The sequence below is a fragment of the Prionailurus bengalensis genome, chromosome B1, assembly GCF_016509475.1.
Source record: "Prionailurus bengalensis isolate Pbe53 chromosome B1, Fcat_Pben_1.1_paternal_pri, whole genome shotgun sequence".
Classification (NCBI taxonomy): Eukaryota; Metazoa; Chordata; class Mammalia; order Carnivora; family Felidae; genus Prionailurus; species Prionailurus bengalensis.
Genome location: NC_057344.1, coordinates 75,185,464 through 75,473,821, shown reverse-complemented (window position 1 = coordinate 75,473,821; position 288,358 = coordinate 75,185,464). Strand labels below are relative to the sequence as shown.

The window sequence follows — 288,358 nt, the reverse complement described above, 5'->3', positions numbered from 1 at the left end:
TCTGTCTCTCTCTGTCCCAAAAATAAATAAACGTTGAAAAAAAAAAAATTTAAAAAAAAAAAAAAAAGAAACTGATATATCAAGCAGGCACAAAAATTAATAAAGGTATAGAAGATTTGACAACACAACTAACCTGATTTCATGGACATATATTGATCCCTGGATTGAAAATCAGATAACACATGTATGAGATTTATTCTAGAACATATGCGAAATGGTACATGTATAAAATAGAGGTCAATAAACAAGTCTTGACCTATTTCAAAGAATCTGTATAGTTAAAGATCATATTTTATAATGAAATGCAATTAGCTTAAAAATAAATAATAAAAAGATAAACGTTTTAGAACATTCACTTTAAAATTAAAAATTTATTTCCAGATTATTCATGTGTCAAAAATGAAATAATAATGAAACCATAATATAATCATTATGAACTATAATGATAGTACTACATGTTAAAACTTATAGAATGTGGATAGTGGTACTTAGAGGGAATTTTGTAGCCCTCAGGGCTCACTGGAGCTTTTCTTCCTTTCTCCAATTACGCAGTTCATTGATTTATATATTCATTCAATAAATGCTTAATCTGGCATTGTGAAATCATACAGATGGCGGCTGCAGAGCCCTGGGCTCCTGTGAACAGCTGTAATTGCTAACAGCTCCAAAATGGAAATCCTGGGCTGGGCTGGGCTGGCCCATTCTCCAGTTGCTGACCTGTCAGAGCTGTCTGGAACTTAGATTCTTTTGCAATCAGAACACCATAGGCTATAAACTTCCCATGGCTATTCTGCTAATGGTCAAAGGCATCGACTCATGGTCATGCTCAGAGGGACAACAGATACTGGAATTCTTCTAACCAAAAGGTGATACAGAGCATCCCCAGATATTTTCTTGTCTTCTCGACTTTTCTACCCCATGTATCATATTTCCCCTTCTCTCTTTTGCAGAAAAGCTTTCCTCTGTATTCTCTCCACTCTGAAGTGGGAAGTATCATAGGACTAAAGGGTAGATATTTCTTCTTATCTAGAAGCTAGTTCAAAGATTGTGTAGGAGACATAGAGGAAAGCAAAAACATCTACAGTTTTCCCTGGAACAAATCTCAAGTGGAAATAAAAGGACACCAGTCACCCAGTTTTTCTCACATTTGCGGTGATAACAATAACATGATAAAATTAGCAATGGTAATGAAGTTAATTTTAAGGAGCTAAGCAGAGTCTATGTGTTTTTATCACTGATGTATCATTATTTTTGAAAACCATTATCACATGCTACACTAGAATCTGGGCACGTTCAATCGCTAGTCCCTTTCTTTTGTCTTTCTGGGTGGTCCCAGGTTACCAGTTCTTGTCAAGCAAATTGTGCTCTGTATTTCTCACCATCAGTATCTCAGTCCCATGTTGGGAAGGTTGCCCCTAATCTTGTTTTCTCTGATAGTGAAGGCTGTTACTCATTTCTCAATTGCAGTGACAAGTTTTGAGGCTATGTGGTAGTAGCTGGATTTTAAGGTAACCTAAATTCTAGCGTTTGTTTGTTCTGAAACATAATACTTGCTATACTTTATTTATTAGATTTCCTCATTATGCAGGACACTATAATTACAGTGTTATCATAGATTACATTAGCTATGGCTCCTCTCCCTATAGTTAAAAATAGTGCCCATGACGCAGCTGACTTGATAGATGCTGGATCTGGGTGGGTAACACCGAGTGTGTCACTGTAAATGCGAACTAGGAAAGATAAATACTGCTGCTAATCATTGGAGCCCGCTGCGTAGCTATTATAGTGTGACTGTTCAAGTTAAAACAGTGGCTATGAGTCAGACTGTTCCTCCCTCAGGCTTTAGGAAACTCATGTCTTTAACCAACATGGGCTTACACATGAGGTTGTGCATGACCAGGCCACCCCAAAGGCCTGAGCGGAGCCAAGGTCCAAGACAGGGTCTTGGGAGGCAAGAGGGTAAAAGCGAAAGCAGGGTCCACAAACTCTGCTCCTTGAGAACCTCCTCTTCCCAAAGCTCTGCTGCTTTTTTTTAAAGCTGAGATTCCACAAGTTGGTCTTCATTGCTGGGAAAACTTGATAGACGACTGGCCTCGAGCAGTGCACAATTTATGGATATGGAAAACGCATGTGTTGCCTATACATGTTAGCTCTTTATAGATGGGCTTCAGGGCATGTGTGAGATGCTTGGGTGATGTACAAACCAGCATTAATAAATCTCTGCAGAGAAGACACCACCTACCTCTTTCTTTTGAGATGAAATTAAAAGCAACTTTTTAAATGCCTACTTTAAAGACTATGACTCTACGCTTTATATTTTCCCTTTGGTTGTCTTTAATAGCAGATGTCCTGAACTAAGCTTTTATATAAATTCCAGATACAAAGCCCTGACTGGAAGAAACCAAAGGGACAATTTTTCAAAATAGCATTTATTGCATTTTTTTCTAGATTACAAAAGGAATAAATGTTCATTGTAGAAATATTGTTAAAAACAGAAAAGCAAGAAGAGAAAATAAAAGTCACCCCTGATCTTCTCACTGTGCAATTACTCACTGTATCTTTTCAGGGTTTTTTTTTGTAGGAATGCATAGTTTTATAAGATTAGACCATGATATATGTTTATGCATATATATATAATATGATCATTTTCTCATATTGTTATGAGTATTATCCTGAAATATGCTTTTTTGATAGCTACATGGTATTACATCATGTGAATGTACCATAATTTTTTAGACCAACCTCCTATCGTTGAACATATGGACAGTTTTCAATTATTCACCATTATAAATCCTAAAATCATGAACATCCTAATATATAAGAACCATATTTACATTCTTAACTGTGTGTATTAATTATTTAATATACTATTAAGTTAAATTTTCCAGCACTGAATTTTATTTAGACGTTTGTATCTATTAATGGTCTGTTACTAAAACCTGTGAGAAATTCATGCAAATAAAATTATTGTGACCCATATTTCATAGAGAATTGTCTTGGGCATGAGGGTCAAAACTGGTGACAGCTGATACTATATGGGAACAGTCTTGGTACCACACCTATTTAACACTGTGTTTGCTACAAGCCCTTTGAAGAATGCAAAGCCAAAATAATTCAACTTGCATTGGTATTAGAGCAACTGTTTGGTTATTGTATGCAAACTCCTGCTATAAGTAACCCGAGAGTATCCATCTGCATGGGATGCAGAAAAACAAGAAACATGCAAAGTAAAGACCAAAATAGATCTGGGGTCCATCTGGTGCATCCTCTCCATGGGGCCCCAAACAGATGGTGCAAATCCCCAAGATATACCTGTCCAATGGCATTTTCCTATCTTGGGGAGGTGGGGGATTCCTTCCAGCAAATGGCCAAGCCAAAAAGGAGAGGGAAATGAGCCACCGAGATCCATCCTTTCATCCAACAAATAATTCTGTGAACACAGAATGTGTTTCAGGCATTGTTATAGACCTTAGGAACACAACAATGAACAAAAAAGACAGGTTCCCTGAGTGCATGGTCTGGCTATAGTTACTGTTTTCCAACCATTCTGCCATATTTTTTTTCTCTCTCTCTCTCTCTCTCTCTCTCTCTCCCTTTCTCTCCAGCTGGCTTTCTTCTGTTCTCCCAGTTAGATTACCCAGGCTGAGTGTCTGCTTTCCACTAAGTTTTTTCTCTAGACCACTTTGCAACAGCAAGTAAAATCCAGTAATTTGCAATGTCTTCAGATCAATTTTTCATCCACTAGACTTGCAGTCCTGGAGGTCAGAGGTTATGACCTATTTATCTTTGAACCTCTGGCCCAGCACAGTGCCCATCACCTAAAAAGTGCTCAATAAATAATAAACTTAAGCAATGGTTAGCCTTTCAAAAACAATAAAAAGAAAGAAAGAAAGAAATGTTTAGCCTTTCAAAAGCAGAGACCCACCATCTCTGGAAAAGCCCTCCAGAAATGACATTGTCTTCTATCCCTGATCTTTTCTCAGAGGACTAGGAAAGATAATAATACTCTCTTGAGGAGGTGTGGCAGAGGATCTTACATGGGTCATTTCAGGCATATACTGATGCATATTTACTGTGCATTAAACTTGAAGGGGCTCTTTCTTTATGGGTCTCGCTAGCATTTGTCAACTCTGAGCATAGAGATGGAGATATATATACATAGACAGACAGGTAGATATATATAGATAGGCTGGTAGATAGAGATAGATGGATGATAGAGGAAGTGGAAACTGGCAGGGAACACCATGTGTCGCAGGCAGGAAATAGATGAAAGATGAAAAGTAAGACTGATTATAGCCCAAAGCACCAAAGCTCTGAGTGATCCACAAAGAGGTGAGAATCATCGGGAGACTCAGGAATTAGCACTTTCCAGTAGACAGTGGCAGAGCTTTAAAGGCTTTTTAAAAGCAAGGGCTCCTCACTTTTACTGCTTGGGGCCAGAGGGAAAAAAGAAAGGAGGACAGTCTGTGAATGCTTTCAGCAAAGGGAAATGAAGACACACACCCATATGCACAGGGCTTAGAGTCTCTGTACTGAAAAGTAACGGGATGATTTCAGGTCATCCATTTCCAACCAAACCCAAGCCCTGGATATATCTCAGGGTATGTTCCTTACAACAACGTTTCCTCAATTCCTGGAGAGATAGAGAGCAGGTCTCCTTCTAGAGTCTGGGTCCTGGGGTTCTACAAGGCAGGTTTGGAAAATGATGACTTTGAAAGCAAGGAGGACTGCCCTTACTTATCCACTGCCTGAGTGGTATTTTACTCTGAGGGCCCTGAAGTGAGAGGTGCTACTGGTGGGGCTGAAGCTACTACATGGCTTCCAAAAAGGTAAACTGATGAAAAAATGAGGGCACACGCAATAGTCCGTGTGCTTGGCCCAGCATCTCTGAGCTTCTTGGCAAACCATGACTCATGAGAAATTAAGCCAAGTAACTGAGAATAAACTCAAGTCTGAAGGTGGTCCTTAATCTGACCCAACCATCAATGCCGAGAGGCACAAAATCAAGTAGAAAAACTTAACACTTGACCAGAAACGAACAAACAAACAAAACAAACAAACAAACAAAAAAAACACCGATTGCAAGAATATCCAGTTAAATTTGCTTTCTCATAAAAAGTCCTAGTGTGGGCTCTCAGGCTGCTTCTGCTTCCTTATCCTCCTTTTATGAAATTCGCCTCTAAATATTCTGTGCTACACGTAGTGGGATTAACAGTCAGGTGGATGTGGAATTGAATTCATTCTCAAAACTCACTTAGTCATTTTTATTTCTGGGAAACTCGCTGGCCAATCACTGGATCCAAGGAAAAGCTCAAGTCAAGGGGTGAAAACCTCCTCTTCAGAGGCTGAGTTCTCCTTAATTCCCCCCTTTCTCTCCCTAAGATTAATAGGAGCCATGCCCTGATATCAAGAGAAGAATAAGCCACTAAACAAGCCCAGAGAGACAGGCACAAAATGGTTATTAAATGTGATCCGTCGTCACCTTGTACAGAAGATGTCAGAACCCATTTCCATTCACCCCCTTCTGAACACTATTTCAATGGCCTTATTGTGAGGAATCACCGCAAGTGTCAATCCTGCTAGTCCATCTCCAAAATTAACAAGGCTTTGTGGAGTCTGCCTCCCCTCACCTGCCAAAACGATAGCTCTATGGAGCACAAGCCCGAAGGCACTGTGGAGGACAAGCCCTTCAGAGGTGGGGAAGTTATGACATCAGACCCAGGCCCCTTCTCTCAGCAAATACTGGGATTCACTGTCAGGTCTAAATATATCCTTTTAAGAAAAGAGCTTAGTCTTTTCCTTGGCAAGTAGATATTGGCCTATATTTTTAATCCATGTGGGGGTGTGTATAGATCATATTTACATAGCCGTTTTCTCGCTTAAGGATGCACCTGCTGGCAGTGTGATTCTGCACTGTGTAAATGCAGAATCTGCTATGTCCCTTTGGCTTGTTCCACATGGGTATTTGAGTGTGCTCTCACATCTGCAACAGTGGTGGGGCTCTCATGAAATATGTAGCCCCAAACTAGGCACTTTGAGATCGACTTTGGGAGTTTCAATCAATTCCTGCCTGCTAGTAGCTTGCTTACTCACAGGGTATGAGGAAAAGAGAACACAGGTTCTACCCACAGGGTTAGATGAAGATAAATTTTCGGGGGGGGGGGGATGAGAAATTGTACTCTGTCCTACAAGATTCATGAATGGGCTTAAAGATTTACTGACCAAATGCCAGGTGTATTCACACATAGTGTCTCATTTATTCTCCACATGGCAACCCCAGGAAGTAGGTATCAGTAGTCCCATCTTTGTAGATGGGAGAACTCAAGCTCAGCAAGGCTACATGCCTTGCTCAAAGTCATCCACAGTACTCTGTGGCTCTGATGGCATAGCTGAGATTTAAACCCAGATTCTAAATCTCCTAATCCCATTCTCACCACTCCTGGTCATTGATTTATGCACAGTCCTAGCCACGCAGTGGCCCCAGAGCTTTAGCTGGTGAGAAAGAAGCAAGCTGAGGTCAAGCATGGGGATAGCATGGGGCATTGGCTGAAGGAAACCTACTAGGGCAATTAGTAAATCCCCTTTCCTTAGGAAGAACCCAGCGGTCCCTTACGCTGAGAATAGTTCAGGCCCCCATAATGTGCAAGGTAGCTGGCACAGAGCCCAGTGTGAGGACTTCTAGACAGTGGTGGTTATCCATGAACAACAGGATTCTGGGTCATCTGCCAGGCGGGCTAGTCAAGCTGAACACAAAGGATAGCAGAAGTCAGTGAAAGCTCTGGGGAAAGGGTGTGCAAGAACAATTTTAGAGGATGGACTTCCTATTCAGCTGGCTGAGGCACACACTGGTGCAACACCCCCCCTCCCCCGCCTCAGGGAAGGTGAAGGAAGCACAAGTCTCCATGGAATTTAGCACAGGGTCTGAATTTGAGTATGCTCTCACTTAGGCAGCAGTGACTGGGGTCTCATGGAATATATGGTCCCAAACTAGCGACTTTGAGATTGACTTTGTAAGTTTCAATCAATTCCTGCCTGCAAGTAGCTCACCTCTTCATAGGGAATAAGGACAAGAGAATATATCCCTTCCCAGGCACATCCAAACTCCCCTGTGACCAGCATCTGCAGGAGCAGCCAACAATAGAACCAGCTCCTGATGACATCCCTGGAGCATCTCACCCACTGCCCCCTGCATCTTCCCCTGAATTCTCCACTTTAGTGGCTCCCCTTTACCTCAGAACCCACTGGACTGTCCTCTTCTATTTCTTGGACCTTAGATTTCCCAACCTGGTTTCTTGTTATGCAATAACTCTCGACCTCAGTCACCTGTTGTAATCATCCACCTTTGAGCTGGGATCATTTGGAAACAAAAATGGGAAAGAGAGAAATTACTCCCCTGGCCTGGTCTAAAAATATCACTAAAACTACATCCAATGGGAATATTTGTGGTCCTGTGTCCAATGGGAAATTCATTGGAATTGTCTGCTGGGACTTGATAATAATTGTGAGAGTTCTTCTAACGGGTTTAAATGTTTGGGGGAATGGAGTTAGGTGTTATAACTTACAATGTATGTTCCAACTTCAGGGACAAAGTAAAGTGATATGGTGGATATATTTTTATAGGGAGTTCGATCAAATTTGATTTAATGACGTATGAGGTGAGGGAGCAAGGTGTTAAACACTGACCGATTGTTTGGTTCAAGAATGAGATACTTAAATGCTCAACCACCTAGTGCTTCCCGTTGTTCTTGCTGACTCCTTGTATTGAGACCTGCACTAATGGAACCAGATGTGTCAAAGGGAGCTGGGGACATCTTCATCAAGGCTAAGATACTCTTGATTTACAGACACTACTGAGCAAGAAGACTGGAAGAGCTGCAGAAGTCAACAAGACCCTCCTGAGGACATCCCAGAGAACCAAGGCACACAATCACCCTTCCCCAGGAAATGCTGCTCTAGCATGTTCTATAAGGAGGCGATGATCAGGCAAACAATTAGCAGAGGCAGGACAATGGAGGGACTGATACTGCCAGACTAGCCATTGGGGAGGGACCTTTTGAGGGGAGGGATGTCGAAAGATACCCAAATGCTTGCACAGAACCTTGGGAGCTCCAGCTGCATCCTGTCCAGGTCCCAGACTGTGACTGTCCCACCACAATAGCCACATCAGTGCCAACTCTGAAAAAGCATTCACAAGCTTACCTTGTCTCTGCCCACACTGAGCTCTCACTGCTTTCTGGAATAAAAAAAAAAACAACCCAGAGATTTATTAGCCCAGGGACTTCCTGCTTGCCTTTCTGCTATCTTCAAGAGCCTGCCCTATGACAGAACCCAGCAGTCAGGGAAGGGGGGTGGGATGCTTAACCATGCTGTGTGTGAGAGACTACTTGGAGAGATAGAGGAAGATACAGGATGCTGTCTGCAGGAAAGTCATAGTTTATTTTTCCAGAATTTTCCTTTATGGACCTTTCCTTCCAGAATCATTTTATAATATTTCCCCCAATCATGCTGTAAGGATTTTAGTTGACATTACAATTAAGTCTATATATTATTTGGGGCAGAAGGGCAACTCTTCAATACCCAGCTGTTTCATCTAAGAACAAGGCACTTGTCCACATCTTCTCAAGTTTTCTTTGATCTTTTGTAAAGTACATCATGTTTCTTCATACAGGGCACACACATTTCTCTAAAGAGAGATTTTCCGGGGCGCCTGGGTGGCGCAGTCGGTTAAGCGTCCGACTTCAGCCAGGTCACGATCTCGCGGTCCGTGAGTTCGAGCCCCGCGTCAGGCTCTGGGCTGATGGCTCAGAGCCTGGAGCCTGTTTCCGATTCTGTGTCTCCCTCTCTCTCTGCCCCTCCCCCATTCATGCTCTGTCTCTCTCTGTCCCAAAAATAAATAAACGTTGGAAAAAAAAAAAATTAAAGAGAGATTTTCCTAAGTAATATTCTGTTTTGTTTATTCTTTAATTCATTCAACAATATTATGCAAAGCACTAAGTCTAGCAGTGAGGAAGACATTCTCTATCCCGCCTTCAGGATACAGTTAGTAGGAAAGATAGACACTTGAGCAAAAATTGGTAATTCCAATGACCAAAGTAAGTACGGAGTGCTCTGAAAACACACTACAGGGGGTATCTAATCAGTCTAAGGGATCTGGGAAGCCCTTTCTGAGGGCATAATGTCTACAGTTACATCTAGTCAATAGGTAGGAGGCAGCCTGACTAAATTCCATGGAGAAGGAAGGTTGCTCTAGACCAACACTTTTTTGTTTGTCCCTTATATTTTTCTGACCGAATATTCCAAGTACACAGGAATGTTACTGATTTTTGTATCCTCTTCTTCTAATGGACCTTTAGATGATATTATTTTATTAATCTTAATTGCTTTTTAGTTCATTTCTTTGGGTTTTCCTGGTAAACAATCATACTATATGCAAATCTATTCTTTAAAGGGCTATTTATAACTTTATTTTTTTTCATCTCTTGGAACAAGAAATTTTAAAAACTTGTTTTTTGCTGGATAATGTGGCATTTCCTTCTATTTGTCCTAAGTGTAGAAACTTCACTTTCTACCCCTTCATTCTGGTGTTCTATGTTGTGGTGAACAAGCTCATGTTCTCCCCACTTTTACCTTTCATGAAATGAGCAATTCATTCACAGACCAAAAGCAAAACTACATGCATGAAATCCTCCCCACTCTTTCATCAGGGGAATCCAAAATAATATAATCCAAGCGGGTGCCATCCCTCCTGGGTACCACAGAGAGAGCCATTTCATTGTCAGTGTGTGGCCCTTGTAATGTAATACAATAGCAGATTCAAGAAAAAGCCAAATGCTTTTGAGTACAATAATGGCAGGGGGTAATGTTATGGAAAGGCCAGGAACAAAGCTTTCCTAATAGGGGTAATGCTATGTCCTTTACACAAGTTAAGATTGTGTAGTCTCCAACCAAGTAAAACTTTGCCTAGGGGAGATGTGTTTACCTCTCAGGTGCATTAGAGAGGAAGTAGTGAATTAGCATCAGCACACCTCCTCTGTCACCCACACCTGTCCTAATGAAAACTAGTCTCTCCCCTGGTGTGTCCAGGAACCTCTTGCTCCACAAGAAGTCATGGGGTCTCCTAGGGAAGAGGGTGATGATGGTGGACCGAGGGACTTGAAAGAGGGGACTTCACAGGCAAGGGGTTATCAGAGAGAGAGGGGCTGGTTGGGAAGAAACATTCACAGTAGGCACCCTTTTCCCAAGAGTCAGGTCTGGAAGGGCCCATCCTTATGTTGGGCAAGGGTTTTGATCAAGTTGGTGAGGGTTCCAACTTCTGGCCTCCACACTGTTTACTAATTTGAGAACTTTCTGCTTATTCAGGAGAGAATTTCTTTTACCTCCTCGGTGTTCCTGTTTGGTCTTGGAGGAATGATGAGGCAGAGCGGCTCCAGGATGGCATAGGCTTCACCTGTATCCCTCTTCCTATGGAATGTAAGGCAGACTCAACACTGGAATTAGAAATAAGCCCATATGGCACCATTTGTTAGCTGGAGACACACTTTGCAATAGAAAACAAGGTCACCCCTGTCCATATTCCAGTTATGTGAGTCATGAGCATATTAGAAAACGTAAAAGGCAGACCACAGGAGGACCACTAGGAGGATCACCTGGAGGACTGACCTAGGCTAACCACATGTTTGGTAGGAAAATTCCAGCACAAAGCTCTATCATTAGCGGGGGCCTGACTCTCTGGCCTCTTGGGACTGAACTGGAAACATACCTGTGCCCACCAACCAGCCTCTTCCGGAGAACTTGTCAGCTTCTTTTCCTGCTAACACTTTGTCCACAACAGAAAGGCTTGGAACTAACATCTATTATTCACCTCTTTGAATCCTTACAACAGGATTATAAAGGTAGGTATTTATGATCCAGTTTTACAGATGAATAAATAGGCTCAAAGATATTGTAGCAGACATTATTGGTTGCCAACCCAACAACCACTCACCCATCATCCTCTTGTCTAACAGAAGCCTGGTTTTGCTTGGGCATCCAGACTTCTCTACACGGCCATCTACTTCAGGGGTCCCATCACGGGCCTGGGAAGGAGGAGGAGGTAACTATGTTTTTTCTAAGCAAATCATAATTATTCCATTCCTTTGGCCAGTGATTGGTTTAGAGGTGGGCATGTGACACACTTCTGGCCAATAGGATGTGATGCTGTGTCTCCTAGAGAGCTTCCAGGAACTGCTTTCTTTCTGATAAAAGAGACAGACACTTTTCTGCGGCTGTACATTGTTGGATCTATGTGGGATTCTTGGAACTGAAGCAGCCATCTTACAATCGCAAGGCCAGGTTAGGAGCCCAGGCCAATCCACTGCGGATGTCAGAGGAAAACACTGAAAAGAATCTGGCCACTTCATTTACACTGATGCTGAATTCAACATCCCTGGAGTTACATTACACCAGAACTTCTTCTTATAGGATATTAAACATTTTCTGTAATTATTCAGTCATTCTGGGTTGGGATTTTTCTTGTTTGCAGCCAAAAGCACCCTGGCAAATATGGCGAGTGAGTGATTTGCCTGAGGCCCCACAACTAGTAAGCCACAGAGCTTAGATAAAATTCCAGGTGTGTGGGATGACAAATAGCATACACTTTTTAGTCTGCTGGGGTGACAAGGAATCTCACAGGATTCATTAGAATCCTTCCCCACACAAGGATCTCTCTGTCAGTCGGGATCTGTCAACTATCTAGCACTAAAAAAAGACTCTGTGAAAATGATTAAAAAAAAAAAATACAAAACAGATCTCTTTCTCCTCACAGTGTTTTTCCTTTCGGAAGCATCACACTGCTTCTTATTCTGCCCATAGTGTCAAGATAACAGGATTTAATTACCAAATTTATAAACCACCAGCATGGCATAAATGCACTGGCCCGAACTAAAATGAATGCAGTTATTAAAAAAAAAAAAAAAAGAAAGAAAGAAAAGAAAAGAAATCCTGCATCAATACAGTGACAGCAGACACAGAGACGACAGTTTTATTTACTTTATCTCCTTGCAGGAAGCAGTTAAGCCATTTCAAAGAGATTATTGGGTTTTAATGATCCAGGACATTAAAAGAAATTTCTCTCAGCGACATTGACACTGTACCTCAGGTAAAGGAGGCAATAAATTCAAGAAATAATGATCTGTTTTGGCAACCCCTCCTGACTCATTCATGATGGACCCCAAGGCAGCCATTCTCCATTTAGTGTGGGCCACTGTCTGGGGATGTCATTGAAGAATGCTGTTTAGTCCTCTCAATAGGCCCAGGAGAACTTTCCAGATTAAGGCTTTGCAGCAGCTTTAGGCTCCACAATGAAAACCACAACTGGTGCTGAGCCCTGCCTCCAGATGCCAGAGAGAGAAGGAAAGAAAGAGCACGAGTCAGAGAAAAGGTGAGAAGGAAGCAAGGAGAGAGACCACCAAGTATGGTGCCGGAAAATTCTATCAACACTTCAGCTCTCTCGCCTATCCAGGGGGAAGTCCAATTTCCATGGACTAAGTCCAAGCTCCAAGAACCAGAGTCTCCTTTGGTTCCCCTGGACCTGACAGGCATCTAGAGATCAAGTAGGGAAAGATTCCCAAACTGACCTGTTCTAGGGCTCTAAGGACGCATCCCCAGAGAACTCAGCCAAAGCTGAATTCTGTCTTTCTTCTGTCTTGCATTTTGGATCACAAGAGTTTTTTTTTTGAAGAGAAGGGACCACAATTCTAAAAGTTTGGAAACTGAGGATCTAGGCAAACCTAGGCCAGCCTAGGGCAGTCTATTTTACTGAGACCGAGAACCAACAAGAGGAAGTTAAGGTCTGAGGGCAGTTGAAGAGAGAAAAGGAGCTAGAACAAGGTCTCCTTAATTCGCAGGCTTCTGCTGGATCCCTCCTGATGGGATATGGATGGCACTTAAAGGGGTGACTTTTGAACTTCTAACCTCCCCACCAACAAACTCACTAGCCAGTATCTATCCTGTGTCCAGGGAAATAAGAATGTGAATAAGTGTCCTCCTCTTCCCGAGTGCTCTCTCTTGGATTCACAAAATAAAGATTCAGTCATTCATGGGGTACTCTCAATAAAGTCAGAACCCACCCAGGCTCCTAGTTACTTCACAGGCTCCTGAAGTTTTAAACAGAAACCCTAATTCCAGAGCTGTTTTCTTGAAAATGTAAAGAAAGTAACAACTTTATTAACCATTTTCCTAACAGTATTCACCCTCCCTAATCACATTGGTGCATGGATGAGTTTTGCAGAGATTTCTGGACTTTTCTGCTGAAAAAAAAAATGCAGTTCCAATAAGGTTATGGTCATCAGAAGTGATTTCCCAGCATAAGAGGGACCTTGGTTCTTCGTGCTGGGGGACTCATGATCCCTAGCCTAGAAAGCCCTCCAGAAATTGCACTTTTCTGGGAAGTCAGGGCCCCAGCACCTGGGCTGCTGAAAGTGCTCAGCCCATGGTGGGCCTGAGTTGAAGCATGTGTGGGCAGGTTTCATGATGTAATGTGGAGGGAGGAGAAGAAATTTGGGTTGGAGCTTGCGAGTAGGAAGGAGTTGGTGCCCTTGTCACAGAGGCACCGAGTCAACTGGGGGCAAGGAGGATGTCAAGAGAATCTGTAGAAAAGAGAGGCCAAAGTAGGAATCCTTTGGATAAGGGAGGCCCAGGGGGAATTCAAGGCCTCAGATCTATAAGGGAAGCCAAAAGAAACAAAGACCATTGCTTGCTACATACCCATCCACTTATAATGCAGATTATGGAGACAGGCAGATCCTAGGAGGATTCATATGTTGTTCATTTATCTCTTACAGAAGAAAAGAAAACCCAGTTGTGAGAAAAAACACCTTTGGGGAACTAGTCCAGGAGCAGATGGTAGCTGGAGGCTGGAGCCAGCCTGTCTGGGTCACAACCAGTTTGCCCAGCATAAAAGGTGAGCAAGCCATTTGGAGCAAACTCCTCAGCATCCCTAAGCCTCATTTCTCAAAGCTGCGAAATGGGGTTAACAATAGCATTTACCTCGTACGGCAGTTGTGAGGATTAAGAGAGAGCATGTATTTACAACTCTTAGCACAATTCTGGTCAGTTCAGCTGTTCTTCACACTTCTGACTTTCTAGACCCAGTCAGGTGCTGGCAAACTCCAAATGGGACTCTTTCAGCTTAATCAGTGGCCCACAGGAGCCACTCTGGCGGGGGGGGGGGGGGGGGGGCACCATGTTCTGGGGCAAGAGTGAGGTGTTTGGTCTAAGAAGCATGGGGAGAGGAGGCACAGGAAGGAGTACGTCCTGAAATCTTTCACAGGCTCTCAGGCAGATGTCCCAGAAAACAGACTTGAGTCCATGTGTAGGGCAGAGCCGGGAGAAAGCCCAAGGAAGTCTTTTCTTAATGACAGCTGATCAAGAACAGAAGGGGCCGCCTGGAAAGGCTCTGAGCTCCCTTCCCCAAGCTCCTTTAATGTGGTTATAATGCACGTGGTGTAAACAACCCTCAGGAGAACAGAACTGGTAAGATTTTGCCTCAGGAAATGTTTGAGCAGAAGCTGGATGGTCCAATGCTGGTGCGGCGCAAGGCTGGGACCAGGTGACTCACACCGGGGGCACAAATATCCACGACTAACTCGCAGGGAGCAAGGTCTGTTCATCAGCCAGGCGCTACGGGTGACTCCATCTCACAGGAGACAGGAGGCACACAGGCACTCGGCCACTTCCTCAAAGTGGCACAGTTGGTAGAGCACAGAGCCAGGATCCAAATCCAGGCACACAGTCTCGGAGCTGGTGGGCTAACCACTGCTCTGCAGTGCTCTGGCCCAGGCAGGCGGGGTTCACCTTCCCAACCCCCCCCACGCCCTCACCCCCCATACACCTCCACCCCCCGTCAGCCGGCTGCCCGTGGCCAGACCTCTGGTGAGGAAGAGGATGGGAGCATGGAGACCTGGGCAGTGCGAGGGGCCGGGGCAGGCAGGCTGGCCTGGGTTGGGGCACGGACCACTGAAAGAGAAGTCTTTCTCTGAAAGAGAAGACCCTGCCAGGGCGGGAGGACTGTAGGAAGGTTCGCCAGCAGCAGTGTCTGGTTTGTTGATTTACATGCCTATTACTTTCTGTGTGCAACTGATATCTGATCCCCCACACCTGCCAACCCCCCTCTCTGCTCTCTTCCTGGGTGCCCAGCCCCAGAGGCCACCCCTCACCTGGCAGAGGTGTGGCCGCCCCCCATGCCTGGGGCTGCCCTTTCCCCACCTGGTCAGTCCCCCTCCTCCCCAGCCACCTAGAGATCATGGTCACTGACAGCAAGGGGGCAAGAAGAAACAGAGAAACCAGAATCAAGATATTAGAAACCCTAAGGGCAACAATTAATATTTAACTTGAAAATTGCCTGGGAACAGAAAGTGCAGGCTATTCATGTGCAAATCACATGCAAATCATATGCAAACAGTCTCCACACTGGGGGCCCTGTAATTATTCTGTAAACCTGCCTGGCCAGCTCCAAGAGGCAGTTTCAGCCCCCCCCCCCCCAATCCTGCTTCCCATGCCTAGACTGGGTGGTACCTCTGGGTGACATTGCTCCTGAGACACCAGCTTGCCACGGAACTCCTCAGTTCAAAGTCCCTTCCAATTCTGAGGTCAGGCTGATCTTGCTAGAGAAAATTCCTAGCCAGGCATCCTCGCTCCTCCCAACACTCCCCAGAAGTGCCTTTCTGAAGGTGGTCCAGGCCTCCCCGTGCCTCTGCTCCATCATCCATGTCCAAGCAAGACCTTGCACTGTTGATGCCTGAGCTGGCTTCTCTGTGACACTGGCCATCCCCTGTCTTCTACCCTTCTCTCTGGCTGCCCTTCTCTGGCTCCCTTGGTATTAACTCCATGGTCAGGGGGAACCTGCGTAGACCCCTGTCTACCCTTCTGAGCCCCTCTCAGATACCGGCAGGCAGGAATGGGTCACTCCTGAGGGCATGGGCGGTGCTCTGCCTGGGCTTCTGTTGTTCTCCCTATGGAAGGAAAACAGTTCAGTCTCCCCTCCCTCCCCATTCACCCAGGGCCAGCCCCAGATGAAGGTTAATCAGGAGCGGCATTCACCTGCAGCGTCACGTAACCTGGGTCATCCAGGCCTGGGACCGCAGGTTAAAGACAGACCTTTGGGGAGGTGTCTTTCCCTTTTGTCTCACAGCTGGGAACTCCAGAGCAGGAAGCAGCCCCTCAGGCCTGAGCTCACCACGGCACCTGGCTCTGAATGGGCATCTCTTCCAACTGCAGCAAAGATGGGGAAGGAGAAGAGTCTCAGACAAAGGACGAGAGAGGTGGGTGGTTCCCAGCACAGCCCAGCCCTGCAGAACCCTCCACTTGCTTCCATCTCTGCTGGCAACCCTCACCTGGACACTTCAGGTTCTAGAAGGGCGGGACCAGATCTGATTCGTTGTATATCCTCAGTATCCAGCACGGTGGAACCTGCTTCACACGGTTGGAGAGAAGGGCCCACCAGCTGGCCCAAGTTCAGCACTAATCGGTGGTGACTGCCCTCGATAAGAAATGCTGAGGTGTCTTGTCTTCTACTGAATTCCCAGAGCCTAGAGCACTGTATTGGGTGACATTGGCCACCGTGGGCCAGCATCACTGCCATCACTATGTTCAGAGCAGGACACAAGAAGTTGATAGTTGGGGGAAGGAGCCCGCAGCCCGCGTGCCCTACTAGGCCACCAAGAAAAGCGGTGATGTGGCCCAAAATGGGAACTGATAGTCCAATTGGTGAGCTCCCCAAAGACAGGCCATTCCTGGGAGGGGAAGGAGATTGAGGCAGGAGTGATGTTAAGGCATTAAAGGGTGGGTTTTTCTAAGAAAGCCCTCAGAGGAGGATGAACTAGAGTGAAGATTTAAAAGTTGGAGTGGGGGGTTAAAATGAAGGAGCGAGAAGAGAGAATATGCACTCAGGGTTTGGAAACAGCTTGGGCCAGAATCTGGACGAGACCGTGGAAAGCATGAGTTAGAGGAGGAAAAGCTGGCACTTGTGAGCTGTGTCCTTGAGGCTGCTCCTCCATGAAAATCCCCTGCCTCAGTGACACCCATGACTGACTGGGTCACTCATCTCACTGAATATTTACTGAACATCTGTGTGCCCAGCACTGAACGGGCACTAACACCATGCCCTTCTCTTAGGGAGCTTCCCTGCCAATGGAGGAGGGTGGTCATAAGACAGAGCCTTGACTGACCAACAGCTCTGAGACAAAAAATAAATAAATAAAACACTTACCACAGTACATGAAGCTCGAGCAAAGAGAATCCAGGGTTGGGGTGCCTGGGTGGCTCAGCTGGTTGAGCATCTGACTCTTGGTTTTGACTCAGGTCATGATCTTGCGGTCCTGAGATCAAGCCCCACATCAGGCTCCACACTGAGCTTGGAGCCTGCTTGGGATTCTCTCTCTCTCTCTCTCTCTCTCTCTCTCAAAATAAACATTTTTTTAAAAATAACAAATGATTTCAATAATTTAAAAAAAAAGAAAACAGGGCAATGTTGTATTATAACATTCAAAAGCAAGATACACATTTGGGCCCTTTAGAAACTATGCTGGGCCCTGGAATGTCACTGGGAATGGCAGTACCACCTTCTCCAGGATGCCACTCTCCAACCTCTTCACTGCACGTTTGCTTCATGCTTCTTTCTCTAACCAGGTCTCCGTTTGGGCTGGCCAGGGTTCTGACTGTGGCCGTGGCCTTTGGGCCCCTCACAGCTAACAAACACTCAGGGTATTCGTTCCAAATTCCTGGGAGAAAACTTTGGTCAGCTCAGTGCAATTCTGGAGGGGGGGGGGGGGGATTAGTTTGATTGTTGTATCAGGGGACCCCAAAATAGCAGTCAGCTGAAACAAAAGTACGCGCTTCTCTTGTGAAAGGCTGTGTAGTCCTGGCTGCTCTCCCCCGTACAGTCCTAAAAGATCTCGGCTCTTTTCCATCTTGTTGCTCTGCCATTCCTAGGATGACCGCTTGGCCCACGTGATCCAAGATGGCTCACCCGCATACCCACAGCGCCGGAACAGGACGGAGGGAAGGCATTGCGTCGTACACATCACCTCCACTCCCAAGGCCAGGACGTACCCATGTAACGAAGCCTAGCTTTAAGGCTGCCCGGCTAAATGTCTCTGCGGTAGTCAAGTGGCTGTCTCTGGCACACACGGTTAGTTGTAGTGGTGGGAGCGGGGACAGGTGAGAGGGGCCACGTGGTGGAAGCATGGAAGCCTGGCCACGCCCTGCAGCAGAGTCCAGGGGAGATAGCTAGGAACCGGCCCCCGCCCAATACACGTCTGCCTTATGCTGAATCCACACTCGGCCCTACTCAGCACACTATGCAACAGTCATGCAGCTGGAAATGCTCTTGGAAGAGCATTGAGGGTGAACGTGCAGTGAAGGTGTCTGGGAAAGAAGACATCCATGGGGTGAGCAGTGTGGGAGAATCTCGGTGTATTAGGTGTGGGTTTGGGAAAGAGAGAAGAGAAAACCAGAGAAGGGAGGGGACAGGAACCATTTGCAGTGGTCAAGTTCACCTATGAAGACTCTTAATGTGAGTTCCAGTAAACTCTTACTCTTGTTTTCCTCATCTGGATAAAAACCTCCCTGGGAGCGCAGTAGAGAAGATTATTTGAGATCAAGGATATAAAGCACCAGGGGTATGTCCGGCCTACAGCAAGTACACAATAAATGGCTGAGTATTTTTAGATCTGAGGTCAGGTGTGGTGTCCCTCTGTACACTACTTAGTCCAGATGCTTGGGCATTCTTACTTCCCCTTTTCAGGGTCTTGGGGAAGTGAGCCCCCAATTCTAGGGTGCATAGAATAACCTCATTCTATGATTATGATGATGATGATGATTTTGCTGGGCTTTGAGCGGACCCAGGAATCTGCAGCTTCACGCCAGGAAATTCGGGGCAGGTGGTTGAAGGGCTGGACTTTGAGAAATTCCCTTTGTAGTCTTACACAGTGATCAACACTGTGCACCCGGAGGGACAGCTTCTCCCGCTACTTTTTCGCATGACACTCCTGGACCTAGGGGATGGATGGGAGTTTGGGGAGAGAGAGCCAGGCGACGGTGAGGATTTATTTGGTCATAAAAACTTATGTGGGGCATCCACAGCTCAATAATGACCCCCGCCCTCAAATTTCCATGAGAAAATTAGCATTAGGGCAGGATCTGTGGCTGTCTCAGAACCAGAATGTGCGGCCCAATTAGAGACACTCAAACACTGTTGATGACGGAGCTGAGTGAGGCCAAGCTCTGGAAGTGCAAAGTGTTTCTTCAGGGAGCTGACAAATCCTCTGAGAGCCCAGGTCATCTCAGACTTGAACTCAGTTATCTTGGCTGACACCTCAGATGTGACCTCTGGCGCCTTAGGGTGAGGCGCGGCCCGGCCACAGATGAGCCAATTGCAGCTCTCCCTGAGGTCATGTCTTCTTGTGCACCAGGCACACAGTAGGCCATCAGTTCTCTGCATATACAATTTATTGGATTTTTTTTTCTGATTACAAAAGAAATAGGCAATTATCGTAAAAAGTGTTTTTTGGAGATATAGAAAGGCACGAAAGAAAACTAACAGCTACCTGTAATCCTATCATCCAGAAATAACCATTAACATTTTAGAGTAACACACTACTAGTTTTTCCTATGCATATATTTGCATAAAATTGCATACATCAAGGTTGGGTTTTACCAAATCCTCTGTTCTGTAACCTGCTTGCTTCACTTAACAATATATAATAATTTCCCACCTCATCAAATGTGCTTTGACCATCTCATTTTTAATAGCTCATCATATTCTAGCACACGGATGCACAGCAATTTAATTTGGACATTTAGGTTATTTTTTGTGTGTGTGTGTTTTGGTTGTTTTGAGTTTGGGTTTTTTGGTTTATTTTGTTTTGTTTTTTTGCTATTATAAATCTTTTTGCATGTCAGTTACGGTGTTTCTTAAGATTCATTATGAGAAACTAAATTCTTAGATCAATTTTTTTTTTTTTTTTTAGTTGGAGAAACACATCACCAAACTGCAGATACCCAAGTAACACTAAAACAAGGTGTGATGAAGTCCAGGATCCATATCAGGCTTTTGGGTGGGGAGAAGGCAGAGTAAACTGAGGGCTGTCTAACCCTAGCTCGATTTCTGACACCACAAAGGGGCGTTTGGTCAAGCTTAGAATGTGAGGAGGACCTCCCTCCTTCAGCCCTCATCCAAAAAACCCTTAACCAATGTACAGAAGATGTCTCTTCTGTGATTATACTCAACCCATTTTAGGGGTTCTATGCAAATATTGATGTGGCCTACAGCAATCATTTCTGAAAAACAGACTTTTGATAGAAGTACATTTAGCTTTTTTAAAAATAGCATTTTTAGTGCATGCTATTATCATTGTTACTTATTCGAATGTGTTGATGGGGGAGTAGGTGGAAGGGTGATGCTTGCATTGGCATGGCAACCGGTGACTAACTGAGTTCCCTTCGCAGCCCATGATGGCTTCTTCTTTGACTTACGTGGGGCCAGAAATGGATTTTTTCCCCTCATGTGTCATTGGCTTATGGTAGAGAAAAGGTTACCCACTCACGATCTAGCCCTTTCCTATTCTATTTCTATTTTCGGTTTGTGCCACCTTTGGGGCTAAAAGAAGTGGAGCAAGTTTACTTCCCACCCTGTGAAGTAAGCTTCGCTTTGATCTGGTTACCTCTTTTAGGCTGTGCAGCATGCTCCCTAATTATTATAATAGCTAATATTTATCGAACCTTTACTATGGTCCCAAGTGCTCTACAAAGTGCTTTATATGTGCTTCTTTTAATCCTTAAAGAACCCCTATAATGTGGGAACTATTATTATCATCCTTTCTTATACAGATGAGGAAACTGAGATAGAGGTCAAATGGCGTGTTGAAGGATACAGAGCTCACAGGGATTTGAACCTGAGAAGTTGGACTCTAGAGGCTGAGGGTCTAAACATCACCCCACCCTGGCCATCTGGGGCTTATGGGGTCTCCTTCTGTTGTGAGGATCTGGGATTGGACGACCCATCCGTGGTCAAGCACAAGTTTTTCTTTCATGTCAGAGTCCTTGAATGTATCCTTCCTCAGACTTCCTAGGCTGTAAAGTATGAGCACGCCAGTCTATCCTTACGTGGAAGTTCATGCCTTTATTTGCATGAGCTAACAGACTCTGGAAGTAAACCAAGATTTTTCTCTCCTCGCTTTTAGTCACACAAATAGTACCTGAACCTCGTAAACTCTCATTTCCTTCCTATGTAAAACCTAAAAGCTGGCTCAGAGGAGGATTGTGAATGTGACATGGGAAAGCCTCTGTAAAGACCCTTCACACGGCATGCACTGGGTACTCAGGAGAGCCTATTTCCCTCCATCCCTTGTTGGATTTCCAGCGGTAGTCTGTCTCATTGTTGAGCTTCTGGATTATGGTCATTTCTGGCATCTCCACACTCCTCCTGAGTGCAGAGGGCAGGTCTGGCATTCCCCTTTAGAGGGCTCCCACAGAGACCCCATTAGGACCTGTAGTGGTTTGTATCCTGGCCTGGTTCTCTGGCAAGTCACAGCGCCAGAAGCTGCCAGGTAGATGGCAGGGAGCCCAAGCCCTGAAAAGCAGTGGATGTGGGGCCTACACCAGCATGAGAAGGTCTTCAGGTACTACTGAAGAGCAACTCTATAACTCACGGGCAAGGGTGCATCAGTCACTTGCTGATCTTTTAGGCATCAAAGCAAAGAACACTAGTGACAAGGGCCTGGTGAAAAAGTCTTGGGGAAAGACTGTACAAACAGATGGGAAGTGATTAGATGAGAACAGTTATAAGTAAAGGGAAGCCAAGAAGCCTGGGAGAACCATGAACTGGACATGGGTTAGTACCGTAGGCAACTCTATCAGAACCATGGGTGACACAAAACAGGAAGGAAACGTATCAGGATTTTCAAGTAGCTTCCTCTGGGTGATTAGATTACGGGTTGGTTCTTATTTTGGGGTCTGAAAAAATTTTCTACAACAGACATTTTCTTATTTTGTAATCCAGAAAAAAATGAGCCTGATTTTTATTTTTTTTTCAATATTTGAAGTTTATTGTCAAATTGGTTTCCATACAACACCCAGTGCTCATCCCAAAAGGTGCCCTCCTCAATACCCATCACCCACCCCCCCTCCCTCCCACCCCCCATCAACCCTCAGTTTGTTCTCAGTTTTTCAGAGTTTTTTATGCTTTGGCTCTCTCCCACTCTAACCTCCTTTCTTTTTTCTTCCCCTCCCCCATGGGTTTCTGTTAAGTTTCTCAGGATCTGCCTAAGAGTGAAAACATATGGTATCTGTCTTTCTCTGTATGGCTTATTTCACTTAGCATCACACTCTCCAGTTCCATCCACGTTGCTACAAAGGGCCATATTTCATTCTTTCTCATTGCCACGTAGTACTCCATTGTGTATATAAACCACAATTTCTTTATCCATTCATCAGTTGATGGACATTTCGGCTCTTTCCATAATTTGGCTATTGTTGAGAGTGCTGCTATGAACATTGGGGTACAAGTGCCCCTATGCATCAGTACTCCTGTATCCCTTGGGTAAATTCCTAGCAGTGCTATTGGTGGGTCATAGGGTAGGTCTATTTTTAATTTTCTGAGGAACCTCCACACTGTTTTCCAGAGTGGCTGCACCAGTTTGCATTCCCACCAACAGTGCAAGAGGGTTCCCGTTTCTCCACATCCTCTCCAGCATCTATAGTCTCCTGATTTGTTCATTTTGGCCACTCTGACTGGTGTGAGGTGATATCTGAGTGTGGTTTTGATTTGTATTTCCCTGATGAGGAGCGACGTTGAGCATCTTTTTTAAAGATCACAGTCATTGTACTGGGATTATAAGGCTAGAAAGATTTTTTTTTTTCACTTGAGTCGGTAGACTAAGTTCTGTCAAGAATACTGGGCTATATATTTAGTGAACTGATTCACTCAGCACCTGTATCTGTCAGGCAGTGTTCCAGCCCCAGTTCCAGACCCTGTGATAGGAGGGACATGGACAAGTTGTGGAAGTTCAAGGGTAGGGTCCCTGGAAAAGCCAAGAAGATTTATCGGTCAAGATGGACCAGGTCAGTGATACTCACAATATGACCCTCTGATGTGCTACATCAGCATAACCTGTTAGAAATGCAAATTCTGGGACACCTATGTGGCTCAATCAATTAAGCTTCTGACTCTTAATTTTGGCTCAGGTAGTGAGATGGAGCCCCGTATCAGGCTCTGCGCTAACACTGTAGCTCCTGCTTGAGATTCTGTCTCCCCCTCTCTCTGCCCCACACCTTTCTCTCAAATTAAATAAATAAATAAATAAATAACTTAAAAAAAAAAAAAAAGAAATGCAAATTCGTAGGTCCCAGCCCAAAAGTACTGAAGCAGAATCTCTGGAGCGAGGCCCAGAAATCTGCATTTTACCAAGCTCTTCAGATGATTCTGAAACAAGGTAGAGAGTCTGAGAAGCACTAGACCAGGTTATGCTATAGTAACAGTCCTCAAGTATCAATGGCTCACGGTGACAAAGATTGCTTTCTTGCTCACACTACATGTCCATTGTGGGCTGGCTGTGCTCTTCTCCAAGACCCAGGCTAAAGTACTCAGCCACCTCTGTCTGGAATGTTGCCAGTCATCATGGCAGAGGGAAATGAGAACATGGCAAACTGTGACCTTGCTCTTAAAGCTTCTGCTCAGCACTGTCATTACTCCATTTCATTACTTCATCTGCCATTGATGGAGTTGGGAAATACACATTTTTCCCAGGAAAGGGCAACCGATTTCTTGAAATCTTTTGATTTTGAGATAATTGTTGATTCACATGCATTATAAAAAACAATACAAAGAGATTCAGTATACCCTTCATCCAGTTTCCCCCAATGGTATCATCTTGCACAACTATAGAACAATACCACAACCAGGAAACTGACATTGGTACAATCTTATCCACATGCATCAGTTTTACATGCACTCATTTGTCTGTATGTCTGTGTTTAGTTCTATGCAATTTTATCACACAGCAAACGTTTTTGAATAGTAATCCAGTTAACCACATCAGGTAAAGGGCTAGGACAGATTAACTAGGGAGGTGACACTATCTCACCTCTTAATAGGATTCCTATCTTTGAAAAACTAGTTTATGGAGAATAATGGGACTTAATTAGAGAAAACAAGAGTCTTGAAATCGATCCTGAGGGGTCTGTAAATGTAGCGAACATTTGTATATTTGGCCTACCGGTATCTATGTCCCCTTCTGGGGGCAGAATTTGTATTTAGCTTTAGGAAACCATCTCTCCCCCATTCTCAGGCTATATGTGCAGGTGAGTCGACCCTGTTCTGAGCTTTGACAATGGGTGCCTGGTTCAGGCCTGATCACACAATCTATCTCATGATCTGTCCTCTTGACTACAGTCATTGGTTCAGAGATGGACACATAAACCAACTGGTCCCAGGACTTTTTACTAAATCTACTGATAAGGACACTCTCTTCACTGGAGTGGATAAGCTGGTAGGTTATAAGCTCAGATCTTCTGGGGAGCGAGATAAAGTCTGGCTGAGAAGGAAATCAGCACCAAGAGATGGAGAAAGGAGACCAAGTTTTGATGACACTGTATGATGCCCTGGATCTAGCCATTCCTGAAGCTTCACTACTTTTGGACTCTCCAGCTACATGAGCTAAAGAACTTTTTTTTCTTTTATTGTTGCTTTAACTGATTTGAGTGGGGTTTCCTGACACTTGTTCCTAAGAGTCTTTGAGTCCTGACTGACCTCAATTCTCAAAGCTAGATGGGGTAGCCAAAAGAGGGTGATCATAGTTCTTCTCTTCCTGAGGTTTAAATTAAAAAAAAAATACATAGAGAAGGACACATACACATACATATACATACGTATGGTGTGTATGTGTCACATATATATTTTTCCCCATCTACTTGTTCAGAAACTGTCTACTAAAAACATCAGGCAATAAGCCCAAGAAAAGAATAAATTCTCTTCTTGCTCTCACCTTTGTCTGGGGGTTTTCCTATACTTATGAGAGAACTTTCAGATCTAAAAAAAAAAAAAAATTGTGTAAAGACTTTATTGCTGAATGCTTACGATTGTAAGACTGATTTTACTGGATAAATTTTGAGCCTAATATCTAGGAAGGCTATAGAGAAAGCTGTAAAATGAACACTGTTCTCAAAGTTTTCCAATGCATTTTGCCTCCTGGGGGTTTCCAAACCATTCTAAGTGTCTACATGGTTATGCAGGTAAGTGCCAACAGAGAGATGCATTTTCCTTCTTGAAAGAAAACCGTGTGTATGTGTGTGTGTGTGTGTGTGTCTGCGTGAGTGTTCAATAAAATATGCAAATGAGGCCCCAAACATCAGAGCATATAAATGTGGGTATTTTAATTTCCCTTGAGATGGGCAAATACAGCCCTGAGAAGTTTCTTTGGGAGTTTTGTCATCTGCCATTTACAGAGAGTGGGAAGTTGTGCAGCAATTAGCCAAGAAGGGGGAAGCATTCTCCACCAGCCCATGAAGACCTCTCCACACAGTTCAGGGAGGCCATAAAGTACCAGAACTTGTGGTACTTTGGGGGCGCCAGCCACCCCCAAAACACACAGATCTTCCCAGAAAGCTGCTTGAAAACTGTGAAAAGTGAGGTCTAAATTGTGAAATTACACTTTGTTCTGCGCACTCTGAAGAGCAGTCATTTGGCTGTATTGTGTTTTTGAAACTCCATGTCAGGAACATGCCCCTGGAAACTTAATTGTGAACTGTTTTGAAGATTCTCCTTTTGTGGGAAATTACAGTCGAGCTTTCCGAGCCCTGTTTTCGATGGTCTGTCACTTCAGCTGGGTCTTCTTCCCCAGAGGAGCTGTTGGGAGCCAAGGCAGCCAGGCTATCTCAGTAGCAGTGAGGGGCCCAGGGTCCGAGGACCCCTGCACCTGGCTCAGCTCTGCCATTTACAATATACATATTCATGTATATAATCATGACCCGTTGTTATCCTTTTGGAGCTTTGGCTTTCTTATGTGTAAAATTTCATAGCTTTGTGATTAAAAATAGATAATAGATTCATGATCCCTTCGTAAACAAAAAAAATCACCATAGACATATGAGATGTTATTTTGCAGACTCCTACGGTCACACTTTAGAAGCCGCACAGAAGCACACACGCACACATGCATACTATAAAACTAGCCATATGTGGGGAGAATGTGATTTTCTGTCATGGAATACGTTTAGTAAAAACATACGGGGTAGGCTTGTACACTTTGAGGCTTAGCCATTGAAAATAATCAGAAGGGACCCGATTTTGAAATAGGAGAAGGATGCAAAAGATTTTAAGTCCCTCAAAATGCCGAAAACGACAAGAGGATGTTCCTGGAACTTACTCTTATGTTCCTTAGTATTGGGGAAGTGTAGAGTAGGAGGAAGCACAGAGTTTTTGGAGCAAGAACAGCCAAAATTTGAATGGTTGCCGATGTGGCCTTACGCACATTTCCTTCCTTGTTGCCTCTGAGCTGTCTTCTCATCTGTAACGCTGGGATGGGAGCACATACCAGAGAACGTCAGCGTGAGGATTAAATGAGATAATGTAGGGAAAGCTTGTAACCCTGTGCCTGGTGAGAAGTGAAGCCAGAATAGCCAAGAATGGCTATTATTTGAGAAAACTTGGGATTCCAGGAAAGTTAAGGAAAAGTTTTTGGGTTTTTTTTTCCAAGGCAGTGGAGAAAATAGAGACATAAAAACTATTCAAGGTCTGTCAGCAGATTAGGCTGTATCTTTTCTGCTTTCAAGATACTATTTTCTCTCTTTCATTGTCACCTCAACTGCATGTTGCTCTGATTTTCTATAAGCCCTGTATCCCAACAGGGAAACTCTGGAAATGAAACACTTAATGGTATTTCCAACTTTCAGAAAGATTTCAGTAAGGGCAGCGGTGCTCTGGGTGCTTCGCATTAATCCAGTGGATGAAGGGTCTATTCCCAGCATTGAAGCTGTTAGAGGAAAGGTTTCAACAGAGGGGCAGGCGAGGGAAACTGGATGGATTCCCAGATCCAACCGAGTCAAGTCTTTCCAGTTCTGCTTCATCGTGTTGTTTGAAATAAATTCCCAGAACATAAGATTCTGCCACATTAAAAAAAAAAAAAAAAAAGAAAGAAAGAAAAGAAAAGAAAAGAAAAGCTCCAAAGCCCCATGTAAACGTTATTTGAGCTGATCTGCTTCTTTCAGACGGTCAAAGCTGTTTTCCTCACCATCAGCGCAAATCATCAAGAGTTGACGCTGGTTAAATCAGGAATAGTTTAGAATTACCATACGTAGTATTTTTGGCATTCGCTCACACCTCATATAGGATGGCCAAATACCATCTCGCTTGCTTGCTTTCTCACTCCCAACCATGGGTTACAAATCACAGTTACATAGTAAAATGAGGGCTCTCCTCCTTGGTTTGAAGGAGAAATGAGGATGCTACCTTATTCAGCTTTACATGCACAGCGCCCAACCCATTTGCTGAAATGGACAAAGATCAGTATAAGCAGATGAAAGTACAATTTATCAAAAGGAGAGTTTTGCCTTCAACAAAAATACTAACCAGTTAGGAAGAGTTGTCCACGGGTAAGCAAATATAGACGACTACCGCATGAATCCACAATCTCCATCAACAGCTACCGAGAGCCTACTACGCGTCGTGCCCTGTGCCAAGCGCTGGAGCCTCCAAGACGAGCATGGAACGGTCCTGACTTCGAGAGCTTCGGTCTGATAGGAAAAAGGCAGGTATCAGTCACGGTTCTTGGTTGCCGACAATACGATCCACTCCAGCTAGTTTAAGCTGAAAGGCGTTAATTAAGTTTATAAATATCTCACAAAATCACTGGGGAGAAACAGGCTCTAGGCTGAGCTTCCAGGACTCCACCAGAATAGTCTGCCAAAAGACAAGCTGTCATTGCCACACGCAGGGATCTTTGAACGAGGCAGCCATCGTCACCTCTGCGGGTTTCGTAACCACACCACAGCTGCCACGGTCGAGGTCAGTGGAACGAATGGCCCGTGTCCTGCTTCTGTTCCCGCGAAACTTAGATCTGAATTCCAGTCCTGCGTGAGTGTATCTGACGGGCAGAATATAAATCAGTATCCGTACTCTGGCACATGAGGCCGGGAACTGGAGGCATTCTTGAATGGGAATTTGAGATTTCTATCGTGGGGAACTATCAGGAGGTGGAGGAGCTATTCAAAAGCTTTGGGGCTGCCGTAAATGGCGATTGTTTACTAAGACGATTAAATGAACAACTACGGGATAAAGTGAGAACCACGGGCTGATGTACACCCAGGGTGCTTGTGGGCATTAGTCTCCTGATTTGGGCCTTGACTGAGTAGGATTTAGCCAGGCAAAGCAGTGCAGGGAGAAAGTATTTCAGTGACACTCCTATTCCAAGAAATACTCAAATTGATGTGAACCGACTGGCTTCGTCCTGTGTACTGAGGAGACAGTTGTGAGCAAAGAACCCCTGCGTCTTGCCTGGGTGGAGCTCACAGTTCAGGGCAGCAGGAGGAGAGCTGCCCCTGACTAGTCCCTGACATCATGGCACTGTGCTTACGGAGATGCCTTCTTTACTTCTGTCCTCAGCCAGTGGCCTCTGAGTTGGCACAGAGCGACACCATTCCCAAACAGACAAGCTGCTGAAATCCAATTTTCCTTCTTTTTCTATTCTTTAAATTTTTAAATGTTTATTTATTTTTGAGAGAGAGAGACAGAGCACAAACAGGGGAGGGGCAGAGAGAGAGGGAGACACAGAATCTGAAGCAGGCTCCAGGCTCTGAGCTGTCAGCACAGAGCCTGATGCGGGGCTCGAACCCAGGAACTGTGAGATCATGGCCTGAGTGGAAGTCGGGTGCTTAACCGATGGAGCCAATCGGGGCGCCCCTGATTCTCTAAGAATTGAACTGGGGTGTGGGGTGCGGTGACACATTTTGTCAGCTGATTAACGGAACCAGAAGTGGGAAAGATTCACCTGCACATCACATGGCAGGAGCTCAGTGGGCCAAGGGAGAACCCAAGTTATATGGAAACGGAAGACATAAAATCTTCAAGGTACAGGGTTGTGCCCTGGCCACAGGATGCAGGGGTTCATTTGAAAGGCAGGAAGTGGAAGTCAAGGCAGAGGGGGGCTGAGCCTGAGTAATGGCAGAGGATCAATAAGGTCCTAATAGGGAGGGAATGAGAGAACTCCTCCCCAGAGTTGTGCTAGATCCTTCCATTTCCTGGACTCTGTTTCAATCTCTGCAAGGCCGGCTATGCCTGGGCCTACGCTCCTGGGAGGTCCTATCTTCTTAGTACGCCCCCCCCCCCCCCCCCCCCCCCCCCCCCCCCCCCCGCCAACTGCCACCCCGCCCCGCAACCTTCCCTGGCCCTCCTGTGACCTAGCTTCCTAGCGTGTCTGTTGCATGCATCAACTACCACAGAGGAAGTTGAAAGGTCTGGAGTCTGGCCCAACCAACATGGAAGCACCAAAATATTTTTCTTAAAATGAACAAGAAAACCAGAGTCTAACATTAATTGATTACCATCTAAGTGTAGATGTAATTATATTAATACCTCTGTGCTTATTTCTCACTGAATGCTATATCATGTATTGACTTGAGTTGCTCTGAAATGTATGAAAATGTTACCAACACTGAGTGAAATAATGTGCGCTATGATCACCTCCTCCCACGCCAGTACCCTCTGACCCCTGGCTCCCTTCCTGGAGACAAAGTTTGAGTGCATGAGGGAGCTGGGGTCACGAGTAAAGCAAAGAGCAGGAATGCAGGTTTTATTTTATAATTGTAAAGGAAACCTACTTGATATTCAAAGCAACACAGTCCTTCTTTCTTAGCCCCAGCATGTAGTAAAATGCTAAACACATATCAGATGCTCTTAAGTGCACATTGATGGATAATGTTTAAAATCAAAGTACGTTCAAATAAAAGTTTTTGCTTCTGTGTGAAGTTGGATTGGAGAAAGAAAGGCTCTTGGTTACTGTCCTAAACGGTGCAGGCTTATCTCGTTGCTGGAACTTTTCCTTTAGCAGAGGGCGCCGTATTGATCCTCTGCCATCAGTGAACCTTGGCTTCCACTGTTCCTGCCAAGGGAGAGGCAGGTGGCTCCAGGTGGGAGGCTGGGGGGTGTGGATGGGCAACCGGGAGAGAGGAGGGCCTCTCACCCAGAAGGATCCAGAGCCCCAGGGACAGGAGAGAGCCAGATCAAGTAGTGACACAGCAGGTGTCAGAGAGGATGCAGAAACACCCCTGGAACTGGAGCAGGGTTGTTTTTGCGTGGGTTCATTCAGCAGAGATTCACTGAGAGTGAAGATACAGAACCAGAAGACATAGTGCCTGTTCTCAAGTTGTCATAGGGCAGGGAGTCCGGCCCTCCCGGTGATCTAGATGAGGTGATACTCAAGCGCTACGGGGGAGAAGTCCGGCCTCTGGAAACCATCTGGGATGACGCCCCAGGGGGAACTGTGTTCATGTAGGGGCTCCAGGGCCATCCCAAAGGAGCCTGTGAGAGAGGTGACAGTGAACAGTAAAACACTGGCACCGGTGATCCAGCAGAACATCAAGTAGGAAGACTGCTATTAGCATTAGAATCAGTAGCCAAGAGCTATCTTTTATTGGGCGCTTACTACGTGCCAGACATCGTGCCAAGCACCCTCCCGGCTTCTCTCCTTCAGTCCTTACAAACCCCTTTTGAGGTGGGTATTTTCCAGGGAAGGCTACACTGGGCTGTGGGAGGTTAGCTCCAAGCCACTGTCACACAGCTAGCCAGTGCCAAGGCAGGGATCCAATCCATCCGGCTCCGACTGTTGTTCTCACAGGCCCCCAGGGCTCTGTTCACATCTAGGTGCATGGGCACCTAGAAACACAGTTGGTGCTGACCCCACTTGCTCTGGTGGAAACTATTAGAATTTGAATGGCTGTTCTCACACAGCCTGAGATCAACGGGCAGCTGCGATGGGGTTGGGACAGGAAGAATAGGCCAGTTGTCACATCTGTAGAAAGAGGGGTAAATTGACCTCTCACCAATAGTCTGTGCAAGACATTATGGATATTCTGGTGCTGAATTAAGTTCAGTGGATCTACGCAAAACGGTGGGGTGAGGCGGAAGCTAAAACAACATTTGCTCTAGATTCACCGGAGCCAGGGTGTGCCTTTCAACACTTGCATTCCTGAAATGAGAGATGCAAATGTCAGAGAGGGCTGGGGAAACAAGGATGAACCTTGCTGAACCTCCGTGCAGCATGGCCAAGTGGTAGAAAATTAAAGAACTCATTGTTAATCACACAAAGGAGCAACCCGTGCTGGTAGCAAAAAGAAACATAGGGTTGAATGGCTTGGAAACTAGGGAAATAACTCTTAAAGAGATATTTTTATGGATGCAGTTCGTTTTACCTTCAGTGATTCCCATCTTCATTGAGCCTTTATTCTTTTCTCCTAATATTCTGTTCCATAGGGACATTTTATTGAATGCCCACTGTGAAGAAATAGGCTCATTTAAATAAAATTTAACATTAATGTGATAATCAATCTTTAAACTGGAAACTAGGGGGCCAATTTGTCTTGGTCGATCATGTCACCATTTAGATGCCGATTTATTCCTGGGGCTTCTCAGTCTTCTTCCCTCAGAGTCCTCCCCAGCCGTCTTCGCTATGATTTCTTACTCGCCGCTCATGGCATGCTCATGGGGTTCTCCTTCCTTCAGGGGCAGGCATGATTGTGGAGGTGACAGAGGTGACTGTAACCCAGAGCTCACTGTCCTGGAGCTCCAAGGGCTTCAATATCATTTTGGGCAGAATGCCACGGGAGTTCAGCGAAAGGAGCAAGACTTCCCACCGGGGAGAATCAGGGTAGGCTTCAGGGAAGGGGTGGCTGGTCCCTGAAAGGAGGTATTCTTCAGTATGGTGAGGACATCCAGGGGCAAGAAAAGAAAATTCAAGGGTGGGAAGACAGGGACTGGAGTGAGGGGGGGGGGGGGGGGCGAGAGAGAGGGAAGTGAAGCAAGAGCCAGGGGAAGGATGAGTTTGTTTTAGAACGATGAGCGATTCAAGTTGCCGCCTGCTCTCTCTCCACTGTATTCTGACTGTGCACTTGGGTCCCTGAGGGAGGCATGGGCAAGGTCTTCCTCCCAAGTCTTTCCCCAAATGAAGCTCCATCAGAATGCGCTTTGCTTTCAGCGGCTCCTAGTCACATCTATGCGGGTGTGGTCTAAGCAATGGTCCCCTAGGCTGGGGAAAGCCATAACTTGCATTTCTGCCGAGTCGATGCCGTCGTCTGGGGCCATGCTTTGAGAACCGCTGTCTACAGTATTCTTAAAGAGCGCTAAAGGACCCGCGAAGCATCTCAGTGAAAATTACCTTTGCTTTTGTCAGGATAACACCTTTATTATTCTTTTTCAAGAAATCTTCCCCAATTAGATGAGCCAAGTGCAGTTCTAGGACTGTCTCCACGTATTTTCTGGGCCTTCGAAGGACCGGGTTAGACCCAGAGCTCATCCGGGTGGTGGGCCTCTTTGGGCCACATGGGGTCAGGAAGCGGGGTGCCCTGGTCTACAGCAGTCCTTCAGCAGCCGCTACATCTGGGGCTCCCCTATGTATCCCGAGGGCATCATTGGCAACCTTGCACTTAAATACCCTGGCGGCGAAGCGGTGAAACCAAAGAAGCTACCAGAGTAAGTGCTGCATCTGGGATCCAAGGCTGTGCTAGGTCTTCCAGAGAGGCCTGCTCTGGCAACCAGGTGGAGCCCTCCTGAGCCTGTCCGGAAACCTCCCTGCCTGCTTCCCGCAGAGAGGGGACGCCTCACCTCGGCCACCACGCTGTCTGCTCCTGTTTGCCTCCCATTCTCCCAGCAATTGCTCAGCCTGGATACTACCCAGCTTGGATCTTATTTTCCATTTATGATTGTTAAAGAAAAGAAAGAAAGAATCTCTTTCACAATAACCCCCTGGAAGCTTAGGAAGCTGGGGCCATCTGACAGGTCATATCTGTACAAAAGAAAATCTTTGAAATGTGTGGTTAGGTAGTAATTTCCTTTATGCTCATCACAGAGAATTTCTAAAGCAGTCACCTTGTTCTCTCTCTTTCTCCAATAAACTCATGAGTCTGTAGCACACGATTTATTTGGAGCAAATGGGGGAAGGAGACGTTGGGGGAGGTCTTGGAAAGAGTATTCCTTTAGAAATCACACTTGGGAAAGATCACATATTTCTCTATGCCAAGGAAAACTACTAGATTGTAGAATATCATGTTAATAGTCATTATCTCCGCTGGCAAAGCGTGTGTAATTGGTATTCATTCTTTGTTCTTGTGTGGATTTTTTTGCAGTTGGGAGAAACAAAATGCATGGGTCTTTAAAATCAATCTTAGGTCCCATTGTCTTTGGGGTGCGGTATGCGTGCAGGACCGAAAAGCCACGGGCAAACGTCGACAAGAAAGAGAGGTTCAAGCAGAAAAAGGGGGTCTGCAGGCCAGCCAGAGAAGTCCAGGAAAGATGGGTGTTTGGCACGTCCCTGCAGGATCTGTTCGCAGACTAAAGACAAAAAAGACCGATATAATTTTATTCCCGAAATGAGAACTAGCATTTAATCTAAAGAGGCATCTTCGGTCCTGGGCAGGCAGGGTGGTCCCCATCCCAGGGCCACGAGGCCCTCGCCTTCCTCCAAGAATCCCTCTGAAATGGGGTGAAGAGCCATGACAACTGGGTTTAATGGCTTTGCCGAAGCAAGCCCTGGCTGGCATCTTCTCCCCCGGAAAGGATCTGAGTTTCTTTTCCTTGTCCTCTTTCCTCTCCAGTGTCTCTCCAGAAAGAGGAATTTACCTGATGCTGATCGGTCTTTATAAAGCCCCCCTCCCATTGTGCTCTGCTCTTCTCTCTTCAGTTCTTTCCTTTCACATCCCAGGCCCGGCTCCAGAACTCTGGGAGACGAGGCGCCCACCTGACTCAGGCTCTCAGCTCACAGGGTGCCCCACACTGCGCTGCGGCCTTCGGGACTCATCTTCCCCCGTATATTTGGTGATGCGTTCCTTGTGGACCTTCCCACTTCTCGGACTAGAAATAACCTATACAGGTCAATGATGGCCAATTCACAATAAAATGAAAGCACTTTGGAACAAGGAGATATTTCCTACCTATCAATTGGCATAGATTTTTAAATGTCCACATGTGGAGTTGCAGGCACACATTCCCTCCTGTGCAGGTATTGGGAGTATAAATTGATGCAACGTTCCTGGAGAGCAATTTGGCAATCATATATAAAACTGTAAGACCACTTGACCTAGCGACTCCACCTCTAGTAACTAGTCATAAGGAAATAATCAGAGACGAACATGAACAATGATGTACAAGATGTTCATCAAAACATTATTTACATTATTTTTAAAAAGAACAACTTAGGGGGGTGGTTAAGTAAATGGATAATAAATGCATACAATGGAATACTACACAGAGATTATAAATCATGTTGCAGAAGGATATCTAATGACATAGAACATGGTTTGTGCTAAATTGTCAAATAAAATACGAAAGAGTACACCCAGCCTGCCATTACCACAGCCCTCTTCCCGAGCAGGTGTTCATCGACGGCTGCTCACATTTGTGACATGTGACACCTCCTCCTGCCACCCCCACTCCCCTGGTCCAGAGGGTCTGTGGTCTAGAAAATTTAGACAAAAATCAGCTTTCTCCAAACTAGTTGGGGTTTTTTTGTTTTATTTTTGTGTTTTTAGTTGTAGGTGAAAGAGAACCCAAACCAAACAGGCTTAGGAACAAAAGGTATGTGATTAACTAGTAACCCAAAGTCAGGGCTGGATTCAGTTGAGAAACCATCCAAGGAGTAGTTCAACAATGGCACCAAGGACCCAGTTTCTTTCTGGGGAAGCGATTTATCTGTCTCCGCAGTTTTTCTTATGAGTGGCCTCTGAGTTGGTCACTGACAGGAATAATTGCCATTTTTTTAATCCTCTGCTAGAAGTAGTCTCTCATTTGGGGAACCGCCGAGGTGAAGTGGCATGCAGAACTTTCTTCTCTGCCCTCCAGGGAGCTGATGGCATACTTGGGCTTGTTTTCACTTTATAGCAGCAGCAATTCCATGTTTACCTCACGTCTTCCAGAGAAGAAGAGAGAAAAATGTTTGGTAGTTTTTGTGCAAGTTCTGGGATCAGTGCTCTCCTTTGCCCAAGCTCTTTCAGGTGACCATCCCTGACCTGGTCACTGAGTTCGAGGGGCTGGGCTGGGCTGCCCCGGTTGGCTAGAGGTAGGTCATGAGAAGTGAAAGAAGGAATCCACACTGAAAAGGAACCCAGTCAATAACTATGGGATATCTTTTTTTAAAAAAATTTTAAAGATGTTTATTTATTTTAGACAGAGAGTGTAGGCAGGGGAGGGGCAGAGAGAGAGGGGGAGAGGGAGACACAGAATCCGAAGCAGGCTCCAGGCTCTGAGCTGTCAGCACAGAGCCTGATGCAGGGCTCGAACCCAGGAACCCGAGATCATGACCTAAGCTGAAGTCGGATGCGTACCGACTGAGCCACCCAGGCACTCCAAACATGGGAAATCTTAAATAAAGTTTATCAACTCCTTCTTGGCTTCTAATATGCTAATGTGCACCATAAACCACCAAAACAGGTGTGAAGAGGAAGGATATGATATATAGTGTTTCACACAGAGCACACTTTGGGAAATGCTACACTAAAACTAAAGAATATTGGTGGCCTGTAAGTAGGGTGATAACATCTTAGTCTACTTGGAACAGTCTTGGTTCTTACCTGTTTCTCCAGCTTAACTATAATTAGCTTTCATGTTCACTCTCAGAAAGGTCCCAATTTGAATGACAAATTATACAGTCACCTCCCGTGACCAAGAATGAGGATTCCATGTTAGATGTGAGTCATTCCAATCAGATCCTCTTTTGGAAGGTTGTACATTTAAGACTTAGAGAAAGAGAGACATTAGGAAGAAATCAAAAGAGCCCAGCAGAAATAGTAATAGCATAGACAGAGAAAGGCTAAACCTTGAGTCTGGTAGGTCACCAAAGCAGAAGCAGGATGGGCATGCTTCTCCAAAAATGGCAACAATGGGAAGGGAGGGGACACCTGTGAGGCTGTGTCCGGCACTCCACACACCCTGACACCCTGACTGTTCAGGTCCAAGTTCAGCTGCTGCAATGCTGCCTATGGCAGCTCACTCCCAGGATGCTTGCACAACCCTCATGCCCACAGTTGAGCACATCTGCACAACCCAAGATGGCCTTTCTTCACGTGGTTCTCAGCTAGGGCTACACATAAGAATTACCCCAGAGCTTTTAGGATATTGAGACTATCAAAACACCTATACCCTCTGCCCCAGGTTTTTGCATTACAAAAAAAAAATTTTTTTAATATTTATTTATTTATTTATTTGTGTGTGTGTGTGTGTGTGTGTGTGTGAGAGAGAGAGAGAGAGAGAGTGTGTGAGAGAGAGAGAGAGAAAACACATGATGGGGGGGGGGGTGGGCAGAGCAGAGAGAGAGAGAGGGAGAGAGAGAGAATCCCAAGCAGGCTCTGCACCATCAGCACAGAGCCTGACAAGGGTCTGGATCTCACAAACCATGAGATCATGACCTGAGCAGAAATCAAGAGTTGGACACTTAAACCAGCCACCCAGGTGCCCCTCAAAACTATTTGGAAGCTAGTTTTCAAAAACTTGGTTTGCTCTAGATGACGAGATCACAGCATGTTTTAATATAGTCTATTATGTTCTTTGTCATATTTTTAAAAACTTCTCTCACGAATATTTCTTTGTACCAAGAAAATAATAACTATTTAAAAAATTTTTTTAACGTTTATTCATTATTGAGAGACAGAGACAGAGCACGAGCATGGAAGGGACAGAGAGAGAGAGAGGAGGAGACAAAGAATCCGAAGCAGGCTCCAGGCTCTGAGCTGTTATCACAGGGCCCGTTGCGGGGCTTGAACTCACAAACCGTGAGATCATCACCTGAGCCGAAGTCTGACGCTTAACCGACTGAGCCACACAGGCGCCCCAAGAAAATAATAACTATTAAAAAAACAAGGAAATAGAAATAAATCCTTACATTTATGGTCAGTTGGTCATCAAAAAACCTGGCAAGGTAATTCAATAGTGGAAAGAATAGTCCTTTCAACAAATGATGCTGTGACAACTAGATATTTACATTCACAAGGATGAATTTTGACCCCTAATCCACACCATACATAAAAATTGCCTTAAAATAGATCATAGACCTAAATGCCAGATCCAAAACTATAAAAGTCTTAATAGAGCACATCAGAGTAAATCTTTATGACCTTGGGTTAAGCAATGGTGTCTTAAATACAACACCAATAGCACAAGAGATTTTAAAAAATCAATTGAATCTCATCAAAACGAAAAACTTTTGGGGCTCCTGGGTGGCTCAGTCCGTTGAGTGTCGGACTTTGGTTCAGGTCATGATCTTGCAGTGGAGGAGTTCAGGCCCTGCGTCGGGCTCTGTGCTGACAGCTCAGAGCCTGGAGCCTGCTTTGGAGTCTGTGTCTCCCTCTCTCTGCCCCTCCCCCGCTTATGCTCTGTCTCTCTGTGTCTCAAAAATAAATATAAACATTAAAAAAAAAGAAAACAACTTTGTGTTTCCAAGTATACTACTTAAAGAGTTAAAAAAAAACATGGAAAAACTATGGAATTGGAAAAAATACTTGCTAATTGTATATCTAGTAAGTAGTACCTGTATTTATAAAGAACTTATAGGTTCCAGAATTTATAAAGAACTCTCATCACTCAATAAAAAGGCAAATAATCCAATTTTAAAACTGGGAAAGGATTTCAACAGACATTTCTATAAAGAAGATACACAAATTACCAATAAGTTGGTGCAAAGGTACTTAACATCTGGCATGATAGATATGTTAATTAGCTTAATTGTGGTGATTATTTTATAATGTATACATATATCAAAACATCAAGTTGTACACCTTAAACATACACAATTTTTATTTGTCAATTATACCACACACACACAAAAAAAAAAAAAACTGGAAAAATAAGAAAAGAGAAAAGGTGCTCAATGTTACTCTTCATTATGGAAAAGAAAATCAATGTCACAATTGAGATACCTGACTTGACACCCACTGGAATGTCTACAATAAAAAAGGCAGACAATAACAAGTGTTGGTGAAGAGAAATTGGAACCCTAATACATTCTCGGTGGGATTACAAAATGGTGTATCACTTTGGAAAACAGTTTGACAGTTCCTCAAAAAGTTAAACACAGAGTTACCATATGACCCAGTAATTCCATTCCTAGGTGCACACTCCAAAGAAACAAAAACCTATGACCACACACAAGTTGTACATGAATGCCCATAGTAACATTATTCATAATAACCCCAAAATGGGAACAACCCAAATGTCCATCAACTGATGAATGGATATACAAAATGTGGCATATTCATTCATACAATGGGAAATTACTCAGCCATAAGAAAGGAATCGAGTACCAAATATATTCTACAACAGGAACGGATATTTAACATTTTGCTAAGTGAAAGAAGCCAGTCACAAAAGATCACATAGTGTATGAGTTTATGTACATGAAGTGTTCAGAATAGGCAAACCCATAGAACCAGAAAGCAGATTAGTAGCTGCCAGGCAGTGGGGGTTGAGAGGAGTAACAGATAATGGATATGGGATTTCTTTTTGGAATGATGAAAACTTTTAAAATTAGAGAGTGGTGATGGTTGTGCAACTCTATGAATACATGAAGTACAACTGACTTGTACTTTTTTTAATGTTTATTTTTGAAAGAAAGAGAAAGAGCATGAGTGAGGGAGGGACAGAGAGAGAGGGGTCAGAGGATCTGAAGCGAAGCAGGCTCTGCACTGACAACAAGAGAGCCCAATGTGGGGCTCAAACTCACCAACCCTGAGATCATGACCTGAGCCAAGATCAAGGGTCAGACACTTAACTGACTGAGTCACCAGAGCGCCCTGAGTTGTACATTTTAAAAGGGTGAAATTTTTGGTACGTGAATCATATCCCAATAAAATTATTATTAAAAAAAACAAACCAACAATCAAGTAAGTCAGTGGTAAACAAAAATAATATAAAAACAGGGAGGGGGACAAAACAGAAGAGACTCATAAATATAGAGAACAAACTGAGGGTTACTGGAGGGGTTGTGGGAGGGGGGATGGGCTAAATGGGTAAGGGGCACTAAGGAATCTACTCCTGAAATCATTGTTGCGCTATATGCTAACTAATTTGGATGTAAATTTAAAAAAAATTAAAAATAAAATAAAATTAAAAAAAAGTAAGTCAGTGGTAAGAATATGGGAGCGAACCAAGGGTATTTCCAGAGGTGTTGAGGTTGGCAATATGGGAAGATCTAAGAATGGATAAACATGAGTGGAGGTGAGAGGGTGGGAGGTCCCTATCCTGTCACATCTGGTCCACTGGTCCACTGGTCTGAACACCTTTACCTATCATAGCTTTAAACAACCCCTCTCTTTCCTTTAATGATTGGTTAAACTTCTGGGCTGGAGGATTTTTGTCAGCTACCAAAGGACTTCCATTTGGGCTAAACTTTCTAGTTGTTCTAATTATGGTTTGCCATTTCTCTCCCATGTCTCTCTACCTGGTGCCAAGACTCCATCACTGCAATAACTTCAAGCCAACAGATGATCCTTTCTTCTCGAGAAGAACTGTAAGTCTATTTCCTTTATCTCAACTGCCCCAAGATATATGCTGGCAATCGTACACCAAGCTATTTTTTAAAATCAAAATATAATTGAGGGGGCAATTATATCTTGCTAATTTATTTGCTCCTATTTTCAAAAAATACACTTTACTTTTAAGAGCAGTTTTAGATTTGCAGAAAAATCATAAAGATAGTACAGAGAGTTCCCATATACCCCACATCCAGTTTCCTCCGTTAGTAACATCTTACGTTAGCATAGTACAGTATAGTACAGTATAGTACATTTGTCAAACTCTATTCAGGTTTCCTTACCTGATGTCATTTTTCTGTTCCAGGATCCCATCCAGGACACCACATTTTGATTAGTCATCAAGTCACCCAAGGCTCCTCTGGGCTGTGATCATTTCACAGACTCTCCTTGGCTTTGATGACCTTTCTGGTCATCAAATCCTAATAGATGGGACATTCTACAAAATACTTGACCAGTCTTGAAGAGTATGGGTCAAGTATTTTGTAGAATGTCCCTCTATTGGGATCTGTCTGATGTTTTTCTCATAATTAGACTGCGGTTATAGGAATTTTGAGGGAGATCACAGAGGTCAAGTGACATTTCTATTATATATCAAAGATACATGTTAACAACACGACTTACCACTGGTGATGCTGACCTTGATCACCATCAGGCTGAGGTAGTATTTGCCAGGCTTCTCCACTTGTAAAGATACTCCTTTTCCCTCCTTTCCCATATTCTTTGGAAGGAAGTCACTATGCACGGCCCACACTGTTGTGATCCACCTCCTTGGGGGTAGAGTATATATAAACATGACTTATTTGGAATTCTTCTGCACAGAAGATTTGTCTTTTTTCCACAGTTTATTGATTTATACAATCATTCTTTAATATCAGTGTGGACTTACAAATATTTATTTTATACTTTGGTTATCTTTAATGCTACTTTTTTTGTTGTTCTTGTTCACATTGGTCCAACCTTGGCCATTGGGAGCTCTTTCAGTTGGCCTGCTCCCATAACTGTGGGGGTTTTGTTCCATTTTCTTTTTTTTTCTTTTTTTTTTTTTTTTTGAGCCCTCCTTTACTTTCTGGCAGTACAAGATCCCATATTTTTTTATTACAAAAATATCTCATTCAAACAGAAAACAGAATAGTATAAAGAAACCTCACATACACATCTCTTAGATTTAACAACTGTTAACATTTTCTGACATATCTACCTCATGGTTTTGTTTTTATGTCTAACCAATATTTTACAAACATAACCACAATATCAGTATCACACCCAACGAAATGAATACTAATGCTTGAATATCACCTGTTACAAGTCATTTCTCAATTTTCCCTGTTTGAAAAAAGCATGTTCAGATCAGGTTTACATTGGATTTGGCTAACTGTTATCTTCATGGTGGCATTTAAAATATTCACCGATCTCCAATATTTCTAATGTTTTAATGTTTATTCATTTTTGAGAGAGAATATAAGTGGGGGAGGGGCAGAGAGAGAGAGAGAGGGAGACAGAGGATCTGAAGCAGGCTCCAGGCTCTGAGCTGTTGGTAGCAAGCCCGACATGGGGCTCGAACTCACGAATCAGGAGATCATGACTTGAGCCGAAGTCAGACCCTCAACTGAGGCACCCAGAAGCCTCTTCTTCAATATTTCTTATAAACAAGAGTTATTCCTAGGAGCTTGATTATATTTCCCCCAAAGCTAAAAACACCTAGTAAGGCAACCTATACCATGAATCGAACTTTCACTGTTGATGGCACTTATCTCCAGTGGCAGCAAGTGCCCTCCATGACCCACGTTTAGAACAAGATGGGGGGAAGTTAAGGCTGGGAAGAATTCACAGCCGGTGATGCTGAGTGCAAATGCCAGGAGACATATAAACAGACTCATATTTTATTAGGATTGTGATTGTTTTTGCTAGTGGTCTGGTTACCAAGTTCCACAGATTTTTATGAACTGTCCCAGATCTATTTTTCCCATAAGCCCTATTATTTTTTAGCATGCCATTTTGTAGAACTCGGGGATTTTAGCAATGTATATGCGGCGTTAGAGCAGAAATGAATTGAAAAGAATAATAGGGAATCGGGGCGGTCCTGGAAATCTCAGAACATTTGGTGTCTGTGTGTCCAAAGCCCCTCCTAACCCGTTTCCATCCCTGCAGCTCCCAGCAGTCCTCTTGAGGGGGACTCCTGGGTCAGGGGCTTCCCTGGTGTCCCCCAGGAGGGGTCCAGACTGGAGACTAAACTTGAGTCCTCTTTGGTGCCTGGCAGGGCCTTCCCTCCATTCCTGGACTCTCTCGGTGCTCCTGGTTCTGCTCTGTTTCCTCCAACAGCCCCCAGACCCTCGACGAGGGCGGCAGGACCTGTTTCTTTCACAAAATATCAGGGATCAGCTGCCTGATGCCCAGGACAGCAAGCTGAGTGCCCTCACACGTCACACTAGAAGGACCTTTCAGAAATGTTAATTGATGAGGAGGAGGCCAGGCACTGACAGACCAAGCCCAGGAAACACTCAGGAGTGCCAGGTGCTGCTGTTTCCAAGCAAAACAGCAGATATATTGCTGCTCTGGGAGTTTTTTTAATGATTCATGCATAGTTCTGGCAGAAAGGACTTCGTGTTTTTAGTTTTCTCTATTTTCCTATTGTATTCCCTCTCCCACCACCCCCCCCCCCATTCAATGTTTCATCAAGTGATTCCAAAGTCTTGGTGCAAGTATCTTAAAAGCCACTGAGAAAATTAAATTTGAAATGTACACTTTATAAAACAAACAAACAAAACACACTATGGTGCTTTTAGGAAGAAGGCACCGGGTAAAAGACAGGTGTGAAATCAAACCGCCACTAACTGACAGAGCTCCAGAAAGAAGTGCCTTATGTGATCTGGCCTTGGCATGACACCTGTCCATTTGGGGGTCCCCTCTCCTCCCTCTTCCAAAACCCAGTGAGGCACCACCAGCAGCCTCCTCTGGAACATGGATTTAGGTAAACAGAGACTGGGTGTTAGTCTGCTTCCTACTGCTTTGAAAGAATGTCCCTGAGGAGCGTCCCTGGCTATCCTCTGGGCAGGGGAAATTGGTGGGGAGGGGTCTCGGGCTCTAACTGGGGTTTTGTCACCAAGCCTTGGCCCTATGTTCCACGATGGGGAGGACTTTCTGGAGTGGTTTGGGTCATGTCTCCAGGTTCCATCCTGGCTGTTGTTGCCACACTCGAGCTTCCAGGAAGCTTTGGAGTTTCTTGACTCAAACAAAATGGGAATGAAGTGGAGAGCCTCACTTCTCACTGCCCAGAACTTGGGGCCATGAACTCTCTTCCATTCTTAACAATTCTCTCTCCTTCTTTGGATCCTTCTTTCTTTTCATTTCTTCCCTGCCTTCCCAAATCTCCACTTCTGCCACTTTCCTAGACATTCTGCTCCTTCCCTCAGAAATAATATCCCAAATTTCTTCTTGTGTCTTACACATTTCCCAGTTTCCAGAATGTTCTGGAACTAAGCAGAGAGGGAGGCCAGCTTCAGTTTCCTGGGTGGATGCTAATCTCCAATCTCCACCGCAATCCATCTAGGTGACTTTAGGCAAATGGCAGCATGTTTCAGTTTGCTTCCATTTGCTCATTGGTAAAACAGACATAAAAGTCACCCATTTCTCAGACTCACTGTAAAAATGGGCTCTCAAGAGGTAGCTGTTAGTACTGTCATTATTTAGCTTCCAAAGCAGTGTTCCCAGCCCACTGAGCTGCAGCAGCACCTTTCCTACAAAGCCAGACCTCCAGGCTGCAGGTGGAGGACAGGCTGGGTGTGATGCCCCTGTTGAGCTGCCAAACTCCCATCCAGCTTTCAGGTTCCTCCCCAGCCCCTCCAGGAAGCCGCCATATTTCTGCTCCTCCTCAAGGATCTATTTGGCTGCTTGTTGCATCCACTGCCTTTCCCTTCAGTCCAGACCCAAGGAGGCCTTTGTTTGCTCTGCAGACCCAGAGAATTAGGGTGGCAGTCCATAGCCTTCCCCCCAACCTTGCTGATCTACCACTGCCCTCCAGATTCAAGGGAGTGCCCTTTCCAAGCTTTTTACCAGTTGGTCCCAACTTTCAAATCACAGTGTCTGTGGAGGGATCGTTGGAGGGGGGTGTCGGGTAGGGCATGTGGCAGTTCTGCAAACTCAAACATGGCTCCCTCAGTATTTCTAGTTTGACTGCCTGAAAATAAAGTGTTCCAGGGTGGGGTGAGGGAGACCTGGTATTTCATTTCTTACAGAGCTCCTTTTGGAGCTGCAGGATTGGTACTACCATACATCTAACGGATTTCTCTTGCTCTGGAAGTTCAATTCCTTTGTCTGTCTCCCTAAAGTTGTGCCTGGAACCCAGGCCCAGGAAGGCAGCCCTCATGATGCGTCAGAATTGACACCACCACTGGGCAGTCAGCTTTGGAGGACACGGAGCAGTGTTTTTTTTCTCCAAACCGGTTTTGCTGAAGGATGGCGTGCCCTCCCATCCCCTGAACTCCCAAGAAGCTTCTGTCACGTGTAGCGGCAATATAGAGTCCACTTGGTAAAAATAACCTTTTTTATTTATTGCCTGGCAAAATACTCTATTTGCCAAACCATTCTGGGTTCCTCTAAAGATGAAATGGAGGTAAAGCCCAAAAGGAAAATTAATGCTTTAATGCAGTCTTGCAGACTTCTGCTTCATTTCATTGTAAATTGAGTGCAATAAAACACAGCATCGGCAGCCTGCGTAAAGCAGCTGCATAATTTTCTTTTGTGCAAGGAACTAATTCTCAAGTAGAAGACTTCTCACCTACGAGAAGCCTAACGATGGTGGATGGCTCCTGTACACTAATTACGTCTTCCTTTATATCTTTGGCTTGAACTCTAATTTGCTTACAGTTTAATGAACATCAGTTCTCGCTGCGAAATATCTAAGCACCTGAGAGATTGAATCCTTAGGCAGTCAAATGCTCTCACTCTCAACACTAATCTTCAAACCCTCTGCATTCTAAACTGACTTCCAAAGGAGAGTGGCTCTTTAAAGACCTGTGAATCACTTTTGAGCAGTAACTGTGCACTTAAATTAAGAGCCATGATCTGGCAGGAGGCTTGGGTTGTGCTGAAAATAATAATAATAGTAATTTTTTTTAAAAAAGCCTTTTCTAGTTTCGGTACTAGGCATGACCTGCCAGCTTCCATCACTGCCTGATGCAAAAGCTGTATGTTTTGTGACTGTTTGTTTCCCTGACTTTGGTTCTCCCAACGGTTTCCCCAGATAGTCTCTGCTACTTTCTTCAGGTGCTTTCTCTCCATCTCTGAGAATTTAGAAAAATGACAAATAGTGGAGACAGGGGAGGGGGGTTCCAACCGGGAACTCGCAGCTCTTTTCCAAGGCCTCTCCCCCTTTGCATACTTTACTCCCAGAACAGCGATGCTGAATTCGCTTTGACGGTAAATGATCTCAGTTTATAAAATGACAACTAACAGTGATCATGTGTTCGCTTTACTATGGCTCTGCCAGTTCAGTATTTGTGATGAAGGACCATGCAGGTGAACTACCTGGAGGGCCAAACACAGATTCTGACCCAGTAAGTCCGGGATGGGACCTGAGAGTCCACATTTCTGAGAAGGCGGCCCGTGAGCTGCTGCTGGTCCGAGGACCACACTCTGAGTCTCTTTACCTGGATTATCTGATTTTGTCTTCATTACAGCCTATGAGATAGATACCCTTTCACAGATGAGGCTGTTGAGGGGCACACCTGAGGTCACCTGGCTGTAAACCTAAACACACAACCTACGCACACAACTGTTGGACGTATCGCCTCCCTTTTCCAGCAGGTGCTCTAGTGAAAAGGTAGATACAAAATGAATTCGATACGTGTATCTTACTCTAGAGAATTCTGTGGTTAGTCTTCGTTAAAAGCCAATAAGCCATCTCTTCATTTATCCACATTGTCAGAGTTTGCCTCCTTTAAGGCGTGGCTGTGTTGCCATGAGGTCAACCCATCTTCAGCAAGCCCCACCCAGGCCGGCCCGGAGCTCCTGGCAAGCCAAGGGAAGGATCAGCCTGACAGAGACGTCTGGTCACATCTCTGTCACACTTTCAGCAGCCCCCAAAGAAACAGATACTCTGATTACTTTGGGTCAGATTACTTCCGAAGTGATTGCAGGCAGAAGAGGTAGCTTTTCACCTCACTCGAAGGTTACTAATGACACAGCATCCCTTCTAGGTGTCGCTTCTCCATTTTGTGACATAACCCACTATCCTCTAACCCTGTGTACCGAAGCTGGGCCCCGAAGGAAGAGACAACAGCACCTGGTGGTTCCGTGTGTAGGCTCTGGAGTCAGACTGCCCACGTTCAAACTCTAACTTAACTAGTTCTTACAGCAGTTTGCATGATCTCTCTGTGCCTCAGTTTCCTCACCTGTAAAGGAGAGATGATGATAATGATAGTATCTGTCTCATACGCTCAGAGAAAGTTATATGAATGGATTCACGTAAAGTGCTTGCCATGGGATAATCCCTCAAAAGATATAAGCTACACTAATTAACAGAAGCCAGAACAGCCTTTGCTGAGAGTGTCCCCTAAAAATGTCGGTGATGTTTCTTTCTTCTGTACATATATTTAAGGCCCAGGAGCTAATTTTATGGATTCTTCCCAACAGAGAATAATGGGAAAAGATGCTTCACTCGACACTCTCTGGTCCACAACATCTGGAAAGAATTGACACTATAAATAATCCAAAGCAGAGAGAGAAAGAGAGAGACATGTGTAGGTGGAGGTTAGCAGTTTTATGAATTATGTTTCTGTTTACACATTGAGTCTTGAGACTACTTAAATCTCTCCTTCGATTATAGCTGTGTGCAGAGGAGGTATTTGCGGAACCCAGTTCCTGTGGTGTCAGGGCAGGACTGAAATGCAAACATACTTGTAAAGTGGAAACACACTTTTATTTCCTAAGGGTCTCATAATCAAGGCAAAAGCTATTACTTGAGCACATAATTAACCTTAGGAATATACGGGTAAGCAGCACAATTCATGAATTTGTTAATTGCTCTTCCTGCTACTGATATTAGCTCAAGTTGATCTGTTGTTCTCCTCTGTTGATTGTCTTAAATAGGCAGTTTTCTAATTTGGACTTCTCCAGGGTAGGCAAGGGAAAAGAGTGAAGTAAGAGCTTTTTAACGATTTGCGAATATGCCGTAGGTACGTGATTTTTTTCTTAGGGGTGGACACAACTTGAAGACAGATACTCTCGCAGTGAGTGGGACCCCTCTCCAGACTTCCGTGTGCCGATTAGCCAGATTGCCAGTCACTGATGTGGGAGCCCCCCCCCCGCCCCCCCCAGACAGCGGAGACATAAAACAACTAGTAATGCTCATCGGCAGTCATGCTTCCGGGACTCTGAATCGCAGTCTCATTTAGTTCTAATTTATTTTCCCCGTTGCAATGACTCCTTAGCTGAGCGGCAATGAACAGAAACACTAGGTGTGCGTAGGCTCGGGGCCTGCAGATGGAGAGGGCCGTGTGGTCAGGGGTGGGAAGGCTCTGGAGAGCGGGTACCGGAATCCCTCTCCCAGGGGCCTTAAAGAGCTGTACTCACCAAAGCTGGAGTAGATGAGATGAACTGAGAGAAGACGAAATATCACAGCCTTTCTCTCCTTGCTGTTCCTCCTCCAACGTGCCACACCTGCACGGGAAACTCAGGCCCATTTCCAGAGGCAGTGAATCAATCCTGAAGAGATGCTTCCATCGAAGCCCTGGTTATGAAGCAGAGTAGTTTAATTAAATTAGACCCTGAGCCTCTGACGGCTCCTTTAAATAAAAAAAATAAAAAAAAATAAAATTCACCGAGAGTGCTGATACTAAGACCAATCTGTTCACAAAAGTAAAACTTGAGGAAACATCTTATGAATAGTCACTGAGGACCAGAAAAGTGAGAAGCCGCCCACTTCAACAAACAGCTGATTTTGTCTGATAGGCGATGGTTAAGTAGCTCTCAACAAAAAAAAACTTGCTAATGGTCTCTCCCGTCGCTCTGAAACCTTCAGGAATCTCACTGGGTTAAGAGTCTAGACCGCCAACCAGAAAGCCACAGTGAGACACACACAAATGAAGAGCCTGTGGCTCCGCACCCGAACACCACAAACCGCCACGTGCAGACACGGGACGGCTGATGTTTGGGGGCTTCCTGGCAACCTAGGATGTGTTTGAAAGGATCAGGTGGCTGCAGTCTCTCTGTCACTTAGACCTCAGGAGTCAGCCTGGACTGCTGAGCTGGCAGCTGCAAGCCCCCTCCCCCCCCCCCCCCGGGGCCCCCCTGAGCCTCGCTCTGGTTCTAGAGCCTTCGAGAGAGCAGCCAGGGCCGATGGAGAACTCACGGACAATGCTGATGCTGGTTCGAGGTGGGTTTGGAAGGGCAGGAGTAACTCACAGCGACAGCACACCCTGTCACAGCCACACTGGGTACCAGTATGCACTGCACAGTTCCCATGCATGGCAAAGCCTTTGGGCCTCAGGGGAATTGTGTATGTACCCTCGGCATTCCATTTAGCAGGACGTAATACACGCACGAAGGAAATTCTTCAATTCCTCTCTCCTGTTCTTCCACTGGGCCCCCACTCTGGCCCTTTTGAGATTTGGATCTAGAATTTCAAAGGAAAAAATCATTTCCAAAAGACATACCCTGAACTTCACGTATGAAAACTTCAGGCATGTTCGTTTGCTGAGAAGGATTTCTAAGTAGAGAAAACACTTCAGATACTGGTGAGAGAATTTGGAAGTAAAACCCAGTGCCAGATAGAAAGAGATGATGGAAAGGGAGGTCGGGGAGGGGGGAAGGGTCTCCAGAAGTGGCTCCTGCTCTCTCTCTTTTTTTTAAATACAATTTATTGTTAAATTGGCTTCCATACAACACCCAGTGCTCATCCCAACAAGTGCCCTCCTCAATGCCCATCACAATCCCAGACTTCAGCCTCTGCTACAAAGCTGTCATCATCAAGACAGCATGGTATTGGCACAAAAACAGACACATAGACCAATGGAATAGAATAGAGACTCCAGAATCGGACCCACAAACGTATGGCCAACTAATCTTTGACAAAGCAGGAAAGAATATCCAATGGAAAAAAAGACAGTCTAACAAATGGTGCTGGGAGAACTGGACAGCGACGTGCAGAAGAATGAAGCTCCCGCTCTTGATACAGCATGCACAGGGCTACGACTCAGTCTACCTGTCCGTACATGCTCAAATCAGAAGTCAAAAGCTCTGGATCCTACTAGTTCCAGATCTTGATGTCAGTTAGTTTTCACTCTGGGGCTGAGGGATCGTGGTAAAAATAAAGTATCCTTTAGTGAGAACTCATTAGCCAGAGACTATGCTGAGCACATCACGTGGCTCCTTTATTCAGTCCTCCAGGGGCTTAATGAGGGGGGATTGTCATGGGGCCCCTTTCACAGATGAAAAAACAAAGACAAAGAGAACCTGGGTAAGTTGCCCACACACAGCTCTCATCTGTGTCTCCATTTTGCTGTGGAACGCTTCCAGAAGGAGCGCCCCTCAGCCCCTCCTTGTGCCAGAAGACTCGGTGGCTTCTGGTGACTGGCTAGATCAGAGCCTTGACAAGAAAAACGCCGACTGGCCTGGGCAAAGAAATGCCATTATTTCTGAAATCTCCCACACCGTTTTTTTTTTTTTATCTTGCTTTAAAAATACAGTTTTAGCAGAGGAATGCACAAAAGGAAAACGTATCAAGACGCCGTACCTTCTCCTTCCCCTAGCCACAGAGGCAGACATTTGTAACTCTTTATTTAATTCTTCTATCTCCTATCTTTTTGTAAAATATGCTTCTCCTCTATTTTAGTTTTTTTTTTTCATTTTAGATATTGATAACTTCTAATTAGGGTAGATGAGGATTTAACTCTCTTCCCGCACCCCACTTCCCTCCCCAACCCCCCATACATTTTAGCAAAATCCTTCATCAGTATTTACATTTTTATGGCTTGATAAATATGGTTTACTGGAGAAGCAAATAGTGCACTATGCTTATGTTTTTTCACATGGTATTTTGAATTAATAATTGCCCCGGTTTTTATCTGTTGCATTGCTTTTAATATATTGAAACTTAAAAAATAATTTCTAACTTTATCATCAGATGTCCTGAATACCGAGAAGTTTGTTTTTTTTTCTTTTGATCTACATGATAGCGAGATGACATTCATCATTCTCTTTTGTATTCGTGGGAGACTTCCTCTAAGGCCCTCTCTGCTCTCACCTCACCTGGTAGTTCCAGAGTCCAGATGCTTACTATCATCTTATGATGCCTCTCCTGTACTGACATCCTTATTTTCTGTATACCATACATTTTCTTCTTTCATGGCTTATTTCATTGTTTTGTGGGACTGCATCTTCCACAAGCTTCTTAAGACAGTTTGTGAGAGGTAGTGTTTGCTCTCCTTATAGGTCTGGAAATATCTTTATTCTCCCTCTCACCTGGTCAATAATTTGGCTGGGTGTGCAATCCTAAATTGAACACAATTTGCCTGTAGAGTTTTGCAATTTGTCTCCTTTGTCTCCTTTGCAACAGATGCTGCTGTTTATAAATATTTATTAAATATTTATAATTGAGAAGCCTAAAATTCCAATTCTCCTTTTTTGGCCCTGATTTTTCTCTCCTCAAGTTTTTGTTTTTAATGTTTATTTACTTTTGAGTGAAAGAGGGAGACAGAGTGCAAACTTGAGAGGGGCGGAGAGGGAGACAGAATCCGAAGCAGGCTCCAGGCTCTGAGGTGCCAGCACAGAGCCCGACATGGGGCTGAAATCCACGAACTGAGGAACTGAGAGATCATGACCTAAGCCAAAGTCAGAGGCTTAACTGACTGAGCCACCCAGGTGCCCTTTCTCTCCTCAAATTTTGAGCGTCTTCTTTTTAGCCCAAGGGTTCCAAAATTTTGTTAACGATGAAATCATTGTGGATTTTTTTTCACGCATTTATTAAAAACACTCAGTGGGCCTTTTCATTCTAGGGGTTTTCTGTCTTTCAATTCTGTTATTTCTCTTGTATTAATTTTTGAATAATTTATTCTCTATTTGCTTTTTTGAAACTGCTGTTATGTAGATGTTAGATGTCTCAGACTGATCCACTCAGTTTTTTTCTCTGTATTTTCTCTACTAATTTCCATCTAACTTTTGCTTGATTTCCTCAATTTTTATTTTCCGTTGAAGCTTTTTCTTTTCCTTTTAACATTTCTACCACATTTTAGTTCCTATAAGGCCTTTTAAAAATTGCACCCCATTCTTGTATTATAAGAAGCAGTATTTTACCTCCCTGAGGTTGTTGTTATAGTTTTCAAAGTTTACTTCATGGATTTTTTTTTTTTTTTGGCTTAGTCACTCAGATTCTTGACTATCTGTTCATATTTAAGAGATAGACACTGAAAAGTAGATAGAAAGCTGTTTGTGGTTGAAGCTCACTGAATGAGGCATCTCTCCTTTGGGTGAGTAGCCAAGTTTCCTTGGAGGAACCCTCACCTCTCTGCCCAATGTCAGTATATGGAGACTTTTTTCTCAGGTTGTTCACTTCTCTGAGAAAGAATCCCCTGGTATATGCCAGACTGTTGGCATTCTGGAAGAGGGTAAGACAGAATTGCAGTAATGTAATCTCCACCATCATTTCTGAGTCTCCCCCCTGCTACTTTCTCCTATGGCTATGTACTCAATCTGGATCACATCCCCTTCATAGTTCTTCTAAATGTGGGCAGGGAGATTAGGGGCTCACAAGATAGTCCCCTGTATGCAAAAAGATGAGGAAGGGAGGGGTGCCTGGGTGGCTCAGTCAGTTCAGCTTCCAACTTCAGCTCAGGTCATGATCTCATGGTTCGTGGGTTCAAGCCCCACATCGGGCTCTGTGCTGACAGCCCAGAGCCTGGAGCCTGCTTTGGATTATGGATCTCCCTCTCTCTCTGCCCCTCCCCTGCTTGTGCCCTGTCTCTCTCTCTCTCTCAAAAATAAATAAACATTAAAAATTAAAAAAAAAAAAAAGATGAGGAAGGGGCAGGTATCCCCTAACCTTACATGTGCTCTTACTTCAACTGATTTCCCAGTTCTCAGGCCCACGTTGTGGCCCTTGCCTTCTGCAAAAAAGGAATTAGCTCACTTCTCATTAGTATCCTCCTCTTTGTGGGCACTTTAGATTCTAGTTTCTCTAATCTACTTGTCTAGTGACGACTCCTTCATCTGCTTTCCTTCATCCAAAATTGTTGAAATCTTTTGTCTCTTGATTTCCCTGTCCTGTTCCTCTTTTGGGCTTGTGCCTTTCTAAGTGCTCTACTATTAAGTAGGGCTTTGGAGAGAAAGAGGTAGTTCATCATTTTACACTGGATTGTATATTACTTTCTGATAGAGGAGCCTATTCTCAGGTTCCTGGCACATTTTGGAAGGTGATTTGAGCATTGTGTTCTGAAAGTCTTACCGATCTCTTCTTCCAGATTAAGCTTGAAATGATGGCCTGAGACATAGTCACGAATACTATTGTTGGCGGTAAGGACAGTACTAACGATGGCTCCCATTCATTGAGTCCATAATCAGCCACACCTATACCAGGTGCTCCATGTTATTCCATGTAACACTCAGAACAGGTACTTTCTCATTTATAGATGATGAAAGAGGTTGAGAAAGATTTAAGTTTATTTATTTATTTTGAGAGATAGAGACGGTGCAAGCAGGGGAGGGGCAGAGAGAGGGAGAGAGAACGAATCCCAAGCAGGGTCTGTGCTGCCAGCTCTGGAGCCCAACGCAGGGCTCAAACTGTGAGATCATGACCTGAAATGAAACCACCAGTCAGTTGCTTAACCGACTGAGCCACCCAGGTGCCCCAAGAAAGATTAAAAAATTTTTTTAATGTTTATTTTTGAGAGAGAGAGAGAGAGAGAGAGAAAGAGGGAGAGAGAGAGAATGGGGGGGGGGGGAAGGAGCAGAGAGAGGGGGAGACACAGGATCCAAAGCAGGCTCCAGGCTCGGAGCTGTCAGCACAGAGCCCGATGAGGGACTGGAACTCACGGACCTCGAGATCATGACCTGAGTAAAGTCGGACGCTTAACCTGCTGAGCCATGCAGGTGCCCCTCAAGAAAGATTTTTAAACTCTCCCAGGCACACAAGTGGCTAAGATAGAATCTGAACACAACTATCTTCCTTGTTGTTGTTGCTGCTGTTACTACTACTACTACTACTGGCTGCCAGCACTTTCTGAGGATCCACTATGTGTCAGTCTAAGTTCAACAAGGCCTTGCTTCTCCTCATGACTGTAACAGAGTGCAAAAGCTTACTTCTCATTTGCCTCGTTGTCTGAGGCACAGGTGTATCAATAGTGATTTAAAAAGGAAAAAAAACAAATGTTCTTACATAATTAAAGTACCCTTTTTTTGTAGAAATAGCATATTTCCCCCCAAATTATCTGGAAACAACCTTTCTTTTAATACTACATTATTTTACCCACCTTGCTTGTATTCTCATTGCTGTGTGAACCTTTTACAATAAATCCTTTCTTTATAGGCAACTCACTCACTTTTGACTTTGCAGTTGGGAAAAGCGAGAGGATTCACTGCAGGTAAGCCATACCAGGAATTATCGCACACCTGTTCTTCAGGCATCCCTAGCTGAAACCCAGGACCTTACCTGCGTCTATAGGTTCATGTCAGCTCCCAGGTTGACAGGTTGGGACTGAGGGCTACATCACTCTCTGATACGACCCAAGACATTCTACAGTTTCCCGTATTTGAAAGGCAGTTGTGAATCGATATATGTAATATAGTAGTTAAGAGTTTGGGCTCCAGAGCCACAATGCATAGGTCTGAATCCCAGTTTCTCCAAGTTTTTTTTTTTTTCCCTTGTGTGTCCTTGACCAAGTTACTTGACATCTCTGTATCTGTTCCCTCATCTGTACAATGGGATTAATAATAATACATCATGAGACAGTTGGGATTAAATGAATAATAAATGATTTAAAAATACTTATAACTGTGCTAAGCTTTAATAACCACATATAAGTGTACAATGGCAGCTGGCTACCACACTTTACTACTGGTAATAACTACAAGCCTTTAATGAAGACCTACTACATATCAGGCACTCTGACAAGTGCTTGACATACAATGTCTCATGTAATCCCCATAACATGTTACCCCATTTACGGATGATGGAATTGAAGTTGAGAGAGGCAGAGGTGGATTCTCCCTGAAACCGATGAAGCGAAGCGTCAGCGTCCCTCATTTAACAGATCCCTGCTAAGCTGTTAAGCTAGGGGTTGCAGGAGTTGTAGAATGTTCCAGGTGGGAAGGGGAAGCCAGGCTGCAATCAGAAGCACTTCTGTTAAGCAATTCTGGTAATTGCCTAAAGAGATCTCAGAAAAGAGGAATCTGCAATATCAAGGCTTCAGTAACTTGTTATAATCTTTATCATTCTAAATGCTCACTTTTGGATCTAATTATGTGGGGTCTTTTCTTTACGAGGGTCCTTAAGTTTATAAGCGTCAGGCCTCCCAAACCCAGATCTCTTACCAGAAGTGCATGCGCTTTTACTTTTAACCTCTATACTTTACCGTGTCCCTGCTGGATTTATTTAAGCTACTCAAACTCACTTTAGAGGAACAGAAAGCATCCTCAGACTGAAAGGCTTGTGGTAGCAGGGGACTATATGGTCTTTCTGATTGCATTTAGCAAGGCATAAGGGTTTGGTAAAGTCTTAATGGGCGTCATCAATATAAGTTTAAAAAGTCTTGCAAATAACCTTCCTCTTATGGTGAGTAGTGGTTTGATGTCTATTTTATAATCTATGAACCTCCTAGAAAAAGAGCAAATTGGCAATATATTTTTGTGGTCTATTATATTTGAACCTTTGATTTGCAAGTGCGATTTCAACATAATTTTTCTTTTGCAGAGCATGACTGCTAACGCAAACCCAAACCCAAGGATAAACAGCCTTCTTAGGTTTTGCCACGATAGATTTTTCAAAGCAAAGAATGAAATGTCAAAATGTCCACTCTGAGGTTACTTGTCCTTAAAAATCCTGGGGAGCATCAGATTATCTGAAATAGAAACTCTGCTATTTTTACACTCAATTGCAAATTGGGACGTTGCCAGGCTTTCGTCTCAGCAATGAGTCTTCCTAGGAACTGGATCTAGAATTTGTTTATACTTTACACTTTGGGGAAAGGTGCATTCTGAGTCCTTTCAGTTTTTGGTGCTTTCCTTTTCCCTGAAGAACCTTTGAAATTACCTTTTGATATTTTTGGTCTCTTCCACCTAGAAAGAGAAGGTGGCAGAAGGATGAAGCTGGAGAGAACCTCACTCATTTGGGCATCACTAGTATTAACCAAATGGATAATGAAACCCATTGGCTAGTGAATGATGCCATGTAATTTTTGTTTGTAATTCAAATCAATGACTAGGCACTCCCAGTAAAAGGGAGCTGGGGGCAGCCACCTTGAATCTAACTTAAAATCCATCTCCTGGGCAGTAGAAAATGCCAACATCAAAAATTAGGCATCAACTTTTCAAATTACCATACGGTTGCTTCCGGCAGGGTTCCAGGAACATTATGTGAACACACACATCCTCTTCACCCACAGAGGCCACTGATCTATCCTGGAAAAGACTTAGGAACTCTCCTCTTGACTAGCAACACCTTCCCTTCACATGGGCCATTCCTATTTTTTTCACGGATGAAGAGGGAAAAGGCTTATGGGAAATGATGTTATTATGACTGAGAACAAGAGGCTTCTTCCGAGGTTCCAATCAATATATTCTTGTATGGGTGTGTGTGTGTGTGTGTGTGTGTGTGTGTGTGTGTGATCCTCAAAATGCAGTAAGGCAGGGATTATAAAACAACCTGTGTCAGAAGCATTTATTCAAATTAATCTGTCAGCAACACTAAACCCTTGACTCTCAGTAGAATGGCCAGACAACAGGAGTTTCTCACAGAGCTGCTGTCCGACACAAGATTGAATCTTTTAGTGGCTGATGAGTCTGATGGAGTATAGGTTAGAATCCTAACCGATTCTTATTGGGGGGTGGAGGATGGTTCACAGAGGGAAAATTAATCAAGTTGTGTCTGAAAGAAGGATTCAGGAAAGAATGTAATGTGAACCCACTCCTGCCAGGCACACTTGCTGAAACCTGGTTGCCTAGAATGGGAGGAGTTACAGCAGCCAGGAAGGAGTCGGCAGTCTCTTTCCAGGAGTCTGAGCAGACACCTCTGTGTATTTGTTTCACAAAGTGCAGTGAGTGTCAGGGAGGAGTAGATAAAAAGCAAGGCACAGACTGGGTCTGGGGAAGCTGCCCTTGATTTCCTGTTTCACTCAGGGAAAAGAAAAAGTCCTCTTTTTTTGTTTGATTGTGGCCTCTAATCAATTCAGATAAATAGAAAGGAGACTTTATAATAGACTAGCTCAAAAGTCATAGAGAAAGCGACTTAAAAACAGTTAATACAAAAAAAAAACCAAAAAAACAAAAAAACAGTTAATACCAACAATTACATGTAAATTACTTTTTGAAATAAAACGAATAGGTAGGCTGGAACATTTACTGAACCATTCGGTATACATTGGCTGTCTCAAATTAATGAAATAGCTGTGGTTACTGAATCTCAATAAGGGAGTTTCAAAATACCAAAATTATAAATAATAATAAATTATAATTAGTAAAATTCCAATAATAAAAAAAGACAGTAAACTCCCTTTGCCCAGTTCAACAGTTATTTACTGAGTACCTGCTATGGGCCTTTTAAGGGTTACTTCTGTGTCTTAATTTTAGCACTAGTTCCAGGCAATGTTTGATCTTTGAGAACTTGTAACACCTAATGTGGGGACTGACTGTATTCTGGTGTGAAGATGTAAAAATTCCGTTATATAAGGTGGTGAACTTCTTCACTGAGGAGGCCACAAAGCAGAGTTCCTTTCATGACCTTTCCTACTACACCAACAATAATTTAATTCCTTTAGCGTCAGGTTAACATATCCCCTTTCAGGAACAGATCCATTGCAAGAAAGATTATTCAGTTAGTCATAAAATAATACTTAGTGAACACCTAAGTGTGTACAAAATCACTGTTAGGTGCCCCATACCATCTACCTCACAAAGGTTTCTGTAAGACTCAAATGAGAAATCTATGGGGCTCCACTTAAAAAAACATAAATTGCTATATATAGAGAAATACTATTTTTATTACATACCTGAATGAGTCACAAAACATTCAATTGTCCCCAAATATAGAAAGTTACAATTATCTGGGTCTATTTTCCTCAAGTTTTAATAATAGCTACCATTTATTGAGCGTTAAGTGCCATCAGTGTGTTATGTGCTTTAAAACATTTCACTTAATCCCCACAATAACCTTAGCAGGTGGGTATTCTCTACATACTAAATGATGAGGAAACAGGAGTTCAAGAAATCTAATGAAATTCCTGAAACTACATAGTATTGTAAAATTGGGACTTGAATTCTGACCTAGTTGTCTGCAAATCCTGTGAACTCAATTCTATTCTATAATGTACCTTTATTTATTTTTTGAGAGAGCGAGTGGGGGAGGGGCAGAGAGAGAATGAGACACAGAATCTGAAACAGACTCCAGGCTCTGAGCTGCCAGCAGAGTTTGACGTGCGGCTCGAACTCACAAACCACGAGATCGTGACCTGAGCCAAAGTGGGACGCTTAACCGACTGAGCCACCCAGGCGCCCCTATAATGTACATGATGTTTTTCTTTAATTATGTTACAGTTGAACCACATTTGCATTATGATAAATCAAACAGTTTCAAGATCACCGAACAGAATTACGACTTCTTGATCATTCAGGGTTGTCAATGTCAACAGCAGTGATGGCTCTGGGTTACGCGCTGATTTATCCTAGTGCAGGCAAGGCTGCTGGCCCCTGCACTCAAGACCTAATACGATTTTTGCCTGTGTTTAGCCATGTGGGTTTTCTGTCTTTCCATTTAACCCATCACGTCTCCCTGATGGTCCTGTGCCTATAATGTGCTAGGTACCAATTAACCAAGTGAGCAACAGTAGGGATCTAAAACAGTGGTTCTAAATTGTGAACATGACTCACCTGGAGAGCTAGTTTAAATGCAGATTCTTGGACCCCACTCTGGATGTTCAGATTTAGTACCTCTGGGAGCCTGAGGCTCAAGAGTTGCTGCTCTATGAGTAAAGAACACACACTTTATGATTGTGAGAAATGTATTCTCTAGGCAGCATCCGTTTTTATTAAGTTTTAGATTTTCATCTATGGCCTGGGGATTAAATGTAGGGATTAAATAAAACGTTAAATATATAGGAGGGGTGAGTAGGAGACAGAACATGCTATTTGAGTGGCTACATAATTTGAATAACTGAACTTCGTGTTTTTCACGAACACTAATAAAATATTAGATTTGTTGACTAAACCAGCAACAGAAGAGCCTGAAAGTACCACAAAAATGACTTACTTTTTCCAAAACCCTGCTTTAGTCTGTCAAAATTGTAGGTTTCTTTCTTCTTTTTTTAATTTTTTTTTTAAATCTTTATTTTGGAGAGAGAGAGCACATGCAGGGGAGGGGCAGAGAGAGAGGGAAACAGAATCTGAAGCAGGCTCCAAGCTCTGAGCTGTCAGCACAGAGCCTGACGCGGGGCTTGAACTCACGAACCATGAGATCATGACTTGAGCCTAAGCTGATCGACTGAGCCACCCAGGTGCACCTAGGTTTCTTTCTTCTCAAAGAGCAGGGCTGTGGACGCAGGCCCTCTGCTCTGCTAGTTATCCGGCTTCTGACAAATTACCTCCACAGTCTGAGCCAGTTCTGCCCTCACCTTTAAAACGGAGCTAACAGTACCTATTTCTCAGGGAGGGTGGGAGCTTCAGAGATTTTCACAGCAAGTTCCTGGTAAGTATTCAACAGGAGGTCAAATTTTAATAAAGATGAACTTTTTTTTTTTTTTTATAGGAACTCTAGTTGTAACTATCACCAAAGTTCTGAAACCGCTTGAGGGACCCTGATTTCGTATTTATACATTCAATGTCACACAGAGATAGATAGGCACAGTGGAGTGTCCTCCTTTATAATCTAATGTGATAAACAAAATTTTCTTTTGTGGCACATGATTCTTACTTTAGCTGTATCATATGGACCTGGAAGTGCTGATCTCTGTATCACATTACAGGGAATACAAAGAAACTAAGACTTGGATATCTTAAATATTAGAGACAAACCCTAAATATTTATAATGAAGCATTATTTACTTCAGTGGAAGAAACAGGCATACTAACATGAAAAAACACATTTTATTGCACTTAAGTTATAAGAAAATAAAATTTCTAAGTGAATCAAACCATAGACACAATCCCTTTAAAGGTTGTTTTCCTCCATCATGTCAGGTTGTTACATAACTAAAATTAACCAAGTTGAATCTGATTGTTTTAAATCAGACTATAAATAAAACAAAAAAAAAATAAACAGGAGGAGGAAAAAAAGATCACCTAGGATACAGTGTTAAACCACTTTCACAGTTCAGCTTGAGTTGTGGCTCTTGGAGAATGAGGCAAACCATTTGACTTTTTCATTCATTTCGTTTGTTTGCGTGTGACGCCTTTACTACAAAAACTGAATAGTTTCTGCTTTGTCAGTTTCTCAGAGCAATAAAACTGTAACAGTTGTTTTCCCAAATACTGTAAAACACTAAGACTGACCAGCAACTTTATTTTGTTTTATATATTCTTAAAATATTTTGTCAGTTTTCTTATGTACGTTCATCCATTCACCACAGCCCTCAAAAAAGAAAAGTTTCTCCACAGAACAGGCGGCAATAGCTCTGTTCCAAGGAATGTGTTTTAATTTTTGCCCAGATAAAAGAAAATAAGCTTTGCACACACTCTCAATTCTTTACTTGCAGGCAAACTTCACTCTTTATTATCTGAAACTCTCCCATTCTCAGCCTCTTAGAGGCACAGATGGTTCAAGTTTCAGTGGCAAAAAGTCTTTTTTCTGTAACCAAACTAGAGCAAATTTGGAATTCAGTCTGGGACTAAAACGTCACAGCAGAAAAAAAATAAAAAAAAATAATTTGCTTTTTTCTTTCTTTCATTTAGCAGCATAAATAAGTTTGGCCACTGGGAGTACAGTACAGGGGTGGGACAACAATCCCATATTTGAAGACCTACTTCTAGCACCAGCATCAAGAATTAAATCCATCTCAGGACTCACAGAACCCAGGACAACTTGCCACCTTTGAGCAACATATGCATTGAAGAGTGTATGTGGAAGCGACAGTAAATAGATTAACAGAGGCTAATACTGTGATTGATTGACATTGGCAATGGTTGGCAAAAAAAAAAAAAAAAAAAAAAAAAAAAAAAAGCTTTTCATGATAACTGTACAAAAACAATTCACAGTAATTTTTTTTTTTTTTTTAGCTTTTCCACTCCAGAAAAATGACTTTTTGTTGCAGATGCTCTCTAATTAGAAAGTCAGCCAGTCCTTGTTTGGATGTTATTGCAGCTCCTTTCTAGGTCTCAGTGGTAAAAGGACAGGCTAGCAGAATCTGTAACGAAGCTTCAGCCTTAACGCTGCCCAATGACCACTGGAGAAGAAAATAAAGAAATAATTGCACCTGGTTTGATTTAGAAAGTCTCATTTTGCAAAGCTGCCCTCAGTCAAAAGTGAAGCCTTTTATGTGATGAGACAGCGGACGCCTCTCTTGTCAGTTACGGTTTGTCATGTCTTCCTCTTTTCCTTCTTAGTCTGTAGATCTTTTCGCTCTGTTGCCCCAAGCCAACATCCTGCACCACTGAGAACAAGGGATATTTTTTCTTTTTCTTTTCTTTTTTCTTTCTTTTTTTTTCTCTTTTTTTCTGTTTTTTTTTTTTCTGTTTTTCTTTTTTTTCCTTTTTTTTTTCTTTTTTTTTTTTTTTTTCCACGGAGAAGGGTAGGGAGTATATCGTCTACACATTTGGACAAATTCGTCTTTTCTGCTCTTCACTTCATGTCCACATCAAAGTCCAGCACCAGCAGCTTGGTTTCCTCAGTCCCATTCCGACTCCCAACTGCACACACCAGCTTTGTGTTTGAGGCTCTGATCCGCCACACAACTCCCCCACTCCCCCCACTCTCCAATGTGACTAGGTTTCGAATAAATTCACCCGTTTTCAAGTCCCATAGTTTTACAGTTCCATCATCTGAGCTGGTAATTACAAAGTTCTTGTTGAACTGTAAACAGGTTACAGCACTCTGATGCTTGTTAGGACCTGGACGAAACCAAAGGAATTTAATTACTGGTTAGAAATCATGGTGATGGGTAAGTTACATTGTAATTGTACACTTCTACATTAGAACATACAATAAATGAGATATTTAAAATGCTGCATATTTAGAAACTGTGAGTATTTTCGGATCAGCAGCGTTGTAAGAAAATCTGGTAGCTCTTTGTAAACTGAAACAAGAGTTGTATTTTCCACGAAGCTTTGTTAGCTACCAGGCACACATTTTGTTTTCTGGCTGTGCAAATAAGAGCTTTCTTAGTGGTGATGTGGAAAGCCCACCTTCATGTATTCTATGTATTCTGCTGATGGACAAATGGGCATGAGACCTACTACCCTACCACTTTGACCTGACCACTCAAAGGCGAAGGCTGAATGGACACAATTCCAAAACTCTGAGGAACAGATAATACTAATAGGTAAAAAGCTAGAATACAGACCACCAGATGGCCTCACTGAAACAAAACAAAACGAAAACAACACATTTTAAGGACTAAGACCAATAAAAAGTTAATCATGACATAAAATGTTAACACTGTTATGCCTCATTTAATATTAGTGGCTTTCACATGTTTCTTTCTTCATTTTACTGGGTGCTATTATTCCTTCCATCCTAGTTAAGTAGATGGTTAAAAGGTCTAAGCTGAGGCCAAAGCAATTTCCTATCAGATCAGAGATGTGCTTTTTTTTCCCCCAGTAAGGTAGCTCTTTAATTTAAAATCAGCCTACAAATTCAAAATTAAAAAAAAAAATGATGACTCAAAAAACAAAAGGAGTCTGTTGCTTCCGTGATACAGTCAAGATCTTTCTTCACATTGTCCTTTAAGGTTAGGTAGAGTTAACTGTACATGCAGGCGTGATTAAACAATTTTATATTAACACAATTTAAAACAATCTCTCAAGCGTAGCCTCGTTCTGTCAAGTCAGAGTGGAAATGCTCATAAACTTATCCAAAATAAGCATTTTCATTTTGTATGAGGTTAACTCTTTTTGTGACATAAAAGCTCCATATTTCTTTTGCCTGACAAACCCATTTTTAATGAACACAACTAAAGCTGAGTAGCCAATACTTACCTTGCAATGTTTGTAAACATTGTCCTGTTTTGATATCCCAGATTTTAACTGTCGAATCTGCATTCCCAGAGACAAGAATATTGTCTTTGAGTTCCATTCCACTTGTTAACGATTGGTGTCCCGTTAACGTGTGAATGCAATTCCCCGTCTCCACATCCCAAACTCGAATCGATGTATCGAGAGATCCACTCACCACATGGATACCATCAAACTACAACAGACATAGTTTATTAGACTAGAAAGTGCAGATATTCTTAATATTATTTATTGACCTTAACCCTACAGGGCAGGAAAATAAAGCATGGGAAACCAGTAATGCCAGGACCAAAATGAGGTAACAGGATAAATGTAATCAAGTAAGTCTACAGTGCACGTTCTCAGAAGCCTCCATCAGATTTGTTATCTATCTATCTATCTATCTATCTATCTATCTATCTATCTATCTATCTATTTTTACGGCCAGTGGCTTCAAACTAGATGCAGAAACAAAACAAAACACGAACGCATTACATTCAAATCATCTGGCCACACTTAGTAGCTAAATATCCGGGATAATTCAATAAGGATTACTATTGGAGTCTTACTTCACAACAGAAAGTTGAAACTATGGACAAAGCTTGTGATTAAAGGCTGTGTTTATCAACACACCTAAGGCATGAAAAGACTAGAGATAACTCTCATGATGTTTAAAAGTAAGTTCCATTAAAAACTGTAAAATAAAAACTTCATTTATAAGAACCAAATGCTAATTAGGAAATATGCCAACAGATAATTATATCTGAAATTATAAGAGGTGGCATTTTGATAACAAAAGCAAGCGATATAGGTACCTCTTCTCCAGCTTCCCAGCTATACCAAAATGCAATAAATATCAATTCCTAGAATATCTATAATAATATTGCTACCTCTTCTCTCAATCTAATGGTCTACTTAAATGAGAATATTATATTCATTAAGGTTCTGAGCATATCACAAAACATAAAAAAAACTTTAGCCAATTCTCTCTCCACCAAATTCATAATCTTTTCTAAGTTAACACATCTTTATTATATGCCAATATTTTGTGACATAGACAGTATTCCATGAATTAAGAAACAAATATCCCAAGAATAGAGAACTGTCAGCATTGGGACTGTGTACTAATCTGCTGATCACTAATAGGCAGTAACTGGTAAATAAACTATATCAGTAATGGACAAATTTTTACAATGAAAATGCTGTCTTTCAGAAAATAAAACAAGACCCATTTGCTAAACTTTCTATTAACCTATTTATTTCAAAATATGGCAACCTACTCAAGAATATCAGGTTCAAATGTAAACAAAAAACATCAGTTTAGTCAAATCCAGTTCTTTGTGACTACAAATCACTAGCCCTGTGCTGGTAGAGCATCTGGTAGAGCAGCTTTATGTAGAAAGGCTCCACTTCCACTGTGAATGGGATGGAATCACAATTACATGGTCCATCAACTTGCAGCTATCAAGGCAAAGGGGCAGCTTTTGGCCAAATTAATCCTCTGCTAAGGAGTTTATTAAAATCCAGGTTATTTTCCTATGAGACTATCTACCCAATAATTAATATAGTAATACTTAGGGCTCCAAAGTCTCAAGTTCCAAGACAAACATTTGTATTTTATAGGAAAAATGATCACAGAAAAATTTAAACAAATCATTTGAGTTCAAAATTTATACTTTCTTCATGCCAATTTTATTTTATTTATTTATTTATTTAAAAAAATTTTTTTAACGTTTATTTATTTTTGAGACAGAGAGAGGCAGAGCATGAACGGGGGAGGGTCAGAGAGAGAGGGAGACACAGAATCTGAAACAGGCTCCAGGCTCTGAGCAGTCAGCACAGAGCCCGACGCGGGGCTCGAACTCACGGACCGTGAGATCATGACCTGAGCCAAAGTCGGACGCTTAACCGACCGAGCCACCCAGGCGCCCCTCTTCATGCCAATTTTAAACTATATGATATAACAGAATGATTTGATCTGTATTTTTTGGATTGTATTGAATCAGCTATTTGACAGCAATTGTCTGAGTAAAACAATCTTATGATTCATCAGTAAAGCATCTAAGGGATAAAAGAGATAGGATCTCTTACCTGTAATGAATAGACTCTATTAGTATGCCCCTGCAACGTGTGTAGACAGGTCTCAGTCTCTGGATCCCACACCTTCACCATAAAATCATATGCTCCACTAACAACCCTCCTGCCATCATATTGAACACAGCGGACTGCTGCTACATGACCCATCAAAACATGTAAACACTGGCCTGTCTCAATATCCCAAACCCTAAGAGTGGCATCTCGAGAACCGCTAACAACTCTGTAAGGGGGAAAAAAAAAAACAGAAAAAAAGTATTAGAATTTTTAACAGCATGAGTAAACGTGATATACAAAGTCAGTGGTTATTATATTTTTTCTTTTCTTAAGCAGGAACACCTGTTTTCAAAGAAATCCTATATAAAACTGTGATATATAAACATTCACAAGTCAAGTTACTCTGGTTGGGAAGCCTAGAGTTCTGCCTGCTTTTGGTTCCTCCATTTATAAGGGGCTGTGGAGCACCTCCGGTTCTGTGGGACAATTTGAAAACTATTGTATTGTATTTGAAGAAGGAGAAAGAGAAGGAGGAGGAGGAGGAGGAGGAGGAGGAGGAGGAGGAGGAGGAGAAGGAAGAGAAGAAGCATCAGCAGCAGCCGCCACCACTGCCAAGTGATAAATATATACAATAAGATCTTGATTTTAGAAATAAAATGCTAATGTGGGCAACATGTATAAAATGTTAGTGGGAGAACTCTGGTGTAGTATTTTGAATTTTACATTTCTTCTTTATTCTTTATGCCATTTCCCAAAATTTTAATTATGAATATATATTCTCTTTGTGATTAGGGAAAAAATTAATAAATGTTATTTAACAAAACAAATCTGAATTTGAAATTTAAACAGCTGAAGATATGTGCCTTACACCATATAATTCTGGTAAAATTTACTAGTTTTAGAAAATCCTCAAATGAAGGCCGCATATGCTTATATCTATAGTCAATAGGCATGGAGGCATTAAGATGTACAGATTTTAGAAGATACACATAGGGAGGCAACAATAATCCCTTAAAAATTTGGCCTGACATTATTAAAACTATGCTCTTCTGAAGACCAGAGTGATACTAATATTACAATCGCCTTTGGATTACAAAGGAGAGCTGAAAACTCAGGTATCTTCATGTCATTCCAAAGAGATAATGAAAGGCCATGGATTCCACATTTGGAAGAGCAGAAAATGACAGCATTGAGTGATTTAAGTCAGAACATAATGGAAACTGAAATACAAGGTCTCTCAATATCAAACCCCCCAAATTTTAATAGTAGAGCGCACTGTTCAAAGTAGATTCAAACTACATATGAGAAGATACTTTTCTTCACATATTACAAATCTAGTGTGAAATCTGCTTAATGTAATGGTTCTCATAAAGAAGATGCTGTGGACAGAATTAAAGGTAAGGACTGCAGGAGATTCATGGTAAGAACCATCAGACCTTTTTTGACAAAGTAAAGTCGAAATCACATTTGTTTAACAGGGATACTGTGAAGACATGCCAATAGGAGATCGAAAGGATTTTAATAGGAGGGCTTTGTAGGAGGAGATCAAAGCAAGAGTGAAGGCAGTGAGAAGAAAAAAAGGCAAGCAGTTTGGTTTGGCTGAAACTATTTTGAAAACTGGATTGAGGATTTCTTCCTTGATTCGATAGACAACAGAAGGCTCTCAAAGGGCAATGACACTATCATAATTAGAAAAGAATTCTCTGTCAGCCATGTAAAAGGTGAGAAAACCAAGTGTGAAAGCTATGTCAATAGTTCAGGTGACTGGTAATGAGAATAAACTAAAACCCATGGGCCTCAGCTTTTGCCTAGATATAAGGGAATAGGATGGAGTGGAGGTAGGGTGGGCGGGTATTTAAAAAGACTCAGAAGCTTAAAGCCTGAATAACTGAATTTATCCCACTAGCAGGGATATAAACACCAAAAAAAAAAAAAAAAAAAAAGAGAGAGAGAGAGAGAGAGAAATTTTTGAAGATGATGAGTCATCAAAGCTGTACAACAATAAAATGCTACACAAGATTAGAAAATAGAGTTTCAAGGAGGAAGCCAACAACACTACTAAATGAAGACGGAAATTTAGACAATCCCCCAGTTTTAAGCCAACACACTACTGCTTTGCTAGTATAGAAACATCTGAAGTCTAATAAAGTCTAATTTAACATCACATTATCACTATCTCTCTAATAAACACAGTTTTATACAACTGAACTCTACACAAAAGGCCTCAGATTCACAAGTAACAGAGAAAGGATTTCCCCTTACCTTTTTTCATGGAGATGCATACAACGGACAGTGGAAGTATGCCCATACAAGGTGTGTATACATTCTCCGGTCTCTGCATTCCACACTTTTAGAGTCCGATCTGTAGATCCACTAATGATGATATTGTCTCTCATCTGTGATGACCATACTCCACCTGTGTGTCCCACTAATGTTCTCAGACACTGGAAAAACACTTAAGATGATTACTTTTGGGTAGAAAAGAAAACGATGTATTATAACATTTCAGTAGCTCATTAAATTTTGGGGTAAAGTTATTTACAAAATTTGACTGGCACATCAGAAAATAATTCCTCACATCAATATAACATGATCCCATCACTATTTATTGGTTTTTTTATTCAGTAGCATTATATATTAAACACACACGTACAACTGAGGAACAAGTATGTAGAAAGTAAAACACTTCTCATTAAAGTAAGACAGCTCCAGCCTGGTCTTTTTGATGAAATAATGCTAAAACTGCAACTTCTTTCTTCCATATGAATGGATTCAATGAAAGAACGCCAACTGTGTTAGGTGTGGCTTACATACCACATTTCATCTGAATCTGCCCCAAGGCAGTAGTTAGGAGCCAGGCAAAGTACTTCTGGACAAGTAAAGACAGATATTAAAACTCTGAAATAAGCCCAAAGCTAATATTACACTGTGGAAATATGAAGTTGCTCTAAAAAAATTTCTAACATCTGACTTGGAATATTTTAGAAGATTCTTGCCCAAGAATCAACGTGTTGTAAGACATTTTAAAAAACAAGGTTTTTGTTTTTTTCACATTTTCCTCTACTTTTTTTAGCTGGTCAGTTACTTAAGTCATGAAAACATTCTCCATTGGACAGATAATAATAAGTATTCACTATAGAACAATTAAAATATAATACTGCGTACAATGAAATTAATTGCTTAGACTACTTCTTTTCTTCAAACTCCTTCACTTATATAGCGTATCTGCCTAACTTTCATCTCATAGGGCTTGAGATAAGTCTACATTAACATGATTTATTCAACTTCTAAACTATAGGTAAGTTACCAACAAAGCAGAAAAAACACATATCCCTCAATCATAGTTTTAAAAAAGTTTAAAAAAGACAATATAAGCGAGATGTCTAATAAAAGTGGGAAAAATTAACCAAAAAAAGATAAAGCACACCTGTGAGAATTATACAATAGCTAAGTCACAAAGATAGACTGACTATTTACAAGAAGAAACTAATGACATTGTATCCTGAGAAACATGATCTTTGTGCCACCGGAAAAACTAAATAAATTAGAAGCTCTGATATTTGTTATCAAAATAAGCTGCAGTCAAAAATGAACCCTTATTTTTTTCCTGGTTGGTCCCTGCAAAGGCATACATAAAATGTGAAGTGTGGAAAGAAGAAAGCTTACTTTGCCTGTGACCGCTGACCAAACTTTTAAAGTGTTGTCATCAGAACCACTAACTATTCGGTTACCACAGAACTGCAAGCATGTGATCACATGATCATCATGTCCTTTCAGAACCTACAAGATAGATGAGCAGATTAGAAATACATTATTAAACTAAATTTTTAAAAATACCAGTGAAAAGAAAAATAAAGACACAAATAGGAGCTGCAATCTATAGTCTATTTCTTAAAATACAATTTATATAAAATATGAAGTAGCATCCATCCTTCCTGAATGATGAATCAAGTACTAAACATTTTCTTTGTTTTCCATATTCTATGATTTTTATACTTGAGACATCAACTATTAAAATTGAGTCAAGACTTTTATGAGTCAAAAACTCATAAAGATGGTTCAAACACAAATGTATTTTATAATCATCTCTTTATCTATTCAAACCAAAAACTATGCATCTATGGTTTGCAATTTTCACACACAAAAACAAAAGTACCTACAAACGAGAAAGACAAAAGTAACGATAATTATCAACTTTTTTCAACTTAAAACAAAAAAAAAGCCTGTTATAATGTATACATATTAATGTAACGGTATCTCTAATTGCTTTTTTCCGGTTGCATAATATAAGCATTTTTGTCACTCTTTATATACTTAGGATAAGACAGAAAATCAGTATTACACTTAAATTTAGAGAAATAAAACTCAGAAAAGCCACCAAAAACACAAAACATGGGCACTGCTCAAAAAATCACGTTCTAACTACGTGGTCAGAGAGCAAGCAAAATCTCAAGCATATGACACAAAATTCAACAAGATACTCAGAAATTGTCACTTACATAAGATAGAATGACATGAAATTCAACTCATCTTTTATTCAAGTACAATTAGTTGTCAGACTGGAGAAATTAGCAACAGAGCAATGCTGTCAGTTACATTTTCGGTTATTTTAAAATATATTATTTTCTTTCCACAGGAGATAGGTGTCAAGTTATACTGCTGGCCAAGAAGAGTGTATCAGGTACCAACACTGATCAGTGCTTTCTGTTATACTGTGCAAGAGTTCAGTTACCTTAGGAGATTTGAGTTCTCCTCGCCTCCAGTTAGTATCAATTCTGTGCTGTCTGATATATGCACTTTTCCATGGACTATGTATGAAACCTGGTTTTATTACTTTTCTTCTCTTGATGTGCAATGGTTCATCAATACCTAAAGTTTTAAAGAGATAAAGAGTATAACTGCCATCACCAATAATAAAAATTACCCATTTTATAATGTACCTCAATTTCCCTTATGCTCAAAACCACTGAAATACAGGACACTGTCCAATTTCTAATACTGTACTATAAAACGATAATGTAAAGTTTGCATTCTCTGTGGCATGTTTTCATATTGACTTTTTCATTTCTTTCTCTAAATAATTCTATGAAACGTTGGATGTCAGGATGTACAGAAATGTGAGCCCTTATGCAATGTTTGTGAGAATATAAAATGGTATATTAGCTGCTATGGAAAAGAGTATGCTGGTTCATCAAAAAAATTAAACACAGAATTACCATATAATCCAGCAATTCCAATTCTGGATACACACCCAAGAGAATTGAAAGCAGAAACTTGAACAGATACTTGTACACCCACGTTCATAGCTGCATTATTCAAAATAGCTGAAAGGTGGAAGCATCCCAAGTGTCCATCGATGGATGAATAAAGAAACAAAATGTGGGATATATACAGTGGAATATTTATTCAGCCTCAATAAAGAAGAGAATTCTGACACATGCTACCACACAGATGTGCCTTGAAGACAGTATGCAAAATGAAACAAGTCAGTCACAAAAAAGCAAATACCGTATGATTCCACTTATATGAGGCACATAGAGTAGTAGTCAAACTCATAGACAGAAAACAGAATGATGGATGCTAGGGGCTGCGGGGAGGAGGAACGAGTTCCTGTTAAATGGATATCAACTCTCAGCTGGGAAAGATGAAAAAGTTCTAAAGATGAATTGTACAAAACATGAATGTATTTCATGCCACTGAACTGTAATTTTAAAAATGGTTAGAATGATAAGTTCTATCTTAGGTATATGTTACCACAGTTTTTTAAAAAGTCATTAAAATAATGATTCTATGAGAGTAGGTAAGGCAGGGATAATTAATCCCACTTTATGTATATAGACACTTGAGAAGAGAAGGTTTCACTAGTCAAAGCTACAGACCGGGCAAAAGCAGGACAGAAACCAAGTATCCTGGATCTTCACCTTCCAGCTTTATTAACCATCAGTGCCCCTCATCAACTGTGATCTCCATGAAGGGAAGGGTAACCTGTAGAGTATCTGTCTCATGCTCTACTTTCTTTCTAAAAATTTTTGCTTATCAGAGGCAAATCATATTTTTACATTTTTTTTTCAAAAATATAATTTTTTAGATGCCTGCTGGAAAAAAAATGTCCTTTTGTTATTTAATATAGATAATACCTTCTCCTCTACTAAGAAAGGATATTTTTTTCTTTTTCTTTGTTCTGCTTATTTTTTTTACAATTTTCAAGAACATAAACTCCATGATGGGAAGAAAATGGGAGTTCAGTACTATATCCCCAACATTTAAGAATCTCTAGCTCATAGGAGGTGTTCAATAAATGTTTGTGAAAGAAAAGAATAGAATATGAAATATTTGAATACTGTTAATATAATTTTGGGGTTTCCTTTCTTCCTTCCTTCATTATATGACTGAGTAGACATTTATTAGTGTGAATTCCAGTGAGTTTCTCTCCCAAGGACAGTTGCAATTATAACTTGATCTTTAATTGTGAGTATTGGAGAGACGGACACCTTTCTCATCCATGAAACTGCTGGTAGAAATTAATCGCTATCCTATTTTAAACAAAAATTCCTATTTAGGTCTTTGGTTTGTCCGTCCTTTAAACTGAGGTATAGCTGACATACAATATTAGTATCAGGTATACAGCACAGTGGTTAGATATTTATATACGCTGCAAAATTGTCATGACAATAAATCTAGCTATCCTCTGTGAACTTACAAAGTTACTACAATATTATTGACTCTACTGCCCATGCTTACATTACATCCCCATGACTTACTTATTCTACAACTAGAAGCTTATACTTCTTAATCCCCTTTACCTATTTTACCTGCCTCCCCAATTCCCCTCTCCTCTGCCAATTAACAATCTGCTCTCTGTATACATGGGTCTGTGTTTTGCTTTGGTTTGTTTTTTTTTTTTTTTTAGGTTTCCTCTAAATCATTCTCATCCGGTCTTTTCAGACTGGGAAGCAAATCAGATACATTTGCTATTCGTTACTATCCCTCATTAAAGGGGTTAGCTGCGAGATCTAGCTCATTTGAATGGGTGGGGTAACCTGTGGATTTTATATAAGTAGGTGAATGTCAATGAAGACTAATTTTTCATTCTTTGATAAGCGGCCAAAGTTCTCTTTTTTCAATTCTATGTGCACATATAAAACTTCTAATTTTTACTTTTTGCTATTTGTTTTCAGAGTCACTTTGCTTTTTCAGAGTCTAAAGATTTTCTCTTTGTGATTTTGAACCTTACCCTCTTCTTTGCATTTCTCTCTCCAGAGAAGGTTGTCTTCAGCCAAAATTCTCCAGTAGCGACAAGTCTGAGCCGCTTGTAGCAGGTCTTTGGGTTCCAGGAATGAAAGCACATAAAGTGCCAGCTATGAAAAACAAAAGCACAGTATGTCCATATTTAAAAATACACATACAAAAATAATAAGTTAATTATTTACTATAGAATGAAGCACTTTTAGATAAACACAATATAATTCTACATTCTAATTTTTGAAATTGACTTTCTAATAGTTAATCTTAAATATATACCAAGCTTAAAAAACTCGCTCTATTGGTTTTTATGAACTTCACTTGACTAACGTCACGTCTGCAAAGAATACTTAAGCTTCTCTGCCTCTGCTCTTTTGCTCTGTGAGCCTCAACTCAAGAATTCTACCATTTATGTACGTATGTATGTGTATGTACACTTTATTAGTCATTTAGATTTTGTACTTTTCTCTCCCCACTACCATGTAAATTCACTGAAGTTATGACATAAATTAAGGAATGAGATTTCAGGGGCGCTTGAGTGGCTCACTCTATTGAATATCCAACTTCAGCTCAGGTCATGATCTTGTGGTTTGTGAGTTCGAGCACCGCATTGGGCTCACTGCTGTCAGCCCTGAAGCTGTCAGCACAGAGCCCACTTCAGATCCTCTGTTCCACATCCCTCCCCAACCCTCCCCCGCTTGCACTTTCTCTCTCTCTCAAAAACAAATGAACATTAAAAAAAAGAAATGAGATATCTAGATATTCTGTGTGGTAGGATTTCAGATCACTTCTGATAGATAAGATTAATAGTTCTTTATCACATCAAAGTGTCTATTATCACAATGATGAACTTCTCAAACATTTATACCCTTCAATGTAAATGACAAGAGGGTACAATTACTAAACTGCTCCACAGACATATAAAAGCAATTAGGTTCTAATTACTTTACATTGCTGGTGGGGATTTTCTTGATGGGCCAGATATATTTGTATATTTGTACCAGCTCTTTGGTATATCACTGATTTTAAAATTTTGTTTCCAAGGGTTGCAAACCATCATTTTTTTTTAAGCATGTATAGTCAATTCAAGTAAATAAGGGAAGAAGAAAGAAAAAAGAGGGGGATGGTAACTTGTGAGTATGCTTATCCAATTAGCCTCACTAATCACATAAAAATTTAAATTATGATATTAGAACCCAAATGATCTAAACAAAGCAATAAAGTTTAGTGTTCACAGAAATTAAATTACAAGAATTAAAACAAACTATCATTTAAAGGGCCAAAGGCCATACAGGGAGTAAAAGCACAATTTGAATTATTTTCTGACGCTAACCAGTAATTACATGATATAAATTATGCTTACCCAAGAACATTATATAGAGAGAGCTCATCATTAATCACATATTTATTGAGTACACTTCATATAGAAAGTACTCCAGCCAGTCAGTATTCGATTTAATACTGTTACTGATAAATGACAGAAAAAACCTTTTTGTGGAATAATTATTTTTGGTCTATCGGAGAAGCCCATTCAGGATCATATTTAGAAACTGAGTAATTTTAAACAAAAAGGCATAACTATATCCAACAATCTACATATATGTGTATACATACATACACATATACAAATACACAAACATAGACACAGATATAGATAGATATAGGTATCAACATTATACTTTTCTAATGGATACTCTATAAGTCACTTAATTTTGAAATTAAGCCTGGGCAAGTTGTTTAGTGCCAGTATAACAGTAATGATAACACCATATTTTTCTTCTATGTGAAATTCATATTTAATATAGAAATTAAAAGGCACAAAGTTATATTTGTGAAAAAGAGATGCTATTTAATGCCCAACATATTTAAAATGGTCATCTGAAAAAGTCTATTCTTTGTTTTAGTTATCCAGCTGAAGTAGAAATCAGGTAATTTACAGAAACAGGCAATGGATCTTAAAGGCTAGATTTCATTTAAGGCATTTCTGTAATTTCATTACAGAAACAGGCAATGGATCTTAAAGGCACCTTAGATTTCAAAGGTACATCCTAAATCATCTATCATTTCCTTCATTACTGGTGATTATGAGCTCACCTAGTCCAGTGTCTGCATGCATTAAAGAGAAATGCATTAAAGAGTAAAGAAACACTTGGGTGCTAACGTAAGTTGAAGTGCTAACTCCACAGGTAACTGGTACATTTTTCCTTTAAAACAACAGAGGCCCTAACTCAACCATGAATTTCAACTTATTCTATTTAAATCTAGTCATTCTATTAAAAACATCTAAGTACTGGGGCGCCTGGGTGGCGCAATCGGTTAAGCGTCCGACTTCAGCCAGGTCACGATCTCGCGGTCCGTGAGTTCGAGCCCCGCGTCGGGCTCTGGGCTGATGGCTCAGAGCCTGGAGCCTGTTTCCGATTCTGTGTCCCCCTCTCTCTCTGCCCCTCCCCCGTTCATGCTCTGTCTCTCTCTGTCCCAAAAATAAATAAACGTTGAAAAAAAAAAAATAAAAAAAAAAAATAAAAAAAATAAAAACATCTAAGTATTGTAGAAAATACACATAGGAAAATAAAAAATATGAAAAAGAAAATCAGAACCAGTAAAAATATAAATCATAAAAGAAGTTAAGTTTAAATCAGGGAAAAAGTAGAACACAAATGCACTGGCAACAATATCTTACATGGTTTTTTAATTAAACTGCCAAGCACAAAAGGAACAACAATTAGTTATACAATTCTTAACGTGTATTATGGGGGAAGTACAACAATTCCTCAAAGGAAGCGAGGTTTAGTCATGTGGGGCTCCTTGCAGGAGGCAGAAAGTGGGCATTGTCCTGAACAACATCTCTATAATACTATAGCAGGGGAGTATAGGTTTGTTGTGGCCAAGTAAAATGGTCTGGCTAATCCAATTTTCTATTCATTTGTCTTTTTTTTTTTTTTTTTTAATGCTTATTTTGAGAGAGAGGGAGGCGGGGGGGGGGGGGGGGGGGCCAGAGAGAAAGAATCCCAAGCAAGCTCTGCACTGTCAGTGTAGAGCCCGACATGGGGCTCGAACTCACAAACCATGAGATCATAACCTGAGCCAAAATTAAGAGTTGGATACTTAACTGATTGAGCCATTCAGACACTCCTCTTTTCATTTCTCGTAAAGGTAAAATCTGGATTAGTAATTCCTCCTAAGGCCTCAACAGACAGAAGCTCTTAAATTGAACATCTATTTTAAATAACCTTTTCCTTGACCAAACTTGTCATTTCAGTGAGAGTTGCTATTTTTTGTTTTTCTCTTTAACCTATGTAAGAGACCACCATATTATACGTGAGAGGGAACTAATACTTTCCCAGAAAATTGCTGTATTTCCCTGGATTGAACTAGTCAAACAGGGGGTTAAAAAAAGAATAAAGAAATTGTTGGCTGATCCTATGTTAAGAGTTCAGGTTTGGGGGGCATCTGAGTGGCTCAGTTGGTTAAGCATCAACTCTTGATTTTGGCTCACGATCTCACGGTTCATGAATTTGAACCCCGCATGGAGCTCTGCGTGACAGTCTGCTTGGGATTCTCTTTCTCTCCTTCCCTCTCTCTGCCCCTTTCCTGCTTGCTTGCTCTCTCTCTCCAAATAAATAGCAAATAAACTTTAAAAAAATTGAAGAATTTAGGTTTTGTTCTAGGTCATCTACTGAATCACTATGCTTTTCTTGGCATTTATTTACAAAAATAAGGATAATGCAGTATATCACAAGCCTCCCACGTGAGACTAGTGACATTTTAATCAAGGTTTTTGAGATTAAAAAGTAAGTGTTGATGGGGCGCCTGGGTGGCTCAATCGGTTAAGTGTCTGACTTCGGCTCAGGTCATGATCTCATGGTTTGTGAGTTCGAGTCCCACATCAGGCTCTGTGCTGCTGACAGCTCAGAGCCTGGAACCTGCTTCGGATTCTGTGTCTCCCTCTCTCTCTGCCCCTCCCTGGCTCACACTCTGTCTCTTTCTCTCTCTCAAAAATAAACATTAAAAAAAAAAGAAAAAGTAAGTGTTGGTAAAGAGCTTTGAGATCTGTTGAAAGGAATTATAAGAAAATCATTACAAGTCCATTTCCTGACATGAAAGTAGTGATGTTTTAAATAATAATAGCACTTAGTCTCCAATAAGATAATAGTTTCCTTAAGGACTTAGATCTATACCATTCTTTCTCCAAATATAAAATAGAGCATTTTTTTAAAATATGAAATGTTTCCTAGTAGTTGAAAAAGAGGGAAAATGCAGAAGATCTGCTCAGCCAGAGCTCACTCTTGTTCTTTTCTCTAGCCTCCCTACTTTTTCCTCAGGCAATCTTGAAAAGAACACTTAATCCAAAAAAATCTTTATTGCATTTACACTGGTTATCAATAATTTGTGCTTAATTCTTAGACTCTTAAAAATATTTTCATAGTCTTCGGATTTTAAGTATTTCTTGTGTTCAAAAGTTATTATGGAAATACAAATAAAGCAAAACAAAAGATTCACCATTTTTAGAGACAAGAGAATAAACTAGACTAAGAGAAAGTCTGTATTTTAACAAAAATACTACCTTCTAAAATAAGGAGGATATCTAGGGAAACCATGAAGAAAATATTAGAGGGACTAACTTTACTTTTAGTCAAATACTTATAAAAGTGCTACCCATTATGAATGTCCTTCTGGAAGCAAAGAGAGCTTATGTCATTTCATAAGCCAATTCTATTCAAAAGGTTCAGGTTTAGCATGAGCCAGCAAGAATAAAAAATTTTTTCTGGGACAATGCTATTTTTTTTTTTTTTTTGCCACTTAAAAAAAATCATTCCAAAGAAGAAACATTTCAGGAAAAAGATATTATTTCCACTTTGCTTTCTCTTAAAGTAATGCTTAGTTTCATACATTAAATATGATAAAACTATTTTATTCATATCCAATGTGAAATTATTGAGACTATGTTTAATGCCCTTAGGATATTTAGAATGGTTATCCAAAAAAACCGACTCTTTTTCTCTTCATATTAGAAGTTTTAAGATCATTTGTAGTAGTATATTAGTGTCTTATATATTGTTTTCTTAGCTGACATATAATTAGTGGCACATAAATAATTTGTGAAAATATAAACCACGTGACATTGATTATTTAATGTCATATTATTTGTTTGCTGACAGAAATGAAACTGTGAAGCCTATAACATCAATAAAAGAACAACATCTAAGCTATGCCTCATTTATGCAGCCAAGAATGCCCATGTGATCAAAATCAATCTATGATAAAAAATAGTGGCAGTTCACATAAAGATATAAAAACTAGGCATAAGTAATTCCAAAAGAAATGCCATAAAGATGTAATCGATGCAGGAAATCTGTGAGAGAGTGTGTGTGTGTGTGTGTGTGTGTACACGTGCGCGCGCGCGTGCATGGGAGAGAGAGAGCGAGAGAGATGGGGGAAAGACGAAGGATGATTAGTAGAAAAAGATACACATGTGAAATTCCACATATTTAAAAAAAATTACATAATGTGAGTTAACGGAGAACTATCATTCAATAGAATCATAAAACTATTAGTCTCAGAGGGATTTTGGAGAAACAAACAACAAAAATCTGTTTTAATAAAATCAGAATTTCTAAAAAAATCTGCTACTATATATAATAAATGTACCAAGACAAAAAGGTTGGGCTTCAAATAACCTGGGAAAAAATTATGATAAAGGAATAATCAAATTAATGAAACTCAATAGTTTACTCTCCTATGACTTACTGCAGGGGTGGAAAGAAGTCACTTAGTCCATAAGTATACTTGAATCTGGAAATGATACTATTAAGTCATGGCAGCTTATCATTTACATCTCTCTTTAACACTAATTAAGAGCGTTAAACCGACAATACTGAATACCATAATTAGCATGACCATGTTTAAAGGTGGTCGCTATGGAGTTATATTATCAAATAGCACCCAGAAGAATATAATTGATAATCCTTACCTCTTTAGGGAGCAAGGAAATGAAGTCTCGTTGAAACTGGGGTTCTATCACTTGCATCATATGTTTTACTTGTGTTGGTTCACAACTATCAATAAGTTCATCTAAAGCAAGCAATTTCTCTGGTCCACTCCAGCTCTATCAAAAAGGAAGTAGAAATTTTTATTATTTTAATAGATGTCTCAAGCTATAAACTCATAAAGGAAAATCCACGTTTACACGTAACATAAAAAATGGCTGCTTACAGTGAAAGTTTCTCCAGGAGTCACTGAAGTGATAATCAATTATCCTCATCAAATTCACTAGGTACCTTTATTTTATAAAAGCTTAAGAAAAAGTCATGATTTTGACAAATATTTTTGTACCATATTATTATAAATATTATATGTTCATCTACTATCAAGATAAGAAATCAAGAGTTTTATCTGGAAACATCAACTTGGGCTACTAAGTAAACAAGGTATTTTATATTCTTTCCAGTGGGCACCATAAAATTTGATAGTGTTAATAAGGAACCCATCTCAGAGGAGATTGGCAGCATGATTTAGAGAAAAATTAATAGCTGGATATACTGCAAATCTGACAAGTGTCTTCCACAAAATAAAAGAACTTTGATTTACTATGTGAAAATAATTTGAAATAAAAAGCAGCAAAAACGTAAAACAGTAACTGACTTAGTACTGATACTAGAATGTGAACAAAAGGGTCAGAAACAAAGTACTACTTATGGGAAAGACAAAAACACATTATTATACTTTAAAAAACAGAAACTACTTTATACTAGGGGATTATTAAAAAAATTTTTTTTGCCAGTGAGGAACATCTGCACAGAAAAGCCATGATTCTTAAAAGGAAACATTAAAAAGCCATGTGAATAATTTAGAGTGTTAGAATTTCCCCTCAAAATAATCATGTAAAACATGTAAATAACTTTGTGATGCTTAAGTGAAAGAACATCCTTGACCAGGCTGATTTAAGTACCTTTGTGAATTATTATGTCCAATTTGACATTCCATTTCTTGCTCAAACTAGGAACCTGGATTTTGTAATATATGAAATGGATAATAATTGAAAACTGAGATATACGCAGGACACAGGAAGCCTTATTTAGAATACTTTTTAAAGTACTGTAGTTTAAATTTTTTTTGTCCCTTTAGAATCTACAATGAATTTCATTGTAGATGAAACTCCTATTATAAGGTGTAGATTATGTTAATTCTATCAAACATTTCAATAGTATTTCCAAAGCACTTATCACAAACATTATCTTACTTAATCATAAAAACTCTGGGAAACATTCCCATTTTACCACCAAATATGAGGAAACATAGACTCTAATAAATCGTATTCTTTTCTTTTACTTCTATATACCTGCATACCTAGAAGATTCTCCTTGAGAACCCACCTTGGACCCTTTTTAATTAGGGTGAGGACTTATGCACAGAAATAAAAACTACTCAAATATATGTATTTGCATACTCATGACCAATGAAAAGCAGTTACTTTGAAGTTCGACTGTTTTGTTCAGTTTTTCTCACACAGCTTCAAATCAAAATTTACCTCTTTAACAAAACTTACACTGATCATCTCCCCTCATCTCTGATCATTTACTATCAATACTATAAACTCTAATTTATTGATATAGATTCCTCATAGAATTGAAGGTGGGTTTTCATAAATATGTTGTTCCCCTCCATTCATGGACACAAGTATGAAGACATATCCAATTTGGGTAACGGATAACTTATGCTGACTTGATTAAAATGCAGCTTTAAGTAACCTGATAGCACAATAATCTTAATTACTTAATTAAATTAAATTTAGTTATTGAAAACTTTTTAAACACCTTTGCATATATGACTGTTTGCCTTAGAAACACTTTTTGGAAGTTTTTATGGTTAAATTTTGATATAAAAATAAAGGTATCCTATGTAATCTTCTACAGTAATAGGGTGAAAAACCTTACAACATATTACTACTCTATGTACCTTACATAGATTAATGACATGAATAGCTACTATGAATATTTCTACTTTAAGGCAATATACTTGTTTAATGTCTTTTTTTCAGTTAATGAATTATTACAGTTTTCTTAAGAAAGAAAAGGGTAGAAACACATTATTAATACATGATATATTACTGCTAATAGATGGAAAACGTATTTTATCAAGGATTTTAGGGGATCGGGTGTAGAATGTGAAAAGCCAGAATAAAAAATAAACAACTAATTCAGATTTTAAGTAAATACTAAAAGCTATGTCAGAAATTTCTATATATTTAAGCAAAGTCCATGACAAAAATTATGCTTGCATAGGAAAATATTTCTAAGATTTTAAACAAGGTTTTTGTTTTAAACAATATTTGATTTAACAAGTCAAATAAAATTAAATGCATATCTGTGTTTAAATTATACATACATTCAACAGATGTTACTTTGTGACCCTTTATTTAAAAGTATACCACTGACAAGGATTAGCAACACAGGCTGCAAGCTAGGTAGTAAATGAGACTGTTTCCACCTACCACACATATTCAATAGTCTAATTACTTAAAGTCACTTTCCTTAGATGGTTTCGACAAAGGTATGAACCATACAGAAAGCTTTCCTCTCCCCAGCCTGGATTTCTTCCAGATTGGTATATAAAATTGCCCATTCAACATGTATTCTTAGATATGCAATAAAAACTTAACATATCCATGATCTTTCTCTTCAAATATGCATGTCCATAATCCTCCCTATTTCAGTAAACCGTAACTCTTAATTCTCTTAGTTGCTCAAGCCAAAAACTCTGGAGTCATCCCTAACTCTCTCATTCTCACCACTGTTAGATGGTTCTGATCCATCAATGAATTTTAAGGCCTTAAACTTCAAAATATATCCAGAATCTGACTGTTAACTACATTGGCCTAGCTACTGTATTATCTCTCGCGTGGATTATTCCTTTCCACAAGCTTCCTTGTTCTATTCTTCACAAAACAGTCAGTGATACTGCTAAAAATCACTCACTCTTCTGCTTAAAACCCTCTAGTGGCTTCCGACTTCAAAGTAAAAACCAGGGGCACCTGGGTAGCTCAGTCAGTTAAGTGTCCAACTTCGGCTCAGGTCGTGACCTCATGGCTCATGAGTTTGAGCCCCAGGTTGGGATCTGTGATGACAGCTCAGAGCCTGGAGCCTGCTTCAGATTCTGTGTCTCCCTCTCTCTGCCCCTACCCCACTCGTGCTCTGTCTGTTTCTCTCTCTTTCAAAAATAATACATTAAAAACATTTTTCAAAAAAAATTAAAAGTAAAAACCAGTCTGGGTTGGCCTACAAGATTCTATTTCCTACTCCTTTCCCTCTTGTTTAGTCGCTTTAGCCATAGACAAACCAAGCATGCTCCGCTTCAGAGCCTTTTCACTTGCTGTTCCTGGAACATTCTTGCCCTTGATATCCACATGGCTTCTTCCCTATGTCCTTCCGAGACCAACTCCAGGCAACGTTTTTAAAACTGCAAACCAGTCCAACCCCCGCCCCCATTCCATCCCTCTCCTATAATGTAAGTTCTGTGGAAAAGAGTTTTTGGTCTGTTTTGTTCACTATTGTATTCCAAATCCAAAGTAGAACCTAGCACCAGTAATTATTTGTTGAATAAATAAATGAATCCCCAAAGAGTCAGGAAATACCACACCACCACTAACTCAAAATTCTCTCCAGAGAGTGTTTCTGGTATTTATATTTGATGGTATTACTAGGACTTACTTGTTTAGTTTGGCTCCAAGACTGATTCCAAATTTTTGCATACATGGTTTACCAGCAAGGGAAGTATGTATTAACTTGAAAAACTAGCAGTTAATGACTATATTAAAACAAAATAACAACAACCCTCATCCCTTTAATGAGGAATAGTGGAAACAGCAGTCAATTTCAGATCAGGAAACCCAACTTTTAGAGGTGATACTGACACTAATTAGATTACACTTTAACCTCTGCAGGCCTTATTTCTGCATCTGCAAAATTGCTGGATAATTCTGATAATCATTTTATTTCTGTTCTAAAAAATAGTTGTCCTGGATGAAAGCATCTTCCTTTGGTCTTTCATGGTAAAGTTATGTGAGAACTTATTTAAGGAGATAGGAAAAACATTCCAAATTTGGCAAGGATCAAAAGAAACAAAACTTAATTTGTGGGCAAAATTGCAAATGCAAACTTGAAAATTCCCCACGAAAGGAGTATTTTATTTCAGATAATTAGAGAATGAAGGTAGTAGTGAAGAATATAAGAAGCACTGAACTGCAATTAGGGGCTGGGGTTTCACCAGTAAACTCACCATGGAACCATATGAAAGTCCCTTAATTAATCTCAGAGACCCCACCTGTATAATGAGGGGCTTGGTCCAGACCAGTGTTTCCCAAATGCTGGTTGAGGAGTGTAAGAATCAGAGTCCTAGAACTCATCATCAAAGAGTCTGATTCAGTAGTCAAGGTGGGGCTGAGGACATTTTGTGTTTTAAATAAACAACTCATCCAGTATTGATGCAAGTGACTCACAAACAGTGTTGGTTACTAGTCTGGATGATCTCTATACCCCATTCAGATATGTACACATTATGACTTTCGGTAGTACCACGCCTGAATTTCATGTGGTAAAGAACCGATTTCTCATGACTTTCTTAAACACACACTTTCTTCTTCACACAAGGTTTCTTAATCATACTGCCTCAAATACAATTGCAAAGTAACACTGAATTCATTTTATTTTGGCATAATCCTGTTTTGGTATTTTGTTGACTAGCAAATAAAAAAGATCTAAATAAAACAGAGAACATGTACAATTTCTAAGTGTTACCGTGGTACTTAATTAAATCCTTCAAGAGAGTGTTTTTACTCCACTTTTAATGTCAAAACACATAAGTATTTTCTACTTTATCATTTAAAAAACATTTGAGTATTAGTATTTTCAAAGTACATTCATTATTTTAATGCAATGCAAATTTTTTTATTAAAATAATGCTAATAACATTTGTATGAAGCTGTTTTTAATAGCCCTTTTTTAGACCTGAGAAAACGGAGGTTCACAAAGGCTATTTCTTGACCAAGAGAAGAAACGAACATTGAGTCTCCACTGTTATTTCCACATAAAGCTTTAAGCACATTTACATGTTGTCTCCTGTTTGACAACTTTTTAGTGTTGTATCTGTCTTACAGAGGATGAAAATAGGCAAGAGTGGTTACGTAATACCAATAAAATTACCTAGTATTAAGGGGCAAAGCCAAAATTTGTGCTAAGATCTTTTTCTTCTAAGTCATATGTGCTTCTCATTTATATCAGGATGCCTCTAAATATAAATTTCAACATAAGATCATAATAATGTTATTGATGCCTTTACTTGCTCTAAAATTTTCAAGTAAAAAAACCTATATGTAACACCCAAATGCACAAACAAAATGACCAATCCTCTGCCCCCAAATTAACAACCTGAAGCATCAATCTGGCTGCCAAAAAAAGTAGAACCAATGGCTACTAAAAATTTACACAGTACAAAATTTCTGGTTTTTTGTTTTGTTTTGAATTTCCACTTCAATTTTGCAATGCCATTTTGTTTCAATTTCCCTTTATTCAAAATGGTATATCATTTGTTCTCATTCCATTTATAAATTGAGTACAGAGTACTTTGTCGGAATAGATGGAGCTGGACCAAAACAATGCTGTATCACTGCCTTAGGAGCAATAGCAGAACAGTAAGGGGATGAGCTCTCCCATTTTGCTTGTTATGCAACGGAAAAGTCATCATTAAATACCCCCACAGCACATTTGTAGAAATCATGCCAGTCTAATTATCCCTCCACTATAGCACACAGGGTCAACTCACGACTCCCCTACTTTACTATGAAATTATATCTCTCTACAAGTTGGCCATGAAAGCCCTATACGCTTTTAGGCAAGTGATTCATCTCTAGTTACTTTGGCACCAGCCCTGAAAATAAAGGGCAATGCACAACAATGAGGACCTGGGTGTGTAAGAGACAGATATGGTACTCAAAAGATTAAGGTCCTGATACACCTGTTTAGTTGACTTTTTGTTGCTAAAAGATTTCTTTGTTGCAGAATATTTATCTGAAAAAAACACTATACCTGGAGGGATAATTCTACCTGTTATTCCTATTAGCTAAGAACAAGTTGTCTTCACTGCATCTACTTCTCATACGAAAAGCAATCAAATGGGCTTTTTTACAGAACAAAGGCTAGCCTAATATTCTTTAATTTATTGAATCCCATTTATTGTAAGAAACTTTTTGTTGTTTTTTTTTTTTTACAAATAAGATTTCTGAAGATGGGATGCATCTAATAACCTAGATATTAGGCATCTCAGGCTTGGTGACATACAATATGTGGTAACGTGGACATTTCATTAAGAAAAGCATGAATGAGCTGAACAAGTAAACGTTCTACAAAGAACTCCCGAAAACATCCTCACTGCAAAATAAAGCAAATACTCCCCCCCTTCTATAAATCAATATTTGAGAGAGTTCTCTTAAAATTGGGAAAAGTCTAAATGTCTAGCAAAGAATATTTTGGTACTCTAAAACACCGGAAAAAATAGGCCCATGTCACATACAAAATAAATCACTTGACATCCTTGTGATAAGAAATAAAGCTTTCCATATAAAATAAATATTTTGCACGCTGTCCACAATGATGAGAAAACTATTACCAATAGTGTAAAATTTTCAATCATGTTGATGCTTTCTTATAAAAATGACATTAAGTAATTCTTCTGCGTTATTCTCAAGCGCTCTGCCGCTCACACTGTTTGAGTGTGCTTGACAACACACAGCCATATTCCCATCTCCTTGGCTTAATCAGAGATGATAAAAATCTTTGAAGTATTTCTTTGTGACTGTATGAATGTCTGACTCTTCTTTTTACCTCTTATTGATGGGATACATTTCGTATCGAAAGGCTATGATAAAAAAAATTAAAATTGAGTTCATGCATAGGAAAAAATTAATTCAAATTTAAAAAAAAATCAGGAACCTAAGGTAAAAGAACTGGGAGAAGGGAAGGGGGGCACTAATCCTTGGGGAAAGGTAAGGTTAATCAACACAGGACTATGAAGACAGAAAAAAAATTCTTTGTGATTGTAGTGGCTTATAACATTATCATGAGAGTGACACACAACTTTCATCCTCAGTGCCAGCACTGGTGACATTTGGGGCCTGATAACACTCGGCTATAGGAGGCTGTGCTTTACGTGACCACTACTCACCAGATGCCAGCGGCATCCTGCCCTCCACCCCATCAGTTGCAACAACCAAAACTGTTTCATCTGAGGGAAAAACCTGCCCCCTGTCAAGAAACACTGCTCTAACCTTACAGTCACCAACTGGAAAAAAAAAAAAAAAAAAAAGGTTACCCTAGTTTCTCTGAAATCACCTGAAGGGTAGAAAACAATTTTTAAAATCCATTTAAAAACAACACTGATTCAAGTGAATTTTCCAGCTACAGAAGAAAAAGACTGGGACATTTATTTAGTTTTTGCCCAGGAATTTAATTTATAAGGATTTACATAATGGATATTGTAAAAATCTGAAATACCAAATAAAGTCAAATAAAGTATCTTCTTTTTCCCTTATTCATTCTTATTTCCATATGCATTCATAAAATATTACCAATCAAGCAGCTAGAGGTAAGGAAATATATTCATTTTACATTAATGTCATGGATAATATCAGAGATACCGTGACTTCACATAACTTATATTATTTGATATTTACAAAGAATAATTAAGTGTTTAATCTAGGTCAACTATTTTGCTAAATGCTTAATATATATGCATTGTCTCACTGGAAGAAGAGATAAATCTATTTAATATCACTACCAGGATTTACAAAATTCTTAACAGAGGTTTGGTTGTAGCCAATCTTCCTGGTAAACTTTCAAAGAATTTAAATGCCAGTAAAATACAGTAATCAGCATATGAACACAACAAGCCATACACCAGCATGGCACTGATGAAGAGAAGCTGTATCAAAGTCTTGGAGGCTACTAGGGTAACGGTGATGGCTAAATCACCACAAGTGACTGATTAGAGGAGTTCCTGCATTATTCCTAAATGCTTAACTTCTAAGCAAGAAATTTTGGAAAACAAGTACATTCAGAAACCCCAACATAAAAGAGAAAAGGAAGAAAGGTCTTACTATCTAAAAAGCAACAACAAAACAAATACACACTTATACAAAATAAGCACTGGATTCTCTTGATTAATGCGTTTAAAAATTAAGATGAGCTCCCTTATCTTCAACAGCTTTTTTTATTGACATATACTTCACACAAGGTCCAATTCACCATTTAAAATGTTCACCTGAATGGTTTCCAGAACACCTGTCTTGCTGTACAACCATCACCTCTGTCCACTCCAGAACACTTCCATCACCCCAGAAATCCCATACCTGTCAGCAGCTAGCCCCAACATCCCCTCACCAATCACATAGCAATCACTAATCTATCTTCTGTCTCTATATATTTGCCTGTTCTGGATATTTCATGTCATTTTTATGACTGGCTTCTTTCACTTAACATAATGTTTTTAAGATTCATCCATGGTGTAGCATGTAACAGTTCCTTCTCATGGCTGAATAATCCCTTATTTTTTGCAGCAATTAAGTGAAGCATTTCAAATACTGTGTTTAGACATGTCACCTGAAACATTTTCAGCCATTCCTGAAGGCCTGTAGGTGGTTGGACAGATGTAATTCGACGTCGTTGTTGCCCTTGGCCATTGGCTGCTCGCAGGTCTCCAAAAGTTGTTGGTGTTGCTGAACATGGTACAAGTCCAGTGGTACTACAAAAAAACATAAGAGTGGAAACAAAGGTAGGTATTTGTTAAGAATAATGGGCTCTAATTTAAATAAGCATGTGATGTGGCATATGTCAAACATCAACAGAATTATTATTTTTATTTGCTTATTGCCAGAGAGCAAGGATACACAAAATCTATCCGCTATTCTTAGAGCAGGTTTCCTCCCTCCTACATAGCCACCTGTTATTATCCCAGCAATGCTAACTGCAACCACATGACAGAATCTCTATGGCAAAACTGCAACTTGTTGATACATACAAATAATGTTAAAATACTTCTTTAGAAGATACAGGTTCTACCTCTGTTATGACTGGTCTTCAGTGACTTAATTAAATAGAAGTTTAAATTTCCTTCATAAAAAGGGTGTGAAACTTACTAATGGTTTAAAAAATTCATATGTAGAAGCAGTATGCTCATATATTTTAGACATTTCACCACACACATTATTCCTTAATTTTCAACTCAGATGCTTTCTAAATTATTTATAATATTTATCTCTCTCTCTCCAACTTTCCACTGTTATTTATAAAGCTTAGTCTAAATAACATTTGACAGGAACAAGCCTTGATTAGACATGTATTTACTCAAAACAGTAAGTATTGAAAACTTACTATATGATATGTAAAATTGAATCAAATGAGATCATCTGAACACTTTCATAGAATAACTTAAACTCTGAGACATTACAGAAAATAAACCTTCAATTCTGCCACTAGTAAAATCAAAGAGTTAAGACTAAATGATCTATCTCTAAAACTGTCCAACTCTCCTAAAAATGACTAATAGCAGAAAAGTATAGTTATAACCAAGTTATTAATATATTAAACTTTCTTCCTAATTTCAATATATAATTAAATTATTTAATCGAGGTAAATACTGAATATCTCTTTTTTGGAGACATTTGAATAAAAACTTCAGGAAGACTCATAGTTACATTTGTAAAATAATCTTCAATTTATTGAGCTATGATAATAAAGTGTTTTATATCTGAAGAACATACAAATTACAGCCTATTAGCTGAATATCTAAGCTCTGATAAATTACTAATGAAACAATACCCTCAATCCTTTTCTATCCAGCATATTTCATTATTTTGTTAAAAAATGTATTTTAGTCACCAGATTTTACAGAGAAATCTTCGTATCTACCACCTTTAAACCTTTTAATATTATACATCCAAGATAATCTCTAACATACAACAATTAAATCTATTTTCCCATCTATCAATTTTTTTTTTTATGTCTACTTATTTTTGAGAGAGACAGAGAGAGACAGAGCGTGAGCAGGGGAGGGGCAGAGAGAGGGAGACACAGAATCCGAAGCAGGCTCCAGGCTCTGAGCCATCAGCACAGAGCCCAATGTGGGGCTCGAATTCACAAACAGCAAGATCATGACGTGAGCTGAAGTCGGACACTTAACCGACTGCGCCACCCAGGCGCCCCATGCTGGCTATCAAATTTCAGAGGTAAGCTCTGTCTTCCTCTCCAAAATGAAACAGAATGTGATCATAAATTTTCTAATAAGGAAGACAGAAAATCATAGTTTCATTCTTATTATTAGAAAATCTGTCAAAAAAATTAAAAAGCATCAAATATATACTGATAAAGTCTCCAAAAAGACATGGAAATCAATATGCAGTTTGGTTTGCTTTGGTAAGTTATATGTTAAAAGGCTGAAAACAGAACTTGCACATTTTCAGGTATTTTCTCACAACAAAAAGTGAGCAACTAAAGACAAATTTTCTTAAAATGTGTTCTGTAGTAAAAATTCAGCATTTGTTTACAAGCTGCCTTAAACACAACTGAACAATTTAATACCTTTGTCCTGGTATCAGCCATATCAATAGAAGACCAAAATGATATGGTTCACTGCAATCTATACATTAAAAGTAGTACATTTTTAACATTAAACTCAACGTTCTCATCCGAGAAATACTTTCTCAAGACTAGAAGGAAAAAGCAAAAATGAAGTGAAGAGTTTCATGTGTCTATCACCCCACACCCTCTGGTGGAAGTGCCAAACACAGTGAAATTGTCAAAAGGCAAAGGGTAACTAAGAGGGGAACAATTAACATGGGAAATCATACTGAAAGCATTTCTTAAATAACTAAGAGATAGGTTTATTTCTCTCCTCTGCATCATCTCCGCATTTTTTGCATAGAGAACTATTTAATTTTATGATTTCTAAATTTCATAGAAGAGCATTTTAAAAAAGTATTTTCCACAACTGGATGAAGTAAAAATATAAACTCTTTCTTGAGAGAGAGAGAGAGAGAGAGAGAGAGAGAGAGAGAGAGAGAGAGATGCAATCTCTAGCAATTCTCCATCACGGAAACTTAAGTCTGAGCAATGTTAAATTTATTGCATCTTATATAATAAACATAACTCTAAATCAAAATATTTAAGGAAAAAAGAAGAAATGTTACCATCATGAAGTTCTTAGGGCTTCTATAGCTAACTTTTAATCAGTGATTTGAAAAAGTGACAATTATGCAGAAAAGACCAAAAAAGCTCTGAAGATACTTTTGTCATTTAAATTTTAAAATACCACATTCCAAATAACATCTAAAGCCATTTTTAATTGGCTGGGTAATAGATATTGTGCTTAAGTTAGCCTAATTAGCGTGAGAGTGGGAAAAGTTTTATACTGATGCAAAATCCAAAAAATGATGGAATGGTGCACAAAACAAGACTACAATTGTATTTAGTTGTTATGGAAACCTAATTTACTGGTGTGGATATGGATGTGTTAAAAACATAAGATATACCAAGAAAATAAAAGGGGATTCCTAACACAGGAAGATTTAGTTAGTAACTGTGAGTTTTATTTCACTGCTAATAAATGTATCTTCAATTTTGCATATATAAATATCTACCCTAGAGCAGCTGTTGCTATAGTAACAAGATATATTTGCTCATATTCATATTTTAGAACTTACTTTTTAGAATTCCTTAAAAACTGTGATTTAAAAATTCTGCTTATAAGAGAACTTGTGCTTGTGTCTTATTTCAAAGTATTAGTAAGAAAATATAAGCTACAGCAGTAGTCATTCTTCTATTTGGGACTATGTATTTCTCAATGTTCAGTGATCTCAAAATGTGTTACAGAGTCAACAGTACCAGTAACATTATAATTCTACGAGAATAAACTGAAAGAAATGCTTTTGGAATCATCAACTCTTTAAAGAAACATAAGAATCATGAGAGAATCAATTATGGTTAATATTACCTTGTATATTCTGAGACTTTGCATGGTTTCTTTCCCAAAGAAAAAGAGCGGACCTCAGAACCATGGTCCAATTTTCTTTTCATCTATAAGGTAAAGCAAATAAGATAGGTTTAAAAAAAAAATCACCTGTCCAACTGTCTTAACATTAGCATTGGTCCTATTGAAAAATATTTCTTAAATTTTTATAAGCCTAAATTTTCATTAATTAGGCATAGTTAATGTATGTAGAAAATAAATGTTCTATGATTTCTTCTACTAGTTCTACTTTGTTTTACTCTTTGAAGACGAGAAAGGTGATTACCCACCCCCCCAATATTTTGTTCAGAAGAATAGCATATGGTGATTTAAAGACTGATATTCATCATACATATTCCTTGAGAGTCATATATCTTTCATGTTTCCCAGTTTAAGAACACAGGGGGAAATGTCATGTTAACACACACATTGAAGAACCATATTTAACGTATCTCTCTTAGTGATCATCACTTTCCTTTAAAAACGTATTTCAAGATAAAATATACAAAAAAAACTCAAAATTTCAAAACCCGAATGGAAGTAACAGTAACTGAATTTAAAACACATATTTATTATGAAAGTATGAAGAGAACAATGTAAATAAGATGATCTTGAAAAGTAATTATAATAAGGCATAAAGCAATGAATATGGGCAATGAGGAGAGTAAAAAAGTAAATCTGTAACAGGAGAGAGGCCTGGGGATGGTATAATAAAGGTGGAAAAAAGCCATCAATTGATATTTACACAGAATATAACTTCACTGACAGATGCTCACTCAGGACAAAATATTCTAACTTGAAAATTTCAGCAACATCAACAAAAACATTTAAAAAGAACGAATTGTACATCTTGGTAAGGTATATCCAACATCTATACTTTTAAAGTATTTCTTTATGCTATATATGTATAATACCGTAAATACATTCGGAATTGTATGTCAACATCAATATTGAAATATTTATTTTTTTTTATATTTCACCATCTGTTAACTGAGGTCATCTGACTATAGATATGTCATAAAACTAGAAAATAAGATCTAATAAGATGCAACTTTTTCTATTTTGATTTGTGTCTGCTAATTAATTACTGTACTATGGAAAATTATGTGGGGGAGGTAACCCCAGAGTGATAGAGAGCTATCCTCATTTTTAGAATAAGGTAAAAACCCTTGCTTTGCAGCAGACTTAGTTTCTTACCTACTGCCTCACATGGGAACATCATAAAACAGCATGCTGCATTATAAATACTAAAGAGAACCATCAAGACTCTAACAAATTTTGAACCACACTATGGATAATAAAGACATTTTTATCATCATGAAAAAGTCTTCCAAAATACAGTGATGATCTTATGACATCAGGAGCTAGAGTGAGGGTACAGCAAGCTTGTCCACAATTTATGCCTTAGTTCAAGAAATACCTACTGGAAAGAAATGGAATTGGTCTTAATTCAACCCTTCAGAAGTTTCTGTACTCATTACGTTGTTTTAAAGTGATTCCTCTCAAAAACCATTATTTTCTTTCTCCAAATAATTTTAATAAAAGCCAAAAATAAATATATAGGATTTAATATATAGATAGCCACGTGCTTGCATATATATAAATCATAGACACACACGTACACATACACGCAAATGTAGCTCTCAGGAAGGTCAGTCGGTACAGATTACCTTAAAAATCTAGCTTTTTTAATAACTTGCACAGATTCTTATTTTCAAAATTAATATGAGAAACTTTGATATTCATTCTAATTAAGTTGTAATACTGGCTTTCAGAACTTCCCTGGGTATCTTGCAAATACACATTGGTGCAAATGCCATTTGCCACCAAAAGCAAACTTTATTTCCATCTTAGAAATCCTTCAATGGATAAAAATGCCCCAAATACATATCAAGGGAACCATTTGGAAAGGATTTTTATTTTCAGAATATTTTACAAAATAAAGGACTTTCTATAGGACTATAGAAGTCTTTTAAATATTATACTGTTTACTGAAAATCCTGACTTTAGAACCAAACGTTAATTCTGCAATTTTTTAAGGGGCACAGAAAGTAAATACGATCTTTTAAAATAGAAGTCCTAAATATTCTAGTGATTCTAGACTTTAAAAGAGTCAACTAAAGAAAAAGAAAAGAAATATGTATAAGATACAGAAAAATTAAAGGCAAAAGACTCACTAAAAACCAACTAAGGGTAGAGTATTTCCAGGTCAGCATTTAACGGAGCCACATTTCTAAAGTCTAAATATATTTTAGTGGAAAATTCCCGGATTAAAATACACATTTTATTTTAAATTTAAAGCTGTTTACAGCTTACGTTGTCTTTGCATTATTTGCTTACATTCACGATATAAAACCGAATACCAGCCATCCAGCCACCCACCAAAATTAGAGGATACTGCAGCCATCTCTGATGATACAGATTTTCCTTCTCAGGCAGGCACACACACACACAATCATACAACACAGGAAGAAAACAGATTACTTACTTTGTAAAAAATCATTTTGAGTGTGCCGTAGAAACCCATATTTTCTGTATTTTTCCCCTTCAGTGATTCTGTGCCCCCGTGTGTCCGGCTGCTTGGCAGTCTCTGACAATATAAACCTTTTTCAGGTAGGTATGTCACAGATTCTAATGTGGACATGCTCAGGCACGTCAGAAAGGGAAGATTAGGGAGCAGAACCGGCAACAAAACTCCACAGTAAAGGCAAATGCAGCTCAGTATCAAACCGCTTCTCGGGACACACATACATACATGCAGCTTGACTGAGGAGAACTCGAGGGAATAATGAGAGAGAACCGAGAAGATTATTGGAGGAGACTATGCCCTGTCAAAGCCTTGACTGAACAGATTCCTCCCTCAGCAGCAGAGGGATCAGATTACATCTTCCCTTGAACACAGAATGGTGCAGTCCAGGATTCAGCAATGCAGACTGCACATCAATTATATGGTGATCCGCTCCAGGGAACCCGTAAGCACACAACGCACTGAACAGAGGGAGGATGTGGGCAGCAAATGAGCCCGCCCCCACACGACAGCCCCCTTCCCCTTTCAAACTTTCAGGAGATTATTTTGTATTTTGTAAAACCTGCATTTCTGAAGAGTTTTAAATGGCAAGCATCCTTTCCACAAATAAGTGCTTTCAGAAACATTTTGAAAATGGAATATATTTTCCATACAGTCCTCCCAACAGAGGCAGGGCAGGCTATTTCCACTAACTGTTATCCTATTGCAGTCCTGGCACAGACTGATCACATTTTTCAAGTAGCTTAGAAGATACAAAATGAGCAATCCCAAAGGGAGAAATTAAATATTCTTTGTTGGGGGGTGGGGAGGATTTACAATAAAGTAAGCCAGTTTGGAGCTTGGAGCATTTGCAGAAATTATATAATAAGTTCTATCTTAACCTGCATACTTCTTATATTGGCATTTAATGAAAATGTTCCCTATGTTTTTCCATTCCCTTCATTTCAAATATAGTTTTCAAGAAAATTGCCACACTTCATCAGTTCTTGGTAATCATGACAATATCTTAAGACTATCAGACTAGTATTAAGTGTGTAAAGTTTGGCCAAAATGTTTTATTTCTTCAAAGAAAGCAAAAACTGGGCTTATTGGGAGTCCTACCCTTATTTGTTCATTTAATCTTGAGTAAACAGGATGTACTGCACTTCTACCTCCAGAATTACTTTGACAACGTGCATTGCTTACCATTAAAAAGGCATTTTACATAATAATAAATACCAAAGTTTGCCTGAAGGCAACCTTTTTCTCAGAATGACTACTTCACAAATCTAGATATTTTATCTTGCAACTTGCTACACAACTAGCTTCGGGAGGGAGGCAATTGTAAGATTCCTTGGCCCATTATTAAGGGTCTAGTTAATTAACTCCTACCCTCCCCATTAACATTCTTTATTACAAGTAAACTGCGTGCCTATAGTTATTTAAGTACCTAAAATGTTTCTTCAGAAAAAAAGAAATAGTATTTGGACTTAGTACATTTTAATACTCTCTGCTATAGTTAACAAATGACTTTCATTAGGAAAATGATTCTAAATGCTGCATAAAGTAATCTCATAATTTAAAAAATAAATGTTTACCTTTATAACAGACATTAAGTTAGTGTAGTATCTTTTACTTAAAAAAAATAAATGAAATAAGAGAATCCAAAATTTTATGAAGATGTACATCTTGGATTCTTCTGGAAAGTATATTCTATATATTATATTATCTTTTAAAAAAAATTTGACTCTTAAATTCTTGCCCTCAGATACAATATGTACAAGTACCCAGCAAAAAGTTAATTTTCTAAATAAACAATCAGCTTACTTCAAAGGAAAGTTCTTTCTGAAAAGAAGTGTCTCTTGGGGGGTGGGGGGGGAAATCCAACGGTTAGGAAGAGACCCATAAAACCCTTTTGTTAGAAGATTCAGAGCACTCAAGATTTTAAAAAATACAAAGCCAAAAAAAGTGATTTCCCCTCCACCATCAGCCTCCCCTCTGGGCTATCTGAAGAAACTAGCTAATTATAAAATGAACACCTGACATTTTCTCTAAAATTTGTCAGTGGTAACCAGCTTATTAGAGGACAAATGAACTTCCCACCAATCATGTAACAGTATATACCTTGATTACAATTGAAATCATGTCCTGTCTTTAGATGAAGTAACTTTTTCAAATTAAGTCTACTCAGTTGAGGACATAGATCAACTTTAATAAAGCAGGGATACTGCCTCAAAACCTAGGATATTTAAAGAAGAAAATAACGTAATTTTCTATATTCAAAGGGATGGCTCCTTTGTATGGTATGAAGTTAAAGGGACACCTGACCTTCGCAAACATATATTTACATGTAGGTATGTATATTCATGTTTTATTTTTGAATAGGTAAAATATTTACACGATTCAAAAATCAAAATGATAATCAAAAGTATACACTGAAAAGACTTTCTACCACCCCACACTCCCCACATTCCATGGGTCCCATTTGATAATTATTTTTATTAATTTATCCTTTAAGTGAGAATGTAATAAACATTACATAAGTACTCATGAAGATTTTATTTTCCTAATTATTTCAACAATTCTCCCTACTATCTTGTTACAATGTTAATTTGAACCGTGAAGAAAGAATTTGGCAAGCAAAACTAGCCAACTAAATCTCTTACCAGATTTCAAATAAAATAAAAATAATTTTCAATATTCTCTAAAGTTCTATTAATGAATGTTGTGATCTATTAATTTCATCATGATATATATATGAACAAAAGAAAATAAAACCATTCTCCATTCACCCAGCAATTGTACTACTAGGCATTTATCCAAGGGATACAGGTGTGCTGTTTTGAAGGGACATATGCACCCCCATGTTTATAGCAGCACTATCAACAATAGCCAAAGTACGGAAAGAGCCCAAATGTCCATTGACGGATGAATGGATAAAGAAGATGTGGTATATATATACAATGGAGTATTACTCAGCAATCCAAAAGAATGAAATCTTGCCATTTGCAACTGTGTGGATGGAACTGGAGGGTATTATGCTAAGTGAAATTAGAGAAAGACAAATATCATACGACTTCACTCATATGAGGACTTTAAGAGACAAAACAGATGAACATAAGGGAAGAAAAACAAAAATAATATAAAAACAGGGAGGGGGACAAAACAGAAGAGACTCATAAATATGGAGAACAAACTGAGGGTTACTGGAGGGGTTGTGGGAGGGGGGGATGGACTAAATGGGTAAGGGGCACTAAGGAATCCACTCCTGAAATCATTGTTGCACTATATGCTAACTAATTTGGATGTAAATTTAAAAAAAATAAAAAATAAAATTTTTTTAAAAAGCAAAAAAAAAAAAAAAAAAACCCCAAACATTCTCCATTCCTATTTCTGAGAGTATTTACTAAAATACAGATATTTTTATTATTTGTTTATTTGTTTACTTTTAATTTTTGTTTTGAGAGAGAGAGAGAGAGAGAGAGAGAGAGAGCGAGCATGCATGTGGGCAGGGGAGAAGGGCAGAGAGAAAGAGATGGAGAGAATCCCAAGCAGGCTTTATGCTCAGTGCAGAGCCTGCTGAAGGGGTCAATCCCACAACCCTGGGATCATGACCTGAGCTGAAATCAAGAGTTGGATACTCAACCAACTAAACCATCCAGGTGCCCCTAAAATACAGATATTTAAAACTTTATTCAGAGACTTCAGTTTTTCAGTAGTATGAATGAAAAAGCCTTTATGTGTATATCTATCTATCTTTTCTGACCCTTGAGGTAGACAGAAACATTTCAAACTGAGATCAGTCCACAATCTATGTTAAATAAGTTTAGGAAAAAATGTATTTTACGCTTTATGCTAGAATGTTAACTAGTAAGTTCACTGAAAAAAAGACTAGTCAACCATTACTGCTGAGACAATACTTGTGTTTGTCATCCAAATTTTTAGAATCAATACTCAATGTATTAAACATATTTCCACTACAATACACCTTCATGTAATTCCAGCTAAGCAATAAATTTCCCGTTGTGTAAAAAAAATATCTCTTGTGCTGATTGACAACCTGTAAGACTTACTGGAAATCTATCAGCAAGGGGAGTGACTGCTAACTCAGATTCAATGCTCATCTTATCACAACTCCATTGAGCTACGTGTAGGAGAATGGATGAGAGCAGCAACTTAAGAAAGAAAATAAATAAATTAAAAAACAGTACAAACATATGAAGATGTACCGCCTCAGAGGCAAAGCGTCTGGGAAATAAGGTAGTAGAATGATTAACTTGTGAGCTAGCATAAGAGAAATGGTTCTTTCTGAGCAATTAGTTGGGATGACTAAGTTTTTAGAAGGGCAAGTTGTAGTCACTGACAGAAACCAAATTATTCTACCTATAAATAGTGAGAAAAATATAAACAGTCAAGCAGTCTTCACTGAATTATGTATCTTCAGAGAAGTATGTACCTTTATACAGTGTCAACAACGGAAGGAGTAATAGAGTACTTTTCCTCACCTTGGGTCTCAGAGTTATTTCCATTTTAAATAAATTCTTCTATTGCACTCATCATACCTAAAAATTATTGTCATTATTTTTATATATCTTTCTCCACTACTATCTACTCCTTGAAGGCTCCCATCTTATTCTAGGACACAATAGAAAAATGATACATAACAAAAATTAATGTTTTTGAATAACTGGCCATACGAATAAATAGTAGCAACCAGGACATCATTTTTCTAAAGCATAAATATGTTATACTCAGTACTAAAAAGTCTTATCCATTGTACTAGAATTGATGATATTATACTATTATTGGTTCTTTTCATTATCTTGCTAACATTTAAAAATTTACTTCCATTTTATAATAACAGAATGTGTTTATATGTCAGTGATTTTCTTTATTATCAAGACAACATTTTTCACTCTGATATTACACTAGAAAAACTACCTACCACAACAATTGGCTGTCTTGCCCAAGCATAGAATTTAAATTAGAGACAGCTCAAACTTTCAACATCAAAGGAATGCCAAGCATACTGAAGCTAAAACAAACTTTTTGAAATCACACTAACCCACTGTCATTAACTTTCTGGGATGTGAGTTCTTACTAAAAGGTTCACAACTGAAACTGGCAAGTTAATAGTTTGTCATATCACGGTATTGTCGATTAAAATAATATGTACGCCCAGCATCTACATTTTCCCTAATGCAAGTAGGTGGCAGTACTGATCAATAAGCTATTTTCCAGTCTTATTCATTAATTAAGCATTTATTTAGCAACCTAGAATTTGTCAGGCACAGGAGAGTATGCAATTAAGCAAATGTTTTTCTTCCTCCACTGAATTTAAGACACAGAATAGGGTAATATACACACTTCTGACTCTTAGAATTCACGTTGATATTAGTTCAAAACCAGTTATTTGAGAACATGTAAAATAAAACAAGGTAAGCCAGATTTAGTTTGAAACTATCATCCAAGTAAACAAATAGTGAAATATTACTGTAAATCAAAATGCAAATCAAAATATAGCTAAGACTGCTTTAAATAATTTTTAAGATAACTATAATTTTAGGAGTGGTACTTTTATAAATTTTTCTTTTTCTTGAAGTTTCTGGTATTTATAGCTCTCTTTACAAAAATACAGTCCTTGAGGATTTGACACAAATAAACTGCAACATTAATTCAAGCAGTAAAAGCTTTTTTCATCCCTTCTAATTGGGCCAAATTAGTTATCTGATAAACATATGTGCAAGTACATATATATACACACATATATACATATGAGATGCAAGTTAAGAGTTTCATTTATCAGAGCTACAGAAGAAAACAATAAAGATGGGAATTTTGCTTGTTTGCTCTGCTAAAATTCATATTGTGGTAGAGCTATCAGATTTAATCCATGCACCAAAACGTTCCTTATAATATCTCTATACAGATGGGCAATACCTGCAATAATTGACAAAGTAAGTCACTCTGGAATGTATCCTGACTTCTTTAGAAATCAATTCATCTTTACATCTCATGCTTCAAATTCAAAATCAACCATCAGTATGTTGAATTCATATCCAAAAGTTCCTTCTCAAAATTTTGTTGTAATTGCTTTATAGTAACCCTTCAGCAAAGTAAGGAAAATATCATGAGAAACTATAAAAATAAGGTTGATTTCAAGAAAAATAAAACAGCAAATATAGAGAAGGGATGAAATCAATATTCTCTCAATAGAAGACCTAGAACTCTATTCACTCTTCTACTTTCTTTATCCAGTTCCATATTTACTGCTGCTGGTTGTGATGTTCAAATACATTTACCTACTCGGAAAAAAAAAATTTCTGCAGGTGTGCTATATCAATCTTATATTTTAGTATTAAAATAGCCTTTTGTTTCAAGGTTTGTTTAAAATTCTGGAATTAATGTCTTAAATAAGTCACAGATTAGTCATGACTTAAATTTAGTTATGACCAAAAAGTTTTGAGAAAGGGGCTAAAAGCTAAGAAGTAAAAAAAGTTGTACATACTGAGTCAACAACAACAACAACAACATTAATAGCAGGAAGCCATAACGTTTAGAACTAGAAGAGAACTTGGAAGTCATCTAATCTAGTTCTCCTTCATTTATGAAATGAACATGGGGTTTGGAATTGGAGAAACCTGAGTTTAAACACCAGCTTTGCTGTTATTAGAGTGGAACCTCCGTAGGGGTTGACCTTTTAGGAGTTCTAGTTTTTGTAATGGTAATTACCGCCTATCAACTTTACTAACCTAGCCCACAGAGTCATTGTGAGGACCTAGTAGATGCTCAGCATATAACAGATATCCTATAAAATAATAACTGCTATTAACAGTTATTAGGTGAGGGTAGAGAATTAAGTGTCTTGCTCAGGGTTATACAGCTGTATTAGAACCTTAGACTCAGGTCCCAAGTTCACTACTTACTAATTGATTTCCATTAGATACGTGATGGCTCAAGCAAGTTAGGCTCAAAAAATCAGACATTGCTAAAGAAGGAAGCAAAAAGTTATATTTTGCAAACAGCAATTGCATATGCAAACTATGATTAAATCTTGATTATTCAGTTCATGGAATGATTATCTAGATCCATCTGACTGTGCTTCTGCTACATGTGGGAAATCTGAGGCAAAGACATGGTGACAGGGAAAAGGTGACAGAAACTGAAAGATTTAGGTTAAAAGAAATCAATTAAAAAATAATCACTTATATCCCAATATCTACAAAATGCTGAGGACAAATAAAACATTACAGTAACCTTTCTCCCCCGCCAAGATACTTAAAATCCAGCTGGCAAGACAAGAAACAAATAGAGAACAGTATCTATCAAGTGCCAAATTGGGTAGTGTAGGAGGTCAGAAAATGAAGAAATCATTCAAATAGAAAATCTCATATAAAATAGTCTTGCTTCTGAGTTTGGTAGCAAACAGAAGTTTTTTTAGATGTTAAGGAAGAAAAAGGAAATTATCATCTGTGGACTAAAGACATGTGGAAATAACACTATCACTACCTTGAAGAATTAACATATGTAAGACTTGTAGTACTCACTCACTGGTCTTATAAGGTGCATTAAGGAGTAAACTATTTACCAACACACCTACTAATCCAAACATTTAATATTACAGTTAAAATATTCTTTAATTTACCAGTAACGGTTTCTTCAAAAGTACTTTCTGCCATGACTCATTCTCCCATTTTAGGGATAATATGTGTCCTTCTGTACAAGGAGAACTTTACTGTGTGGGCGTAAAGACTGTTGACTTTTTATTTAGTTATAAACACTGACTAATAAGGGGTCCTTCTGTTTCAATAGGCACTCCTACCACATCATATACACAAACAGCTTGTACTTTTGAATATAGGGGGGAATGAAGAGACTTCAGAAATAAACATTCATTTAAACATGATAATCTCCCAAAAACTTGATGAAAAGACAATAAAAAATGTAATTCAGGGCAGTAGGGTACATGATTCATTGATTTTCACCAATATGTGGGGAAAGGACCTCTGGTATTCAAAAGTGCATGACATACTTGGAAAATTAAACAGTTTGTCTTGCTCTCCTCCGAACCCTTTCTCCCCATGTCCTGCCTCTCCAGCCCCCAGACTCAAAGCCTCCTTTTAAGGAAGTCTTAAGGAAAACACTTCATTGTAGAGCATTCTAGCTCACCGTGTAACTGTTCATCATGTAAAGAACTAGGGGAAGGGCTACTGTAAAGTAGAAGGTATGTGAGATTCAAACACATGATATAAAGTATGGTCCAATGTAAAATATATATGCAAATATTTAAGTGTGTGTGTGTGTGTGTGTGTGTGTGTGTGCGCGCGCACACACACACACACACACACACAAAGAAAAGCCTATGTAAATATATTAAAATATTCACAATGGTCATCTAAGAGGCTTAATAAGAGATTTTCCCTCTTTTTTCTTACCTGTCAACAAACAAGTTCACTTGCATAACCTTTTGAACCCAGTATGCGCCAACAACTGTTTTAGGCTCTAGGTATAAGGTGGCAAACAATGCAGGTGAGCTCTCTACTCCCCTATAGTGTAACATTCCAGGGCGGGGTGGGGGAGAAGTCATCTAATAGGCAAACTAATACATGACTAAGATAATTTCATATAATGCTTAGTTCTAAGAGAGAAATCAAACAGGGTGCTATGAAAGAAGTAGGTAGCTAGGGTAGTAAAGAAGTGTGGCTAATTTTGAATGGCATCACCCGGGAAACAACTTTTAAGTCAAAATGATAGAGTAGAGCCTGGGATCCGCAAGAATAAGGCCAGTCTAGCTAAGATGAAGTGACTGGTACACGATGAAGTCAGACAGGTAACCAAGGACCAGATCATGTAGGATCCTGTAGGTCATGGTCAAGAGTTCAGATTTAATTGTGAAGTCATTACAGGATTTTCAGGATAAGAGTAAATACAACAGAACTTCTGTATATATTTTTGCCTATATAATTTTTTATATTTTCAAAAATATATATAAAATTAAATATTGCTTACAAAGTAATTCTCAGTTACTGATTAAAGAAGATATAACTCTTCAACTCTTTCGTGCAGCAATTACTTTCATTTCCCTCACACTTACTCTCAAACTCAGCAGCTATCCCAAAAGATTCCTAAACTTGGAAAAGAGAATTATACTACTTTATTAGGCTACACCATGTGCCAAGCACTATTGTAAGTCTTTATATGTCATAACTCAATTCTATAAGAATGAAGGAGTATCTACTGCATCATATCTCTATTACCTTGTTCTTCTATTCTCTATGTTCTGATTTTATCCTTACATTTAATAATTTACTTTTTTTGAGAAAGACACTGATGTTGGGCTCAGATCTCTATAGATGGACAATGCATCCAGCCTTATTATAACAAATGTCTATAATGGTAAATGATATGGTTACCTTTAGTTATTAGAGACAAAAGGATTTTACCCATGGTACACTTTTTAAGACTGCTTATCTGTGATCATAAAAAAAAATTCCAGAACATAACCACAGAATCTCAAAGTTGGAAAAAGCCTTCAGCTAAAGCTAAGTACAGCCTCAGGTGCAACCCTACTTATTAGGTACACTCTCATTAGCATGTTGTCACACAAGATCTGCTTAATCTAAAATACACATTATTCTCAACTCAGTAATCTTTTATTGGTTGGCTTCCCAATTTTGATAATTATGTCCCATTATAAAATTTGGCTAGCAGATACATAAAGTCCAGATTCAAACTTATTGTATTTTTTAAAATATAGCATCTCTTCTCATCTCAATCATCTTACGTATTTTCCACAAGAATTTAAACTGAGAAGGGATAACTTTAATCTTTTAAAACTCTAGTTATGAATCAAAGTCTGTGGACTTAAACTTACTTCACTTCTTCAAAAACACTTATTAATTCCATATTGGTGCGAGGCCAATATGAAACATAAATCACACCAGGTTCTTGCTCTAGCATCATGGTGATCTTTAATCAATTCTTTACTTATTTTCGAGTACCTTGCCTGCTCTTTAAGTATTTGTTTGATGCAGCTGTCAAGTAAGGAGAGAAGAACCCAGTAATCATGCCCCCACTACACTTAAAAAGGAGAATTCTAAAGAGTCATTTCAGAAACATCAAATTATATTTTAAAGCAATACTTTAAGAAACTGCATTCTTTGCTTTGAAAGAATCTAGAATTATCTGACTAGCATAACATCTACATGATCCCCTAACTTTTTAGGAGATTTCAACAGACTATAAAGTTTCAGTAAATAAAAGCAGAGTACAAAGAAAGATTACTAGAAATAGATGGGTCATGAGTAAGGTTTGACATAATTTTTGCCTGTCATGGAAATATTTTCAAAATAACTGTTAATGTGAAAAGGTATATGATTTATGGTAGTTTTTTTTATTTGCAGTGAGTTTAAGGTCAACAGTCAGGAGCACTTTAACATCTTGGCAAAACTATTAGAATAGAAATATTTTATTTATAGGGCACCTGTGTGGCTCAGTCATTTAAGCATACAACTTCGGCTTAGGTCATGACCTCACGGTTGGTGGGTTCGAGCCCCACGTCGTCGGGCTCTGTGCTGACAGTTCAGAGCCTAGAGCCTGCTTCGAATTCTGTGTCTCCCTCTCTCTCTGCCCCTCCCCTGCTTGCACCCTGTCTCTGTCTCTGTCTCTCCATCTGTGTCTCTCTGACTCTCTCTCTCTCCCTAGAATAAACATTAAACATTGTTTTAAAAAGATATATTTTAGGGGTGCCTGGGTGGCTCAGTTGGTTAAGCTTCCAACTTCGGCTCAGGTCATGATCTTGAGATTCGTGAGTTCAAGCCCCGCTTCAGGCTCTGTGCTGACACCTCAGAGCCTGGAGCCTGTTTTGGATTCTGTGTCTCCCTCTCTCTCTGACCCTCCCCGTTCATGCTCTGTCTCTCTGTCTCAAAAATAAACGTTAAAAAAAAATTAAAAAGATATATTTTAAGTTCACTTTCTTTATTAAATTTCTTTAATATTTAAGAACATATTTATCTATAAATACTCAAGGCCTCCAAATGTTTAAAAACTAACTTTGAAAGTTTGCCGCACTTGATACAGGATTCTAAAATGTTCTTTCTGCAGGATGGGTATCATGAGTTTCCTTCCAGTTGTGTGAACTCATGGTATGTAATCATGGCACAATGACTACTAAACAAATGTGCATTACAATTTAAGATCTGCTCTGTGCATACAGCTGGTGTGTTGAGAACTGCTACATGGTGATTTGAGAACACTTTAAGAAATTGAATCTTAAATTCTTTTTAACTGAGTCAATACATGTTCAAACTTTTACAATATGAAAAAAAAAATCCTATGAGGAATAGCTTAAATCTACCAAATTACATGAAGTCAAAGCTAGCAAAAAGATGTTGAACTACAGAAAATTCTTTAAGTTGTAATATTTTGTTAGCCTTTGTGATAAAGACATGCGCACACACACACACACACACACACACACACACACCCCTGTCTTCATTTTCAGACATTCCTTAAAAGTTATTCTATCAAGAGACAAAACAACATACTAAGAACTTAGAATAACTTTCAAGAGATGTTAAATAAAGACAGGTTAATCATCATGATCACAATGTAAAGGGCAGATTAAAATTAAATGGTATTTTTCAGATATTTTTATTTAACTAGCTTTTATTAAGCAATTGCAATAAGCAGATTTTGTTACTGGGAGCCTGGGTGGCTCAGTCAGTTAAGCATCCAACTCTTGATTTAGGCTCTGGTCATGATCTCATGGTTCATGGGTTTTGGCCTGCTTGGGATTCTGTCTCCCTCTCTCTCCACCCCTCCCCTGCTTGCTCTCTCTCTCTCTCTCTCTCTCTCTCTCTCTCTCTCTCTCAAAATAAATAAACATTAAAAAAAAGATTTTGTTAGACCAAGATGTCATTTATACTCCACCAATTCATTTATTTCAAAGACTTTAACTTTGTGAAATGTACTGTACTTGTTTTTCTATATAGGGAACACAGAAAAAGGAAATTATGTGAGAAAAATTTATGGGGAGCCTCTAACCTCAAATTCCACTGTAATATTATGAGTCTCATCCAAATGAATCCTGAGTCATATAATGGTTCTCTATTTTCTAAACAATGAAACAAGATGGGAGAAGAAAACCAAACAGTGATTCAAACATTTTATTTTGGTAGTTCTAGATCTGCTGCATTCAAGAAATATTTAGCCAGGGTTACTAAAAGCCAGACACTAAGCAAAAAGAATGAAAAACTGAGCAAGATGTAACCTCTACCCTGGAAGAACTCCCAATTCAGGAGGAAGAAGAGACAAGTCAATAAAAAAAAAAAAAAAATGACGAATCAATATAATTGATGGATGAAATTGCTCAATTTATATGACAATGCATAGAGCTAGAAAGAGGAAGAGATATTTTCAAGAAACACAGATGGCAATATTTTAAACCTAAGAAAAAAGGAAAAACAAACACTACATTTAATCTGATTTGAATACTCCTTAACTGCCCACCATCAAAAAATACTGTAAACTAGTCAAACTTGAATAAGCAACTCTTTAAAAAAAAAAATTTCTCTTAAGAAAATGAAGTATACACAGAAGAGAACTTCAGGCACTCTTCTAGGTACTTACATAAACTCATTGAAACTGTCTAACAACCCTGTGAAATAGGTACTATTATTATCCCATTTTACAGATGAGGAAACAGACACAGAGAGCTTAAGTAACTTCTCCCCAAGGTTAGACAACTAAGTAGGGTGGCTAGGATTTGAACACAGGCAAATCTTGGTCTCCAGTTTACAGAAAATGAAATAGTGTTTTCTACATACATAGCAAGAAGTACTGGTAGTTAAGAAATCTCTAGGATGTTTCCCGAGCTGTTTCAGTACCCAAATATGTGATTATAGATGAGATCTATGTTAGAATCACAGCAGACATTGAGAAAGAAGAGACAAACTAGGTAGCTAATTGTGTACTCTGATACACTTTACTTCCGGGAATTCACCAAGAGCAGCCTGACAAAGAATTAATACACCACTGCCAATGCCCCCTTGGTGAAGAACTGCTCCCATTATCTTTGACATTATATTGAAGGTAGGCAGCCATCAGTAGGCACAGTGAAAGAAAATCTATCTGATGAACAGTGTTTACGATAATACATGGGTTTGCTTCCTTTCCTAACCCCCTCCCCCGCCAAGAACCATAGCCTACCCTCCTCACTCCCTCATGTCCTATACTTTGTATCTCTAAAACATGAAATAATGAAAAAAAGCTGAGAACAGAATACACCAAAGTATCTCATTGGAAAGTCCTTTTGAAAGGGCTAATAGTCTTTCACCCTTACCCAAATGATCTGAACATGATAGAAAACTGATGAAAGTTATGTATCATAACACTAAAGAAATTGTTTTAAATGCTTATCACAACCCCACAACACTTAATTCCCTTAAGTTCCCTTAAAAGGGTATTAAGACTTTTACTTGATTTTGAATCTTTTAGTTTAATAGACTAAAAATACCTAACTTATTAATACGTAGTAGTGTTGAGGGGGCGCTTTTTGGAGTATGTATCAAATATGCTTCAAAATGCAGTTATCACTTTATCACTTTGGCCCTGTTTCTTAATTTCATCACTCAGATCTTTTTTTAAGGAACAATCCATCTTTAGTATCAGTTTGATCCATGTGTAGTTATCACTTCCTAGGAGCAAACATCAGTGTTGATAACACACGCCTATCTCTGTGATTCTATCCTACACTGTTTCAACTATCTCCAATTGTTATTCTACCTGGGATACATAATTAAAACAAATATAGATTTATATGGTTATTTTGATTTCCCACACTCATTCATTCAACAGTATTTATTTGGGTGTCTATTACACATAAGTTAAATTAAGTATGGTCTCAGCTTCATGGCTACAGTTTACAGTGTAGTAAGAGAGGAAGACAAACAAAACAAAGCCAAAGTAAAATTGTGGTAAATGCTATAGAGTTTTAGAAAAATGTGTAGTGTTAAGGTTTTGACCTATTCTAGAGGTTCAGAGAAGAGAAGTCTTCTTCAGATAAGAAGAAGCAGTCTCTTCAGAGAAGAGAAGCAATGACTAAAGTGTGTTGTGGTGGGGGAAGGGCACCCCTAATGGCTGCAAGGCACAAATAAAGGCTCTATGGCAAGTGCAAAATGAGGTTAAGAGAAGTAGATAAGGGCTAGATTATGCAAGACCTCATAAAGGATTTTGGTCTTTACCATAAGAGTAGTGAAAAGCTAATGCTGCATGTTAGTGAAGGGAAAGAAATAATCAGATACGCCTCTTGAAAAATCATTCTAAATGTAGTATTAAAAACAGAACGGAAGTGAGAGTGGATGTGGAGAGACTATGTGAGGAATTTATTCCACCAGGCCAGGCAAGAGATAACAGTGGGTTAGACTACCTAGGTGCAACAAGAGACGGGTAGAAGTGAACAGTTACAAGACATTTAGGACATAAAACTAATAGGATTTGATGACAGACTGACTAGTCATGAAAAGTAAAGGAGGAATTATTAAAGATGACATTTAGGTTTCTTATGGTTCTTAGGTTCTTAGGTTTCCCACTGGATGGGACATGAGAGAGGATACTAGACAAGAGTGTTTGTTTGCTTTTCCTGGGGTAGGGAGGATCACGAATTCCATAGTTGGTCATATTTGATTTGAGGTGTCTTTGAGACATCCAGGTGAGGCTATCATGCTCCAACTAGCTCTGGAGCTCAGAACAAAGGTCTAGATTGGAGATGAAAACATGGGAATCATCTGTGTATAGTCCTTCTCTGAGCCACCTCCTCCCCATTCTAAAGCTGTTAACCACAGTGCTTGACCCAACACCTTGTCACACTGTAGGCACATTAATCATGTCATGTCCCTTATTAAACTGTAAGTTCCACGAAAGCAGTGACCACTTCTATTTTGACTCTTTTACATCAACTCCTCACATAGGGTGAGGGTATCCTGCACTTAACAGGGTATCAAAAAAACAATATTTGAATGAGATAATGAGCAATGTAACACATACTTTAGTCAATAATGACACAAAACTACAGAAAAAATAACCGTAAAAGTTAATTTTCAGCATAATTTGAAAAGCTCATATAATTTTAAATATAAGGGAAGGTGATGTAGGTGAGTAACATATTTTATATATTATTTATTTAGTATGTGTTATATATAGTTTTATTTATATCATCTTATATATTTATATATGTATATTCCCCCCTCAGGGAAAAGTAATACAATTTTCTAGATATTTATCAGTTACACAACTCAAGCATAAACTAAAGTGAAAGAAAATATACAGTTTGATATACAACAAAAATGCAATTATCTTTGTTAGAAAAACCAACCTGGTTTAGAACTTCCTGTACCTTTAAAAATGCCCAACAGAACATAAACTTTTACTATTAAAAGGAATATACACAGTTTTAACAACACTTAATGTACACCATATCCCACAGATCTCAGTATTTTATTTATTCATTGGTATTAACCCAAGAGATATCATTTCTGAATCTCCATTTTACTGACAAGAAATCTGAAGCATTGAAAGTTTCTGAGAGTTACCAAAACCATTTTAAGTAATATTTGCTTTAAAAAAAAGACAAAACAACCTTTGGCAATATATATTTTAATCTCTATGAACAAAATAGCAAGCTAAGTGACATTTCCATTAAAATTAAATTGAATATTATGCATTTTACACATAACTGCCTATCTTTATTTTGCTTTAGTTGCTTTTTATCATGACCTCCCATTGAGAAAGGATCTAGCAAGAAACACTACACTTAATGAAAAGGGCCAAAAGGACTAAGATCCCACTGAAATACTTAAAAAAAAAAAAAAAAAAAAAAAAAAGTTCCTGATAGTTATTTCACTGCTACTTCATTTGGTTTTGTGAATATGAAAAGCATTTTCATAATAATTTCATGATAATTTTAACAAAAGATACATTTTGGGGCATACCATTCACTTCTAACTTTGGAGATAGAACATAATTCATCTTAAACCTCACTGTAGTCAACACTATATATATGCATTTCTAAATCCTCTTTGGTTTTCATCTTCTAAGAAATATTTTAACATTTATATATTAAAACTGAAGAATGTTATTACATTGCTCAAAGTATATATACTTTTGTATATAACCATGGTCTGGGAATTTTAAGTAAATATATTGAAGACTACAAAATACAGTGCAAGATAATGAGAAACACTAGCGAAGAGTATCAATGCTTTGTAAATTACATTAAAGAGAAAATATACTAAAATGAAAAAGGAAAAACTGATAAAAAATATTTTGGGTGAGGTTGTGGTTAGCCATTTATTATTTTTTTGTATGAGAGTTAATTAATATTCTAAAAAGGTCTACAAAAAGCTGAACAACCTCTCAAGCTCTGAATTCATGGCACTGACCTTAGGACTTTCTCAGAATGATTTTTAATGCACTCTGTTATTAGTAAAACCTGTTCAAACACATGCCCCATCTGCCAGCACCCCATCTGCAAGAGAGCTTCTTATTCTTGTAGACAGTACAACTTCTGCTTGCTTCCTTGTCTTCACTACATACCAGCTGTATGGTAATGAGTATGAGCAGCTGAAAATACCGCATGATAACAAAGCTAATATGAAAACAGCAGAACAACACTTCCCCTCAATGAAGCAGTTGCAGCATGAACACAGCAGATAAGCTACTCAACAGAGGTGGGGTGCGTGAGAATTTCATTTGCGTGTATGGGGGGCCCGGGAGTGCTCGTAGGTGTGTGTGCGTGTGCCACATCCGCATGTATGTATATGTGTTAAATATGGGGTTTCCACGTAATTAAAAAATAAAGAGAACCAAGAGCAGCACAGGGTACCAAAGACAGATCTAAATCTCTAAGCACTTTTGTTAAGACCTGCGAATCAAGTCCTTAAATATTTTCAGTCTCAATTCTTATACAGTAACGATATACCAGGGGCCATTTTGATAAGCTCGTTTTCAAATATGTTAGCAAGTATGTTTCATTTCTTAATTAACTTATTTTGAGGCCTCTAGGGAAAGAAATGGAGTCAGAGCTTAAAATCATAATGGGAACTATTTACTAGACATTTTAGCAGCTAACATAATATGTGAATCAACACACTCTTTTTAATTCTTATACAGCGATTTAAATTGTTTTAATTTAATGGTATTGAAGCCAACACATTTATTCTAAACATCTGAGAAACTCCAAACAAAATACTAAGATAGCACAGGTTACCTTAATTTAGGAAGACATAATGGGGTTAATTTTTACATAGATGATAGTCACAGTGAATGAATCTACATAATGTAAGTAGAACAAATCACATTAATTTTTCACATGCAGTAGCTTTCCATTTAGAGATTAACAGTCATTCAGGAAATTATTTAAGAAAATGACCATTTAAAATTGGTGCTAAGCATTTTCTTTCACAATTTGAACAAACTAAAAATGAAAAAATATTCAAAACACTAACTGTAAGTAAAAGAAATAAGTACTATCATATAAGGAGATTTAATTATAACTTTTACCAATACACTGAAAAAGCCTTATGCGGACTTCGTAATAGTTATCAAGTTCTTATTACATAACCATACTTTCTATAGGTTATTTCATTTTATTCTTACAACAACCCTATGAAAGTAAGTACTTCTACTGTCTCCATTTTACAGATGAGGCTTAGTAAGTGGTGAAGCTAAGAATGCAATCCCAAGTCTAACTGACTCCATCATCTATGCTGTTAAGCACTCGGCTATTCTGATATAAACTCCATAAGGATGAGGATTTGAGTCTGTTTCATTCACTGTTGTACTCCAAACGCCTAAAGCAGTCCTTGACTCATGGCAATTATTGAATGAATAAATGGAAGAGAAAAGTGGTCAGTTGTTTTTAAGTGTAAATCAATTTAAGTGGGAAAAAAAAACTATCAATTTTGTAATAACCCTAATCGTTTTGATACTGGAAAAAAAATACTTCTTAAAGAAACTTAAGACTGTTTAGTAACCTAAATTGTGTTCACTTGTTAGATTCAAAAATTAAGACTTTATTTAAAAGATTCTCATAGTTAAACACTCATGTCTGAAAAGGCTGGTACAGGATGAATAAGAGCAAAATCGCACTGATTTCGGTGCTCACTTCAGCAGCACACACACTAAAATTGGGACGACACAGAGAAGATTAGCACGGCCCCTGCACAAGGATGACACACAAATTCCTGAAGCTTCCATATTTAAAAAAACAAAAAGAGCAAAATTGCACTGATTTTACTATTTTTGCATATTTTTGTAAATCCACTTTACCTGTCTTCATTTTACTGTATAACTATAAAAATGTACTTTTCCTGTTAGCTTAACATATTCCTTGACTTCAAATATAACAAGGCCATAAGCTTCCCTAACATAAAAGATTTGTATACTATGCATCAGAACCTGAATTGAAAGAATAGTTCCAACTTAATAAAATACTCCCAATCATCCCTTAAAAAATAAGACATACAACTGCATTTTCTCAAAGAAGAACGAACTTTTAACACCACTTAACCAATTCAAAAATCCCACAAATTCACACAAGATTTACAAAAACAGTACTATACTGCCCCTACATGTTCAAACTAGTAGTAACAAGGACATTTTAAAATCCAAAGTGGTAATGCAGAGATTTTTGTGGAATACTGAAAAGCTGTTTAAGCTTAAATTGTGCCCAAGTGAACTATACGTAATCACCCACACATAAAAATGTAATTAAATATAGGAATAACCTACAAGTTTTGATTTACATTTTCAATACTAGCAAGGAGAAAAAAATTAAGAGAATTTCACCCAAAATTGTATTTTTTCTCTCAAATATAAGATACATGAAAATATAAAATAATCAGAAACAAATAACTAGCTCTGTGTTTTTGGAGTCAGTATTAATGTATTAATGTTTGAGAAATACTTATTCTTAATTGTTCTTCCTCTAGCCCTAACTAAATGTCAATAAAGTTTATAAATATATAAACATTTATATATAGAGATACTACCAAAGTCACAAGAGAAACCTAGTATCAGATTCACTTTTAAAAAAAAAAAAAACCTATCTTACTTTTCACAATTTAGGGATAAAACACTATATATGCAAATAAAGATATGTGCGGCATCATGGAAATAACTGAACTGTAACTTCTAACATTTAGAATGTCATTGGCTTCACCATAAATGGTAGTCCTTTCCGCTCTTACTTTCTATGGTGAAGTTTCTATAATATTAAAAAAAAATCTTATATCTATCATTTATATCTACCATAAATACATCTCCTATAAATTATATCTATCATTATATAATTGGTTTATATGTGAGACACACATTAATTTATGCAACTTTCCACAAGTCAGATAGGGCCAAGAACTCTAATTCTGACGCAGGAACAATCCAGAAAGAAATCACTAGGTGAGCTTGATAGGATATTAAAATTTCCTTCCAAGAATATGAAAAAATGGAAGAAAATGGAATCGCATTTAATCTTTCAGGACCTCAAAATACTATTCTGTGCTAGATACTATCTAACAGTATTTGAAAACCAGTAGATTATACATTTCAATAAAATTACCAACATAATCCTATCAAGTCAGAGAAAGACTGTGTCTGTATATGAATGCACATGTATGTAGTATTTATACAAACAAATGGAGAAACTATAAGACAAATTACCCTCCGTTCATTTAGAAAAGAAAAGCGTACAATTGAATAAAGGAGTCTGGTGACACACTATATACTGGAGCACACCAAACACGCTGTCCCCACCCAGGCAGAATTCTCAGGGTCACCAAAACGTTAAATTCTATAAAAGGTAGGACTTTTTCTGCTTTGTTCGCTAATGTATCTAAAGTGCCTAGAATTGTGCCTCGCAATTAATAGATGTTTATTTGTTGTATAAGCTAATTAACCTCTGATTTTGATATGTGACCATAAAGTGGGGACAATGAGATAAGTCTCTGAGACAGAACAGCATCTGTAGCCTCCTTAAAGGAAGGCCTCTGCCTTACTCATCTTTGTTACACTAGCAACACACACAGAAAGTATGCCTAATATGTATTAGCAGAATAAAAATTAATTTAGTGCTATTAATTTTATGTAGAAATACTAGAAGAAGTAACACAGTGGTAGAGGTTCTCATTCCTCATTTAATGTATAAGTCGGCTAACAGGAGTCGCATTTAATCCCTAAAGAAAAATAATATATAAGCTCTGAATTATCATTATATATTATATGGAGCTGCCTATAACTAGGTTAGTAAAATTAGGTATCCATTTATATAAGGTATGTTTTACAGTACTTAAATATGCATGTGCCCAGAGACTTAAGACAAGGCTTTGACTACTTTGACATTTCAAAGTGTATTCCATTTTTTGTAAGTGGGTGACAGCTGTAAAACTCAAAGGTCTGTGGAGTCCCACAATTTTGCAGAAAGCTCTATTGCTGACTTCAGAACTTTTTGGAGTTTAGAAAAGTAATACCGTGCATATGTATTACTGAACACTTCCAGTACTTTATACATTAATATTTTTGCAACAAAGTATAGGACCATTCAGATAAATAATAAAACGGTCTTATGTCAGTTACAGTTAGGGTTGGCTAACTTTAAAAAAGTTAGTTCTCAGGACTTGCTGGATTTCTGGTCTGCAGACAAGGGACAGTAGGTTTATTTCCTATGTGTTTACATTACCAGAACTTAGTACCAAGTTTATTTTTTAGCATATTTTTCATCTGTCTCCCATACTAAACTTAATAGCCTTGCCCTGTGCTGTTAAAATTACTGAACTACTTAAACAGATTGTTATCTATCAACAAAAGGGAGAAAAATTCATGGCAGTTACTTCTACAATGTAGTTGTAGACCTCTAAAACACATTATAATTTGTTTTACATTCATATTTGACAACTGAGACACAGCCTAATACCAAGACATCACTTGATGACAAAAACCATCTAGAAAGCAATGTTACCAGAGTTAGATATTGAAGCCATCATAAATTGTGGGAACAAAGCTAAGAATTACATATTTAAAAACCCAGCATTACATAGCAAAAGTTAACCCTTAAAACATTTGGCAACTAAGGATGGATCTGTTCACTCAACAAACCCTACAACAGTCAGTATACCACAGTGTTTGTGATATGACAGCCAGATGCCTGAGTTAGGATCTCCGCTCCATCCGTCGCTTATCACCTCAAGGGCAAGTTATTTAACTTTCCTGTGCCTCCTCAGATTCCTCAGCTGTAAAACAGGGATCCTATAATACACCACCTCTTTCACAAGGTTATTTTAAGGATTATATGAGTTCCTATATGGAAAGTATAGTGCCTCCTCTGCATCCCAAGTCAGACTATATACTATTACCTGATTTTACTGTCATCGAAACACTGGCATTAACAACTACTTTTCTGTTTCCCTAAAGTAGACTCTAAGCACCATGAGGGCATGGTCCCTGTCCATCTAGTTCACTGCTATATCCACGGGTTCTAGAAAAATTTCCAACCCTGTTCTAAGTATTTCATACATATTTTTGGCTGATATTAATACTAATAAATGTCATGTCAAGGGGGAAGTGAATTTGCAGAAGTATAAATAATGTGAAACACCAAGATGTGAGCCCAAGCAATAATATAGGTTCCTTCTGTCCATCACTTCTCTGATCATCTGCTTAGCAAACATACTTCATGTTTTGATTCAAAGTTACTGTGAAGCCTTTCTTGAGCCATGTGCTTTGAGACTTCGGTGACCCTCTCGTGCTCCCACAGTATTTTGTACATGGGTCCATTTAAGCAATTATCTTTTTATACAATAAAGATTTGTTTATGGTTTTTACCACTTGACTATCTAAGATGCTTAAAGGATTGTGATTTTTCACCTTTGTATATCCATCCACAGGTACCGGGGATGAAGAATCATCACCTTTTTATTTATAGCTAGTACCTTGCACAGTACATAGAATAAGACCACAAGAAAATTTATAATTTATATATATTCTGTTTATTTATGTTTATGCATGACCCATGAAACATTCCTAAGAAGAAAAAGTCTGACATGATCTAAAATAGAATGGTCTGATATGTGGTAACTAATTCCTTTATTGATAAAATAGTGATAATAAAAACTACCAGATCATTTGAAAATGTCAACTCTTCCCCACTTCCAATGGAATATATGTGTAAGGAAAATAACCCTAGGAAGTAACATTTTACTAGTTTACTCAAAAAATAATAATAATAAGGTACCCTATTAAAATATCTCTCCAGACTTGCTCATATCACCACCCTGTTCTTCCTCCTGTCCAAAGTACTTTAATATTTTTTCTTTATTTCAGCATTTTCTGACATTTTTGGGCTACTGTAGACTCTTGAAAGTAGCCATTTAAATGACTTTACCCTATGTTTGTTTCTCCTTTGTTTTCAAAACTGGTAAGTAGTAATTACTTTTAAAATTAAGTGTCAAACTGTATCAGAGTTTATTTAAATTTAGAAAATGAAATATTCAAAATCACAGCTGCAAAGTCATTGAAAAACATTTAGTAAACAAAAACATGTCATATTCATAACAGTACAAAAACTCCTTCAGAAAGAATCTTCCAAGTTTAACACACACTTCAACGAATTAGTCATAGGAATATTTATACTAACTTTCTTCTGCGTATCACTAGGAGCATATAAAAAGACAGACATTAAAGATAATTTCTGAACTCTAAGAGTTTATAACCTAATTGAGGAGACAAGATAACTATATGAAGGTATCAAATAACATCACTGGGCAGTACATATATGCCTAAGGGCCAAAGGTAATGGCAACAATTACAATATGTTCCACTGGTGTATGAGGACAAAGGTAGATGCAATCAATGCCAGGAGAAAGGTTCCAACCAGACAGGGAAGCTAGACTGTGAAGTCATATAAAGGATCTGGAAAGACAGAGGCACAAATATAATTGGTGGACACCTGAATAGACCAATCTGGGAGAGAAGTGGAGGATGCTGGCTTTTTAAAGGTTTCATATTTCTGTATGTTAGGTAAACATCCATCTATTTCTAATTGCCTAAGAGTTCCATGAAACAGATATTGAGTTTCATGAGATGTCTTTCAGGCATCAAGGCATTTTAAAAGACCAGACTTGCTACAGCTACTTTCAATGAGAATTAATCATGGCTAGACTAGATTTAAAAAAAAAAAAAAAAATGTAAACCTGGATTGGGGCTAAAGGCAAAGCTATGTCAGAAATGTAAAAGTAAGTAGTAGTGCTATAAGAAATAGGCAACTATTTCTGGCAGCTGCTCTTGTTAGTATGAGAAGTACTCGTCATACATATTATTAATAGCAGTACACTTTGAGAGAGGCTGTCACTTATACTGTGCAAATATCACACTATAATTCAGAAATATAAAATGATAAATTAAGGTGGTGCAAAAACTGAGATAACCACAAGGCTTGTGGTAAAGATAATGTGTTAAATCAGTGATAAATCATAAAACTACATATGTAGATCATCCATTTAGATAAAAACACAGATTATAGTTTTAAAACAATGGGAGGAGAAGAAGAAAATTATAGTTGAAAATAATAGGTGACAGGTCTATGGCAAATATTTTCCAAAAAGAATAAAAAATAAAATTACATGAGCAACAAATGATTTCTTGGTCTATTTACATATTTTCCTCCTGAAGCTATTATATATAAACATATCTCATTATTTTCTCAAAATGAAAAAGATTCCTTTGATAAAAAACCTAGAATACTAAAACTGGAAATAAAATAATCTAGTATTAGCTAAGTAAAATCCACAAAACTTTGCCATGTAGGAATAAATCTACTTAGAATATGATTTCTTAAGGAGCACCTGGGTGGCTCAGTCCATTAAGCTTCTGACTCTTGATTTCAGCTTATGATCTCACAGTTCTTGAGACTGAGCCCTACATCGGGCTCCATGCTGAGGAACTTGCTTGGGAATCTCTCTCTCTTTCTCCTTCTCTCTCCTTCTCTCTCTCTCTCGCCCTCCCCCACTCCTCTCTCTCTCTCTCTCAAAATAAATTTTAAAAAAGAAAGAATATGATTTCTTTCTCTTAAGCAACATTAGAAATCCCTCGTGCTGGTTTTTAATTGGTACAACTTTCTGGAGAGCAATTTAACAGTATTTTTTAAGAATCTAAAAAGGTTCATACTCCTTGACCCAATCAATAACCCTACTTCTAGAAATCTGTGTATAGAGATGTTAAAGATTTATGTACAAAAAAGTTCAAAGCAGGTCACTGTCTAAATCAACAACAGTAGAAAAAATTATGGATGCATTTAGTAGGTTATATATTAATTAATAGCTTTATTATACTTAACGCTATATATTAAGAAGAGAAATAATAAGCAGTATGCTAAAATTGTAGCAATTAGCCACACAAATATTTTTTTCTACATAACTACAAAAGAATTAGAAAAAAAAGATGATGGTTTTAAAGGAAATGTAAGATTTATGGCTTGAACAATGTCATTCTAAAAATTTACCATGAGCTGAAACTCATAAACAAGCAAAAAAATGTATGCACAAGAATTTATTGCAGTATTATCATAATCATAAAAATCTATCTTCACTGTTTTATAAGCAAAGTTTCATTGAAACACAGTCCTGTCCATTTACCCACTCATTTAAGTATTGCCTAAAGCTGCTTTCATGCTACAATGGCAGAGATGAATAGTTCTAACAGTGACCATAAGGTCCACAAAGCCCAAAATATTTATTGGTCCTTTGCAGAAAGAGCTTGTGGACCCCTGATTTAAACTAACCCACAATGATAACAACATGCAGGAGTGATATTAACGTTTTCTCAAATGACACAAATATTCTAATTTTATTTCTATTTGCATTTTAAAGAAAAATTGTTTTAAATGTGGTATTTTGAACAAAACTTGATATGGAATATACTTCCCACAAAATTGTTTTCAATTATCAGAAATCCCATTACATTTCATTATTCCCATACATTTCATTATTGCTTGAGCTCTTGGGTTTTGGGACAACGAGTCCTTGTCCCATATCAACCCTACCTCCCCTCCCACCACTCCCACCAGCAGTCCTATACCACTCTCCTAGCGGTGTTGCCAATACTTATGCTACACAATCAGTACACAGTTCAAACCCAGGAAAATACAGGCATTCTAAACACAGTATTTTGTCTATAAACCAGCATAGTCAGGTATCTTTAAAAGCCCTGTATAAACCAACAACGGCATGTCATTTGGAAATTTCTACCAAAACATAACAATGAAGAGTAACTTTACAAGAATATTCTAAATGCTTAAAAGTCTCCAAACAAAATGAGTTAAGAAATGAGATTTAAGCACTGAAGTACATTTTCCTCCTCTTTTAGTTGTAAAGATATTATTTCTCTAATCACTAAAAAGGAAAAAAAAATGCTGCCAAATAAGCTATAAAATTCCATCAAGATGTATCTTGAGGTACATTTTTTTTGCATTTTAAATATTTCTTATATATGTTTAAAATGCAAAAAAAAATAATGTACCTCAGGATTTAAGAAATGCAGTAGTGGGGCGCCTGGGTGGCGCAGTCGGTTAAGCGTCCGACTTCAGCCAGGTCACGATCTCGCGGTCCGGGAGTTCGAGCCCCGCGTCAGGCTCTGGGCTGATGGCTCAGAGCCTGGAGCCTGTTTCCGATTCTGTGTCTCCCTCTCTCTCTGCCCCTCCCCCGTTCATGCTCTGTCTCTCTCTGTCCCAAAAATAAATAAACGTTGAAAAAAAATTTTTAAAAAAAAGAAATGCAGTAGTATCATAATTAGGCATTCCAATTTCAAAGGAAATTCAAAATTTTCAGTTATTTTATAGATTAAGTAAGCTTTTCCTGTAAAATTTCCTCTAAAGGACAATCAGTTCTTTTAGAATAAAGTTATATACTAACTAGTCCTCTCAAATTTTCATGTCTGGATTACCTATAAGACTTTTAAAAATACAGATAGATTCCTGAGCTTTAATCCAGATCTCTTACATAAGACTATCCAAAAGAGGGGAACCCAGGAATCTACATTTTTAACAAGAATTTTAACAAGTATTCCTCATAATAAGTATGAGGACCTTAATACTAAAAATATTTTTATTTACAGTAACTGGTTAATAACTTGACTGTTATTTCTTTATTGTTCTATTAAGTCCAAACTGCCTCTAATGAGAGACTAGAATAATTTATATAAGTTAGACTACCAATACCAATTTTACACTTAATATGAGGTAAATAAATTTTCTGAAAACCTTTCAAGAGATACAAATTGAAGTTTAAGTTACATCTACTATTTTAAAGGATTTTTCACAATTTTCGAAGTATTTTATTGTGCAAACATTAAGTGGATCCACATCTATGAGGGATGGAAGGACAATACCATGTTTTTCAAATTTTACTAGGTCAAGATTGCTAAAGTCTTATAAGAGGTCACTGTAGTGCACATTAGCTCACTACTCGGAAGAAAAAAAAATGGCCTACAAAATACAGAACTCTATCTGCTTTGTGTACTTTGTTGTCAGTAGAGAACAATCTGCTTGAAAATAAAATCTACCCAATATGAGATATACTAGATGTTACACACAAAATACGATTAATTACATATCATACCAAGTCTTCCTTACATCTTTGATAAAGAAAAATACATTTTGTAAATGTTTGTCATCAATTTACCAAGGGAAAATTAGTAAATTAAATAGCAAAGAGCATTCAAATCAATTAAAAGCTATCTAAATTAACCAGGCACAGAATTCCGGGGAGGGGAGGGGGATATAATTACGCTATCCCTCTAATATTTCTAGTAGTCAGATTCAATGAGTTATGCAATTATAAGTTACTGGCAGGCAGGCTGTCTAAAACTGAATGTGCTTTTTAACTATTCCAAAAAATGTTCTTGTGTGAATTTTACTTTTCGAATTTAGTTCTCTTCTGCTATTACAAATGCAAGGCTATAAATTAACATAACATAGTAACCCAGAAAAGTCAAGCTGCATAGTGACCCTAGGAAGACCTCAGGGAAAGCCTTGAAGTTCTCTATTAATTTTTCTTACAGAATGAGTTGCCAAGCCTTTTAAATTTCATGTACATGTTAGAAGATAAAGGCAAAAAAATACACTGTGACATAATGAAGTAATCTACCATATATTTTACCTAAGTTTATTAAAAACAGCAACAAAGAACAAAATCATCTTGATTGTTAATATCTTAACCTTTTGATTTAAAACACCCACATTTCTTTTCTTCAGTTTAAAATTTTACTTGTATTGGTATTTTCTTTTATAGAAGTATAAAAATAATAAATTAGTTTATTAATGACTTTGAAGCTATTCGAGGCCTCTGTGTAAATGCTTAAATCAGAACAGTGACCTCATTCAGAAGTTATAAAAGTGACAAAGTGAACGAAGACAAACACTTTCCGACAACATAGTAAAGAAGAAAATAAGAGGGTGGTGGAGATATCTGTATTCTATTTTCAACGTTTAAACTGTATTACATTTAAACCTCAATCAAGATGTTTTTCAACATGGCTACCACTTGTTTGGAGTAGAAGAGGGTACTCCTCAAAAGGAGCTAAGATAATTAGAAAACATGTTCTTACAAAGGTTATTTAAGTCCCAGCAAATAAAAGATTCTTTTTACTAAGGAGGAAAAATACTTTTCAGGTGTTCTGTGTTAATCTACTTGTTCAATAGAATATTTCCCCATTAGTTTAAAAAGAAAAAGAGGTAAAAAAGGAAACTAAAACATTCATAGCACTGTTACATGCAATCACCCATTTAATCTTGGGTTGTTTTTGTTGTTGTTTTGGTTTAATGGATTCAGGATCATAAACATATTTTAGATCTAAAAATATATCACTCTAGTTAATAATGCAGACTAGCAATACCAAGTAACTTAGAAAACACAATAAAACTGCTAACATTGACAGGGTCAGAACTTGGCAAGGGATAGCAGAATGTCATCCTGAAAAACATCCAATAGATCATAACCTGATTATATGTTAGCACAAGTTCTACAAAATGTTTGTTAGTTCAGGATTGTCTATATATAAACTGTATCGTAACTGCCACACAATTGCATGCTATTTTTATTTGATATAACAGCAAAAAGTAATGTCCCTATTACATTAAGTTTGAATTAAAGAAATGGCAATTTAAAATCATACAGTTCTAAGGGTCAGATAAATCTAGGGAACTTGGAATACTCTTTAAAAGAGCTAAATGCTGTAATTTCTCATGTATAAGAAGAATACCACCAGCTTTTTGCTTTTCTCACAAAATAAAAACTACAAATTTGGGGTTTTAGTATTTGCCAACATACTTAAGACACGCTTTTCCATTTGCCAATTTTAAATAAATTTAAAGGATTCTAATATCATGAAAAACAAATGAGAGAGAAAAAAAGGTGGATTGGGTAACCTTGCCCTCTAGGCTCTCATTCTATTATAATTACCACTTACATAAGTTTTATCTAGCTACATAATGCGCTGACAATTTATAAATATCAATTGAAATTTGGAGCATTTCTTCACTAAAGAAGACAGAAGAACTTCATATAAATAAATATTCCTATTTTTTAAATGTAAGACTTACCCGTCTTCGACAAAAGGGGAGGCCTTGGGCAATGATGCTAATGCTAAATATCTTCATCACAGTTTGATGTGGTAGAGGCTCTTTTGCACTTTTAAGATCAACAGGAACCAAGCCATGGTTTAAAGTAGCTTTTCCTGGTTTTGACATTTTAAAATTCCTCTCAGTTGATGAATACTTTCTACATGTAATACAGGCACATTACTAAAAATTCTAGCCACCAAATTAAAATATAATTTTCTAATTAAAAAACAAAACAAAACAAAACAAAAAGGCTGAGAACCCAAGGCCTGCTGCTTTTGTCTTTCAACCTTCTCCTACCAAATGTCCTGACCTGTCTGAGGCTTGGTGAAGTGCAAACTATCCTAGAATAGCCAGGAATTATAAACTACTGAAGTGAAAGCTCCTGCTCCTGCCAGTCAAACAGCTGGTGAACCTCCCATACAAAGTCAGTAATGGGAATACAACCAAAGCAGGGCAATGCTGTAGGGTCCCTTTTCAAACTTCTGCAACTACTAACTCAGGTATTCCCTAGAAAGTGAAAGTAAAGTTTTCCTTACAAAACTCCAAAAAATAAATACTGTATTTTCTCTCAAATATCTTGAGTCTTCCTTACCCAAATATCAGCATTAATATCTTAGGAATGTTTTTAAAATGTGCTTCACATTTAAGGACAGTATGCATACACACATTTGTTCTTAGATATATTCAGAATGAGCACTATATTCTCAAGCATTCATCTTAAGCATGCTCTCTTTTCCATACATACCATTCTTTATCTCATACTAAAACATTAAATTCACTCTAGCTCCCTAAAGCTATTAATATGCACTTCACATTAATCTTATCAGTAGACATTGTAGTTGTTTGCAAATGTCAGTTCAGTTGCTGTAATTCTGAAAAACTCAGTGATTCCACTTGAAAGTATATGTCATGTGATTAAAGATATATATATATATATATATATATATATATATATATAAAAGCAAGTACTTATAAATGTAGCCTGTGATGGGAAATTATTATAGTAAATAGTAACTAAGCCATTCATCGCAAATCGCTAGTGCCTAATTTCTCCAACATGCCATGGTCAGATAAATCTTCCTAAAACACAGAGAGAGAATGTGGCGTACAATCCAAACCTCAGAAACTTTCAATGGTTCCTCAATTTGGAGACGAAGACTCTCCTCAAAGTGGTCCCAAACTAATCTTTCCAGCATTACCTCAAACATTTCCCTAAATTAACCACTTATGCCAGTGTTACTTAATACTACGCTTTATATTCAAACCCATGAACTAGACTGTTAACGAAGATAAGAAAAAAAAACTGAGCATGAGAATTAATAGATGGTAGGTAATCGACACGAACTATGTTCACAACGCTCGGTTAACTAAGTTTGTTTTCTCCGTCCATTCCACTGTCCTTTCCAAAAGCCAGTGATCTCACTTATCTCTCCTTCCAACAGCCTTTATTGATCTCTATAAAGGGAACTTAGAATGTGATATGGAAAGAATCAGAAAGGAGAATGTCAGAAATAAGTGATTTCTTTTTTAACATTGGAGAGATCTGTCTTTCTAAATATAAAGTGGGCTACTAGGAAGCCAATCCATACACTAGAAATACTCCTAGCCCCACCAAGACGCTATTTTATTAAACTACATTTTCCTTTCATACCACAATTTCGAATGCAGTTAAAAATGCAAAATCATTATCAGAGGTGACATTTTTAATTACACAAAAGTAAACAACCAAATTTCTCCAAAGAAAATACACAAATGATCAATAAACACATGTAAAGATGTTCAATATCACTAACCCCTAGGGAAAAGCAAATCAACGCCAGAATGAACCACTACTACACACCCATTAGGATGGCTACAGATATACACACATACCATAAGAAGTGGTAGCAAGGATGTAGAGAAATTGGAACACTGTTTACTGTTGATGGGAACTTAAAATGTAAATGCTGGTGGGAGGTAGCTACTGTAGAAAATAGTGTTATCAGTTCCTCAAAAAACTTCCACATGATCCAGCAATTCCACTTTTGGGTAAACCCCCCCAAAAGAGAACTGAAAGCAGGGACTCACAAATAGATATTCATACGTCGCAACATATTCACAATAGCCAACAGGTGGAAGCAACCCAAGTAACCACTGACAGATGAATGAGCAAACAAAATGTGGTACACACATAGAATGGAATATTATTCAGCCTTAAAAAGGAAGGAGATTCTGGTATATGCTACAACATGCATGCACCTTGAAGATATAATGGTTAAGTGAAATAAGTCAGTTTAAAAAGGAGAAATGTTGTATGATTCCACTTACATGAGGTACCTAGCATGGTTAATTCATGGAGACAGAAAGTAGAATGGTGTTGCCAGCAGCAAGTGGAAGAAAGGTCTAGAAAGTGAGTTTTTAATGGATATAGAGTTTCAGTTGGAAAAGATTAAAATGTTCTAGAGATAGAGATGGAGATGTTCTGCCCAACATTGTGAATGTATTTAAAGCCAGTGAATCGTATGCTCAAACATGGTCAAAATAGTAACTTTTATGCTATGGATATTTAACCACAACAAAACAATTTATTTTAATAAAAAAGTAAATAATTTAGAACAATAATCACCCCTCTCCCCACCCCCCCCCCCAAAAAAAACCAACCCAGAGATCTAGGGATAGAAGAGAGTGTACTGGGAATCGTTAATTTGATATGGCCAAAAAAAAAAAAAAAAAAAGGTGAGGCTGATATCTAAGATAACCATGTCTCCAGACTCACCAATGGGGGCGATAAATATCTCCAGCCTCATTCTAGTCCTATCACCTCTTCTGATGCTCACTTTATTTCTTAACACAAGACTTTTTTTTCCCCCAATATAACATGATCTTACTCCTTATCAGAAAAAGCCCTTTGTTGCATGCAGTAGCTCCCATGGAATGCCCCTTTCCAAGTTACTATCAGTATCTACTTTGTTAATATTATATATCATTTTATGTATACTGACATTCTTTATTCTCAAAAAAATTCTCAGTGATACCTTTGAAATCAGTTATTTAATTAAACCTTCAAAATTCCTTTCTTTGAACCACAAAGATATAATTTAAATTATGTGTTATCTTAATGCAGAAAAATTAGAAGAACATAGTGCATTCCACAAGTTTAACAAATTCTTCTGCACAGAAACATGAATCAAACAGATCAACTCCAAACTTAACTTTTACTTAATCCACTGATTAATAGAGATAACATACTGAAAATTATAAATTTTTCACTTTTATAATTAAAACTTTAAATATAAACTTTTTTATATTTTAAATTTTTTAAAGATTTAAAATCAAAGAACTTTACAGTTACATGCATTTACATGTAGATAGTCTTAAAGGAAAATATGAAGCTCTTTAATTTCCTTGGAGTCTGATCCTAAGGAGAAAGAAAAAAAAAGATTTGGAACTAAAAAAAAAATTTGGACTAAGAAAATTAAAATTAAAATGAACAGTGTTCTGTCTCCTGCTTGTAAGAGGGCAGAAATTGTTATGAAGCAGAATATCAGTTTTTCATTTTTAAGAAATTATTTATGATGATAAGAGTAGTAGAGGCTATTTGTATATTAAATGTGTTTTACATTAGATAACCAAGTTTTGATGAACACAAAGTAATGACATTTAATTCAACTCATTTTTTTAAATCAGTAAATAGCTGCCCTCAACTGGATAGTACAGAGTATTGCAACACTAGCAAACCAAACACTAAATCCAACTATGTGCCTACAATATATTTCCATAAAAAAGAGATACTACTAGTAACTGGGCAAAGTGAGTATTAATTTTCCAAAGTATATACTACCAAGTTTCATCATTTTGGGGGATTCAAGTTAACAGTACTTCTTTTTTTTTTTTTTTTAATTATTTCTTACTTTTTTTTTTTATTTTTTTTTCAACGTTTATTTATTTTTGGGACAGAGAGAGACAGAGCATGAACGGGCGAGGGGCAGAGAGAGAGGGAGACACAGAATCGGAAACAGGCTCCAGGCTCTGAGCCATCAGCCCAGAGCCTGACGCGGGGCTCGAACTCCCGGACCGCGAGATCGTGACCTGGCTGAAGTCGGACGCTTAACCGACTGCGCCACCCAGGCGCCCCAAGTTAACAGTACTTCTAAAGTAATGTTCTCAATCAGCATGAAAACATTCAAAACACCAACATTTTAAATACAGAAAAAAAAAAAAAACAATGAGGGAAATTATAGACCATGCATAGAAGAACTCTAATTGTTAACACTTTAAAATGCACCTAGTTCCATATGTTCAAGAAAAAGTAAAGTCTTGGTCTCAATCATATTTTTTTTTAATTTTTTTTAACGTTTATTTATTTTTGAGACAGAGAGAGACAGAGCATGAAAAGGGGAGGAGCAGAGAGAGAGGGAGACACAGAATCTGAAACAGGCTCCAGGCTCTGAGCAGTCAGCACAGAGCCCGACGCGGGGCTCGAACTCACGGACCGTGATATCATGACCTGAGCCGAAGTCGGACGCTTAACCGACCAAGCCACCCAGGTGCCCCAACTCAATCATATTTTTTAAAACACTTAAGATATTCTTATTTATTAACTCTCCTCCCAAGCTCAAGTCTTCAAACAGACACTTTTTAAGATGTTATGAACAAATATTAACGAGATGCTATATAGTAAGTAGGAGCATAAATGCTAGAGTCAAACTACCTTAATCCAAAGCCTGAGGTTCTACTACTTATGAGTGGTTTGACCTTAAATTTATGACTCTATGCCTCAGTTTCGTCTATATAAAACCTCCTCCCAGGATTTATAACAGTATTGACTTAGTTAATGTAAGTGAAGCACATAGAGCAATGCTTCACATCTAGTAAGTGTTCAGTACTGTTAGCTTCCGTTACGACCACGACCACGACGACGACAACGACAACGACAACAACTACCACTACCACTACTGCCACCACTACCTACCGCCACTCCATTAGGATCAAAAATCACATAGAGCTTTGTATTCTATCCTCAATTTTAAAAGTCACTAGGAAAGCAAACAGAGATTCTAAAATCCATCTGTAATAACTTTAAGATAGAATATCTTAAAACATAATCATCTACAAGTTTTAGAAAGGCTTCCATAATTCTGGCAAAATTTTTACCTAAAAATGAAGCTGTGATGTCTTTTAAGATTCCAGATGTCACTGACTATCCATCCAACAATACAACATTAGGGAACTTGTGGTAAAGAGAAGATCTCTGTAAGGTATTTTGCCCATGCATCACTTTCTGATTTTCTTTCTTCTAAAAGTTTTTATTGGTCAAAGATGATTATATATATATGCTAGTGTACCAAATATCACCAATATGGTACTTCTAAAATGTATTACGGTCCCATACATTCCAGTTCTCTTACAACAGCTACAAAAAGATTTACAGCTGTTTATTCTGGATTTCTACCTTTTCTTTCATTTATTATTATATTGAAGGCTAGGATTTAACTGCTCTTGACCAAAGGCCACACAGTAGCTTAAAGATTTTCCATTTTCATAAACTATATTCTTGAATCAGCTGAAACAACTCACTTGGAAGATAAGTTTACCTACAAGTATGAATGATTTCATACCAAGAGTTTACAAAGTCTCATATCGAAAACTTCTGACAGGAAGAATATCAGCATACATCATTTAAACTCCATATCATTCACTACCTCTATGAATTTAAACAAGTGACTTGACTTACACTTTGGTAGAAACAGAAAAAATTCCAGATGCTAAATATTATACCACTATAAAAGTGAAATAAATCAGACTCAAGATCCTTTTGAGACAAGAATATGGTATTATAAAACATACTCATGTATTCAGGGATACAGAATGAGACATGATTCTCTGTATGTCAGTCATTCTTTTCCATCTTTCCTAACACCTTAGATACCAGAGTGTTAAAGTGTCTTCCTAGTCTAAGCAATCTATGTAAAAAGAGAGCAATTTAAACAGAGGCAAACAATGATAAATCAAGAAATTAAGTTCTTTGCTTAATGATAAATGAATGGTCAAGCTTGTAAAAACTGCAAAAAAAACCCAAAAACAAAATCTGAACAACGGACTGTTACTTCAATCGTAGAAACAAAAATACAATCAGATTTAGAATGCAAGAAAAATATAAATATATGGAATTCCCTTTAAAATTTTATTATTCACAGGGGCGCCTGGGTGGCGCAGTCGGTTAAGCGTCCGACTTCAGCCAGGTCACGATCTCGCGGTCCGTGAGTTCGAGCCCGGCATCGGGCTCTGGGCTGATGGCTCAGAGCCTGGAGCCTGTTTCCGATTCTGTGTCTCCCTCTCTCTCTGCCCCTCCCCCGTTCATGCTCTGTCTCTCTCTGTCCCAAAAATAAATAAACGTTGAAAAAATAAATAAATAAATAAAATTTTAGTATTCACAAAAGGCATAGGTCAAATGAATAGAAACATTTTATAAAAATTAAAAACATTCAAAATGATTCCTTAAAAAGTTATAAATAAGACATTTAAATGCTCAAAGTGTTCAACTAAGATTACAACTTCCAATTATAATGTATTTGAGATAGTCATGTATACATTTAACGGAGCAGTCCCTTCCTTATCCAGCATTTCAGTTAACCATGGTCAACTGAGGTCCTGAAGCAAATGATCTTTCTTCTGGCATATTGCCAAAAGGTCAATAGTACCTAATGCTTCACCACAATGCCTACACCATTCACCTCACTTCATCTCATCACATGAGCATTTTATCATCTTACACCATCACAAGAAGACGGGTTAGTACAATATTGAGAGATCATATTCACATAACTTTGATTTTAGTATACTATTATAATTATTCTACTATTAGCTATTGTTGGTAATCTCTTACTATGCCTAATTTATACATTAAACTTTATCATAAGTCTGTTTGCATACGAAAAACATAGTATTTACAGAGTTTGATACTATCCAGGGTTTTAGGCATCCACTGGGTGTCTTGAACGTATTTCCCTGCTAATTTTCTTTACGTGGGCACCAAGGGCAGCCCCTAACTACGTAAGAGAAATTAGCTTGAGTTCTGAAACAGCACATGCAGTTTATACAAGGGTTATAAAAATGTGACCTGGTAATCAGACATTTGCAAAATAAAAGCATTATGTATGCATGATGTACATACTTTACAATGTCAAAGTAAAAATGCTACAATAGCAGATTACATAAAGTATTATAACTGCTTTAATTTATATACCCAAGATCTGACTGCTGGACATTTAGGTTGTTTCTGAATTCTACTGGAATTTTCCCGTTATTTCTAAATGATTGGCTAAAAATAAAGTTACAAAAAGTAAAATATAGAAAAACTGATCAGACAAGTCCTTCAAAATGATGACAAAACTACCCCCATGGTACACTAGAAATTTCATGATTCAAAAACACCCAACTATTCATGAACTTATTTACAACTAAATTATTCTTGACTAAACTGTTGCATCTATCAACTCTCAGCCAAATTACTTGCAGTTGATACTCCAGGTAAATTTATCAGTATCCAAAAAACATTGGGTGAATTTTAAGTTCTAGTTTCAGCTCCACCACTAACCAGTGACCCTACATAAGTCTCTTAACTAGTCTCAGATTTCAGATTTCTAGAATGAGGAGGCTGGACTAGATGACTGAGAATGGAGTCTCTTGCAGTTTTAAGAGTATATTACAGTTCTGTCTGTTGGTACCACGCATAGAGCCTTCTTGGAATAGTGTTGGATTGTCAATTTGGTGAGCCTTCCTTTATTATAGTTTGGTGAATAGTATAGTTACAAAATACATCTAGATAAAATTCACTGCTACAATTCATTTGTGTATACCTTCTAAAAACTATCCCTTTATTGTGAATATGTTAGTGTTGTATAATGATGAGAAAATATTTTCACTGGAAAAAAGCTACATGATGTAATCAGATGAAGTTCAAGAAAAATAATCTTTGAGATTTTTCTGGTTCCATATTATACCATAATAATTTATATATTTTTTTATTTCCTACTTACCATAGCAGCTTAGTGACATCAGAATATATATGTGTATATATATACATATATATATATATATTTTTTTTTTAAACAAGCAAACTTCGGATGTTACTGCCATATTTGTCTTAGAACTTTGTTATATTAAAATAACACTTCTCATTATTTCATTAAACATTTAAAGAAATATTTGTGATAAAACAAAAATCCAACTAGAGGATTAAATTTTTTAAGTATTTCAGAAATGCCCAGTATGAAGTCCTTAATGACTTTAACATATAACTTGCCTCATGATTAAGTTTAACTCTTACAGTCTGTGCTGAGTTAACCCCAGCTGTTAAAGTGGTCTTACACAGCTGCTCACCAAGAATTCAGTTGATGATTATTATAGTTATACCTTTAAGTCAACTATGACAAAAATGACTCAGTAATTACAGGTATTTCAGTCATGCAAAAGCCTCATGAGATGACAAAGTGATTCAAAGAAACTTAATTTTCCACAATCCTCAAAATAAAATTAGGTGTAAGAAAGAAGACAAAAACTAATATTGGTTTTTGAAGACACGTCACTTAAGTTACTTTTATGAACAAGTTTAAGCATTAAAGGTTCATTAACCCTTCAGTTAAACTAAATATTACTTATCAATTATTTATTTCTCCTACAAAAATTCTGAAGAGTGGGGCACCTGGGTGGTTCAGTTGGTTAAGCATCCAACTTTGGCTCAGGCCTTGATCTGGCAGTTAGTTCCTCAGTTCGAGCCCTGCTTCGGGGCTCTGTGCTGACAGCTCAGAGCCTGCAGCCTGATTCAGATTCTGTGTCTCCCTCTATCTCTCTGCCTGCCTCTCTCTCTCTCTCTCTCTCTCTCTCTCTCAAAAAAAAAAAAAAAAAAAAAAAAAAAAAGATTAAAAAAAAATTCTGCAGAGTGCTGTGGGTCAGGGAGTCATAAATAAGGGCATAATATTAATAAATCTTTTAATAATGATGATGATGATAATAATAATGTCATGCAGGTGGTTTTTCAGTACAGCTTTAAAAATATTAAGCTCCAATGTAGTTAAGTTCACCAAATTGATGGTTTAACACATTATAGAAACTTATCCTATGAAAAATAAAGAGCTCAATCTATGGAAATGTAAGATACTTGACTGTGTTGACAATTTAAAAAGTAAAATCAGAGGGGGAAGACAACTGTGTTTATTATACTGTTAAGTTTGGCACAATTATAAATAAAAAACAATTACTTTGAGATGAACATACTTCCACAATTTCACTTATATAATTCTCAGTAATATGCTATGAAAGCATGTGAGATTTATCAATATTCAGTGAATACTGACAAAGTACTCATTTATCAATATTCACTTTAACATCAAGTTTAAGTATAGAATTATTCATTAAGCATAGAATATACTTTAAGTACAGAATTAAACTACAGAAAAGACATATATAGGGTCTCATTCCTGCATGGACTGACAGCTGATACCGCTGGCCTTATACATTGTCAAAATTACACACTAACATTAATTTTATAGCTGAAGTTTAAAATAAACTGTAGTCTAAGTTTTCATTCTTCCCAGGAAATAAAACACTAACTGGTTATTAAGAAAGATTAGAAGTAAAACTCCATCCCTGTAATTCTTGGTTATGCATAAAACAAAGATCACAGGATGGAAGCAGGAAGCCCAGGAATGCTAGGAGACTATCAGAGACCAATAGGAGATATAAAGAAAGTTTACGGCTCACAGGGCTTAGAAAATATGATGCATTTTTTTCAGACTGATACAGTGATGTGGGAGAAGAATTAAACACTGACAGAGCTCCTAGTAGATCATGTTATATTTCACTTAAATATTAGAAAAGACTGGGAAGTATCATTATCCTACATCTTATAGACAAGGAAATTGAAGCTCCAAAGGGCTTAAAAAATTGTTCGAGGCAACAGAGCTGCGAGGCAGTGGAGGTGAGATTTTTACCCTAGCATGTCTAATTCCTAAACTCATGTTCTGTATTAAAAACATATTCTATTCTGGGGTGCCTGGGTGGCTCAATTGGTTAAGCATCTGACTTTGGCTCAGGTCATGATCTCGAGGTTGGTGGGTGTGAACCCTATGTTGGGCTCTGTGCTGACAGCTCAGAGCCTGGAATCTGCTTTGGATTCTGTCTCTCTGCCCCTCCCCCACTTGCACTCTGTCTTTGTCAAAATTAAATACTAAAAAAAAAATTCTTTTTAAAGCATATTCTATTCTATAGAATGTTAAGCCTAACTTACTTGTGTACTTTATAATTGGGCTGTTTGGAGTTTTACTTTTTACGATACAGGAAACCTTGGTTTCTGAGCATAATTCATTCCGGAAACATGCTTGTAATCCAAAGCACTCATATATCAAAGTGAATTTCAAGAACCATTGGCTCAGTTGTGATCATGTGATGCTTGGCGTCACATACTACTCGTATTGCAAGACATCACTCATTTATCAAGTTAAAATTTATTAGAAAGGTTTGTTCATCTTGTGGAACACTCACAGAACAAGTTACTTGCAATCCAAGGTTTTACTGTATATGTTTCAGGTATGTAAGTTTGCCAGATAATGGAGCTCTAGATAACTGAAATAAAGTATTGTGTAAGACACATATATTATATATGGAATCTGCTTTAATGAGCCTGAATTTTATGAAGTCCAAATGAAAAGAAAAAAAGAAACAGTTATAAAAGCAAAGATATTATGATCCCCCTATAGCAGACTGTATTTTTCAAAGATGGTCATTGCAATATCCCCCATCTTACATGCTCTTCTTACAATGTACTCTGACACGCATTCCACTGACAAGTGAAGTTTATTTCAAACAAAAGAGATGTGTAAGTTACATTATGTGACTTTCTAGTATAAGTCTTAAGAGATTCAGCTTCCACCTCACTTACTGAAATACTCATATGGTAGCCCTGTTTTAAGTAGCCTAATTGCCCTGAGGCCACCATGCTGTGAAGAAACTTAAAATAGCCCAGGTAAAAAGACCACACATGTAGAAGTCCTGAGACTATATGAAGAAAAAAGATTCCTTTTTATTTTTAATTTTTTAAATGTCTATTTGTTTATTTGAGAGAGAGACAGAGAGACAGAGAGACAGAGAGACAGAGCACGAGCAGGGGAGGGGCAGAGAAAGAGGGAGACACAGAATCCAAAGCAGGCTCCAGGCTCTGAGCTATCAGCATAGAGCCTGACTCGAACTCACAAGCCATGAGATCATGACCTGAGCCAAAGTTGGATGCTTAACTGGCTAAGCCACCCAAGTGTCCCAAGAAAAAGATTCTTGGCCAGCCCCCAGCTGTTCTAAACTCTTATTTCCCCTGTAGATACCATCTGAATGAAACCCTGAATTAGCAATGCCCAAGTGAGCCCCTCCCAAATTCATAACCTAAAAGAACAATGAAAAATAGTAAATGAGTTGTTGTTTGTTATAATCTATAAAGCTTTGTAATGACTGGTTAAGTGACAACAGATAACTGAAACATCTTACAATAATACAAGGAGCACCAAGAACACTGGTTTACTGTTGTAATATGATAAATATTATCTTAGTAGAGTGTTAACTTCAAAACTAAATGAGAATGGAAAGGATAACAGGGGATCCAGGATGAAAATTTGGGTATTTGGAGGGTGGCAAAAGTTTTGGTGACAAATTCTCACCTTGATGATACCCAATTCGAAATGAGGTGTTAAGCAAGTCTCTGGCTATTTTAATAATAAACTTGACAAACTGTTACACATTGCCCTGGTATGAATGTATATCCAAAAGAATTTGATATGTGACAAATAAAGGAAAACTCAGCTTATTTTTGGATTTCCTAAAATCATGCTTGTCTTTATTCAAACCAAACTCAAATGACTAGAGGAGCAGGCAGCAAAATGAAGGAAACAGGTCAGGTTTAAGACCTGGAAAGCCCATTTAAAATTGCAAATGATTGTTGTTATGTATACACATGAGCTTAGTAAAGCCAGATACTACACATGTGCAAAATAAAAAAAATCAATATTTTTATGTGAACTCTCCAGATTTTCAATTATTGGCAACAAATTTGAGTGTGTTAAAAAAATACTATATAAGCAATTTGCAATCTCTGCTCTGTTCTGGAGTGAAAACACAAAAACGAAATATAAGATTATTGATAGCTAAATGATATACAAGAATTCTCTTAAAATTTTAATCTCTTCTATACCAGTTAACAGAGTGAATGAGTATTACAAAATAAATCTGAAAACTGAAACTGAAAGTGATAAACATTATGGATGCACTTCAGCATATTTAAAGTTTTCACTCATTAGACCCTAAGACAGATGGCAGCATATTGGCAAAGTACAAACAATTCATTCTTGAAAACGAAATTTATAATGTAGACATATAAAACCAACATCTGGAACTAAGCAAATGAATAACTCATTTTACAAATGCACAAGTACTTTCTTCTTACTTCATTCCTTATTTGCATCTGATCTCAATAACCACAAATTTCCACTTAACACCAACCAAAAACAGAAAATTAAAGCATTTTCACTTTGAAAGTAAAGCTGCTTCTAAAAGCAATTGTGATTTCTAAAGCAGAGGAGCTACCTTCAATAACAGCATCGGTAAAGACCAAATGAACAGCAGGACATGGTACATTTGAACAAAGTAAATCCTTTGCTTAAAAAAAACAAACAACCAAACAATAATAATCTTATACACTATTTTTAGCCCTGGTGATCTATAAAAACAATCATCATTCTTCTATTTACTTTTTATATAATTGGAAGTTAAAGTTTACATGCAAGATGCTACCAAGGATTCTTACTACTAGGAGGAATCAAGTTAGCATTCTGTATCAGATGCAGCTAGTAGCTATACCAACATTTTACAAAATGTGCTCTCTAGAATGCATCCGAAATAGAAATAATTTCAACCTGACTGAAAACTATTCTTCCATTCATAATGACTGCTATCATTTGTTTATAATCATCTCTTAACTGTGAGAAATTTAGGTATTTCTGTAGTATTAAGCAGTAATTAATTATAGGATCTACAGAAGTACCAAAGAGAATCTTCTTTTGCATTTATTCTAGTTCCAGCTATTCAGTTCAAGAACACCCACATATCATTATAGAATAGAACTAGCATTTCCACCCCTTCTGAACATTTTCACATGAGGACTCAAAGCCCCAATACCACCAAAATTTACTTTCAGGTTCTCTTTCAAATTCCTTCTAGGGTTAACATTAACAACCAATTAGAAGGAGAAAAAAAAATCTGTTAGCAAAAGTGCTTCATGGTTAGCAGGGGCAAAATTTGTAAATATCAAACAGCTGGACTCAGTGCTAAAAGTCACAATAATTTAGGCAAAAATCAGTGGAATAGTTTCAATGTATCTAAGAGATAAGTATCTTTGGAAATAAAAATATTCTGCATAGCATGTTACCTAGCCTGGAGTAAGTAGTTAAGTCAGTTTTAGTATGATCGTATAACCTGACAATAATAAATCTTATGAAATACAATACCTAATACTCATTAAGGACTTACTATCTACCAGCCACTTTTCTAAGTACTTTATGTATACTGTCTCATTGAATCCTCTCAACACTGTATTACTGATGATGCTACTATCATCCTTAAGATAACTCTACAAGAGAAATTAACAGTTTGCCCAAGGTCAAATTGCCACGAAGTTACACAGCTAATAATTGAAAACTTCCCAGTGTGACTACAGAGATCATAGTCTCTGCTTACTGCTATTCATAATCATTTGCATTTGTTACAGATATGTTATTGAGGGCACAGTCTATTGAATCACTCATGAAGCCCCATGTGAGAAATTCCTTTTATATATTAGGAAAAGGGGTTACGTGTGTGTGTGTGTGTGTGTGTGTGTGTGTGTGTGAGAGAGAGAGAGAGAGAGAGAGAGAGACTGACTTGTTTTCTCTTTCTTAGAGAGGACCAGCATATCCTCCTCTTCATTTTAATCACAAGGAAACAGAGAGACAAGGTTATAGGCCAGTATTTTGCCAACTTTAATCTGTATTAGAATCATGTGGGAGTTTATTAAAAATGCACATCCCAACCCAAGCGATTTGGTTAAGTAGTTCTGAAATGTAACCCAGCAACTTGCATCATTAGTAAGCTCTCCAGATGTTTCTGACACATCTAGTCTAGGGTCACACCTTGAAGAATACTGGTACAGGCCCTTATGAGTGGCCAACCTTACTCCATTTCATCATAATTCTTTCCTCATCTTTTCTCCTGGCTTGGTCTTCATAATCTACTCCAGTATTTTCCCTGATACTAATTTTCATGTACATTTGATCATTTTATTCTATGTGTTTCTCCTACACATAGGCCATCTCAAATTACCTGTGGAAATTAGGATACACATTTCTTTGAAATGAGGCCAATTTATTTGGCAGTTTAATACCTAAAACTAGTACATTAAATTCATAAAGAAAAAAGTCCTCAAGTCACTGATTAAGGCACTTAATGGGCTATGTAAATGCTGTACTTTTACTCCAAACAACCTCATGCTCTTAATGGATCTATACTGATGCAAATTATTTTAATTATGCAATGAGTGATGAACAGCACACTCTTTTCCCTCGTATCATGTCTAGTGAAAAATTGGTGGTCCATAGGTCAAACCAGCCTAAGAAATGCTTTTGAAAAACTTGGACCTGGTGAAAAACACCAACTTATAAAAAACTTAACAATTCTAGAATTCCAGTGACTTTCAAAAATTGAAAAATAAGGCAATATTAGGATTGCAATTTTCACACTAACCCCTTTCAGAAATGCTCTGGCTCTCTGGGTCTTATGTTTAGTCAATTAAATTAACTTAAATTACTTTTCTGACCCTGATGATCTCTTGAGTTTGTGTCTCCTATAAACTGTGATATGGGGAAGTGAGCTTAAGAAAGTTCTCTGGTTGAAAATCATTTCAGTATGATGGAGGAATCACTGATGGAAACTACTTACAATACAGGTGAATGAGATTCTAGAAATGTTTCTACTACTCATACTAACCTGATTTTCCCAAACCTTCTGCCTTTTGAAGGAATCAAAGTGATCTTTTACCTTTGTAAAACACCACATACATTCAATTCTGCACTTGCCCCTCTTGCATTAACCTTTTAGAAATGAAATGCCCTTACGGTGGATGCAGGTATTTAGCATAGTAATGTTAAATGCCACACATTCCTCCCTCCCATTCCCACAAAAGTTAATATAAAATTGTGGCACATCTTAGAAGAAAAATAGCAGTTCTTTTGGTGCAGTCATATTGCTAACCTGAACTCAATTTTAACTAATAAGGCAATGTTTTCTCCAGATACATGCTGAAAAGATACTTTAATGTCTTCATCAATAGCATCTAATATCTCTCCTCAAGGAAGAAGCCATTCAAGTGTCTCTCACCATAACCAGATACTGATCTCTTCTTTTTACTTGTTTTATACTCTGGACCACAGAACATTCACCAAGTAGATTATACTATGAATAGCTAATTTCATCACCTGAACAAAAAGATCAGAATTCAAGCTCAGTGTTTAACCGCTTAAGCTCATGTCTGTCAAAAAGACAGCAATAAACGTTTTGAGAAAACTAGACTGACAAAAAAACACCTCAAACACAAAGAAAATATAACTTTATCAGTTAAAGAATACATTTACAAAGCAATGCTTTTAAATTGAATAGAAGGTCATCAGTATTCAACAGGACTATCTCCTCAGGAAAAATCAGAACTAAAGACTACAATTTATCACTTCATTATAGTACTAATTTGAGATAACGATTTAAGATATTAAAATTAACATATCTAAGGGAGAGAAACTCAAAAGATAAGGTTAAGTCTTTAAATGTATTATTGCCCCTTCTGTCACATGAATCCTCTTACATGCTCCCCTCTACGTGTAAACAATGTGTTTCATTGAGTTCTACCAAATCTTTCTTTACAAAAAGTAAAAATAGTAGCTAAAGAGAAAATGTCCTTATTTTCTCCTCTGAAAACATAATATAAAAATTAAAATGACAACTGATAAGCACAATAAATAATAACTTGTCATTATTTCTTTAAAGTATATTTAGGGGGAGAAATAAAAATTTAACCAAGGCTCTACTTGAGATGTTGAACTTCTTTACAAGGTATCAAAGATCAATATGTCAATTATACTTCAATTAAAAAAAAAAGAGACGAATAAGATCAGTTGTAGTCTATAGGTTAAATGTAACTCAAAGTCAGTTTCTGGAGCCTGTACAATGTTTATGGGTTTTTTTAACTGAATATTCACACTTTTTTGGGAAGACACACATGCACAGTAGCGTGCACGTGGGTCCTGACACATACACACACCCAGCAGTTCCTAAGAGCCTGAGTAATCTTACTGGCTCAATCATGACTTTCTCCACACTCATTCATCAGATATATTTGGACCTTGTGGATTACAGTTTTCATTTTCTCACCCCAAGCAACCAAAAGAAAATGAGGAAGAACAATCATCTGTTCAAATATTCTTTTTTAGTTCAGGATGCTGAGGTGATTACACCATGCAAAATTACCTTCAATGCTCACACAAGAGGAAATTTGGAGTCAATAGCTTGGAGGGATCATTCTTACCTCACATGTATGTTGAGGAAGCCCAGAGCAGTTAACAATGACAAGACTTTTGGGTTTTATTGCATTTATGTGCAGCTACTTGAGAAATTTCTTAAAAACATTCTTATATTCTCAAAGCAAAGTTTATGCACATATGTACACTCATCCCAACGTTTACTTTCTTCACTTTTTGTTGTTATTGCTGTTTAAAAACAGCCAGATAAAGATATACAGTGCCTGGTTACAAATAAAAAAGGACAATTCTAGGTATCTCACATATCAATGCACATAACCACTCTAAATATTATTTTCAAATTCTGAGCAAGAAACAGTGTACTAGGACACAAAGTAGAAGAGAGACAAGCAATTACTACATATATTTAAATACGTTAAAAGCAGCTCAATCAATAACAGTAAGGTACTATATGGCCCTCTAGTGTTCAATGAAGAAACAGATGAATTCTTAATTCTTATATGGTATTTCATAGTAAACTTTCTCTGATTTACTAAATATGCTTAAACATACTCATGTATGACTTCCACAAAAACCTAAGTTTGTACCTCCTGTGGCTTTACTTGCCTGTGCCTTCTTTGAAACTACTACCCACATTTAGAGTGTTCACTAAAAGAATTCTGAAATGCTTTTAAACATTTTCCCATTAAAAAATCCCAATGCTAAATAGAAAAAACAAACAAACAAACAAACAAACAGCATTTCTCAATTAAAACTAAACAGCACTGAATTTAAGGCCATTTTCAAAGAAGAAACAAAAATAATAGTATCATGACTACAAATTAGGTATTTAAAACACAGCTAATTTATATTCTCTAACCATACTTTTTCTCTGTGTTCTACTTCTATAATTCATCCAACCTGGCTTTTCTCTTATCATAATTTATAGATAAGAGATTCAATATAGCAAACAAAGCAAGGAAATACATGAAAACTGTTCCCCAGAAGAGAAGACAAAGAAGGATTGAGATTCTAGGATAAGAGTCAAACTAAAAAGAAGACTTATAAGCAGAAAAGAATCTTGTTAATAAGATTCTTAAGATTGTAATCACTGATAAAAGGCTTAGTAATCAATAACTACTGTCTAAATTAAAGTTGGTGAAACACTAATTTCAAAATGGACCCAAGTTTATTATAGATTTGTAAATATTTTTAAAATTTATGTTGCCTTATTTTTTTAAATATTGTTTTTACATACTGAAGTTTTGGGGAGGAAAAGATGGGGAGGGGGTGACTGGTATATGAACAAAATCTAAATTAAACTCTCTGCTATCTCATTCACTTCATGTAACATTAAGCAAATAATATTTCCAAGCTAAAACTTTAGAAACTATAGGAAGATATTGTGAAGTTCCTGTACTTGGCACCAAGATCAGTCCTCTAAATGTCAAGGGAAGGTAAGTTGCCTATGCCATGGAAACTCTGTAAACAATCTTTTAAAGTACCCATTAGCTATTGGCAAACCATTAAGAAACAAATTGTAAACACAGAAAATTTAAATAAATTTGCCCAATATAAACCCACACAGACATCTGGAATATATTCAAAGAGTCACCTAGAAAGGCTCTATACTTATTTCTAAAACTTCTGCCACTATTCAAAGTTATGATTCCTTATTTTCATTTCTTTATAGCCTCCCACAACACTAATTCCTACCTAGCCTTTAAGGTCTCAACCTAGCTTTCATTTCCTCACCGAAAATATCACTGATTTAATTATTTGGATGTGGATACATATGCATTGAGAACTACAGAACTGGGAGGAACATAGAAAATGCTAGAAGACAGAATCTTTTTTTTTTTTTTAATTTTTTTTCAACGTTTTATTCATTTTTTTTGGGACAGAGAGAGACAGAGCATGAACGCGGGAGGGGCAGAGAGAGAGGGAGACACAGAATCGGAAACAGGCTCCAGGCTCTGAGCCATCAGCCCAGAGCCCAACGCGGGGCTCGAACTCACGGACCGCGAGATCGTGACCTGGCTGAAGTCGGACGCTTAACCGACTGCGCTACCCAGGCGCTCCGACAGAATCTTGATAAAATAATCTTGGTGATGAAATAATCCTTCATTAAGAAGGAGTGAAATGGAAACTGAGTGGGAATGGAGGCACAATGGAAAATTACAAATTAGAAAATCTAAAAGGGACAAATTTAAAGTTTTATCCTCAGGTTCAAAAACCTGTAAATGTTTACATTAAGTGGAACAGGATTAAATTGGACAATGTTTGTCAAAATACATAAAGATTTTGTTTTCTGAAAGTTCAAGTTTTTTAAGCATTTCTGTATGCAGAGTACAAGGTCCTTTAAGACACAGAGAATCTCAGAGAATCAGGTCTGTCAACAATCTAAATACACATAAATTTTAGGAAAAAAGTGACTATAATTACCACAATATAAGTTAAAAACAAAGAGCTAATGGAGATCCAGAATTTTGCTCAGATTTCTATGAAATATTCCTAAAGAAGGTGCGCTCTGAATGGATCTTGATGAGGACAGAAGACATTTAAAAGATGAGGAAAAAGCTTAAGCGAAGATAGCAAAGTAACCCAAATTCCTCTATGCTCAGAAATATCAAATAAACCTCATTTCTCAGGTAGAGAGTAGGGTAGAAACAAGATGAAGGAAATAAGAAGGTTTTTGAATTTTGTATATATTATACATATAATAATTACCTTTAAAAGAATAAAAGATACAAAGGTTCTTACCAAACTAGGAATTGAGGAAAAATTCACCAACCTGATAAACATCTGAAAAACCTGACAACTAATACCACACTTAATGGTAAGAAACTTTCCCACTAAGATCAGGAATGAGACAAGGATTTTCTTTCTCACTACTACTTCTCTGTCTCTTTTTTTTAAATCAATTTTTTTTAAGTTTATTAATTTATTTTGAGAGAAAGAGAGTGAGAGAGAGCATGTGCGTGCGAGCAGGGAAGGGGCAGAGAGAGAGGGAGAGAGAGAATCCCAAGCAGGCTCCCTGCTGTCAGTGCAGAGCCTGAAGTGGGACTCAAACCCATGAACTGTGAGATCATGACCTGAGCTAAAACCAAGAGTCAGATGCTTAACTGACTGAGCCTCCTAGGCACCCCACTCTCTACTACTTTTCAACATCATACTAGAAGTCCTAGTTAATGCAGTTAAGACAAGAAAGGAAATAAAGGATTTGCAGAATAGGAAGGAAGAATAAAATTGCCTTTATTCATAAATGAGAGTATCACCTATGTCAAAAATCAGAAAGAATCAAGAAAGAAACTCTTGGAACTAATAAGCAATTACAGCAAGAATGCAGGATACAAAGTAAATACACAGAAGTCCATCATTTTCCTGTAACAGCAATGAACAGGCAAATCTGAAATTAAAAACACATTACCTTTTACATTAGCACCCCCCAAAATAAATACTTAAGTATATCTAATAAAATATGTATAAGATCTGATGAAGGAAACTACAAAATTCTAATAAAAGATATTAAAAAAGAGTTAACTACGTAAAGAGACAGTCCATGTTCTTGGATAGGAAGACTAAATATTGTCAAGTTGCCAGTTCCTCCCAACTTGATCTACAGATTCAATGCAATCCCAATCAAAATCCCAGAAAGTTATTTTATTGATATTAACAAGCAGATTCGAAAGTTTATGTGGAGAGGCAAAAGACCCAGAAGGGCTGAGAAGAACAAAGAAGATTGATACTACCCAACTTCAAGACTTACTATAAAGCTACAATAATCAAGACAGTGTTGTATTGGTAAGAGGACAAATCAAAAAGGAAAATGTCATTTCCTTTCCAAACTTGCTTTCTTGATAATGCACAAGTAGTGTTCCACTGTAAGTAGATCTTGAAACTTGCAATAATGAGCTTATCTGCACTTACGTTCACCTCTTATCATGTTGGAAGGGATCCCTCACTGATCACAAGGGCAAAGATGCATATCTTGACTGGAAAAAAAGAAACCCTAAAAGTAAATGAATAAGAAAAAATAAACGAAGAGCAACACTGGATATATCCCTGCCTTGTTTGTGGTCATGTCACCTAACGTAGAAATAAAGAGGACAATAAAAATGATCATCTCCTATGTCTGTACGGCTTTTTCAAATTTGCAAAGCAGGGGCACCTGGGTGACTCAGTCGGTTAAGCACCCCAATCATGACTTCGGCTCAGGTCATGACCTCATGGTTTGTGAGTTTAAGCCCCGCATCAGGCTCCAAACTGTTCCTTCTCTCTCTGTCTCTGTCTCTCTCTCTCTGCCCTTACCCTGCTGGCGCACTCTCTCTCAAAATAAATAAACAAACTTTAAAAATGCTAAAATAAATAAATAAATAAAATTTGCAAAGCATTTCACATTTATCGTCTCATTTAAACTCCATACAACACTTTTGCAGTAAGGACAGCTACCCTATTCCTGTTTAATGATGAATAAACTGAGGCTCAAGGAGGCTGGTGGATGAGCCCAAGGATTATGCCTAGTAAATGAGAGAGAGCAGACAGACAGCTCTTCTTACCTCCTATTCTTTCCAGCACAGAAGTCTGCCTAACATTACCTGCCCAAACTATACACTCGAGGGTTGGGATTCAACAGAGAGGAGCTATCCAGTGATGACTCCCACAGGTTACCCAGAAAAAATCTTGTGGATACAAGAAACAAACAAACAAAAAGGAACAAAATAGCCCAGAAACAGACTTAGATAAATATATTCAACTAATCTTTGACAAAGAAGCAAAGATAATACAATGGGGCGAAGACTGTTCAACAACTGGTGCCATAACAACTGGCCATGCACGTGCACATATTAACTGAAAATGGATCATAGACCTAAATACACAACACATACTAGAAAACTCCTAAATGATAACATAGAAGAAAATGTAGATGGCCCTGGGGGGGTATGATGATGACTTTTAGATACAACACCAAATGCACAGTCTATGAAAGAAATCATTGATTACCTGGACTTCCTTAAAATTAAAAACTTCTGCTCTGTGAAAGACAATGACTAGAGAATGAGAACACAAGCCACTGACTGGGAGAAAAATTTGCAAGAGGCAATATGATAGAAGCCTGCTGAACAAAATATATGAAGAACTCTTAAAACTCAACAATAAGAAAATGAACAACTCAATTAAAAAATGGGCAAAAAAAGATCTAAAAAGACACCTCAAAGAAGATGGCAAATAAACATATGAAAAGATGTTGAACATCATGTCTTTATAAAATTTCAAATTAAAACTACAATGAGATATCACAACACACCTATTGGAATGGCCACAATCCAAAAGACTGACAACAAAAGCTGGCAATAGCAACTCTCATTCATTGCTGGTGGAAGAGCAAAATGGTACAGCCACTCTGAAAGACAGTTTGGCAGTTTCTCACAAAATTAAACATACTCTTACCATATGATCTATCAACCATGCTTGTTGGTATTTATCCAAAGGAGTTGAAAACTTATGTCTACATAAAAACCTGCACATAAATGTTGCTAAAAGCAGGAATACAAAACGGCATATACACTGATCACTGTTTATGCAAAATACGTATCCATGTAGTCAAGCACTTTTAAGTAATATGTAACTTTATTCACTATTTACTGACAAGTTATAGGTAGTGGGGCATCTTATACCTGACAAACATTATTAGGCAAGATAAATAAGAAGTCAAAGGACTTGAATAACAGGGAGGCAGCAAAACAATTTTAATACAATGTGATATGAGTCATACTAAATATACCATGGGAGCAGAGATTAAGTGGGGGTAACTTTTGGTGGCATGAAAACAAATGTTAGGGTGGTAGCTTTATGGGTTAGTCAACAGTCCACCTCCTCCTAAAATTACAGTTTCACTGAATTTTCAAATTTTAACACATTGCAATCTGGACCCAGAATGATATCTGGGTTCAAATCCTAGCTCCACTACTACTAATCAGCGGACTGGCCAATGATGAACTACTTTACCTCTTCTTTCTCATCTCTGATATGGGGATAAAAATTAGAACTTACATAACAGGATGAGATTCTATAAGGAAAGAATGTACCACAATGTCCTAACAGAGTAAGTGGTGTTCAATAAATGGTTTATTATCACTATTAATATCATTATCAATGCTATTTCATTATATTGATGAGGTTCAGAACAGGAACAGTAATAGTCAGGCTCTACTACATGTCAGCAGCACCACGTTGACTATGGGACATAACACTTCAAGAGTAACCTGTCCAGAGAAGAGCAACAAGGAGGGTGACCCTGGAAAACTCACTGAAGGGATTCAAAAGATTATGGGTAAATATGACAGCCAGTCTTCTAGAAGAAGGGCCGTCACTGCTCTAGATGGAAGAACAAGGACCAAAGAAGAGTAACAGATGTCATCATGTAGAACTGTCTAAAAATACATTACTTCACATTGTAGTTTTTCTTTGTGATGACTTCATTTTGAAGCCCAAGTCTACTGCTAAAGCCAAAGGCACAAGTTTGGACTTGGCGACCTCAAAGGTCCCCTCTCATTCAGACATTATCTCAGGAGGCTTAAAATTAGGAGGAAAAACCTAAGCAGTTTAAATACATTACTTAGTTTGAAGAAACGGGGTTGGGAATAGCGGAGGGGAGGGAAAGCACTGGTGACTTCCCGGTAGAGCACTTTAGAAATATGTTTTAAAAGACTCTGAAATTGCCTATAGAAAGATTTTTAAATGATATTCACGTTTCATGGACAGCCAAAACTGCTGTCAAGCCTATTCTAAGTAACTCTCTAAAGAAACTACGTATTAAATAAATGTCCTGGGGCACCTGGGTGGCTCAGTCAGTTGAGCGTCTGACTGCAGCTCAGCTCATAATCTCACAGTTCGGGAGTTTGAGCCCCACACAGACTGGCTGCTGTCAGGGCAGAGCCCGCTTCAGATCCTCTGTCCCCCTCTCTGTCTCTACCCCTCCCTCACTCACGCTCTCTCTCAAAAATAAACATTTTGAATAAATAAACAAATAAATAAATGTCTTGAAAATTAAAAAAAGGTACTATTATACTGTTACTCTTGTAATAATGTGGGAAGTTGACCTTAGAAAATTGCCAGGATGGCACCTGAGTTCCAGAGATACGAAGAATTGGTTACACAAAGAACTCTTAGAGTTCATTGCTTTCCAGTATATTCAGTTGCATTTTTATGAAGATATCATTATATAATGCCCTTCTGTATGAGGGGTCCTTTCTGTTCAATCTTCTATTGGAGCATTATTATGGAAGTTATTCAAAGGACTAAGTAAAATACGAAATAGTTTCCAGGAGATACAGTTTATTTCTTAATAAATCATAGTAATATACGCTTGTTGTAGCAAGCTTGGGAAATTCTGAAAAGTATATAATATATAATAGAAATAACCATATTCAGAGGGAATTCCTAACATGTGGTTTCTTCCTGATCTTTTCCCATGCATATACAGGTTTAATGTATGTTTCTTTCATAAGTAGGATCATACTGTATACACAGTTTTGAGTTCTATATTTTCAGCAAACATTATATTTTTAAGTATTTTCCTGTTGTTAAATTTTCTTCAAAGAGATGATTGCTAACGGTTATAGAAGTTGCCTTCAATTAATTTCTGCATCTTAGCAATATGGTTCTTAAATTGGAATTTTAACTTCTGAGGAGAGTCTTACCCTAGAATGGCTAATTGTATTGTAACATTCTTCAATGTAACTATCTTTATATTGCATATTTGAGTTTTAATCTAAATTTAAATGCCATGCTTATTTATAATTTATAGTCTAGCCTGGGTACATCTTAAGAGGTGAAATGAGAATTGTTTCACATTACAATTTGCGAATTGTAACTCTCAACCTAAATTAGCACTAGAGACAAATACATCAAATTTCTACTGTTCAAAAAAAAAAAAAAAAAGTAGGAAATGTCAACTCAAGACAAAACTTACCCAAAAGTCATAAGGCAATACCAAATGAACTGTGTAATGTAAGGAATCAAAAAGTAGTTCAATGACTTTTCTAATTCTACGAAGATATAAAAATAGAGATGGAATCAGACCTGGGTTTGAAGGATCTGGCCAGCTAGAGAGAAACAGGGATCATTAAAAGCAAGTAGATCCATGGAAATGAAGTCAGGTAGAAAGACACTACAGTATGATTGTGAAAGACTTCAAATGTCCAATTATGGATTTGCCTTCATTAATGGGAAATCAGTCACCAGATATTTATATTGAGGTTACTAATCCATACAGAGATAAAAATCCGTTTTTTAAAAAATTCATCCAATCATTCATACTGCTAACTCATTGTCAAGCACATCACATTGTAGCCTAAGCAAAGAAACAGAAACATAAGCAAAGATGCTGCTAACATTTTTAAACATGGACTGTCCAATTTGGATCTTACAAACACCTGGGGGTAAGTAAAAGGAAGACCAAGTATTCAAGTCTGTTAAACTCTTCAGTGGGCCTATAGGTTTAGAAGATAAGGAAAAGTCAAACCATTTTTCCACCAAAGGACCAGAAGAAAATCAGGATACTAACAGAGACCAGAAAATCTGAGGAGGAAAATTAAAAATTGGTATGAAGAAATAGTAATTTTAGCATTCAGTGGATCACTCAGATGACAATGCCCAAGAGACAACTGGAAATGCAGGACTGAGGCTGGGGTGAATGAGGAGCGCTCAAGACATAATTTTGGAGTTATCCAGCAAAGTGAAAACAGAACCCATGATGATATACACTCCTTTATCCTCTTCATACCATCTTCCCCATCACCAACAAAAATGTTGGTTTTTTGTCTCTGGTCTCTCTCAAAAAATAAATAAACCTTAAAAATAAACAAACATGTTTTAAAAGAATGACGTTTAGAGAAACCTGACAAATTCTAATTAAAGGAAATTGCATATACCTATCAACTGGGAAGATCTGTGAATAGCATTCCCTTGGAAATTTATGTCACATTTTTATTTTTATCAGAGATGGGCTCAGCTTATTACAGTTTGTTCCCAATCCACAACTATACTCTTTCAAGTATTTATCTATTTATTTATATTTTTTTCCACTAGAGGGTGATATGATGACTGAACTCTAAAGGTCATTAAAAAAAACCACAAGACTTGTTTCCTTTGTGGGGAGTGAAGTGTATTTGTGAGATTAAGGGTGAGGGATAGGAGACAGATAAACAGAAATAAGGTCACAAGCCTTCATTTGTCAACTGACACCTGAGTGTCCCAGGCACTACAGTACTTACTTGCTTTATATATATATAAATATATATATATTTATATATATATATTTTTTTTACTTAATCCTTATAAAAACCCTGAGAAGTAGGTATTATAGTCTTATTTTACAGATAAAGAAACAGTCCATGAGATCATTGTCATATAATAGGTGGCACAATCAGAATTCAAGTTCAAATCTGCAAAGTTATTTTCACTCTACCACTTTAAGGGAAAACCCATCTTCTCCAGGGTGTCCCCTTCCCTCCACTTCCACTATCCTCTCCACATGTTTATTTTTTAAAGTTTTTATTTAAATTCCAGTTAGTTAACACACAGTGTAATATTTTCAGGTGTACAATTTAATGATTCAACACTTCAATACAACACCCAGTGCTCATCACAAGTGCACTCCTTAATCCCCATCACCTATTTTCCCCATCCCCCCACCCACCTCCCCTCTGGTAACCACCAGTTTTTTCTCTGTCGTTAAGAGTCTGTTTCTTGGTTTGCCTCTCTTTTTTGCCTTTGCTTGTTGTTGTATTTCTTAAATTCCACATATGAGTGAATCCACGTGGGTTTTTTTCTAAAGTTTTTTAAAAAAATTTTTAACGTTTATTTGAGAGAGACAGGAGACAGGGAGAATGCATGCACAAGTGAGGAAGGAGCAGAGAGAGAGGGAGAGACAGAATCCCAAGAAGGCTCTGCAATGTCAGCGCACAGCCCGATGCAGGGCCCGAACCCACAAACCATGACATCATGACCTGAGCTGAAATCGAGAGCTGGACACTTAGCCGACTGAGCCACCCAGGAGCCCCAAATCCATGTGTTTAAAATTGGGTTAAACTGGGCAAAGTGAATATTTCTATGGTATCCTCCTTCACAAAGGTGGGAAGCAAGGCTCTATTCACTGGGCTATGTTTACTAGTGGATGTTATTCAAGATGACTGCCTTACATAGCTCTTGTTGCTCTCTGGATGTATTTACACCTAACACAATTTGAATTTAAGTTCTTTGTCTTAACAAGAACAAGACAAGGAAGGCTAGGGACTTCCTGAAGCAAACATCACTCTCTAGAACTCTACATTCAACAGAATAGAATTTACAGCCTGTTAGATTTCAGATGTTAGTCACATTGTCCTACAAAGTTTCTCAGGAGCTCTTGTTCAAAAGAGTGGTTGGAGAATGGAAGACTAGAAACAAAACTGTCATTCTGATCCCCTAATCTGGTCCCCTAGTGATCATTGTGCCCAATTTCTCTACTGTTTAGAATCTAGAAACAAGAAAAAGCCTCAGACTTTTGTCAAATTTAATAGACATTTATTTCTTATTTGAGGCAAAAAGGATAAAAAAGCTGTTTAGTTACTAGGAGAAATCTAACAGTCAGGATGGGAAAAAATAGACTAATTTGAGGTTAAGGAACAAAATTATGTGACAACAGATGGAAGACAACAAGACAGGCATGGAAGAAGCAGAAACTGGTGCTCAAGCATGGTTTTGTTCATGAAAACATCAGGAGAATACAAAAGACTTGGTCTAACGGTAACCTCATTTGCTTTTCATTTTAGTGGAAAATGAGTTGCTACTCTGCATTAAACATGTCAAAAGAGTTTTATGTATGGGCTGGGCATCTCCTTAGAAAACAAATCCGCCCCCCCCCACACACACACACACAAGCAGGGGAGGGGCAAAAGAAGGAAAAAGAGAATCTGAAGTAGGCTCCATGCCCAGCACAAGCTCAATGAGGCCTCAATCTCACAACCATAAGATAATGACCTGAGTGAAAACCAAGTGTCAGACACTTAACGGATTGAGCCACCCTGGCACGCCAAGATTTTTTTTTTTTTTTTTTAATATAAGGCTGTACAGAGGGAGTTAAAACTGAAAAGATGAGCATTCCTATCTGAGGAAGCAAGTTGACTTTAGAATTTATAGGCAGACTAGTCAAATTTACAGAAATAGACAGCACAGAACTCTTGGTTAAAAACAGGTTTGGTGTACTCTGGAAAAGTGATACCTGTTTTCCAATCTCAAATTTCACTGTCATTTCTTCTTGTTACAATTTTAGCCTTGAACCTTTATATCTTCAATAATTTTTGTTAAATACCACACAGAAAACCACTTAACTGAGCCCTAATGATTTCAAATGCGACACTGTATTAGAAAGTTATCACACTCCAGAGTCTAGAACCTGAATAGACTTGTAGTTCTGCTGAAAATCTTGTGTAGCAATATTTTCCAAATTCTACCATAAGGGGCAGCATAGCACATGGAAAGAAAGGTGTGGGGTTTTTTTTGTTTGTTTGTTTGTTTTGTTTTGTTTTGTTTTGTTAAATTAGGCAGATCTGGATTAAAATCTCTGGTCACTTACAGTGTCATTTTTGGTCTCTCTGTAACTTCTACTTACTTATCTATCACAGGAACTTGCAAACAGTATACGGGCTTAATAAATACCAATTCTTGACTGCCCTTACACTTGACTTTTAACATTAAGATGGTCTGAAATTTCTAATGTACATTATTAGGTAGGTTCCCATATGAACAAATCTTTGGTGACTAGGGGGAAAAAAAGACTGTCCTAAGAGTTTTGATAGTTTCAGTATGTTTTCAAAGAAAAGACCAAGGCAAGGAAAGACCAAAAGTGGATTTTCTCATTAATATATTTGCATATACAGCATGTTCAGGAATGACTGAATAAGTAAGTACAGCTGGCGCCAGGGTATATTTAAGAAGCTGCACCCCCCCCCCAAAAAAAACAAACACGTGAAAGATATGTTGGATAAAACTGTAAAGTAAAAGGCTAATCCCATATTAACATTAAAAGGGGGGGGGTTAAAAATGATTCTTATACCACTACTCTTCTTAAAAGTCACAGTTTAAGAAGACTTAAAAGAAACTGTGGCCAAGGGTAAAGTCTGTTGAAGTGTTTTATGTTTAGAATGATCAAAATTTAAAGTTGCTCCAAAATAAAAATACGGTAAAACCTTGGTTTGGGAGCATAATTCATTCTGGAAACATGCTTGTAATCAAAGCACTAGGAAGTATATCAAAGCGAGTTGTGATCATGTGACGTTTGGCATCACATGGTACTCGTATTGCAAGACATTGCTCGTTTATCAAGTTAAAATGTATTAGAAATGTTTGCTGGTCTTGCGGAACACTCACAAAACAAGTTACTCGCAATCTACAGTTCTATATTTGAAATAATGAGAGCCTTTCCTTATTTACTATATTAAGATTTATTATATACATGAGTGACCGACATTTTCTTCTTAAGCAATGAAGTAACATGTGAAATCTAAAGTATTGGTGAGAAAATAAAGCACTCTGGGAATGATCCTAAAGAAGAGTTTCAAGAATAGAAAAAAGGAAAATGGGCCAAATGAAGCTCAAAATACCTCATTGTAGAAGGGCATTGCTGCCTTGGCAGTCAAATAGTTTATATTCTTCTTGCCATATTTGTGAAGGAAAATGACCTCAAAATAAACAACATATCAAAAGTATGTACACAGCACACCTATACAGACACACACACACACACACACACAGACACTCATGCACATATACACATCTATCCCCGCAGTTGCTAGTACTCAGTCCACTCCTGTGGCCTTGTGTGGACTGCACAATATCTTGCATTTCATGACCTGAGAGACACTAGGAAAAAACTGCCTTAAAATTGTTACTTTGTTTTTAAGGAGGTAACAATATAACTACATAAAATACACCTAAAAGTTCTGTTTACAGCTTCATCTTGAAAGGAAAAAAAAGATAAAGCATCTGTCAAACCTGTGTACTGGTAGTTTTCCTACAGAACAATCTAATGACTTCTCCTTTTGGAAAACTATATGTTTTGTCTAGCTGGCTTTCTTGTCTTTAAAATATAGCAGAACTCACTGGTAGCTTTGCATTGTTCAACAATGCTTAGTTTCAATTAAACTTCTTTCTTAAACAAGATAATGCAGTAAAATATTAAGCCCCGTTCTTCCACTTGAATCCTCAAGAAAAAGAGAGGTAGAAACCCCCTCTTTTAATGTAGTAACCTTGAGGGGGAGAGATCAAGAGATCTGGGGGACAGAAGCTGGGTGGACTGCATTGTAAAAGGTCTTAGCCTTACCAACAAAGCAGGCTGTAGCTATTAGGGGTAGAGATTCAAAACACTTCAACACCTTGAGACAGAGATGGCAGAATGGATATAAATCACTACTGAAGTCAGCCCCTTCTCAAACCAACTAAATAAAATCTAAACTTGCAGACAGGCTAGGTAAATTAGGGATAAACATGTTTTAGAAGGAGTTTAAAGTTTCACAACCTTAAGCAAAAATGATACAGCAATTCAAGCATTAAACCTAGTTCCTGAGACATTTTATTCCAGGTCAAGTTACATTAAGGGAGACGATGTTACATCTGTTTGTATATTTTTTATGGGCTAAATCACTGATTCACTATAAAATTTAAAAATAAGCAAATAAGAACAAGAGGATAGACTACTACAGACATTATTCATTTTAATGTCTGTAAAGTAAGTAAGCTATCATTTGAATGAAAATATTCCATACCAAAGAACTGTTTAACTTATAAGTCTACTCTACATGGACAGTCATGATTTTTATCTAATTTTCAAATGATAAATAAAGAACCAAACAGCATGCAAACATAAAGATTTATGAGCGTAGAAGCCGGGGGGGGGGGGGGGGGGGGGGGGGCAAAATTTGTGTTACATAACTCATTCATTCTGAATATAATTCTTTTCACTTTCTCTCCTCTTTAAATTTAGACCATAGATAGCAACACTGCCTAAAATATTGATTAAATTCTAAGTCCAGCAAAAAGTACCTGACGTCTTATTGAATTTCCTATAATTTCAACAGCACCAAAATACAGAGAAAATAAAATTCAATGAGGAGAAGTCAGCACTTACTTGACTCAGGAGCTAGTCAACAAGACCAAGTATGTAATGAAAACTCCTATTTACAACTTTGATTATCATTTTCTAGGGTTAGTGTGTATGTGTGTTCATATTCCTTACAACTTAAAAATGTTTCGATTATAGAATATTTTAAACATACTTTGAAAACCACACAGAAGAATACTCATGAGCCACCCCCACCCTAATCTCTGTAACCTGGCCTCAACAATCAGCAACTCATGACCAATCTATACTGTCTCCTTTTCTCCCCTTCAGTATTATTTTGAGGTAAAGCCCAGGCACTATATCATTTCATTTTGACTATATTCGATTGGGAGGGAAGGGGAGAGACTACAACAGAAAGATTGGGGAGTGAGAGAAATAATGCTGCTTCTTTTCTTCTACAATCCCCACCCTTTGTCATAACCACAATTTTAAGGAGTAGCCGGGAGTATTTTGAGGAAAGAAGCCCACATGCCATCCCAAACAAGCACCGGCAATTCCAAATTTACTGCAACTGCCCAATCACTTCCTCCTTCCATCTCAGTCGGACTTCAATGTTTCAGGACCTCCCTGCCTATCTAGTAGCAAAGATGACAGACAGTATGACTGACTGGTATACTTCAGTCCTTAATTTCTGGCATAGCCACAAAGGACTGAATCCAATGGAAATGTTGTTCTAGCACTAGATTAATCAACAAGTCCCAGAGTTGATAAGATTTCTCTGGTTTAGACAGAAGTCTGCCTACCTTTTGAAACAAGACTGGCTAACTCCATGGGCTACTACTAGCTGAATGAGATAAGAAGGCACATACAACAGAGCTGTCTTCTAGGAATGGGAAGGAAAACAAAAACTGCAGATAAGGGAAGTGGTGGCAGAAAGTTGACAATAACTTGTGCCTTGGAGTGACACCTGTGAATACACAGCCCACCCCAGCAGCTGCATTTTGTAAATAAGAAAAGTTTCTTTACGATTTGATTTACACAAATCGTGTTTCACTGCAACACTCTCCGCTGCACACAAACTACTAACCCCCGTCCTAGGGATAAAATTTATGGTAAAATTTGATATTAATGATTTTTCATAGTAATAGGATCAATTACCCTTCCCTCCGTTTGTAATAAGATTGTGCCATTATCAGTACTTCTGTTTCTAATACTTTCTGTAAAACAAAAATTAGTTCATTTTATTACTACACATCTGATGATGAATTCTGTGGTAATAACAAAGAGTGTGAGAGGACAGTTTCATTACAATGAATGTGGATAGGTAAACGTCTCAGGGGAACAGTGAACTAAATATACTCACTTTTGTTGTCTTTGTATAGAACGGGGAGGAGAGTTGGTGAATAGGCAGGTCCACGATACTAGTGGAGTTTGTGACACTGTTACTATGTGTATGTTCATCTTCCCTGCTACTGTCATCAGACTGATCAAAATCATCACTCTCCTGGTCCATTTCCTCTTCCTCTTCATCCTCCTCATCTTGCTCACCAGCATGTTCTCCATCTTCTTCTTGTTCTTCCTGATTTCCTGAGGAGTCCTCATCTACCGAAATGAATCGATTGTTGTTTTCTTCCAACCGTCCTTGCTGGGAGTCGTTCTGGTCTCCAAGCCTAGGTTCTGCTCGGATGACTTCACCATTCCTTGCGGTGTGCTCCTCCTCTTGTTGTCGGAGCTGCTGCTGCTGCTGCTGCTGGTGCTGTTCCTCCTCTACCACGCGGTTCATCTGCTCCTCATCTGCCTGGCTTGAGGAAGGGTTACCTCTCAGAGAGCCTCCAGTTCGTCGTCTTTTGCTGCCCACAGAGAGCAGTTCCTGATTCATTTCCAAAAGCCAGCTTGCTACTTCTTGGACCTTGGCTAGACTATCAGAAGATGCAAAGGATTTCACATTCTGTAGGGAAAAATGGGGGTGGGGGGGAGAAAAAGGTTTGTTCAATCTATATTATCTTGCACTTTTATGTCCTAGGTCTATATTCCAAATTTCATTAAAGATTATAAAGCATCTGATGCCATGGAGACATTAAGATGTTCTTTAGAAATCAATAAAGTTTAAAATGTAGAAATTACGACACTTTACAAAGACAGACACAAAAATCACATAGTAAACAGCTTTATTTTAATCTTTTAAACAATTTTAGAATGAAGCCTGATAATTTAGTTGCTTTGACCAACAAAACATAATTTAACCAATAAAATCATTTTCAATTTTAAGTCAGTTCATAAATGATATCTTTTGTAAAGCTTCCAGAAGATGTTATGAAGTACATCATAAAAACAAAACAAAACAAAAAAAACAAAACAAAAAAACATTCAATGCTCAGTTAAGTTCAGGAAATGCTGAGGTAAACCAAGATAAAAAGGCCTTCTTACCTTAGGAATTTCCCAAACTTCTCTGATCATAGAACCTTGCCTTAAGACATAGTTTTCCGACAGGCACCAAGTATAATTCATTATGATTTTCATCGTTCACAATGAATATAAATTGAATGGACAGTAAATAAACAAAAAGTTTCACTTTTATTTTTTAAAAAAGGAAAAAAAGTTCATAAGTTCATACCCTCTGACCCAGTAACTCCACTTCTGGCAATCTATCCTAAGGAAGTAATCCTAAAACAGAAAAAAAAATTATGCAAAGGATGCTCACTGCAGCTTTATCCACAAAAGCAAAAAATAAAAATAAATGTAAATAAAAATAATCAAAACCAAAATGTTCAAGAAAAGGAATCCATGAGATGGGATACATATAGTGCAATTCCTAAACACGATGTTCATTTTTAAAATTTGAGGGCATGGATGTTTATATTATGCTAAGGGAAATTACATGATCACAACATGATTTTAAACTGCATAAATACAAGATTTCAAAATACAAACTGCTTTTGGGCGGTGGTATTGTAAGCACCTAAAACTTATTTTTTAACTGCATTTTCAAATGCTATATATCAGACACATTTGCTTTTATAAAAGTTTTATAGACTGACACTAAAATTTGATCTGATATAAAATCTTTTCATAATGGTCAATTCCTAAATTTCACCCTTTGCAGATATCTATATGGACATGTTTGAGGTCATATAAAATAATGCCAATTCACTGCCCAAGTTAATATAAAACTCCTTTTAAAAATATCTTTATAGGTTTATGAGATAAAGCAAATACAACATACATCTTCTATCATGTCCTAAGAATAACTACATTATATCACAATGGTCTTTATTAAAATAGCCTTATGTACTTTTCGAACCCTTGCCACTAGATGGTAAATCTCCCAAAGTGCCTCAGTTCTCACTGCAAGTTTTGAAATGGGGTTTGAAAGTCTGAAAGATAGCTTTAAAATAGCAATATTTCATTTTACTTTCTATAATCTACACTTGCTAAGAAATAAGCTGTAGTGGGGGGGGGGAAAATTCTTTAATTCTAATTACAACTAGAAGTGTAAGTATAGAAAGAGAAGAGTTCCAACGACTGAGCTATGAGACACTCCAACATTCAAAGAGAAGACTAACCAACAAAGGTAACTAACAAGGAGGACTGGGAATGGGTGGTATCTTCGAAACATTCAGGTAAAGAAAGTATACCCCGAAGGACAAAGTATAAAATGACAACTGTTGATGACAGATCAAGAAGGATGAACAGAAAGAATTGACTATTGGATTCAGTAACATGGAAGTCACTAGTAATAGGAGTTTTGTTAGTTGAACTCTGATTAAAGTAGATTTAAGAGAGTAGGAAAAGAGAACAGAGATGGTAGGTACAAACAAGTTAGGAGTTTGCTGCAAAAAAGAACAAACAAAAGGGAGTGGTAACTGGTAGGGAAAACAGAATTAAAAGAAAATTTTTTATTCTTCAAGACTGGAGACCTAGCAGTGTAATGTATCTGTATATTAACAAGAGTGGTCTGGTACAAAGCAAAAAGTTTGAAACGTAATCAAGAAAGAGAAGAAATTGTGGTGTTCTTCTTAATTAATTAAAAGGGGATGATGAGAAAGAATTCAAAAATGGAGGACTAGTTTTAGTTAAAAAAAAATGGAAACTTTATGGCAAAAGATAGAAAAGAAGTGTGGTATCACAGGTACTTTAAATTTATTTCTTTTTACCATATTTTTCAGTGTGGAAACAGCTGGAAATAGGTGGGTTTTTACAGAGGTAGAAGTCTTTGGAAATTCTCTACTCATTCCTTTAACTGTTTTCCTTCTTCTTTCTAAAGTAGGAAGCAACGTCATCATTGTCATCATCATCAGAGTGATCTTGGGAGAAGAGTGTTAGAAATTTGAAGAAAAAAGTATGAAATAGTCCTTTAGGGAGAGAGAAGGAAACTTTCCTAGGTGCATGAGATTTCGATGATCAAATATAATCAATAAGCTATGATGTAATACATACTAAATATGGCTTTAAAAAGTCAAGTGGTTCTTATTTACAACTCAGACAAGAACAACAACAAAATTTCTATTTGAGGTGGAAAGTAGGTCTTAGGAAAAGCACATTAAATAATATATCTGTTGTTTTCTACAAAAAATTAAAATTAAAAAACTACAGAAAATAAAGGTCATCAAAGTCTTATTGGCTAGTATATGTAGAAGACAAACTATGAAAACATTAGAGAAAGGCAGGTTAAAAAAAAAACACTGACCTACACAAATGAATATATATAGTATCCTAATGTATATAAGGTAAATCTACTATTCATAGGTTTCCTTCAAACAATCAAAATCTTGCTTTCATAACTGTATCTAAAGTCAGCTCTCCTAACATTAACAGAACATTTTTCACTTGGATGTTTATGCATAGAACAGCACGATAACAGGGTCAGTACCTTGGGATAATGCAAACCCCAACCAACTGCCCTTTGTGTGTCCAACCTAACAGGCAAATTTTTAAGAGACTGAAACAGGTTAAATGCCATATTGAAAGCAATTCATAAAGTGCAAAAGGTGAAAGAACAAAGGTCATAAAGCTAATCATAAAGAATATGTGAAAAGTAGGGAGGAGACTGTTGGTAAGCAGTCAGCCTATCAACAAATAGAAAGGGTATGACTGGCATTTCTAAAATAGTACTAGTACTGGTCACTGGTGAACACTTCTGTTGCCAATTATGAAAACAAAAATTCAAATCACTATCATTCTGTAACTTTAGTGTTATATTGGGAAGAACAGAGAATAAAGTGTCTTAATTTAAGCCAATAAAGTTAACTGACTCATATTTACAACCATGGCATAGAGATAGCTTTCAAAATAATACAGATTCTTACAAACAGACCTGGTCAAAAATGGCAAATCCAAGTAAAAGAATCAGATTTAAAGCACAGCCAATATAAAATATACAATGACACAGCTAAAAGTCAGATTAGAGGAATCCCAGAATATTTGAAAAGGCTAAAAATATCTGACAGACTTACATAAAAATTTGTCCAAGTAGTATATATATTAGACTGGATTTCTCTGACCCAGTTTGGGAATGGAAAATAGGAATGAAAATTTCATCTTCTAATGGTATTCATAAACACAAAATTAAACAAAAAAATCCAGTGTTTTTAGGAAATTAGTTCTAATAATCTATTAAAGAAGCTAATGACCTAATTAAAATAATAAATATTTATCCAATAAGATCAGAATCGATTAAATACCTATGGGGGGGGGGGTTCTTTTTAAAAAGTAGTTTATAAAGCCCCACATTAAGAAAAAGAAAACAAAGTTGACCTAAAACTTAAAACTGCCATGTAGGAAAAGCTAATAAAGTATTAACAAAAAATGCACACTTTCACTTTTAAAACTCTAATTCTGTAGAATTAGAACTTGTAAGAAACACAAACATCAACAAACAGAATCCTGTATCTTAAAAAGTCAGTATAAAATCCAGAAATGCTCTTTTATTTCTTTTTACCAGAAGTATATAATGTCAAGATATATCAAATACATAACTTACGGTTTTTATCAATAACTAGTGAGACCAAACTTGGAAGTAAGGAAAATAAAGTCTGATGGCTAATATACTTTGACATTAAATTACACAATTTCCTTGACAATTGGGCATGAGAAGAATGGAAATGACTCAAAGTCAAGAAAACCATAGAAATTTTAAATTGAAAATGTTCCTCACTTCACAGACAAAGCAACTGAAGCTGGAAGAGATTTAAGTAAATTTCTCAAGATTGCCAGCTTCCAGCTAGCTTCAAGCAAAGTAGGGACCAGAAAGAGACATTCAACTGAGTTTTCTTTTATGTGCCTCAGTCTACATTAACTATAGATGATAAAATCCTAAGAGTATTATTCTCTAACACTGATATGCAGCCTTCTTTTCCAAAACCAGAATCACTACAGTGCTCAAAGATTACTATTCTAAAGCAAATACTTGCTGAACACTCAATATGCTTCAGGCACATTTTAATTTTCTAGAGAATAATGTTGGAAACGTTTCTTTACAAGTTAATCGCTGACCTTTAACCCAACCAGAACCCATGAAAAAATCAGATTTTACATTATAAATAACTCTGTATGTGTGTATGTATTTAAACAAACCTGAAACAATGGTTTAAAGAGGTAATTATGAAATATTTCAGATACCTAAAATCTCTATAAATCACCACCCTTAATTAAACACAGTCCATTCTCATTATTTGCAGTAATTGTGTTCTATAAAGTTACCACAAATACTGAGCCACTGCTCCTAGAGGAAACACAGAGTTAAGTTCCTACAAGCCTTGGTCACAAACATTTTGGCCAACTGATCAATATATAATCTTTTCATATGTATGTTTCTATATAAAGACACGTACTGAATACATATTGTTGATTCATTAACACTGACTCACAGTCAGCAATACTATAAATTCATGCCTGAACAAAGCTTGTCTTATGCTCTCCATAAGGCACATCACGACACTAGACAGCACCTCACCACTATGCCTGGAGACCATTTTAAATGGCAAATTACCAGTGAAAAGCTTTTAATGAAAAATATTTCACTAAATAAACCATAAAAAGGACACTTGTTTACAGTATGAGAGCTGAAACAAGAAGGCAGAGAGTCACTTTGTTTGACCCCAGAAAGGAATGTGCATGCCAAGTGATTTTTTTGCCACCCTGTGCACGCCCGAGTCCACAAATGACTGTGAAAACATCATGAATATTGCTTTTTGGTGTCAAAAATAAACTGTAGTGCATAAGCAAATTTGCAAATACAGATCTGCAAATAATGAGCATGAATTGTACCTACTTTATCTCAATCCTTTAGACAGAGCTGTGCTTGCAATGCAAGATTCACACAGTATTTTGAGATACCGATGAAGAAGCCACAGCATTACCAATTATTGCTTCTGGACATATAACAAAGGATAAATGATCAAAGAAATTGAAAGCTCTAATAGATATTCATCACTAGATTTCTCACATAAATGAAAATTCAGATAGCCTATATTAAATAAAGTTATACTTTGTATAAAGTAATCTCTAGAAAGAAAAGGGGAGAGAGTGGCATCATTTTCCCTTTGTAATTACAGTGGGCAAAACAGGGTTCTTCTGGCAGCATCTTTCACAATAGTGTGAAGTCCAGGGAATTACGAACCTAAGGATGTCTGAAGAAAGAGATGCCTCAACAGTCAGTTCCATCCTAGGATGAAGGAGAAGTATGATAATAATTTTGCTTTTCAAAAAAAATCAGAAATAAGGTTGCTGTGATAGAAGAGAATTACTCCAGGACTTTTACCCACGTCCCAGAAAATAGTGGCTAACTTTTGGTCATTATACTTTGTTCATTTAGTGGCATTTCAGACCTAATTTCAGTGCTTTTTTTTTTTTTTTAAACTAGTTGCTCAGAAACTTTTTCACTAATTTCTCATGAACCTTGCTTTTCAAAAATCTTTGATTAAAAACCATTTGAACTTATTTCAGGATGCTTAAAGGAATCAAAGAGGGCAAGTTCACATGTTAAACAAGTTGAGCTCTGAAAGCCTGTCTTAAGAGTAAATTAGAGCTGTAAGCCTCAAAAGATGTTTCCAAGACAAACATTAACCTTGTAATTACCTTTAAATCTAAGTAACTGAGGAACACTAGTTACACTAATAAAACAAGGGGTAACTTTAAGCAAACTGCCAAAGCCTCCAAATGACTATGAAATTTTTAGACATTTTTAAAATTACATGGCACGGGATGATCCATTAGACTACAAAGTCATTTAAGAAGCTTTAAGACATAGATCGCAGGAAAACAAACCAAATTGTACTGATGATCAAAAAGGATAACTTGAAACTTGCAATCACCTTCAGCAAGCAGTTTAGGATTTTCCCTGAATCTGAAAGCAGCTTCCCTAATCACCAGGAGCCCTCTTCTGGCCACACCACTTACCAACACTCCAACCTCATATAATGAAATCTATACATACCCCAAGTTAATAATTTATTTGTTAATTATAGCCAAACTGATTAACAGTATCTGGGAATACATAATAAAATGCCATTTCACTCAGAATAAATGTCAATTTTTATGGTTACCTATCTATATAATAATCTACAGACACCACCAACACTATGTGCTTATATTCTGTTCTTTTTTTAACTTTACTCTTTCTAATCTTGTTCTTTCTTCAAGAAGAAAATATGCTGCTATCTCAGAGCCTTTGCACTGGCCACTCCCTCTGCCTGAATGCTCTCCCCAGTAGATCCATATGGTTCTGCCCATTGCTTTCTTCAGAATCAGTTCACGTGTCCCCTAAACAATGACACTTTCCCTAATAATTTTATTTAAAATAACAACTCCCAGGGTGCCTGGGTGGCTCAGTCAGCTAAGCATCCGACTTCAGCTCAGGTCACAATCTCACAGTCCATGAATTCGAGCCCCAGGTCAGGCTCTGCGATGACAGCTCAGAGCCTGGAGCCTACTTCAGATTCTGTCTCCCTCTCTCTCTGCCCCTCCCCTGCTCACACTCTGTCTCTCAAAAATAAAATAAAAACACTGAAAAGAAGTTTTAAAAATAATAACTCCCTTGCATCATACTTCCTTTCCCCCTTGCCCTGTTTTACTCTTCTCCATAGCACTGTATAAAAGCACTGGAATAGTGTATGCAATACAGTAAGTGCCCATCTATCTATCTATCCGTCTATTCATGTGTTATCTGTCTCTTCCCACTAGATTTTAAGCTTCCTCAGGAAAAAGACGTTCCTTTTTCACCACAGCTCTCTTCAGCACCTACCCAAAGCCATAAATGTTCAGCTTAGTCCTCAAAGCATTTTTTAGTCAGTAAATAATTATTAAATCTTTTTAAAGTCAATTATATGCATTCTTTCTCACCAAAGAACTTCAAGCCAGGTCACAAACACAATATCAAATATTTAAACACATTTTTAAAAGCTGTACTGTGAACATGTTACATGTTGTATTTTTTAAACTGGGTATAAATCTAGCCTTAACATCTATGTATCATTTTTTCCTTTTATCAAATTTCTTGTTATTTTAACACAAGCTATAAAAAAATAAATACGTGACTAAAAAGATTGATACTTCAAAAGCACAGAATTTGTTGGGTAATTCTAGTTCCACATGGCTTATACTGTTGTTAACTGGGAAATCAAAGATGTACCTTAAGGTGAAAATCTTCCAGGGACTCCATAATTGGCTAAATAGGTCCTTAGCAATGTAGATTAACAAAAGCAACACAAAATGAACAACATGGGGAGCACTGTGCAAATATTCATGTGAGCAGCAAATTTTATGGTTTGGAACAATGATTTAAGTCCACATGGCTCATCAATCATATATATCTTTACTGGAAATAACATAAAACACTATTTCTCAGTTCACATTACAATACCTATTTTTTGTTTTTTAACTTATATGTTTTCGTTTTGGCCAAATTTAATTCCTCATTCCCATTCAACTCTACTACATCTGCAATTTGCATTTACTCCACTAAAACCAAATTTTAAACTGGCTGCTAAATCCCACTGGATCTTTTACCATTTTTGTAGTTTTTTACATTTACTGAATAAGCATTCCCTCTTCTTTACCACTCTCTTGTCCCTTAATTTCCTTTGGTATCATTCTTTTCTTGATGTCATTCCTCGGGTAGTACTGTTCTCTGTTGCTAGCTCCTTCCTTCTCTGCAGTGTCTTTAAAACCTAATAAAAGAAGTACTTTTCTAACTGCTAGGCCTGCATTGGAGCCAGATCATATTACTGAATAAGGAAATGTTTTTTCCAAGTCTTTTATAAGATAAATAGTGTCTAGGCAATATTTTTATCCATATTGCTTTGGCTTATGGTTTGAGTTGGTTTACTATTCAACACTGTTGAAAAATTTTCATGCTGTAATATTAAAATGAATTTACAACCTTTATTTAAATTAAATCTGCTGAACCTACATTAAGAAAAATTAAGCCCCATTTTGGTTTAAGCTTGTTACGTGAAATTTATTACATTTCTTATGAGTCTGAAAAATTTATGCAAAGATAAAAGATATTTATCTCAAGGAAAGTAAGTTAAACTTAATTAACAGGGGGTTGTATTTTCCCCCAAGAAAAGCTCGCTAAAATGTCATTTTTAGTTTTAAACATGAAGGGAAAACTAGTCTTGCACATACCATATCTAATTTGGATCTCATACAGTAGAAGTTAATGGTAAGGCCTATTCGAATCAGGCAAAAAAGACAAAGTAGTAAAGTAAAAAACAAAAACTGTAATCTCTACCTGCTCTACTAACTTGTATTAAAACAGATACACTAGGGTGCCTGGGTGGCTCAGTTGGTTGAGCCTCCCACTTGGGCTCAGGTCATGATCTCACGGTCTGAGTTCGAGCCCCACATAGGCTCTGTGCTGACAGCTCAGAGCCTGCAGCCTTGCTTCAGATTCTGTGTCTCCCTCTCTCTCTGCCCCTCCCCCACTTGTGCTCTGTCTCTCTCTCTCTGTCAAAAATAAATAAACATTTAAAAAATTAAAAAAAAAAACAAACAGATACACGTTGTGGGAAGAGGGAATCACACAAAAAGAGGCGACTGACTAATGAACTTTCCAATACAAACAGATCCACAGACAACATTCTCTACTCAAAAGAGGACTGACAATTATCAGTAAATTATTTTATCTACAACTTACTGATCAAGCTGATGTACCATGAGCTGTACATATAATAATTTTTATGTGATTCCTAAGATAAGATTATTTTAAGTGTTTCCCCAATGTAAAAAGATTGAGAAAGACTGAAAGTGAACATCAGTAATGTGACAAACTGATATTACGTTTACCTAATAAAAAGTAATGAAAGTAAAATAGCATCACTTCTTTGAAATTCTAGCCAACAATGCATAACCTGAATCCACTAATGAGGAAACACTAGACAAACCCAAATTGAGGGTCCTTGTTCAAAATGACTACCCTATAATCTTCAAAGGTGTGAAAGGAATGAAAGTAAAGATCAAGGCACTGTTCCAGATACAAGATAACTCCATGCAGTCCATGATTTTGAATGGAATCTTTTTATTATAGGAGTTAGCATTTGAACAACTAGTGAAATGTATTTGGGGTCGGAGGAATAGAAAATCTATACACTGATGCCAATATCCTGATTTTAATGGTTATACTGTGATTATGCTGGAGAATGTCCTTTTTTTATAAGAAATGCATACTCAAGAGTTTGGGGGTGATGGTACGTAACGTTGGCAAACTTATCAAATGGTTCTGGGACTAAAGTTCTTAAGACTATAGTTGGGACTTTTCTGGAAGTTAAAAAAAATGGGGAGCACGGGAAAATCTGGACATCATTTTGGTTCCCATTACTTGTTACAAACTACCTTTGCCTTGTCCTGACACTTTTGCCAACCAATCACACCATCACTAAGTCCTCCTAAGTCTACCTCTTAAGCAGATCCACAATCGATTCCACTCCCCTAGTGCTGTTTAATAAGCAGAAACTATCTGCCTCTTACCCAAACTATTTGAACAGCATCCTTAGTAATCTTCCCATCTTTTGTGTCCTGTACCTCTCACCTACCCTCTATACTGCTGCCAGAACATGAAATATTAACATCTCAATGGCAGTTTCCAAACTTTTTACATGCTGAACTCTTTGCTCAAATGAAGGCAAAACATTAAACAGGTAAAGAGAGCTTGTGAGGGACAAGTGGAGGAGAACACTGTTCACAGAAACAAAGCAACCCAAGTGACTCTGTAAAACTTTTGAAACTATTCTATAGAATAAAATCTGAACTCCTAAGCACAGTACACAAGATGTTCCTAATCTGGTCTCACTTCTATCCATCTTTAATATAAACTGATTTGTCTTAAACTATACACTACCCAAAAATATTATCTACTTGTATTCTCCTAATATGCTCTATGTTCTCATATGTCTGTATCTTTGTAAGAAGATGTCTTTCTTCTCTTTGACACAGTTCTTTGCCCACCCTTTACTAACTATCTGGCAATGTAAGTCACTTCCTTCACTCTTCTATTCTTCTGTGTCACAGAACTGCTGAAATTGGCAAGCACAGGTCTTGAATACAAGGACCTCTCCCTTCTGCTTATAAAAATAAAACAGTGGTAGAAAATTTAGGGAACGGTTGGGAACATGCACTAATAATAAAAGAAATGCAGTAACTATTGGGTTGATAAAGGGATAAGCTTGACCATAAAGGATTGACATATTGTGTGTGAGTTGTCTTTTATAATGTATATTATAGAAAGTAGAAGGCTAAAAAAGTGAACAGGTGGGTTATTTCAAGTGTCTCACCTTCCAATTCCATGAAGAAAACAGGAATTACTTTTGCTTATTCTATCTTCCTGATGCTAACTGACACCACATATCAAGTATATAATAAAATGCTAAGCTTTAAAGTGCAGGGATATGCCAATGATTAGACATAGACAATATATAGGCTTTTTTTCACATTTGGGAAGTGTACTCAACTGTCCGTATAACTTTATTACCGTCCATATAATCTATTACTTCCTGCAATTTTTAAAACCGTTAACCAACAAATATATACAAAATTCATAGGATAATTCTTCCATTTCCTAGAATACATTCAAAAACTTTTCTTATACATTCTAAAGTAAAGCATGGGAATACAGATTTTAAAATATGAAAATTTAAGTGTCCATCTTACATTGTTACCAGATATTTCTATTTCTTTGTGGTAGTTCAAAACTAAAGTCTACTTCTGAAAAACACACACTTATCACCAAACAAATAGATCTCTCCTACAGGTCTTTTAGGTAGAAAGGTGCCAACATCATTTCTTGGAGCAGGAGGGGTATCAGGTGTGCATATAAATGCTGACATGTGTGTGATAAAAGTCAACAATCACAGAAGTCACTCATGTACCAACTTAGTCATTCATCATTCAAATATTGAATGAAAAATTGGATGAGACACAGTTAACTAAAGAAAATATAAAAAGATTGATAAACATATGAAAAGGTATTCTATAAAACTAGCGATCAAGGAAATGCAAATTAAAACCACAATGCAATACAACTTCCCACCAACAAGAATTGCTAAATTGGGGGCGCCTGGGTGGCACAGTCGGTTAAGCATCCGACTTCAGCCAGGTCACGATCTCGCGGTCCGGGAGTTCGAGCCCCGCATCAGGCTCTGTGCTGACAGCTGATGGCTCAGAGCCTGGAGCCTGTTTCCAATTCTGTGTCTCCCTCTCTCTCTGCCCCTCCCCCGTTCATGCTCTGTCTCTCTCTGTCCCAAAAATACAAAATAAACGTTGAAAAAAAAATTTTTTTTAATAAAAAAGAATTGCTAAATTAAAAGGGACCAAACCCACCACACATTGGTAAAGACAGGAAACAACTAAACCTCTCATACATGGCTAGTGGGATTGTACAATGTTATCACCACTGTAGAAAACCATTTGGCAATTTCTTATAAAAACACACACCCTGTGGGGTGCCTGGGTGGCCCAGTCGGTTGAGCATTTGACTTTGGCTCAGGTCATGATCTCCCAGTTCATTGGTTCAAGCCCCACATCAGGCTCTGTGCTGACAGCTCAGAGCCTGGAGGCTGCTTCAGATTGTGTCTTCCTCGCTCCCTCTCTGACCCTCCCCTGCTTGCACTCTGACTCTTTCTTTCAAAAATAAACATTAAACACACACACACACACACACACACACACACACACACACCCTGTGAGCTACCACATATGGTCCTAAGTACTTATCCAACAGAAATGTCCACAAATAGGCTGGTATCATATAACAGCTTTATTGAGAAGAACCAAAAATGAACCCAACTCAAATGTTCACCAACAAAACCATGGATAAATAAATTGTGATACATTCATACAATGGAAATAAGAATACAAAGAAATAAGAATGCATGTCTGATACATGAAACAAAATGGGTATCAAAAACAGTGTGTTGAGAGGCATCTGGGTGACTCATTTGGTTAAGTGTCGACTTCAGCTCAGTCATGATCTCATGGTTTGTGAGGCTGAGCCCCATATCAGGCTCCGCTGCTGTCAGTGCAGAGCCTGCTTCAGATTCTCTGTCTCCCTCTCTCTCTATCCTTCCACTCCCCCTTGCTCTGTCTGTCTCTCCCTGTCTCTCAGAAATAAACATTAAAAAAAAAACTGTTGAGTGAACGCCAGAAAAAAAGGCAACATTATATGATTCCATTTATATGATGTTTAAGAATACAAAAAACTAATCTACAGTGATAGTAATCAAAACAGTTGTTGCCTAAGTACGGATCGAATGGACTTGAGAATGAGGGAAATTTGGGGAGTGATAAAAATATTCCATTTCTTGACTGAGGTGCTGATTACATAGGTATATGTATTGTCAAAACTCATCTATGGTTTCACTTTATATAAAAAGCACCTCAACTAAAAATGAGGATATGTATTAATTGAGGACAATGATAAAATTTCTCTGCCTTTTGACTCCTATTGCGAGCCTGTTAAATGCTGAAAAAGGCTTTGAACTTCTTTGCTCTGAGTCCATTAATTGGGTCTTCTCTACACTAATACCAGATACAATCACATCAGAGAGCCAAGCTAGAAGTCCAGAATACTGACTTTTCCACTTCAACAGTAAGGTGGCAGTTTTCCCAGAGTCCACACTCCTGGTACTAAGGAGTCAGCACAGCATACACTGTGAAACATTCTATAGCAGGTAGAGAGGACTTTGAATGAAGAATACAATAGAGCTAAAATAGCAACTGTACTAGAAGGAACAACAATCTGACACCACTACCCTAAACAGCCAATGACCACAGTACCAAAGAAAACCAGAATCTGCTAAGTTTCAGAAATAACTCAGCATCTTTAAGGAACACACACTACCGCAATGAGCAAGCACTTACTCAAATCCTTTTAGCTCTGGCCTCTACTCTGTCTCACTATCATTTTACAATAAGGTTTTGACCTTCAGAAAAAGCACACCACTGTAATATAGAAAATTTTGTCTATAGGAAACTAATCTATTTTTTTTTTTTAATAAAGTTCCTATCTTAGCAGTTTTAGCATGGCAACTAATGTGGACCACAAAGGAAAAAAATGTCTTGTTATCTGCTTTTTAAATTTAGGAATCCTATTCTCATTTGCTACTGCTGGATGCCCCCTTGCCTAGGTTCCTGGGAGGTTTCCATCAGTATGTTAGAACTCAGGTAACTTGCTGCCTGGATTTTTTTTCTTGCTCACTGAGGAAAAACAATTACTTCATTCAGATGAATATGTCAGAGAATCACTATTCACAGAGAGACTCTAAGAAACAATCATTCCATCTTCCTCTTCAAATTCTTGGCAGGAAGGCTGAGTGGGCCTTGGGGGAAATACTGCCTGACTGCACTGCACACAGTGTGGTTTCAAAAAATGTGTATTTGAGTTCGCAAACAGAAATAATTAAACTCTAACATGAGCTAGGTACTGGTAATACAATGCTGACCAAAGACATATGCCCTGAATCAAAAAAAAAAAGGGGGGGGGGAGAGCAATGGCTATAAAAATACCGTTTTTAAAAAATTATGAAAAAATCTACCTTTGTTAGACCTTTGTAAGACATAGTATGAATGAGAAAAATAAAAGTTATATAATTATAATTATATAAAATAAAATAAGCTTCATTCTAGCCTGACTCCATCACTGCCCACCAATGTCCTTATCTGTCAATACTATGATAACTGTAAAAGCAAAAAAGGCAAAAACCATCACCACAAAAAAAATAAAAACTCAAAAACATCTAAAACATTAATTCTAATAACAAGAAACATTTATAATCTGTTAAAAACTATTCTTTTTCTTTCCTTTTTTTAGTCAAGACTGAGAGCTATTATTTTCTAAATAGTAAGAAGTATCATGATTTTCTTACAAAGATCTTCTCTATTTATGTACAAATAAAGCAATACTGTCACAATGATTAGATTAGTAAACTAGATCCCTTACATAATGATCTGTAATTTTCAGACAAGAAATTTTTAAAATTTTTCAGGTTATAGAACAGTATTTCTGGACAAACCTAACAAGGCAGTGGTTGTAAAACACTCTCAAACTTCCAAACACCCGCAATCTCAGCACAATGCTGTGTTGTACACTCAATCTAAAACTAAGAGGAAGCATTGTGGATTGGTCACAACTCAAATTCCTTATCACAATGAGGACTGCCTAAGGATTTTACCACTACACTCAGCCATTCAAATAACCGGGCAGACAAAAACAGTGGTCATTGCTCTCCAAAACTAGTGATTTTAAGATTTGTTAGGAGGGATATTTCTTAGAACTTCAAGTTTCCAACAGGATTCCTTCACTCCAAAGTTATTCTTCCCACCTAGACAAAATTAGAATGCTAACTCAAAAGAATAATAATAATAATAATAATAATAATTGAAAGCCATAAAAATATGCCTTTTTTTCTTCTGCAGAAACTTACCTACGCAGATAGAGAAAAGAAATACTAGCTGGAAATCTTTACAGTTAAGAAGGCTGTCTTATATTCAGGTTCGTAAAGATGCTTCCACTGCATTCATGTAATCAGCAGAGAGCCCACTAGAAACTAACAATATGTTAGATACAGCTTATTCATCTAATCTAGAACCCTGAGATCATTATTCCCATTTTACAAAACAGGGAACAGTCTCAGATTAAGGTAACTTGCCCAAAGACTTAGTAAGATTTAGCAACAGGCTTGAAACGGAGATATGTCTGGACGAAGGTTTGTGTTCACTCCACTAGGCCAACCTATCTTCCAACAAAGCATAATTAAGGATCTTGCAGCAGCAAGAGAAACAAAAGGCACAAGTGACGGTAACAGGACACCATTACTACTATCTCTTTTATATAAAAGAACCTTCTTAAGACAGAGACCACTCTTCTTCCTCAGACCCCTAAACATCACCTTTCTTCCAGTCAGGGCCTTGGACAGTGGGTCTAGGCCCTGGTAAAAAAAAAAAAAAAAAAAAAAAAAAGCCTTAAGGATGCCCCCAGCAAAGTAAAAGAAATCATGAGATTTTCTCCTAGACCCCCCTTTAGGAAAAAGGGAGCACACCATATCTCCCCCACACCCAAAAACTCATGCACACATTCTAACTGCTCTTGCTTACTAGTTACAAAGTGCTCTTAAAGCTATATTTGAATCTGCAAATGAGCTCTATACTTGTATACGATTACAAGTATTTCGCCAGTTTAAACAGATAAGATTTTAGGCAAAGCAATGAAATGCTATAGACTATAACCCAAAGTAGCTATCCAACTTTGTAATCTTGTTTCCTTATCAATTCTCAACACAACTCCAAAATAAGTATTACCTATTACTGAATCTTACTTTGTGCCAGGCCTTGCTAAATGTTTTACACTGAAACTTGATTTCACTGTCAAAACAAACTTATGATGTAGATTCTACTTTAAAAGTGAAGAAATGAGATTCAGAAACCATGTTCCACTGCCTCTTGAGCACTATCCATCTGGTACACAGTTTCTCACTCCCAGAGTAGTAGAAATCACACAGTACTATGATCAAATTTAACCATTCCTGGCTCCAGCAGAGCTAATGGTTTTTCACTGGGGTAATATTAATAAGAATAATATCAATATCAACAAAGAACATTAAGAAATAGACCATCTCAGCACAATGTCAAAGCCAAGTTGACAGTGACACAGCTCCATAAATTTGAAGCAATAATATCCAGTGGGTTAACAGCCCAGGTTCAGTAGTTAGACTGTACAAATTCTAAATCTACCACCACACCTAGCTATGTAACCTTGAGCAAATTTACTTAATGTCTCTAAATCTTAGTTACCTCACCTGCAAAAGGGTAATTTTAAATGGTACCTCTATCTTACAGGATTATGTAAGAATTACAGAGATAATGCATGTAAATGTTTAAAGATGTCCTGACATCTTTAAGTGAGTACTTAATGTTATTCTTATTAGCTATTAAACAGCTTATTAATATCAATTTTAAGAAGGCTTGAAAATAGGCTACTTCATCATGAGTTAAGTATAACATCAGAAGAAAGGAGATCAGCAGTTATTAAAGATACTCAAATTCAAATCTTTACTCAATTTGGGCTAGAGTATTTATTTACAAGGTTAGAGTAACTATCTTCCAAACCAAAACCTACCAAAGGTTGGTTACATGGGGAAGGATGCATTTCCAACTCTTTTTCAGTGGCAAGAAAACTATTCTCTAACCTCTCAAAGGACAGGAACAGGGTCAATGGTATTTAAAATGTAATGGGCAGACCCCTGAGAATTGCTGAGACTTTCCAGATCTTTGAGGTCAACCTACTTTCATAATACTAAGAGCTTATTGGCTTTTGCACTCATTCTCTTCCAAATGTATATAACCTCTGACTAACACAACTTGTGATGATGCCATTACTGTGATGGCTGATACAACTGTGCTTATGCTTTTAAAATTTCTTAGTTTTAATTTCGAATGCAGTAAACATTGACACATAGAATCCATGTAACAAAAACTATTTGGGGTCCTCGATAATTTTCTAGAGGGTAAAGGGGTTTCTAAGACCAAAATCTGAAAACTGCTGCCCTAGGTTGTCAGAAAAGTTATGAGCACAAAACATCAATAGATTCAACAAGAAAGTTTAGAGGTATTCTTTTTTAATCCCTTTATTTTAGAGTTTCAAAAAGTGATCCTAGAAATTTAAGTACCCTGCCCAACATCAGAACATCTAATGAAGGGAAGAGCTGAATTAGAAGCAAGGTCCTAAGGCTCCCAGGTTCTCTTTACTAGGTCATAAGCATGGCTTACGAAAAATGTGCCTCAAAGGGTATTATAAATATTAATTGATACAGGTCAAGTGCTTATATTAGCCTCTGACCCACAGCAGGTGTTCAATAAATGCAAATAGCACTGATGAGAGAGGACCAAACCTCTGCTTAAAATTTACCTTTAGTGATTGGCAGCCTCCTCTACCTGGGCAACATGTTGCATTTTTTTTTTTTAATCAACTTTATATTTATATACTCTAGCCCAAACTCAAGCATAACCACACCAAGTTCATTAAATCATTCCTGACATGATAGGACAGCTCCAAGTGACTACTCCTCTCAAGTAATACTCAAAACTAAAGTCTCCCACATGTGGTCTCAGCATACTTCAGGCCTTTGGTTTTCCTTGCTCTGGATACTGCTGGTCTAATGTAAACGGTCTAATTTTACAGAGTTCCCTTGTCATATACAGTGTTTAAAAAACAAAACAAAGCAAAACAAAACATGCAGCGTGCTTCCTGAGATTTCTTGGCTCTGTTCTCCCCAACTTTCATCTGGCACTTCTCTTTCCTTTGTCCGTATTCTGTGCAATTTTGATTCCATTCCCACAGCTTCTCCTTTTGTGTGAGGAGGCCCTATTCTGAAAGACAGCCCTGGCAGGTCAGCTTTGAAAGTTCCCAGGGGTTAAACTACCCTTGCCCTCACAGACCTTACTGAAGGCCCACTGCACTCGTTCATTGTTGAAGTAGGCAAAAGACCTACCAGTTTCATTTGCTAACTGGCCAGCTGGCTTTCCCAGTTAACTATTTTGAGGCACTCTCCTGTTGCCAAGTTTGATCCCCATTGTTTGCGCTTGCTATTTCCTACTAATACACTGATTGATACACTCAGGCCTTGTAGCTAGTGGTGTTTTGCCCTTACCCAGTCGTATTTTATGGTTCAGAGAATACACTGTCATGGGTAAATGTTGCCCACAGGTTGTCTGTTTGGGTACCTTGTTTATCTACTTGTAAGTAGATTCAGAAAGACACAAAACCTGGGTTTCTGTCTTCTTCCCAGATTGTTTTGTTTTAACTTAAAAGGTTTAAGCTAACTTTTTAAGCAGCTATCTCTTAAAACAGGCAGTAATATTTTAAAGTTGTGAATAAAATAACAATGTTACTATTATACAGAGATAATTTTTGATAATGGAAACTAGAGTTCTTTATGTATACAAAGATACATTTTATCCTTTTTAAATGTCACATGTTGAAAATCTAAGTCTATTGTTAATGCCAGTGGTCTAGAATGTTACCCTAAAAGCAAATATAGACCATCCCGGGGATAATACATAACTATGACAGTTTTCCCCCCACTCCCTGAAAAACTTTCTGCTTTGCCCTCTTTCTTAAAAGACTGTTTCACTGGTTATAGATATAAGACTGATGGTTTTCTCTCAGCAAACTGAAGATATTATTCCACTGTCTTCTGGCTTCCACTATTGCTATCAAAACTCAGCGAAATGCCAAATTGCTGTTCTTTTTTAAGGAAATGGTCTTTCCTCTGTAGTTGTTTTTTAAATATTTTCTTTATCCTGATTCTTCTACATGTTCTACACTATGATGCGTCTAGATGTGATTTCATTTTATTTATCCTGTTTGAGATTCATTGAGCTTCCTGGAAGAGCTTCCACAGTTCTAGAAAATTCATAGTCATTATCTCTTGAAATATTTATTTTTCTCCATTCTTTTTATCATCTCTCTTGGAAACTCCAATCAGGTGTGTTAAGACCTTTACATTCTGTGTTTCACGTCTCAATCTTTTTTTTTTTTTTTTTTTTTTTTTTTTTAATTCATCTACTTGCCTCTCAAGCTGCATTCTTCCCTGGAACTTTATCTGTAGAATTCTCTGAGCCTTAGGTTAAATTTACATTGCTCCAGAGAAAAATCCGGTTTTTTCAGCTGGCTGCTCAGAGACACTACCACCTCTGATGACCACTTTAAATTAAGTTCACTGCTTGAGGATTTTAGAGCTACATAGAGCTTTATGTGAGAATCTACCTGCAGTTACAAATGCAGGAGGTGGAGGGAGGATCCTGCCTCTCCTTTTCCCAAAACTAAAACTGAAACTGAAAGGTCCCTCACTGTCCATTTTTGTGTGCTAGGTTTATTTTCTGTTCATCCTTCTAGATCCTTTTGGGATCTCAGCTTTACATGCGGGTCTCCTATTAGATACCACATTGTGTGGCCTTCTAATTTACCTCTTTGTCTCCAGCACTTAAGGCAGCCCAAAAGTTAGAAACCACGATCTCTACCTGTTGAAAAACTCCCAGGTCAAAAGTTGGCTTTAGCCCACTCTTAGTTCCCAGGGTGTCTTAGCCACTGTGGATTTCCTTCTTGTCATGTCAGCACTGTAGTTAAATCAATAAATTTATCTACCTCTCTATATCTTTATCTGGCACTTTGGTGGTTTCATTTGAGACAGTTTTCATAATAACTGTTTGGTATTCCACCACAGTGCCAGGATCAGGAGTCATAATTAACTCCTTGCAGAGAGACCTTGGATGATTTCACAAAGAACATAATATTAAAAGTGAGTAATAAAAGTACTTTTAGGTTGCACTCTGGGGTGGAGAATGAAAAAAGTAATTAAAGAAATAAAGATGTGTGAGATGTTTGGTTTTGCTGGGTTTAAAACTGAATTGTAGGGTAGACAATTACTAGAAAGGAAACTGATGGGCTAGGAGATGAGGTTCAAGACAGACAGGATCCAACTTGAGAATCTCTGTAGGCCACAATAAGGAAGATGAACTCAAGACTGGCAGCCACCAAAGGGCTATAAGCAGAGCTGACACTGTCATATATATGCATTAAAAAGATTATTCTGACAGAAATGGAAAAAAAAGCAATAGGAAGAGACAAGAAAGCAGAACCTTGCTATTCAAAATCTGGTCTTCCACCAGCAGTTACTGTCATCACCTGGGAGCTTGTTAGAAATGTAAAATCTCAGGCCCCAACTCCAGATCTACTTAATTAGAATCTGCATTTTATTTATTTATTTTTGAGAGAGAGAGAGAGAGAGAGAGAGAGAGAGAGTGAGTGAGCGAGCAGGGGAGGGGTAGAGGAGGGGCAGAGAGAGAGGAAGACACAGAATCCGAAGCAGGCTCCAGGCTCTGAGCTGTCAGCACAAAGCCTGTTGCGGGGCCTGAACTCACAAACTGCGAGATCATGACTGAGCCGAAGTTGGACGCTTAACCAATGAGCCACCCAAGCGCCCCAGAATCTGCATTTTAACAGAACCCCAGTGATACATCTGTATAGTCAACTGATATCAAAACAATCATCTGCAAAGCTAGTGAACATTAGCTTTATTTTTAATTTCAGGGAAAAAATCTTAATTATTCTAAAGCACATAACAGTCATTTGATGTTCAATGTTGCTTTATTTGCTAATAATAAGCTATTAATATTATAGATCCTTAATATTGTTAGGTTTAAATTTGAGGTTTTGACACTACAGATTTAGGATGTGTAGTGATTATTTAGTTGTGACATAAATTTGAGCCCAGTAACATGTTGCTCTCTAAGAATAAAACATTTATTGAATACAGCACACTATTCAGAAGCAAAGTAGGTTTTTATTTCTCTACTCACTGTTGCACATGTGGGAACTCTTTAGGAGGATTAAAAAAAAAGTAGAAGGGGTGGGGAGAAACCTTCTGTTCAGTGATAGAAGTAAAAATAAGAAGTAAAAATATCTAAGAATCTGATGCTTTTAATTAAAAATTATCATAAGAAATGGAGAGATTTCTAGGTTATAAAACTATTCTGTATTTTGGAAGTTTCATTTAATGTCTTTATTAGCTACATTCCTATTTAATGTCAAGTGCATAATATATTTGAACCACTTTGTTAAATTTAATAAGTATCATCATACTAGTCCAAATTTTAGAAGAATGCTTTTTTTAAAAAAGTCTTGTTCTCAGGGCACCTGGGTGGCTTAAGCATCCAACTTCGGCTCAGGTCATGATCTCACGGTTTGTGAGTTCGAGCCCTGCATTAGGCTTTGCACTGACAGCACCCTGAAGCCTACTTCAGATTCTGTGTCTCCCTCTCTCTCTGCCCCTCCCCCCACTCACACTCTGTCTCTCTCTCTCTTAAAAATAAGCATTAAAAAAAATTTTTTTAAACAAAAAAGTCTTGTTCTCAAAGTAAATTGCATCAAAATCATGGGGGTGGGGGAGGTACTTAAATGCAGAAACCTGAGTCCTAGCCTAGATCCACTGAATCTCAACCTCCAAGTAATTCTGTGAGCATACAAGTTGTTTTTTCCCAAGTCTGGAAACCATAATTGCTCATTTTTTGACCTTTTATTTGAATATAAGATACATACCAAAAGTACCAGCACCAGATCAAAAACTAAAACATTCTGATACCCCAGAACCCTGTCCAGTGATTAGAAAGTAACCCTCTATTTTAAAGATTAGAATATACAGTGGGGAAAGGACACTCTCTCCACTAAATAAATGGTGTTTGGAAAAACAGCCATATGCAAAAGAGTGAAACTAGACTCCTATCTTACACCATACACAGAAATCGACTCAAAATGGATTAAAGACTTAATTTGTAAAGTCTGAAACCATAACACTCTCAGAGGAAAACACAGAGGGTAATAAGCTCCTTGACACAGGTCTTGACAATGATTTTTTCTTTCGATTTGACACCAAAAGCAAAGGCAACAAAAATAAAAAATAAACAAGGGGACAGCATCAAAATGAAAAGCTTCTGCACAGCAAAGGAAATCATTAACAAAATGAAAAGGCAACTGATGAAATGAGAGAAAATATTTGCGAATTGTATATCTAATAAGGAGTTATAATATCTATAATACATAAAGTCATACAACTCAATAGCTTTTAAAAAAATCTGATTAGAATATTACAAGAGGAACTTCAAAAAAAAAAAAAAAACAAATAGCCAATGGGTACATGAAAAGACTCTCCACAACGTAATCATCAGCTCAATGCAAATCACAACCACAACAAGCTATCACCTCACACTATTAGAATAGCTACCATCAAAAGACAAGTGACAACAAGTGTCAGGGAGGATGTGGAGAAAGGGAACCATTGTGCACTGTTGGTAGAAATGCAAACTGGCACAGCCACTGTGGAAAACAATATGAAGGTTCCACAAAATATTAAAAATAGAATTACCATATGACCCAGCAATCCTACTTGTGGGTGTATAGCTAAAAGAAATGAAAACAGGATATCGAAAAGATATGTGTACTCCCATATTCACTGCAGCGTCATATTCATAATAGCTAAGACAGAGAAACAACTTAGTATACATCAATGGGATGAACACACACGCGCATGCTCACACATACACAATGGAATATTATTCACCCATGAGAATAAAGGAAATCCTGCCATTTGCAACAACATGGTTGGATCTTGAAGGCATTCTGCTAAATGAAAAAAAAACCAGACAAAGACAAATACTGCATGGTGTGTCTTACATGTTAAAACAAAACAAAACAAAAAAGTCAAATTCATAGAAACAGAGCAGAAGAGTGGGCTAGGGGTGGCAAACACAGGGACAGGTTAGTATAAGCTTTCAGCCGAAAGATTAGTAACGTTTGAGGAATCGATGTAAAACATGGTGACTATAGCTGACAATACTATTATATAATTGAAATTTGCTAAGAGAGTAGAACTTAAATGTTCTCTCTTACATACATACAAAAGAAGATCAGTATGTGAGGTAATGGATGCATTAATTAACTAAATGAGGGAATCCTTTCATGGTGTACACATATATAAAATCACCATAATGTACACTTTAAATATCTTACAGTTTTGTGTGTCAATTATACCTTGACAAAGCTGAAACTTAAAGGAAAAAAAAAGAAAAGAACATTCTGATACCCCAGAACTCTCTGTAGTGACTCCTTGTAGAAACCAGCTCTTCACCCACAAAGGTAACCACCATAGTAACTTTTAACACCATCGACCAATTTTGCATGCTTTTGAACTCTATATGAATGAAATAATAGGTTTTGGGGCACCTGAGTGGCTCAGTCAGATAAGCGTCCTACTCTTGACATGGGTTCAAGTCATGATCTCACCAAGCCCCATGTCGGGCTCTGCACCGACAGTGTGGAGCCTGCTTAGAGTTCTCTCTCTCCTCTCTCTCTGCCCCTCTCTGCTCTATCAAAATAAATAAATAAACTTAAAAAATTGAAATAACAAGTTTATACTCTGTGTCTGTTTGGGGTTTTTTTTTGTGGTTTTTTTTTTTGTTTTTTTTTTTTTTTTTTTTTTTGCTCAGCATTGTGTCTTTAAAACTTGTTTACATTGTTTATCTGTAATTGATTCATTTTCATTCTCATTCCTGTCTATTTCTATTGTATAAAAATACCAAGAGTAAAAATACCATTTATATGCTCTACCTCTGATGGGCATTGGTATACCAGTCAGGTTTGAAAACTGCTATTATACATTATTTGGAAAAACTTGTACCCTTGATATATTTGGCAAGTTTTTATTTTTCCAATCTAAAATTTTAAATATTACAGTTGTTTAATTACCACTGACAATTTAGAGGGTTTCAGCTTTCAAATATAGTCCTAAAACTTTAACTAGTATATGCTGGAGTAGTACTGCATTACTCCCTTTCCTAAATGTACCATAGCACTAAGAAATCAAATAACAAGGGGCAGGCGTTTCTTTATAAAATTATTTGTGAGTCAATGAAAAAGAAAAGAGAGACTAAGAACATCATCATTTTGGACCTGTCGATAAATGAATGGATAGAAGCACTAAGGGGAACATCACAAAAGGAGGGACACCAGACACTAGGTGACTTCTAATGAAATAACACACTAACCACTAGACAGAGGAGTCAAACCAAGTCTACTAAAGACTCTAGATCCACCTGCCAGCTCGAGGAAATGAAAAGGACAGATGAATGTGTTGAACTGCACTATATGTATGTAATTGGTCAAATCCAGACTATGAAAAACAGGTCAAACATAAATTTTAAGAGAAAGAAATGTCTGGACAATAAATGTGCAGATTAAAAAGACTTAAATAGAAACTAATTTTTAAAATGGTCAAGACTAAACAATCGTATCTAGGGAGACACACTTAGGTGAGAGAATTATAAACACAAGGAAATGATTACTGTTTAGAGTAATTTAGAGGAAGGGAGTTCCTTAAAGGAAGGGAATATGATTGTCTCAGGGCACACAGAGAAGCATATGGCATACTTGGAAAACTTCTATGCACTGAGAGCTGTGTGGTAGTTACAAGAATGTATTGCCTTTTTAATTTTTTTTAACACTTACTCATTTCAGAGACAGAGTGTGAGTGAGGAAGGAGCAGAGAGAGAGGGACACACAGAATCTGAAGCAGACTCTAGGCTCTGAGCTGTCAACACAGAGCTTGACACGGGGCTCAAATCCTGAATCACAAGATCATGACCTGAGCTGAAGTCAGGCACTCAACTGACTGAGCCACCCAGGCACTCAACTGACTGAGCCACCCAGACACCCCAGAATGTATTATCTTAATATAATAAGGGTTATGTTTATTTTATACAGTTTTCTATATCTATACTTTACAATCTTAAAAAATTAAGATTATAGGTAAAATCTGCTAATCTAATAAGAACTACCCTACCGATTCATCAGCAATGGCCCAGTGTCACCTGGATAATTGCCAACAATCATTTTCATTCCAAACTGTCACAGTAAATATGATCTCAAAAGAAAGCAGAAGGAGATACAGAATTTGACAAAGTATCTTAAAATGCCTGATGCCTGCCTTAATGATTCTAATAGAAAATATTCAGAACATTTTCTAATAGAAAATATTCAGACTCATTGTTCTGGCTGCAATGTAATAGCTGCCATGTTTCGCAAATTCAACAAATTTGGGAATGCAACACATAGCTAGAAGCCAGTGAATTTTTTTTTGAATTTCTTTATTTTACACTTACTTATTTTTGAGAGACAGAGAGAGACAAAGCACAAGCAGGGGAGGGGCAGAGAGAAGGAGACACAGAACCCGAAGCAGGCTCCAGGCTCTGAGCTCCGAGCTGTCAGCACAGAGCCTGACGCGAGATCATGACCTGAGTCGAAGTCAAACGCTTAACCGACTGAGCCACCCAGGCGCTTCTGGAAGCCAGTGAATTTACTTTAGACACGTCTTCACTCCACTATTCCACAAGCAGTGTACAAAACAGTAATTCACTGTGCAGCTGAGGGACAAGTCACAGCTGCCAGATCACTTGGCTTTTCTGGATTTCTTCTAATGTCAAAGAGGCCATAAAAATTCAAAGTATAAGGTGCCAGGATATCACTTTTACTACATAAACATAAGAATTTAATATCTCTTTAAAAATTAAGTATGTGTGTGTGAATAAATACTAAGCCATAATCACCTTATTTCTTGAAAAGTCATCGAAATTTCAGTTAGCAATTTGAAGTTTCTGGTGTCTCATTTTAGACTTACAAAGTCCAAACACATTTTTATGAAATTCAAAATTCCTGATTACATCAAACAAAGCACAGTTACATAGATATTCTTTTGAGGTATATGCTCTACTTCTTTTTCCTACCATTCTAAACAAAGTTTAATCAAGAAATTACAACAAATTACCAACTATGTGCTAGGCAATGAAGCAGATATGTGACATGACATAAAAAACAGCAAACATACCCATAAGAGAGCTAGAAATCTACGTGGAGATCTAAGTTAGTTACTTAATAATTATTAAGAAATTGATGGGTTTTGTTACGCTCTGGAAATATGATAAAAGTTCCAAGAAGGAAGAAGTCTTATGTGACCAGAAATAGAACTCAGCTCTACGCATAAAAGACAGTCAATAAATACTAATGGAAGTAACAAACAAGACAAAAAGAATTGGTAGAGTTAAACGTGTATACAGAATTGAGTAGGGTCTTCAACAACGAGCAAGACAAAATTTGCTCCTTGCCAAAAAGGAGTCCTAAAATCTGAATACACACCTACCATATTTCACAGATTCTAACAGGCACACATTTTCTTCATATTTTAGCATCTTAGAAATTGATGCATACTATCATTTAAATAGCAGCATTTTTTTTCTTTTCTGGTAGTTAAAATAATTATGTGCCCCAAGGTTCTTAAATTTGATCAAACATACCTATCAATTCTAAAGAGAAATATGTCTTAGTATATAACATGATTCCAAAAGTAATCACTTACTACATGCAAATTTGGATATCTAATCTCAATCTTTTAAGTATCAGTTCAAAAACTTAATGGAAATCAGACACCTTGCAAGGCCAAATCCTGAGTTCTAATTCTTAAATTTCAAAAGATAAAAGAACATAATTACAACCACTACAATACATCTTCCATAAAATCCAATGCATAGTCTCTAACAGTACTGCAAAAATTACTGTGAGGTAAAAATGCAGGTAACATAAATAAATCTCAGTTGCAGAAATATTGATGATAGTCCTTCTTTCTTCCACAAAGAGGTAGTGAGCTGGGAAAAAGAAAATAATTTGTTGCTGTATTTTTATCTATAAATAGAAGGATAAAAAAAATAACCATCTTAGGGCACCTGGGTCAGTTGAGCACCTGACTTTAGCTCAGGTCATGATCTCACAGTCATGAGTCTGAGCCCCACATCAGGCTCTATGCTGGCAGTGTGGAGCCTGCTTGGGATTTTCTTGTCTCCTCTCTCTCTGACCCTCCCCCATTCATGCTTTCTCTCTCTCTCAAAATAAATAAACTTAAAAAAAAAAAACCATCTCAAAAAGTAGAAATTTTACTGAAAAACAGATAGAAAGGGGTTAATTTCATATTAACCAAATTAATTCCATATTCATTATAAACAACCCTAAAAAAAAAAGAAAAAAAGAAACAAACCTAACAGGGTCAACATAATGCAGTAGTATAAAACAAGCAATCTAGTATATTTTCTTTTGACTGGAGGAAATGCCATGTTTTTTTTTTATAAAGTAAACAATGAATTTGCCAATGCTTAAGTATTATTGGTTAGCTGAGGAAACATTTTATCGTCTACCAGAAAAGTGCAAACAGGCACGAATTAAACTGACACAACCTTAAGCACTACTCTAATTACAGCAAAATCTTACATCAAGTAAAGAGCTTCCCTACCAATTTTTTATCATCATCCTATCAATATCGGAAAAGAATATGAGCAAGTAAAACATATTAATCAATTAAGGGAAGAAGAAACCTTAAATCAGGAGAATCTACATGTAGGTGTACACCCATGAGTATGTGTATATATCTTTATAGCTCTATTTCTAAACCTATAAATGGGTTTTGTTTTGCTTTTGCTTTTCTCCATATAAAACTACAGATCAGAAATATGGTATTCAGTGAATCTGACTTGTTACAAAGAAAGGTAACCTTGGGCAAGTCACTTAATCTTGGCAGTCTCAAGTTTCATCACAGAATATTTGTTGAATATCAGCTATGTGCTAATCACTGCACTAGATGTTTTATACGGCTCTTTATCTTCAAAAGAATCCCACCAGATAATTAGTATTATTCTCCAATAATCAAAACTCAGTCACCTAAATTTGATTCAACTGCAAGTCTGCTTAACTCCTAAGTTCCTTTCCTTTAGTACATGGTAATGTTAATGCCTAAATTAATGCGTAAACTATTCAGAATATAGAATAATTCTGACAAAAAGATAACATAATCCACACCACCTTTTTTAAACAAAGACTATATAAATGTAAGGGATAAATAGTGCTCTATGGACAAAGCTATTCCACCACATCGCTCCTCTCCCTACAGTACAGGAGAGATGCTAGGCACTTATTAACAGCATAGGGAAAAAATACAAGCATGAATGTATACAAGTACAAATTCAATAAATGAAGCATTAATGGCAAAACAATGAGACAACTAGAGACTACAGTCTATTTTTCTACAGAACACATTTCTGTAGCAGAAATTCGTTCATTTGTTCATCATTAGGGGATGAGTTCAGTATAATGTGAAAGTCACTTTGGTCCATAAAGAATTTTCTCGAACAAAATAATGTTTTAAAGCCATTAGGGACAAGCGTTCTCACAGAGAGAGATTTAGCAATATACGATGACCTTAAGGAAAATAATAGAACTCTGGTAGAAGAGGGCAAGTAGAGGCTGGTTAATGGCTTCAAGAACTGCCAGGCTTTCCACAAGGCTCAACTAGCTGGTCAAGCAAAGAGTACAGATCAAGAAACCAGGAAAATATTTCCCTCATGCTGTTGTTGTTGCTGTTGTTGTTACCCCCAAATAAGGCGGATAGGTGGGTAAAGAGGACTGATAAAGAAGTCTACATCTTAGGTCAGAATTTTTAATTTTGACAATCTATTTAAGTGGAACTGAATGTCCTCATGGACCTATATCTCAAAGGAAAGGGCATAAATCCTAGGACTCAGAATTAAGCAACTGATATCAGGTAAATCTTTAGCTGTATTCTTATTTTTATCAGAATTGTTATCAGTTTTGTTAATACACAGATTATAAATTGCATAGGCTTCTGCGTGGCCTGTCCCTATTTCTAGGGCCTAATTTTGCAGATCTCTGGTTTTTTTCCAGAGACGCATTATTGCTTTATAACAGAACTGCTTGTATTACGTATTTAAGGAAACCCAGTGTCACCACTTACTTTATATAGGCCAAGCTTAACTTCTTCAGTATTGCTGTTATGGGATAAAACCAATCTAACCTTTACTGCTACTAAACACTTTAAGAATTACTTTGTCAGACCAAAATATTGCCCATTTTTATTTCTGCTTTAAATAACACTAATAGAGAGCTGGGAGTTAAATATCTGAAATGAATACAAATTCGATAATAACATTTTAAAATACAGATTATAGTAACAAAGGTAGAAGATCTCAAAATTAGGCTAAAGTAAATTAAAATTCTAATGCATACTATGTATTAAAAATAATATTTTGAGTCAGTTTCTTCAATTTTATAATAATGCCACAAGGAGGATGACATTCATTACAATAATAATTCAGGCTTTTCCCCTAGGAGTGATCTTTTTAGTTTACAGCACAGCACACTTGAATTATTTTCTTTATGAAACTGTCAAAGTGTTAAGGAGAAAATATTTACCCACTTTGGTCAAAGAGAATACATTTCTTTGCTAAGTTGAACAAAAAAAACTGACTTTAGCATTTAAATATTGGTATACAACCCATGTCTAAGACATTTCTAACAATTTAAGAATGCCAAACCCTAACCAAAATTTAATTCTGATAATAAAAGTTATTAAAAATTAAAAGTTCTTCAATTTTTTTACCTGAAATTTTATTTTACATTGAGAGTATTTTTAAATTATTTTAATTCCAGTGTAGTTAACACACAGTGTTATGTTAGTTTCAGGTGTACAATGTAGTGATTCAACACTTCCATATGTTACTCAGCGCTCATCAAGATAGGTGTACTCTTAATCCCCTTCACCTATTTCACCCATGCCCCCACCCACCTCCCTTCTGGTAACCACCAATTTGTTCTCTATATTTAAGAGTCTGGGGGTTTTTTTGTCTCTTTTATTTTGTTTATTTGCTTTGTTTCTTAAATTCCACATATGAGTGAAATCATATGGTACTTGTCTTTCTCTGACTTATTTCATTTAGCATTATACCTTCTAGATCCATCCATATGGATGACAAGATTTCATTCTTTTTTACAGCTAAGTAATATCCCATTGTATAAGTATATACCATATCTTCTTTATCCATTCATCTGTCAACAGACACTTGGTACATTAGGAATTTAAACATACTTTTTGTGATGCTCTGAAACAGATACATCCTGAATTACAAATCACTGAAGTCAGAAACAGCAGTAGAGCACGCCTACCACTTTAAAATGGAAGGAAGGGGTATACAAGTTAGTGGAAATGGGGAAAAAAATACTATCTTGAACAGAATAAGTACACCAATCTGGTAAACCCATACAATCTAAGCATCCCCCACCGCCACCCCAAATCACATCCTACCTACTTTATATTAAATGTCACGTGGACCTTGACCATTCATACCACCTTCATTCTTTCTGCCAATTCATGCTTACTGCTGTAACACTCTGAATCAAATTCTGGCTCAGGGATTATCAAAAGGTCAATAACTGCTCTGAGTTTAGATGACTTGCTTTCAAAAACATTCACTATGGAACATGTTCCTCTATGCAAAATTTTCAAGATGTAAGTAGCAAAATTATCTTTCTTACTAAAAAAAAAATAAAATACCAATCAAGAATAGTTTCCACTGTGATCAAAAAGAAGAGACTTCAAAAGTAAACTGTCCTACATAAAGTGCTTACTAAACACTAGAATTTATACTGCTAAATGAGTATTTTAATCTCCTTATGAGATGACTGAAGCTTTCACAGCTATGTTCTTGACAATTTTCAACATCTCAAACCCAAAGATTTTATTCCTTTGCTCCTCCTTCCTTCTCTTCTGTCTCTGAGGAAAAAAAAGTGTTCCTTATCATTTCCAAGACTAATACTACCAGTCTTTTTTCTTTTGTCTACCCCTATACCTCCTCCAGAAACTTGTTCCATTAATCATTCTCCTCCAGCTTAAAGGTTCAATTTCTTTAAACTCATTCTTGCTTCTTTTTGCATAAACAATCACAAGTACAAGACATTAGTTTTTGGATGCAAAACAATGTACATAAATGAAGCCTTATTAATTAGAAGGGAGTCACTCTAATCCAACTATATGGAAATGCAAAATAAAGTTTTTCTTTTCCATTCACTCTGTAATAAAGCTCTAGTCACAGAATAAAAATGAAGAGGGAAGCAAAAGTCAGTATCATAAAATATGTAATCAGCAAAGGTAAATGACAATGATTTCTAATCTGTATTTTTCAGTAACCAAGGACTTCTTCAGTTAAACCAAATTGTATCTAAAAATTATCCCAGATATAATTCTAAGAAATGAATTCTAAAAGGCAATCTTTAGAAGATGAACTTCTATGACTTTCAACAACAGTCAACTCCAACATTTGGAAAGTAACTTCCTTCCTATACAGAGACAGAGACAGAATATGTTGCAAACCTTTGCTCCCATACTTACTTATGTTTAGTTTTTCTTTTAGAAATTAACCTGTTTCTTAAACATTATCTTCAAAAGGTTAACAGTGTAACTTTTAGTTACTATTTATCTCAGGGTAAAAAAGAACATTTTTTTTTTCCTTCATACTGTAATCTCAATCAGAATTCTCAGACTTTTCCTCCAAAATTTGTGACTGTATATGCTTACAACTTAAACATACTGGTAAAAAAAAATCTATAAAATTAAGAAAATTAAATAAATGTGGAAGCATGAGAGAAACAGAAAGGATACACTTGTAACTCATAACTTTTTCCATCACTTTCTTCTTCCAGCTTCAAATAACTTCCTCCTGTTACTTTCTTGATTATTCTCACAAAATCTAAGTCACATCCAATCCTATCCCTAGACACTAAAAGACACCACTTACTATACATGAATTATAACTGCTAGATGAATCTAATCTAACAGCATCTTGATCCAATGACAATGCTGCATTATCGAATACTGTCTATAAACCCCTCTAGGGGCCAGACCACAATTACTCATGTCAATTTGTACATGATACACATGTAGTTCTGATTTAAAGAGATAAGACACAATTTACTGTAAAGCCCAGAGTAATGATTTTACTTGGTAAATAATATGGGGATTATCTCTAGAAAATGCACGAATAAAATCTATGGCCTTTTCGACCCAATTCACTATTACAACCTGTTTCTCCTTTGATGCATTCTCTTTCCAATGCCTACTTTCCTAGGATCTTCCATTGCCTAATTCATATACGCAGTTTAGTAACTATGAAACTCTCCTTCTCTCTGGCCTTAAACCTCTCTTTGCTAAAATACTACTGCTTTTAGGTTTCTAGCTTCTCCTTTCTCACTCTACATACTCTCCTCAAGCTATTATATTCACTATCATTGATTCAACAGCCACCTACAGTGGTGGTTCTCAAACTTCAATAGGATTAAAGGACACTTAAGGGACAAGAATACTTATTAATATGCAGATTCCCAGGACCTATGGAAAGAATAAAATCTACGGCTCCCTCAAAATTAATGTCTTCTAAGGTAGGTTCCCAAGTACCTCTCACTACTACTCTCAAACAGAATTAACATCTTTATGCTCCAACAGTTTCTATTCCATACCTATGTTCTGAAATACCTTATTAAATACCTCTTTTGTTATCTGCCTTTCCCATTAGGACCATAAACTCCCAGAAGGCAATTTTGGGTTTCCATTTTAGGATTTCCAGTGATTTGCACAAGAAATTAGCTATTAGCAGGCTATGAGTAAATATTAGAAATCACACATACTGTCCAGATTAGAGTATAACAAGTGACTGAATAAAAACAAGAAATAATTACTCATTTTCTATTTTCCTCCACTCTTTGACATTCTGAATTAGGAAGGCTTATACTACAGTTTTCCTTGTTTCCCATTTATGAATGCATAATATACATTTCAGATGGACCTGGATAATATCAAGGATAAGAACATGGGCCTTGAAGACATTACTGAAGTAAAAACCCAAATACACCAGTTCAAATAATCTCAAGTACACTTGTAATTGTCTCAACTCTAAAATGAAGCTTATACTTAATGAGTGGGTTTTATGTAAGAATTAAAAGGGAACATACATAAAGCATCCAATATCTGGTATTTGGTGATAAATTAGAATATGATAGATATAATTCTTATTAAGCTATAATTTTAAAACTGAACCATTAAAGCAAATGAGGGTGGGGAGGACTACCTTCCTCTCAAATAAGAACAGTTAACTTTTTAAAACCAAAGATAATATATACATTACATAACCAATTTTAAAAACTCTACTTAGTTTTATAAATTAATTAAAATCACATTAATTTATAATTAACTTAATTATACAAATTTAGCAATTTTAATTTAAAATTTTAAGCAAAAACCCAAATGGCTTTTTTGCTTAAAGTGGCTACCCAACAGACTGCTGCATATGATCAGTAATCTTTAAGCCTATTGACAAAGAAACACTTGTAAAATTGATGTTATTCTCCTTTCAAAGTATACTTTCCACTGCAGATTTAAATCCAATCCAAATTTGGTAGGTAGATACTGGTTTATATACACATTTGCAGAAATATACTCGACAGCAAATAAAAGAGGTAAGATATTAAGTACAGATGGAGTCCTTATGCTTCCTTAAAAGAAATCTACAAAACTTTACTTGGGGCATTCCACAGAAGCTTAGCAATTATTTCTAATAATTGGTTTTGTTAGCAACATATTTTGCTCTATTATAAAGGTCAAAACGAAGACTTAGTAGAAAACTTGAAAAACGCAGACATATAAAGAAGGAGACTTTATCTATAATCTCAACATCCAGAAATAATCACTTTATAAAGTTGTTGTATTTCCTCCTGGTCTCCCTCTCAACAACGTGTGACAAATACATATTTCCAAAACTAATATAATAGATTAAACTACATAAAAATGCTAATACTCAACTATTCACTGACCTACAAAAACGGCAATTTCATACAGTTCAACCTAATACCATATGCACTATATGCATATGGATGTATAAATACAACTTTATATTCTCTCAAAACTTTATCTATATTATGAGCATTTTCCTACATCTTCAATATTCTTCCCAATATGACATCTTAAGGCTGGAAGGTGGCTCAAACAAAAGGATATAATAAACTCATTTACCCATCTCCTTGATATTTGACACTGAATTATTTCCAGTGTTTCATCTTCATTTATTTAGTTTTCAGTGTTTCACCTTTAAAAATGATGCTAGTCTATGAAGATTCGTGTGCCTAAATCTTTCTGCAAATCTCTGAATTATATCCTTGAGATAAACTCCTAGAGGTAGGCCTACTGAGTCAAAGTTTATGAACATTTTAAGTACTACTTAAACATGTTCCTAAAATGCCTACCATGAAAGAATTAACATTACCAATTTACATTTCACCATTAGTATATGAAATTGCTCATTCTGTCTCAAAACTTTTTTTTTTAACGGTATGAGAGATGATTTTATAAATCATCTGTGATTTGTAAGCTAATTCTTAAAGAAAGGAAAGCTGACAGGCAACATACACAGAAAGGCAAAAAAGGAGCACATTTTCAATATCAATGGTTCTCAAAATTTGGTATGCATAAGAATCATCTGAGAGGCTTGTTTAAAAATGAAAATCCCTGGATCTCATTCCAGTGATTCTGTCAAGAGGTTCTGATGTAGATTTGTGCTTTTAACTACCACAAGTGACACAGATGCAAAGTGATCTCTGAGCTATACTTTGAGAAACATGACTGCACATGAAGTACAAATGCTTTATAGGAATAATTACTGCAACACATAAAAATACTCCAAATAGCTAAGTAAGAGGTAAATACATCAGTTATTTCTTATTCAAGATACAAATATTAGGTGATCATATAATGTCTTCAGACCAAAACTTGGCTTCATCTCTGCAAGTCACTGCTTAACTGAAAGTGAAAATACTTTAAAAATATATTACAGTATTTTACCATAATTAAATATATACCTATACCTTACACTCAATCTCTTCTGCAGCAAAAAATATATATGATATATATTTTTTTAAGTATGAATTTTAACACAGGTTATTTCCTAGCTGTGTGATTTAAATGCTATAACCGGGGCGCCTGGGTGGCTCAGTCGGTTGAGCGGCCGACTTCGGCTCAGGTCATGATCTCACGGTCCGTGAGTTCGAGCCCCGCGTCGGGCTCTGTGCTGACTGCTCAGAGCCTGGAGCCTGTTTCAGATTCTGTGTCTCCCTCTCTCTCTGACCCTCCCCCGTTCATGCTCTGCCTCTCTCTGTCTCAAAAATAAATAAACGTTAAAAAAAAAAAAATTAAAAAAAAATTTTTTTTTTAAATAAATGCTATAACCTCTCTGAGCCTAGTTTCCTTATCTTTATTTTTTTTCCAATATATGAAATTTGTTGTCAAATTGGTTTCCATACAACACCCAGTGCTCATCCCAAAAGGTGCCCTCCTCAATACCCATCACCCACCTTCCCCTCCCTCCTTATCTTTAAAAATAACAGTAACACCTATTTCATAAATGACATAATTAACATAGAAATGCATATGATCCAGATTAAGAGTTCAACAAATGTTTGTTGTAATTATTATGATATCATCATCACTCTGAAAGCACCTAATTCAACCAATCCACCAATCACTTTGCTTAACAAAGAGAACTGTATACAGCTTATCTGATAGACCATATATGGGAAGAGCACTACTAACATAAAGCCTGTCTTTAAAAACAACAACAACAAAAAATTACTAAAAAAAAATATGCTACGAACTGAAATAAACTTTTTAACAACACTGTTAGACAGCATTAGGGAAAATTGGTAATGCTAGAATTTAGTCCCAAATTTGTTCTCTTAAACATTTAGAGAATACTGGATATGAAAAAGATAAAACCATTTTCTTAGCTGAAAATGTTCGACTCTGCCCCCGAAAAAAGGAGATGAAATAAGCAAATGGAAACATTTCAATATCACCCAGAACCTGATTCTTTAAGAAATTTCATCCTTCTTCCTAACTCCAATTTCTACAGCCTCCAGATCAAGTATTATTTGCCTTCTTTTTAATGGGTATTTTAAGAGTATATTTAAGGAAATTAAATAAAAACGTTCATATATAAATTGATCAAGGTCATCAAGGAGATTAGTGGCAGAGGATAATTAAATCCAGGTCTTTTGATGCTTGATCCATGGCCCTTAAGAAAAGGCGGCTCTCCTAGGGCTTGAACTTCACAAAGTATTACCTATTTATTTTACATGAATTACTGTCTAATATAGAACATTCATAGTACCTTCTATCTTTCATAAGCAAGCCTTTTTAAGATGTGGTCAACATTTCTGATACTCACTGCCTTTCCTCCATTTACTCAACACATTGGAAGCAAGCTTTCATGTCCACCACTCCAATGAAACTTATATTAATGATTTATTTGTTGTTAATCCACCATTTAACATTTCAATATATATGAAATTTAGATACATCCTCGACCAAATCCCAAATGATATGTTCATGTTACAGTGTTCACAGAGGATTCTTTTTCTTTATGGGGATGGGGGGTGGGGTGGGAGGGTGGCTATAAACTTTTTACTTATTGAATAATAGATTACAAATACTGGTTGTTAAATTATATTACAGTCTTCCATAATTAATGTTTGAAGTATCTGAATTCAGAATAAAGTGCAGAATTATATTGGTAATATTTACATCTTTCAAGAAACATTACCACCAAGTATTTAAGTACATGAGAAGGAAAAGCTGTCTTCACATGGCAGTTTGAGTATCATACATAACGGCAACTTCATGCTCAATTTCTCCTATAGCAAATTATTAACATTACTTAACTAATATAAATATTTTTGGGTGTGACTGAAAGAAAACGTATCCCTATCATAGCAAAAACATAAATGTAGTCACAGAATATAAACTAGTGAAGAACAGAGAACTCAGTGTTTTTACATCATGTTCTGTACAAACCACTTTATGTACTATAGAGAGGTAGAGGAGTTGGTGAGAAAGGGAAAGGAGATTCATTTTCTTTCCTATGCAAAGCCCCAAGCAAAACTTTAAAGTGGGCAAAGTCTGGGGTACCTGAGTCTCACTGTTCTTTCTGCAATGGCAGTTCTATTCTGCTTTAGCTTTAGTCCTGTATTTTGTAATAAAGTATTTGTTTCAAAGGCATAGAAGATGAAAAAAATTATTAGATTATAATCACTGAAAATTAATAATCTTGGATGTTAAGTGTTTACTTTGTTGTATTCTTAAAAATTACTTTAAAATAGCTACTATATGTTGTCATCAATATACTTTAAAATTGGTCTGACTCAGACTTCCTAAATGTTGTTATATCTATGAAACCACTAACAAAGCAAAAGACCAAAAAAGGAATACAAAACAACTCAACTACAACTCACTAATACAAGAATTTGCCACAATTCCATTATTGTAATCTATACAGCTAGAATTTGAAACTGAAAAAATTTACAAATGCTAACAATATTGTTTCACTTATATGATACAGGATAGTTAACACAAATCCTATATTTTAGAGAGATGCTCTCATGATCAGTACCAGAGTTATGTTGATTCATATGTTGAGGCTGAGCTAACAGCAGGCAGCATTTCCTGTACATTTCCTTATACTCAAGATGACTAGTACCAATGAACTTTTTATGGATTGATGAATGAAATAATATATAATCTCTAAAATGTCATGGGGGCACTCAAATTAGCTATAAAATTACTAAGCCTACCCAAACTTAAAGCAAAAAAAATTTTCTTAAACTTACTATTCTAATTTAAAAAAATAAGCACTGCTGCTTTAAGTGGCCAGCAGTCTCACATCAACTTCAGGCTGCAATCACAACATCCATTAGAGTGCTTCCACAGCTCAGAGCAAGCAAGCAAGTGGTTGTCAGTGCAGCTAGTAAATCACCTGATCCTATTACAAAATCAATTACTGCAGTGCATTTCCATTGCTACACAATCTGATGATGACAAAATGATATTGGATAGCTACTGCAAGGTCAAGAAAACTGCTAAGAACATCTTTAATTGGTCTTTTATTTTTAATCATATGGTCCTAGTTATAATGCATCCATTTTAATTGTATATTTTTATTTGAAATAAATCTATGTAGTTACCTTTGGTTGCCTGGGACATTCGATGGATAATCTCTGCAACTGGTCTGAGGTATGGCTACAAGAGAACAGATCGGAGCAGCAGGTCGAACGGCTCAACCTCTTCATTAAAGAAGAAATAATGCTGCAGCCACAGCCACACATTGACTTGTTCGTTAGATGAGAATTTAACTTAAAAAATCAGAACTGGTAATGTCCCATATATACTCAAAATTGGCTAACTGCCTCATTCTGCAGCTCTCTGGCTGAAAGAAACACTGTTAAAAAAGAATAAAACATCAGCTTCCTATCAGAAGGAAGATAACCAGACACAAACTCAACGCCAAGAAAAAGTCGACATTAAAAACAGAAGTCTCCCGGCTACTCTTTAGAAATAAGGTAAGGTGCTTTAATATTTCAAACTGTTTTATATTAAAGCCCAAGTACTTAACAAAGGAGCAAACTCAAGATATTACACCCCGAAATTATACTAACCACTCTTTCTGTCCTCCATCAGTTTAGATCTGTTTGCCTACTCCTTCAGCTCAGCCTATCCAACCTGTTCCCTCTGTAAATGCACACTATTTCAACAACCAACTGGAATGAGCCCCACCCCTCCCTGTCCTCATAGACACTGTTCAAGAACTGCTCAATATCTGGAAAAGAACTGCCGCTGCATTGCTTTGAGAAACAACAGGGAGCAAATTACTGGACGGATTCTTTAACTTACCAATCAGAACTGCTGACCTTTTATGACTCTACGATTCAAGAAGTCTGCCAAACAGTCACAGTAAGAATAATCTACTGGTTTTACTTCTATGTTATAGATTTACAGAATTGTTTTCTATCTTATTATTCGATCTAAAATACAAAAACATAGGCATGTGTGTTTTTTTTAAAACAAAACTTAGTAGATGATAAAAATCTTTTGAGTATTGCTGGGAGAGGGCAGTACGGTGGTTGATATGCAAAGTAAAAAAAAATCCCTGTGAATACTGTAGTTAAACTTGAGAACTATGGAGTGATAAAATTCTATAGCAAAAATAGGGGTGTAAGTAATGATGGAATAAATAAGCAATATAATCCAAGGAGACCCCTGCTATCATAAACGTTAGAAGAGTTTCAATGAAAAGAAAAGGGCACGTGGATACATATAGGTATGGACAACACAGAGAAAAGCCACCAAAAACCTGGTTGTTTTGATACTGAATCTTCTCTCACTTGGTTATTTGCATCTTATTAAGTAGACGCAAAAACCACCCAGAAAACATAAACAATTGTACTATGTCAGCCACACTATAGTATCTTTTGTACTTAAGCATCCTCTTTTGCCAAAAATGCATAAAGATATTTATTTATACCATGTTATGATTCACATTAAGTTTCCAGGACAAGGGAGGGTGACATTCACACAAATACTTTAAAGTCTTCCCAAATAATCATATTTCAAATAACTGTAACTTAACGAACATTCACAGACCAATGATTACCAATCTCTGTTAGCACCTTTTTTGAGGGAGATAGTGTAAAAACTAAATGTAATAAGAAACACCTTGAATGAAAATGTACATTTTTAAAACTTCCTGTTTTCTGTGGCAATGAAAGGTTCCTTATTTGTGTATGCCTCATGCTCAATTTCGTTTCTGATTTAAAGCTTAAAAGAGCCAGTATTGCATTGCCTCTTCCTTCACCTTGCACTGCCCTTTTGAGATTCCTGTTATACTTAAGTCAATTTCCAGAACATCTAAAAACAGGCATGCATTTCACACTGAAATTTTTTTAAAAATTCTTTTGTAGATAAAGGCTATGGAAACAAACAAGCAAAATAATGCAGTAACCTTTTACTCGCCTGCTGGAGGTACTGTCTGCTGCAGAGAATTTTAAATCCTCATCTGCAGATGCAATTGAGCTGGTATTGCCAAGAACTCTGCTTTTCCTGTGCTGCTGCTATACAGCTACTCATCAAAAGAACACATTATGTGAAAAATGTGAAGTCCTATCAGTTTAAGTTTCTTATATGATTTAACAAAAGAACTTCTAAAATCTAGCTAAAGCTCCTCTCTGTCACATTTTCAGATGCATGTCAGACACGCTGGGGGAAAAAGGTCTTATTGCTGCTGATGTACTCTTCCTATCAAATATGTGAGATTGGGAAGCTAAGGGAGGTATGAAAAATTAACCTTACTAACATAACACCTTACTAACATAAGAACAATGTACCAAGCATTAAAACCTCATACAATTTACGTTGTCAACAAATGTATAGCATGCCCATAATAATTTGATTTCTATTAGCTTTATAATTAACAAAAGCCTATAAATAAATCTTTGTCTATGCTTACAGACAAGCATCAATAAAAATCCCCACCAAATGCATAATGAGAGTAAGTTATTTTATTAGCTACCCAACATCAATGTTGTTTTTAAACAAAAGCATAAAAGATCCCAAAGTAAAGCTGACTTGTGAAATAACTTGAGATGTAATGTTTCATCCCCCCACCAATACCCTCTGGATCTTATATGAGTTATAACTAAAATAGAATGTAAGCAATAAGGGCTATTTTCATCATTTATTATTTTTCCTTCAGTGTCAGCTGATCTAATGTACTATTGATTCCTAGGTTGCATACAGATGGAGGAAGAAAGCAAATCCACAAAGAAAAGGCTTTTAAAACCATCAGAAAAACAACAATATTTAGATATAAACAGTATCTTTAATCGTCTAGCTATAGATAAGTGTAAAAGGAAGGGGAAATGTTAATATGTGCTCACCAATCACAATTAAGCATCATGATTATTTTTAACAAACTAACTGCATTTTAAAGTGTGCTTTCCCCCTTAATTGCAAGTAACTCTAAATATCAAAAACTTGTTTTAAAGATTTTAACCTTTCTATTGAATTTCTACTTCTCTAAGAAATAAGGTGACCATCCTAATTACATGGTAGTCCAAAAGATGTGAAATCCACAACTACAACCCTGTAGGTGAGGGCTGCTCAGTGCCCAGATTTATGTATGTAAGTAAGCACAAGCTAACTTCAATAGTTCCTTTAAACTAAAATGTATCAAACAAAAACTTATCAAATTGACACTATTACATTATTTAAAACTACTTTTTCATTTAATACACTATCCTGCCACATATAGCATCCCAGTGAGAAGTAATTCCAGCAGTTCTCAAAATATGGACCTTGGGGGCCCCTGAGACCTTTACATGGAGTCTATGGGATCAAAATTATTTTCATGATACTAAGACAATATTTGTGTTTTTCACTCTCAATACCTAATGAATATACATTGAAGTTTTCCTCAACCCACATGGCATATAGTATCACAACAGACTGAATGCAGAAGCAGATATGAGAATTCAACTGTCTTCTGTTAAGCTGGACTTTAAAGAAATGTGAAACAACATCATCTATCTCATTAATTTTTTGTTTCAAAAAATATGGCTATTTCCCCCAAAATATGTTAATTGTATGAACATGTAATTAGCTATTATTTTTCAAGTTAATAAATGAATACTTTCAAAACTTCTCAGTTTTACTTTCTAATAGGGTAAATGCTGAGAGACGTAACCTAAATAAGTCAAAGCTCTTTGAGGTCTTTAATAATTTTTAAGGGTGTAAATGGGTACCCAGACCAGAAAAAAAAATGAGACTCACTCAATTCTCTGCTTACATCTTTCCCTTAAATCAAGGCTTACAGTTTTTGGTTAAAAAAATTACCTCAGTAATTTTAAAAGCAGTAATCCTAAAAATATTCATTTAGAAAAGCAAATATAAAATGTTTTCAATTTTCACTGACGTCACTTTTAATACTTAACTTTCAGTCATCTTATTTATTAAGTACAATTATTATTGGCTGTGTTTCACAGTACTATTAAAAATCAACACCTATTTTTTAAGTAGTGGATAACTTCTAGTAACATACATACAATGAAAAAGAGACAAAATCCATTGTTAGAAAAATGGAAAATATGAGATTATATATTTTTAATATAAAAAGAAACCATAAAAACAGTTTCTAAAATTCATCATGCCTGTACAAAAATCACTAGTTTTAAATATTTTTTTCCTGAGAAGAAATATATAAATTTTAAATAAAATACATCTCAAGAAGGGATTGGCATTCAGTAATAAAAAGTTGGTTATGGGGAAAAAACCTTTCAAGACTGTATGAAAGACAATTAGAAAACTTACACTATAATAAGTTAATTAGAGTAATTTCTGTAGTGAGAACAGCTGAATGTTTGATATAGTCAAACAGGAAAGAGAAGGCGTCTTATCCCCCAAATTTTTATGTACTAGCCCACATTTCCCCCAGTAAACCCCACAGGGATTTTTTAATTTTTTTTTTTACATTTATTTATTTTTGAGAGACAGAATGAGACAGAGTGCAAGCAGAGGAGGGGCAGAGAAAGGAGACACAGAATCTGAAGAAGGCTCCAGGTTCTGAGCAAGAGTTCAGCACAGAGCCCAACGTGGGGCTCGAACCCACAAACCATAAGATCATGGCCTGAGCCTAAAACCCCACAGGGATTTTTTTTTATTTTTATTTTTTTACATTTATTTTTGAGAGACAGAATGAGACAGAGCACAAGCAGAGGAGGGGCAGAGAAAGAAGGAGACATAGAATCTGAAGAAGGCTCCAGGCTCTGAGCAAGAGTTCAGCACAGAGCCCGACGTGGGGCTCGAACTCACAAACCATAAGATCATGGCCTAAGCCAAAATCAGGCACTTAACCAACTGAGCAACCCAGGCGCCACGCCACCCCACCCCACCCCGCCCCAGCCACAGGAATTTTGAAAGAGGATCTCCTTGGTTCTGTCCTTAATCAAACCCCATGTCCTTGAGCTCTGGTTCTCACTCACTCAATCATTCAACTATTTACTAAGCACCTACTATATGCTAGGCAGGTATAGATAATGAAGATGTAACAACGCACAAAACATAAAAATCCTTCCAGCCTTCTTTGAATTTATATTCCAGGGGGAGAAGACACACAACAAACAAAACAAATACCATAGCAGATGGTGACAACTGGAAAGGAAAGGTGGGTGCTGGAGGGGGAGGAAGGATGAAATGGTTAGAGAAACACATTTTCTCTTATTAGAAATATAATTTTTTTACATTTAATTTCTAAATGTTAGTAGTGGCAGCAAAAATGTGGTCAGTGGTCACAAAAACTTTATTTTTTAATGAAAAATCTCAATTATATATAAAAGTAGAAAAGCATAATGAACTCCTATATACTCACTCATCATCCATATTCAACAGTTAACCAAGATATTACCAATATTTTTACCTTTGTCTCTTTTTCTTTTTTGAGATATTTTAAAGTAAATCCTAGACATAAAGTCATTCCTTCTCCCACCCACCCATATATCATGTATATTTAAATAATTTATCCATTGCTTTATATACCCACAAAATCACTGACATCACAACTCATATTAACAATTTCTATGGTATTAACTAATACCAGTCAATATTTATATTTCCAATAGCATCTCAAAAGTGTCTTTTCTAGGTAATTTGATCTAAAAAAGAATCCAAACAAGAACCATTCTTTGCGGTTACTATGTTTCTTATATCTCTTTTACTTGATAATAACTTCCCATGTCCCTCTTTCTCATGCCACTGACTTGGAGAAACCACATTAGCTTTCCTATATTCTGAAACTGTCTGTATGTTTCTTCACTGTGTCACTTACTTTCTACCCCAATCTCTCCTATTTCCTACAAATAACTTCTGATGATGCCTATTCCAAATTCCAACCTCAACAGAAATACTAGAGATACAGGTAGCAGACACAGAAGTCCTTCAAACTTCAAAGAATCAAACAGCAACTTAAGTCTATTGGTGATTTTTGAACACTTGTTGAAATTAATTTGAAAAATTTAATATGGTGCAATAGCTCTGAAAAGACAGAAGAGGGAACTATACATTTAGGAATTCTACACTTAAATAGCACTAAATTTTGTTTTAAATTTAGGCACTGATTTTCAAGTTGACAACGGTTAAAAATACAGTAATGATTACTGTTTTATATATCTTCCTTCCCACAAACAAACAAACAAAAAGCCCTACAACATAAGAAAAAGATTTGGAAAAATAAAGACTGAATGCATGATATGTTTAAGTTGTAACACATTAATAAATAACCATTGACCAAAGTTACCCATTCAATTATTCTAACAATGTACTTCTACATTCTAAATAACTTTCTTTAATAAAAAGCTTATCTAAATAAAACCAATGTATGTGTTTTTAATAACCATTTTAGTTCAAATAAGTGCAAAATCTTTTTAAAAGGTTTTTTAGTCATCAGGAAAATTCAGAAATAAAGGCTTTACAGCAAATTACTTTTACATATCAATTTGTTCAAAGGAAAACTGCAAAAAAGACATTAGTAATAGTGATATCTCAAGAATAAGTCTATATAGCCTATAATGTTTACTAGTCATAAGGTAAAGGAAAAGAGTCATTGTAGTAAGTTTCCAATGGATTTCTCTACCACTCTTGTCATCCCCAACCCCATAAAAAAAAGGTGGGGGAGGGGGAGAGAAAGTTCAGGAAACTTTTATAATTTGATGTTTAAAATAAACTTTTTGGGGTGTCTCTGTGGCTCAGTCGGTTAAGCATCCAACTTCAGCTCCAGTCATGATCTCACGGCTCGTGAGTTTGACCCCACATGGGGCTCTGTGCTGACAGCTCAGAGCCTGGAGCCTGTTTCAGATTCTATGTCTCACTCCCGCTCTGCCCCTCCCCCACTCATGCTCTGCTCCCCCTCCTCTCTCTCAAGAATAAACATATATACATGCATACATAAACTTTCTAAGAAGATTGACACAGCAGCCAAAATAAACTTTACTAGTGATAAGGCACATTTATTTTCACCTTCTAAGAGAGTATCTAATAAATTGACTTGCCTTTTGATATGTTTAACTCTCAAAAGGTAAAAGAAATGTATCACCTTAGTCAATTAAAAACAATGATCCAGATGCGCATGACCCATCATAGCACAGAGACACTATTAGGAAATCAACGCATCTGGGCACTAGGTCACACAACTCTCAGCAGGCAATACTGTCTTAAACAAGTCATCACCTCATAAATAAACATCCATTTGCTCACTTAAAAATGTCAGCATAATAATCTCCTACTGACTTGCTACCACAGTCCCATCTCTTTGCGAACCAGCTCCACTAAGAATGAATTTACTGGGGCGCCTGGGTGGCTCAGTCGGTTAAGAGTCCTACTTCGGCTCAGGTCATGATCTCACAGTTTGTCAGTTAGAGCTCTGCATCAAGCTCTGTGCTGCCAGCTCAGAGCCTGGAGCCTGATTCTGTGTCTTCCTCTCTCGCTCTCCCCCTCTCCCACTTGTGCTCTGTTTCTCTCTCTCTCTCTCAAAAATAAACATTAAAAAAAAGAATGATTTACTTGTAAGTGAGGAAAACCATTTACAGGGTAAAAACTAGAGAAAGAAGAAGAAAAACTAGAAGGAAGGAAGGAAGGAAGGAAGGAAGGAGTGGGGTGTAACTGGAGAACCACCCAACTATATTCAGTTTGTTATGTTAACTTCCATGGATTACAAAAAAGTTTTAATATGTGTAGAGACAGACAATTCATTTTTTTCCATTTTACAGCTTAGATGAAGGCAAAATCAAATACAGTCTTAACATAGCTAGATAACAATAATTAAAATGTTCCCTACCTGATGTAATCTAATTTATGGCAATCAGCATCTAGTTATTTCCTCTCTGCATATTTCCTCCACGGTGCAGTGAAATGGCCCCAAAAGAAAAGTGAAGAATTCTGTCTAGAAAAGTGGTTATTTTCCACTAAATTACTAGCCAAAATGGAAAGCTAGTTCAGATTACAACATAACTTCACTACATAAAAGAGCATTGAATTTGCCACTGATAACGAGAAATAGTCAAGCCAGAGGGATGACTTGAGAATTATCATATTTTCAAAACCATTAGCACTTCTACTTTTTCCAATTAAGCTGGCTCTGCAGTAAAACAAAGAGCCCTTTTTTATACTAGTTTCTGCCTAATAAGCAAGATGGCATCATTACTCCATCTCTTTAGAGCAAGTAGAGTACTACAGTACTCTATTCAATTAACTACAAGAGTAATAACCAAAACATGCAAAGAGCAAACCCAATAGTCAGTCCCAAGATTCCTTTTATACATAGCAGTTTATTCAGTCAACCCCGGGGTGATCAACGGGGAGTTATATCAAAGGCAGACTGGCCTTACAGTCACAAAGCAGTGATTCCAAACCAGGTGGAGGGGCAGGGAAGGAACTAGAGTTTTCAAAAGCACAGTCAATACAAGAATACATCGATTTTCTTTGTACTACAAACTATAGAAAGTAATGCTTTATAAATGCCTAATAACACCTTCTGTCTGTGTATAATAATAGGTATGGGAAAGAGGGAAGCAGAACCTTTTTCCCTATTTATAAAATGTAGGATAATAATGGTTTTAATAGGTATTAGGGGTGTGGAAAAGAGGAAATCCTGGAGAAAAATGGCATAGGACACTGACCTATTTCTAAAAGTCAGGGATGAATTAAACTATAAAGTCTCTCTAATGGCATCACTTTATAATAACTGAGATTCAAACTGGAAACCCTACATTATCCAAAACTAAAACTATGGTCATAATATCCTACCTCTTAAAAAGAAAAGTATATATTATTAAAATTTAGTTTTATCAAAAAACATTTTAAATTGTTTTACTACCCAGAACATATTCTATGGAATTTATATTTTATTGTAAGGCTTTTAATCACTTTGGAGCTAGAATTGCTAATTTCTATAACAGTCAGACCAGTCAGAAACCCTGAAGAGCAATGTCTGAGGATATACTATATATAAATAAAGAAGTACAATACTTACTCTGAGTTAAAGAAGTAGACAGTCATCCATGGCAAATAATAATACTAACCAAACAGAAAATGTTTACCTTATGCTATTAATAGAAGCTAGAGATCTTCAACTTTTTCCCTTAATTGAACACTTTCCAAATGAAATCTTATATAGAACTCCAACATTTGAAATATAGGAACAATGTTATTAGTATAAAATTTTTATGAGTTAGATTTCATGAATTAGATTTATTTACATAAAGAAAATTAATAAGGCAATAGGCTAATAAATACAAAAATATGTAATCATTGAGTTTTTATCAGTTTCAGCAACTTATTTCTGTACTGTTTTGGTTAGATTATATTAAGAAAATCTTGATGCATAAAGATAAGTAAGCAGTTCAATGAGAAATTTTTAAAAGATATATTGGAACAGTTCGATCCAAAGCTAAATCACTAACAGCTTCCAACAACTGTTAACTTATTATAAATGTATAAAACTAAAAATACCCAAAACTTAAAATGAGTAGAAACATTATCTGTAACAGAATACGCTCAAGATAAAACACTTACTGATTCATTAACTACATAAATGACTATTAGTATTATTGACACTGTGGTCAGTATTTTCACCACCATTTATGGCAAAGATGCTAGTGGCAAAACCAGCTTAGAAGTGACAGTGTGTAGATTCATGGCAATACTACACAAATAATCAATGTTATTTTATTGACCATAATCACTTATGTTCAAAGTCTTTCATTCACAGGATTATTCTTTTTTTTTTTTTTTTTTTTTTTTTTTTTTGCTTGTTGATTCTTTTCCTCATTTGGCATCACATTTTTCTCTTTTCCCACTAAAATTTCCTCCTTCATTAAAAAGGCATCAGGGGCCCAGTCAGTTAAGCATCTGACTCTGGATTTCAGCTCAGGTCATGATTTCATGGTCATGAGATGGAGCCCCATGTAGGGCTCCACACTGGAGTACATAAGATTCTCTCTCTCCCTTTCCCTCTGCCCTTCTCAAAAAAAAATTTTTTTAAGTTAAATAAAATAAAGTAAAATAGGTATCAGTTTACAAATACTGGGATACATATTTGTAACTAAGCTTTGTATTGAACTATAAAGGCCTTCTAGTGCTATTCGTTCTTGGAGCAATATCACATGCCCATTGACAGATATTTCAAAGTTCTTTGTGAAATGTGGGTTCAAAACTCTGCACCCCTGTGTAGACCATTATGAAAGCTAAGATTTACATAATAAAAAATGAAAGTACTGCAGAAAGGGAGAAATGAAAGCCAACCTCTTTTTCACAGGTGTAATAACATATATGCTTATATATGAAAAAAAAATCTTATTCTTACATCATTCATGTTTAGTATTTAGCAGTTACATGTCAGGAAATATGAATTTTAGTTTTTCAGCGTGTAACCAAAAGAAATTTATATGTATACGTAAATGTAGATATGGATATAAGCACAAATATAGATATACAAAGTAAAAAAAAAGTGGCAAAATACTAACAAAATGTTAACAATGGGTGAGTCTGAAGAGTATACAGGTATTCATTGTACTATCTTCTCAATTGTAGATTTGAAATTTCTTAAACAAAAAGAAAATAAAAAATAAACATCAAAATTCTAAAACTCTAGTTTATAGAATTTGTGTAATATTTGCTTCCACAGAATAGTTTGGAAACCAGTAATATAAAGTCCAAGATATCAAAATTTTTCATTCCTATACTGAAACAATATAGAAACACCATATATAACAAATAGTATTAAAATTTTTTCTTAACTGGCAACAAACTAGGAAATTATTTTTGAAACAGAAGACCCAAAGGATTAAAATAATAACCAGATATTTAAAAAAAAAACAATTTCAACAGAAAAAATGATAACATATAGACAATTCATAGTAGAAATAATTGCCAAAAACTTACAAAAAGATGTTCAGCTTCATCAATAATAAAGGAAATGCAAATCAAAAACAATGAGAAAACATTTTTCAGTTGAAAGATTATCAAAAACAACATCAAGTATTAATGAGGAAGGTAGTAAAAAGAACATATTCATCCCCTGATGATGAGAGTAACTCTTGAAGGACAATTTCCCAGTATTTAGTACATTTTTTTAAGTGCTTATACCTTACTATACAGCAATTACACTTTTTGCTAGCTGCCCTAACATCTCAAGGAGATGTAACAAGGTTGTTTATTGCAGCCTTGCATTTGACACCAAGGACTTCGAAACTAATCTAGCAATAAGAGAATGGTTAAACATTAAACCATAGTATAACCTTAAAATGATACACTAAGTATAAGTTAGAATAAATCAGATCTTAGGCCCTAATACATAAGTATTAATATGGCAGCAATACCAAATTTCCTAACCAAAATTCATTCTCACCCTCCATAGTAACGCATGTGGCTCCCTTGCAATTACATGTAACTAAATTCTCATCAAAGGAAAATGAATTTTAGAAGTAATGGATGCTTTTCTGTGATAGATATTTTAAGAAAGCTAGTATGCAGGTTATTTCTCCATCCTGATATGGCTGGCATGTGAGAATAAAGCACAACAGGATGACAGACCTAAAAGATGAAAGAAGCCTGGGTCTCCAAATGAGTACATCAAAGAGTTCACTGCTAGCCTGAAAATATGATAAATTCTCCAATGGTAACCCCATTATCACTAGAATCAAAATATAAATTCCTTAAATTCCTATCCAGGTCATATATAATTTGGCCCTTGCTTTCCTTTTCAAACTCATCACCAACCCCCCACCCCGCCAACCTCACTGTCTCCTTTTAATAGGCACACCAGATTTATTCCCACAATAGGGCCTTTAAATTTACAGGAATCCTACTTGAATTGCTCTTTCCCACAAACACTCATAAGGTTCTCTCCATGCCTTTCATCAGATCTTCCCACCTCTTCAGAAAGACACAGTCCCTCTAAACCATGCCCCGCCAATCCCATCAGATCCCACTTGCATCCATGCTCTATCCTCTTAACAGGGGCAAATCTAGGTTTTGAGGGGCCTAGAGCTTCTAAAAATTAGAGGATTTAAAAGAAAGACTACAAATTAGAAATGAAAGTGAATACATATTTGAAATGAAAAAAATCAACAAAATATTACAAGACTAAGAAATACCATAAATACACACAATCCAAAAAAATAACATTTTAATTAAAAGTCTGAAACACTTCTGTTATACCATATTTCCTATATTTTTTGATTGAGTACTCTTTGCTTGACTTTTTGAATGACAAGATTTTATAAGATTCCCTATACAGAGACCAAGAGGATAATTTGTCTTTACTCTGGCATAGTGGTTCAAAATTTGTAGAAACTGTAAACTTCACAACCTGTTATCAGAAACGTCATGTAAATTCTCTAAAGAGTTGACAAATGTGATGAATTTCTATCAAGCTTCTTTTGTACAGAAATTTGAGATTTCAATTTAAGTTTTCTTGTGTAGTAACTAACCTTATATGCTCAAAATTTAAGACATTTATTAACCAATCATCAGTGTCATTGTTGGTATGTTATGAGATTTTGCTATGTTCACTGGTCAGAGAATTTGATTTCAAATAAGTAAGTCATTCAGATATCTTTCCAATACTTTCATATGAGTCATTCTTTTTCATTAATTGGATTATCAAAAAACGAGGAGTCCATTCATTATTTCTGTTTATAATTTATTTTTCCGCTTAAATGAATTGCTTTTCTGTCCTCAGAACATTTTTATGTCACAATGCACTTCACAACATCAGAATAATTTCTAATTCTTCATGGCACTTATTTAATCATTGTTTCATATTCCACTAATTTTTAACTGAACTTTTCTCTTAATTAATAAATGTAATATAGTATGTCCTTAACATACAGCCAAATCAGAAGTCTTATCATTTCTTACTTGCTTTACTAAAGTGTTCCAATAAGCAGATGAAATTACATATTTTAATTTTATTAAATATGGCATTTTCATCAAAATAGAAAAAACATTTGGTGCCTATAAAATTATATACACATTACATTATCAATTATTTTCTACACAGGAGCATTGACATTTTCAATCTGTGGGGTGAAAACTGAATCTTACAGTTTTAAATACCTGAAAACGTTTCCACGGACTTGATTCTGACTCTACATTTCAAATATAGTTTCTCCTCCACTACTAGCGGTGGCCTCATACTGCCAGTAATGGCCATTGCAGGACACATTCACAGTGAAATACTCCCTCTAGTCTTACACATTCCTGTCATGATGCCTGGAGACACTAGACATACTTACAATGGACGGTTGGCAATGATTTAACTATACATGGTAATGACTGAGCTCCATCTAATTATATACTATATCCAAACTAAATAAAAAATTCTCAATTCAGCTTTAGTCAGAACCAAACAAATTACCTGCCATAATTACTTACAAAACCTTCAAATATTTCTGTCTTTTCATATATTTGCCTGAAGATGATTATATAACTGAATAAGAAAAAAGCAAAATTAAAAGAATTACCCACTATTACCAAATACAGTTGTGTTACAGGAATTCAAACGTTACATAACATTAATAGGGGGAAAAATTATCAACAAATCTCAGGAAGCTTAACAGAATATTAGAAATGGATCTCTTAAGGGGCACCTGAGTGGCTCAGTTGATTATCTGACTTCAGCTCAGGTCATGATCTCACAGCCTGTGAGTTTGAGCCCCACTTCGGGGTCTGTGCTGACAGCTCAGAGCCTGTAGCCCACTTCACATTCTGTGTCTCCCTCTCTGCCCCTCCCCTGCTCATACTCTGTCTCACCTTCTCAACCATAAATAAACGATAAAAAATCAGAAATGGATCTCTTAAGAAAGTACAGCGAATATAATCAAAATATTACTAAGTTCACAATGAGAAGAGTATGAACAGATGTAGGATTTGAACCTGCCTGACATCAAAGTTTAAGTTCAAATCATACCAGTTGTCTCAAAAACTGAATGGTGAACTAGACTGGTTTTCTTATTACTAAAGGTCTATAAAAGAAAGAATGATCCAATGCAGAGAAGACTTACATAATTGAGATATTTTTTAGAATTTTTTAATGTTTATTTATTTTTGAGAAAGAGAGAAACAGAGCACAAGTGGGGGAGGGGCAGAGAGAGAGGGAAACACAGAATCTAAAGCAGGCTCCAGGCTGTTAGCACAGAGCTCGATGCAGGGCTCGAACTCACGAACCGTGATCATGACCTGAGCCGAAGTCAGACCCTTAACCAACTGAGCCACCCAGGTGCCCCAAATAATTGACATATTTAAAAATTTTAACTTTTAAAAACCAGGCTATCCAATTTCATAGTAGGCAATAACAGGATTTTCTTTTAACTTATTTTACTGTGGAGGCCACATATTAAATAACCATTTTTTAAATGTTCTGAATATTTTTCCAATTTGCCTACTGTATAGACTGTGATTTAAGTTAAAACTATTATAAATCAGAACTTCATACTATAGTTAATAACAGAAATTTGTTTTATTATATAGAAGGTTGTGTTGAGGTAGCAGTAAATTTATATAAGGATAAGATGGCTTCCACCAGACCCCAAATAAAACAAAACCAAATTTTTCCTGGCAATGCTATACTACAACATAGAACTACATACACACATACTATTATAAGAACCCCATAGTACACAACTACAATAAACTACAGTTTTCTCTAGAATCCAAACAAAAATAATAAAACAAGGAAGAAAAAGAAGTTCAAAACCTAGGTGACATATGGGTGAGCAGAAGAATATTATGGTAATTTATATATACATTTTTAATCACTGTAAAATAAGATGTCTCTTCCTTAGTAAAACTAACTCAAGAAAACTAAATGAAGGATAAAACTATTGTTTTAAAAGAAAAATTATCCAATCTAATAACCAGATTATGTAAGAGAAATATGGATTGACTATGTAAGCAGCAATTACCATAAATAAAGAAACAAAAAACTTCAGGAATAAAAAAGATTTGAACATTATTATCCAACATTTCAGGAATAAAAAAGATTTGAACATTATCCCACATGACCTAATGGGCAACATTTACAAAATCCTATAACCTAAAACTGCAGAATAAGCACTGTCCACAAACATCTGTGTAAGTTTCAAAGAGCTGATGTAACAGTTTATCCTATGACAACAAATTTAAATTAGAAATCATTAATAAAAAGATACATAGGATATCCAAAATATCTGGACATTAAGCAATACACTTTTAAATAACCTACTGGTCAAATAGGAAACCCAAGAAAATAAGAAGAATGTATTTTTAAACTGAGTGATATGAAAATACAACATGTCAACATTCCTGAGATACGGTTAAAGAGGCATGAAAAGGAGAATCTTTAGCTGTAGCCATTTATACTAGAAAACAAGAGAAGAGTAAGCTTCCAATATAAGAAGCTAAAAGGAAGAGAAAATTAAATCAAAAGTAAGAAGGAATTAAAAAATGGAAAGCAATTAAACAGAAAGCAAACAAATGATAGAGAAAATTATCTCCAAAAGTTGGCTCTTTGCTAACTTATTATATTAAAAAATTAATAAGCACCTAGCAAACTGATAAGGGGGGAAAAAGAAAATAAATTATTAGCATCAAAAATCAAAAAGCTAATATCACCACTGATCCTGCAGGCATTAAAAAATAATAGGAGCATCTTATGAACAACTTTGTACTAACCAATTCAACAAAATAAATGAAACAAAAATACTGTGAAAAATGCAAAACACCAATACTACCAAGGGGTAAAATTGAATTCACAATCCAAAACCGTCCTTCAAGAAAACTTTCACTGCTGAATTCTATCAAATATTTAAGAAAACCATATGCCAAGTTTTATGTAAATTATATGTCTGGCATACAAACGTATGTCAGTATTATATAAAACAGAGGAAAAGAGGGCACTTTAAGCTTTGACAAAATTTTAGCAAATCAAATCCAGTGATTATAAAAACAATAATACATCCTAACAAAGTGAAGTTTATCTAAGAATATAGAGTTAACATGAAAAAATAATCACCGTAATTCACAGGAATAGTTGGAAAGAAAAATACTAAATGATCAAAATCAAATACCATTAACAAAAAGACAGACAAAACCACTGAACCAGTGAAGAACTTCCTCAACCAGATAAAGGGTATCTATGAAAGTCCTATAACTAATAACAGATTTAATATGAAATGTCAAATATAGTCTCCCTAAGTTTGGGAACATGGCAAGAATGCTTGTTCTCATTATTTATCCTCATAATTAGAAATCCAATATAAAAAGGTAAGAGAAAGAAAAACAGATCAAAAAAGAGGTAAAACTGTCTCTGTTCATATATGATTGTTTATGCAGAAAATCCTAGGAAATCTACCCCCAAAAGGTACTACAAATAGGAAATAACAAGCATTGGTGAGGATACAGAGAATCTGGAACCCCTGTAAATTGGTGTTAGTAATATACGATGGCGAGGCCACTGTGGAAAACAGTTTGGCAGTTTCTCAAAAAGCTAAACATAGAATTCTACCACATAGCCCAGCAATTCCACTTCTAGGTATACACCCAAGAGAATGGAAAAGCAGACTCAGATATGTGTACACCAATGTTCACTGCAGCATTATTCACAATAGCCAAAAGGGGGGAAACCCAAGTATCCACAAGCAGATGAAGAAATAAACAAAGTGTGGAATATTATCCAGCCATGAAAAGGAATGAAATTCTGATGCATGCTACAACATAAACTTTGAAAACGTTACAAGTGAAAAAAGCCAGACACAAACTCTAGGCGCATGGGTGGCTCAGTTGGCTGAGCAACGAACTCTTGATTTCAGCTCAGGAAATTCCCAGAATTGTGGAATCAAGGCCCACGACACTGTGTGCTGAGCATGGAGCCTACTTGGGATTCTCTCCCTTTCCTTCTGCTCTTCTTCCCCGCTAGCATGTCTGCACTGTCTCTCTCTTGGGGGGGTGGTGGGGGAGTCAGACACAAAAAGAACAAATATTACTGGATGGTTCCGCTTACATGAAATATCTAGAATAGGAAAATTCATACAGCAGGAAGTACATATTACCAGGGCCTAAGAGAGGGGAAAATGAGGAATTATTACCTACTAAGCATAGAGTTTAATATTTCTTATCACCTTAAAAAAAAACTGCCATACATTACTGAAAGAAACTAAAAGATAACCTAAGTAGAAGGTTTATAAGCCAGAATACTAAGTATTAATGTCAATTTATCATAATGTCTTATTATGACATGTTTATTAAATATTGTGTATAAGTCAATTCTCAAAATCTTGAGATTAGATACTTCACCCCAAAGAAGATATTCAAATGGCCAACAATACATGAAAAGATGCTCAATATTGATATCAGAGAAATACAAATTAAGCCAGAAATACTCCAACTTTGTGCTACTATTTTCATATATACATTTTAAACAATACAATCATAGTTTTTGCTTTAATCATCGGTAATTTTTTTTATTAAAAAAAGTTTATAGTTTTTGTTTTACCCACATATTCACTTTTTTTTAATGTTGATTCCTTACTGTAAATGGCACTTGCAACCTGATGCCATTTCCATTCAGACTCAATGAACTTCCTTTAGAATTGCTTGCAATGCTGGTGGGCTGGTGAAAAATTCCATTAGTTTTTGTTTACCTCTTCAATGGTTCTTTTGCTTCTAGAATTTCTCTCAGTATATTCCCAGCTGCTTGGCTAGCCCTAACTTCTGTCCCATGCTACTGGAACTACAGGAGGCTGGGATGCATCCAAAGCCAAGAAAGCTACAAACATACAATTCTTACACATTGCAGTTACAGGCTTTTTTTTTTTTTTTAATTTTTTTTTTTTTAACGTTTATTTTTGAGACAGGGAGAGACACAGCATGAACAAGGGAGGGTCAGAGAGAGGGAGACACAGAATCTGAAGCAGGCTCCAGGCTCTGAACTGTCAGCACACAGCCTGACGCGGGGCTCGAACTCACGGACCGCGAGATCATGACCTGAGCCGAAGTCGGCCGCTTAACCGACTGAACCCAGGCGCCCTTGCAGTTGCAGGCTTTAAAGAGTAACCTTTAATCTGGCTTCTGCTTCATTTAAAGTCATTTTTTGCGGCTTTCACACAGATGAAGTTTAATATTTTATCCAGATTTTATAATTTTATAATTGTTATCTGAAGGATGGTTCACTCAACAACTACTTCACTGGCATCACTGCATCATTACCAGATGTCAGAATCTCAAAATTCTATTAATGTTGAGTGAAAAACTTCTCACATCCTTGATTTTCATTCCTCCCTCTGAATTATGACCTTCATCACATAAGAATTTAAAGTACTCCTACCATCTTCCAGTCTTTATTCTCTTAACTCACATAGTACATTAAGAGTAATTATTATCTATCATACTGCTTTTATCATTAGAAACAATGTTTTCTGTGAAAACCAGGAAACATGTAATCAGAAACATAATCTTAATTTTCAACTCCACCACTATCCATGAAATCATAAGTACATCACAATCTCTGTGATCCCTATTTCTACCATCTGCAAATGAGAACATCATCCACCTCATTAGTTAAGCTTAGAACCAAAATATAATAATTAATGCTAACAAGGGTAGACAAGAATTGGTCAAAGATATTATAGGGTTTGTAACATGAAAATAGGTGAATGGTTAAAATCATTATATACAAAAAAAGAACAAACCGAACAGATTGGGGCACTTGGATAAAGAGTTCATTCACTGATTCAATAAGCATTTAGTAAATTCCAACAATATATCAAGCATGTTCAAGGCAAATTTTTCAGCTTGAGAAATAATAATTTAGGGGTGCTAAGGACATAATAATTGAAGTCAAACAGACAATGAAGGAAAATGTGGCATTTGTGAGTCATCACAAATTTGTGATAACTTACATAATAAAAACAGAGACCATCTCCTAGAAATGATGCATAATGAGAAGGAGCAAGGAGCAAAGCTTCAATGCAGTTTATACTTCAGAGGTATATGAAAGAAAAAAGGAGTAACAAAAAGAACATGTAGCTGGAGAAATCACAGAAAAACCATAAAGCACAGTTATTATGGAATACAAGGGAGAAGTGAATGTTAAGAAGAAGCAAAATACCAAATGCTATAAAAAAAAAAAAGGTAGGACAGGATGAGAAATGAAAACACACAGATTTAGCAACTGGAACTCAGTCTTACCTTAGGGATGTTGTAAAGCATTTTAACATGAGCTTAACTATCTATCTGGTTAGGTAAGAAAAGTTTACTTTCACTTGAGGAAGCAGAATGCCAGTAGAAACAATAGTCAAACTGCAGAAGGTAGCCGAGTAAGAATTAAGAAACTGGACCACAAATCAAACAAGCTCAGTGATAAAGGGAAGGATAGGGAAAGAGTAAAAGTAAAAGGCATTTTTCAAGATTAAGTGTGATAAGATGGAGAACCCAGCATGGAAAATGAGAATAACAGAAAACAGCAAGGTTCAAGTGAAAGGAAGAAGGGATAAGATTAAGAATATAGATATTATCCTTTGAAAAAAATGAAAACATTTTGTTCTTTGAGTGAAGATAGAGGAAATAAAGTATAAAATATGAAATGAAAAAAGAATGAGAAAAATAGAAATAGGACTGGTCATTTGAGGACAGTGGAAAGGTTCCAAATAACTAATATTGAGAATGAAATAGAAGATCAAAATGAGATAACGATCACCAGGAAGCACTGAGGCTAAGCTAGGAGGAAAAGTGTCAATTTATATTAGAAACTTCTAAAGACTGTAATCAGATAGAACTCTACCAAATCTAGGAAGTCCATGAACAGGGAACAAAACCAAAGAAATGAACAGTTGTAATTATTTCAATTAATAGACTGGAAATTTCTGAAGAAAGATCAGAAGTATGGAAACCTTAAGTATTAATAAGAATAAAATTGAGATGACTACTAGATTAAAAGTGGGCTACTCTGGATCAACCTTTTCCTTAAAAACGGTGGGGGAGGGGGGTGAGTTCTGAAGGAAAAAGCTTTTAGGAAAACTTCCTTGCATGATGTTGCTACAGAAATTGTACTGGGAGAAAAGGGAGTCAATACTATTGTGTAATGGTTTTCAGACATTTGTACAAAAATAATGTGACATTTAGAATAATCCAAGTCCATTTGAGCTTTCCTCAGTAAGATTAAGTAGTGAAAGACCGTTCTGACAAAGAATAGTTTAATTATTCTATCCACACAACCCTGACCAATATCTCCAAGGTGTATTATGAAGCACATCAGTAGAATAGCAAACTCCAGGACATGAGCTGAGAATCTGCTACCTAGAATATAAAGCAACTCCGATTGACTTCAGTAAGAAATTAGTGGTTTAACTAAAGGGCAACTCCTCTTACTCTTGTAAGAAAAAAAGTGTCTCTATTAATATTAAAACCCCCATTTCAAATATAAATAACTCAGAATTAATATACACTTAATTATTGTTAGTAAGCATACAGAACAAGAAAAAGAAAGTATAGTGCACAAAAGCCATTTTGCCTTAATTCAGTCATAAATAGGTTAAACTCTCTTAACTGCCACATTTGACATATACCATAGAAGGAAGTAACTCTCAATTAAATCTTTTTTTATTATAACTGAAAATGTAATACCATCAAAAATGGCATGTTTCACCTTTTATTTCCTTTTCCAATGCAAAATGTCCATGGGTGGTATAAAACAAACTATAAAAATATCACAGTGAAGAACAATGTTACCTACCAATTGACACTTAAGTGGATGCTTAACCAGTGGACACCACGATTTAAAATCAACTAAAAAAAATATCAATAATTTTGGCCCTATAAAATTTCATTATTTGAAGTTAACACAGTATTAGATAGTATGAATGATACAAACAAAAGTAAATTTCCCTAATAAAAATACATTAATCACACTATATTACAATCCCTTGCCCTTATGCAGAAAGCCAACGCTACTAAGAGTGGTGATATTCCATTGTTATATGCCATTTCTCTAAAACCAACATTAGAAAACATTACAGAACAATTCATTCTGAAATACGCCTTCAACTGATAAAAGCCACATGATAAAAAATAAGGAACTAAAATTGTCCCATAAAAATCAAGAAGATACATACCTATTAAACTTGAAGGAAAAGTATACATATTCCATATGTAAGTTTACAAATACATCAAAAAATTAGTGCCTACAAATATCCTGCACAAGACTAAAATCAGTAAGATTCTCAAAATTTATTTTCTCCTCCTGGAAAAGATAAAAAGAATTCTGGTAATAGTGTTAGCCTAAAAGGCCATAGTTTATTAAGGTATGACATCAAATATACCTTAAGTGCCATGATAAACTAAGGTATCATACAATCCAAAAAAACTAAACATGAATTCACAAGGCTATTATCAATGGATATATCACACACAGCTAACATTTTCATGGTAACCCATGGGATCAAAACATAGCATTTTCCTTAAAACAATTAACTAAGGAATTGAAGCACAAATATAAAGATAATTGCTTCCTTTGGGCTTTGGCTGTCAAACACAAAAAATGCCAGTGCTTTACAGTCCTGTGGTAATTAAAACCTTGTCACAGATCTAAACTATAAATGAATATTTATTTAAAGATAAATTTGCAATATGACACCAAAAGCACAAGCAACAAAAGAAAAAACAGATGAACTGAACATCATCAAAATTAAGAACTGTGCTTCAAAAGACACCAGAAATAAAGTGAAAAGACAATCCACGGAATGGATGAAAGTATTTGCAAATCCTATATCTCATAAGGGAATAGTTTTCAGAATATATAAAGAATGCTTACAATTTAACAAAAGACAATCCAATTAAAAAATGAGCAAAAGATTTGAACACACACTTCTCCAAAGAACATATGTAAATGGTCAATAGGCACATGAAATAACGCTCATCATCAGTTTTATAGAAATGAAAATCAATACCACAATGAAATACCCACTTCGCGCTCACTTGGATAGCTAAAACAAAAAATGACTAAAAGTAACAAGCGTCTATAAAGATGTAGAGAAGTTGGAACCCTCGTATCCTGTTGGTGCGATTATAAAATAGCACAGCCATTTTGACAGTTCCTCAGACTTAGTTATCACATCTTGCAATTCTACCCTTATTAAGCGCATATCCAAAAGAAATAAAAATATACATCCACACAAAAACTTATGCCAGAATGTTCATTGCAGAAGCATTCCTAATAGCCAAAGGTAGATACAATCCATCAACTGATGAATGGATACAAAAATTATGGTATATAATGGAATGGTTTTCCCCATAAAAATGAATGGCACATGCTACAACATGGGTGAACCTTGAAAACATTATGCTAAGCGAAAACAGCCAGACACAAAAAGACAAATAGAATATGCTTTCTTTTATATGAAATGTCCACAATAGGCAAATCTATAGAAACTGAAAATATTTAGTGGTTGCTTGGAGAAGGGGACTGTGGGGTAGGGGAGGCAGGCAGGGTGTTTAAAGGGAATTAGGGAATGACTGCTAACAGATACAAGGTGGGGTTGAAGTATCCTAAAATTAGATAGTAGTGTCAGTTAAACACCTCTGAATATGCTAAAAACCACCAAATTGTACACTTATGGATGAATTTCTTGATATGTAAATGTATTCCAATAGTTACTAAAAATAAATTTGCAGAAATGAAATATATATCATAAGCATATACAACGCAAAGATGATTGCCTCCCTCAAACTAACTCAAATATATGCATCAATGGGGAAGAAAACACATTATGTTGATTTGTTCTACCTAATATATCTTCAGGAATCAGTTACCACATTTTATAATAGTAAAAATTTGAGATTTTTATAACATCATTTGCTCCTAAAAATGTACATTTATTATAAATATACAGTAAGCAGAATAGTGTAATTGTTCAATATTTAAGCATCAACTATGATTACAGAATTTTAGAAACACATTTGGTTAAATACATATTGTTTCAAACACATTAATAATCATAATAAGAAAAATCAATGTTTATTATTAAATATCTCTTCATATATCTAGGAAACTTCGATTAGCTAATCAAATAAATTTATTCATCCTTAGTAATATTTCACAGACTGCATCAAAACAATTAAAAAACTATATTATGACACTTGATAATCCAATGCCTCACATTGCTGAAGTATATTTAATAATTTTTAAATCTATCGCTATTAACCGAAGCATAAGTTTATGAAATTCTTAATATTAAAATGTTATTACAATGAAATTAGAGACCCCCAAGGAGAAAATAGCTTAGGGCCTTACCAGAGTATTTGTCTTCATATTGACCTACTATGGTAAACAGGACCTAATGTAAGGAGGAGTCGAGTAATGGATGGCTAAAGAAGAAATCTGTATTACTGTCACAGCTAATAGAAAACTGCTACAAACATCTCACATGAGGAAAATTGTGTTTCCTTCACCAAAGTACTAGCATTCTTGCCCGCTAAGACAGCTCTGCCATCGAACTCTTTTAATACTCAGATTGCACACTAAAAGAATTTTCTGGATACAGTGTATAGAATAAATCAGAAGGAATCAGAATAAATCTATAAAGAAATTCTAGTACCAAGTAAAAATTATAAGAAATATAAATTATATTTGTTATTTACACTGACTATTGTAAACGTCACTAAGGTAACATACATGCAAACTTAAGTAACATGCAAAATATTTAACACTGAAAGTATGTACTTACCAAATACTTAGGTAGCCTGTTAAAAATCCCTCTGCTGGTTGAGATTCCCTAAATAATAATAATAATAACAAAATGAAGAGGAGGAAGAAGAGGAGGAGGAAGAGGAGAAGAAAGAACTTTTGAACTTCAGAAGTTACCCCTACTCTGTAAAATCTAGCCAAGAATCCCACTTGTTTTTTTACAACACTTAAACACATCACATGCTGAAACTTTGGCACATGATAAATATAAAACAATTTTTCCTAATGTTAGAATTTAAATTTTATGTATAATATATGGAAAAGCTAATGAATTATCAAGATGTTGGTAGAGTTTACTAGACTACAAAGAATGAGCTCTATAACAAATTAGATTTCAAAAATTACCAACCAAGACAAGAGCAAACTAACAAGGTCTTAGAGAAGCACTGTTAAATTCTTCCTGACCATCAACAGACAATATCATACACTACACTTCTGGTATCTGTAGTTACCACCTTGTAAGCAGCACCTAGACAACCTAACTACAGAGTTAAAGTACAGACAAGGAGGTGGAAAAGTCTTTACAAAGTATTCACTCTATTTTTTTTCATTAACATAAGGAAGCATTTTAAATTCAACCTTACATTGACAGAAAAAAATTAAAATATTTTATCTACAATAAAAGGAAATGAATGTATAAGCAGGCAGATTACTTTTACTATTTACAAAAGTTAGTTATCAATAATTTTATAACAAGCATGGTATATACCCTTTCAATCAGGTCTCAAGTCAAAATAATCTTCAAAACAGGGGTGCCCGGGTGGCTCAGTCGTTTAAGCGTCTGACTTCAGCTCAGGTCATGATCTCACAGTTTGTGAGTTCGAGCCCCGCATTGGGCTGACAGCGCAGAGCCTCAAGCCTGTTTCAGATTCTGTGTATCCCTCTCTCTCTGTCCCTCCCCCACTCATGCATGCGCTCTCTATTTCTCTCTCAAAAATAAACATTAAAAAAATTTTTTTAATAATAATCTTCAAAACAAAGTTCAAAATTCAAGAATAAAGCACTAACTATAGAGATTTTATTGCTTGCCAGGCACATTGCTCACAACTTGAAAAAACTTATACACACTTTTCTTAAATTAGCTTTATAGATTAAAAAAAAAGTCTTACAGAAATTAAATCGCCTGCTTAAATATAACAGCTGCCTTTGACTGAACAACCCAATGTCTTTAAGGCACTGTACTCTTCAAAAACAAAACAAGTAAGACAGAACACAATTCACAAAACTAGACTGCCTCTTTTAGAGTCAGGAAAAAATGTTTTTAAATCCCTTTTAAAGAATTACCAGAATACAAAATCATGTATCTTACTAACAGAAAATGTTACCATACCAGAACTTAAAATATCACATACAAAATAAAATAAAAATGTTTTCTTATGAATAAGGCATACCAATAGATTTTCTATCACTACCACTGTTAAAATCAAAATCCATCAAATTCATTACATCCATCCACAGGCCATAAAAAAAGGAAGGAGAGAAAGTATATCAGAGACCTAAACAATAAATTTTAAAACAATTAAGCTTTTGGGAAGCCTGGGTGGCTCAGTCGGTTAAGAGTCCGACTTCGGCTCAGGTCATGATCTTGCAGTTTGTGAGTTCAAGCCCCACATCAGGCTCTGTGCTGACAGCTTGAAGCCTGGAGACTGGTTCGGATTCTATGTCCCCCTTTCTCTCTGCCCCTCCCCTGCACTCACTTGTGCACACACGTGCTCTCTCTCTCTCTCTCTCTCAGAAATAAACATTGAAAAAAAATTTTTTTTAAGTAATAAAGGTTTTATGAGAGAAAAATATTGTCATGACTTTGAAATAGGCAAAGATTTCCTACACAAGACACAAAGATCAACACAACAAATGGGGCTTCATTACAATTTAAAAGTAGTATTCTTTAAAAAGTTAAAATGCAAGCTACAGGAGGAAATATTCATAATCCACATGCCCAACAAAGGACTCAGGTATGAAATTTTTTTTTAATATTTATTTATTTTTGGGAGAGAGAGAGAGACAGAGCATGAATGGGGTGGGGCAGAGAGAGAGAGGCACAGAATCCGAAGCAGCCTCCAGACTCTGAGCTGTCAGCACAGAGCCCAACACGGGGCTCAAACTCATGAACCATGAGATCATGACCTGAGCCACAGTCAGACACTTAACCAACTGAGCCACCCAGGTGCCCCCAAAATATTTTTTTTTTAAAAAACAACTTCAAATCATCAAAAACAAGACAACCCAATTTTTAAGATAGGCTGAAGACCAAACAAAACTTCACAAGAAAATAATTTCAAAACCCAAGAAGCATATTGAAAAGGTACTCAATATTACTATTAGGAAAATACAGACAACATAATAAGATACTATTATCAACTGAAATGTGTAGTATTTATTTAAAAACCAGACAATGCCAAGTGCAAGTGAGAAAGTACAGCCACTGGCATTCTCATACACTGCCTGTAGGAATGTAAATTAGTATAACCGGTATGGAAAACTATTTGGAAGTACCTACCAAAGGTGAACATATCCATACCCAATGACTAAGTAATACCATTCTTAAGTATGCGATCAATAGAAATGTGTATATATGTGCACAAGGAGCTATATACAAAGTTTATCACAGCAGCATTATCGAAAGAGCCCAAAACTCCATATAATCCAACGTCCACCAGGAAAGGGGTGAAATAAAGTATAGCATTACATGTTCGTGTAATCCTAAACCTCAGTGGAAAAAAAAGGAAACTAAAAACAAAACAGGATACATATGACATAATGTCAGGTGGGAGTGTGTGAGTGTGTGTGTGTGTGTGTGTGTGTGTGTGTGTGTGTGTGTAATTTATTAAATTCAAAAAACAAGCCAAACTAATCTCTGACCACAAAGTCAGAATAGAGTTAACTTTGGGATAAAGGGGTTATTTGATTGGGACAGAACACAGGGAAGCTTTAGAGAAGTAACTATCTTGATCTAGGTTACAATTACAAAGATGTGTTCACTTTGCAAAAGTTTATCAATATAGAAGTATTAATCTACTTTTCTACTTTGTCTGGCCTGGTAGACTCCTCCAAAACTCCAATCAGCCAAAAATTGTCATCAGCGTTCTACTAGTAGGTAGCTGACCACTCAGGTACAGTTCTCAGACATAAGATGCACAAGTAACCCTTTCACAAAACTGATTTTTTAATCAGTTTAACCATTTGTTCCACCCCCAAGCCAGATACCTGCTTCTTCTAATTCAGGTATTTATCTTTCTTTTTTTATTTTTTGTAATTTTTTTTCAGTTTATTAAACTGAAAAAATTTATTTTGAGAGAAGCGGGGCGGTGCAGAGAGAGAGAATCCCAAGCAGTCTCCACACTGTCATGCAGAGCCTGATACGGGGCTCAAACTCATGAACTGTGAGATGGTGACATGAGCCGAAGACAAGTCAGACACTTAACCGATCGAGGAGCCTAGGCGTCCGGGGTACTTCTCTTTCTAAATGGTATTCACCAGGTTACTCATCAAGAGTAAGACTTACCATTCCCACTTTGGGAAATTTTGATATGAATAAATCTGTTAATTTGAGAGACATCTTAGAACTAAAAGGGGGGGGGGGGGGGAACCTCCCTTAAGAGAAGTTTGCCTTATCTTCCTAAAAGAGAAAGATCAACTTACTGAATATAAGGAAGATCTCTCCAGAGGTCACACATCTTAGCAAACAAGACATATACTAGGAAAAGGATCAGGATCACAGAGTTATTAATTCTGAAGCTGAGAACCAACAGATCCCATCCAACATCTAAAGAGCCTGCAGAACTAGACATGGGTTTATTAAAAAAAATTACCTAACTATAATTTCCAGTAATACTAAAGATCCCAAAGAGGACAATAAGGATGTAAGTAGAACAGTCTTGCCCTAAAACAAAAGAGACGCAGAATGAATGAATTCAGTGACTACATACCGTTCACCTAGCAACAAATTTAATAAAGATTGCTCATGAACTATAACCATGCAAATATTTGTATTTGAAAATCTTGCATCTTTAAATATACTTATTTGTATATGTTATGCTAATGATATATTTCCCTATATTATTTATTATTACCTATATACTGTTATTTTTTGTTGTTTTCTATTTTAATTTTGTAGGTGGAAAAGCAAGAGGTAGACTGGTGATGAATATAAAAAAAGCAGGATCTCAGCTAGTCAAAAGTTGTAAGTAGTTAGAAAGATCAGATCTTGAATAACCTGGAACAAACATCGTTTCTCAAATTACCCATCACCCATTCAATTTAGCCTAATTACAATATTTCACCCCCGTACAAATCAACAGTGTATCTCCACCTTATACAGAAGTGAATCCCAGTACAACCTTCAAATGTTTTCAAAAACCTTCACCCCATCACATTTTCTGCAAAAGATGTAAATTTGCACTTTAAAAATCTCATGTTTCTATTTCCTGAACAAAGAAGACACAGCACTCAGTATTTATCCTCTGAAGCATCTTGCCTGATTGCTTCAAAACTGCAAAGAAATGCTTAAACAATACTTCAAAGAGTTTGAAAGGAATCCCTCAACATTCTTTTTTTTTTTAATGTTTATTTTATTTTTGAGAGAGACAGAGACAGAGTATGAGCAGGGGAGGTGCAGAGAGAGAGGGAGACACATAATCGGAAGCAGGCTCCAGGCTCCAAGCTATCAGCACAGAACCTGACATGGGGCTCAAACTCACGGACTGCAAGATCATGACCTGAGCCGAAGTTGGACACTCAACCGACTGAGCCACCCAGGCGCCCCAGAATCCCTCAACATTCTGATTACCGTAGACACTATTTACAAATTTAAAAAGTAAATTCATGGTATCTTTAAAATATCTGACTTGTCCCAGCTGCTACAACACTACAAAATACAAGTTTTGTTGTAAATCATGTACATTTTATATATAATCCTTTTCGCTACACAAATACTCTTTAATAAAGTTAAGCCCCCACCATATTCGTCAACATTCCCACAAACCTTACAAGTATTTCTAAACTCCTCATAAGTTCTTGTAAATTGCCAATTTTTACAATGTACTTCTTTCGAAGCTTGTGCCTTATATATCTTTCACCATCATTTTCACGCTCCTTAAGTCAACACAAGCCCCAACTGATCATTTTATTGCAGTGACATATACAACCACTGTGAGAATTCTAAACCCTTTCCAGAAACATGGCCTTTATCTAGAAACATGAACTGCTACCTTGATATCTGCAACTGGCAGATTCTACAATAGATTGAAACTTTACTGGGTCCTAACATCTCATATAATCCCTAAAACTACACTATTCAGACTAAGTTTTTAAAAATGAGGAAAAGAATGATACAATAAGTGAAAAAAAGAGTAAAGAATAAACCTATTAACCTTAAACCTGGTACTATAAAACTTGATGCGTACAATTTTAAAGAAAAGAAGAATTTCACAAAATCAAATGTATCAATACTATTTAACAACTAGAGAAAACAAAAGCCCAAAAGAATTTATCTGAAATAATATAAATAGCAAAAGGCAGCCTATCTAAAACCAAGTGTTGTGAATCCCAAGATCCCCAAGATCCTTTTCTTTCTTTCTTTTTTTTAAGTTTCTAACTTATTTATTTTGAGAGCGAGCGAGTATGCACAAGCCAGCATGAGTGGGGGTGGGGAGACAGAAAGAGAGGGAAAGAGAGAATCCCAAACAGGCTCTGAACTGCCAGGGCAGATCCTAACGTGGGACTCCATCCCACGAACAGTGAGATCATGACCTGAGCCGAAATCAAAAGTCTGTCGCTTAGCCAACTGAGCCACCCACGTGCCCCCCACCAATATCCTTTTCTATTACCACTGGCTTCAAGGAATTAGGATTTAAGGTCTAATCTTATTAAAAAGTTAAAACATTTTCCCTTTCCATTCAAAACAAATTATTCCAACGACCCACAGAGGCATACACATTCCTTCCAAGTATACAATGAAACATTCACCAAAATAAAACAAGCCTTAACAAAATTTAAAGAATTAAAACAACTAAAAAAATACAAAATAGGTTATGTAATGGAAGTAAGCTATTAATAAGTAAAAGAAAAATACCTCCCAAAAAATCCCTAAAATAAGAATTCAACTACATATCTAAATAACCAATGGATCAAAGAAGGCTCAAAGGAAATTAGAAAATGAAAATAAATACAACATATCAAAATTAGTATGATGCAATCAACATAGTGTTTAGATGGAAATTAATGTCATTAAATGCCTATATGAGAAATGAAAAAGAGGGACACCAGGGTGGCTCAGTTGGGTGAGCACCCAACTCCTGATTTCAGCTCAGGTGATGAACTCATGGTTGGTGAGTTTGAGCCTAACATAGGGTTCTGTGATGACAGTGCAGCACCTGCTTGAGATCCTCTCTCTTCCTCGCTCTCTGCCCCTCCCCCACTTGCATGCTCACTCTGTCTCTCTCAAAAATAAATAAACTTAAAAAGAAGAAGAAGAAGAAGAAGAAGAAGAAGAAGAAGAAGAAGAAGAAAAGTTTTAAATTGAAAAGATTCCACCTTAAGAAACTGGGCAAAGAAGAAGAGTAAGATAAACTCAAAGCAAACAGCACGAAGATAATAATAAAGAGCAGAAATCAATGGATTTCAATGGAATTGAAAACAGTAAAATAGAGAAAAATAAATGGATACAAAAGCTAGTTCTTTAAAAAGCTCAATAAAATTAATAAACCTCTACCTAGACTAACCAAGGGGAAAAAAAAGAGAAAGATAATATAAATTACCAAGAGGACTGAAAGCAGGGATCTTCACTATAGACTTTAGACATTAAAATAATTACAGAATACTTATAATAATTAGGTAATACAAATTAATGCCTACAAATTCAGGAACTAAAATGAAATTTATCATTTCATCCCAAAAGAGAAAAACTGCCAAAACTCATTCAAGAAAAAGCAGATAACCTGAATTTTCTGGTATATATTAAAGAAAACAAATTTGTAGTTAAAAATTTTCCAAAAACTAAAATACATGCTTTGAAGTTTCATAATAAATGCTACAAAATATGTAGGAGAAATAATGTCAATTAAATACAATTTACTCCAAAAGAAGTAGAATTTACTCCCAACTCAAAGTACTAAAGCAAGACAAAGACACTGTAAGAAAATAGCAGAAACAACATCCTTCATGAACATATACAAAATTCTTCAACAAAATAAGCAAATTCATCCCTCTCCTCCAGCCATCCAAGATGCTGAAAGGAAAGAAGACTAAGGGGAAGAAGGTGGTCCCAGTCCCTGCTGTTATAAAGAAGCAAGAGGCCAAGAAGGTAGTCAATCCCGTTTGAGAAAATACCCAAGAACTTTGGCAATGGACAGGAAATCCAGCCCAAAAGGAACCTCAACCACTTTATCAAATGGCCCCGCTACATCCAGCTGCAGCAGCAAATGGCTATTTTCTATAAACGTCTAAAAGTGCCTCCTGCAATTAACCAGTTCACCCAGGTCTTGGACTGCCACACAGCTACTCAAATGCTTAAGCTGGCCCACAAACACAGACCAGAGACAAAGTGAGAGAAGCAGCAGAGATTATTGGCCCAAACCTTGAAAAAAGCTACCAGCAAAGGGGATGTCCCCACTAAAAGGCTGCCTGTTATTCAAACTGGAGTTAATACTGTCACCATCCTGGTAGAAAACAAGAAGGTTCAGCTGGTAGTAATTGCGCATGATGTGGATCTCATTGGCTGGTTGTATTCCTGCCTGCCATGTGACATAAGCTGGGGGTTCCCTACTGCATCATCAAGGGGGAGGCCAGGTTGGTCCACAGGAAGATCTGCACCACTGTCACTCTCACACAGGTTAACTCAGAAAACAAAGGACCTCTGGCCAAGCTGGTAGAAACTATCAGGACCAATTACAATGACAGACATGATGAGATGTGCCATCACTGGGAAGGCAACATCCTGGGTCCAAAGTTAGTGGCTTGCATTCCCAAGTTGGAAAAGGCAAAGGCTAAAGAATTAGCCACCAAACTGGGCTGGTAGACGTTATTGAATTTTCTGTATATAAAAGTAATGAACAGTTCTCTTTCAAAAAAACATAAATAAGCAAACTCAACCCAGCAATATAAAAATGAGTAACAGCTCATAAGCAAGTAGAGTATACAGCAAGAATACAAAGCTGGTCCAATATTTGAAAATCAAACAAGGAAAGAGATCGTGTTAATGAAGCAAGAAAAACCACACAGCTAATGATGAAGCACTAGACAAAATCCAGCATCCATTTCTCACCAATAAGGAAAGAAAAAAAAATAAAGCAAAGCAGGAATTTTCTTAAACTACTAAAGGCTGTCTAAATAAACTTACAGCTAATTCTATATTTAACAATAAACAACTAATAAAAGACCAGGAACAAGGCAAAGACATTTATTCGATTCAGCATCATTACTGGAAGCCCTGGCAAGAACAGTTAGGAAAAAATAAGAAAAAAGGCATACAAATTGGAAATGAATAAATGAAAAATGGTATTGGAGTGCCTGGGTGGCTCAGTCGGTTAACCATCCAACTTCAGCTCAGGTCATCATCTCACAGTTCGTGGGTTCGAGCACAGCATCGGGCTCTGTGCTGACAGCTCAGAGCCTGGAGCCTGCTTCAGATTCTGTGTCTCCCTTTCTCTGTGCCCCTTCCCCACCTGTTTCTCTCCCCCCCACCCCTCTCAAAAATGCATTTTAAAAAAATGAAAAATAAATAAAAAATAAAAAAATTTTCATTTTTAAAAAATGGTCTTTATTTGCATGCATGACAATCTACATAGAAAATGTAGACAAAGGTTACAAAAAAGCTCCCAGAACTAATAAAAGATTTTAACTCATGGAATATGGGGACCTGACCGGATACAGAATAAACATATTAGGTGAGAAGACTCCAAAGGTGGTAAGTATTCCATGGTACATCACAACAAGAAACATACCGATGTTGTTTGAACCACTTGGTTCAAGTGGCAACTTACAGATCTTTCTATTTGCAAAGGCACATTTTCTCCTTTGTAATAGTAAGTGATGTGTGGGATAATAATTTGGTATTATGTGTATACCCTGTTTCCAGCAGTCTTTCCTGCAAGGTTTTGGCATTCACTGATGGTTCTGGTCTAAAGTGTTTCACTGGAGTTTTCACTATGATAATATTCTAGTTCTAACATCGCTTCAAAATGTATTAACTTCTCTCTTCTCTAAATAAGGCTTCCCTTTTCCTTTATCCCTCTTATCACTCTGGACTTCTAAATTATTTTTTCAAATTAAGGTTTTATAATTAATTACAATAATTCTCTCACTAAGGCTTAGATAGTTCCAGATATGGCCAGTAGGAACTCCTTTGGAGCTGGGGTTTGGGGGTTCTGCTGATGTGATACAATAGCTTTTGAGCACTTTCTTATTTTCTGGCTGTTTTCTCTGCCCAAGAACTAGGATCTGCAATTTTTCACAGAAGTCTTGGATCCTTTCAGTAGGAACAATATTTAGAGACGATCTTATCAGTGCTGAGTGTAGTTATTGCTACTGCAATTGCTGATGCTTATAAGCCCTTCTACTAGAAGGAAGAGGGGACTATGTATGTGTATAATCATAGATTCATATTGATATTTCCATTCAATTGATAGTAAAAGACTTTTTTTTATTTTTTTATATATATTTTTTAATTTATTTAAATTCAATTTAGTTAACATACAGTGTAGCGGTGGCTTCAGGAGTAGAACCAAGTGATTCATCTCTTACATATAACACCCAGGGCTAATCCGAAAAAGTGCCCTCCTTAATTCCCATTACCCATTTAACCCATCCCCCCATCCACCTCCCCTCCAGCAACCCTCAGTTTGTTCTCTGTATTTAAGAGTCTCTTATGGTTTGCCTTAGTGGCTGTATTTGTCTATATTCTCTTAATGTTAAATTTATGGTTCCTAATAATATTAATAGGTTAATTTAAATGTCTTGTCTGTATTTTGGAATGGTTTCAAGATTACCATAAATAATATAGTTCTACTAAGTAAATGAGATCAGACTATAGGATTCTTTTTATATATTAATAATATGTCTTGGACATTTTGCTATTTCATGACATTTAGATTTTAATCTTTTTTGGTCAATCTATTAATATTCAAAATATGGATGATGTACTACAATTTATGTAGCCATTTCTCTACTAGTGGGCATTCAGATTGCTTCCAACATTTTGCTACTACAAATGATGCTATAATTAACACTTACATATATGTATATATATATATATATGTGTGTGTGTGTGTGTGTGTGTAAAGATATATAAGCATATATAGATATATATGTAAATATATATATATCTTTATGCATACTTTTATAAAATCATGCATATTCTTAGAATTATTATTCCTTATTCACAATTCATTTTTCTAAGCTTTGTTAATTTTACTTTTTTAATATGAAATTTATTGTCAAATAATTGGTTTCCATACAACACCCAGTGCTCATCCCAACAGTTACCCTCCTCAATGCCCATCACCCACTTTCCCCTCCCTCCCTGAGAAACTTAACAGAAGACCATGGGGGGGGGGGGGGAGAAAAGTTAGAGAGGGAAAGAGCCAAACCATAAGAGACTCTTAAAAACTGAGAATAAATTTTGTTAATTTTAGAAGCTCTGTTATGTTTGTTAAAACTTTGCTACAAACTGCAAATATTTTCTACTAATCTGGCCCTCTTTTATTTTTTCTTAGAGAAGTCTATTCCATTTTAATGGAGGCAAATCTGTTTTCCTTTTCAAATATATGGTTCTTTACATTTTGATATGTTAAAAAAATAACATTGTGCTTTGTGTGTCTATACACTCTCCTCATTTTTCATTTATTCGGACTCTTTCTGGACTCTTCCTGCATCATCACTATCAATGTTTTTAATTACTACAGCTTTTTTTTTTTTTTTTATGTTTATTTATTTCTGAGAGAGAGACAGAGTGCAAGCAGGGGAGGGGCAGAGAGGGAGGGAGACACAGAATCCTTAGCAGGCTCCAGGCTCTGAGCTGTCAGCACAGAGCCCAACGTGGGGCTAGAACTCATGAACCACGAGATCATGACCTGAGCCGAAGTAAGACACTTAACCAACTGAACCACCCAGACACCCCTTAATTACTACAGCTTTACAATATAGCAAGCAATACCATAAAACACTTGTCAGGTTTTTATTTTTAAAACTTCTACTGGATACTCTGGTTCATATACTTCATATATTTGAGAATCAAGTTGTCAAGTTTCCCCCATTTTTCAAATGGAAAAAATAAATTGTTGTTTTGATTGGAATTGCATTAGTTTTATGGATAAAATTTTGAAAAAGTCTTAAAACACTGCACACACAGAAAAGGAAGTCAGCTGCAATACAATATTACTCATGGCACGTTGTTCATTTAAAATAAATCCACTCAGGAACAGTCAATTAAGCATCCAACTTCGGCTCTGGTCATGATCTCACGGTTCATGAGTTTGAGTCCCACATTGGGCTCTGTGCTGACAGCTTGGAGCCTGGAGTCTGTTTTGGATTCTATGTCTCCCTCTCTCTCTGCCCCTACCCTGCTCACACTCTGTCTCTTTCTGTCTCTCAAAAATAAATAAAAACATTAAAAAAATTTTTTTTTTTAATGAATCCACTCACAACAGCTAATTCAATTATTAAATGCTCAGATGCAAAGTTCCTCGGGACACAAGATTCATACAAAGAAAAATACAAAGCCCAATTAAATGGACAGAAAGAAAATGTAAACACAGTTTACAAAATTAAACAATAATGACAACAAAAATACCAAAAAGACTGAAACCAAGACCTAAGATCAAAATTCTAAAGATGTGGAGAAAAGAAGACAAAGTTGTCCTGATGATATACCTCAGGACTAGGAAGGCTTTAAGTTTTAAACTACAAACCCACAGGGGGCGGCTGAGTGGCTCAACCAGTTGAGCTTCAGACATGGTTGTGAACTCAAAGGTTCCAGATTAGAGCTCTGTGTTGAGCCCTGTGCAGGGAAGGCTCTGTGCTGACAGCTCAGAGCCTGGAGCCTGCTTTGGATTCTGTGTCTCCTTCTCTCTCTCTGCTTCTCCCCCAGTTGTGTACACTCACTCACTCTCTCCAACTCTCTCAGAAATAATGAATGAATAAACTTTAAAAACATAAAAAACTCCTAACCCATAAATAGGCCTTGTACCTGATAAGCAGATTCTGTCAAATTAATTTCCTAGGAAGGTATCCTAGACACCAAGAAAGTCAAGGGTAAAATACCTTAAAACAATACTTGTCACAACATTCCAGTTTAGTGCCCCTAGCAAAATGCTACCACAGGTAAAAGTAATAAACATATAACTCTCTCATCCCACCCACCCTATCCTCAGTTCCACCTAATATGTGACAATGCAGAGTACAAACTTTTAAAGAGCCTACATGAAAGACAAAATGCTTGTCTTACTTATGTTAAAAATTAACACACATTTGGAGTACTTGGGTGGCTCAGCCGGTTGAGCGTCTAGCTCTTGGTTTCAGCTGAGGTCATGATCTCACAGTTTATGAGTTCAAATCCCATGCCAGGCTCTGTGCTGACAGTGCAGAGCCTGCTTGGAATTCTGTCTCTTCTCTCTCTCTCTCTCTCTCTCTCTCTCTCTCTGCCCCTCCCTCTCTCTCAAAATAAATAAATAAAAACTTTTGAAAAACAACACACATTTTGCATTCAATCCTATATTATTTGTGAAGTCATCTTATTATATAATCTTCTAATTACCTAACAGTTAAATTGCTTAACGTTCTTTTTCTTTTTCAGGATTCAGAATAGCCATTTTTTAAAAATTTTTATCATTTAAGTATAGCTAAAATACAATGTCATATTAGCTTCAATTGTACAACATAGCGATCCAACAATTCTATACATTATGTAGTGCTTATCACAATAAGTGTAGTTAGCTTAACGTTTCTACTCTCTAACTCTTTAAGTAAAATTGATGCTCGGACAAATAGTGTTTATCTTTATCCTACGGGTGCATGACTCTCCCTACTCACAGGCCAGACCCTACTAAACCATACCACCAAACACTAGAGAAGTTTACATAAAAAGACCTTACAAAATCAAGAACAAGGCAATACAAACAAAATAGACTGTAATATATACCCTGATGGACAAATACTTTGGTTGAACAGTCAAGTATCTAAATTTCCTATTTAAATCGGGTATAAAAGACCACACAAATTTCTTTTAAAATTGAAGAAACTATTAACAGTAAAGGTGAGAAAAATCAAATGATACTAGGTCATAAGTATATATTTTCTTTAATGTTAAGTTCACAATGACAGAAAATGTAAGTTCATAACGACTGAAATATATACAAACATATATAGATGTGTTGTGTATATATGTATTTCTAATACTTTTAACAAAATTTGTCAAAATAATACCTTTTAAACTAGGAACTAACTAAAAGTAATGTTTGGCCTTCCTTTAAATATAAATATTAAATATGACCACAATGGATATTTTTGATAAGTAGTAAACAATTATATAGTTGTATTCATAATTGAAAGAATTGTAACAAAGATCTTTTAAACTTATCATTTAATTCATCTTTGGGGCACCTGTGTGGCTCAGTCGGTTAAAGCAACCAACTAGGGTCATGATCTCACAGTTTCTGAGTTCAAGCCCACATCAGGCTCTGTGCTGACAGTTTGGAGCCTGAAGCCTCCGAACTGGACTGTCTCCCTCTCTCTCTGCCCCTCCCCTGTTCACAATCTCTCTCTCAAAAATAAATAAACATTAAAAAAAATAATTCATCTTTAATGGCCATTTTACAAGAGTTTTGAAGGACAAGACCCCTGTCTTCTATTTTGTCTTTAAGAATAATTTTTACAAATGAGTAAAATCTAGAAACATACATTTTCTCTGGTGCCAAACCTGATTCTAACAAACTATCTAGCACTAAGAAAAGAAATAACATATACTAATATACATAACCTTGGCATAAATGTATGTTTTTAAGAAAATTTATAGCATATTCCAACCTTTCCAATTGAATAACCCTATTAGGTGACTGGAAAGTTTTCTAAATGTAAATACTTGAAAATATGGCCAGAAAAAACAAAACTTGGCTGGACATTCCTATACTGAAAGAGTTCTGAGTCTCCACTCCTACACCTTCTATCTTCAATTACTTCCACGTGGAAAATATTCAATTAACATTCATGTCTTGCCTACCTCTTTTTAAAAGGCACTGCATATAAGCATATATCACAGCAAATAACCCAAATTATGTAATCAAACTTCCAAGTATAAACAAATTATTTACAAAAGAGAAATTTGTATAGGCACTCGAAACTTATCATCTCTTCCTTTAAGTCTTTTCCTTAAGGTAGATGAGATCTAGACTAAGACATATTATGTTATCAGTGGAAACTCCATAGACCCACAGTAGTCCATGACATATGATTTCTGAGCAAAGTTAGAAAGAAGATCATTTTTCTAATAAACACGGCTACATAAATGAATGTTATCTTAATATAGATGCCTTCCATAAGGCAGTATCACTAACACCCATCCAAATAGGTTCACTTTTAATAAACTATTTACTAAGTCATGTGATAGTCATGTGATATCTTAAAAAGATCCACTTTACAATATGGCACACTCAACTACATATGATTTTGTTATGTATATAAAAAGGAACTATCATGTGTCACTTATACATCTGATTGAAATATTAAATAAACTTGTAATAAAAATTATATGCCAAAAAACTATGAAAAAAGTAGATATGAATTTAAATATTTTCAATTATTCTGGTGACTTCTATCCTTTTGTCTATTTTGCAAATTCTCGTTAATGTGGTTCTTTACCATTTAAAATGTATGTAAATGAGCCACCTGGGTGGCTCAGTCAGTTAAGCTTCCAACTTCAGCTCAGGTGATGATCTCATGTTTCATAGTTTCGAGTCTCATGTCGGGCTCTGTGCTGACAGCTCAGAATCTGGAGCCTGCTTCAGATTCTGTGTCTCCCTTTCTCTCTGCCCCTCTCCTGCTCTGGTGCTCTCTCTCTCTCTCTCTCACACTCTCTCAAAATAAACATTAAAAATTTTTTTTTCAATATGTGTAACAAACAAAATAACCAAGCAATTCTACATTTTATAACTATTAAGGATCATTACATGTCTTTTTAAAAATCTTTATATTAGCACCAGTTTTATTTATTACTCCAGCTCTAGGGCATGGTAGTACATATAGTAGTCACTCAATATTTACTGAATAAAATTATTTAACTTTTGTAAGTTTTGGTTTCTTCAAAGTAAAACAAGCATAGCAATACCTACATGTTACAACTGCTTACAATTAAATAAGCACATATATGTAAATAATACATACACACAGAAGGTGCTTAAAAATTAAATAAGATAATATATACACAGAGAAGGTGCTAAAATGTCAAGTTGATCCCTTGTTTCAGTAAAAACAAATAATTGTTGCTATTAGTTTAGTTCATACCTAAAAACAAAGCCAAATAATTTTCTCAAAGTTAATATGGGACCAAGATTAGACAAAAATTTTAGGGTAAAAAGAAAGGAGGCTTATCAACCAGAAACGAAGATTTACTATACATTCATAACGGTGAGATCTGCGGTATTGGGTCGAAGAGGCCAATGAACAAGAACACAGAGTCCAAATTCAAATCGGTGTGTATACAGAAATTTCATACATGACAAAGGTAGTATTACAAGAAGTGAGAAAAAGGACTATTTGAATGATTCAGGGACAATTAAACATCCACTAAAAAAGTAAGGTAAAAATATATCTCTATAACATCCCAGTGTAGATCAAACTTTCTAGGTATTATGTTTTACCAACACCTGAAAAAATCGAAACTAAAACTTTCAAAAGACAATATAGGATAATCTCACAAGACATGAAGATTGAAAATGCTATTTTAAATAAGGCACAAAAGCCATAAGAGAAAAAGTTGATATATTCGTCATCAAAACTTTAAACTTCTGTATTAGAAGGGGTACAACAAAGTTAAAAGTCAAACGACTATATTCCAGGTTCTCATAGGACAACAACAGCCCCATGTAAATCCAATCTTTCCATACACCCTTCAAAACTGAAAATAAAAAAAAGCATCAACCCAGAGAGCAAATAAAACTACCCATAAACCACACCATTGGCTTAACCAGCAGACTAATACAGAGTCCATGTTAGATGTAAGTTGAGGAAGGGGTAAAATTTTAGCAGAGCAAATTCTGAAGAATCAAGCACAGACTGCATGGCAAACAGAAGGAAACTGGAGCCTGGAGTAGGTGGAACACATGATTTCCAGAAAGCGAAAGTCTTACAGTAAATAGGAAAGTACTAAGAAATGGTGTCCCAGAGTAGATCAGATTCCTGGCTACCAATGAATAGATAGGGAGGGTTCAAAGTATGAAGGATCAGAGATGGCAGTCTCAGGAAGATGGGACACCCTTAGAGGCTTGGTGGTAAAAGAAAAGAAGAAAGCAAAAGGTGGAAATTAAGTGTTTTACAAAAACAGAAAAGAATCTCAAAAGTGTACAATACACAAATCCCTTTCCCCTCACCCTCCCAGACCAAAAAAACCAAACAAAAATAAATAAATAACCTATACATCAAAGAAATTGCACTTCACTATACCAACAAAAGGGAGAGCTCTTGAACAAGAAATATTATAAGCCAAGCAAATCTCTCACCCCTGTCTACATACAACTGGTAACGCTAAGCCAGGAAATGAATAGAAGTAGTAGACAACACTAATTAAAAAGCTACTATAAGAACATGGAAAGGGGCAGCTGTAGCTCAGTCAGCTGGGCGTCTGACTTTGGCTCAGGTCATGATCTAACAGCTCGTGGGTTCCAGACCCACGTCAGGATCTGTGCTGTCAGCTCAGAGATCGGAGCCTGCTTCAGATTCTGTGTCTCCCTCTCTGCCCCTGCCCTGCTCACACTCAATCTCTCTCTCTCTTAAAAATAAACATTAAAAAAAAAAGAATTTTTTAAGGGGAAAAAAAAAAAACCATGGAAATTCCAATCCAAACACTTCAGCTAATGAAAATTCTCACCACAAAAAATTCACAAAACTGTCAACTAATACTCCAGATTGAAGTAAATACAGTGTGTCTGTGTGTGTGTGTGTGTGTGTGTGTGTGTGTGTCTGTGTGTAAGCAAAAATCAAAAACTCAGAATAGATATTGACAAAACACAGCAAGATATGAAATAATAATTGACCCTACTTGGGAGAATAAACAAAAAGAAAAAAGAAGAAGAAGGAAAAGTCAAATCATTTTTTAAATTATAAAAAGTAAGACTGAATTCGAATAAAAACATAAGGGAAAATAAGGAGCAAGGAGACAGACAAGAGAATAAAAATAAAGGAAAAAGATCAAATAAAAAACCACAGATCTGTGAAGAAGCTATAACATGCATAACTGGTAACTATGAAGAATAAAAGCAAAATAAAAGAATATTTAAAATTATAATTTAAAACGTATTTCCAAAAACAAAAACAAATGCATACATGTACGTTGTAGCAGGCAGGAAGAAATATGATATATGTGAATTCTGACAAAAATCTACATACTTGGAAAAACAATCTCAGAATAAGAAACTCTAAAACATAGCCTAATAAAATTTTAATAGTAAATAAAAAAAAAAAAAACCTTTGGGGGCTTCCAACAAAAATACTGTACTAAGCCTCTTACAAAAGACAGAAGTAAGGTTGGCATCAGATTTCTCAATAGCAACATTCAAAGTGAGTCAACATTGTAGCACCTTTTTCAAGAAATCCAAGGAATCAAACTGTAAACCAAGGATTTCATATCCAATCAGGTGTCCTTTTAACTATCAAGGCTATTAAAGAAACACAGATTTAAACTTGCATGAACTCCGGAAATATACTAAGCATAGCCCATTATGAGCAATCTACAAAAGAATGAATTTCATACCATCAAATAAAGACAGAGGAAACTTTGACAAAAGCTTTACTAAACAGAGACAACAGTGAATATATTTAATTTTAGATATATTACTAAAACAAAGGTATGGACAAGGACAGAAGAAGAATGGTACTTAAATATTATATTCTTTCACATATTATAATGGAATTTTTAATATGTAAAATAAAGGGAAATAAAAACACAGAGAAGAATCAGCTCTCTGGTGTTAAATAGGTAACAAGTGAATGTCAAAGGATATTCATTTAATGCAGACAAAACAATATTCAGCAGTCTAAGTCCACTGCCAAAATTTAGCCATTAAAACAAAAATATCAACCTTCCTTAAGTAAGAAAATAATTCTCAAAAAGTAGAGAAACAGACCACCATGTGAAAGAATAAAAAACAGCAGTAAATACAACACATCAATCAGAAAAACACCCATCATATCAAGATATGTAAACAAGCTTACATCTCTTAGTAAAAAGAAAAAATTTCAAATTGCTTATTTGATTGAACAGAAAACAGTATTTATAAAAAAACAACAAAAAGTTAAAAATACTTAGGAATAAATGTAAATGTGTAAAACTTCTATAAGGAAAACTTTAAAACACTTCTGAAACATACAAAGTAAATAAACAAATAGAAAGACATCCCCTATTCTCTTGCAAAAGTACCTTATTATCATAAAGATGTTGATTTCCCCAAGCTAATGAGTAATAACATTACTCAAATAAAAATACCAGCAAATGTTTTCCTAGAATTCAATAAGCTAATGCTCAAATTCACTCATAAGGAATATGCATATCTAGTGTTTCTGTGTAAAAAAGAACATGAATAACATATACAAACACAAATGCATGCACACACATAAAGAGGCTTATTTTTATAAAAAGAAACACAAGGATAAACCAGAAATTAATGAAATTGGTTACCTACAAAGTGAGTAAAAATGGAAAATAGTGATTGAGAAGGAAGACCTTTAAGAATGCTTTTTTATGTAGTTTTGACCCGTAGACATGGTAGTTTTACTATTCTCAAAATGGTAAATAAAATTAAATCAATAATGGGGCCCTAAAACTGAATATGAACAAAAACAGATTATCAAGTGTTTATCAAGGTGACATAAAAACATAATTAATTAAAATAACTTATGAGCATAGTACTCTGACTACATACCTTCACTGGGATCTGTATGAACAAAAAACTGCATAGAAATCTTAAACTTTACATATTGGGTTTATAGTTGGCAGCAGTATTGGTAGGGCAATTTCAATATTATGTTGTGTATACGTTGAAGGACAGAACCAATAAATAAATGTATATTGATGTTATTGTTAAGAGACATCCAAATACGTAACAGGAAGAGAGAAGAACCTTGCAGTAGTAGATTGGAATTACAAATATTACTGGTTTTTTTAGACCGCTTGCTCTGTCCAGTGAAAAGAGTCCCTAAAGAACAGTGATACACAGTAATACAGAACATATCCAGTGCCCATGATGTAGTGATGAAACTACACCAAGAGGAATAAGGGTCCTTGGAGAAACAGCCATTTCCAGGTCCATAGTGGGAAAAGCATAAAAGTAAGAACAGAACATTCTTTTGTGCCAGAAAAATTAAGTGCTCTAAAAATGATGGGACCTATCACAGAGACACCAAAACCAGACTGAATGAGTTCCCACTGGCTAAATTTTAACAATTTGAACCTTCAAAAGAAATATAACAATAATGGATTTTAATTCACTGAATAAAAGAATCCATGAGTCCACAGTGATAATGAAAAAAAGGAGAGTAGAAATTCTTCCTCACAGAAGAATACCAGCTAATAAATGTGGAAAAAAACAGAACTAAAAAAAAAATCATCATTTTGCAAATATCAATGTAATCAATGATTCAAGCAAATATCAACAATGAATGTTAAAATCACTGGGTGAAAGGTCCTTGATGTTTCCTCAGCCTCCATCCATGGATTAATTACCAAAGAGAAAAAGATATCTTTACAATGGAGAAATCTGGCAGCATTTGCTAAACCAACTATTCCAGTTTAACATCACAAATAATGGAACAAACTAATAATATAGAAGTTAACATAAACAAACTTTATATATATATATATATACATACACACATATACATATATATATACATATGTATACATATATATGTACATATATACGTGTATATACATATATGTGTGTGTATACGTGTATATATATATATATACATATATGTGTGTATATATATATAATCTCAACATGGATAATCCTGATATGAACATTGAGTGAAAAAAAGGAAGTTAAAAGGTGTTAAACAATATTTACATTTTAAACCTAAATCAATCCTATTAATTTTTTTATGCAAACGTGCATAAAGGTATAAAAAACAATGGATAACTTCAGACTACTAATTACCTCTTACAAGAAAGACAGAAGAATGAGATTAGCCATCCTCAACTAACTTTTTTTTTAAAAAGTTTTAAGGGAGACCTGGGTAGCTCAGTCAGTTAAGCATCTGACTTCAGCTCAAGTCATGATCTCAAAGTTTGTGGGTTCGAGCCCCATGCCGGGCTCTGTGCTGTCAGCTCAGAGCCTGGAGCCTGCTTCAGATTCTCAATCTCTCTCTCTCTCTGCCCCTTTCCTGCTCACACTCTGTATCTCTCTCTCAAAAATAAACATTTAAAAAAAATTTTTTTTTGTAAGTAAATAAGTTCTGAAACAATTCTAGCAAAATGTTAATATTTGTCAATTTTGGCCACTTGGATACATGAGCACTTTAAATTCCTCCTTGTATTTTTTATATCTTTAAATATCTTATAATTTAGAAATTTAAAATTATAAATGAATTGCTGCTATACAAATCTTGGTTCTATACAGCTATACAATACTTACTTCTGTAATTCATGGCCTTTAAAACTATGGTTTTGAAGACCTTTGATTTAGAAGCAGCCCCCCCCCCATGATTCTACTTTAATCTCTAATGTAAATTAATAGAAGCCAATCAGCACTCCCAAAAATGATCCTAATAAGCAAAATGCATTTCATTTACTTAAATAAAAGATAACTTGGAAGCTATGCCATCTGAGTGGCATCATACCTTCTCTAAAGTTTAATACCTTCTGTATCTCATATTAATCTTAATATATATCACCATTTGAAGAACTGAAAAGTTTGTCCATTCTAATAATTCATTTTTTCAGCCATTCTGAACTACCTCTATAAAACCATCCTACTAAAATTATTATTTTTAAATAGTAACCAGTTAAGTCTATTCTTTTAAATCTACTATTGTAAAATTGATGCACAAAAACATTTTTCAAACTCAAAAATTTTAAGTGGTTTGATAAGTTAGTTCTTCATCACATTTCTTATAATGCTTCAATCTATTTGTAAAAACTTTCTATTTTCTGCTTAAGAGAAGGTCAATGGCTTTCACTTCACTACTCTAACATAATCATGAATTGAAATGAGAACTCTTAGCTCTTTGGACCGACAAAGCTACCAGTATGCCTAAGCCAATAAAGCGATTTGTTCATTAATGCTGCTAATAAAGCAACCTTTTGTTAGTCTATGAAACATCAGAAACCTCAGAGACTCTAACTTTGCAATTTTTCCCTGTTTTTGCCATATGAACTTAGAAGTTCTCTTATATGCCATTTACTTTAACAACTAAAACATAACCATCTAGAAATTTGACTCCCCACTCTAGCTAATTTCATAACATATTAGTTCTAGCTTCAGAAAACTGTTCCTAGATGAAACTACTTTTATTTAATTATTCTCTGTTTTCCCATAGAGCCAATCTGTGTAGAAATCTGTGCCATTGTCTAATAAACACTTTAAGGAACAATCCCTGTAATATTCTCAAAATGAAAAACAAAAAGGTTCATTTACCCAATAAGCATTAATCGATCAACTACAGTAAGCAACACATGCAAAGATTAATATACAATTTCTGCCCTCAAGCAACTCAATTTAAGGAATAAGACAACCATCTAGAAAAATTACTGTAGGGTAGCTTATAATAATATTAACTACTAAATGTAACAGCATGAAGGATATAATTGAGCTTAGACAAGATAAAAAGTCTTCAATGAGGAGGCTTTGAGGCAAAATAAAGGAAAATATATTTAGGTTTAGTGAATACCTTATATGTAAAAACAGGAACATAAAACACCACAATACAGGCAAAAATTCTGAATTTATAAGGCTAGAATGTATCATGCATCTAAGAAATTAGTAAGAAACATTAGTTCTTGAAGCGCTTTTGAATTTGGACTTTTTTTCCATGCAGTGGACAGACATTAAAGAGTCATAAGAAGGCGTAGATGATATTCAGATTTTTTTTTTTAAAGAAAGGTCACTCCTTAGGTACCCTGAATGCCCAAAAGCTTAATGTATTACGAAGTTATTGAAAACAGAAGCTGGAGAGCCTGGGTGGCTCAGTCAGTTAAGCATCCAACTCTTTTTTTATTTTTTTAGTGTTTATTTTTGAGAGAGAGAGAGAGAGAGAGAGAGCACGTGCACAAGCAAGGGAGGGGCAGAGAGAGAGTGAGACACAGAATCCAAAGCAGGCTCCAGGCTCTGAGCTGTCAGCACAGAGCCCGATGCAGGGCTCAAACTCACAAACCTGTGAGATCACGACCATGTCGGACACTCAACCGACTGAGCCACTTAAAGCATCCAACTCTTGATTTTGGCTCAGGTCATGATCTCACAGTTCATGAGTTCAAGCCCCATGCCAGGCTCCACACTGTTAGTGTGAGCCCACTTTGGATTCCTTCCCCGCCCCTCACCCACTCACGCACTCGCTCTCTCTCTCAAAACAAGTAAATACACTTAAATAAAAAGTATATGATATAAAAGCTTTTGGGCATTAGGTGCCTCAGGAATACATGAATACTAGATTTTCAAATGTGATTCATGCTTGGTACAATTATACACCTATTATGTGCTCCTAATTAACTTCAGCATTTTCTGCCTAATTGCTAATCTAAGAGATGTATCAATCAATCAATAAAATACTGGTTCCAGTAACAGGTATTTTAAACCCCTTCAAAGTGTTAGAAAAACATCAGTTTTCATGGACTGTAAAGTCATATTGTTGATCAATTTTAAGAGTTTCAAATAAGGTCAAGAGACTGCATTTAAAATTTGCAGAATAAATCATGAAACTTACTTCACTATAATACTTACTGTAAACACAGTACTATCTGCCTTGCACCCTTGCTTTCTTCCAAGCACTATCTCTTATGTCTACTACCCTCCTCTCACAGTAGCTACCTTGGGAACTCAATGTCTTTACATGACCTTGGGCCACAGTGAATTAACCCAATTGGACCCAGCCATACTAGAAAGTCTATTAATGCTTTCACTTGGGAGTCAAAAATTAATCAGAAGCTCTCCAGAGGCTGATGTTCTAAGATAAAGAAATTCAGGGGTGCCTGGCTGGCTCAGTTGGCAGAGCATACAAATCTCAATCTCAGGGTCAAGAGTTCAAGCCCTACTTTGGGCAGAGAGATTTCTTAAAAATGAATGAATGAATGAATGAATGAATGAATGAATGAATTTTTTTAATCCAGACTGGCTCTTTACACATTTCCCACTAATGAAAAGCACCAGTCTGCACTGAAAAACATGAAGAGGAAAAAAATTATTATATGGTTCTGTTTATTTTGGATATGTTTAAAATTTTCAACATGAAAAGGTTTTTTTTAATCAAAGGTGTGAAGACAAATGAGTAGCACTGATGTTCTCACCACTGGCTTAATAAATAAAACCATAACAATCTAATTCTTTTCCCTTATGAACCATACCCTAATTTCACATACCCTTCCCCCACCAACCACTATGCTGAATCCCTCTTCACTTTTAAACATTCTCCAAATATCAATCTAAAGGTCACTTCCTTGGGGGAAAGTCTCTCTCTCCTGACTCGAAATACTCACGAGATTAAGTGCCCCTGTTATGTGCTTTCATGCCTTTTATCATAATTGTGATTTGATTATTTCATATCAATCTCTCAAGTAGACTTATAGCTTCCATGAATTCAAGGAAATCCCTGTTCGGTCATTAGCTGACAACTAAGCTGAGTGGGGACTTCATGACCTCACGTGACAAAGAACTCAGATTTTACAAATTAGTTGAGAAAAATTACCTAATAACAACAAAATCAAATCTTGGGAAGGGAAAGACTCTGTGCTATGTAATTTAAATTGTTCATATTGTGTAATTTAAAATGTCCAGTTTCTAACAAAAAATTACAAGATTTACAAAGAAATATGAAAGTATAGCTCACACACGGGGGAAAAAAAAGCAGTCAGTAAAAACCATCTCTGAGGAAGCCCAGACAGTGGACTTACTAGCAGACAGACTTTAAATCTGCTATTTTCAATATGTTCAAAAAATGAAAAGAACCATGCCAAAGATACTGGTATATCACCAAATAGAGAAGATCAATAAAGAATTTTTTTTTAAAGAACAAAACAGAAATTCTAAAACTGAAAGACACATTAGCTGAAAAGGAAAAATGAGGTTCCGTAGCAGAATTGAGTAGGTAGAAGACATAATGAGCAAATTTGAAGAGCCATCATCTGAGATTAACCAGTCTGTAGAATAGAAAGAAAAAAAGGAAAATGAACAGTCTCAGAGAACCTCTGAGACACTGATGTCTTTTCACATCAACCTGAAGTGATGTAATAGCTATAAAACACTCCATCCAAAAGCAGAATACACATTCTTCTCAAATGCTGATGAAACATTCTCCCAGAAAGAACAGATATTAGGCCACAAAACAACCTTTAGAAAATTCAAAGAGATCAATATCATACAAAGTATCTTTTCCAATCACAAAAAAATGAAGATAAGAATCAACAGCTACAACACATGCTACAATACGAATGAACCTTGAAACCATTATGCCATCTGAAATAAGCCAGTCACAAAAGGACAAATACTATATGATTTCCTCTTATATGTGGTACCCTGAATAGTCACATTCATGGAAACAGAGAGTAAAACAGAGGTTAGGTTATCAGGGACTGTGGAGAGGCAGAGAAGGAGAGTTATTGTTTAATGGACACTATGAATGTACTTAATTCCACTGAATTGTACACTTTAAAATGGTGAAAATGGCAAATTACGTATTATGTGCATTTTATGATGATTAAAAAAAAAAAACTCAGAGAAAAAGGTATTATTTTTATTAGGTTCCCTAGAACCCAAAAAGTAATACAAATATCTAACATTTACTAAGTGTCAGGCATTGCACACACTACCTCATAAAATCTCCACAATGCTGCCAAGTACTATTATCATCTCTGTTTTAATGACGAGGAAACTGAGGCACAGAACAGTTAAGTCACTTGGTCAAAATCATGCAGCCAGGAAACTGTGAGACCAGGACTCAAACTCTGGTAATCTGACTCTTCAGAGCCCACACTCATAACTGTGTAATATGCTATATCCCAAAAAGCAGCACGAGGTAAACAACAATCATAGCAATCATAGCAGAAATTTAGCTACTCTGTTAAACTACTGAAGTATTTTGAAATACAAAATAAAAAATCAAAACACAATCCCTCCCCTTCAGTACTTTTAACGTGTATTTGCACCAAAAATAACGTTTAATGGTGTAACTATTCGCAAAACATTTTTATCAATCTTTATTTTTCACTAGTTTATACCTTCATAAGGCAATGAAGCAAATCAAAATTTAAATATATACCTACAGTATAAAATTTAAGAAAAAAACAAGACCATCATCCCTTATAAACATAAACTAATAGGCAAGGGAGAAAGCACACTAGAGAAAAGAGGTATGTAGAATAATCTTTGTAAATAGGAAAGGGGTCTTTTACTCACATGCTTCCAAGTAAGAAACAGACAACATAATAAAGCTCAGAAGTACTTGGGAATCAAGTGACAGGACTTTTGGACATGGTTCCAGATCTCAGTACACAATATTATTGCTCTTTTTTTTAATCAGTTGCCAATAAAATGAGAAAGAATTATCACCTACCAAGAATCTGCTCACATTCATAACTTTTTTCTAACATACTGATCCAACAATCAAAGTATGGAATAATAGCTCTTCAATTTTTATGAAATCTTTAATTAAAGAGAAAAAAATGACACCAATACAATCATTCAATAAATTTATTATGCCAGGCACTAAGACAATAAGAGTAAATATGCCCTGCCCTCTGAAAACTTAAGTCTAATGGAGAGATTGATATGAAGTAATCAAACAAATAAATCATAATTAGGATAAAAACCATGAAATCACATAACAGGGACACTTAAGCTATTGAGTATTTCGAGTCAGGAGAGACTTTCCCCCAAGAAACTGAACTTTAGAATTGATATTTGGAATGTTTCGTTTTTTTTCTATTTTTTTTTTTAATATATGAAATTTGTTGTCAAATTGGTTTCCATACAACACCCAGTGCTCATCCCAAAAGATGCCCTCTTCAATACCCATCACCTACCCTACCCTCCCTCCCACCCCCCCCATCAACCCTCAGTTTGTTCTCAGTTTTTAAGAGTCTCTTATGCTTTGACTCTCTCCCACTCTAACCTCTTTTAAAAGTGAAGAGAAATCTAGGATGATAGTTGGTGGCGGGAAGGGACATGGAATCAGGGTTTGGTTCACAAGGGAAAAGAATTATATTGGTTAAGATTTTATTTATTAAGCCAGTTGTAAGAATAGGTGTTGTTGATGTGTCTTTATAACTTTTAGATTTCCAAAACAAAACAATCTGTTCATGTGGAAAATTTGAGACATATACAAAATAGTATAATAAATTCCTATGTATCCATAACCCAAATTCTGTAACCATCGACACCCTGCCATTCTTATTTTATCTATACCCTCCACTCTCTGACACCTAGCTTAATTTTTTTTTTTAGGTGAAATTTACATAGGCTGAAATATACGCTTACCTATACAACTCTGACAAATAGATAAATGTGTATAACCTACACCTCTATTAGATGCCGAACATTTTCATCCTTTCAGGAAACCTTTATGCCCCTTCCTTGTTGAGCACCACTACTCTCCCCACAACGAAATGATCAAACCACTGTTCAATATTTTAAATTGTTTTCACCACAGATCAGCTTTGCCTAATCTGAGAACTTAATATAAATGGAATTGTACTGTATTGTGTCCAGCACCTGAGAGTTTTTTTTAGATTCCTCCATGTCATTTTGCATATGTTCTTTCCTCTTTATTACCGAGTAGTACTCTACTGTAGTAATTAATATACCAAAACTTTTTAATCCATTATCCATCCTATCAATTGACATTTGGGTTGTTCCCAGTGATTAGTCATTATAAATAAATCTACCAAAAAAATTCTTGAATAAGGCTTTTTGTAACCATAGGTTTTCATTTCTCTTGGGAAAATACCCAAGAGAACTACTGAATCCAAAGACAGGTATATATTAAATTTATATAAAAATGACAAATAGTGTTCCAAAGTAGTTCTACAAGTATATACTCACACCAGCAATTTACGGGAGTTCTGGCTGTCTTACTGGAAAATTTGATATTACAGTCTTTTTTTTTTTAATTTTAGCCCTTATAGTTAATTTTAGTAGTTATCTCCTAGTTTCAATTTGCATTTTCCTAATAACTAATGCTTAGAACTTTGATACATATTAAAAATTGGGGATTTTTATTTATTTATTTTTTTAATGTTTATTTTTGAGAGAGGGACAGAACATGAGCGGGGAATGGACAGAAAGAGAGGGAGAGACAGAATCTGATGTAGGCTCCAGTCTCTGAGTTGTCAGCACAGAGCCCAATGCAGGGCATGAACCTATGAACCATGAGATTATGACCTGAGCCAAAGTCACTCAACCAACTGAGCCACCCACATGCCCCAAAATTGGAGTGTTTTTTTAAGGTGAGGAGTACTGACATACTGAAAGTAACAAGAATAAAGACTCTGAAGGAAATGATAAAGCATATTTGTACCAAGAAGCCAAGGAATAAAAATGAAAGTGCATGAGATAAGGCTATGTAGGTAGACTAGGGTTAAATCACACGGATGGAGATTATCCTAAATTCAGATTTAGTCTCATTTTGTTTAGGTGCCTCTGAGATAACTAAGCAGAGTTATTAAATAGGACTGGAACTTAGCTAGATAAGTAAGGGCTTATGGAGAGAAGTAATTCCCTCCATTAGTGGAAATCAAAGTGGTGAGACCGCCTGGTGAGAAAAAACAAAGAGGCAAGAGAAAGCATCCTAGGACCAAGACTCAAGAAATTACAATTTAAATGACCAAAAAGATGGCACAAAAACAGGCACTCAGATCAATGGAACAGAATAGAGAACCCAGAAATGGACCCCCACACGTAAGGCAAACTAATCTTTGACAAAGCAGGAAAGAATATCCAAGGAATAAAGACAGTCTCTTCAGCAAATGGTGTTGGGAAAACTGGACAGCAACATGCAGAAAAATGAACCTGGACCACTTTCTTACACCATAACCAAAAATAAACTCAAAATGGATGAAAGACCTCAATGTAAGACAGGAAGCCATCAAAATCCTCGAGAAGAAAGCGGGCAAAAACTCTCTGACTTTGGCCACAGCAACTTCTTACTCAACACATCTCCAGAAGTAAGGGAAACAAAATCAAAAATGAACTATTGGGACCTCATCAAAATAAAAAGCTTCTGCACAGCAAAGGAAACAACAGCAAAACTAAAAGGCAACTGACAAAATGGGAGAAGATATTTGCAAATGACATACCAGATAAAGGGTTAGTATCGATAATCTATAAAGAACGTTATCAAACTCAACACCCAAAAAACAAATAATCCAGGGGAGAAATGGGAAAAAGACATGAATAGACACTACTCCAAAGAAGACATCCAGATGGCCAACCGACACATGAAAAAATGTTCAACATCACTCATCATCAGAGAAATACAAATCAAAACCACAATGAGATATTACCTCATACCTGTCAAAATGGCTAACTAACAACTCAGGCAACAACAGATGTTGGCGAGGATATGGAGAGAGAGGATCTCTTTTGCACTGCTGGTGGGAATGCAAACTGGTGCAGCCACTCTGGAAACCAGTATGGAAGTTCCTCAAAAAAACTAAAAATAGAATTATCCTATGACCCAGCAATTGCACTACGGGATATCTATCCAAGGGATAAGGTGTGCTGTTTCGAAGAGGCACATGCACCCCAATGTTTATAGCAGCTCTATCAACAATAGCCAAAGTATGGAAACAGCCCAAATGTCCATCGATGGATGAATGGATAAAGAAGATGTGGTATATATATATAAATGGAGTATTATTCAGCAATCCAAAGAATGAAATCTTGCCATTTGCAACTACGTGGATGAAACTAGAGGGTATTATGCTAAACAAAATTAGAGAAAGACAAATACCATATGACTTCACTTTTATGAGGAATTTAAGATACAAAACAGATGAACAAAGAGAAGGGAAGCAAAATAATATAAAAACAGGGAGAGGGACAAAACATAAGAGATTCTTAAATATAGAGAACAAACAGAGGGTTGCTGGAGGGACTGTGGGAGGGGGATGGGTTAAATGGGTAAGGGGCATTAAGGGATCTACTCTTGAAATCATTGTTGTACTATATGCTAACTAACTTGGATGTAAATTAAAAAATTAATTAAAAATAAATGACCAAAAAGAGGTCTGAAGAATAATATACCAAAGGGTTTGGAGAAGTTTTCAACAATGCTAAAAGCTTCTAGGAGGTTGTTATGTTGAAGTGTGTTCCCCCCAAATTCCTATGTTGATGCTCTACCCTCCAGCACACCTCAGAACATGACTGTATTTGGGAATAGGGCCTTTAAAGAGGTGATTATGTTATCACCTAGGCCTTAATCCAATCTGACTGGTGCCCTTATAAGGAAATGTGAACACAGACACCAGGGCTGTGCATTCACAGAGGAAAGACCATCAACACAGCAAGAACATGGTCATTTGCAAACCAAGGCAGAGAGGCCTCAGAAGAAACCAAACCTGCAGACGCCTTGACCTTAAACTTCTAGCCAGTAGAATTGTGAGAAAATGGGTTTTTGTTGCTTAAGCCATCCAGTCTGTGGTATTTCATTATGACAGGCTTAGCCAACTAATACAGAGGTCAAATAAGAACAAGTCTAAAAACATCCACTTAATTTATTAAAACAGAGGTCACTGCTATCATTAGCAAATACTGTTTGGTGGAGTGAATAAATTGAGATGAGACAAAGGTGAGAAATGGAAACAAACATAAATAATGATTTCAAGCATTTGGCTAGGAAAGAGAACAAAAGATTAGTAATGTAGTGCTCATAAAGCCTTATTGTTTCATTTTGTTTTTTTAAATAGTGAGGAGAAGAACTCAGTGTAAGAAAGAAAACTGAATATACAAAAGAAGAAATAATCAACACTGTAAGGTACCCCAAAGGGACAGAAGGCAAGAGAGTCCTAGATAAAAAACAGTACTGCCTCTATTTTAACATTAAGGAGGAAGAAAAAAATAGTAAAACAGTGGGCAACTAATGGCAACCACCTAGTACTCCTATTTCACTGGAAAATAATAGGAAATGCCTTCTCTAGAAAGAGGTCTGTTGGAGGTCTGAGAAGAGTGGGTAACTAAAGCAGTTATGGTGGAGATGAGGAAACCAGCTGACAAGAGGAAGGCAATAGATTTTCAAGTAGTAATAGGGTCCACTTGATGATCATGAATTTATAATGAAAAGAAGTATGTTCTTTCAAGTAATTTTCTACTGCAGCATTTAGGTGGTACAGAAATGGAGGAAGCAGATCATGGGGTTAGTTCAGAACCGGGATTTTGTCAGACAGTTGGGACCAATATATCCAGTAAGAGGGATCTAGGATATGGACAAGCAGTAGACAACAGATTCTCAGTTAACAAGAGATAGAGAAAAGATAGAAAAATAGAGAAGGCTGATAACTGGAAGAATGAGAAGCCAAGAGACTAGAAGTAGAAATGAGTTGGTAGAATAGTGGCAATGGCTAATCAACCGTTATATAACTAATCAAACAACCCTCAAGGATATAAGGCACTTTTTAATAATTTATTAGGCAGAACAGTTATTAATAATTCCCACGGGACTAATACAACAGACTGGAGAACAAAGTCACTGGATTTGAAGAGGTCAGGGAAATGAGACTCAGGATGTTGGTGCATCATCCATATGGATGCCGAAATCATCCAAGATCATTGTAGGACCTAAAATTTACAAGATTATGAGCAATGTGCCATCACCTTGCAAGAATAATAATCTATGAAGACGGCAGTAGATAACAGCTAAAAGGAAGCTAGAACAGAAAGTGACACTGTTCTAAATACTGTTCTAAATGTATGAATTTAATGCTCACAAATAATCTGTAAGGTAAGAAATGATACTGCCACTACTAACGTAGAAACAAACTCAGAGAAGTTTTAAAAGAGTTAACCAAGTTTGCTCTCTTAAACCACTATGCTATAGGATACTGTAAGACATCAAAAAACAGCATGAGTGGGGTGCAGGGCACAAAGAACCCCCAAATAGAGTAAAATTTTCAATTAAGGAAATTTATATAGTATAGACTATACTTCCAGTCCCAACAATATATCAGATTAGATCACCTGTAAAGCCTTCCCACAGAAATTTCATTCAGAAAGAATAAATCAAAATCATTTTTTAAATAAACTTTTTAGCTACCATGAAAGAAAAATCTTAAAGTGCCAGTAACACAGAAAAAAACTAGTTAAGATTGCCAGTTGACAATGCTTCTGCCCTAGGATGGGTTACTAGTCTTAAGCTATTCCTTTGGCCTTTAACTTATATGTAGGGACTAAATATGACCCTTTTGGACCTTGGTGAGAGACTTTAGAACAGAGATCCCTCTTCCTCCTCCACATGGTAACACACACATGAAGCCAAAACCCAGGAAGGGCTGTAATTTTAGTAAAGGGGTACTAAACAGCCCAATAAGACAAGAAAATTAAGGAGGCTGAGGCTTGGGAAAAGCAATCACTAATCCCTGATTATATGACGAACTACAGAGGGTATCCAAGACAATCTATCATTAGAGTCAGAGTTCAGCAAGGGTGCCGGATACAAAAACAATGTACAAAGAAGCAATCTGTTTCCCAAACTGATTAATGGTGGTTGCAAAACGTATTTGTATAAAAATTCTCATTCATCATAATAAAAAAAAACATAAAGAACCTAAGGAATGTCTGGGTGGCTCAGTCGGTTAAGCATCCGACTTCGGCTCAAGGTCATGATCTCACGGTTCGGTTCGCAGGTTCGAGCCCCATGTCGGCTCAGTGCTGACAGCTCAGAGCCTGGAACCTGCGTGGGATTCTGTGTCTCCTTCCATCTCTGACCTTCCCCTGCTCGTGCTCTCTCTCTCTCTGTCTCTCAAAAATAAATAAACTTTAAAAAAAAAAAGAGAGAACCTAAGGATAAATCTAATAAAAGACATGTGAAAACAATGTAACTATACTGAAAAACACTAAAGAACACTTAAACAGAAATATATCTCACAGTCATCCAATAAGATATCAATTATGCCCAAGGTAGCTTGTAAATTCAATGAAATTCCAATCACAATCCCAACATGATTTAGGGTTTGTTTTTTGTTGGATTTTCTTTGAGGTGGGGATAAAATTTGACAAGCTAACCTAAAATTCATTCAGGGATTTACCTCATCAAGCTTCAAAAGACGTATCAAAACTATTATAATCAATACAGTATGATAATGACAAGAAATCAGGCAAATCAAGTAAGACTATGGTACAGAATAGACTAGCAATAAACCCATGTAGTAAATTTGTAAATTTAAAACTTTTGACCAAAATTAAAAACAACCCACAGACAAAACAAGTATTGATGAGGTTGTAGAGAAAAAGGAACCCTCTTTAGGAATGCAAACTGGTGCAGCCACTGTGGAAAACAGTATGGAGGTTCCTCAAAAAGTTAAAAATAGAAATGCCCTATGATCCAGTAATTGCACTACCGGGTATTTACCAAAAAAAATACAAAAACACTAATTCAAAGGGATATATGCACCCCCATGTTTATAGCAGCATTATTTACAATAACCAAAGTATAGAAGCAGTCCAAGTGTCCATAAAAAAAGAATGAAATCTTACCATTTACAACAACATGGATAGAGCTAGAGAGTATAATACTAAGTGAAATAACTCAGAGAAAAACAAGTATGTTATAATTTCACTCTTAGGTGGAATTTAAGGGGAAAAAAAAAACAAGCAAAAGGGGAAAGAGACAAGCCAAGAAACTCTTAACTACTGAGAACAAATTGATGGTTACCAGAGGGGAGGGGGGTCAGGGGATGAATGAAATAGGAGATGGAAATTAAGGAGGGCACCTGTCACGATGACCACCAGGTACTGTATGGAATTGTTGAACTTCTATATTGTCCACCTGAAACTAATATGACACTGTATGTTAACTGTACTGAAATTAAAATTAAAAAATAAAAAAATAAATTAAAATTTCAAAAACCCACAGATAGAAAAGATATCTGCAATGCTAATACCAAAAACATTAATATCCAGATTATAAAAAGAATTGCCACAAATCAATATTAAAGCCAATATTTGACAGAAAAAGAAAATTACCAAAGAACACAGAGAAAAGATTCCCAAAATACGAGACCAGAATGAACAAGACTCTTGTAAAGATGCTCAACTTTACTAGAAATCAGAGAAATGAGACAAGTTTCTTATGTTTCAGGGAGGCAAAAAGAAGAGTTTCTTATGTTTCAGGGAGGCAAAAAGTAGTGGCTAGATAAAACAAAATCTTCACAAAAATGTGAGGAAACATGCTGGTGGGCACAAAGTAGTACCTCTACTTTGGACTGGACTTAGCAATACTTGGTAAGATGAAATAGCACCTGTACCTTATGATCCAGCAATTCTACTCTTGTGTGCCTATCCTAGATAAAGTTACACATTGACTGGGCACTTATGTACAAGACTGTTCATTACAATATTATATGCCGAAGGTAGGAATTCATTTTCTCTTAGTGTAACACTAAGTTTTACTCAACGCAGAATACCAAACAGCAGTTAAAAAGAATAAACTAAACCTACATGTGTCAATGTGAATACATCTAGAAAACAATCACATCATCTTCTATGTAAATGTTTTCTATGTACAAAAGAATAGAGGCATGATGCACAACAACTTCAGGATAATGAGCATCTCTGAAGGAGGGAGGAAAGGATGGGGGCAGTAAAATTTTAAAAGAAGAGAAAAAGCAAAGGAGGCAAAAGGTAACCTCTATTTGACCTTGAGGCTGGGTACATAGGTGTACTACATTACTTTCTGTAAGTTTTTGTGTTTGAATTATTTCATAATTTATACAAATTTCTAGAAGAAACTGAAAATACTAAGCTTACTGATTATGAACAGCAATTCTAGAGGGCACAATGGAAGTAACTAGAAAGGAAGGGGAAAACAGAAGTCTTTGTCAAAGTAAAAAATTACAAAACATTATGAAGATGGTAATTCAGAAGACAGTGCACCTGCTGATAAAAGCAGGGATGAGAAGCAAGTGTCTGACTCCTTGAGAAAGACAGAATTTGGGTCTCCTGGCTAGACTATTTTGTCTCAGTAGGACCAAATAAAGTAAATCTAATTAGTTTATTAGCTCACTTGGCCAGGTATCACTGTGATTCTCAGCAATTCTAATCACTATACATTATGAAAGTGACTGTACTGAACCTTGAATCTAATAAGTGCAAGGCATTCTGCTACATAATGCAAGGGACTCAAACAGGTATCTCACCAGTTCTCAGGAAGCTTATTATTTAGTGTGAGAGCTAAGATATGTATAGAAAGAAAAACAAAACAAAACAAAACAAAACCCTAGCTCTTAACACCAAAACAAGTGTTACTGGAATTCAGAGGAAGAAGAGAACCCATCAGGTTGCTGGGATGCACAAGAAAGGTTTCACCACAGCAGTGGAGCTCAAGCTGAGTAGTGAAGGACAGGAAGCAACTCAAAAGGTACAAAAATCGGCATTCTAGGAAGAAAAAAAAAAAAAAAGGTGGCAAAGAAATGTAGACCTCTGGGGAGAAAACAATAAAGTATAAGGTCTTGGCAACTTTTGGATCTTAATTAGAAAAATAAAATACTCTGACAATAAGCAATCTTTATAATTAGATCAATCAGGGTTCTTAGTGGCAAACAACAGAAACTATTTCAGGCAGTTTCAATAGAAAAAGAAATTATTAACATATATTGGGAGATTCAAAGAATTCTCCCCCAAAGAGCCCGAGAATCAGCTTGGAGGTATGCAACCAGGAAAAATACCTAAGTCTCCCCACCAAACTGTTCCCACCCTGTGAGCCCTGGTACCGTGAAAGCGGAGCCTCAGATAATAAGGCTCACTAGGATGTCTTCCACTGCTACCTGTAAAAAGTTCAATGTGTCACCACCTAACATCCACATTAGGAAGCAATTCCAAGTGAGAGCTGTTTCCTTGCAATTTTCTCTTCTGAATTCATGTTTTACACAGATGCTTCTGATCAACATAATCTAGATCACATGCCTGTGTCCTAGCTGCAAGGGATGCTAGAAAAATGAGTTCTGTCTTCTACAGGGCCCCAAACATACAAATTTCTCCAACATTAACGAGTTATTGAAATGAGATAAATATAGATCAAGTCTCGGCTATCAAACAACATACACATTTATTCCAAACTTCAAGCTCCAAACAAAATTCTCAAGCTTGACATATTATAACTAAGCCTTGTAGGAATAAAACCCTTTCTGTTCCTCAAAGGGAGATAAAAAACAATCTTATCAGTTATTGAACACAGCCCCAATATCAGAATCTCTGGATGATGTCTCCTTCCCTTCTGGTTTTTTCTATAACCTATGAACTAAACTGCAAATGGCAGTAAGAATAGAAAAACAAGTGAAAAAAAATTTTAATACATAAACAAATAAAGGAAAACTTAACAGGTTCTACACACCTAACTCAAGTCAAGGAACTGTGAAGAACTACAGCTCACTCTTATGATAGTTCAACTCACTCTTATGATAGTTCAAGTCAGACCTTCAGTCCTAAAATTTTTGGTTATACAGATCAAGTAAGACGTTCATGGGCTCCCCATCTATTTTAGACCTAGGAATCCCATCATCATTTAGCTATAGCCAAAATGAAGCAATCAAGTCAGTGCATCTCTGATCATCATGCCTGTCATGCTAACTTATGGAAATGATGCCCACCTTGCCTATGAAAGTTAAATCCTGAGAATCCTACCATCTGAAATCAAAGAGACATTTCAATGGCAGTATCTCCTCCTACCTATAGACAAGAGCAATTATACTGCTTTTATAGATGCTGGCACTGTCCTCAAAGTATTTCTCATTACCCTTGGGGAATGAAGTATCTTCTGGACCTCTTAGTGGATAATGGTGGAGAGGAAATAAATGTCCCTTAATCTTCTGACTTCTTCCTCTATGTTACACCATGAATTTGTAGGCATTCAACTTCATTTAGTATGTAGGCCAATGTTCAGACCAATGAAAGGAGCAAACAATTAGAACATCTTCTAGCTGCTTGAGTTAGAATACTCAACACAAAATCTCTGGTAATTGCACCATGCCAATACACTGAACCCAAATGCAGGTTTCCCTCTCATCATCAAAACCCACCTTTACATATATTACTAAAGTTCCTGATAATATGTTACCAAAAATCTTTTTTTAGAATGTTAATATATAATCCTTTTCTTCCCATTTTGACTATGCAAAGGTACAGCATGCTATTACAGTCTGACTCCAGTTATAGATCTGAAAACAATAAGGACTGTGGAAGGACTATGGAAGGAAACTGGCTTCCCTTTAAGTGGTAAGAGTCATAAGATAGATTGTTATAGGTCTTCAAAAAGACAGGGAAAGAGGGCTTCTGCCAGCAAGAGAGACTTCATGAAATCTGGAGTCTTGAAGTATTATGTGTCCATAATTCTCCACATAAGGAAAATTTATTTGAAAGATTATTAGCAGCCATAAATATGTCATATGTCCAAATAACAACTCCATTGCTATTCCATCTTCTGAACTTTCTTAAAATTAACCATATAAGATTTTTCTAATCGGCTATTCTGTTATGCATTTAGTATAATTATCACAACTTCTACACACAAAGATGAGGCAGCATTATGGTACTGAAATTCAAGAGCAATTGAGTTTATGCCCCTAGAGGGCAGCATTTCTCATAGGATAGATAGGTTTGACTTCAATAAAAAAAAGGAATTTCATTATCCTAAAAGTTTAAGAAATGCAGGCAGGATAAACAAGATTTAGCAAGTTTCTTTTTTGTAACATGTCTCAGTCTCTAATACATCACTGTGTACTGTAAATCTTCAGTAGGTCACCATTATGTTATATGGTGTTTCTTCAAACTTTTAATCACAGAACCCTTTATTCAAAGACCATCTCTAGTGACTACTTCTACAGGAAGTATTTTGGGGGCACCTGGGTGGCTACGGTCATGATCTCATGGCTTGTGAGTTCGAGCCCCGTGTCGGGCTCTATGCTGACAGCTCAGAGCCTGGAGCCTGCTTCAGATTCGGTGTGTGTGTGTGTGTGTGTGTGTGTGTGTGTGTGTGCGCGCGCGCGCGTGTGCGCGCGCGCCCCTCCCCCACTCATGCTCTGTCTCTCAAAAATAAACAAACGTTAAAAAAAAAATTTTTTTTAAAGAAAGAAAGTATTTTGGAAACAATCTTGCGAACAAGTTCTCTCAAGACAAGTTTCCCTTCCTTCTTTATTCATAAACTAACTCTTCTAATTTTTAAAATAGGTCTCTAGATATCTCTCTGTTTTCACAGATCATGATTGAGAATGGAATAAAGACTGGCAACAGCATTCATTTATTTTGTGGAAATCAAAAACATTAGCTTACTGCTTTGGCTTGCTCAAAGGACAACAGAAAAAAAAAATTTTTTTCAAACAGGTGCTATGACTAGTTGAGCTATGGCCCTTCTAGCTTTAAAAACCACAAAGGAGGGGCGCCTGGGTGCCTCAGTTGGTTGAGCATCCAACTCTGGCTCAGGTCGTGATCTCACACGCCATGAGTTCAAGCCCTACGCCCAGCTCTGTGCTGACACCTCAGAGCCTGGAGTCTCCTTCAGATTCTGTGTCTCCCTCTCTATCTACCCCTCCCCTGCTCATGCTCTCTCTCTCTCCCTCTCTCTCTCTCTCTCAAAAAATAAACATTAAAAAATTTAAAAAAACACACAAAGGAGTTGAAATATGCTTAATAAAACATTTTCATATTTATCCAAACTCAGAATATTAAATATTTGAGCTCCATTAATAATCTTCCCACAATCCATGTCAACTGAAATTGAGTTTCCTAAAGATCTGTGAATCTACTTTTTCAATCATAGATTTTATGAAATCTAAATAAAGATCAAATATTTCTGAAGATCAAATTAAGATGTAAAATATCTACCAGGTTTTAAAGAATCTGTACAAAAGAAATGTAAATTATCTCAATATTTTAAAATTGATTATATGTTAAGATGATGTTAGAGATATCAGATTAAGTAAAAATAATTTAGCCTTTTTTTTTTTTACTTAATGAGACTACTAGAAATTTTTACATTACATACGTGACTCAAATTATAGTTCTATCACACAGTGCTGCTCTACACAAGATTAAAGATAAACATAATTAAATTCTTGCAAAAAAAAAAAAAAAAAGAATATTCTTTACAACATCACTCTTAACTACCTAAAATATCACCCTGGAAGTTCACGTTACAATAGCCTATCACACCAAATGCAGAACACATAGTAAACAATTCTCAGCATCAGAATATAAATTTGCCCAAGGAAAATTCAGTGATACATGATGTTTTGTAACATTTACAGATGGATGGGTAATATACAGGAGGTAATACAGAAGAGGTAGGCGTCAGTGTTGCAATAGCTTAAATAGTCTTTTATAAAAACTAAAACAGGAGAGACCCATTCTCTAGGAAGCTAGTAACAGAATATAACAGCAGCAAATTATATAAAGATAAGGAGAGTAATAAATTCAGTGCTTATTAAAAGCAAAGACATGAACCATACAAAAGGGAAAAAAGTGATACTATCACATCTAAACCTTCTAATTTTGCTGCCAACAGGATATGCATCTCATATCCTATACATACTTCCTAAGGACATCATGATGTCCTCACACAAAAAATAAATGGCAAAGCAAAGGTATAGGGCTTTTTAAGTTAGTGAATTAAATTTTAAGATGGTAGGGAACAGAACAAGTCTTGTGCATCCTCATGCTTTCCACAGAGGCCCAGGAGAATACCTACCATGTGATACTAAATTTGCTTCTTTAGAATTTACCAACTGTAATATTTTAAATGTTCGGAGTTACTCATAATTTTAGTTTTTTAAAAACAAAAAGTAAAAATAGCACTTAAAGTGCCTAAAGAATTTTTATTTTTAAGCAAAAAATCAGCATGAGAAACTTATATTCAAAACATAATACATAAGAATAAATACATATACCAATGGAACAGAATTAAGAGTTCAGACATTAAACCACATATCTATGGCCAGCTGATCTTCAACAAGGGTACTAAGTCCATTCAGAATGGTCTCCTCAACAAATAGTGCTGAGACAATTGGATTTCCACAAGCAAAAGAATGAAGGTGACCCCTCCCTGACTCATACCAAAAGTTAACTCAGAATGGATCAATTATCTAAAAATAAGAGCTAAACTCACAAAACACACAAAAATAGTGGGATAAATGTTCATGATCTTGGACTGCCATGATCATGGAAATGGAGTCTTAGATATGACACCAAGTTGTGAGCAACAAAAGAAAATACAGATAAACTGGACATCATCAAAATTAAAAAATTTTGTTCAGCAAAATATACTGTCAAGAAAGTAAAAAGGCAACCTACCATATGAGTAAAAATTCCGGTAAACCACATATCTGATAAGGGATTGATATCCAGAACACAATGACAAAAAGAGAAACAACCTATTTTAAAAATGGGCAAAAGACTTGAATGGATATTTCTCCAAAGAATATATACAAAGGCCAATAAGCATACAAAAAAATACCCAACACATCATTAGTCATTAAGGAAATGCAAATCAAAACCACAATGAGATACCACTTCACACTTACTGGAATGGCTGCATTTTTTAAATATTTAAATAAAATATTTTTAAAATGAAAATAATAAGCAGTGGCAAAGATGTGGAGAAACTGGAATCATCATACATTGTTGGTGGGAATGTATAATAGTGCAGTCACTGTGGAAAACAGTTTGAAAGATCCTCAAAAAGCTAAACATAAAATTACCATATGACCCTCCAATTCCATTCCTAGTTACATACCCAGAAGAGTTGAAAAAAGAGACTCAGATACTGACACCAATGTTCACTGTAGCCTTATTCACAACAGTTAAAAAGTGAAAGTAGTTCAAGTAGCCATCAACAAATGAATGGATAAACAAACTATGGTGTATATATATATATAATGGACTATTAGTCAGCCATAAAAAGGAATGAAGTCCTGACACATGCTACAACATGGATGGACCTTGAAAACATGTTAAGTGACATAAGTCAGAAACAGAAGGGCAAATATTATATGATTTCACTTATAGGATATATCTAGAATGAACAAATTCATAGAGACAGAAAGTAAGTTAGAAGTTACCAGCAGTTGTAGGGAGGAGAGAATGGAGTTATTGCTTAATGGGCAGTTCTGCTTGGGGAATGGAAAAGTTTTAGAAATAAACAGTGGTGATGGTTGTACATAATTAATGTCAGTGAATTGCACATACTTAACATATGGCTACCAGAAATTGTTTTGACAAATGGCCTAATACGTCAACTTTTTTCAAATTCAAAATCAACTAGAGTATTATGTCCATTAAGATCCTACAAAACATTGCATATGAGAGATGTTTTACAGAGCTTAATTTACAAACACATTTCTTCAAAATATCTCAATATTCCCAAGAGCTAGGTTAAACAGGTAATATAACATAGTAAATAGATAAATTGGCACTCTTACTCCCTACCTCCACCAACAATCTGAAACAATTTATAGGAAATGTATACAGCAATGTTTCTCAAATAAGTGCATCAGAATCACCTGGAGGGCTTGTTAAAACAAACTGCTCCTCTGGGTGGGTCCTAAGTTTACATTTCTAACCAGTTCCAAGGTGAGACTGACACTACTACTGGTATAGAACTACACTTTGAGAACCACTGGTAAACATAATTCACAAATTCAAGATAAAATCAAGATAAGTTAATGGTCAGTATGAATGAATTGTGGCGCCAAAACAACATCGTCTAAGGACATGGGGTTACAATGTCTCACTTAAAAAGTTCAAATATGTAGGAACTTATGGCCTCTAAATAATGCTTCACAATTTTTCCCTTTCCCACCTTTTAGAGACTGCAAATTTGAAGTTAAAGTCTGTGACAGGGATCTAATGTATACTGTATTCATTAAGAGCAAACACATGTTTTAGAAACGAAATTAGCAGAGAAGATGGAAATCTTTTGCAGACTTTGTAAAGGCTAATCAAAATGGTACTCCGGACGGATGGCCAACCCACCTCCCATATGGAAGTGAGCCAAGAGTACTTAAGGCAAAGTCAAAATTTTTCTTAAGAAAAAATTCTGAAACCACTAAACTAAATTAAATAAATAAATAAATAAATAAATAAATAATATAAAACATTTCTGTACCATAAGCATTATAAGGAAGCTCTTAGAACAGTGTTTTGCTACTATCATGATTACTCAACAAAACCAAAGAAAATTTTCAATTCTGTTTCAATGATTTTGGTACAATGTATGAAGAAATCCTCCAGTTTTACTCAGTAGAAAATGAGTCTCATGGGAACTAAACAGAGTCTGCTACAAAGAGAATTACCGAATATAAACTAATTTCTGTACAGGAGGGTTATGCGTCCAGATCATCCAAAGTGATGATTTTAAGCCAGAAAGATTTTTAAAAGATGGTGAGATACAAGTATTAGGGAAAAAAGCATAGAAGAATTCCAATCTCAAATAGAGGAATATTCCCTGGTGAAATAGCTGATTCCAGGGCTAGGGCAAGAAAAGTACAAGATGAGCCTGAAACATCTTGTGGTGCTACAAAATCAAACAGTCCTCAAAAATGATAGATCAGGAGCCTCCTTGAAAGATTTGTTCACAAGGGCCAAATCTGAGATAATTAGAACACCAAGATCAGTAATGATGGTGATAGATTAAATCCAAAGAATAAGAATTCAAGAGTCCATTTGATATACTTACAATAAAAATCTCTATTCCGATATAAATAAAAAAGTGAATGCATACATAATAGGGGGAAGCTTTTTCTTGTAGGAGAATTCTAACCAATAGATGTAGAAGGAATGATGGAGACAGAGAATCACCATTTGCCAAATACCCTAATAGTAATTTCAGGCAAGAATCATCAATGAAAATAAAATTAGAGAGCAAGAGTATGAAAAGAAAATAATTACCTGGTCACAAAGTATCCTCCTATAGGATACTTATCAATTACCAAGGAAAAGCACAACTACAGCAGACAAATCCATACCACCCTAAAACCAAGCAAAGAAAGTATCACCAGTAACAAACAGCACATACAAATCAGTATCATGTGTTTCTTTGTAAGATTCATCGTATCACTTCCATAGCATCCTTAACTAAAAATTCCTAACATTAACTGAATCATGAAGAAACCACCCAAATCCAAATTGTAGAGCATTCTACAAAATTAGTGACCCGTACTCTTCAAAGTATAATAGTCATGAAAGACAAAGAAAGATCATAGAATTGTTTCAGATTAAAGAAAAACTAAGAGGCCATGATAACTAAACTAAAACATGTGATCCTGCATTGGATCCTAGACCGGAATAAGAATGTTAGTGAGACAACTGATGAAATCAGAATAGAGCTTGAAAATTAGGTAATATTATATCGGTGCTAATTTCCTGACTTTGATAACTGCACAGTCATTGTGTAAGAGATTAACATTTGGGGAACCTGAATGAAGAGCATATAGGAATTCTTTGTAATATTTTTGCAATGTTTTTCTGAGTTTGAAAAAGTAAAACTACCAATTAAATAAAACAAAGCTGGTAAGTCAGAATATAGCCTTGTTTTTGTACCATATCAATTATTAATGTATCTGTGAAGAAACTACTGCTATTGACACAAACTTTCACAAGGATAATAAACAAAATGGCATATTCTAGAGTATATATTGAGGTAAAGTAACTTAAATTACCATTGTTCCTTGCTGATAAAGAATTAAGGGATAAAGAGAAGCCAATAAAAATCACAAATAATCTTACATAATTACTGCCAACATTTTTTACAATAGTTTTCAACTGGGAGGAGTACTATACCCATAGTAAGTGATGGAAGTTGCTTTCTGAATCAGTAGTTATACACAATTGTGACACAATGGTATCACAGTGGAGGAAGGGACCAAGAAGGCATGACTATCTCACCAATGGGTTGTCTTATACAAAATACCAACAGCACCCTCACTCACATATCCTCTATAGGATGGTAAAGAATGTGATAGTGGTCAACAACAAAGAGTTCCATTTGTTACTGCTGTAAAATGTCAGCCTGTGAGGCCCAGATCTACAGAACCTCCTGTTCAGGAAGGTTAAAAGGCCTGTTATAAGTCACACAGCTATTTAGGCAATTAGCTCTAATTTACACTGAAGCGCTCCTTGAAGTATGAGGAGGAAATAAAGGTAAAGCAGAAGACTTTCCAAAATATAGCCATTGGAAATATTCTCAACACTCATGAATGGGTACCACATACACAAAGATGTTCATGGCAGCATTTTTTCTCTTACCAAAAAATTGGGAATAACTGAGATGTCCAAAAATTAAATTGTAACATATCTCACCATTTTGCTGGAAAAGTAATAAATAGCCCTCTTGTTAATAAACACTAAATTATAAAAAGAGTTTAAGCTTTCCTGAATTTCTATCAGAACAAAGAACTTTTGTCCCTAAGGACTCATCTTTCAAGTAAAAGTGTGTATCTGCAGTATTAAATTCCTGGAAGTATAAATGCCAATTCTAAGGGCATATTCACTTTATTTCATAGATATTGTCAAAATGCTCTCTAAAAAAGCTGCATAAATGTATACTCCCAAAAACAGTTGGGGGTGAGGGGTGTAAGGAGTGTGAAAGAGTGCTATAGATCCCTCCAGCCACACATCAAGCCCTGTCAGGGGCATAACTAGAACTCCTGCAACTAAAGAAATATTGGGAAAGTGAGGGCATTGACCCATGACAATGTTAAGGGGCAATTAAGGAAAATTCAAAAAACAATGACTGGGGAAAAAAAAAAAAACTTTCATGACTGTACTCACTGAGTTAAGCCTCTTTAATCAAAAGGCTGACCTTACACAGTCCTTTTATAGTATCCTTTAAGTTTTTTTAATTATTTTGCATAAAGAATAAAGCAATAAACAGTTCATTTATTTTCCAAATGATTAGAAAGATGTTGCAACATAATGCATGCCATCCAGCTTTTTCCCACCATTGTGAAATGCTGCCTTTGATAAATACCTATATATGCTGGGATCTCTTTCTCTCAGTGTTTTATTCAAATTCATCCTGGAGTGTTTTATTTATTATTATTTCGTGATACTTTTTAATATCAGATATGGCTCTTTTTGAAAATTGCAAAGTACACTTAGAGGCTTCAGAATGCAAAGCTTCTTAAAGTACTGATCCAGAAAATAAAGTCTAGAATTCTATTATTTCTCTCCAAAAAGAAGCTGGCATGACTTCTTTTGCCTTTTGCTCAAATGCAATACGGATAGAACAGAAAGGACAGGAGCTTATTTAAAATCAGAAACACCTGGATTAGCCTCCTGATCCCTACATTGGTTGCGTGACCATGACCAATTATTTAAAATTGCGACCCTAGGGGCACCTGGGTGGCCCAGTCGGTTGAGCGTCCGACCTCGGCTCAGGTCATGATCTCGTAGTCTGTGGGTTCGAGCTCCGTGTCGGGCTCTGTGCTGACAGCTCAGAGCCTGGAGCTGGCTTCAGATTCTGTATCTCCCTCTCTCTCTGCTCCTCCCCCACTCAGGCTCTGTCTCTGTGTCAAAAATAAATAAACATTAAAAAAAAAATTAAAATTGTGATCCTACATTTTTTCATCTATAAACAAAGTCTAAAAAAATCCAGTTTCATTTTTCCCATTTATATTCTCTTATTTCTATACTTAAAAGTACAGGTAAACAAATTTCAAGTGGATGTACATTTTGACCAGTAATCTCACTTTGGATAAATTGTTCTACAGGGGAAAAAATGATAAAAGTTCGGAAGATACTATTATGAAAAGATCTCAAAGTTACACTGTGAAATTTAAAAAGTGGGAATGTGTCCTCTCCACTCCTGATGTTTCCTTCCAGGTAGAAAGACACCCCACTATGTTCTCTTTCTATAAAATGCGAGACAATATCAGTGTGTGTGTGTGTGTGTGTGTGTGTGTGTGTGTGTGTGTGTAAAGACATTCTAGAAACATTAAGTATATGTAAAATTATTTCATTTTTACTATTTCAGAAATGTCAAAAGGAGAAAAAGACAGACTCTATCTGGGTATCTGAAGAAGGGAGGGAAAAAAAGAAAAAAACAAAACAAAACTAAGACTCCAGAAAAAACAAGCTGCTAATACTGTTAATCAGAAAATGAATAATTTGAATGAGTTCAGTATATGAAAGGCAGATTCAAATGAGGGGTTTTTTTCATATGACTGAAATGAGTATGTCTCTGTTTGACATTATGGACAAATGCAAGAAAAACATTTCTTTACTATTACATTTCTTTTTATTCTATTCTAGCATATATATATATATATATATATATATATATATATTCATTCCTTAGTTTGTTAATGTGAATCTTCAGTCTTGAAATTTTAAGTAATTTTTAAGTGAATTCAATTGACAGATTTATCTATATTGTCTAATCTATCATTAATATGAACATGTATTTTAAAAATAGTACAAAACACCACAAAGGAAAAGAATGGAAAGCAAGTAGCTTGAGGACATACTTTGTAAAGACTTTTAAGTATTTTATGTTATATAAGCAATAGGGAGCCACCAAAAGTTTTAACAGAATGAAGGATGATGTTTAAAAAGTAATGTTCTTGGAGAATGAGCGTGATCTCAAAAGCTGGGTGATTTATTCACAATAGCCAAAAACTGGAAACTCAAATGTCCATCAACTGATGAATGGATAAACAAAATGTGCTGTATCTCCATACAATGGAATACTATTCATTCATTAAAAAAAAAAATGAAGTACTAATACATGGCACAACATGGAAGAATCTTGAAAACATTATGCTAAATGAAAGAAACAAAATACAAAAGGCCATATATTTTATGATTCTATTTATGATATGACCAAAATAGGCAAATCCATAGAGACAGAAAGTAGATTCTCGGTTGCCAGAGAGCTGAGGGAAGGGGAAATGGAAAGTTACTGCTAATGGACAGGGGTTTCTTTTTGGGGTGATGAAAATGCTACAGAATTAGATATATCGTTAGAGATGGATGCAAAAACCCACTAAATTGTGTACTTTTTTAAAAAGAGTAAAATTTTTGGTATGTGAACTGTATTTCAACAACAAAAAAAGTTGGAATATGTGTAAAAGACTGCAGGCAGGAAAAATAGAAAGCAACTATACTGGTTTAGCAATGAGTACATAACCATCAGGGTTTCTATTATTAATCCCAGCCCAGGGAGCACCATTCAGATTACTGTGTTCCAGAGGGCACCACTCACAGAGACCCTGTAATAGGATATAGCCTGGGAAACAGAATAAATAAATTTAAGCAAACAGGCAAAAGGAATGTCAATAATACTTAATGTCTAAATATGAAGAGGAAAGAATTAAAAAAAAAAAAAAAGAATATATTTTTTCTTTGATTTGAAAATGAAACATTCACGGGGCACCTGGGTGTCTCAGTCCAGTTGAGCATCTGACTCTTCATTTCGACTCAGGTCAAGATCCTAAAGTCCGGGGATCAAGCCCCGCACTGGGCGCCACACTAAACATGGAGCCTGCTTAAGATTCTCTTTCTCTCTCTCCCTCTGCCCCTCTCCCCTGCTTATGTGCGCTCTCTCTCTCTCTCTCTCTAATATAAATTAAATAATTAAATAAAATGCCAATATTATTTTTAAAATTTTCAAAAATAAAATGAAACATTCACAAAGAGGAAATTGAACAAAAGTTTGACTGACCTTTGTTATTTTTAGATTGAAGTAAGGGCAACTTGTAGTCTCCTGTACAGACTTTTCTAAATTTTCAACAATGACATTACTTGTATAATGAGAAATGTTATATTTTTTGTATTTACCTTTATAAACAAAAACCTTTGTATCTCAACCATAGAAACCATCCTGAAACATTAAAGCTCTAACTTATTAAACATTTTTACTAAAGCCAATTTCTTGTGGGGTCCACATCTACTGCCTCAAACAGAAAAAACAAAACAGAACAAAAACCTTCATAATCTTCATCTGCATTATCCCATATTAGCCATTAGTTAGTAAGCATTTGAAATGTGGCTAAGTTCTCATTAAGATGTGCTGTAAGTATAAAATATACACCAGATCTCAAAGTGTTAGTACTAAAATAAGAACCTAAAATATCTCATTAATAGGTTTTCAGGTTTCATACTAATTACTTGTTGAAATGATAATATTTTGGATATATTATGTTAAATAAAACATACTATTAAAATTAATGTCACCTGTTTCCTTTTTAGTTTTTTAATGTAGCTATTAGATAATTTAAACTTAGGAAAAAAATAAAAAATAAATTTAGATATCTAGCCTGCATTAGATTTCTATCGGACAGTGTTGTACTAGATGGCAGCTAGTGAGCTTTTTTAAGAGCTTCACTTGGGTTCTCCCTCAGTTCCCTTTTTCTTATGCTCCAGGAAGTAAGACTTTTCCCTTAAGAGTGTTTCCTGTACTGGAAAACACTGCACACACTAAACAACATGAAACAAGCAATAACTGTAAGGAGTTGACTATGAGTGAAATCTTTTATGTTTCCTAAAATCCAAACTGTACTACAAATCCTAACAAAGCAGAAATGAGTACCTTTTGAGATTTTTCTTGGGGTGTTATGACGATCTTAACAGGTGAAAAACCTCTGATAGTAACAATGTGAAATTTTTTAGGAGCTTGGAATTTCTAGTTCTCTGTTTGGCCCAACAAACACAGTAAGTAGAAAAGTGGATGAGGAAGCAATATAAGCACATACGTATATGGTTCAGGAGAGCCAACTCTGCATGTGGTGGAAAAAAATATCTAGGTAAAGTAGAGATTAATTACATCCCAGAACTGTGTTCAGAAAATTTCAAGGAGGATCATTTTACCCCAACTGAAAAAAAAACACAAAAAATTAAGAATATCCTGTCTCCATATCCTTTTTTTCCTCACTGGTTAAAATACCAGGAAATGTTAAATAATCTATACTAACAAAAATCACATCAATAATTGGGCTAAAAAACTGAGTGCCTAGAGTCAAAAGGAATTTTCTGAGGGTGGTAGAAATATCCTGATTGTGGTAGTGGTTTCATAGGTATACACACTTACCAAAACTCATCAAACCATATACTTTAAATGGATGTGGTTCACTGTATATATTTCAATAAAGGTAATTAAAAATAAACAGGAAACAAAGAAAAGCAATCCATTTGTCCTGTGGCAATCAAAATACAGCTGCCATTCCCTGTGAAAGATTACACTATGGGGGTGCCTGGGTGGCTCATTCGGAAGAGCATGTGACTCTTGATCTCGGGGTCATGGGTTCAAGCACCACATCGGGTGTAGACATTACTTAAATAAATAAATTTTAAAAAGAAAAGATTACACTATGATTCAGCATTGAAACAAAAATTATGCTTGCAAAACACAACATAGAAATACGGCAGTGGGGAATAAATTTGATACTCATGAAGCAAATATTTGTCCTTGGAAGAATGACCACAATTCCATTTTATTATTTTTTTTAGAAGGCAACATCCCAGTACTAATAATGCATTGTATCATACTTTAATACAGCATTTTTCTTCTTTAGTGATATGCAAAGTCATGATATATCTTACAACTAATCATGTGGTAAGCAGAATTCTAAAGGTGGTCCCCAAGATTCCAACACCTTGGTGTACACATCTTCTCAAGGCTATGCAACCAAAATATTAACCTGGGTGCTGCTATGAAGGGATACTGCATGTATAATTACAATCCCTAATCAGTTGACTTAAATTAGGGTAATTCTTGTGGGTGAAGCTGGACCTAAAGAGATCAGTTCTTAGAAGAAGGCAGAGAGTTTTCAAGGGAGAGAGATTCTACCACTGTCTTTCAATAACCTTGTTGTGAACTGTCCACAGAGAGGACCACATGGCAAAAACCTAAGTGTGGCCTACAGGAGCCTCACAGAGATGGTCCCTGACTGACAGCCAGCAAGAAAATGGCACACCAATCCTACAAACATAAGGAACTGAATTTTGCCAACCACCAGTGAGCCTGGAAGAGGACGCTGAACCTCAGAGGAAACTGCAGCCCTGGCTGACACCTTGATTTCATCCTGTAAGACCCTGAGGATAGAACCCAGCTAAACCATGCCCAGATTCCTGACCTACAGAAACTGTGAGATTAGCTGCTAAAATTGTGGTAATCTGCAATGCAGTAATGGAAAAAAACCACTACAAATGACTCCTTAGATGAGGAAATGTGGCTTATATCATTTCTCTTAAAGCCTGTTACTCTTTATTCTCTCGTCAAAACAATTTCTAATACTTCACATTATTATGACTGATATGATTCAATATCACAAGTCTGTAGGATAATACTACTCCCAAAACTTTACAGGTAAAGAAAAGCTTTATAACACCTGAGAATTTATTTCCTCCACCAACTGGGCATGAATACCAATACTATAAACCTAGTATATTTGTTTCTGCCTTTCAAAACCAATGACATACAAAAAACAAACAAATCAACTTCAGTCTTTATCCATTTCTAACAGAAAGTAAAATTGAATGCGTGGTGAGAAAAGCTAATTCTGAGATCTAACATGGCCATATAATTTTGAGCAATAATATGGCTTCTAAGAAAGAACCTCAGGGAACTCAACTATTTTTTAAAAAAAGAATAAAAAAATCTGAATAAACTCTGGAGTCTAATTAATAGAAGAAAAAAATACATACATACATAAATGGATAATAATGCATGCTTTGCCAGCCTTATAGAGTACACAATTAAATACCACTGAAGATGGCCTGTACTTCTATTGACCCTATTGTGTGCCAGGCACTGTTCTATAAATAACATGTAAGAAATAAATTTACATTTATGTACATTTACAGATGATATAGTATAGAGTAGTGATCAAGGTCCCAGGCTCTAGAACCCGACTGCCTGAATACAACCCAGTTCCACTACTAACTGAAAGTAACATGTTGAGAATGTGTAACTACTCTGTACCAAATTTTCAACTATAAAATAGGGACATTAACAATACTTACCTCAGAGGTCTATGGTGAGAACTGAATAAGTTAAATAAAGAACAGAGAAGAGTGCCTGGCACACATTAAGCACTCAAATGTTGATATCAATATTATTTTTATAATAGTGTCATATTAACATTCATTTCTAAAAAAGACAACCTATGGTAGATAATATAAGAAAACACTAATCAGCCTAAGCCTTAGAATCCTAAAATCCTGAGATGATTATCTAACTCCCTCACCCCAAATCCTAAATTCTTATTTACCAGAATTCAATCTTACTTAGGCACATTTTTGTTCTGTTTTTGCTTTTATTTAACCAGATGTGCTGACTTGAAATTAAAAAATAAAAGCGAATTAACCAGAAAAATGCTGGAAAAGGAAGGCAATATAGATAGGCTACTTTCGCTAGATATTAAAAAAAAAACTATTGTAATAATTAATAACCAGTAATTAATGTTAAATAGAAGAGAATCCCAAATTTAAAACTTGCCATATTCTTAGACACACACAAATAATAATTTATTAAATGATAAAAGTAGTATCTTAACGCAGTGCTATGTCTTATACTTTTTTTTTTTTTTATGTAATTTATTGTCAAGTTAGGTTAACATACAGCATATACAGTATAGTCTTGGCTTCGGGAGTAGATTCCTGTGATTCATCACTTACATACAACACCCAGCGCTCATCCCAATAATGCCCCCCTCAATGCCTACCTCCCATTTTCCCCACCCTCCAACCCTCCACCCCCATCAACCTGCAGTTTGTTTTCTGTATTTAAGTCTCTTATAGTTTGTCTCCCTCTCTGTTTGTAACTTATTTTTCCTTCCCTTCCCCCCTATGGTCTTCTGTTAAGCTTCTCAAATTCCACGTATAGTGAAAACATATGATATCTGCCTTTTTCTGACTGACTTATTTCACTTAGCATAATATCTTCCAGTTCTTCCACATTATTGCAAATGGCAAAATTTCATTCTTTTTCATCGCCAAGTAGTATTGACATGTTGGAAACATGTCAAGTATGAGGTTGCTGAGGCCAAGGTAAAGGGGTTGTTGCCGGTTTTCTCCTCTAGGATTTTGATGGTTTCCTGTTGCATATTTAGGTCTTTCATTCACTTTGAGTTTATTTTTGTGTATGGTGTAAGAATATAAACCACATCTTCTCGTGTATGGTGTAAGAATATATACCACATCTTCTTTATCCATTCATCAACTGAAGGACATTTGGGCTCTTTCCATAATTTGGCTATTGTTGATAGTGCTGCTATAAACATTACGATACATGTGTCCCTACGAATCAGCACTCCTGTAACCTTCGGATAAATTCCTAGTAGTGTTATTGCTGGGTCGTAGGGTAATTCTATTTTCAATTTTTTGAGGAACCTCCACACTTTTCCAGAGTGGCTGCACCAGTTCACATTCCCACCAACAGTGCGAAAAGGTTCCCTTTTCTCCACATCTTCCCCAACATCTGTTGTTTCCTGAGTTAGTTTTAGCCACTCTGACCGGTGTGAGGTGGTATCTCAATGTGGTTTTGATTTGTATTTCCCAGATGATGAGCAATATTGAGCATCTTTCCATGTGTCTGTTAGCCATCTGGATGTTTTCTTTGGAAAAGTATCTATTCATGTCTTCTGCCCATTTCTTCACTGGATTATTTGTTTTTCAGGTGTTTGTTAAGTTTGATAAATTCTTTTAAGATTTTGGAATACTAACCCTTTATCTGATATGTCATTTGCAAATATCTTCTCCCATTCTGTCGGCTGCCTTTTAGTTTTGTTGATTGTTTCTTTTGCTGTGCAGCAGCTTTTTATCTTGATGAGGTCCTAATAGTTCATTTTTGCTTTTACTTACTTTGCCTTCGGAGATATGTCAAGTATGAGGTTGCTGAAGCCAAGGTTAAAGAGGTTGCTGCCTGTTTTCTCCTCTAGGATTTTTGATGGTTTCCTGTCTCACATTTAGGTCTTTCACCCATTTTGAGGTTTTTTTATGTATGGTATAAGAAAGTGGTCCAGTTTCATTCTTCTGCATGTTGCTGTCCAGTTCTCCCAGCACCATTTGATAAAGAGACTGTCTTTTTTCCATTGGATACTCTTTTTTGGTTTGTTGAAGATTAATTGGCCATACATTTGTGGGTCCATTTCTGGGTTTTCTATTCTGTTCCATTGATCTACATATCTGTTTTTGTGCCAATTCCATACTATCTTGATGATTACAGCTTTGTAGTACAGGCTAAAGTCTGAGATTGTAATGCCTCCAGCTTCGGTTTTCTTTTTCAACATTACTTTGGCTTTTCGAGGTCTTCTGTGGTTCCATACAAATTTTAGGACTGTTTGTTCTAGCTCTGTGAAGAATGCTGGTGTTACTCTGCATTTTTAATCTTTAACAGAACATCATTCAGCAACCTACTCTTAGCTTTGGCAAGTAAGTTTTGATACAATTTTACAAAAACATAAATTAAAATTCTGGAAAAGGCAAAGTTCAAATATATATAACTAAAGTTACAAATACAGCATTTAAAATACAATCAAGAAGAAAGAGAAAATCTTTCAGGAAACATTTTAGATTTAGATAACAAAATAAAATTATGAAAACTATTTAAACCTCCTGTGAACAAATAAAAATAATATGTGTTCACCATATTTATTAAATATAAAACACCTATAAGTAAACTAATTGTAAGGAATAATCCTGTACAAAGTATGGAAAAGCAGGAAAAAAGAATTTTGTTTAAATAACAAAAATAGTCTAAGAAATCACATAAGGGAAACACACCACAGATATGCATTGACTTAAACAATTTATACCTTAGAACCTAATAAGTGCTGATTCTCAAATTTTCTGCTATACCTCATGCCATATTATAAATTTTCAAATCCTAAATAACAGATTTCCGTGGCTCATCCCATAAACAAGAATCTCAAAACAGTTCAGTGTAACTATAAAATATATTTTACCCACAGAAAAAGTTATAAAAATCTCTCTGCTCCACTATCTCTTAGATTTTGCCTAAATGGATTTCTTCTACTGCTGAAGATGTATCTAGCTCCTGATGATCATAGCAAGAGCAAGACTAAATTTAATGAAAATTGCAGGTTAATGCAAGTCAATTCAAATGGCAAGCTTAAATTTCACAATTGTTGTGTGTCAGGACATAAACCTGGGAATTGCTTCTCCGTGAGTCTGTTAATCGTCTTCCTTCTAACAAATATATATAGGGTGAAATCCTATTTCCCCTCCTATCTCAGTATACCTGTTGACGTCCCATTTTCAGTACAAAACTCCTCCCATGAAACTTAAGAGGCAGCATGCATGCATGGTGATTAAAAGCACAGACCACAGAATCAGATGGATCAGGATTTGAATCCCAGTTCTGTGAGTTCAAATTCCTAGCTATATATTCTTGGGAATCTATTTCTTGTTATAAAACAAATTTATTACTATCTATTTCCTAGGGACTACTGGGAGGAGTAAATTAACTAATGCACACAAAAATCCTTAGCATAGTGCCTGACATATAGTAAACATTCAATAAGTGGTAATAAGGATTATAATTACAATAATTATCAAAATACTTATTTACCATGTTATCAAACTTATATTCTTATCCTCTAGATTCACACCCCTCTCTCTTCTAGCTAATTCTTTATAAATAAATGGAGGCAGCTCTGAGGAAAAAATCAATCATCATCAAAAGAAAAAGAGACCTAGTAGGCAACTTCCTCACCTCCAATTGCCTTTTTTCTCTCTCACGCTTCAATAGTGTCATTATCCATACTTGAGAGAAAATATATAATCACTCTGTTTGGGCCCAAATGTACAGAGAAGAACAGAGGCCTTTTACTTGCTCACCCATGATGTAGCACAGATACTACACATTCACCTTTTCAACAAGCTCAGCACTAGAATGGACCCACAGGAGAAAAAGAAAACAACTAAAAGCATCTTTCAGAAAGTATTTGCTGGATAAAAGTCTCATTACCGAGTCAGGAAAAGAAAGTTCAACTTAATGCATCAGATGTACCAAATATCTAGGCTATTTTACTTTTAGGATACGCCCTCTCGAAATACACAAGAAAAACTTTACACGAAATTTCCAACCATTATTAGAACTGGTTTCTAAGTCATTTAATAAATATTTGTTTAACACCTATGAACAGTTACTACACTAAGCACTTTGAAGCAAAGGTGACATGATAATGTCCTCCTCTTACAGAGCGCATTAAAAAATCTCTCCAATCTTTTTTTTTTCTCTTTCATTTGTTAGCAAACTATATGCCTGCTAAAGAGCAGTAAATATTAGGCACTTGGGGGGAGAAGATATTAACTGAAAGATGAGTAAGACATAACACTTGCCCTCAAAGAACTGACCAGTAGAAGAGAAAAATATGAACAACTATTTTAAGTGCTATAAAAGCCACACAGAGACTGTGGATAACCAGAAAAAAAAAAAAAAAAAAAAAAACAATTCCACTTACATTAATGAGGACAGGCTTCCTAGAGAAGATGATATTTAAGTAGGGTCTTAAGAGATAAATGTTTTGCAGATGAAAGGAAAAGAATACTCCAGACAGAGGAAAGAGCAAAGTGCAGAGACAATTTTACGTGAAAGTATATACATGCACACATACATACACGCACACACACAAATATGCATTAAGTATATACATACTTTACATGTGTATATATGGATATACAGTGTTTAGACACAAGTGAGGAAAATCACTTGACATACAAAATACAGGAAATGATGCAATGAACTATTTCGCCAATTCTCCCAAAGATGATATACAACTCATACCATGCATAAGAAAAGTTAGTTCATTCCAATTCCAACCTTAGGGCATTAGCACTTAATTCTCTCCCAGAAATAAAGGGATTGGTGCTCAGAGGTCTGAATGGTAAACTGAATCCAGACTAGAAAGGCTCCCCTTTAAGCAGAATCAATTCAGGAAGGAATATAAAGGACAGTAGCAAAGAAATCAATTTAGAAGCTTCTGAAATAGGGAATGGTAAACGTGCAATTTTAAACAGGAAAAAAAAAAAAAGAGAGAGAGGGAGAGAGATTAATAGAAAGATGAAGTCCTCAGTTAAACAGCCCTTAACGTGGTGAGTACTAAAACAAGAGAGGGAAATTAGATGCGATCCAAGGTTTCTCCCAATAGATCATTCCATTAACCTTGATACTTACTTTGTCCATTAGTGTATATTTGATCCTATGAATATTTACACACTATGGCACTCACATCTCATAAGCTCCCTATTCTTGATACACTTTTACATGAACAGTTTGCCATTTAGAAAAACAGATTAGTAAAATCCACCTGGAAATCTTTCCTAGTTTCTGAATAATAAATGGAAGCACTTTTAGATTACTTTTGGAGTAACTGCCCTATAATCTTTTTTAAAAATCATGAAATCTATTAATTTTCCTTTATATCTGTCCTTTAAAATGAATGTTAAATGAGATCCATGTCTGTGATTTATCTTTATCAATAATCAGTATTTATACACAATGGAATTGGCAAAGCACCTTGTATGAAAAAAATACCCAAATGAGAAACAGAGGACTTTTTATAAAGCAGGTTTCCCAACCTTCACACAACAGACGTTTTGGACCAAATAAGCCTTTGTTGTGAGGTGCTGTGCTGTACATTGTTTATACCTGCCCTCTACCCACTAGATATTAGTAACACACATACCTCTCCCTAGCTGTGACCATCAACAACACCTCCAGATATTGCCAAATGTTCGCTGGGGCCATTGTTATGTGCCAAGCACTGCTCTGTGCTTCTCATTTATTATCTCATTTACTCTAGCAACATAGTATCCATGAGTTGGTTATGGTCTTCCCCATCTTACAAATAAAGAAACTAAAACCAGCAGAATTAAACAACTTGCCAAATGTCACACAACCAGTAAGTGTGGTAGTCTGTATTTGAACCCAAATGATAGTGGCTTGAGTCCCTGCTCCTAATCACTGTTATGTCATCTCTTATTAATATCTCACCTTTATTATCTGATACATGAAAAGTAATGTTTTAAATCTCATCTGGAAGTAAAAACTGAAATTAGCCACACAAGTAGAAGTTACAAGACTTCCAACCTCACTTCAGAATAACTTAACAAGTATTTTTTTTAAGCACTGACTATATATGCCTAGTATCAACTTTAGAACTAGAGTGGTTCAAAGAAAATGAAACTACTATTAGGATTTAGCTCAGGACCTTTTTCACACATTATCTCCCTGAAATCTCACAGCTTCCCTGTGAGATAGGTAGTATCTTTTTTTCAAGCGAGGAAGCAAAGGCTCAGAATAGAAAAGTGGTCCCTAACCTACAATGTCTTACAATTTAACTGAAGAAACAAGAAAAATATTTTTTTAAAAGACAGAGAGTAGGGACACCTGGGTCGGTTAAGTGTCTGACTTTGGCTCAGGTCATGATCGTATGGTTCATGGAGTTGGGAGTCCCGCGTCAGGCTCTGTGCTGACAGCTCAGAGCCTGGTGCCTGCTTCGGATTCTGTGTCTCCCTCTCTCTCTGCTCCTCCCCAGCTGGTGCTGTCTCCTGTCTCTCTGTCTCTTAAAAATAAATAAAAAAATTTTTTTTAATTTTTTAACACAAGACAGGCAATAAACTAGTTAAATATCTCAGTTAACAATAGACAGAAGGTGGGAATAACAAAATAGATGAAGGAAAAGTATACAGTAGATTAGTCAGGGAATATTTCTTTAAAAGGTTTCTAGGGGGCGCCTGGGTGGCTCAGTCGGTTAAGCGGCCGACTTCAGCTCAGGTCATGATCTCACGGTCCGTGAGTTCGAGCCCCACGTCGGGCTCTGTGCTGACAGTTCAGAGCCTGGAGCCCGCCTCAGATTCTGTGTCTTCCTCTCTCTCTGCCCCTCCCCCCCCTCATGCTCTGTCTCTCTCTGTCTCAAAAATAAATAAACGTTAAAAAGGTTTCTAGTAATCAATTCCTTTTCTTAAGAAGTGACATGGATGAGCAAAAGGTAATGAGATGGGGAGAAGCACCACTTCTGCAAACAATGTGCAACAGAAATTTGGGGACTGAAAGGAAAGTCTGTGATAGCCAATTTAAGTAGTAAGTCAAGGAAATGATGAGGAGTGTAAGACTGCCTTAAAATTAACATTGAGCCATAACCTGAGACAATGAGACTAGTTCCATGCTTTTAGGGTGCTTCTGCCACCAAACACTCTCAAGCACTGAAAGAAGAACAAACAAAAAACGATCTAAAGTAAAAGCTGATAGGTTGGTTAACACAGGCTTAGCTATAAAGTCAAACACCACATTTCATAAAATGAGTGATGGGTCATCTATTTTGCTTTGTGTATCTTGGGTCCCCAAAGAGAACATAAGTTTCAGGAGGGCAGGGATTTTTATGTTTTGTGCACTCAGATCAATACCTGACATAGCAGGTGTTCAATAAATACCTGCTGCTGAAAAAAGGCAGTATTCAAAATAGTGACCTCTTCAGAAGATCACAAATGCCTCTGGCATTCAAAACAGCAACCTCACAGAAACAACAATAACAATATTATAATATTAATACTATTAATTTCAACAACTAACATTCCCTGGGCACTAACTCTGAGCCAGACCTTGTAATGCATTAACTCATATATTATAATGAATATTGACTACCTTGACTACCCTATGAAAGAGGTAGGTATTATTACTATCGCCCAGTTTTTACAAGGAACACACACAGAATAAATAATGTGCCCAAAGTCACAAAACAATACAGCTGAACCTGGGTCTATCATCTCCAAAGCTTGCCTCTCAACCACTATGTCACATATACAGAATTACACGCATCCCACTTAGGCAAAGCTAGGGAAATTTTGCCAACGAGGAAAAAAAACAAAAACAAAAACAAAAAAAAAGAAACTCCACTAGCAGTTGAAAACCCTGTCTGCCCCTTCAATAACCACAGCTGGTATTGTGGAAATTTTCCCACCCTAGGATACATTGATTATCCCAAACAGATTAAAACTTCAATGGCTTAAAGAATCCAGATGTTGAAAAGCTAGGAGTTAATCTAATCAACATTTCAAAGGATGGTAGATAACATGTGGTAACACCCCACTCCACAAACCCGAAGAAATAACAGGGTGTGACCTCTGACTAAGACTGACCTCAAAACTTCCGGTGCCATTCTCCCTGGTATCTGCCCTTCCCTCCTTCCTTGGCTCTGTGGCTCTCCCCACCCTCTGTACATCCCACCTCTCCTACCAAATATCTGGCCTTCACAAAAAAAATCTGAAGTTTTCTGTCTCCTGCTCTAAATTTCTAATCTAATAAATCAGTATTTTAATATTTCTTCAGTGAAAAGAAATCTGCCTATGTAATATTCAATAGAAAAAGATTCCCCACTCATGACAGCAACATTCCAAAGTTTATGTTCTCAAATTCACATGGTAGTAGTCAATTAAGAGACCACCAATTATGCAAAAGAAAAAGGATGATCCACAAATTTATTTATATAACCTTCTGGTATTACATACACAATAAATAAAAAGAAATTACAGTCACTAGAAAAACTATCCTCTTCTCCCATCTACCTAGTAAACTAGTCATAATCATAAAATCCTATTTTGAAAAATCTCTGAAATGGAAAGAAGCATAACTCCAGAAGCATAAACTCCAACTGCCACCAACAAAGAAAAATATTTAAAATAGCTGGATTTTTTTTGAACTAGAATTTTTATTAAATTAACCACATAGCTAGAGATCCATTAATATGTAAACCAATCTAGCTTTTGCATTTACATCAAAACCTACAACAAACTTGCCGTAAAAGAAGTTAGAGAATGAGGACAAGAGCTGGCAAGATAATCACTACTAAGAAATATATCTCAATATTTTCTTTCTGCCTTTGGATTTTTTTCATATACTTATCTTAAATATACACTTCTATTAAATAAACAGACTATGAAGACATCACCAAATTGCTCTCAAAATAGAAACTTTCCAAATATAAAACAGTCAAGAAGCATTTGTTTCTTATGCTGGCCAACAGAACACTGATTATGCCAAGCTTGAAGGAAAAGTTATTTCTGAAAACTGATGTGTATAATAAACACAAAAAGTGAAAACAGAATAACACACACATACTAATCATTTTTAAAAAGGGAGAAAACTAAAATTTAGTTAAAACTGAATCACATAAACGAAATTCCTTCAATCTTAATTTGAGATGGAATGATAATTTCAGATATAATGATACAGATAAAACTTGTTAAAGTTCTTCATAATTTTTTTAAGTTTATTAATTTTTTTTGAGAGAGAAAGTGAGCAAGCATAAGCAGGGAAGAGACAGAGACAGAGAGAGAGAAGGAGAAAGAAAATTCCAAGCAGGCTCCATGCTGTCAGCCCAGAGCCCAACACGGGGCTCAATCTCACAACCACGATATCATGACCTGAGCTGAAATCAAGAGTCAGACAACCCAATCAATTTAGCCACCCAAGCGTCCCAGCTTTTTCATAATTTTTTAAAGCTTTTTATTCCCAAGCACTAAAGAGATGGACAGTTAAGAGACTTGATAACTAAATTGCATCCTGATATTTCTAAATAAACAATTTACACCACAGTCACTTTCAGAGATAATCAATGAATTATTCAAAAAAGAGTCCTTTGTGATCCAAGTACTACTGAGGTCTTTGGAAATGAACTCAAATTCAAGTTATGTTCAAATCAGTCCTTCTTTCCTCTAAATAATAAACACAGCAGTGTGTCATTCTCTAGTTTTCAAGAGTTTTTAATAAAATGTTAATGAATCATATGCTAGTTCAGATACTTCTGAAAACACTGCGGAATTACTTCAGTATTATTTGTCAAATTCTAGGGCTGAATTTAAATGCTGGACAATATAAGGCCTGACTTTAGGGCTGTCCATATCATACCTTAAAAGATCTTTAACTCAAAGAACTAACAGGGATGGGTCACATTACTTTATGTCAGCCATCCTAAAAAGTCTGATAAGATATATACATTCTTCCAAAAACAAACCAGCAATTTGTCTCCAGACTTCACATGTTACACTAACATATATTATTGGGTTCACTCAAGATGCTATGGGATGAAAAAGCCAGAAGAGAGGTGCCTGGGTGGCTCAGTTGGTTACACTTCCAACTCTTGATTTCAACTCAAATCATGATCTCATGGTCGTGATCAACACCCCCCCCCCCCCCCCCCCGCCCCGGGGAGCAGTATCCTCAGCTCCACGCTGGGTGTGGACCCTGCTTAAGATTCTCTCTCTCCCTCTGCCTCTCCCCACTCATTCTTTTCTCTCTCTTAAAAAAAAAAAAAAGCCAGAAGAAAACAGTATCTTACCCAATGATGATCCTCTCAGAGGAAAGGCTAAGTGACATTAAAAATATTTTGCACTATGTCTTTTGGGTGGCTCAGTTAAGTGTGGACTTTGGCGCAGGTGATGACCTTGCAGTTTATTGGCTCAAGTCTCATGACAGGCTCTGCCCTGACGGTACAGAACGTGCTTGGGATTCTAGTTCTCTCCTCTCTCTCTATTCTTCCCACATTTGCACTTTCTCTCTCTTTCAAAATAAATAAACTTTAAAAAACATACATTTTGCACTATGTCTTTCAATATTTCCTAAATCCGAGAACAGTCATGCAGAAAGGAGCACCTAATACAGTACACTAGGTATATGTCCACACAGACACACACAATACATGCTACCTAAAGCCACCCAGATTTCCAGTAGCTACCCCCCAGCTATAAAGAAAGGGCAGAGGCAGCACAGCAAAGCAATAGAAACTGCACAATATCTGAGTGATCCACTAGCTATCCCTTAGGTGACAGAGAAAAGAGTAAAAGATACTCAAGCAGTGAGGTCTCTGGTACATTTTTGTTTATTATTTTTCAACCACTGCACCGCAGGATAATACAACACATACAGGCTCTCACACTTTCTTGTACTAGCTTACTGTTTTAAAGAAATCGAGTTACCCAAAAAATTTAAAGGAATATTTTAGAGAAATTATTACATATTAGTCATTCAAAATCCAAATCAAGTACAAATGTTCCCTCAAATATTTCACAATTCTGAGGTGGAATAGGAGGAAATTTTAAATATACTTGTGTGAAGTAGTATAATTATTAGAAAATACATATCCCATAGTGTTCAGGAAATGTCATATACATAGAGTATATTTAGAAAATACACTCTAAACATACTATAAAAGATATCATGAGAAAAAAACAATGAAAGTCTCAAAAGAAAGTAGCAAAAATCGAAAAGTACATTAAGACGTAAGACAGACTGGTTTTACACTGGGCAGGAAAAAGTCTCCAAGTAAAAAGGTTTAAATGCAAGAGTTCATTATTTACTCAAAATTTGCTATCAAGTTGAATGAAGGCAGATTTCAGCCAAATTATATGGTAAGAGAAATTTGGCATATCACTAATAACTTCTTCCTTAACTCGCTTCTTCCTCAATAGCATCCTTTCCCTTCAAGAATTCAGAGTCTCCACGGTCTGTTCACCTACTTCCTGATCAAAACCTGCTCTTAGAAAAAGATCATATAATTTATTTACCTTAGAGATGGCTGTGTAAAAACCACGTCTATGTAAAATAAATAACTGTATAAAAAAAAAAAGTGTTGGCAAGGATGTGGAGAAAAGGGAATTCTCATGCACTATTAGTGGGAATACAAACTGGTACAGCCACTGTGGAAAACAGTGGAGAGGTTCCTCAAAAAATTAAAAATAGAACTACCATATGATCCAGCAATTCCACTCCTAGGTATGTATCTGGAAAAATGAAAATACTAGTTTAATTTTAGTATATGTGTTGCCGAAGCAAGCACATGAAAATACTAATTAAAAAAGACATATACCACCCCGATGTTCATCACAGCATTACTTACAACAGCCAAGATATGCAAACAATCTAAATGTCCATCAACAGATACACAAAGAAGATGTGGTATATATATGCAATGGAGTATTACTCAGCCATAAAAATGAATGAAATCTTGCCATTTGCAACATGGATGGACCTAAGGGTATTATCCTAAGTAAAATAATTCAGACAGAGAAAGACAAATATCATATGATTTCACTTACATGTGGAATTTAAAACAAAACAAAACAAAACAAAATGAAGAAAGAAAACAAAACAGGAAACAGACTCATAAAGAATAAACTGATGGTTGCCAGGAAGGGGGCGGGAGCAGGGGGATGAGGAGATGGATAAAATAGGTGGTAAAGGAGATAAAGAGGTACAATCTTCAAATAACAAAATAAATACAACATGGGACGTAATGTACAGCATAAGGAATATAGTTGATAATATTGTAACAACTTTGCATGGTGACAGATGATAACTAGTCTTAACTGTGGCAACCACTTCCTAATGTATATAAATATGGAATTACTACATTGTACACCTAAAACTAATGCAATATTGTGTGTCAATTATTCTTCAATAAAAAATTTCTTCAAAAAAAAGTTTATTATTTGAAAGCAACTTTACTCATCTGTTTGTAATGACAATGCAGCTAAGTTTAAAAAAAAAAAGGAAAAACACTAATACAGCATTCTTTCCCCTGCTCCACTGAAAATGTCACCAATATAGAATATTTTTATTTGTAATATTTGCAGATATGAGATGGATACCTTGTGTCTTTTAAATCACCAACTATCCTTAAGCTTAAGACAATGAGAAAATTACCTGAAATGACAAAAATTAAGATTTTCAAAAGAACAAGAATCCTCTCCTAATGAATAGGAAAGCAACTTTGTAATGACCTACTAAAAGGTAGCCTAAATTGTCAAACTGTATACATTTTTTTAATGAAAGAGGAAATGAAGTACCAATTACATGCGTAGAAATACTATGAAACATAAAAGCAGGTTAGAAACTAATTTAAAAATTATCATTATTGCAAGGGTCACCTCCTCCCCTGCAATAAATAGGGGAATCATGAAATAAATAATATTTATGAAGTCAGGGTAAAAATATACCATCATCTAATGCAAGAATTTGTTGACATATGAAACAAATGTTTTGATATTAGCTATAATGTAAAACTGTACAAAGTGAATTATCCTTCCTAAACAATACATTTGAGACAGTGTCTCCTAAGAAATAAGTTCATCCATGCTACATTTACCCTTAAGAATACAGCAAACATTTTTTAGAGTATACGTTTAAGTTATTTAGACGATTTGTTAAGAAGGGGCACCTGGCTGGCTCTGTCAGTTGAACATCCAACTTCAGCTCAGGTCATGATCTCACAGTTTGTGAGTTCGAGTCTCGCATCAGACTCTGTTCTGATGGCTCAGAGCCTGGAGCCTGCCTCAGATTCTGTGTCTCCCTCTCTCTCCGCCCATCCCCTGTTTGCGTGCTTGAGCCAAAATCAAAAAAATAAAAAAAATTTTAAAAGTAAATAAACATTAAAAAAAATAGAGGATTTGTTAAGACTTAACAAAACAAAAACTGTGCACCCCATTATTCTACATACTGAATTGGTCATTGCAAGAAATTAAGACTTTTAGAAACAGAAGTATCAAATCTTGGGGCATCTGGGTGGCTCAGTCAGTTAAGCGGCTAACTCTTGATTTGGGCTCAGGTCATGATCTCACTGTTCCTGAGTTCAAGCCCCTCATCAGGTCCCACGTCACAGCAGAGCCTGCTTGGGATTCTCTCTCTCTCTGGCCCTCCTCTGCTCTCTCTTTCTCTCTCTCAAAAATAAGTAAATAATTTAAAAAAGTATCAAAACTTAATGTTCTTACAACTTGGCTAATATTTTCATCTGATTCAAACCAACCATAAACACTTATAATTTTACATTAAAATAAATGCTTTACAATTTATTTTCAGAACCATCCAAAATTACACCCCTAAGTTTCTTCAAAAATACTTTCAGCTATGACACATAGCCAGTATACCACTATGTCAATTATTTATCTTAGAATAAGAAAATGCAAGTAAGTCTGTATTTTTTAGATGCTATAGACAGGACTGCCACCTTGTTCCTCAATCCATAGTTTCCATCACTCTGAAGGCAAAAGTATTTTGAACAGTTGACTCCAGATTTACTACGGAATCATTTTAACACAACCCTCAAGGACACATCTCACTTAGAAAATGGAGAACACCTAAAGCAGCCACTCCAATCTTTGTAATGGAATGCTTACACCATATGTTGGTGGACCTGGGCAGTTGTCTACACTGGGGTTCCATAAACTACAGGTCAAATCCAACCTACCTCCTGTTTTTATGTACAGGTGACCCTTGAACAACATGGGTTTGAACTGCGCTAATCCACTTACACATAAATTTTTTTCAATACATACGGTACTGTCAATGTACTTTCTCTTCCTTAAAATTTTCTTAATAAGTTTCTTTTCTCTTTCAATATTGTAAGAATGTAGTAAATTGTAAGAATGTAGTCTATAATACATATAAATCTACAAAAAATGTGTTAACAGACTGTTACTGGTAACGCTTCTAGTCAACAATAGGTCATCAATAGTTAAGTTCGGTGTGAGTCAAAAGTCATACATGGATTTTTGCTGCACAAGGGACTGGTGCCCCTAACCCACACACTGTTCTAGGGTCAACTGTTTAAGGTTTTACTGGAACACAGTCACACTCACTTGCTTATATATTGCTATGGCTTTTACACTACAAGAACAGAACTCAATCGTTGTACCAGATGTGGACCACAAAATCTAAAATATTTACTAACTGGTCCTTTACCAAAAAAAAAGAAAAAAAATTACCAACCCCTCCTCTGCACAATGAGATGTGAGAGCAACTCACGACTTCTCCAAGAACCATTTCTAAAGTACACAAGTTGAGCTGCTGCCAGCCTAGGTGTAGGCTTTCAGGTCATGAGTACTAAAACACAAATGCACACCCAAGGGTCTTTAATTATCCCATATCAATCCCAAAGTTGCCAAGGCAAAGCACATGAAGTCAACACTCCCTCCTACCAGAGTCCCACCTTTCCCCCTATCTTTGCTAGTAAATCATGTCAACCCGAAAAGGCTGCCTTTTAAGTTCATCTAAACATGGTTTTACCTGCATAAAAAATATTGTGGAAAGTAGAGGCTGGAGAAGGCACCTGTATGGCATAATTCTAGTCCCTGTATCCTCATCCTAGAATCACCTAAGATCCAGCTCCCTGTATTAAACCCTTATGAAGAGGCCAAAGAAGCTAGTAGGAAGGTGGTGAATTGAACTAAGGAACACAAAATGTGTGGAGATAGAAGTGCGTGTGTGTGTGTGTGTGTGTGTGTGTGTGTACCCTATCTCACAACCCTTATCTTTGTCAGTCAACACTAAATGCTAGTTCCATTAGCTGCAGGTTTCACCACAAAAAAAGTCTTACGGTGTCTCATGCTTCAAAGACAGCTGAATTTTTTTAAATGCCAAGTCGTTTTTTGTTTGTTTATTTTTTAATAAAAAGGCTTTAAAAAAAAAGGCATTTTCAGCACTGCTGTGCCAACACAGGAATATCCCCCTCCATTGTATGGGACACAAAGACACACATCAACTGCAAGCAGGGGAAGCGGGCTTCTCTGCCAGCTATTTTTAGCCCCACTTCATCATGTTAAAGACCAAACTCAGGATAATAATGAAGGGCAAACTTTAAAAACACAAATTTTTATAAAAACAAATCTGCGCTTTCATGTATAGTTTCCTTTACAGTGAAATCCTATATATTCTTTGAAACTAAATCTCAAGGGACCTATATACTCTACAAAAAACTTGTTAGCTCTTTCAAAAATATAGACTCACGTGTCCTAAGACTGAACATGGTAGCCATGTTTAAAAGCTGTTCCTCCCTGTTGACTTCAAGTCTTACCTACTTTTAAAACATTTTCTTAGGTACAGTCTCATCCATTCTCTGTCATTACTACATCTTTGCTAACTTTAACAGATTTCCTTCCCCCCGCCCAAGTAAAAATACACATTTCTCATCTCTTTACTCTGTCAGCTCTCTCAAGAAAACGTAATACTGTGAAAATGACTCCTAACTCTACATTTTCAGCATTTCACTCATTAGTTTAACTATTTTTCTATCTTCAGATTGCATCAGCATCAACTTTCACCCTAAAATTTAATGTCCAAAACAAAGTCTACTGCCTTATTTCTGATTTATTTTCTATAAGAAACCACTAGCACCAAACTAAAATACTGGGGGCATCTTCTTTTTCACTCTTGCAACTGTATAGCTCTTTGATGACCATGGTGTAAAAATGCTGGTTCTCTTAGGGATGCCTGAGTGGCTCAGTCGGTCAAGCATCTGACTTTGGCTCAGGTCATGATCTCATGGGTTATGGGTTTGAGCCCCATCATGCGCTCTGTGCTGAAAGCTCAGAGCCTGGAACCTGCTTCGCATTCTGTGTGTCTCCCTCCCTCCCTCTCTCTCTCTCTTTCTGCCCCGCCCCCATTCGTGTGCATGCGCGCTCTCTCTCTCAAAAATAAATAAACATCAAAAAAAATTTTTTTGAATGTTGGTTTCCTAGAAAAACAAAATCCTACTCCAGGTATAATGCCTCTTGACCTAAAATACAATTTCTCCTCAATCATCTAAAACTACCTTCTCAGGAACATTGCTCTCAATTGCTTCTTTGGGCTATACTCATAAAGCTGCACAAACACAAACTAACCCTAAGCTGACTCAACAACCAATCTCCATCTGTATTCCCATCAAGCTGACTTCCTAATTATACTTGTCTCTCACACCGTCCAATTCCAAAAGCCTTCAACACTTTACCTCCACTGCTCCTTTCATCCTAAAAGAGAACTTCTTTCCCAGATTTGGCTCAGACACTCCAATTAGTTTTGTATAGTCACTTCTCTAATGAAAAATATTCAAATACATTTATATCTAAAGGTACCAAACATAGTAGCATAATATATAGTGGCTATAAACAAACACTGGTTCATGCTCCCTTTCCTACGATTTTATGCAACTTGTGTTTCATTGCCTCTGCCATAAATAAAAGCATCTCAAAGGCAGGGACCCCAAATGGACCCCAAACACTTTACTGCTTCTTTGCAATAAAACATTACCATGCTTTTTAACCAATCTATAGTCAGAGCAATAAAAATAAGTCTTAAAGTTAGTAAGCAACTCCGATAGAGTACAAATCTACCTTCAAATTATAGTTTGTTGGTTTGTCTCCCCCTCCTGCCCCAAAAAAACAGCCAATGCCAAGACTAGAGGTCTCTTCTTCCCATCTTTGTGAAACATGGGATACGTAACATCCTCAAGGTCTCAAGATAACAAACAGGTCCAGAGACATTTGCTTCTGATTCCACATCTAACATTATATCCACTAATCAGTATTTTCATGTCAGTACCCATTTAAAATAGACAGAACCTAAGGTTCCTTTAAAAAGCATAACAAACACAAATATATAAAGAGAAACAAAATAGCTGGAGAAGTTCCTGAGGAGGGCAAAGTGATCAAGGAATAGAAAGATATCATTCTAAGACAGACACACAAAGTCAGGGAAGATGACGGTAAAGAGGAACCATGAAAATCTATAAAACCAAGAAAAGATGAACTCCAGCTTGTTCTAGCACTTCTCAGAACAAGAACTCTGGATGTGTCTTACAACTTTAGAGAGACAGGTTTGGGATAAATAAATGAACTGTTAAATAATTTAGGGTCTAATAAGCTTGTAGAACTCATTACCTCAAGGAGAAAAAGTACAGATGCAAACACTATTTGAGAAAGTTTTAAATACATTTAGTCAAGATCCTGAATGACGAAGTTAGCACAGATAACCCGAGGCTCACGTTCATTCCCAAAAAGCTTCTCTCAGCAGTGGCTTCAGAGGGCGTGAGTCCACACTGCTGTCTGGAGGAACCACAATTCTCAGTATAGCGCTGCCAATGTTCTATTCAATAAAATTCTACCCTGTACTGAACCCTTAGGGTCTGTAGAAGTATATGAAATGCTCATTACTTTCCCGCATGTCAACTTGACACTAGAGAGGATACCTAAGATTCAAACCAAAGATTTTTACAGACTTCACCTTCACAATAATGGAAGGGAAGGGAAATAATCATTCTTCAAAGAGTTTAATACCAAAAAGTTTCTCAGGGGCACCTGGGTGGCTCAGCTGGTTAAGCAACTGACTCCTGATTTCGGCTCAGGTCATGATGTCACGGTTGGTGAGATCAAGACCTGTGTCCTGCTCTGCGTGACAGTGTGAAGCCTGCTTGGGATTCTCTCTCTCTCTCTCTCTCTCTCTCTCTCTCTCTCTGGCCCTCCCCCACTTGAGCAGACACGGATCTCTCTCCCAAAATAAGTAAAAACAAACTTAAAGAAGTTTCCCCTCATTTGAAAAAAAAGTTTCTCCTCATTTGATAGGGAAGTAAAGATAACTCAAACAAGCAAGTCTCAAGTCATTCTGCCAAGTACAAAAAAAAAAAAAAGCCAGCAATTAGGACATATGCTACCCAAACATTTAAAGAAAAAAAAAAAAAAAAAGCATTTGGGTAAGGAAAAAATGTAACAACTTTTAAAAACTGGTTAAAGTACTAGATGCTCTCCTCCAAGTAAGCTGTGATTCATAAGAACTCAGAATTTCCTGAGTAACTGAAATCTGTCACAGTGTCCTGATGCACAGGAACTGGACCCAAGAAATGAGGAGGTGAAAAAATTCCTGCACCAGCAGGCACCGAAATGAAAATCTCTCGAGGGAAACCGCAGAAGAAGAAAGGAATTTTACTTTCAGGGGTTCGCAGGATAAAAGGTTCCCTCGTGGGAGCCCAAATAAGAGTTGCCCCGAAACAAAAACCACAGCGGGGTTTCACACCCGCTGTACCAGGAAAAGGTGTATTACAGAGATGTCCTTTGTGTGCACATATGCTTTGGCTTCCTCAATTTCCCTTTGCCAATTACTGGCCAGAAAGGTGCAAGTGTCCACCCTGGATAGGGGCAGAACTCCCCTAAGGGAACCTGCGAGCTTGCCTAGTCCACGTATTAAACGTTCGAACCCCGTGGACGATCCAAGACCCTCCTCCTCGCTGTAAACATAAAGATAGATACACCCTCCGATCCACGCTCTCCCAACACTCCGGTCAAACATCAGCCAAACTCCAGGAGAGCGAACCGGTATCCTCCCACGTTCCGCCCCTCCGTTCCCTTTCCCGGGGCCACTCACACTTTAGGGAAGAGCCGTGGCGCTGAGAAAGTGGGCTGGTTCCCTTCCTCGTTCGCTCTGAAGCGGCAGCTGCGGAAGGCTCGGCGCGTTACTGAGGAAGAAGCGGTGCTTGTGTCTCTAAGCCAGGCGGTCACCCGGGTCTCTTCCGCGCTGCCGGAGCAGAGGAGGCGGCAGCGGCCCCGCTTACCTCCGCTTTTCCTCTTCCCGGGTCCCTTCAGGCTGTGTCCGCTGCCCGTCCTGGGCCACTTCTCCCGGGACAGTCACGTTTGGGAGGCTCCAGATTTTGCTTTTATAAAGTTTTCCTCTGGGCTGAGGCTGCGGCCGGCCCCCCGGGTCCCCCCCGGCCCCGCCGCCCTCGGGGCTGGGGCGGGGGAGGGGGCTCTAAGAACTCCTCCCGGAGTCCTGCCGAGGAGCCGGGGGGCCGGCGACAGGCCGAGGGAAAAGACCCCCCCCCCTCGCGAGGGGGCTGAGGAGAGGGGGAAGGTAAGGAAAGGACGGTGGCGCCGGTCCTGCTCTCCCCGCCGCCGGGGCCGCCGCTTCACATTGGGGTCCCCGCCCCCCCGGCCGGGGGGTGGTTGCTGAGCGTGGGTCCCGGGTTCATACACTCTGGGGGCAAGATGCTACGGCCCCGGGCGGGTGGCCGAGGCGGCGGCGAGGTGGGGGACCCGGCCGGCTCCGCTCGGCGCCGCCCCCGCTCCCGGCTCCCGCATGTGTCGCTGCGGCTGGGACCCCCTCCCTACACGTTGGGGGTCCCTCGCCCCGCGCCCCGGGACGAGACAGAAGCTCCGACCCCCTCCTCAGCGTCTTCTCACCGCGGAGCAGCTGACTAGTCCCGGCCTGAGGTAGCCGCCTCCCAGCCCCCCCAGCCGCCGGCTCCGGCTCGGGCTCCGGCGTGTGCAGCCGCCGCTGCCGGCCGGGAAGGTGAGGGGGGGAAAAGAGGGGTGGCCGCGACTCCCGCCGGTCCAGGTCAGGACGAAGGTCTCGGCCGTGGCCAGTGCGCGGAGGCTGGGTCTCTCAGATGCTCCCTCGCTCTCACGCTCTCCGCTGCGGTGGCGGTAGCGCCCGGAGCTCAGCTCGCTGTCTCGCTCGCTCTGTGCGGGGCTCTCGCCTCACTCCACAGAGGGGCGGGAGGAAAGCGGCGCGGCCCGATGACGCAAGTCACCTAGCAACAGCTCCCCTCACCCCCTCCCTTCTCTTTCCGCCGGGACGTTTCCTCCGCTGGCCTTTTTTTTTTTTTTTTTTTTTTTTTTTTTTCCCCCTTTCTAATCACCCCGCCCTGGCTGACTCCAGCGCGCTCTGATGACGCTGCAAGGGAAGAGGAAGTCTGGGCTCCGCGAGCGGGTGGGTGCGCCTCGGGCCGCGGGACTAGCAGCCGCTGCCGCCGCCTCTGCGGCCGCGTCAGAATTGAAGAGAGGAAGGGGAGGAGCCGAGTGGAGCCTAAGCTGCCGCCTGATCTTACCCCTGACCCGACGGCGGCGGGGAGAGCTTGCTCTGTAGAGGTTTCCTTCAGGGCAGGTGGTGACGGCTCCTTTGGGAGCAAGGAGGAAGGCCCAGGCCGCACGGCCATGCTCGGGCGCGCACCCCCCGAAGGTGAGGCATATCGCCCCAAATGGGCCTTCGAAAAGCCAGACTGGGCGAGAACTTGGCCGACGTCCGTTCCGCTGCACCTGCTCCAGGGAGCGAGCGTCCCACCCTTCCCGTGGTTTGGGGCGAGACCTAGCACCCGATAACGTGTGGTCCGGCCGAGCAAATGTTTGATGAATGAATGCCTCCCTCCGAGGTACCCGCGGGGTTCAGAGGAGTTGATGGAAGTGTAAGCGTTTTGTAAGCTGCGGGGCATTGTAAAGAAGAGAATGGTAATACAGCCCTCCTCCCCCCCCCCTCCCCCCGCCACGAAAGGAAGTAGGGGTGCGGTTTGGGTACGGTGTCACAACTTGTGTCTTTAGTGTAAAGGGGGGGCGAATTGCCGACGCGAGGGAAGGGAGCCGGCCTCCCGGAGATTACGGAACGATATTTGACTTTATTGTCTCACTTTTAGTACTCATTCTTGCTTGTATGAAGCTTCGGAGAGCTGATCTTGGTTGTTCACAAGTGTCCATCTATAACCAAAATCAAGAAATGTTGGCCTGTGTTTCAGGTCTGACTCAAAAGCTATCTCCTCTCTAAGTATTAGTACGATTATGCAGCTTTTCCTGCAGATGTTATCCTGGAAAGTAAGCTCAAATAAAAACTCATGAAGTTGAAAGTGTAGTTCTCTAGGAAAAGAAATGTTTTAAGATGAAAGGACCAGAATCCTCAGAATCTGTCTTGCACCTGTCCGGGGGAATAGTGTGAGACGGAGATGAAAGCGGCAGCAATGATGAAAGGAAGCAGATTCTAGAGTTCTGTCACCGGACCCTGGCGCACCCTACCTGCTTGGGAAGCAGCATTAGTGGATATTACAAGTCTTTCCACTTCAGGGAATAAGGAGCAAGTTTTTAGAGGCGAATTGTGGAAGCTCGGGGTTTCTACCACCACCATACGCAAACAGTATACCAAGGAAACTTCTAACTGGGTGAATCCAAGGGCTCATTTTTATTAAAATGCTGCAGAAAGATCAATGGAAGCGGGGAAGCGGATGTTGCAGAAGCAAGAAGAGACTCACAAAGTGGCACTCGCCCAACTGTCCAAAGTTCCAAGAGCCAGGCTAACTATCCTGCTTAAGCTAGCATGGACTTGACCGCCTTGTCATGACCAATGCCCTGCCATGTCCTTCCAAATAAGACTCACAGGGAATGTGACCAGCAAGTTATAGCCCCACCTGGTTACAAAATAAATCTGTATTTGGTGTTTCCCCCTTCCTAATTTCCTGCTGGAAATTGAATGAGTAAAATCCGCCGATTTAGGAGATTTTGTGAAGCCTGAGCACCTCAGATTTTAAGTTCTGTGGGCTTTGGATAAAGAGCGCAAACATCAGAGCTCTGCAACCCAGCCGAGGACGCCTCCAGAAAAGTATGTACTGTACCACATGGGGTTTGTCAGCAGCCTGATCTGTTTTCATTGCCAGTGGCTCCACCTTAGAACCTCACTAGTGAGAAACAGAATAGGACTCAGGAGAGCCCTCATCCACCTACTTCTGGAGTAACAGCAGCACTAAGCTTGCTGGGCAAAATCCACCCACCTCACCACCCAGCGTGATAACTGGAGGAGACAGCTGGAACTGGCAACTGGAGAGGAGGAAGTTCATACATTTTCAACTTAGTCTGCATCTCTTTATTTCTTTTACGTCTTCTTAATCCACAGGAGAAAACAGCTAGTCTGTTCAAAATTCCAAAAAATCTGAAATTTCAGGTAACAGTACTTTTCCCTGCTTCATCAGTTTGTGTGTGATAGAGATCTACGTACTATGTTAAAATATAACAAAGGGTTATTTGTAGGGTTCTTTTCTCCTGCACTTGAGAAGTGAGTTCTTATGATAAACAATTTAATCAGTGTTTTATTATCCCACGTCAGTGGTTTTTACTGTCAAGATTTCATAAGCTAAAACATCTGGTAAAGTTTCTAGAAATGCCATCTAAAGTCTTCAATTACTTTTAGCATGTTTATTGTGAAATATACGTTTAAATGCATAAAGCAGTTATTCAGTATAATGAGTAGTTCTAAAAGAAACCTGCCTGTGACCCACCAGGTCAAGAAATGGAACA

At 36.9% G+C, this 288,358-nt stretch overlaps 1 protein-coding gene, 1 long non-coding RNA gene, 1 other non-coding gene and 1 pseudogene across 6 annotated transcripts; 3 read left to right on the top strand and 1 right to left on the bottom strand.

Moving 5' to 3' along the window:
- Positions 1-59,021: 59,021 nt before the first annotated feature.
- FBXW7 (F-box and WD repeat domain containing 7) lies at positions 59,022-285,807 on the bottom strand. Of its 4 annotated transcripts, XM_043567489.1 has the most exons (13): positions 284,676-285,807; positions 153,931-153,980; positions 152,680-153,264; positions 89,470-89,552; positions 86,082-86,223; positions 77,405-77,539; positions 71,426-71,549; positions 68,924-69,060; positions 67,858-67,971; positions 66,454-66,635; positions 64,192-64,417; positions 62,086-62,296; positions 59,022-60,999 (listed from the first exon to the last, which is right to left on the bottom strand). In XM_043567489.1, the coding sequence occupies exons 3-13, from the start codon at positions 153,193-153,195 to the stop codon at positions 60,731-60,733; spliced, it is 2,139 nt and encodes a 712-aa protein (XP_043423424.1). In that variant the 5' UTR covers positions 153,196-153,264; positions 153,931-153,980; positions 284,676-285,807; the 3' UTR covers positions 59,022-60,730. The 4 variants fall into 4 exon arrangements, with proteins under 4 accessions (XP_043423424.1, XP_043423415.1, XP_043423434.1 ...); XM_043567480.1 differs by lacking the exon at positions 153,931-153,980; XM_043567499.1 differs by lacking the exons at positions 152,680-153,264; positions 153,931-153,980; positions 284,676-285,807 and adding an exon at positions 120,633-120,972.
- LOC122479203 lies at positions 110,146-110,252 on the top strand. Its single transcript, XR_006296270.1, has one exon. It is a non-coding gene; the product is annotated as a U6 spliceosomal RNA (small nuclear RNA).
- Positions 191,141-192,452, top strand: LOC122475511. Its single transcript, XR_006295212.1, has 2 exons — positions 191,141-191,682; positions 191,801-192,452. It is a non-coding gene; the product is annotated as an uncharacterized LOC122475511 (long non-coding RNA).
- On the top strand, positions 222,005-223,246 carry LOC122475495 (annotated as a pseudogene).
- Positions 285,808-288,358: the final 2,551 nt, after the last annotated feature.

What these genes read in the sequence shown, in the direction of transcription:
- FBXW7 (XM_043567489.1), bottom strand. Translation starts at nt 153,195, where the DNA reads ATGAATCAGGAACTGCTCTCTGTGGGCAGCAAAAGACGACGAACTGGA. An exon ending in GGTCAGCGGTCACAGGCAAA is followed by an intron (nt 66,636 to 67,857) that starts GTAAGCTTTCTT and finishes GTGTTTTTCCAG; the next exon opens with TGTCTGAGAACATTAGTGGG. An exon ending in ATGTTTACAAACATTGCAAG is followed by an intron (nt 61,000 to 62,085) that starts GTAAGTATTGGC and finishes GGTTTCGTCCAG; the next exon opens with GTCCTAACAAGCATCAGAGT.